We start from the raw sequence: 278243 nt of genomic DNA on the forward strand, positions 1-278243 counted from the left end.
GGGGCCTGGCTTGGGGACCACCGCAAAGGCCCTTCTATATCCAACCACAGGCTCCATGAAGAGCCTGCCATGTGACAGCTGGTGCCGTGGAAGGGGCTGGAATCTGATAGTCCTGGATTTGAACTGGGGTAAATGACTTTCCCTCCCTGACCCTCAGTTTCCTCATCTTTAGAATGGGAGTAATAAGCTCATTCCATGGTGATGGGAGTCATGTCCTTATTTGGTTACCCGGTGATGGACTATCTTTCCTAGGCCCCTTCTGAGGCTGGTAAGGAATCTGTTAGTGTGTGCAAGTGGCATTGCCAGCCCAGCAGCCCTGAGAATTCTCGAAGGCTGTCCCTGCCCACAGCTGACCAGCTCCCCCTACCTCCAGCTCACTTTCCTAGTCTGATCTCACATTACTGCTGGGAGGCTCCAGAAACCTTTTCTATACCTTCCTTTTTGCTTAAGTTAGCCTGAACCAGTTTTGGTTGCTTGCAGCCAAGGGTCCCCATTGACACAAGGACCATTCTCTTCCTTCTCTTCAATCTCCTGAGTGTCTTTGACTGTAAGCCCCACTAGCCTCATTTCCAAAAGCCTCTTCCAGTGCAACGTGGCCCCAATCCACTTCTCTCCAGCCTTGCTCCTCCCTTCTGGCTCCCCCCTCCTGCTTCTATTCACAGCACTCACTCCTCTCTAAGCCTCCCAATTTCCAAACCATCTGCATGTAATCCTATAGCGCTGCCCTCCCACTCTCATGTCATCCAGAGAGTTGACAATCTAGATAATCGTCTTAGATCCATCCCCTCTGTATCAGTCTGCTAGGGCTGCCATAACAAAGTACCACAGACTAGGGGGGCTTCAACAACAGAAATTTATTTTCTCATAGTCCTGGAGGCTGGCAGTTCAAGATCAGGAGTCGACAGGGTTGGTTTCTTCTGAGGCCTCTCTCCTTGGCTTGTAGATGGCCATCTTCTCCCTGTGTCTTCATATGGTCTTCCCTCTGTGCCTCTGTAAGTCCTCACTTCTTCTTCTTATAAGGATACCAGTTATACTGGATTGGTAACCTCCCTAATGACCTTGTTTTAATGTAATCACCTCTTTTTTTTTTTTGCGGTACACAGGCCTCTCACTGTTGTGGCCTCTCTCGTTGTGGAGCACAGGCTCCGGACGCGCAGGCTCAGCGGCCATGGCTCAGGGGCCCAGCTGCTCCGCAGCATGTGGGATCTTCCCGGGCCGGAGCACGAACCCGTGTCCCCTGCATCGGCAGGCGGACTCTCAACCACTGCGCCACCAGGGAAGCCCCTAATCACCTCTTTAAAGACCCTCTCTCCAAACACAGTCACACTCTGAGGTGCGGTGGGTTAGAACTTCAGCATATGAATGGGGAGGGCACAGTTCAGCCCACGACAGTCTCCATCTTCTGTACCCTCACTGCCACTGCTCCAGTTGCAGCCCTGCCACTTCTCACCTGGTAGTACAATAGCTCAGCCCCTCTTGTACCCAAGCACTGACACTCCAGATTCATCTCATTGATCAGCTGTCCCTGACCATGCTCAGAAATCTTCCATAGCTTCCTAACGTCTCCAGAATAAAGACTGAACTCCTTAGCCTGGCATCCAAAGCCCTTCGGAACCAGGCTCCAACCTGCTCTTACAATCATCATGGCAATTAAGGCCAGGACAAATGGCAATGTTGTCTAGCGCTTTGTTATTCAAAGTATAATTCATGGACCTACAGCATCAGCATCACCTGGGAGCTTGTCAGAAATGCAGACTCTCAGGCCAGGCCCCAAACCTACTGAATCAGAATCTATATCACCTGCACAGACCCCAGGCCATCTGTATTCACACTGAGCTTGATAGCTTACAGACACCAAAGGCATCCAGACCGGGACTCATAGGAGTGGGACCTGTGGTCACCTTGTTGGGTCAGAAACTTGACTTTGTCCCAACAAAACCCTCCAACTCACAGGAGTCTGGGATGCACAGCAGATGACAATTCCGAACACACAAATGAACTTGACTCTGCAAGGCTATTAACAATGCCTAACTCACAAGTATAAACAAAGGAAAAGGTTGCCGGAGATTGCTCCCTGATGGGAAAGGCAAGTTTCTCATCCCTCACTTCCATTTGGCAAACATTTATTGAGGCCCTGCTGAGTGCCAGGCTGGGCGTTGGTTGGGCAGATGGAATGAAGGGGGACTTGAGCTTTGTTCTGTAGGGGCTCACAAACCAGGAGGGAGACAGACCACAAAGACCTGCATTCAATAACCAGTGTACATGCCAAGGGCGTCCACCCACACACTCTATTCCCCTATTCCTCCAACCTCATGCTCTGGCCTCTGGGCCTTTGCACTCTCCATTCTTCCCACCCGCCCCTGCTCCATCTCAAACCCTTCCCACATCTCCCCTCTCTGCCCTCCCCCCCACCCACCCCCGTGCTGGCTAAATCTTATTCATCCTTTAGATTTCAGCTGAGATGTCATTTCTTCCAGAAAAATACTGCTGACCACCGCCCCCAGGCTGGGAAGGGGGGCTCTTCCATACTCCCATGACTCCCCTCAACCCACCACTTCCCTTATTGTGGCATTTTTCATAATTCAGAATGAATTTCCTGTTTATTCATCTATCTCCTCCCACAGGTTGAGATCATTATGAGGGCAGGACCCTTACCTGTTGTGTTCACTGTATTCGCAGATATTTTTTAAACATAGAAAAAATAATAGTAATAGTGGTCAGCTTTTTTTTGAGCTCAGGGACTGTCCTAAATACTTCTATGGATTAATTTATTTAATCTATGACTACACAGTTCAGTGGGTGCTGTTATTTTTCCCCTTTTATAGATGAAGAAATAGAGACACAGAGAAGTTAAGTAACTTGCCTAAGGTATCACAGCTATTAAGTGGAAGAGTAGGGATTCAGAGCCCGGCAGTCTGGCTCCAGAGTGTGCATATTGGAAAAGAGGGTGATTAACTCTATGGGAGAGAGGTCAGAGGTCAGGGAAGGCTTCAGCAGGAACAACACCCCAGCTGGGTTTTGAGGAGTGAATAGGAGTTTGCCATGTGGAAAAGGAGCAGGGCTTTGCAGCTTCAACAACCTCCAATCTGGGCTCCACCTGTCAGTGCAGCAGCATTTTCCTGAAGGTCAAGTGGAAGGCAGTTAACTCTCTGGATACTGTCCAAGGAGGCTTAGACAGAGTGAGTGCCTTAGGCAGCATCCAGTTTCAGCCTGAGTCACCCACGGGTGGGCGAGGCAAGTTATACAAACACTGGGGCTCCAGTCCTTCAGTCCCTGGGTGGGTGAGAAGTACACTCCCCAACCCTCTTGCCCCCAGATTTGAGGCTCATTTCCCAAACCACATCCCCATTCCTTGCAGGGATTGGAGCATCAGCTCAGAGGGAAGTTCCCGGCAAGCACACCTTCGGGCAGGTGCAGGCCCAGAGCAGACCTGGAGAGCCAGGGTGTTTCCCCAAAACCCCATTCAGGCTGTCCTGGGTCTGACCTTGCAAACTCTGGGAGCCTCCTCTGTCCCAGGAGTCCCACAACTTTTAAAGCCCCTGAACCCTTTTAAGGAACTGGATCTCAAGGGAATCACAGCATATAAGATAGTTTAAGAGGAAGTGCTGTGTGGCTCCCCATCTCTACTGACCCCGACCCTGAGAGGAGCCCTGAGCCCTGAGCCCTGATCTTAGCCCAGCCACCTCTTTTTACTGCTGAAAAAACTGAGGCCTGGAGGAGGGAAGAGATTTGCCAAGAATACAGAGCAAGTCAGGGCCAGCACCTGGATAGGAAGTCCCATCTCCTGAGCTGAACCAGCCTCTTCTCAATAAACAGCACCATCTCTCCTGTCCTTCCTGTCCTGGCCTCTTGAATGCAATCTGGAAGATTCTACCCCCCACCTTTATTCATCCCATTCATTCATTCAGCAAACCGTTACTAGGCACCCAGCTGGGCCCCTGACCTCAGGGGGTAGCAAACAGATGTGTAAGACACATTCACAGACATTTACAATCCCTTCTGACAAAGCCACATCAGAGATCGTTCATCCCTTATTCTCAGGGCCTAGCACATAGTAGGTGCTCAATAAATACGTGTGGAGCACTTAGGAAGGAGTGACATGGGGATGATGTGCTGGCAAGGTGGAAGGGCCACCTTAGACCTCAGAGCCCCTCCCTCTCCCTTCTCCCATCACTCAGCACCGTCGTGGGGATAGACAAGAGAACTCAGACCCAGGCTCTGCTTGAGCTTTGTGCTCTGGTTGGTCTACACCTTGGGCTGTCTGAACTGATAGCCATGGGGCCCAAGTCGCTGTCTTAATTAAAATGAAATAAAATTTGAAAATCCATTCCCTGGTTTCATTAGCCACATTTCTAGTGCACAAAAGCCACACGTGGCTGGTGGCAACCATGCTGAACAGCACATGTTACAGAGCATCAGCGTTATCACAAAAGTTCTTCGGGCTGTGTTGCTGGTCTAGAGCAGGGACTCTAGGACGAGTACATTTTCCAAGGTACTTGGAAACTGATGTAAGGTTGTCAACTCTTCATTCTGCCAGAAAATTTTAAAAGCAGTAACAATAATTTTTTAAAAAAGAACATGGACACTAAGAGTGACATGAAATTCTTGATCGGGTTCTCAGTTTTAAAAACCCACATTAAGGGATATTTGTGGACAACTGGAAAATTTTGAATATAGATTGCATATTGGATAATTGTATGTGGTTATATAGGAGACTACCCTTGTTCTTTGGAGATTAGGGGTGGAGTTTTAGGGGTGAAATATGAGGATGTCTGCAACTAACTTCCTTGTGGTTCAGAAAAAGAGGTATTATGTATATGTGTGTGTGTGTATATATATATATATATATATATATAGAGAGAGAGAGAGAGAGAGAGAGAGACAAAGGGAAAGCAAGTGCATCGATGTGTTAACAACTGAATGTCTAAATCTAGCTGAAGCTTAGAGGACTGTTCATTGTACTATTCCTGTAACTTTTCTGAAAGTTTGATAATTTTTCAAAATAAAAGTTGAGAGAAAAAGAAGTCAAGATAATGGTTACCCCACTGCCAGGCAGAGTATGATGGGTGTTGGAGGGCTGTGCTGATGCTCTAGTTCTTGATACGGGATGTTGGTTACATGATGGTATAGTGGGTTGAATTGTTCCTCACCCCCCTCCGCCCCCCACAAAAGATATATCTACCTGGAATCTGTAAATGTAACCTTATTTGGAAAAAGGGTCTTTGCAGATTAATTAAGTGAGGGATTTTGAGATGAGATCATTCTGGATTAGAGCAGGCCCTAAATCCAATGACTACTGTTCTTGTAAGAAAAAGGCAGAGGGAAATTTGGGACCCAGAGACACAGGGAAGAAGCCCACGTGAAGATGGAGGCAGAGAGATTGGATTGATGCTGCTACAAGCCAAGGAACTCCTGGAACCACCATAGGCTGGAAGAGGCAAGGAAGGATTCTCCCTTAGAGCCTTCAGAGCTAAGTGCATCCCTGCCAACACCTTGATTTCAGACTGAGAAACTCCAAAACTAAGAGAATAAATTTCTGTTGTTTTAAGCCACTAGGTTTGTGGTTATTTGTTACAGCAGCCCTAGGGCACGAACACCGGTGTGTTCACTTAAAGAAAATTCATCAAGCTGTACATTTAAGATCTGTGCGTGTTTCTCTACATAGAGACATGTACTTAAAAATGAAGAAATCAGAATGACTCTCTACTACCGGCATTCATTTATTTTAAAATTTTTAAAGAGGAAGTTTCATAAAGACATAATCTCAAAATAAAAGATGGGCCCATCAAACGACAGTTAACTTTATGACACTTTTTTCCTTCATTTTACTAAGCATCCGAAAACATGGCTCATGGTAGGTAAGCACCAGCTGCAGATGGGCTGTACCAGAATCACCTGGGGAGCTTTAAAAGATACAGAATCCCAGACAGAGAGGTCACCAGGACAGATAGAGAGTCCAGAAATAGAGCTGAAGACATGTGGGAATGTACTATCTGCTAAAGGTGGCATTTCACGTTAGTGGAGGAAGACAGATTATTCAATATGGTGTTGGTCCAACTGGCTAGCCACTCGGAAGAAAATAAAGCTGTATCTCTACATCCAATCACCAAAATAAATTCCAGATGGATGAAAAATTTAATTAAGAAAAAAAAAACCCTAAAAGGACTACAAGAGAATGTGAGACATTTTTTTTTCATAAGCTTCAGGTAGGAATTGCCTTCAACAAACATTCACTGAATATTAATTCTCTAACTTTGTGCTTGGTGCTAGAGATGGGGACCAGTGGAGACCCTTGTTCTCTGGGAACTCACACTAATGACGGTTGTCTAGAACAGTGGTTCCCAGGTTCTAAGATTTCACTAACCATTCATAATAATTTTAAAATTATTTGCTTTTTAATAATCTTTGAGTGGGGAAAGCATTTCTATGCAAGGTACAAAATTGCAAAGCTATTATGAGAAAGATTAATAAATTTTGGGAATTCCCTGGAGGTCCAGTGGTTAGGACTCCATGCTTCCACTACAGGGGGCACGGGTTCAACCCCTGGTTGGGGAACTAAGATCCCACAAGCAGTGCAGTGCGGCCAAGAAAAGAAAAAAGAAAAAAAGATTAATAAATTTTAATACAGAAAAATAAATGGCCAAACCCAAAATGGCCCTAAGGGGAGGGGAGGATGGAGCTAGATTGCTTAATGAATATGCGGTTTTCTTTTGAGGTGATAAAAAAATGTTTTGAAACTTGATAGAGGTGGTGGTTGCACAATATTATGAATGTATGAAACACTATTGAATTGTAAACTTTAAAATGATTCATTTTGTTATGTGAATTTTACTTCAAAAAAGATAAATAAATAAGAATACAATTTTTTTAAAGTTAACTAAAAAAAACACACCCAAATGCTCCAATGGGAAAAAAAAAATTGCAACACAAAGGGGAGACAGAATTCATATACAAAGAGTGCTTACAAATCAATAAGGGCATGGAGCAACAGACAACCTCATATATCATTGCTAAGAATGTAAATAGGTGCGAACTTTTGAGAATGTAATTTGGAAATATTTAAATGGACATACCTTTTGACCCAGAAATTTCACTGCTAAGATTTTTTTTTCTTACAAGTATACTTACATACACATTAATTGTACTATTCTTGCAACTCAAGCAAATATAGGTTCAAAGATGTTTATTGCCACACTGTTTATGATAGCAAACAATGAACCTAAGTGCCCACTAGTAGGGATTATATATGATCATATATGGCATATATGATCATATATCATATATATGATTATATATGGTACATCGATAAAGTGGAATCCTACCCAGTCATTAAAAAGAATGAGAAATAGGGCTTCCCTGGTGGCGCAGTGGTTAAGAATCTACCTGCCAATGCAGGGGACATGGGTTTGAGCCCTGGTCCCGGAAGATCCCACATGCCACAGAGCAACTAAGCCCGCGAGCCACAACTACTGAGCCCGCGAGCCACAACTACTGAAGCCCACAGGCCTAGAGTCCGTGCTCCGCAACAAGAGAAGCCACCACAACGAGAAGACCACGCACCACAACGAAGAGTAGCCCCCACTCACCACAACTAGAGGAAGCCTGAGCACAGCAATGAAGACCCAATGTAGCCAAAAATAAATAAAATAAATAAATTTAAAAAAAAAAGAGTGAGGGCTTCCCTGGTGGCGCAGTGGTTGAGAATCCGCCTGCCGATGCAGGGGACGCGGGTTCGTGCTCCGGCCCGGGAAGATCCCACATGCTGCGGAGCAGCTGGGCCCGTGAGCCATGGCCGCTGAGCCTGCGCGTCCGGAGCCTGTGCTCCGCAACGGGAGAGGCCACAACAGTGAGAGGCCCGCGTACCGCAAAAAAAAAAAAAAAAGAATGAGAAATATCTCTACGTGCTTATGGAAAACTATCCAAGACAAGAACTGCTGTGTGTTTTGGGGTGGGGTTGGGGGGTAATGTCTGCAACAGTGAGTATTATATATCCAGTGTGTGCAGATTCTTAAAACATTTCTGGATGGTACACAAGGATCCGACAACAGTGGTTACCTCTAGGAAGTCACAGTGAGATTGGCGGACAGGGAGAGAGGTTTTTGCCTGAACTTCATACCTTTTGTACTTCTCAAAATTTTTTTTACCATGAACATAGACTAGTTTTTGGATATATTACTTTTTTTCAAGCAGGTTTTTTGAAATTAATTTTATTTATTTTTGGTTGCATTGGGTGTTTGCTGCTGTGTGCAGGCTTTCTCTAGTTACAGCAAGCGGGGGCTACTCTTCGTTGTGGTGCGCGGGCTTCTCATTGCGGTGGCTTCTCTTGTTGTGGAACACGGGCTCTAGGCGTGCAGGCTTCAGTAGTTGCGGCACGTGGGCTCAGTAGTTGCAGCGTGCTGGCCCTAGGGCACGCGGGCTTCAGTTGTTGTGGCACGCGGGCTCAGTAGTTGTGGCACACGTGCTCAGTAGTTATGGCTCGCGGGCTCTAGGCACGCGGGCTCAGTAGTTGTGGCGCAAGGGGTCAGGAGTTGTGGCTCACAGGCTCTAGGCACACAGGCTCAGTAGTTGTGGCGCACGGGCTTAGTTGCTCCACGGCACGTGGGATCTTCCCAGACCAGGGATCGAACCTGTGTCCCCTGCACTGGCAGGTGGATTCCTAACCACTGCATCACCAGGGAAGTCCCTGGATATATTACTTTTTAAGGTTAATTTTAAAATTATGAAATAGTTGAGGCATAGGCAAAGTATAGATAGTAATGAAACAAACTCAGGTTCCCAGCACCCAGATTAAGTAATTTAACATGACAGATACAATTTGAAGACTCCTGCGCACTTTTCTATGATCCCACACCCCTCCTCCCTAGAGGTAACATCGTTCTAAATTTGGTGATATCAGATATACATGTTTTTATTCCCATGTATATAAAAAATCTTTTATAACTTCCATATTTATCAATAAACAATATATTATTTTGCATGCTTTTCCTTTATACAAATAGTGTTAATTTATGTAGTATGGCTCTTAGACCCAGGCAAATCTGGCCTTGGTCCTCAAGTTTTAGAGGGGTCTCCTTCTGGACCTTCTCTGTCTGTGCCCCACTCCATGAGGCAAGGCGTCCAAAGGAATGTGCACACCTGGGGCCTGTGAGCCTCTTCGAGACCACATTCAGGGTACCCAGGACCCCAGGACTTCAAGCCCAAATGGCACCGAGCCTGCCTCCAGCTTCTGTGCAGGACTCTTTCCAGGGTCCAGCCTCCTGTGGTGGGCCGTCTACCTAAGTGTGCACCCCTAGGCCAGAGGGCTGGCCAAGAACCGACTGCTGGGGAGGGGTGGAGCGGGGGAGTAAATGGGGCTGAACCTGGGCTATTGTCCCCTCACACGAAAGCTGGGGTGGGATGCAGATGGGGGCTTGGCCTTGGTTGGTATTCTTGCCTTGGACCCTCCCCACATTAAATTCTGTGCTTTTGGATGCACAGAAACATTACATTTTTTGAGCATTATCTATATTAATAGCTATAGCTCCTTTATTGATTTTCACTCCCACACAATATTACTTTTCTTTTTTTGTTTGTTTTTGACAATATTTCTTTAAAGTTTTAAAAGTTTCGGATCCCTGGCGCCTGACGCAGAAGATTCTGATGGAGGGGAGGGGCTCCATGGGCTAAAGCATCTGCCCCTTTTGGAAGCTCTGCGTGTTGCAGCTAGGCGGCCCGGTTTGGGAACCACGGGGAGGTAAGCCCCTCCTGTTATGTCCATGGCTTTGCACAGGCTAACACTGTCACTTGCTGCTGCCCCTCCTTGCGGTCCCCAAGGTCAGCCTGGACTGGCCGCTGCACAGGCCACCAGCCCAGCCGTCTGATTCCGGTCTGGGAGACGTGATGGAGGCAGCGGGCGCCCCCTGCTGGAGACAAACGCAAGCTGAACGGATGGGTTCCGCCATCCCTCCACCCCACTACGCCCCACCCCACCCCCGGCCGCGCCCCCATCGCCTACCTTTCCCTCCAACCTCTAGCGCTCATTTAAGGCCAACTCCGCTGGGATGCAACTGCCATCTCTTCTGCTTTCAAAAACGTTCACACATAAAATAGACATTCTAATAGCTCCCTTTCATGGAGCCTTTATTAGGGATAAAGGAGTGCCTTTGAGAATCTATGGGGCTCAAGTCCTGATCAATCTTCTGATCGCTGTGTGACCTCTGGCAAGTCACTGGACCTCTGAATAACTCTGAGGTTCCTCAAGAATAAAACAGGACAGTAATGTCACCTACCTCATAGGACTGCTTTGAGGATTAAAGTGGTGCCTGGCATGCAGCAAGGACTCATTACTATTAGATGCCAGACCCAGGGCTAATGATTTCTCACCGAGACAGAGAGATTACTTGTGCCAGCTGCTGCTCTGTTCTTTCTGTTGATTATATCATTTAACCATCACAACTTCATGCGGTGAGTGCACTTATATTCACCCCCACCTTACAGAGGAGGAAACTGAGGCACAGAGAGATCAAGCAACTTGCCCAACGGCTCACAGCTTGTTGGTGGTGGAGTCTTATTTGAACCCAGGCAGTTGTACTCCAGAGCCCATATCTTATTGCTACATCCTCATGGCAATCTGGGGAGGCATGTACTATGCCCATTATACAGCTGGGGACACTGAGGCTTAGAGGGGTGAAGTGACTTGCCTCAGATCACGCAACTAATTAGTAATGGAGCCCTGGCCTGGACTTGCCCCAGTTATATCTCTCTGCATTGTCTTGTGTAGTTCCATGACAACCCAGCAGGCATGGTGACCCTGTGTGACAAACGATGATGCTGAACTAAGACGGCTTGCTCAAGGTCACAGAGTCAGTTAGTAGGGAGCTTTTTCTGTTGGGGGTGGGACCAAGGACATTCTATTCAGGGGCCCAGCACCTCTGCGGCGCCCTGCTGCAGTCCCTGGACATCTCTTGTCTTTATAATCACAGCTCCTCTTCCCAGGCACCCAAGTTTAGCACTACTTGCTTCCAGGCCAGCCTCAGCACAGCTGTCAAAGTTGTGCTCTTAAGCTGTCAGCCTGAGCCTGGCCTCAGCATTGGCTCCTGGGGCTTCCTGTAGGGCTGCGGGCTCAGATTCCATCCCCCTGCCCTCTGGGAGGCAGCTGGTACCGTGGAAGGAACAGGAGTTTGGTGCCAGGTAGTCCAGGCTTCTAATCCAGTCGTGCCCCTTCATTTCTGCATGACCTTGGGTGAGTTCCATCACCTCCCTGCACTCCTATTTCATCACCTCTGAGATGGGGGTAATGATCAGTGCTTTGCAGGCTCCTGTGAGGATGAAATGCAATAAAGTGTGTACAGCATCTGGTACACAGTAGGTGCTCAATAAATGTTAGATTCCTTTGCTCCAGATCTATGTCCCCTGCTATTTATGTCCCTTCCTCACAGGCCCAGAAGTCCCAACCTTCCCTTTGAAGATGGTCCCTCAACCTGTATAAGATGTCTCTGAGCCAGGCTTGGGCTGGTGTAGAAGCCACATCCTTTGTGTTTCCTGGGGCAGAGGGGACCGGCATACAGGCACTGGCTCACAGGCAGAATAACATTACCATATGTAACTCAGCCATTGTTCAGTGGCCCATCAGAGACTGATTGAGCACCTACTATGTGCCAGGAACTGTTCTTGGTAATGGGGCAACAGTGGTAAACAAGACAAGATCCCTGTTTGATGTGTATCATTGAGAACTTACCTATTCAATGTTCAGCCCTGGGACTAAGTACCATCCATGATGCTACTAGGCCCACTTCCTGAGTACTCACACTGTTTCCCATTCATGGTTTCATTTATTCCTCACAGATTCCATCTGAAGTATTAATATCATATCTAATTTATAGGTGAGGAAACAGACGTGGAGAGTTAAGTAACACAAAGAGGGGCTGGGGGCTGACTGCAGACAGTCTGATCCCAGAGCCTGAGCTTCACTGCACTGCCATAGAGTCTCCCTCTTACCCCCAAAGTTTCTGTTGTTCCCATTTTACAGATGAGGGAACTGAGACTCAGAGGGAATGAAGGCTGTCCAAGGTCACACAACATATAAATGTAGGTGCTGGGATATTTGGAGCCAAGGTTTGGCCTGACTCCAGACCCCACGTCACCCCTACCAAGAGCTGACTCATTCTACAACCATTTTCTTCCCAGCAGAGAAACAAATCAGACCCAGGTCTGGCCTTGAGAGGCTCAATCTATTGAGGAAGCCAGTGGGTAACTGGCAGCCTTGCACTGTGGTATATGTTATGACAGTGACACATATAGGATAGTAGGGGAACTCACACTAGGGAGATAGTAACTACTGGGAAGGAGTCCTGGAAGGCTTCTTGGAGGAGGTGATGCTTAAGGTAGACATGAAAAGGTGAAGAATCATATGGAGTTGTGGAGAGGGGGGTTGCCTGACAACACATACATGACATGGCCTCTTCCTAGGTATGGGCTATTGAGGCCAATTTTTCTGTTTAATCCCAAATCCATTCTCTGCCCTTCTCCTCCACTTCCTATGGCAAACCATGTTTCCTGGGCTCCCTTGCCAACTAACTTCTGGCTCCATCCAGCCAGTGGGAAGCTTTGGTGAGAGATCAGAGAGTAAGAAGAAGGGAAAAGCTGAGGTATTTCTCCCCACCTCTCTCAGTCTTGGGGAGGGCAGGGGGAGGGAGCTGTGGTTTCAGTAGCTACAGTGTCTCCTCCGTGGTTGCCGATCCTGCTAGAAAGACCCATTGTGGTCCCCACCGCTCTCTGGGTGGCCCAGTTCCTGGTCTAGGTAGTACCATCTCCCCTCTTTGTAGTGCTAGCCCTCCGGGAGGACATGCCTTTCCTGAGTTGCTAATCTCAGGTTTGCTTGCCTCAATTTCCCTTAGTCACTCTTTCAGCTCTTCCAACAACTTTGTTTCTGATTCTCTAAATTAGATTTCCTCTTTAGAATCATCTGGCCTTCCTCTTGTTTTCCTGGCCAGACCGCTGATATTGTGTCTCTGTTTCCTTGTCTATAAAATGGAGGTTCAGGACTTCCCTGGTGGTCCAGGGGCTAAGATTCCATGCTCCCAATGCAGGGGGCCTGGGTTTGATCCCTGGTCTGGGAACTAGATCCCACACGCCGCAACTAAGAGCCCACATGCTGCAACTAAGACCTGGCACAGCCAAAAAACTAAATAAATAAATTTTTTTTTTAAAAAGGAGATTCATCCAGTCATTCAACAAATAGGTATTTGTGACTGCAAAACTGTGCTAAGTGTTGGGAATATCACAAGAAATAAAACAGATTAAAGACATGAAAGGGCTTCCCTGGTGGCGCAGTGGTTGAGAGTCCGCCTGCCGATGCAGGGGACACGGGTTCGTGCCCCAGTCCGAGAGGATCCCACATGCCGTGGAGCAGCTGGGCCCGTGAGCCATGGCCGCTGAGCCTGCGCGTCTGGAGCTTGTGCTCCGCAACAGGAGAGGCCATAGCAGTGAGAGGCCTGCATACGGCCAAAAAAAAAAAAAAAAAAAAAGACATGAAAATCCAGGTGTTGCCTACCCCTCATGTCTCTGTAATGATCAGATGAGATGTTTGCATAAATGTCACCTGCTGCCTGGGTCTCAGGAATTGCCAGCATTAGGCAAACACTATTTGGACTAGAGCCTGTTTTCTGAATCTAAGTGTTCTTGTCCTAGGGCCTTTACCCACTTCCCCTTTCTCCCTCCAATCCTGACAGAGAAAGATTTAGGACGAATAAAACAGACTTAATTTACACCATGGGAAGTCAACTTAAGGCACTCATTATCCCGAGTGGTGGTACAGTGTTAAGCTATAAATAGGTCTTTTAAGATCAGGTTTAGCTAAACCCATAGATGGCAGTGACACAGAAAGAGAAGGCAGAGATATGCCCCAGGGCACCCCCCTGAGGACTGCCTGCTCTGAGCTCTGCTGCCCTCCTGGGGCACCTAGCACAGTGGAAGGAGCACTGGACTGGGCCGGGAGTCAGGAAACGAGGGTTTCAATCCCAGCTCTACTGACCATCAAGCGCATGACCTTGTCATGTGAAATGTCCTAGTCATTTCACTGCTCCTGAGCCTCCGTTTCCTCATCTGTAACCTGGGACTATTGAGAGTACCTAGGATCTCTGGTTGTTGTGAGTACAGTTTAAAAATGCATATGAAGCACCTGGTACTTGGTAAGTGCTCAGTAAACATTTGCTAGTATGATTATTATTTGCTGCAGGAGATCTGGCCTAGAATCCCAGCCCTTTCCATTAGAACCAGGAAACTTGCTGTGTGCTTTTGAGCAAGTAATTTTCTCTCTGGGCTTCAGTTTCTTCATCTGTAAAACGGGAAAAAATAGTAACCAAACTACCTGGCTCAGGAAAAGAGAGTTAAAGGATAAACTAAGAACCAGGTAGGGAATCCCGTGGCGCTCCAGTGGTTAGGACTCCACGCTTCCACTGCAGGGGGCATGGGTTCAATCCCTGGTCGGGGATCTAAGATCTTGCAAGCTATGTGGTGAGGCCAAAAACCCCGAAAACCAAAAAAAACACAAAAAACCACAAATATATATATATATATATATATATATATATATATATATATATATATATATATATATGAACCAGGTAGTATTATTATTATAACTACACGAGAAATAGTACAGAACTAGTACAGCAATCAAAAAGTGTGTAGGTTATGGGAATTCCCTGGTGGTCCAGTAGATAGGACTCAGCACTTTCACTCCTGGGCCCCAGGTTGGATCCCCTGACTGGGGAACTGAGATCCCAAAAGCTGCTCGGTGCTGAAAAAAAAAAAAAAGTGCAGGGCTTCCCTGGTGGTGCAGTGGTTGAGAATCTGCCTGCCAATGCAGGGGACATGGGTTCGAGCCCTGGTCTGGGAAGATCCCACATGCCGCGGAGCAGCTAGCCCCGTGAGCCACAATTGCTGAGCCTGCGCGTCTGGAGCCTGTGCTCCGCAACGGGAGAGGCCGCGATAATGAGAGGCCCGCGCACCGTGATGAGGAGTGGCCCCCGCTTGCCGCAACTGGAGGAAGCCCTCACGCAGAAACGAAGACCCAACACAGCCATAAATAAATTAAAAAAAAAAAAAAAAAAGTGCAGAGGTTAGAGCCAGATTGCCTGATTTTCAATCCCAGCTCCACCCTTATTTAGATTTGTTTACTATCCTATGCCTGTTTTCTCATATTTAAAATGGAAATAATGGTGGCAACTACCTCATAGAGTAGTTATGAGGATAAAATAATGTAGGTAAAGTGCTTAGTACAGTCAGAGGCACAGAGTATCTTTTTTTTTTAATGTTTAATTTTACTTACTTTTTATACAGCAGGTTCTTATTAGTTATGCATTTTATACATATTAGTGTATACATGTCAATCCCAATCTCCCAATTCATCCCACCACCACCCTCCCCGCCACTTTTCCCCCTTGGTGTCCATATGTTTGTTCTCTACATCTGTGTCTCTATTTCTGGCACAGAATAGCTTAAGTATTATGATTACTAGGCATACGTCACATGGTACCTAAATTGCTTGAGGCTTTAGAATCAGAGAGACCTGCCTCCATATGCCATATTCTTTAGGCTGTGTGACCTTGGACAAGTCACTTCCCCTCTCTGAGTTTCAGCTTCCTCCTCTCTACATTGGAAGACTCTTAACAACCCCTGATTCCTTAAGCAACCCCTTTGCTTTCCCTGATGCAGCAAAGCACATGTGCAGTGCCTGGCATGTGGTACATGTGGTAGGTGCTCATGGAAAATGCCTTCCCTCTTCTTTTCCTCTTGGCTCCTCTCCTCAGCATTTTTCTCAATGGTCTACTTGAACGTCCTTCTGACCCAGAGCCCCTTCACTGCTTCTAGAAATCTCCCCATCAAAGCTGAGGCCAGAACTACACACGGCATGTTCTGGTGGGAAGAACACTTGATTGGCAGTCAGAAAACCAGGTTGGCTTCCTTCTCTTTGTAATGGAAGAATTCTGATATATTGTTTCAAGGAGTCATGACCTTGGGCCATGAGCTTTCCCTCTCTGGTCTTGAGCTCCATGATGAGACTATTACCTTCTGTATCATGATATTTTGCAATCTTGTGATTTGGTGGCAAAGGCCAAGGTTCGGATTAAGCCTTAGTTGGGCTGGGGATGGGATTGGGTGGTGTGCAGCTACTCCTGAGTACCCTGACATCCTTGAGGGAGGTGTCTTGTTTGGAGGCAGGATACATCCTACTCCCATGGAATGGGGGTTGGAGGTGGCTCTGTAGGGCTGAGGAATCAGGTTCATGCTGGAAAACTGCCTGGTGGGTACAAAACCAACCTGCTGCCATGCCCTTGTTTACCCAGCTTTCCAGGGCTGCTCGGCGGCCTGGTCCTGCTGAATGGGGGTGAGGGGGAACGAGGGGGCATAGCCAATCCAGAGACCTCATGCTCTATTCCCCCTAAAAACCTGCTCCTAGGAAAGGAGCAGGGAAACCCCCTCATACTCAGGTACAACAAATCATAACAGCTCAAAGCACCCTATCTTTTAAAATAGGTTTTCTTTGCAGGATTTTTTTAAGATTCTCCCCGCCCTCCCCACCCCACCCCGCCCCCCGCCAAATTTGTATTTTTCAATCGACGAAAACAACTTATGCAACACAGAGACTTCAGGACAAACCGGGGCGCCAGGTTCCTGCGCAAAATGCTAAAAAGGCTTAATTAAGCAGAGGGTGTTGCCAAAAGTGGCATTTCGGGCATCAGAAGGACGGTCATACCTTTCTGAAAGGCTGCAGACCTTTAAATACATCTACACTGAGCAGAGGAAGGCTATGGAGAATGCCTTGACTTCCCAGCTCAATTATGTAACAAATACGTGTACAGAGCTCAGTAAGGGCCCTGCACTGACTCTTCTCCATTTCCCCAACTCCAGCCATCGGGGTTTGCATTCCAAGTTCCTTTACTTGATGTGACCTTGGACCAGCCACTTCCCATCTCGGGGGCTCAGTTTCCCTATCGGTAAAACAAGGATTATATGCTCCCCTCTTCCCAGGACACGTCAAACCTAATCGGGAAGGATTTGATTGGGTTCGATGAGAGCGTAAAATAATCGGTTGAAAGCCAGGCGAAAAGACCGATAACATTTACTCCCCTCCCACCAAGCCAAAACATCCCAGTTTCAAGCTTTTCTGAGCTGTTCCGGGAAGGGCGTGGTCAGGCCACTGGGAGCCACGCCCCCGGACGTGGGGCCAGCCTTAGCCGCGCCCAGCCCTGCGGCCTAGGGAAGGGACCCAGCAGTGACGTCACGTAGCCGCTCCTATGTATTCCTCCGCCGGAGAGAAAGTAGCTCCCAACCCGTAGAGGACTCCGTCACCCATACTAGGAGACATGTAAAATCCTATATCCTCTGAGAACTCTATTATGGTTTTGAGACCTCGGGGCCACCTTCCGGCACACTGGAAGCCTGTCTTTCTCCGGGCCGGCGTAGGAAGTAGTCCCGGCCTACGGAAGGCCGATGGGTCCCTCCGCAGCGGGGGAAAGAGGATGGCGACTTCGTCGATGCCGGAGTCGGAGAGGAACGCGGCTACGAAAGCGTCAGGTGAGCGTCGGGTGGAGTCAGGTCGCCCCACTGCACCCTGCCGTGAAGTGGGGCCACACTGCGGGGATACCCGGTGGAGAGGTCCCGGGCCGGCGGGGCTGTCCGAATAGGGCCCCGGGGTCCCAGGCCCTTTAGTCGCTCTCGCACTTGCCTGAGCGGAAACCCGGAGCCGCCACAAGATGGCGTCGGGCCTGGAGCGCAGGCAGCGCCGGGGACAGCCCCGAGTCTCCAGGCCCCGGGACCGTCGCTGTCAGCCCCCTCCGCACGGGAACCAGGGGAGGGGGGAGCGAGCCGCTGACCCAGGGGGCTTGCGGGCTGTATCACCGACTCTGCACCCGGGGGGGCTCGGGGGACCGAAGGGCTGAGCCACTGAGCCCGGACAAGGCCCGTAGAGTGAACCACTTTGCGGGAATCATGGAGGGGAGGAGCAAAGGGTCAAGATTACCCGCCACTGACCACCCTCCAGGGATGGGGGAAGGACCCGAGACTGGGAGGCAAGGCTTCCTGGTCCTGTTTTCCCGAAGCTCCTCTCGCGATACACTAGAAAGCCCCGCCCCGTCGGCGACTCAGTGTTTGCATCTGCGAAATGGGCATATGGGTGCAGCTGGGTGCGCCGCGGGGACCCGGGATGAAGCCCACCTGTTCCAGCCCCCGTCACCTCTTCTCGCAGAGTAAAGGCCCCGGACCCTGGACCCCCCTGTCAGGCCGCCCCCCGAGCCGATGGAGGAGAACGAGGTGGAGAGCAGTAGCGACGCGGCCCCTGGTCCTGGCCGGCCCGAGGAGCCCTCTGAGAGCGGCTTGGGTGTGGGCACCTCGGAAGCCGTGTCGGCGGACAGCAGCGACGCCGCGGCCGCTCCGGGGCCAGCCGAGGCCGACGACTCTGGCGTGGGGCAGAGTTCGGACCGCGGCACCAGCTCTCTGGTATGGACATTGCTGGCCGGCGTGGGTGGTGGCAGGGGCCGCAGGCAGCAGTGCCTGGCGGCCAAGGGGAAGAAGCCAGCAAGGCTTGTTTATAGCTAATATTTGTTTATGGTTTAGTGTGAGTCGGGCACCATGCCAGGCCCTTAGCGTGGATTTTCTCATTTAAGTCTCATACCTTGTAAGGCACATACCACTCTTTTCCAGATCTTACAGGGGAGCAAACTGAGACACAGCGCCAGGATTCAAATCTAGGCTGTGGGCTGACCCACTGCACTACCCACTGTCCTCACTCTTTGGGATGCAGGTGACCAGGTTCAAGTCTTGGCTGTACCACTGATTCACTGGGACACCTCTTTGAACCTCGGTCGTCCGTCTTTAAAACGGAGCAGAAATACCTACTCCTGAGGGTGCTCTGTTGTGAGCAACCACCAGACATTTTCTTGGAAACGCTTTGTAAAATAGTCTCTTGGCTCTGTGATCTTAGATAAGTTACCCAAACTTTTAGCTCTCAGTTTTCTCATCTATAGAGTGGGAATAATAAGTATACTTGCCTCAATAGGTTTTTCTCTTTTTTTTTTTGAGAACTAAATGAATTAATATATGCAAAGCAATTAACACAGGGCTCAGCACATGGTAAGCAGCCAATAAGTATCAGCCATTACCGTTGTCATTGTTTGCAAGATAGTGATCATTTTCAGGACATCACATTATAGAGGTGCACAACAGTAGCCCCCACTTTGGGGTCCAGGGGTTTTATTGATTCAGCAGAGATGGACTTAGCATGTGCCCAGCTTGTGCTGGACCCAGGGGATACAGCAGGAGACGAGAGATGTGGTCCTGGCCCTTATGGAGTCTGACCTGGGAGACGTAGCATTGCAGAGTGAACCATAATGTGATGGCGGGACACAGGCGACTATAGCAGTGAGGATGGAGAGGTCCTAACTTGGCTTTGGGGGTCCGGGTCAGCTTCCCAGGAGAGGTACCAGCTGAACGGCAGTGAGGAGGCTGAGTAGGAGTTAGCCACGGTGTGATGCTAGGAAGCGTTTCAGGCAGAGGGAACAGCTTATTTGTTTTGTTTTTGTTTTGTTTTGTTTTGTTTTGTTTTGCGGTATGCGGGCCTCTCACTGCTGTGGCCTCCCCCGTTGCGGAGCACAGGCTCCGGACGCGCAGGCCCAGCGGCCATGGCCCACGGGCCCAGCCGCTCCGCGGCATATGGGATCCTCCCAGACCGGGGCACGAACCCGTATCCCCTGCATCGGCAGGCGGACTCCCAACCACTGCGCCACCAGGGAGGCCCGGGAACAGCTTATTTGAAAGCCTGACGAGAATAGCCTCACCTGGCTGTTGTGTGAGGTGTGGGAAACGTGGGGCCTTGTACCTGGCCAGAGCCAGGGACCCTGGCGCTTGTTCTTGGGGAAGCTCTGTGACTAGAGGGTTTCTCTCACTGGTCCTCAATGGGGGTGAGGGCGTGGGTGGCTCCACCTACCACGTCCTTGGGCCAGGGTAGGGGGCAGCCTGCCCTGCCCCATCCCTGGCTCCTAAACTCCCCCTTTGCCTGTTTCCCATCCCCCAGGAGGAGGTATCCGAGAGCAGCTCCAGCACAGACCCCCTGCCCCATGGCTACCTCCCTGATTCATCTTCTGTTTCCCACGGGCCAGTGGCAGGGGTGACAGGTGGCCCCCCAGCCCTGGTGCACTCCAGCGCACTCCCAGACCCCAACATGCTGGTGTCCGACTGCACGGCTTCTTCCTCAGACCTGGGCTCGGCCATTGACAAGATCATCGAGTCCACCATCGGGCCCGACCTCATCCAGAGTGAGTCAGGCCACAGGGGGCAGGAGTTGCCCCATAATGGTTTCCCTGCAGAAGCAGCTGTGCAGACTCAGGCAGATAACCTTACCCCTCTGAGTTTGTAACATGGAAACAGTAACCCTGTCTCATAGTGGTAAACGATGTGGGGATTTAATGAGATAGTACAGTATAGTTCCTGGCATGTGATAAGCACTCAGTAAATATAGGAACAGTGATACCTAATTTTGTACCGTAGTCTCTTCTAAATACTTTACCTGCAGTAGTTCATTAATCCTCTTGGTAACCCCAAAGGTAGATGCTGTTATTCTCACAGTCTGGATGAGAAAGCCAAGCCACAGAGGACGTAAACTAATGTACCCGCTGTCATCAGCAAGTGTTGGTGCATGAGCTCAGTGACTCCAGAGCGGGTGCTCATGATTTACCAAACTACTTTCCATTAATAATGATCCGTGTAAGGGTTGTAGCACCTGGAAAAGGCCTGAGATGGCCTGAAAAGCCAGTCCTCCTTTAATGGTTAAAGGTAGGCAGCTGTGGACTGGCTACTGGGCCAGCGTGTCACACACAGCAGACCTCTCAACAGCCCTGCCCTGGACGGGAAGTGGGCAATGGGGCAGCGGACTCACAGTTGCACGGGTGAGTCAGAATGAGTGTGGGCAGTGACAATTGTCATTATCAGCCGTGCATCCCCTCCTCACACCTCTGCCCAGGCTGCATCACCGTGACCAGTGCTGAGGGGAGTGGGTCCGAGACCACACGGTACCTGATCCTGCAGGGACCAGACGATGGTAAGACTCCAGGCGCCAGACCCAGGGAGCCCTGCCGTGGGCGGGGAAGTAGGACAGGGAGGCTCTGCCGTAGACTCACTGTGTGATCTTGGCAGCTTCTCCACTGCCTTGGGCCTCTCAGTTCCTCCACTGTTACTCTGGTGAGGAGTGGGGTTCTAGGATCCCTGGGCCTGCCTGGGAGGGGCAGCTGTAGCTCGTGGCCAGCCTCCCCCTCCACTTCCTCCTCTCTGATTCCCTCACCTTCCCAGGGGCCCCCATGGCATCGCCGATGTCCAGTTCCACCCTGGCCCACAGCCTGGCAGCCATCGAGGCTCTAGCCGATGGCCCCACGTCCACATCCACGTGCCTGGAGCCACCTGAGGAGGTGCAGGGTGGGCCCAGCTCCCCAGCGCAGCCACGCCTGGGTTCTGGCGCCGAGGAGCCAGACCTGCAGAGCCTGGAGGCCATGATGGAGGTGGTGGTGGTGCAGCAGTTCAAGTGCAAGATGTGCCAGTACCGGAGCAGCGCCAAGGCCACACTGTTGCGCCACATGCGGGAGCGGCACTTCTGCCCAGGTGCGTTGATGGTGGCCTGCCTGGCCGCCTGCACAGGTGGGGCTGGGGTGCCAAGAGTCAGACACGGCAAGCTTGTTGTACCGCTAGCAGCTGCCGCCGCCGGAAAAAAGGGACGTCTGCGGAAGTGGGGCGCCTCCGCCGGGACCCAGGAGGAAGAGGGCCCAGAGGAGGAAGACGACGATGACATCATAGATGCCGGCGCCATCGATGACCTGGAAGGTAGGCTACCGTGGCTCTCGGGCCTGTCACCCGCACCCACATCTGCAAATACGAGCTCCCCCTGGCCTGTAGGGAGGGCCAGGGAAGACGAACTGGTGCACACGCAGCCGTGAGTCCCTTCACCATAAGATAGAGGAGTTGGAGCTCTGGGACCAGGAGCTTTGTGTGCAGCTGTATGGGCCATGCGCTGAAAACTAGTACTGTGTCCAAGAGGGTCACATTCACATTTGTCTAGCAGAAATAGAATGCAAGCCACGTGTGTTTTTTGTCGGCATATTAAAAGTAAAAAGAAAAAGATGAATTTAAGTTCAGTCATATATTTTATTTACCCATTATGTCTAAAATATTATCATTTCAATATGCAATGATTCTAAAAAGTTATTAGTAAGTTTTACGTTCTTTTTTTCATACTAATTTTTGGAAATCTGTTGTGTATTTTATACTTAATTATGTCTCCATTTAGACTAGGCATATTTCAAGTGCTCAGTAGCCATATGTGGCTCGTGATGGAGCTAGTGGCTATCCACTCAACGGATAGCATAGTCCTACTTTGTAGACTGGAGTGACTAGACAGCTGTTTTCTAACAATGGCCGTAAAGTGTGTTGAGGAAGGAGTGCTTTTTCCTGATTCACATAAAGGTGCCATCTGAGCTAGTGGTAGGTATTAGGAAACGTACAGAGAAAGGGCTGCAGGGGCCAGAGAGTGGTGCTCACAGTGAGCCAGGGGGACATCAGGAGGGCTTCCCGGAGGAGGCATCACTGGTGGGTTTGAAGGGAGGAACAGGCAGGGATAGGGAAGTGGGCCTCTTTCCAGGGAAGCTGGCTGATGCCCCCCTTCTCTTGCTGTCCCCACAGAGGACAGCGACTATAACCCTGCTGAGGATGAGCCCCGGGGCCGGCAGCTACGACCCCAGCGCCCCACTCCCAGTACACCGAGACCCCGCAGGAGACCTGGCCGGCCCCGGAAGCTGCCTCGCCTGGAGACGTCGGATCTCCTGGAAGGTGAGACTTACTTGTGGGAGGGGCTGTGCGGTGAGGCCCAGGGGTGGCCTCGTCCCCTGCTTGCTTCCACGGAGCCCTTGCAGACGTGCTTGCAGGGCAGCACGTCTCAGACCCACCGGGGTGACCTGCAGGCCTCCTTGTAAAGGGGAAAGCTCTCCCATACCAAGCTTGAGAGTTAGGATATAGCAGCTTTCTGAAAAGGCTTTTCGGTGGTAAGCTGTCACAGCACGGAAGTTTGAGTATTTGTAACTGAACTAATAAGATAAGTTTTAAGAATTATTACTCAATGAGAATAAGTCTGAGGCCTGAGACTATGTTGGAGGAGCACGGACTTGGAGCATTACAAGCCGGGGACAGGAAGGACCCGCCGTGGGTGTGAATGCCGGCTCTGCCGCCTACCAGCTGTGTGACCTCTCGCCTCTTAGGATTGTTTTTTAAGGCTTAAATAGACAGGGAAAAAATACACGGTAGCTGTTTTTGTACATGCAGTTGTGGGTGTTGTATTTTTTAGTCTTCTTTTTCAAGTAACTTTTTACTGAGGTATATGTGTGGAATAGCACATGTATGCTAAGTGAATCAGCTTAGTGAATTCACAGCTCAATGAATTTTCATAAGGGGAACACACCTGAATAACCTGGCACCCCATTAAGAAACAAAATGTTACCCGCGTTGCCTGTAGCATACAATTTTGAATTTTTAAAACATTACATTGAAATGCTGTTAGTGTTTTTGAATAGGTAGCACATTCGGATGTTCAGACGTCAGAGGCTTTGCGAGTGTGTGCGGTGATGTCTCTAACCTTCCTCCCGTCTGCCCTCCAACTACACAGCCTCCGTTGGGAAAACCAGTGTTTAAGCGTTGCTGTTGCTCCCCAGACCTTAGAACGTTCCCATGAGGTCACTAGAGCAACAATTATATCCATTTGACAGATGGGGAAAATGAGACTCAGAGAGGGGAGTGGCTTTGCCTGAGAACACACAGCAAGTCGATGACAGAGCTTAGCCTACCCTCAGGTCTCCTGGCCGTGAGGTCGCAGCTCTCCCAGTGCTGCTCCAGACTGTCCCATTTAAGTCGTGCTGTGCTAACGGCCCGTCAGCTGCAGGAGGGGGCATATGTCCACGCTGCCCTCTAACCACGGGCTTCCTGCGTCTGTCCTGTGACCTGACGGGCCCATCAGTGGTCTGTGACAGCGTGTGAGGGGGAGGATATTTTGGCTGGCCTCTGGCACAGCTGTCCACATCTGTCCTGGTGTGTCCATGGCAGGTGTGGAAGGAGAGCCTCTGGTCAGCTCCCAGACTGGACAGAGCCCTCTGGAGCCACAAGACCTCGAGGCACCCAGCTCCTCAGGCCCGGGACGCCTGGTGGCCCTGGGCAAGGCCAACCGGCCCCCTATGGAACCCGGTGTGAGCCAGTCAGATGTGGAGAACGCAGCACCGTCCTGCCAGGACGAGCCGGACGCCCCGCCCCGCCGCCGTGGGCGACCCTCCAGGCGCTTCCTCGGCAAGAAATACCGCAAGTACGGGGGGCGAGCAGAGATGAGGGCTGGGGGCAGGGGGAAGTGGCCGGGCCCCTGGCCCAGCCAGACCTCTCCCCAACACCCTCCTGGCAGGTACTATTACAAGTCGCCCAAACCCCTCCTGCGGCCCTTCTTGTGCCGCATCTGCGGTTCCCGCTTCCTGTCCCACGAGGACCTGCGCTTCCACGTCAACTCCCACGAGGCTGGCAACCCCCAGCTCTTCAAGTGCCTGCAGTGCAGCTACCGCTCCCGCCGCTGGTCCTCGCTCAAGGTGCGGCCGAGGGAAGCGGAGGCGCGGAGGGCAGGGGGAGAAGGGACGCTGGATGGGAGACGGCCCCGAGGGGGAGTGGAGGTCACGGGCACGCGCGGTCACCCTCCTGCCCCGTGTCAGGGTGCGCGTCTGGGCCGAGGGCGCACCGTGGTAGGCCTCACGCTGCACGGTGGCATCACGTCGTCTTAGACTTGCTTCACTACCACCACACCTGGCAGATGGCAGTGCAACTGCTTTAATCGAATCCAGTGCATTAGAAAGTCTCCCAACAGGTGGCGGTAACGTGTCTCAAGAAAGGGGTTCCTTTTTATCGTCTCACGTAGCCCGAGGAGGTCATAGGTGTTGAGAGCCCCATTTTACTGACGCAGGAAACTGCAGCTTGGCTTGGCCAAAGTGAGGCGGAGCTGGCCACGGGTGGAGGTCGGGGGCGGCTCGCGCACAGGTGGCCAGAGCCCCTGTGCCTTCTGCGCACAGTGCTTCCTCCCTCAGACCCAGACCTAGAAGTTGTTCTCTGGACCCCTGCGGTAGGGGTGGGGAGTGGGGGTTGTTCCGGGGTGCAGTGGGGAGGGGGCGACTCTACGGCTGTAGGCACAGGGCGGGTGGGCAGGAAGCGAGGCTGCACCCCAGCCCCCTGTCCTTCTGCTTCTCTCCCAGGAGCACATGTTCAACCACGTGGGCAGTAAGCCCTACAAGTGTGACGAATGCAGCTACACCAGTGTTTACCGGAAGGACGTCATCCGGCACGCGGCCGTGCATAGCCGGGACCGGTCAGTGGGGGTGGGGAAGTGGAGGCCCAGGGTAACCACGGATTCCCCGTTGCTGAGCCCCTGCTCAGGGCCAGCCCCCTTTGCAGCACAGTACAGATGGGGGAAAGGCAGGGTGATTCATCCTAGATCGCTTGGCTCAGAACAGGGCAGTGTCAGGGTCTAGAGGTCCCTTATTCGGTCTCTTTGCTGCTTCGAGCTTTGTAAACTGGGGACAATCACTATTGAGGGTCTGGTCAGCGGGGGAGGGTCTGGGGTGGGCTTGGGGACAAGATGGTCTGACTCCTGTGCCTTTCTCCCCCAGGAAGAAGAGGCCAGACCCGGTGAGTCTAGGGCCCCAGGCCGGGAAGGGAGCCTGCTTGAGGGCGGCTGGGGGCTTGCGGGGGGCGGGGAGGAGGCATGGCCTCACCCTCTCTCCTCCCCTTTTCTCTCCACCCGGCCCCTTCTGTGCCTTCCCAGACCCCGAAGCTGAGCTCCTTCCCCTGCCCTGTGTGTGGCCGTGTCTACCCCATGCAGAAGAGACTCACACAGCACATGAAGACGCACAGCACCGAGAAGCCCCACATGTGTGACAAGGTGGGTGGGGCTGGGGGAAGGGGGCCCGCCTGGGGGCTCCCTCGTCTGACCCGCCTCGCCACCCCTCCCCACAGTGTGGAAAGTCCTTTAAGAAGCGCTACACCTTCAAGATGCACCTGCTCACGCACATCCAGGCCGTCGCCAACCGCAGGTACATCCCCGAGGAGGCCCCTGGGGCTGCGGTGTCCCACCGCGCCCTGTCGCTGAGCTCTCCCCGCTCCGACCACCTCCAGGTTCAAGTGCGAGTTCTGCGAGTTCGTTTGTGAGGACAAGAAGGCGCTGCTGAACCACCAGCTTTCCCACGTCAGTGACAAGCCCTTCAAGTGCAGCTTTTGCCCCTACCGCACCTTCCGAGAGGACTTCCTGCTGTCCCACGTGGCCGTCAAGCACACAGGTCAGGCCAGCCACCCCCCAACACACCGTGGCCCCCTGTCGGAGGCTCAGCTCTGTCCTCTTCCTCCCCCTCGGCAGCCCCAGCCCTTCTACTGCAGGGAATCCCCCCTGGGACTGTCACTCTAACCTCAGCTGAGATTCCAGCGCAGCCAGCTCTTCTCTGTGTGGCCCAGGGCCAGTTGCTGGCTCTCTCTGAGCCTTTCTTAGTTGTGAAAGGAGAGAATCAGAAGTACCAACCATGGGGTTGTTACAAACGTGAGTTCCATTTGTTCCCTGAGCCCTGTCTGTTCTGGGCCCTGGGGCTTGAGAGAGGTCTTACATAGGCCCTGCCCTCGACAGAGGAAGCCGCTAAAGCAGCATCGCATCTTGGCCCACAGAAGATGGACAACAAAAGTTGGTTCCTTCTCCTCCTCGGTGCCTAGCCCTCTGGCAGACACACTAGGGAAGAAGAGAGAAAGAGAGCTGGGGGGACACTTTGGGAGATGAGTCATAAGAAGTATGTGGTCACCTGACCTTGAAAATAGACACTGGGGAACGCTGTGAGCACAGGGGGAGACCTGGCTCGATTCTGTGCTGGCACACCAAGATGCACAGGGCATGGGTTTCCCTGAGCTTGGGGGCACGTCACAGGGAGTGAATCAGTTGGAGACGTTCTGGGGGTCACAGAAGGCTTCCTAGAGAGGGTGGGCAAGCCCAAGCATCCTACATATGTGCCTGCAGGCGCCAAGCCCTTTGCCTGTGAGTACTGCCACTTCAGCACGCGACACAAGAAGAACCTCCGCCTGCACGTACGGTGCCGACATGCAAGCAGCTTTGAGGAGTGGGGGCGGCGCCACCCCGAGGAGCCCCCTTCCCGCCGTCGCCCCTTCTTCTCTCTGCAACAGATTGAGGAGCTGAAGCAGCAGCATAGTGCAGCCCCTGCACCTCCGCCCAGCTCCCCAGGACCTCCTGAGGTAAGAAGCTCAGGCAGCAGACAAGGGCGTCAGGAGCGTTGGCTGCAACGCCAGTGTGATGCTCCCTCTCCCAGCCCTGGCGTCCTCACTTGCACGCTGAGCACAGCGAAATGACCCCTGCCCCTCTGGATTGTGGTGAAGAGCAGCTGAGGTCACAGATACGTCACCCCTAATCTCAGAGTAGGGGTGGCTTTCCAGTGCTAGTAACAGAGCGTGGAAATATCAGTATCTTGACTATGGTGATAGTTTACTCTTCTCTTCATGTAAAAGAAGTCCAAAGGTCAGCATCCCAGGGCTGATGTGGCAGCTCCTTGATAGATACTTTCTCAATACTTGTTCCCAGCCGTCCTAGGCATATGACTCCCATTTTTGTGATTGACTTATGGTCCCATATAGCTGCAGGAGCTCCAGCCTTCCTAGCCACATCCCAGGCAAGAAGCAGGAGGAAGGGATGGGCGAAGAGCAGAAATGATGCCCGCCATCTATCCATCTTACCTTCCTGGTGAACTTTACCAGAAGCTCCTGCTTAGCCACATGGCCACACTTTACCCAGCCGCAAGGGACACTGAGAAATATAGTCTTGTAGCTGAGTATGTTGCCTGCCCCCTCCCTTCCCGTCCCCAAAAGATGGACCACCACAATGTGCTGGTAGAACACAGAGGCTCTGGAGTCAGATAGTCTTGTGTTCAAGTCCCAGTTCTGCTACTTACTAGCTGTGGGATCCTTAACCTCAGTCAGTTCATGTGTTGCATGGAGCTGGTAAATATCTTGAAGAGTGTGAAGATGAAACAAGCCAATAGCTGTAAAGTGTCTGGCACATAGGAAGTGCTTGGTGAACGCACTTGAATCTGAGCTGCCCCCTGTCACACCTGGCCCTATTCCCACCCCACAGATCGCCCCAGAGGCAGCACCTCTCCAGTCACCTGAGACCCCCCCGCTGCTCTGTTCTGACACCCTGGGTGGTGCCACCATCATCTACCAGCAAGGTGAGTTCTGAGGGATGGTGGGAGCAGGGGCAGGGCTCGTGCCAGTGGGGGCCGGAAGCTGGGGAGGAGGGCGTTGGGTGCCAGTTTTCCAGCCATTTCTAAGGCTCAGGTCCCACCCACCCAGGAGCTGAGGAGTCGACGGCCATGGCCACACAGACAGCCTTGGACCTGCTGCTGAACATGAGCGCTCGGCGGGAGCTGGGCAGCGCGGCCCTGCAGGTGAGCACCTCCCCGGCCCGGCTGTACCCGTGGTGCCAGGTCTGCACTGGACACTGGGAGCGGAGGCTGGTGACGGAGCAGACGTGCCCTGCCCTCAGGGAGCTCCCAGTCACTGGGAGACAGGTCCACTGAAACCCAGTGGGCAGACGCAGAGGAGGGGGACCGCTGTGCCAGGGAGGCCCCGGGAGGGCAGAGGCTCTCCACTCCGCTGTCCGGAGTCACCAGCGGTCTCCGCCATGCTGAGCGGTAAGCACCGCCCGTGCCCATGAGTCTGAACTAGCTTCCCATCTAGCCTAGCACCCTCATTCCATGCCACCTCCCACAGCCCAGAGGCTCCCAAGGCTTTCCTGAGCTCCAACCTCTCACATGCTCCATGCACCTTAAGCCTAGCACATCTTCCCCCAGGTTCATCGTCTTTACTTCTCCCTCCCACTCCCCCGCGCCTCTCCAGGCTTCTCTAAGGCGGAGAGAGGTTTCTTAGCACCTCCGGTCTCCCAGCCTCTTGAAAAGGTGGAGACTGTGTTTGAGATGATGAATTCCAACAACTTGGAACAGTGACATGCTGCTGGGGGACAGAGCTCTGTGGAGGGGAGCCTGCTGTTGGACCTGGAATCTTCAGAGGGTTTAGTTTGTGGCATTTGGGGGTGTATAGAAGTTTTACATTTTTAGATAGTTCAACATATCAGGCTTTTATAGTTTTTGCCTGTGGTATCATCCTTAGAAAGGCCTCTTCCCCTCAAGATTATATAAACATCCGTTTGTATTTTCTTCTTAGGGTTTCATTTTTTACACTTAAATTTTTACTCCACCTGGAATTCACTTTTGGTGTGTGCAGAAAGGTAGGGGACTAAGTTTATTTTTTTCCCAGAAGTTGTCCAGTGCAATAAATCGAATCCTCTCGTTTTCCCCAGTGGTTCAAAACATCCCCTTTATCGTGCACTGGATTCCCCCGGGTACAGGAGTCTGTTTCTAGACAAGTTCTGCTCTATTGCTCTGTCCGCCGTTCTCATGCCAGTATCATCCATTTTGGTTGGTTGGCTTTTCTGATGACAAAAACATACGCTTGTGAAACCCAAAATGAGCATTAAGAATTGTTCTCTTCGGAAGGTGAAAGTCCTCAAGGTGCCTCCCCGCCCCTCCGATTCCGCTGTTAACAGGTTAATAAGTGTTTCTGCCGTTCTGTCCACGTGCTCACTAACACAGAGACCTCTTGATCCTTAAAATATGGGATCACACCATCCGCACTCATGGGCAGCCTAGCTTTCCTCCCCTCTGCAGCGTGTGAGGCACAGCCTAGCCACACACACGCGTCCCCTCCTTCCTGACGTCTCCACGTCATTCCGTCCTAGGGATGTTCTGAAGCTTATTTCATCAGTCCTTTACGCGTGGGTGGCTTCCTTGTCATTAACTCAAGGCAGTGCTTCAGTGCACATACATTTTCGGGTGCTCGTAAACGTGTTTTTTAGTTGGGGGGGAAAAAACGTCTCCTAGAAGTAAATAGAATCAGTGGGTCCCAAGGCGTGCCGCCTCATAAAAAGCTATGTCCGTTACATGACCACCACTAGAGTGTGCTTCCTCACAGCCTCGCCAGCGCTGGGCATCAGTCTTTATAAATCTCTTCCATGTGATGGAAGTATATGTGAGGGTCTTGGTTTATAATTTTGTGATCACAAAAGGGATCGAGTTTCTGTATGTTCATAGACCATTTTATTTCTTCTCTGACGTATGTTTGTGTCCTGTATCTATTTTTCCATTGAATTATTAGTCTCTTTCGTATAACTTTGCAAGGGCTGTTTGTATGTGTGGGAACTCCACTTTTTATCTCTTGGGTGAATTATTAAAAATACCATCTCCCCCCACCCCCCCCAGCTTCTTTGTTTTCTGATCTCATTTTATGGTTTGTTTTTCTGTAGGTTTTAACATATTCTGTCATGATTAGGAAAATCTTCCCACCCCGAGGATTATAGGAATATCCATATTTTCTTTTAATATATCTTGAGTTTTATCTGTTACGTTTCAATCTTTAAAACGTTTGAAGCAGGCTTTGGAGTAGGATGTGAGGTGGAGCTCTGACGATTGCGTTTTTTTCTTAAATAGTCTGCCGCTTTTTCCTCAACCTCAGGATTTCTTATCCTTGGCACTTTGGGCCAGATAATTCCTTGCTGAGGGGGCTGTCCTGCTCGTCTGGGATGTTTGGTAGCATCTCTGGCTTCTGCCCCCTAGGTGCCAACCAGTTGTGGCAACCTGTCTCCAGACGTTGCCCAGTGCCCTTGGGGGGCGGTAACGCTCCAGCCTGTTCTTGTTAAGTCTCTTTCCAGTTGCCAGGAACACACAGTTGGGCTCATGTGAATACGTGGTGGTGGCACTGGGTCCCGCCAGACCGTGGGTGAGCTTTGAGGCCCTGAGATAGAAAAGGGCCTTGAACGCCAGCTCCTTTGCCACAGACCCCGCTCGTAATGCCCGCTGGTGCCGTTGCAGGTGGCCGTGGTGAAGTCAGAGGATGTGGAAGCAGGGTTCGCATCCTCTGGTGGGCAGCCCTCCCCAGCAGGTGCCACTCCCCAAGTGGTAGCCCTCCACATGGCAGAGCCAGGGGCCAGCGTGGCCGCCGAGAGCCAGCTAGGCGCCCCGGACCTACAGCAGATCACCCTGGCGCCTGGGCCATTTGGCGGGGCTGGCTACAGCGTCATCACGGCACCCACCATGGAGGAGGGCACATCGGCTCCTGGCACACCTTACAGGTGAGACCTGCTGCCTGTGATAGCGCCCCCCCCCAGCCATTTATAGGTGTACTGGGGGGAGTCAGATGAGGACCCCGCCCACCCAAGCCTAGTTGGCAGGAGGTAAATCTCCTAATACACGTAAAACAATTGGGCTGTAGGGGTGTCATGTCCCTTCAGAGGTCAAGAGCCACTTAAGATGTGCCAGGCACTTGACATTCGTGAACTCACCTAAACCATTTCCGTGAGATGCATGTTTCCCTCTCTTTACAAATGAGGATGGAGGCGAAGTAACTCGCCTAAGGGCAGACAGGCTGTAGATCTGACCCTGGTCTCTGTGGTTCCAAAGCCCATGTCCTCCTTGTACGGGACGGTCCCTGAGGTCGTTTTAGGAATGAGCTCAGGCTCTTTAGCGACATTGGAGGCCCTGCAGCTGCACTTGGCTTTCTCTACACTGAGCACGTTTGGGGCAGAAATGTTTATGTTTCTCATGTTCGCTGAACCCCTGGGCAGTCTGAGGAAGCCCTGAATTCAAGTACCGGATTGTTCAGCTGGGATGGGAGTCAGGATCCCTGGGCCGGCACCTGGGCAGCCCAGTCTCTCAGCATCTGCCCTTTACCCTTGGCCCGTGGGTCCTTGCAGCCCTGCCTCCCCACTCGCCCTCTCCTCCTGCCCCACCTGGTCAGACTTGGCCTTGACCCCTGGAGCCCTTCACCTCGCCACCCCCCAGCATGCCCATCGAGGGGGCAGGGATGACCGCTTCTGAGAAGGACGATCTCTGGACGTTTGGTCGCCATTTACGCAAGAGGCAGCGGAGGTTCGGCTGGTAAAGGGAGCAGCCAGGGGTCAGCCTGCGGTGCAGTCACTCCTCAGTTGATGCCTTTCTTGGGGAAGGGGACTCCTGTGGCCCTCCATCCTCTCCTGGAACGCTGCCTCACCCCCCCCCTCTGCCCACAGCGAGGAGCCCCCCGGGGAGGCAGCCCAGGCCGTGGTTGTGAGTGACACCTTGAAAGAAGCTGGCACCCACTTCATCATGGCCGCCGATGGGACCCAGCTGCACCACATCGAGGTGAGGCTGGGGGTAGCCACCTCTACTCTCCCCATTTCTTCCTCCCTCCCTCCCTCCCTCCCCCCCCCCCCCGCCCTGAGCCTCACACTCCCCTGCCTGTCCACAGCTGACTGCAGATGGCTCCATCTCCTTCCCAAGTCCAGATGCCCTGTCCTCTGGAGCCAAGTGGCCCTTGCTGCAGTGTGGGGGGCTGCCCAGAGATGGCCCTGAGCCCCCGTCTCCAGCCAGGACCTGCCGAGTGGGGGATCCCCAGGGCTCTGCCTCCCCACCTCCTGCTGCCAGTAAAGCCCTGGGCCTGGTAGTGCCCCCCTCGCCACCGTCTGCAGCCACTGCGTCGTCAAAGAAGTTTTCCTGCAAGATTTGTGCCGAGGCCTTCCCCGGCCGAGCTGAGATGGAAAGTCACAAACGGGCCCACGCTGGGCCTAGTGCCTTCAAGTGCCCCGACTGCCCCTTCAGTGCTCGCCAGTGGCCCGAGGTCCGGGTAGGTGCCTCCGTCCCTCTGCTGGCACCCGTTTGTGTAACAAGCCTGGACTGAGCACCCCGCCAGGCCAGGTCCTCCGCTCCCCGCTGGGGCCAGAGGTGACTCAGCAAGGCCCCAGCTCTCAGGGGGCTCAGTCTGGCGGGGAGGCACACCAGGTGGTGACTAACACCCGACAGTGTCCCCGGTGTGAACTAAGTGCGCACGGCGGAGCACAGATGGGGAACGAGTCACGTGGACTTGGGGTGCTGGGGGGACGCCCCAGAGGTGACGGCTGAGCTGGGCCTGCAGGAGCAGAGGGGCGGTGGCGCGAGGCAGCTGGGGAGACTTGAGTCGTCCAGGACACTGAGGGCACAGGGTCCCAGGGGGGTGCGGGGGTCGGTGTGGAGCAGGCCAGGTTCCAGGGACCCTGTCTGTTCACGCGAAAATCATCGGTTCTCAGATCCGAGCGCGTGCTGAATCCTCACAGCGGCTCAGTGAGGGGAGCGGGGCCCAGAACCCAGAGTGTCAGAGCTGGGGGCGACCTTCAGAGGCCCCTCTTTGAGCCTGTACGTTTCACAGGGTTGACCTGAGTGTCAGCACACGCGGGGCGTTCCGAGCGGCCTCACGATGGAGCCTGTGGCTCTTCCCTTCAACACCTAGCAGTGCCAGACCTTGGTCTGGCTTGTACTTCTCGCCCAGCTCCTCCCAGATCCGCCGCGCCGGAGGCCGGGGTCCCTGGCTCCCCTGTCCGGGAGAGCCATCTGTCCTGACCCACCTGGTGCCCCGACTCCGCCCCGCCTGCAGGCCCACATGGCGCAGCACTCAAGCCTGCGGCCCCACCAGTGCGACCAGTGCAGCTTCGCTTCCAAGAACAAGAAGGATCTGCGGCGCCACGTGCTGACCCACACCAACGAGAAGCCCTTCGAGTGCCACCTCTGCGGGCAGCGGTGAGACCGGGCGCAGGCGGGCAGGGGCTGCCGGGCACGTGTGGTGGGGCCGCCCCTGAGCTGCCTTCCTTCGCCCTCAGCTTCAACCGGAACGGGCACCTCAAGTTCCACATCCAGCGGCTGCACAGTCCCGATGGGAGGAAGGCGGTGACCCCGACCGCACAGGCCCCGGCCCAGACCCCCAAGACCCCCACCCAGACCATCATCCTGAACAGTGACGAGGAGACGCTGGCCACGCTGCACAGTGAGTGGCGCCTGGGGCCCCGGGGTGGACAAAGGACTTGAGCCGCTGCCCCAGAGGGCACCCTTGGGCCAGGGCGGGGCCGGAGTGTCTCAGGTTCCCCTGGAGCCCCTGAGCGAGCGTCCACCCCTCTCTGCCCAGCTGCACTCCAGTCCAGTCACGGGGTCCTGGGCCCAGAGCGGCTACAGCAGGCACTGGGCCAGGAACACATCATTGTGGCCCAGGAACAGACAGTGACCAATCAGGTGAGAGCCTGGGCTGGGGGCTCTGCTGGCAGGTCATGGGCAGGGGTGAGGGCACACAGAAATCTGAAGCTAGAGCTGGCCTGGCCCTGACAGGAGGAAGCCACCTACATCCAAGAGATCACTACAGCAGATGGCCAGATGGTCCAGCACCTGGTGACATCTGACAACCAGGTGAGCTGCTGCCGCCACCTCAGCCCCGAGTGCCCGCCCTCCTCCCCCAACCCCCATTCCCAGGAGGGGGTTGGGGGAACAGTACTTCCCAAACTCCTCCTCCAGCTGCCATTGCTCACGGGGTGTCCCTGAACCCCCTGCTCTGCCTTCCTCGCTGAGCTCCCAAGGAGCGGGGCCCCAGCACCTGCCTCTTTTCCCCCCTTCCTCAGGTACAGTACATCATCTCCCAGGACGGAGTCCAGCACCTGCTCCCCCAGGAATACGTCGTGGTCCCAGAGGGCCATCACATCCAGGTAGGCCAGGCCTGGGACGCGGGTGAGGAGTGAGAGTCCTCTGCCCTCCTTTGAGAATCGCTGGATTGGCTTCCTCTCTCCAGGTACAGGAGGGCCAGATCACACACATCCAGTATGAACAAGGGGCGCCGTTCCTTCAGGAGTCCCAGGTAGGGCCCTTGGGGACCAGGTGGAGCCAGGGCCGTGGGCAGGGGTCCTGGTAAGGCTACATCTCATTGCCTGTTTCCTCCAGATCCAGTATGTGCCAGTGTCCCCGGGCCAGCAGCTTGTCACACAGGCCCAGCTCGAGGCTGCAGCCCACTCGGCTGTCACAGGTCTGGGGCTGGACCCTGCGGGTCTTGGGGGCCTGGGGCCCAGGCCGAGGTCCTGGGCCTCAGGCTCACCATCCTCTCCCCTCCCCTGGCAGCGGTGGCCGATGCTGCCATGGCCCAAGCCCAAGGCCTATTCGGCACGGAGGAGGCAGTGCCTGAACACATCCCGCAGCTGCAGCATCAGGGCATCGAGTACGACGTCATCACCCTGACCGATGACTGAGCCCCAGGGGCCCAACGAAGACCATGGATATTGGGGCCAGCCCTGCTCGGGGTGGGGGGCCCACTGGGACTCCCTTGCTGCTCCACCTAGGATCTCCAGATACTGAGCAGCCAGCATCCTGTAACTCCTGGGGAGCCAGACCTGTGCTGCTGGGGTTAGGGGACAGCCGTGGGCCCCAGCCAGGACATGCTGGGGGCCCCAGCCTGCAGGCAGGCTTTGGGAGAGAAATTTATTTTTGTTTGGATGGACCCACTGGTCCCTCAGTCTCAATAAAGGGACCAGAGTCCAGCCTTGGCCAGCTCACTTTGTCCATGTGCTGCTACAGCCAGAACCAGGCAAGGATTTAGGAAGGAGGAGGAGCCCACCACAGCCCACAAGGGTGGAAACAGGTGGAAGCTGCCCGGTCCCGCAGTGCATCTTGGCCTGCCTCTGTAAGTACAGCGGCCCAGTAGGGCAGACCCTCGGGGCAAAGGCCTGGTACTGGGAGAGATGGCTAAGCTGGTGAAAGCCCCACAGCACCTTCAGACCCTGCTTCCTCCCCAGCCTCGGGGGAGCACTGGCTCCTTGCCTAGAGGTCCTCAGAACATAGCCAGGTGCCTGCACAGAGGCCACACGCCCAGACCACACGCCTCTGACCTGCTCTTCCTCCTGACCCTTGACTGGAAAACATACCTGGCTGCCCACTCACTGTGCTGGCTCCAGGGCCAGCAGGCATCTAGGTTTCTGCCTGGACACAGCTACCTGCCCTCTGCTCCCCAAAGGGATCAGTGAAGCTGATATCAGCTGTGGGAGTTTGGGGCTTGCAGATTATTGATGCAGGGAGGCCTCTGGACCCTTGAGACCTCCTGGGCGTAGGCACGGGACAACAGGATGAGAAGTTAGTAAGATACCGGAGCCCTGGGTTGGGTGTGCAGGCCCAGGGCTTATGAGAAGGTGAGCCTGGACCTAGCGGGCGGTGGTCCCACAAGTTGCTCCAGGTTCCTCAGCCTTCTCTGCCCTCAAGACCCTCACACATTCTTGAGGGGGGAGGTGGTTCTGTATTTCCTTTTACAAATGAAATAAGGTGGCAACACGATGGGGGCGGGGGAAGGAAGGGAAGGCACGGGGCCTATTTACAGGGGACTTGGAGTGAGTTTTGAGGTGGGAGGCTCGGGGGATGCGGGCAGGGAGGGGAAGCCCTGGCGGAGCTGTCATCTTCCTATGTCATTGGCAGTCTGGGTCCTGCCGCCACCCCAGAAGGAGGGTCCTGGGAGCCACTCAGCCCCAAGAGGCCTGAGCGCCAGCAGTCCAGACCAGCACCCTGGGGCTCCTCCCCCCCGCAGGATGTGTTAAGTGGAGTGAGGCTCCCGGCTGGGGCCCTGCTCGCGGCCTGAGTCCCGGTCCTTGGCCTCCGAGGAGGACGACGACGAGCCGACAGAACCGTGGCTGCGGCCCGACTGCCGGTAGGCGGCGCTCAACTCCTGCAGCCGCTCGGGTGTCGGCCCCCACTTGGCAAATCCAGGGTCGTTCTGTAGGAAGAGCACGGCCGTGCTGTGGACGGCCTTGTAGTGCATTTCCTCCCTGCGGGCAGAGGCAGCGGCTCAGGGAGGGGCCCGGCCCGGCAGCCCAGCCCCCCTGCCCCGCCCGCCCAGCACCCACTTCTTGCAGACGTGCTGGGCGCCGCTGCGGTACTCGTGCTCGAAGGCCGGCAGGACCAGCTGGTGGCGCTTGAAGCGGTTCTGCTCCATGCGGGTGAGCGCCGGGGTCGGGGGTTCCCGCCACTCGGGGATGAACACGACGAAGGACAGAGGCTCTGGCGAGCTCTCGAGCAGTTTCTGTGGGAGGGGCCCACGGTGGCCATCAGGGCCCGGCCCTCCAGCGGCCGGCCATCTTGCTCGCCGCCCCCCACCCATGGCGACACACCCACCTCGAAGTGAGAGACCATGGCGTCCATGAGCTCCTCGCAGAAGGGAGGGTTGGCCTCGAAGGAACCACTCAGCGGGGAGAAGTCCAGGCAGGGCCTGGGGACAGAGGTGAGCATTTCAGGTCCCACCAGGACCCAGTCCCTCCACCAACAGACGCTGCCCCCGTGTGTAGGCAGCCACGTTGGAGAGATGGCTCTGGGCAGGCCAGAGACCCAGAGTCACCCTTAATTTGTTCTGGGACAAGGTATGGCCATCTCTGTTGAATGGATGAGGACACAGAGGCTCAGGCTTGGTGGCCCAAGTCCACTGAACTGGTTAGTGGAGGAGCTGGAGCCCCAGTCCAGTTCTGACCCCAGTGCCCCCACAGCACGAGCCACACCCAGGAATCCCCTGCTGCTGAGCTTCCCCTCTCGCCCGCACCCCAGGCCCCCGCCACGCCTCTCACTCCTCTCAGTGCCCGGAACCAGGCGCTGCTGCTCCACACCTGGGCTAATTCTCTTGAGAGCCACAGGCTGGGTGAGGGCGTGGCACAGGCTCCCCCACACTGAGCCACATGTCCAAGGTCACACAGCTGGTGAGGGGGTGGGGGCAGGGATTCCACCCAAGACTGCCCAGCTCCAAAGCCCTCAAGCCTCGGGAAGCAGCGGACCCAGGCGGGCTCTGTGCTCTGGAGGATGGCTGCCTGGACAATAGGGAACCCACCGGGCCCGGACCCTCACCCGCGGGAGCCGAAGTAGCCGTCCGTGTCGGGGAAGGCGGAGCAGTACTGGCGAAAGTAGCAGTTGAGGGGTGAGGCAAAGCACTCGAAGCTGACGCCGAAAAGTCGGTGGAGGGCCTCGAAGACGTGCACGGGCAGCGACCCCTGCAGGCCTGTCCCCTCGTAGAGGCCCACGCCGAACATCATCTGCAGAGCAGCCGCGCTCAGCCTCTGGGGCGCAGCCTCCCCCCGCTCCAGAGAAGCCCCCACTCCAGCTGCCCCAGGCCCGTACCTGGTACCGGCGGAGAAGACACCAGACTCGGGGCAGGAACCTCTCAAAGGCAGAATCGTCGATGCAGCTGTAGCGGTAAAGGAGCCACTGTAGGACAGAAAGCAGGGGGCTTCAGCAGCAGCCCTTCCCTCCCTCGTCACTGCCTCCTGCAGAGGACTCCAGGTCCAGAAAGATCAGCCCTCACATCCCCCTCCTGGGGGCACCTGCCTCCCCCATCCCCCAGCTCTTACCAGCTTGCTGAAGTAGTTGCGGCTGACCTTGACCATCTCGCCCTTATACCGGATGCAGACCACGTTATTCTCCACGTGCATTTCCACGCTGGGCATGGGAGGCGCAGACACAGCCAGCCGTACTGGGTAGCAGTACACCAGGCGGGGCTCCACCTCAGGGGCCTCCACCTCCTCTGTGGGCAGGAGAAGAGTTAGGGGCCGCCAACTCTCACCCTGGACAGCCTCAGTGCCTACCGAGGGCCAGGCACTTCACACGCGCATCCCAGCAACCAAGGGCGGTAAGTCTCACCCTGTGGAGGAGCAAACTGCAGCTCAGACAGTTCGGTAACTAAGGAAACAGCTAGGCGACTGGCAGGCGCAAGAACCGGTGGCCCACGTCAACACGCTCCGTACTGACTCGGGCCCCCGGGCCACCGTGCCTTGGGGCCTGGTAGGCAAGCTGTGGGTTTGCTGCCAGGCAGAAGTATGAGACCTGCACTGCCTTCATCATCATAGTCACAATACCTTATTTAGGGATCTTTTGGGGCCCAGCACTTTAGTTCCCACGGAATCCTCACATGCTCCTGTAGCCAGGTGACACACCTCGGTGAGGCTTGCAGAGAACGGATGTGAAAGCGGGTCCACCTAACTACTTACCCCTGGCCTGTCTCACTCTCCCTCCTCCGGCTCTCCCTTTCTCATCCCTTCTCAGTTTCCTAGAGGAGTGCTAAAACCCCAGAGCCGAAGGTCACAGCAGGTCTCGCCCCAAGCACTGCCGGGAGAAACAGGCTTCCCCAAACCAGTCAGCGGCCTTGAGGCTCAGCCTCACTTGTCCCTTCAGTCAGGGCCCGGGATACTGAGTTGATGGCGTCACAGCTGGCTCCTTGCCACCGGGCGCCCTACCTGGGATGTTGTTTTCCTTGAGAATGGCAAGGTGCTTCTCTCGGATCCGTTTGACGTACTCCAGAGAGATGTGGTAGATCTTACTGCAGATGCCCTCCACGGAGTCCTTGGCTGCGGCCGAGACGTGGGGGCCACACTGCCTCCGTAGATGCTCCAGGCGATCCTGGAGGAGACACTCCTGATCAGGGCTCTGGTGGGCTGGCTGGGGAGGGCTGTTGGATTCCAACAGTCCTCGTCCTGAAACAGGCTCTGCTACTAACTAGCTCTGTCACTTGGCAAATCCCTCAGCATCTGTGAATCTTATTCCTCAGCTGCTAAGGGAACACAAAATACTTACCTAACAGGGCACTTTGAATATTAAATGCGATCATTCCCATTAAGGGCTTGCCAAGCCCCTGGCATACAGTAAGTGTCCAATAAATGCCAGCACTTATTGTTGGGGTTACACTGGGCCAAATCCCTTGATACTTGCTGGGGAAACAGACAAACCAGGCACAATCCCTGCTTATAAGGCATTTGCAGTCTATGGGGAGAAAGACTATTGTAAAACGGGCTCTTTGGTCACTGCAGATTTGCAATTTGAGCTTTTAGCAATTTGTAAGGTTAACTGGTAGGCATTTGTAATTATGCTGAATTGCACGTGTCAAAGTGATGGGTGAAAATGAGTCACTCTGGCTAGTGAGTACACCTACCTTTGTCACTCTCTACGTGTCAAGTACACAGTTACTATCGTGAAGTGCGAAACCTTGTCTCTTGTGAAAAATGGTCCTGAAAAGAAAGCCCATTGCTAGTGCTGGTGGAGAGTTAAAAAAGTGATGGGTTTGGGCCAGAAAACAGAATTGTTTTGGACACATTAAAGTGGGCGATTGAATCTGGTGGTAGCTCTTAACTGAAATAGGGCCACACACACCCAAGAAAAGGCAGTTTGTCGATCTGTTTCCAAAAATCTAAAGGGAGGTGTTGAACATTCACTAAGTTGAAAAGGCAGCTACTTATGGTGTGTGGCCGAGCACAGGATTCTATTAAGAACGCGGACGGAAATGTTCTTTGGGAGAAAGCCAGGAGCCTAGAGGAACATCTTCACAGACGTGAGTTTGGGGGCTGATGACTGTCAAAGGTGCGCTGTACTGCACAGAAGGCTGCCGTGGGGCCCGCCCAGCCTCAGCAGGCAGAGTGGGCTTCTCGGAGACAGTGGCCACAGAGCCTTCCCACCACTGGCCTTCCGGCTGGGGCCACTCACCATATAGTCCTCCTTGGAGGCGGAGTGGTCCTTCCGCAGCCAGCTGAAGGTATCCTCCACGTTCCACTTGACCACCTTCCTGCTGTCGGGAGATGCACTCCTGCCAGTTGAGGGTACATAAAGGGGCCGGCTGTTAAGCGTCTGCTCCACCCTCCCTCCTCCTCCCATCCTATTTCCACTGGCATTTGGGCATCAACACCCAGGCTGACATCATGACCCTTGTTCTGCCTTTGGGAGCTGGCCCCACTCCTGCCACCAAGAGCAAGGACAGGGCCCTAAGAGTGGGCCAAATGGCCTGTGCCCTCCCCCACTCTGGTCAGAGCCCCCTTGTGCCAGGGTCACGAGACAGAGCCAAACCTGGACTCGATGAGCCGCCTGGCAGCCTCCGCGTATTTGAAGAGCAGACGCTTGGCTTCCTCCCGGAACTTGATTCGGGATAACCTGGGTTAGAGAGTAGGCAGACTTAGAGCCCTTCCCTACCGGCCTGGGCACACAAACCAAGTTGCCGGGGTCGGCCCCAGCTGCAGGGCTGTACCTGATGGGAATGTCATTCATGATTTCGCGAAACATGGAAGGTGACACGACCGGTTCGCAGTTGCTCGGCAACAGGGGATCAGAGCCTTTGTCCACGACCTTGCGCTCCAACATCCAGCGGTTGAAGGATTCCCGGGGGGGCTCGATGCCTGTGGGACGGGAGAGCTGATGAAGGTCTGGATTCAGTCAGTGGGCTCCACGCCAGCCAGCACAGGAGGCACGGCGTGGGCACTGGAGGCGCAACAGTAAACAAGACGGCCCGTTACGTCAGGAGCTTAGTCCTAGGCAACATTTCCCAGAGTACCCTGAGAACTGCTCGTTTTATAAAGGGTGTTACAAAGGGTAACAAAGAGGGGAGGGATGGATTCTACATTTCAGCCAAGTTAAGCAGGCTATCTACTAATTAATAAAAGCTAGTTTGTTACGCAGTTACTCCTTGTAGTAACCCTACAAGGGTGAGGTATGGGTGCTCGGGTTTTTATGCCCTTTTACAGATACATAAAAGGCTTCGAACAGTGCCTGGCAGACACTGAGCACTGGAAGCGTTGTTAACGACTGCTTTTGTTTTCGCGTTACTGATCCCAGCCACCCTTTACGTAGGCACTGTTACTGTCGCTATCTTACAGATGAGGCAACTCAAGGGCAGAGAAGTTAATCGATAAACCCGAGGTCACAGAGCCAGTGGTTAGTGGAGCCGGGACCCCTCCACGGCACACGCTCAACCACTGGGCTCCACTGTGCCATTCCCCGAGCCCCACGGGCCAAGCCCCAGCTCTTGCTAATGGTGGATGGAAGCAAAGGAGGCTGGGGCCCAGGAGGCAGTTACCCTCTCGCTGCTGGCACAGTTCCCGGTAGTGCTGGCGAAGCTTCAGGATGAGCTGGGAACGGAGCAGCTCCACCTCGGGATGTGGAGGCAGCACCTCTGACGGCCCCCGGTGCTTGATGACAGCGTTGGTCTGAATGTCGAGATCCCAGTACACCCTTGGGGCACAGACGGGAGCAATGAGGAAAGGGATGCCCTGCCTGCCACCCCACAGTCCCAGGCAGGCCGACCATCAGTGGTCGGCGCTCCCAAGCCAATCAGCAGGGACTCACTCAGTGGGTCGGAGGAGAGCTGCCTGCTGTTTATCTTCAGGGGATGTCCCCCAAATCTTCAGGGTTGGGGTTCCTGGGACGCTGGGGGAGCTGGGCACTGACGGGCCCGTGGGTGTCACAGGGATTTCAATCTGGAGCAAGAGTCAAAGGCATCAGGTCAGGAGAGCCGGCCCACGCTCCGACGCCGTGTGCACCTGGTGAGCTGCGCCCCGGGCCCCCTCCTGACCAGTCTGCCGATGCCCAGCGCTCACAGGGGACCTGACTGGGCTGCCACGGCCCAGCCAGCTCCTGAGTCCACACACACTCACCTTGGGCTTCTTCACGCCATTGCCGCTGGGCTGTTCTTCCGAGAGCTGCCGCTTTCGGGGCTTGTTCTCAGGCGGGGGGGTTTCCACCAAGCTTGAGTCTTGGGGCAGGGGGGTCGCATTCAGCCCCAAAGGGTCCGACTGGTGGAGGGAGACCAGCAGAGATGCAACCAGGGCCAGCGGCTTAGGAGTCCTGCCGCCTCCCGCCCCCGCTCCCACCCCTTGGAGCAGAGCCTAGGGGCTGGGACGCGGGCGGGCCGCGCCCCGGGGGAGGGCCGCTCGGGTCCAGTCCTGCCTGCTCCTGGGGACCGCGTGCCCCGGGGGAGGGCCTCCCCTTCCTAATTCCCTCCCCTTCGGAACAGCCAGGCTGAGCCCGACCTCACCACTGAAAAGGTGATTAAAGGACCAGTTTAACATGACGTCTGGCATGGGATCAGTGCCCAGTACATGTTAGCTGCTTTTCCTTAAGAACCAGAATGGGGGACTCCCCTGGCAGTCCGGTGGTTAGGACTCCGAGCTTTCACTGCTGAGGGCGCAGGTTCAACCCCTGGTGGGGGAACTAAAGATCCCGCAAGCTGCTCAGAGTGGCCAGAAAAAAGAAAAAAGAACTAGAATGAAAATTAGGAATAAAGGGAAAACTCAAGAGACTCTGGGAAGTCTTTTGGAGACACTGAGGGCATGCGTGTGACGGTGGGCAGCAGGGCCTGGCCCTGAAGTCCCTCAGGGGCGAGTCCTGCCCTGCCTCTTACTGGCTTGAAGTCTTGGGCCAGTCGCTTCCCCTCTCTGAGCCTGTGTCTTCATCTGCAACATGGGGGTGGATCGTGCTACGAAAGTCTGCCCCAACTGACAGCGATCCAAAAGCCCACATTCCCGCCAGACAGCCCACGCCCCCACCTCCCTGTCACGTGGACGTTCCAGTTCCCAGACAGCGCTCACCGCTTCCTACTTCACTCAGCCTACCTTCTCACCTTAAACGCTGGTTCACAGAGAAGCCTTCCCTGTCCCCTTCCCTTCCCCACACCCGCTAAGAATCCCGGCTGTACTCTGACACAATTCTTCAAGCAGGCGCTACACTGTCACCCTCCTGGCCCCTCCAGGAGACTGTGTGTCCCCTGAGCGTGAGGGGGCAGGGCCAGGTCTACCTTGTTAACCACCACATCACAGGCACAGTGCCCAACACGCAGTACGAGTTCAGCATCGTACACTATGATCATCTTTCTAGGTGTCAGACAGTCTCTCCTACTGGAGTATAGGTTCCATGAGGGCAGGATTGTGTCTGTCTTGCTTGGCATTGTGTCCCCAGGTCCTGACACAGGGCTAGGTACATAATAGCTGCTCAGGGTACTTTTGGGGAAGGCCCAGATGCCAGAAGCTGCCGAGACCCCTGCCGGAGGCTGGCACTCACAATCACATCGTGCTGGCCCAGCACGGGCATCTCCCACAGGGACTGGTTGGTGAATCGGTTGAAGTAGTAGGGACGGTTCTCCCTTCTGCTCCAGCACTTCTCCCAGCCGGCGTGCACCAGCTCCTCTGCAAGCAAGCATGGAGCCCAGCCAGGGTCAAGACTGCTCCCGGGCACCCTTCCTACCCCACCGCCCAACCACTGCCCCTCGCCAGTACCTGGGAGGTCCTGCACCAGGCGGACGGGCTTTGGAGAACAGGGCTGGCTCTGATTGGAGGTGCCTGGGGAGTGACTCAACAAGGATGCTTCCTCCCGGGGGCTGCCGTGATTCTCATTGGCCATCTCAGCACCCACACCGGACCTGCCACACAGAGGACCGAAGGGTGTCAGGGCCAGCAGGGCATGGAGGTCAGTTCCACCCCCCGGCACTGCACCCCAATTACAATCCACAAGGGTCCCAGTGACCACCTGCACGTGTGGAGAAACCAATCCAGTCCCTTCCTGGACAGCCAGCCTTGTGCCACAAGAGCCCTCAGCTCTAAGTTGCAGTTCCCTCAACTGTAAAATGGGTGCACTCCCGTTGCTCTTTTGGCCTGGAATACCCTTTCCCCGCTTCTCTGCCTGGCTTACCACTAGGTCCACATCCTCCAGGAACCCTTCCTTGACTCTCCCTTCCCCAGGCTAGGTGATCAGAGTCCTAGGATTGTAGGATTGTAGCACTCAAATAGTCTGGTCCATTAACTTGGCTTGTCTCCCCATTAGACTGTCAGAACTCCCAGGCCTCAGTACTGGGTACAGTTCAGCTCTCTCCAGTGCTCACCATGGTACCTGGACCCAGCAGGAGCTGTATTCATTCTGCCAATGTTTACAAAGCACCAACAGTGGCAGACAAGACAGAACAGAGTCTGCCCTTGAGAAGCTGTTCCCATAAGAAGAAATAGCAACTGCTCCTCTTTCCTTTTCCTATCCAGTAAAATCTAACTGGAACACAGCCCAGGAAGGGGCATGGCATCTAATTAGATGTCTTGTTCTACACTACAGAGCAGGAAGAACCATGAGGACTGAGAAGGAATACCGAGTTCAGTCCTTCATAATCCCCAGGTGAAAATACACTTGAAACACCAGCAAGAAGGTCAGCTCCTTCTGATCTGTTTTCCTAACTACCCCACCCAAAGCACACCCAGCACAAGCCTCAACGGCCAAAGTGGTTCCCCACCTGGCTGTCAGACTCCTAGGGGGCCAACTGAGATCAGCCTGGTGCTCCTAAAGTTGTTTTCAATGTCGCAACACCCAAAAGAAATCAAACGTTTACCCACAAAAAGACCACAAAGGCACATTTAAACACTGGTTATCTTTGCTGCTGAAATTTTATCAAGTGACTGTGGTCACATTGATTATCTCATGACAATCAGAAGCTCTGACGGTTGTTGGCGACATCGTAGTGATCACTGGCTTGTTGATTTTATTGTACACCCAGTCACAGACATCTTTGTTAATTTGGAAAGGGGAAAATGAACGGTTACTTCGTCTGTACAGTTTGGCAGATAAAAATGCAGGGAACAAGAGAACACACATACAACAAAAGGGGGCCAGGATAAAAGGGTCTGGAACCACTGACCAAGGGGAGCCGCCTTGGTCCTCTGGGGAAGAGGAATTCCTGGTGCCTCGGGGCGGACCCACAGGTCTCAAGGCTGAACAAGGTCCCTCTTTCTCTCACCCTCTGGGGTCTGCAACGCTAGCATGAGAGGGCTTTCTTCTCCGGCCAGATGGACCCCCTGGTCCCACAGAGGCAGTGGGGAGGCCTGCAGGAAAGCGTGCAGTGCAGGCGTGTGGGCTGGTCAGCAGTGGAGTGGACGGGAGCCCAGGGGATTCCTTGCATCAGCAACTGCAGAGCAAAGAGAAGAAAAGAGAGTCACAGACCTGTGAAATGCTGCAGAACAGGGACAACAACAAGAGGGGCAATGACACAGAGCACGTCGGGAGCCCCCAGGACACGGCGGGACACTCTGGGAGATCTGGGGATTCAGGGGATGAAAACGGTACTTCTCAAGCTTCCCAACCAACAGGTTCACACTCACGGACTTGCAGCCTGCACCGTCCCACGGGACCCTGAGTTGAAAAGGGCCCTGAGACTCGTTTAATGCTCTGCTGTCACGGTCTTCACATCTTTAATAAACTTTTAACAAGGGGCCTGTGTTTTCATTTCTACATTTGATGTCACAAATTACGTAGCTGGTCTGGCCAACCACAGTACCCCTAAGACGAAAGTGAACAACATACGTATCACAGATTGGGAGTGGGCACGGTCCCAAGCCACCCACAGTGAGGAAAAAACACATTTCGTTGAATCAGGTCTTTAATTTTTAAAATAATAATAATCCATGCCAATGCATTATATAACACAGCGTGTTCACCTTCACTGAAATATTTTCCCCAAGACATACTGTGTGATACTGATGCACCAGGTAGATGAACTATGCCGGGAGGGACAAGCAGCACAGCTTAGTGAGGCCAAATGGGGACTCTGCAGTGCTTCCAAAACCAGCTGTGCATCAGACCCACCAAGGAACTTGTTTAAAAAACCCTCAGATTCCTGTCCCTCACTCCACATCGTAGAGATGGGGAGGGGAGATACACAAGAATCTGTATTTTTAAAACACAGCCCAAGAGTGGGATTGGGAGACTGGGTGACTAATCTTCTCACTTTACACCACTTCAAACCTTTACCAACTTTTTTATGATTAAAAAGTTTTTTCATTTCCCAGGTATCTGGATGCAGCAGGTCGGTGGCCAAAACACCAACCCTGGGTTTGGACAGACCCTGGTTCCAGAAGCTTCTGCCACTTTCCAACTTAGAACCAGAATTACTACCTCTACGGTCTCGATGCGTAGAGCTTAGCACACTGTACTAAGTGCATGTTACCTCTGCAAGTAAGAGATAACTGCTATTACTAAGGAAAAGTTTTTATCCTGTGGTTTCCCGGCCCCCACGCATACCGCACCTCGACAAGGGGCCAACGGCTTAAGGATAATCAAGCGTATCTCCAGAACCAGCCAGAGGAACCCACCAGAAGGAAGAGAGTCCGACTCCAGGATTGGAGGAAGATGGGGGCGGGATCATTTCAGTAACGCACCAATCAGAATACTCCGGCCCAGTAGGGAGCAGTCGAAGGGCTTCCAAAGTGCGCAGGCGCGGGGGGCGCGCGATGAAGGGGAGGGCCCAACCCCCGCCGCGCGCGCACCTTCCCCCTACCCGCCAGCGGGGGCGGGCTGTTTGGCGCGCGCGCGCCAGCCCATCTCCCGGGCTCCGCCCCCCGCCCCGCCGCGCGCTCCCGCCCCCGGGCTGAGGCGACTCAGAGTCGGAGACCGACACAAAGGCGGTGGCGGCGGCAGCGGCGGAGGGACTCTAAAGACCGGTCCGCCCGCGCTCCCCGGACCCAACTCCCTCATCCAGGTCACCGGCCCGGCCGCCCACCAGTGGGCCTAAGATGGCGGCGGCGGCAGAGACGGGGCAAGCGGTAGCCTCGAGCGGAAAGCGCCGGAGGGGCCACCACCGCCTGGCTTCGGACCCCGGACCCTGGCGCGGCTCGCGGCGGGACTATGGCTTCCTGGGGCTCTTACCTGCCCGCAGCGGACTCGAGGGGACGCGGCTACACGTTCTGCTCGACCGCCCGTTTTGCCGCCTCCGCCTCGCCCTCCCCAACGCCGCTGCCGCCATCTTGTGTCCCGGGCCGGGACTCCGCGCTGCGCATGCGCTGGTACCGCCTCTGAGGGACCTCGCCGCTGCCGCGCCGCCATCTTGAGTGTGGCAGGACAGGCCGACTCTTTAGACCTCGCTTGCTGTGGGCCCCCTCCCCTTCCCGCCGTCCTTCCCTGCTGTTCCATGCGGGTCTAAGGAGCGGGAGGCAGCTTTGCGGGCCCTGGGGTGTGGACTGAGGCAGGAATGAACCCACAAGCACGCTTCCTGCCTCAGTTTCCCCCGCAAGCACACCCGCTGGGACCACAGGACCTCGGTGGGCGGTGCGCTGGCAGTCGGGCTGAGTATGCGCACCAGGGGGCGCGGAGCGGGTTTGGAACCTGCGGGGGCTGGGCTCAGACGCCCACCTGGGGGCGGAGCCCTGGTGACGTAATCTCTGGACGTACTGAGGACCTGGGTCTTGGCTGCGGCGCGGCTCCGCCACTTCCGGGCAGTCGCTTGTCGTCTTTGGACTATTGTCCAGAATGTTTTCCAGCCATTTCCTATATGCAGGCTGCATGCACATCGAACTTTCTCCCCTAATGAGGCTGCATAAGTTCTAAGAGCCCCTGAGTAGAAGAAACTCAAAATAGCCCTGAGAGAGATATAATAAAGATGGCTTTTGGCAAAGTTGGGAAATTATAAACTAAATGCATCAGAGGGCTTTCCAACACTGATATCAGTGGTTGCTAGTTGCAGTGCAAAACCTCACTGAGACCTCAGGCCGGCCACAAAAGTTAACCCAGCAGGAGAATGGCAGTCGCCAGGTCCTTCATGCCTGGCTGCCCGCAGGATTCTTTGGTAGGGGCGAGCAGGCAACTCACTAGCTCCACCTCCCTCTGGCCTCCCCAGTAAGCCGACCTCCCAGTGATAGCTTAGGAAGACAGGCTTGCCACCTGCTGTTCGACTTGCGCTTCCCACGTAGAGCCTGAGGCTGCAGATACCCCAGCTGGGCCGCCGCTCCTGTCCGTGGTGCCTGGTCCCAGCAGCTTGGTGGGGTTGGGGGGGTGCCAGCAAACCCGAGGCAGTAGTGCGAACAGTAATTAAGAACTAGGGTTCCCATCAGTCTGACTGGGTTCAAACGCCTCCTCCACCCTAGATGTAGATGTGTGGCCTTGAAGGAGTTGCTTACCCTCTTTAAGGTTTAGTTTCCTCTAATGGAGGATAAGGCTGCCTACCTCATCAAGGTTTGGTGAGAATTAACTGGGATGGTGCCTGTGGAAGTACTCAGCACAGCAACTGACACTAACAGATGTTAGCTCTTATCGCCTCACGGGGTTTGAGGCTTGCTCCACGTAGATCTGAGACCTCTGGAAAGAAACCAGCTCCTTGTAGGCATAGCAGGTGCCACGATCCTGCGCTCACAGTGCGTACAGTTCACCTGAGAGGCTTGACAGGCAATCAGATGCTGGGTCCCCACCTCAGACAGGGGAACGACATGTCCTGCTTTGCCTGGGACAGTCTTGATTTATGTCTGTTGTCCTGGCATAATTATTAAAATGGCTTCCTTTCTCAAAAGGGCCCTGGTTTGGACAATAAATTATATGGTCACCCTAGACTTACAGAATGCCCAGCTTTACAAGCTCACCAGCTAGTTCTTATTAACACTGGAGTGTAAAAATCATATAGTGATGGTTACATGTTCGTGCCTTCATGTTCTCAACGTATTTTTTCATTCCTTGTTCAGATTCTCTTAATTATCAAAGCATCAAACTTCCGGAGTGCCTATCCTGTTTTACCCTGTAGTCCTCTGCAAGAACCCTGAGAGTAGAAAAGATTAAATCAAATCTACACATGAGGAAACTGAAGCTGGGGGAGGGGGCAGGGGTGAAGTGATTGTCCAGGTTCACAGCCGTGAAGTAAGAGAACTGGGATTTTAAGCTCAGGGTTCTTAACACCAAAGCCTAAGGCTGATTCCTTAAAACCACACTGCTTCTCTCTCTTGTGGAGAAGGGAATCTGGACTCGGGGCAAGCGACTTGTCTGAGCTCACATAGTGGTCCTGGACATTTCCACTTCAACATCTTGTAGGTTTCTCTACCTCAGAGTGTTAAACACTGCTCTTCACTTTCTTTGCCTCCCCAAACTTGTTCTTCCCATTATATCCTCATCCCTTCTGTCTATCATCTCTACTACGTAGAGCAAGCCCCATTATTTTAAAAATCTTTTTCTTGTGAAGAACAGTACACATAAGGACTTCCCTGGTGGTCCAGTCATTAAGACTGTGCATCTCTCACTGCAGGGGGCCCGGGGTTCAATCCCTGGTCAGGGAACTAGATCCCTCATGCCGCAACTAAGACCTGGTACAGCCAAATAAATAAAAAATATTTTTAAAAAAATAGTATACATGCAGGAAGGCACACAAAACAGAAAGGTAGATGATCTGTCACAGAGTGAAAGTGGTAAATATCACTCAGGTCAAGATATTGCGAAGCACAGGGTAATCACTGTTCCCACTACTTTTGCGATAATCACTTCCATGCTTTTATAGTTTTACCACCTAAGCACGCATCCCTAAAGACTATCCCTTCATTTCACCTGTTCCTCAAACTTCATATAAATGGAATTATATGCGTTTGCCTTCTTTTGCTCAACGTTGCACGTGTAAGACCCATCTAAGTTGTTGTATGTAGCTATAGTTAATTTTCATTGCTGTATCCTGTCTTCCAATGTATACTTCTCTACTCCACTGTTGGGGGATATTGGGAGCCCCCACCCTGTACCTCTCTTCTGAATTACTACTGGTTTGGAGATCAGTCCCCAAACTGGTCTTCTGATCCTCCAGCCTTGCTTCTCTCGTGGTCCATAATCCACCATGCAGTCACGGGGATCTCTTTAAGTCTGGTCATACTGCAAATCTGACCAAGTCACCCTGGCCTTAAAACCCTTGAATGCCTCCCCACTGACTGCACAACAAAGTCCCAAACCCTTACCTTGGCTTCCAAGACTATAGTTATGAGAGCTACTATGGCAGGGCGTTTGCTAGGGGCTGCACCAAGCACTTTACATACATTCATGTTATTCACAGTCCAGACCTTCAAACCATCTCTCCTTCATCTGGTCCCAGTGATCCTTATAATTTCCCTAAATGTGCCAAGTTCTCACCTGACCCTGGGCCTTTGCACATGCTGTTTGCTCTCACTTTTCCTCCCCCTTTGCCTAATTCAGCCTTCATCTTAACTGAGATGTTGCCTCCACCAGGCAGCCTTCCCTGAACTTGCCTGAACCCAGGCTAGGCTAAGTCAGGTCTCCTCTTCTGTATTCCCCTAATGGCCTGTGCTCAGTGTTTGTCCATTTTCTCCGTCCACGAGGCTGTGGACTGCTTAAGGGCAGGGACAGGGCTTGTCACCCCTGCAGTCCCCAGACCCAGTGCTGTGCCCAAGCCTCTGTAAATATTTGTTGACCACAGACAGACCACACTGGGTTGAAGTCTTAGTGACTTTTCCAGGTATCCCCATCTCTATTCCAGGCTCTGGTTTCTGTGGTGGGAACACCAAGGCAGCACCCTTTGGGACACCAAGAAAAACATGAGTTGCACAATGTGGCAGAGCCCCTGCCAGCAGCCTGGGGTCCTGTACTCCCAAGATGGGTTTGAGCAGGTCAACCAAATATCCTGGGGCTTTCAAGCACTCCATCAACTTTTCTGTAGAAGCCTCACTAGACAGCAGATCTGGGTTGGGAGAGATGGTAAGCAGAGCTCCTCCAGAGCCAGTCCTGGACGTGAAACCGAGCAGGACCCTGTGGGGCTCCTGAGCATAGAAGCTTTTTAAACAGTTGCTAATTAGGAAAGAGAGGGGATACAGAGGCAAGGGAGGAGCAGTCAAGAAACACTAGTGATCAGGCTTCCCTGGTGGCACAGTGGTTAAGAATCTGCCTGCCAATGCAGGGGACACAGGCTCGAGCCCTGGTCCGGGAAGATCCCACATGCCGCGGAGCAACTAAGCCCGTGAGCCACAACTACTGAAGCCCGCGTGCCTAGAGCCCATGCTCCACAACAAGAGAAGCCACCGCAATGAGAAGCGCGTGCACCACAACGAAGAGTAGCCCCCGTTTGCCGCGACTAGAAAAAGCCTGCACGCAGCAACAAAGACCCAATGCAGCCAAAAATAAATAAACTAAATAAATAAATTTATAAAAACATAAAAGGTTTGACATGTTTTAAAAAAAACATTTTTTTAATTAAAATAAGAAAAAGAAAGAAACAATAGTGCAGCCTTGGGGCAGGGTCCTTGTTCCACCTCAAGGGATACACATAATATTTTTGAGGTCTTTACAGAACTAAAACCCCCAACAAATGGAAGATGTTAGGATTCTTCATTCCAGTTTAAAGGAACCAGAGAAGTTCATTAGGAGGAGACCACCTGAGGCCGGATTAAAGGAGTGCAGGCCCTGCAAGCACCCTAACCCTTATCAGCAACCTTGCCCTTGAACTACTGCTATAAAAAACTCCTCACCAAATCCTCCCAGGTTGGGACACACAATTTTGAGGGGCATGAGCCCGCTGTTTCCCCCTTTGCCTGGCAAAGCAATAAAGCTATTCTTTTCTACTTCACCCAAAACTCTGTCTCCAAGATTCAACTGGTGCATAGAGGCCGAGTTTCTGGCATCAGCGGGAGCCTGATGGACCTCTGAGGTCAGGGCCTCTGAGGACCCTGGCCTCAAATCAGGACAAAGCCATCTCCATGTTAAAGCGGAAACATAAACATACAGGCTCGGGGTGCCATATACCTTCACCTCCCTGTTCTTTCCCACTACGGCAAGAAGCTGCTGAGAGAGAACGATACATTTTAAGCCCTGAGGTCCTGGCAGTTGGGGAAGGGAGGCTCCAACATGACCCTTTTCCAGGTTGCTTTCCTCCCCACCAAGGCCAAGCCTGAGCTGCCCCGAGACCCTGTTCTGCAGTTGAAGTATCACTAAGGCAGTTTCCAAGGCGAGTGGGCCTGGCCCTAGGAAAGCTTTGGAAGCAGGCTGCCACCCAAGCTGTGGTTTCCACAGGGAGTGGCTCTCTGGCCATTCTGGGACCAGATGAGAGAAGCCAGTTAAGCCAAGAATAGATGAGGGCAGTGGGACGCCTCCTCTGGTCTCCATGGCCCAGAGAGTGTCTGATGTGGCGTGAGGCGCCCTTCCATTTCTTCACTGCCCGATATGTGTTGAGGCCTGCCCCAGAACCTTGAGACAGGCTCTTCATCTTCAGGGAGCCCACGGAGGAGTGGGGAGGCAGACACATAAATACACCGTCTGCTACAGGGAGATAAGGACTCTACTGGGACGACCAGGGGAGTAGGTGTGCAAAGGAGAAGGCTTCAGAAGAGATAACAGTGAGGTGAATTTTGCTGGAAGAATAGGATTTTCCAGGTGGGCAAGGAAGGGGGAAGGGTATGGCCAAGGCCTGGAGGTGTGAAAACGTGTGTTATGTTTGCAGAACTAGTCGGTCTGAGCGCTGCCTGTGAATGGGCCTTGGAACCCAAATCCAGTCCCTGTTCTGGGTTAGGGCCCAGCATCCCCAGGTGGTGTTTCAGTCATCTCAGGATGGGGTGGGGGGCACCTGTGGTGGTCTCCTCCACTCTCCCACCCACTCCCTCCGATGCCCATTTTTCTACTTCGGGCAGCCTGGCCAAGAGCCAGGATGTTTACACCCATACGAGCTGAGTCTACAGAATTAAATCCCAGACTTCTCCAAAAACAAGCCAGGGTGTCAGCTGGCAACTTCCTGAAAGTCTGAGATCAGAGGAAACAGTGACCTAGAGAGGGGAGGAGGAGGACACCAACGGATCCTGGGCCCCAGCTGAGGGGTTTCTAGAACACTTGGCTTCTAACCCAGAGATCTCAACCCTTTATTTGGGTATAATTTAAATATCATGAGATTTATTTGTTTCAAATAGCAATTCGGTGGTTTTTGGTAAATTTACACAGTTGTGCAACCATCACAACTCAGAACATCTCCTGCCAAAAGATCTCTTGTTCCTGTTTGCAGTCAACCCCTCTTTCCACGCCCCAGTCCCAGGTAACCACTAATCTGCTTTCTGCCTCCATAGATTTGACTTTTTCTGGACCTTTCATATAAATGGAATCATACAGGGACTTCCCTGGTGGTCCAGTGGTTAGGACTCCGCGCTTCCGCTGCAGGCGACCCGGGTTCCCTGGTCAGGGAACTAAGATCCCGCATCCTGCATAGCTGTGCGGCATGGCAAAAAAAAAAAAAAAATCATACAAACTGCAGCCTTTATGTCTTGGTTCTTTCACTTTGCAGAATATTTTTGAGATTCATCCAGGTTTTAGCATTTATCAGTAGCTCATTCTTTTTTTATTTCTGAACAGTATTCCCTTGTACAGATAGACCACATTTTGTTTATCTGTTCACCAGCTGATGGACATTTGGATTGTTTCCACTTTTTGGCTATTACGAATTGTGCTTCTGTGAACATTCATGTACAGGTGTTGTGTGAACATATGTTTTCCTTTCTGTTGAGTGAACGCCTAGAAGTGGAATTGTTGTATATATAGTACATTTATGTTTAAATTTCTAAGAAACTGCCAAATGTTTTCCAAAGCAGCTGCACCATTTTATATCCCTAGCAGCAAAGTATGAGGGTTCTGATTTCTCCATGTCCTCGCCAATACTTATTATTGTCAGTCTTTTATATTATATCATGCTGAGGAACTATTTTTTAAATTTTATTATTACTATTATTTTTTCTTTTGACCATGCCACATGGCTTGCAGGATCTTAGTTCCCCGACCAGGGATCGAACCCGTGTCCCTTGCAGTGGAAGCGAGGAGTCCTAACCACTGACCACCAGGGAAGTCCCTGCTGAGGAACTTTTTTATTTTTTATTATTAATATTTTTTTGCGGTACGCGGGCCTCTCACTGTTGTGGCCTCTCTCGTTGCGGAGCACAGGCTCTGGACACACAGGCTTAGCGGCCATGGCTCACGGGCCCAGCCACTACACGGCATGTAGGATCTTCCCGGACCGGGGCACGAACCCGTGTCCCCTGCATCAGCAGGCGGACTCTCAACCACTGCGCCACCAGGAAAGCCCTGAGGAACTTCTTGAAAACACCCACGGGGACTTCCCTGCTGGCGCTGTGGTTAAGAATCCACCTGCCAATGTAGGGGACACGGGTTCGAGCCCTGCTCCGGGAAGATCCCACATGCCGTGGAGCAACTAAGCCCGTGCGCCACAACTACCGAACCCGTGTGCCACAACTACCGAAGCCCGCATGCCTAGAGCCCGTGCTCCGCAACAAGAGAAGCCACCACAATGAGAAGCCCGCGCACTGCAACAAAGGGTAGCCCCCGCTCGCCACAACTAGAGAAAGCCCACGCAGCAACAAAGACCCAACGCAGCCATAAATAAATTAATTAATTTAAAACAAAATCCACCTCTTTAATAAAAAACAAAAACAAAAAAACACCCATGGATGCCCTGGCTCCATCCCAGACCAGCTAAATCAGAATCTTGTGGGTTGCGGCCCAGGCATATGTATTCAAAACATAACAAAACAAAGCAGAAACCTCCCTACTTGAAAAGCTACTAATGTGCAAATGGGTTGAGAACCAGTGATCTAGTTTTCGGCCTGAAGTTCTGTCTGACTTCACCGAGAGGGAGCTCAAGCTGGCCAGCAGCCCCTCCCACACCAAGAAATAGAGGGGCTTGGGGATGAGAAACAAGAAACCTCTCAAGAAGGCATGTGCAGTCCCAGAGCAGATGGGTTGTTGGAATGTGAGGTGAAGGGGCCTGGGAGTGGGTTGGGTCCAGGGGTCCAGATTTCTGTGCAGCCAGATGAGATCCTAATGGGTCACCTCCCACGACTTTAGGGATTGTTCAGGCCTCTCAAGAGATTAAGAAAATATGACATTTCTGGCTGCAGACCAGCTCCAGATAACCCCGGGGAAATGCAAGGAGGTTGGTGGTGCCAGCAGGAAGCACAGGGAGCTTAGAGGCTCAGGGGGGAATTAGGCCAGGGCTACACAATCGGTGATAAAATCTCCTCCTTTTGGAGGGTCTGCAGATGATAATAACCGCCCACTTTCCAGGTACCAGACCCTGGGCACTAGGGATACAGCTATGAATAAGTGTCAGGCTCCTACCCCCATGGAGCTGACAGTCTCCTGGAAGAAACAGACAATAAAGAATTAAACAGAAGGACAGGTAATGATGGGGAGGGGGCCTCTCAGTGGGGGTGGCATTTGAGTAGAGATCTGAGTCAGCGAAGGAAGCTAGTCATGCAAAGGTCTGTGTACAAAGATGTTTCTGGTAGAGGGAAGAGTTTGTGGAAAGCTTGAGACTGCGTGGGTTTGGTGTGTTCCAAACAGTGGTAGAAGGTGGAGTTGGAGAGGAAGGTAGGCAAGAGCTAGATCACCTAGGGTTTTTGGGGGGTCATGGCCAGAGTCCGAGTTTTATCTTGCATGCACTGGGGAGTGAATGGAGGAGGGGTTTGAGCAGGATAGTAACATGCTACGGATTTCTACTTTTTTAAAAATTAATTAATTAATTAATTAATTATTTTTTGGCTACATTGGGTCTTCGTTGCTGCGCACAGCTTTCTCTAGTTGCAGAGAGCAGGGGCTACTCTTCACTGCAGTGCATGAGCTTCTCACTGCGGTGGCTTCTCTTGTTGCAGAGCACCGGCTCTAGGCACGCGGGCTTCAGTAGTTGTGGCACGGGGGCTCAGTAGTTGTGGCTCACGGGCTCTAGAGCGCAGGCTCAGTAGTTGTGGCGCACGGGCTTAGTTGCTCCGCGGCATGCAGGATCTTCCTGGACCAGGGCTCGAACCCGTGTCCCCTGCATTGGCAGGCGGATTCTTAACCACTAAGCCACCAGGGAAGCCCCGACTTCTACTTTTTAAAGATCACTTTGGTTGGTGCAGGGAAAGTAGACCTATAGGAGCAACAGTGAGGTGGGGGGAGATGAGGCGAGTTGTCCAGAGAAAAGAGGAAAACAGCTTGGACTGGTGTTGGTGCAAATGGAGAGATGTGTGTAGATGCGGGACACCTTTTGAAGTTAGAGACACCAGGACTTGCTGACATGGGGTAGGAGGGGAAACAAAGGAGGCAAGGATGACGCCTGGGTTTTTTGTTTTGGCTGCGCCCTGACCAGGGATAGAACCCAGGCTCCTGGCAGTGGAAGTGTGGAATCCTAACCACTGGACTGCCAGGGAATTCCCATGCCTACATTTCTGACTTGAGCATCTTGATGAAGGATGGTGTCATGCCCTGAGATGGAGAACACTGGGAGAGGAGCAGAATTAGGACGAGAGGTGGGGAGGCTAAAATAGAGATCTAGCTTGGTGGAAGAGGAGGGAGGCTGGGGGGTGGGGGGACTGCAATGTCCTCATGATTCAAAGCTGGGGAGTTGGCCATCCTTGTTACATCAAAGCCTGTTTAGGTTGGGCCCCTGAGACTGTAGTATTAGAGCATCTCGGAAAAATTCAAGGCGCTGTAATGTTCAGGATGCTTCTTGCAACCTTTAGGAAGTCCCTGCAAAAACAGAGACAAGCTTAGGCCAAAGAGGTGGCCCATCCTTATTATCAAAAGGAAAAGTCATCACATCTTTTTGTCCCCTCCCTTCAGGTACTTTGAAATTGTATTACTGGCTTATGAACTCCAAACATCTAGATAGCACTGCTGTGGATCCTCCACCCTGTCCTCAAATCGCTGAGAGGGTGGGAAGCCCATGCCGAGTGACTAATGCGAGCAAGGGCAGGAGGCTTAGAGGACCATGCAGAGAGAGGCCCCCATGAATCAGAGTCAGTTCACAGGCTGCAAGAAGCATAGAAACTGGAAAGGAAGGTGCAGCACGAAGAAAACAAAGAAGAAATCAGAGAGAATGAGTGAGCTGCCCAAGGTCAACATCAGAGCTGAGCTGGAAAGGTACTGGGGACGGGGTGCAAAGGACCCAGGAGCTGGGGAAGCAGCACCCCACAAGAAGCGTTAGAATTCTTGAGTTTCAAACCTGGAAGAGCCTTCGAGGCCCAAATGGCCGGCTCCTTCCCCCGAAAAAGGAGGAAATGGGAAAGAAAAGGAGACACCAAAAGACCAGGTCTCCAAGTTTTAACAGTCACAGAAAGGCAGTCAACAGCTCCACCCTGGCTGAATCCGGAAAGCCCTGGTCCATTATTTCTCTCTGTCCATTTGGTAAATGTCTGGTTTCCATGGGGGCAGTTCTGTCCAGCTGCGTTCTGGAAACAGGTGGCTGCAGAGATGTAATCAGGGTCTCCTGATCTGACATCTGCTCCCCCCCAATGCACCCCTCCCCTCATTCCAATTGGGCCCCCATCACGTGTTCCCAGGCACAGCCACGCTGAGCAGCGCTTGCACACAGGCTGCGGGCTCGTGGGCTCAGGCAGGGTGAGAGGGAGGGGGATCATTTCCTGAGGGGATAGCTTGGGTGGGCCTTGGGGGTGGGGAAATGGTCAGAAGGGGAGATGGGCTGACGCAGCTTCTCCAAGCCATGCAAGTGTCCAAAGAAAACACAGCTGGAGACAGGGAGAGGGAGCGGGGAGCTAGGCTACCCGAGTGTTGACTTCTTGGGTAGAAATCCAACTTGGTAACCTGTGGTCAGTAGAGCCTGTGTTTATTTACTGGGACCAGTTACTTCCTCCTGCTGTACCTCAGTATCTCAATCTGCAAAACAGGGACAATACTAGCTACCTCGAGGGATGGCTGTGAGGATTAAATGGGATTATTCAAAAAGAAAGATGATAGACTGAAGTGGTGAAGAGCGTGGGCTCTGGAGCCAGACTGACTTGAGCTAATTACTTCACCTCTCCGGACTTCAGTTTCCACATCTGTAAAGTGGGGATGATGATGAGATACCTATTTTGCAGGATGTTTCGAGGTTTCAGTGAGTTCCTATTTGCAAAGCACTTTTTGTTTGTTAAACAACTGCTTGATACTAATAACCAGAGACATTTATTGAGCCCTTTGGTGTGCCAAGGACTAGATTCAGCACTTTATACCTTATGACATTAAAATCTCACTGCCACCCGTGGAGGGAGGCAGGTATTAGATCATCCCATTACAGATGTGGAAACTGAGGCTCATAAAGAGACTTACTTTTCAATTTATTCTAGAACAGGGATAGGCAAACTATACTCTTCCTTATAGTATTGTTTATGGCTTCTTTCATGCTACAGTAGTGGAGTGGAGCTGTGACAGAGATTAAAGGGCCTGCAAAGCCTAAAGTGTGTACTATCTCGCCCTTTACGGGAAAGGCTTGCTGACCTCTGCTTTAGAAAATGGCAGAAGCAGGATTTGAACCAGGTCTGCCTGGATCCAAAGTACTTAACAGCTTTGCTATTCTGGTTTTTTGCACTATCACTGTGCTGGGTGCAAAATAAAGGCTAGAAAATCATTTCTTTCCTGTCGCTTTGAGGGCTGAGAAGCCTTCTCTTATCTTCTCATATCCAGGAGTGAAAGTGGAAAGGGATTTGGGGATTCTGATCGCTCCATCTTTCAGGCCAAGCGGTGAGGACTCAGGGAAGGCTGCCAAAACTCCGCGTGGGGCTGCACGTCTGACAGCGTCACTCTGAAGTGTGAGGTCGGGGGCACAAATTGTGGGAGAGAGGGGAAATCCGTGTAACAGAGAGGGGCAGGCTGAGTAGGCAAGTCCCTGAAATCAAGGTCAGAGACTGTACCTTCTCATCTGCCAGCCCAGGTCAAGGCTATGTTTAGAGTCAGTCTGACTGAAACTCACAGAGGCGGGAGCTGGTAAAGAATCCTGGGGTGGTGTAGGTATCGCCTGCTCCCCGGGGATACTCGAGGGCTCCAAAACCAGTTCAGTTACTCAGCAAATATATACTCAGTACCTGATCTGTACCAGGCACTGTTTTAGCACTGAAATAAGTGGTGAACAAGATCCCAGCTCTGGGCTTCCCTGGTGGCGCAGTGGTTGAGAGTCCGCCTGCCGATACAGGGGACATGGGTTCACGCCCCGGTCTGAGAAGATCTCACATGCCACGGAGCGGCTGGGCCCCTGAGCCATGGCCGCTGAGCCTGCGCATCTGGAGCCTGTGCTCCGCAACGGGAGAGGCCAAAACAGTGAGAGGCCCGCGTACCGCAAAAAAAAAAAAAAGATCCCAGCTCTCACTGAGACAGACAATAAACCAATATTAAATAGGAATAAGATCTATAAAGAAAATAAACCAGGCTGATGTGATTGAGAGTTAACTCCTAGGTAGGCAGGGAAGGCCTCTCTGAAGAAGGGCCATTTAAGCCGAGACCAAAATGACAAGGAGCCAAGCCATGAGAAGATCAGAGGGAAAAGCATTCTAGGCAGAGGGAACAGCAACTACAAAGGACCTGAGCAAAGAATTTCACTTGCATGTTCAAGGAACCAAAAAGTCAGTGTGGCTGGAGCAGAAGGAAAAAGCTGAGAGTGGTGGGAAAGGAGACGGGGAAAGGTCCTTTCATGTGTCTAGAAATCAGGGCATGGAGGCAGTTTATTTCAAGTGTGGTGGAAAGCCACTGAATGATGGCTAATAATGCTAATAATTGTAGTGACTTTTTGAGCCCTTAATAAATGCCAGGTGCTTACTAAGCCCTTTACATGCATTAACTCATTTAATCCTCACAAGCAACCCTAAGAAGGAGCTACTTTGATTGTCCTCATTTTATAGATGAGGAAACAAAGGCCCAGGAAGGTTAAACCACTGGCCCAGTGTCACACTGCTACATTTAAAGTTCACTGGGGCTGCTCTGGGGACAGTGAATTACAGGGGCCAAGACCCTGTAAGAGATAACAATGATACAAAGACAGCTTGCATTCCAGTTAAGAAAACGAGAGGAAAGAAAAACTAACATTCACCAGGTTTTCTGCTTCAGCCACACTCCGGGAAGAGTGAGGGTTACTAGAGTTCAAAGGCGTATAGGCACTTCCTCTTCTGGATATCCTTAGCACTTTCTCTGTTCCCCTCCTACACCCTTTCTGCCTTGTTTGCTTGTGATCTGTGCCCCTAATCACAATAGCTAGCTAGCATTTATTGGTTAATGGTGTTAATGGTGTGCCGTTATCGTGCCCGGCACATGCACTATGCCTGTTTAATTTATTCTTGCAATAATCGAATTGTATCCATTTTAGGATGTGGAAATTGAGGCTTACAGCTGCTAAAGTAAGGGGTCCAAGGTCATACATCTAAGAATTGACAGCCTAGGATTTGAACCCTTCGAACACAGTCAAAGCACTTAACTACCGGGCTGTAAACACTCACTTCCGACCTCCCACCCTGCCATGAACAGTCTCTGGGCTCCCCAGTAGTAGCCAAGGATTGTCTTTACCTCTAGTTTCCTGCTAAAGAGGGTTCATAATAATGCCAACCTCACAGGTTGTTAAGAAGATTAAACAGGGCTTCCCTGGTGGCGCAGTGGTTAAGAATCCACCTGCCAGTGCAGGGGACACAGGTTCGAGCCCTGGCCCGCGATCCCACGCGCTGCAGAGCAACTAAGCCCATGCGCCACAACTACTGAGCCCGCGTGCCACAACTACTGAAGCCCGTGCACCTAGAGCCCGTGCTCTGCAACAAGAGAAGCCATGACAATGAGGAGTCTGCGCACCACAACGAAGAGTAGCCCCCGCTCGCCGCAACTAGATAAAGCCCCAAAGGACCCAACACAGCCAAAAACAAACAAACAAAAAATAAATAAAAGAAGATTAAACAAGTTAATCTAGATCTCAGGTGACCAACCATCCTGGTTTCCCTGGGACTGAGGGGGCTCCCTGGAAGGGAGATTTTCTGTTTCAAAATCTGGGAAAGTTCTGGGCAAATTAGGAGGAATTGGTCATCATTCCTGGATTCATGCTTTGTGCTAAATACATGTTCAACAGACATTAATCATCGTTTCTCCTTTCCACTTTCATGCATTTGATAACAAAAAGGTAGCAAGCACCCACTCTGTGCCCGTCCTAGGAGCTGGGAACACCGATAGGCAGTACACGTGCAGAGAACCTAGACCCAAAGTCTCACCAAAAATCCACAGTCCCTGGGGAAATGCCAAACCTCTCTCCAGGTGATTCCAGTGGCTTGTGTGCTGTCTTCCTGGGCTGGCAGTATTTGGATGAACCCCAGTGGGAGAGGTCCCTGGGCCCTTAAGTTCCGCAGGCAGTAACACAGAGACAGTGGGTGTGGGGTGGCCGTGGGGCTTCCCATAGTGAAACCTGGCAAAGAGAGGTACTGAGATGATTCTGGGTGGAAGGGAAGGAAAAAAACGTGCCTTGGGACTCTGTGGCTTGCCCTGGGCCTAAGAGGTAGTTCCTATTGTCACACACATTTTGCTGGATGAGGAAACTGAGGTTCAGGAACCCAAGTGAAGTGACTTGTTCAGGATCATGCAGGAGGAGGTAGGTAACAGGAATTTTAACCAAGGTCCCAGCAAAGCAGGGATTACTGGGGTTGGGCGGGCCGACTTCTGCACTTCCCTCCCTCCTGCCGGGCTTGGGTCCCCCACTTGTCTTGACAACGGCCAGGCTTGTCACGGGGCTCCGTACAGCCCTCTCCACCCTCCCGGCTGCCAGCGTCCCGCCCCATTCCCTCCCAACCCCCGAGGGAGGAGGGGAGAGTGGGAGAGAGGAGGAGGGTCGGGGAGGCCCGTCTTTATAAAGGCGGCTGGAACAGCGCTGCCCGCCAGACCCCGCCGCCTGGATCCCCTGCTTTGCCCGCCGCCCCCACGTGACCGCGCCGACCACCAGCTCCACCTTTGAGTGAGTTGGGGTGCGTCCCCATCCACCCCCAGACCCTCGCCCGGCCGCGTGGTCTACTGAACCCGGGGTGGGGAAGAGAGCCCCTGAAGGAGGGCGCTGAAACGGGGGGCACCAGGCAGAAGCCCGACGACAGGTATTTAGGACCTGGAGGAGCCGGGAGACCCGGGAGCCGGAGGTCGGGCCGGCAGCTTTCTCCCTTGGCTCCTCCGGCTCGGGGCCTAGGAGACCGCAAGCCACCCCCGAGGAATGCGCGTGCAGCCGTTCCCATGGTAACGTGCAAACCGCGCCCGCCCGCCGCAGAGGAAGAGGGAGGTTGTTGTGGGGTTGGGGCGGGATTGGTCCCCAGGAGGTCCAAACTCGTCATGCGGTGGTTGCAAAAGCGAGCCGAGGAGGTCCCCTTCCTCTCCCCCGTGCCCCAAATCCTCTGGGAGCCAGAGAGCACGTCGCATGAGCCTCAGTTTCCGCGTCTGTCAAGTGGAGGCAATGTTATTGGTTCCAAGTTCCCCGAAGAGCTATCTCAAGCTTAACGATCCCGGCCAGCCCCCTCTTTTGGTTGGTCATCCGAGGAGTGGGTTTTAGAGGCCCGGATGACTCCCGCGATCCCACCCCACCCCCAGGCCCGCTCGCCATGGCCCTCTTCGGGGCCCTGTTTCTAGCGCTGCTGGCAGGCGCTCAGGCCGAGCTCCCCGGCTGCAAGATCCGCATCACCTCCAAGGCGCTTGAGCTAGGTAAGACGTGGGGCCGGGCCGGGGCGGCTGTGGGTGGAGTCGCACCGGCAGCGGGTGCAGGAGCTAAGGGTCTCACTGCTGCTTCAGTGAAGCAGGAGGGTTTGCGCTTTCTGGAGCAAGAACTGGAGACCATCACCATTCCGGACCTGCGGGGCCGAGAGGGCCACTTCTACTACAATATCTCTGAGTAAGTGGGGGCCGAGGGGGCGGGGTCTTGGCAGGGGGCGGGGCTTAGGAAATACAAACGGAGTCTCGAAGACAGGATGGCTGAGTGTAATGTGGGCGTGGCCAACTCGAGGAGGCTGGACCTAAGACCCTGAATGAGGCCCGAAAAGATAAAGGCCTAGACTGCCTACAGAGGCGGGACCAAGGAGGTGGGCGTGGCCTAAAAATGTAGTAGGGACCGAGAAAAGTGAAGCCTAGCCTGTGGAACTGAGGCTGGCCAAAGAGCTCCAGAGAGGCGGAGTCAAGAAAATTGCCAGTGGATGAGAGTGGGATGTAGGGCACCCGGGTGGAGCTAATGGGAGAGGTCAGAGGAACCAGAGATAAAGGCCTGTGGTTTAGGATAGTGGGGACAGGGTCTAGCAATCCCAGGGTGGGGAAGGGAAGGAAGACTCCTAAGAGAGGGGGTGAAGCTCACTTTTAACACCTGGGTCATGAGAAGTTAGTCTCTGACCCACCCAAGTCCAAGTTTTCGCCACCCAAGCACAGGTTGGGTACGTGAGGGGCAATGGAAGAATTCATTCTACACACGCCAGCTTCCCCAGGCCTGGACTGGAAGAGGAGGGAATGAATTTGCTGTGGTTGGGTGGGGTCCCCTTTTCTTGGTCCTGAATCTGACCCTGAGGTCTCCTCCCACAGGGTGAAGGTCATGGAGCTGCAGCTGACATCCTCTGAGCTCCATTTCCAGCCAGAGCAGGAGCTGATGCTACAGATCAACAATGGCTCCTTGGGGCTGCGCTTCCGGAGACAGCTCCTCTACTGGTTCTTGTGAGGACCTGGCACCCTCAGGGGAGTGGAGGGCGGATCAGGAGGACTGGGGGTGCTGTGGAGCTGTGGGCAATCCTTTAGCCTTTTTTTTTTTGTTTTTTTCTGGCTGCGTTGGGTCTTCGTTGCTGCGCTCGGGCTTTCTCTAATTGCGGCGAGTGGGGGTGACTCTCTTGCGGTGCGCGGGCTTCTCATTGCGGTGGCTTCTCTTGTTGCGGAGCACGGGCTCTAGAGCGCAGGCTCAATAGTTGTGGCGCACGGGCTTAGCTGCTCCGCGGCATGTGGGACCTTCCCAGACTAGGGATCAAACCCGTGTCCCCTGCATTGGCAGGCGGATTCTTGACCACTGCGCCACCAGGGAAGTGCCCCTTATTAGCCTTTCTGAGCCTCAGTTTCTTCATCTGTACAATAGGGACAATCTTACCCAATTCATAGAATGTCTGGTATAGTGTGCAGAAGTAAATAAAGCCTTATTAAGGGCAGTCATGATGTAGGGGGGCGAGGAGGAGGGCAGTGAAGACTTGGTTAAGCTCTAAGCCGGAGTGAACATTAACCCCCCCACCCCCGCCCCCACCGCAGCTACGATGGGGGATATATCAACGCCTCCGCCGAGGGTGTGTCCATCCACACCGCTCTGCAGCTCTCCCGGGATCGCACTGGCCGGATCAAAGTGTCCAACGTCTCCTGCCAGGCCTCTGTCTCCAGAATGCACGCAGCCTTTGGGGGAACCTTCAAGTAAGCCCCGTCCCCAACCCCAGTGCACGCCATTTGAGACCCACAGCCCATCTGCCTAGTGCAACACAATGTGCAGGCTTGGGAGTCAGACTAACTGGGTCCAAATCTCAGCGCCACCACTTCCTGGCTGTGTGGCCTTGGGCAAGTCGCTGAAGCTCTGTAAGATGGGGATGGTAATAGGACGTATTTTATGAGATGTGAGGACTGTTTATCTTAATCTATATAAAAATATTTAGAACAGTACCCGACATATAGTATGGGCTAGCCACTTAGATAAGAACCATTGAGAGGACCAGCGTACACAGTGGTGAACTTGGTTGGGTGTGTACTTGCTTCTCAATAATTGGTAGCTCTTACTACTAATAACAAAAATAATAACATAGTTCCAGGTTTGGGGCTGAGAAGGGGAATTTGTGCTGGTTCTGGAAGAGGGTGGGGGAGAGAAAATGGTGGATTTATTACCTGGTGTTGGTCAATTTTTTATTTATTCAACAAAGTGTATGCCAGGCCCTGAGGATTTAAAAAGGAGCACAGAGCCTGACTGGAAGGACAAAACATTTGTCACTCGGGCCTTGAGAGAGGGACCAAGAAAGTACTCTGGGGAAGGGGGGGTTCAGAGGAGGGTAATCCGGGAGGACTGCCTGGAAGAGGAAGCATCTGCACCCAGACAGGGAAATACAGGACAGGAACATTGAGGGTGTAAGGGAGGACATGAGTAAGCATATGGAGCTGAGGATGCTCAGAGGAGATTTGAGGAACTCTGGGTAGATTCATTTGGCTGGTGGGGGACAGGGTGGAAGAGGAGGTCTTGAGAATCAGCCTGGAGAAGGGGATTTGAGCCTAAGTCATGGAAAACCTCCACTAAAGAGGTGGTAATTTAAGTCAAAGTAGGGGTATTCCCCCCACCCCCCACCATCTCTGGATGCTGTGATTTCTCCCAGACCTGGGTTGGGGGTGGGGCAGGGTCTGGATTCACCTGGCCTCTTCTCTCCTCACAGGAAGGTGTATGAATTCCTCTCCATGTTCATCACCTCAGGGATGCGCTTCCTCCTCAACCAGCAGGTGTGGGCAGTGGCGAGTGGGGGGCAGGCGGTGTTGGGGGACAGCGGGGGTGGGCGTGCCCTCTCTTTCGAACACCTTGACTCTGGCCCCCACCTCCCAGATCTGCCCCGTGCTCTACCACGCAGGGACCGTGCTTCTCAACTCCCTGCTGGACACTGTGCCTGGTGAGTTGGGACGGGTGGGACCGAGAGCTCTGGGCCCGGCCTTGGAGCTGGAGTGGGGCTGGGGAGGAGGCTGGGTGCACAGCTATCAGGTAGCACCTGAGTAGGTCCCTTCCAAGCCCTGTGATGGAACAGCCCTGGGTTCAAATGTGGCCTCTGCCTTCCTGCGTGACCCAAGGTAAGTACTCACTTCTCTCATTTGGTTTCCTTGCCTGGCTGAGGACCACTCCCCTGGTTTGCTGAGGGTTGACTGAGGCCGTGGCTGTCAAGATCCTTAATATGTGCTTGCTGTTGGGGCCTCATTTGTGTTCATCACCGGGCACTTAATAGGAGCTCAATTAACGTGAATTCTCTTTTCCTAAGCTATGAATGAGATCATCATGCCACATACAAGGGGCACAGGACAGGAAGGAGAAGGCAGGGGAAACCAATGAGAGAAGGGAATCCCTTGCTATCTTGTTTAGTGACTTTATGAAACCTATGTACTGATGGTAGTAGTAATAACGACAACAATAATAATAATAATAGGGGGTTCCCTGGCGGTCCAGTGGTTAGGACTCGGTGCTTTCCCTGCTGTGGCCCCGGGTTTAATCCCTGGTCGGGGAACTAAGATCCCGAAAGCCACCCAGTGTGGCCCGCACCCCCCCAAAAAAAACCCCAAAACAAAACAACCACACAATCCCCACAATAATAATAGCTAACATTGTTGAGCACTTTCTGCACACCGGCACTAAATGCTTTCCACGTAAAACTAATTTGATCCTCATAACAACCCTATGAGGGAAGTATTATACTCACCATTCTATGAACGAGCAGCTGAGGCCCAGAGAGCTTAAGCACCCTGCCCAGCATCACACAGCTTTGCGTGACTCAAGCCCCTCCCCGCAGTGCGCAGCGCTGTGGACGAGCTCGTTGGCATTGACTACTCCCTCCTGAAGGATCCCGTGGCCTCCGCTAGCAGTCTGGACATGGAATTCCGGGTGAGCTATCCGGCTGGTGTGTGTAACCAGACCCCCTCCTTCTCCCCTACGTTGCTGGTTTTAGTTCCCTAAAGCACAGCGCTGATGCGGCCCCTCCATTGCTGGGGATGCGGTGGCTTCCCACTGGCTACAGAATCAGGTTCAACTCCTGGGTCTGGCACTCAGCCTTGTTCATCTTGTCTGGCCCCAACTTTCTAACTTCATCCTGTTCCTCTGCAGCTACTAGTTCCAAAAAAATGCCCTTCGCTTCCTACCTCAGGGCCTTTGATCATGCCCTGTCTTCCCCCATCTTCCCTGAAGGGATTGAACATTCAGCTCTAATGCACACAATCTCATTTCAACCTCTCACAACCCTGTAAATCAGGTAGTGACGTTATACTCATTTTAGGGATGTGGAGACTTGCTCAGGGAGGCGATGGCACCTGTCCAAGGCCACTCGACTAGTATGTGGCCATTACCATTGCCCCTCCCAGTGGAGTGTACTAGAGTTTCAGAGCACAGACTCTGGAGCTAGAATGCCTGAAGGTCAGCTCCCAGCTCTGCCACTTACTAGCTGTGTGATCTTAAGCCAGGGGCTTAACCTTTCTATGCCTGTTTCCTAATACGTACATGGAAAGAATACAGTAAGAAAAGATCATCTCGGGACTTCCCTGGCGGTCCAGTGGTTAAGACTCCATGCTTCCACTGCCGGGGGCACAGGTTCGATCCCTGGTCAGGGAATTAAGATCCCACATGCCGCGTGGCAAGCCCAAACAATTAAGAAAAAAAAAGAAAAGATAATCTCATGGGATGTTATGTGGATTAAAGGAGCTGGTCTAGGTAAGGGGCACAGAAGAATCACTGTGTATGTGTAGGCAGCAGCTGCCATCATTACTACCATCTAGTCTCCAGGCCCACTCAAGTGCTACCTCCTTGAACCCTTTGCTGAGCCTCCCTTCTCCAGTCTGATGGGATCGCTCCCTTGAAGCACTCCTGCTACCCTCCTTTCCATGCTTTTTAAGAAAAGTACCTGTTGAGGGCTTCCCTGGTGGCGCAGTGGTTGAGAGTCCGCCTGCCGATGCAGGAGACACGGGTTTGTGCCCCGGTCTGGGAAGATCCCACATGCCGCGGAGCGGCTGGGCCCGTGAGCCATGGCCGCTGAGCCTGCGCGTCCAGAGCCTGTGCTCCGCAACGGGAGAGGCTACAACAGTGAGAGGCCCTCGTACCGCAAAAAAAAAAAAAAAAAAAAAAGAAAAGTACCTGTTGAGTCCCCCAAGGACAGCAACCGGGTCCAACCCCCCACCATCCCCACAGGGCCTGGAGACATCTGGGTGCTGGGCTAGTCTGCCTTGGCCCTGACCCTGATCCTCCAACCCCAGGGGGCCTTCTTTCCCCTGGCCGACGGCAACTGGAGCCTGCGCAATCGGGCGGTGGAGCCCCAGCTGCCCGAGGAAGAGCGGATGGTATACGTGGCCTTCTCTGAGTTCTTCTTCGACTCTGCCATGGAGAGCTACTTCCAGGCAGGGGCCCTGAAGCTGTCGCTGGTGGGGGACAAGGTATGCCAGGCTCTGTTTGTGGGATGGGCAAGAGGGGGCCTGTGATGGAGCTTCTGCTTTATCCCCAATTCCCCGGTCCAGGTGCCCCATGATCTGGACATGCTGCTGAGGGCCACCTACTTTGGGAACATCGTCCTGCTGGTGAGTGTCAGCGGGAGGTAGGAACCTGGCCAGGGGGGTGGGCACGCCATCCACACACCCGTGATGGGACCGGTGAGGCAAGTAGAGCCCCCAGTGGCCGCTGTGGAGTAGACAAGAAGGCCTGGCCTCCTGCCTGTGGCCACATCCGCTCACTTGGCCAAGCCTGTTTCCAGGTCTGTGAAGGGGGCTTGCTGCCCCCGCTCCGTCTCCTTCACGAAGCCATGATGAGGGTGGGCTGAGAACCCAAGCTCGGCCAGTGTAGGGGCTTTCACAGCGACTGATGTATTATCCTTTTTGCTTATCTTCCCTTGTTTAATGGGGAGTTAAAATTTTTAAAGAAGTAGTTCAGTGATCATTAAAGGACCCGTCCTTGGTTCTACCTTGTAAATGATGGAGCTGAGATTTGAACCCAGGTAGGAATCTGCGTGATTCCAAGTCACCCTGCCTCTCTCCTCTATACTATGCAACCTCCCAGAGTTGTCATGAGGATGAAATGAATTAATACATTTGGAGCAATTACAGCAACAGAGGAAGTGCTCAGTCAACACCAGCTGCTATGAATGCTATCCCTGTCATCATCACGACCGTGGCCAAGTGTTGTTAAGAGCATGGACTCTATTGCCAGACTGCCTGGGTCTGAGTCCCAGTTCTGCAACTAAATAACACAACTTGGACAAGTTGCTTAACCTCTCTGTGCCTCAATTTTCCCATCTCAAAAATGGGTGTAATTTAATACCTGCTTCACACAGTTATTATGAGGTTTAAATGAGCTAATACATGTGAAGTGTTTGGAGAAAAGTAAGCACTTGGTCACTACACTGCCTGTAGAAGAAATAGCTCAGCAGTTTCAAGAAAAGAGATATGGCAGGGAGCTTGAGTTTTTTGTTTTTTTTTTTTTGGCCACGCTATGCGGCTTGCGGGATCCTAGTTCCCCAACCAGGGATTGAACCTGGGGCCACGGCAGTGAAAGCGCCGAGTCCTAACCACTGGACTACCAGGGAATTCCCTGGGATATTTAACGCAAAGAGACTGTCCCGGAGGAGTCTGGATTGGAGATGGGTCCTGAATACTGAGAACTCAGGAAAGCAGAAAGAGAAGGAGGCATTCCTAGAATGAGACATTCCCTTGTCTGAGCAAAAGCAGAGGCTGGACACAGTTCTGGAGGGTTCCAGAAGCCAGGCCAGTCTTCCCATTTGTGTCTCTGGGCTCCCAGACGGTACAGCCACCCCCTCCTCCCCGGGGACTCAACAGGGAGGAGGACTTGACTCGTCTGGAACTTGACCTGTCTTCCCTGCTCCGTCCCCAGAGCCCGGCAGTGATCGACTCTCCGCTGAAGCTGGAGCTGCGGGTCACGGCGCCACCACGCTGCACCATCAAGCCCTCGGGCACCACCATCTCTGTCACTGCCAGTGTCACCATCGCCCTGGTCCCACCCGACCAGCCCGAGGTCAAGCTGTCCAGCATGACCATGGTACGGACACCAGGGTCGGGGCTGCGCGGGATCGGGGAGGAGGACTGTGGACACCCTTTGGGGCCGTAACATCACCCTCCCTACCTTCCTACACAGGATGCCCGTCTCAGCGCCAAGATGGCACTCCGGGGGAAGGTGCTGCGCACACAGCTGGACCTGCGCAGGTGGGCGAGCCTGTAACCTCTCTGAGCCTCAGTGTCTTCAGGATAATCACACCTGCCCAAAAATACTGGGGAGCTAAAATCCAGTCATACCTATAAGCCACTGGAGAGCTGGGGTCTTGTTAACGCATAAAAAGTGTTTCATTTTAGTGTAGTTTCTCTGCATTCTCACCACCCAGAGGCAGCCAGAGCAGGTATTATGAGAGATGACCAAGCTGGCCCAGCAAGGTTAAATGACACACCTACAGTCACACGGCAAAGTGCACGAAAACTTGGATTTTGCACATCTTAGCTTTGTGATCTTAAACAAGTCACTATCTTTCTGAGCTTCCTTTTCTTCATGCGTTAAATATAGAAAATAGTAGCACCTACTTTCCAAGGACGTGCCGTCCAATGTGGCAGACACCAGCCACATGTGGCTATTTACATTTAATTACAATTAAATAGTTCCTCAGTTGCCCATTTCTACAACCACATGTAGCTAATGGTTACTGTGTGGACAGTGCAGATACAGAACATTTTACAGAAAGTTCTATTGGACAGCGTTGTTCTGGGGAGTTAAATGAGATAACGCAGGGTAGAGGTTAAGAGTCTAGATTCTGGAGGCAGGTTCTGCAGTTTGCCAGCTATGTGACCTTATGCAAATTACTTAATCTCTCTGGGCCTCATTTGCCTCCTCTATAAAGTGCAAATTGTAATACTGCCTGTTTCTTAGGGTTGTTATGAGGTGGCATTTTAAAATAGTTTAATAATATTTAACTTTTTAACATGCATAGTATCTGGCAGGGAGTAAGCACTGAAAGTTTTGCTAAATAAATGTAAACAACACACGTAAAGCCATCAGCAGAAGTCTAGCTTATAGGAGGTACTCCACAAATAAAAAGTAGCAGACTTGAAATTAAACAAACAAACAAACGAAAAAACTGGAAAAAAAAGTAGCAGACTTGGAGAAAAGGCGACTCAGAGGGAGAAATGACTCACCCAAGGATATACACCTGGAAATTGGTAGAACCCCCTGGAAAGGTTTGTAGGTGTAACATCTAAGACTGAAACTCAGGGGCTTTGGGTGGGTAGGCCTGAGGGGCCTGGAGAAGGTGGAGCTTCCAAGGGCTCGTGCCCACTGGACCCTTCTTCTTTCCCCACAGGTTCCGAATCTACTCAAACCAGTCTGCATTAGAGTCGCTGGCAGTGAGCTGGGCATGGGGGGCGGGGGGGCCAGGGCTGGGGTTGAGGTGGGCAGCGAAGGTGAGCCCACCCTCTACGGCTGCCCTGACTTCCTCCCTCCTCCCTCCCAGCTGATCCCACTGCAGGCCCCTCTGAAGACCATGCTGCAGATCGGGGTGATGCCCATGCTCAATGGTAGGGTTGGGGGAAGTGAGGAGGGAGGGGGAAAGGACAGGGGAGCCAGGTGGGCCCAGACTGAGCTGGCTGTTCCCACCCACAGAGCGGACCTGGCGTGGGGTACAGATCCCACTCCCTGAGGGTATTGACTTTGTGCGCGAGGTGGTGACAAACCACGCGGTGAGTAGGGGTGCGATGGGGAAGGAAGGCAGAGCCTTCCCCTCCCTCTACAGCTCTCGTGTGCCCTCCGTGACCTGATCCTAGCTTCTCCCTTATCAACTGCCTCTTCTCATTTTAATCTTACATCAGATTCCTCCAGCCCTTTGCACTGGCTGTGTCCTCACCTTGGAACACTCTTCCCTGATTCTACCCTCAGTGCCTACTAATGTTTCGGGTCTTAGCTAAGAGCTCATCTCCTCCAGGAAGCCCTCCTTGACCTCCACGGGCTGTGCTCCTGCAGCCTCCGTTTCAGCACCCTTCACAGGGAGTTATAAGAACCGCTCTGCTGCTCCACCTCTCCCACTAGATTGAGGCCAGGGACTCTTGTCTCCATCTCTAAACCCTGCTCTGGGTAATGGAATGAAGAGACTCCCCTCTCTACCTCCCTGCACAGGGTTTCCTCACCATCGGGGCTGACCTCCACTTTGCCAAAGGGCTGCGAGAGGTGATTGAGAAGAACCGGCCTGCCAACACCAGGGACCCCCGAGCACCCAGTGCCCCGCCACCCTCCACGGCAGCTGTCTGAGTCCTCAACCCCGACCCTGGCAGCTGCATTCAGGACTCCACCGTCTCTCATCCCCTCCCTCACCCCGTCACAGCCTCTAGTGTCCTCTAACCCCCAGTGCCACAGAGAAGATGGGGTTTTACGCTGTACCCAATTTAATTCCATAATCACAGTCAATCCATCAATTACAATCCGTCCACCCTCCCCGTGGGCTGTCCTGAGCTCTGTTGTGTTCCTGGGATGCGATCAGTGCACTGAGGGCATTCTTTAAGCAGGGAGGGGGCCAGGCCTCACCCCAGTGAGTTATAAAGTGCAAACTCCCCCCAGACTGTATATGTGAGGCGCTGGGGCCAGGTCTGGGATGCACAGCGCTGTGGAGGGGGGTGGGGGCAGTTCTGGAGGCAGGGATCTGCCCCACAGGGGCATTTTGCATAAAGGAGGATCTCCCTTCTGGCAGGAGAGGCTGGGAAGGGCTGGATCAGGCAGTGGGGGGCTGCTCCCGTGGTCATCAGTATGGCTGCTTATTCAGGAAGCGGGAGAACATGGTGAGGGCAGCCTGGGGCTTGTCAGTGGGGACCATGTGTCCGGCACCCTGAAGGGCAAAGCTTTGTGAGATTCCTTTCCTGTACAACCCCTGCCCTTGGGTGCTTCTTTCATCCTACTGGACCCCTCTAGCCAGTGACCTTCCTGCTCCCCCCGGTCCATCTGTTTTTCCCATCTTCCCCCCGAAAACTTGCCCTTCCACGGGTCAGATGGTAAACCAGCATAAAAGGAGGTCAGGAGGAAAGGACAGGTGGGTCCCGTCCCATCCCCTCCAGCCCCCCTAGTCCTCACCAGGCCCAGGCCCTACCTTGATGGTCAGGAAGGCAATGTGGGAGAACTCCTTCACGAAGCCAGCGATCTGCTCTCCACCGTCCCCGTAGTCCACCAACCAGGGCCGGCGCTGTACCTCCATCTGCCCCACCAGGAAAGACTTAGCAGCCTGTAGCTGCCCCGTCATCTCTGCTCACGGCCACCAGCAAGACCTCAGGGGCCGGGAACTCCTCCAGGTTTGCCACCTCTGTCTGCCAGAGCCACGCTGCACTACCCCTGTACCGGCCCAACCCCAGGGCTGGGACCCCGGCCTCACCTTCTGGTTGAGGGAATCCACGAACCACTCATCTCCCATGAAATTGCAGGCCATGTCCACATCTCCGTTGTACAGCAGGATCCGGTATTTCTGAAGCAGGGCAGGGGAAAAATGGGGGGGTTGGAATAAGCCCAAACCCCAGCCCTTCCCCGGTTCAAGCCCTACCCCTCAGGGAATTCAAGAGGCCCAGCTAAATAGCATAAGCCAGGAAACGCTTGTGTTTTCTGACCACTTCCTACCTGCCCAGTGCTCTGTTACATGCTTTCCCTATGAAGGTGGTAGATACCATCAACAACCCCATTTTATGGATGGGGAAATCAAGTCTCAAGATATATGAGAAACTTGCCCAGAGTCACCAGGCTAGTAGGCTAGTAAAGGGACTTGTACTCAGGCAGTCTGACCCCAGAGCCCATGCTCGAACCACTGTGCTGTACAGAACCTGGTCCTACCCCAGCTCTGCCAGTATCTCCTAGGTGACCTTGGACAAGGCCCTCTCCCACCTCAGACCCCAGCCTGCCTCTCTGTAACACGATCTGACTAGCTCTTCTCACCCTAACGGATCCTTGGCTGATGCAGACCTCTCTGCCCCCTCCAGCAGAGCAGCATAAGGTGGGGACAGCCAGGTTCAAATCCTGACCCTGCTGACCACAGGACCTAGGGCAAGTGACTTCACTTCTTGGAGTTTCAGCTTCCCCTGTCCCGAGTGGCGCCCTGAAGGAGCCCCCGCCTCGCCACACTCCTCCAGGGTCCTGAGGCTGCTGGTGGACCCAGCTGTGCTGCCCCCACTCACCTGTGCGGCCAGCAGCTTCAGGTACTGGGAATACATGGTTTGGTAGAGACGGCGGTACTGGATATTCACCAGGAAGCTGCAGGAGCACGTGGGCAAGAAGACCAGGTCCAGGTTGGGGGAGAAGAAGGGACAATAGATCAGACACCCTTCCCTGCCCCCTCCTATTCCCAAGCTCCAGCCTAAGAGGCAGATAGCTGGGATTCAGTCCCTCCTTGGGCATGTAACCTCCCTAGGACTTATCTAGATGGGGGGGAGGGGCTGGAATTCAGAGGTCCCCAACTCTCCTCCGTTTAGAAATGTACAGGGACACTTTGTTACAATGGCTGGGGTGCAACTGGCATGAGTGCATAAGGGCTCGTGCTAACCAATCAGAATGGAACTGAGTGGCCCCTGCTGTGCCAGGCATCACCCTCTTACTTGTAGGGGTCATAGGAGATGTGGGCAGCTAGGGTGGTACTGGAGTCAGGGAGGGGCTGGGGATGGGAGTGTCTTTTTACTAAATACCATTTAAGTAATTGATATTTTAACAACCAACGTGGCTACTTAAGAATGAAGTGGCTGGGACTTCCCTGGTGGTCCAGTGGTAAAGAATCCGCCTTCCAATGCAGAGGACGTGGGTTGGATCCCTGGTCGGGGAAGTAAGATCCCACATGCCTCGGGGCAACTAAGCCAGTGCCACAACTACTGAGCTCGCACGCCTCAACGAGAGAGCCTGTATGCCGCAAACTACAGAGCCCTTGTGCCGCAACTAGAGAGAAGCCCGTGCGCTGCAACTAGAGAGAAGCCCGTGCACCGCAACGAAGACCCGACACAGCCAAGGATAAAAAAAAAAAAAAAAAAAAAAAAGAATGAAGTGGCTGGGGGAATTCCCTGGAGGTCCAGTGGTTAGGCCTCCTGAGTTTTCACTGCCAAGGGCTCGGGTTCGATCCCCGGTTGGGAACTCAAAAAAAAAAAAAAAAAAGAATGAGGTGGCTGAATATCAATGAACTTCGGGGTCAGAGACCTTGAACATCCTATTGTACAATTCACTGTCACACCCCGAACGCCCTCTGTGTCCCCATTGAGAAACCCTAGCCAGAGGATCCCTGGGAACAACAGCCCGCCACCCCCCAGGCCACAAGCGGTCATAGAAACCCACTTGCACACGTCCCAGCGGGGCAGCTGCTTGGGGACGTGGAGGGCCTTCCGCACAAGAGGGTTGTTGAGGTAGGTGGAGGCGGCTGTGGTGTTGGTGCAGGGGGGGTCCAGGCGCACCTTTCCCGCAGAACGCAGCAGTACCTGGGGGGGCACAGAGGGTCAGGATCTTCGCTTCCCTGCCCTGTCCCTCCCTACCCTGCTGGGAGGTAAGCGTGGGCCCTTGCACACCTGATGCCACATCCGCTTGAGTGGCAGGCGAGTGAAGGTGTTGCCCAGATCCTGGACCACGACAGTGTCCTTCTCGTACCTGCAAGTGAGGTCGGGGGATGAGTGCCTGAGCCTCCAGATGGGACTGGGGTTGGCCCAAGGGGCACACGGCAGGGCCCACCTTAGATGGCTGGGCACCCCCCCAGCACACGGAGCGTAGAGGTTGTAGACGTTGAGGCCGGAGCTGCCCACGATGTGGGACACTTCCTGAAGCTGCAATGACACCCCAAAAGCCACGATGCTTTACAGAATCCTGGCCTCCCCATGACCTCCCCAACAGCGCCCCAAGATTTATTGCTCTCCTGCTTCGCTTGGTCACTACCCTTTCCCCCTTCTTCACAGGCAGGGAAACTGAGGCTCAGTGGAAGGAATCTGCTAGTCCCGGGTCCAAACCCTAATGCCTCTACTTCCCAGCACTGTGACTTCAGGCAAGTGACTTCGACGTGCTTGGCCTCAGTTTCCTTATCTGGAAAATGTGCCTAATACCATCTCCCTTGAAGGAGACTCTTGAAGATGGAACAATCCACACTGCCATAGTTGAGCACAGTCTTGGCACATCGCGGGCGATGGATGAGAAGCCCTTTCCCCTCACAGGGAAGTCACAGGAAGTGGTGTGGGAACACATCCATACTCATGTGTCCCAGAGGACGTCGAATTGCTGAAGGGTGCAGGATAGGAAACAACAGGGGGATGGGGGGAGGAGTCCCCAAAGGGGATGTGGTCCCCTTCTCAGGATGGGGGCTGTCAGGGGTGACGGAGAGCAGGGGCAGAACCTCACGTTGGTCACGCATTCTGGGTCTTTGTTGTCGTAGAAGTTACACTTGTTTTGAGAGCAGCAGTGGGTCTGGAGGGAAGACCAGAGCCTGTAGGAGATGAGTGAGATTTGCTGAGGCCCATCGTGGACAGAGAAGGCAAACACCCCATCTTCTCAACCTCCCATCACGGCCTGGACCCAAGGGACCTAATCCCAGGGAACAATGACATTTATCACAGGGCATGGTATGTAGCTCCCAAACCTGGCTGCCCTGGGCCATGCTGCAGCCCTCCTTCGTCCCTTTACCCTCTGATGTCTATGCTTTGGCCTTTCAGCACCAAAACCTTTCTAGCAAACCCAGCCCCCACCTTCTGCTCATCCATCAGGGTAGGACCCGGGATATCATGTGCCTGGCTGACAGACTTGAGGTCCCATGACCTGCCGTGCCCCAGAGATTGCCCAACGGTCCCCTCCCATACCTGTTTCCCAGAAGGCCATGGTAGTAGGCAAAATAGACCAGGGAGTTGTCATTCTGCTCATAGCAGGAGAGTCCATTGCCCACAGCCAGCCCCTGTAAAACACCCAGGGCGTTAGCTCATCTGGACGGTGAGGAAGAAGAGCCTCCCTTGACCCGCACCCAGACCTTCAGCAGTCTGGAAACTGAAACCCAGGCTGCCTTGTGGGAGTGGTGGGGGGTGTGGGGGAAGGCCACTCAACGTAGTAAAGAATGGAGCCGGCAGCTTGAGGAGTAGGCTCCCTGTTGTGGAAGGCACACAGGCCAGGGAGAGGCCAGGAATGGCAGGAATGTTATGAAGAAAGACTGGGTTGGAATGGAGGCGCTGACCTCTTTGACCTTTGCTAACCACAAGGCTATGACCCCAAGATGCCTCCCTTCCTTCCTGCAGCCTCCCTGCACCTGAAGGTTCATGCTGGGGTCCTGCATGACCAACGCTGCCAGGGTGGGGATGTAGATGCCGGCATAGCTCTCTCCCGTCAGGAAAAGCCCGTTGTCCTTGTATTCCGGGAAGAGGCGGAAGAAATCTTTAAGGGCTTCAAAATTGCTCTGGGCCACCTGGGGGTGGCAGGATGGAGAGAATCGGGAAGTGTTGGTGTTTGAGCTAGAAAGAATCTCAGAGATAATGACACCAACACACCCTGTTTGTGCAACAGGATGTGACTTGTCCAAACCACACCACCTAGCACGCAACAGAGCCACGGATGGACTCCAAGGCCATGCTTTTTCTCTCCCCGCATCATGCCACCCAGCAAGGCTGGGGCACGTGGGCAGGCAGCGGACTCACCTCGGTGTCGTTGGTTGCATAAGACTTGTCATCAGAGTAGGAAAAGCCCACCCCAGCTGGGGACTCGAGGTATAACACATTGGCAATCTACAGGGGAAGTGAAAACGGGCTAAGGAAGGCTCCCCACCCCATCCCAGTGCCCAGACACCCCCACAGAACCCACAGCGGTGGTGATACCAGGTTCCAGGAATAGGGGTTGTACTCCAGAGTGGCACCATCTGGCTGGATCTGCGGAGGAAAGAGATGGCTAAGTCCCGAGAACCAGCTGAGGGTAGGGAAAGGGCCACTGTGCTGAGTACTGTACAATCGGGCAAAATGCCTGAAAGGTACTAATAGTGAAGTCAATGGTACAGATGAAGAAACTGAGGCTCAGGAAAGGCTCATTTTCAGAAGATCACAAAGTCCTTTTCTCCTTCTTCCCCGCTTCTTTCCTTTGGGAACTGTCCCCTCCCTGCCCCTTCCCAGGGGTTACTGAGCTGCTTTCCACTCACCAGGAAGGGGCCGTGCTCGGTGAGGAGGCCGTCTAGGGAGCTACAGCCCGGCCCTCCATTGAGCCACAGCACCACAGGGCTGCTCTTGGGATCCTTCTGGGACTCCACAAACCTGGGAGGGAGTCAGGCTAGGATGGGTGCAGGTGTGGGGAGGGCTCCTTCCAGCCCTCCCTGCTCCCAGGCTCCTTCAGGGGTCTTAAGAACACCCCCACCCCCCACGCCCAGGCTTCCCTGGTGGCGCAGTGGTTGAGAATCCGTCTACCAATGCAGGGGACTAAGGGTTCGATCCCTGGTCCGGGAAGATCCCACATACCGCGGAGCAAGTAAGCCCGTGAGCCACAACCAGAGAGCCTGAGACCTAGAGCCCGCGAGCCACAACTACTGAGTCCACGAGCCACAACTACTGAAGCCCGCGCGCCTAGAGCCTGTGCTCCACAACGAGAGAAGGCACTGCAATGAGAAGCCCACACACCGCAACGAAGAGTAGCCCCCGCTCGCCGCAACTAGAGAAAGACCGCGCGCAGCAATGAAGACCCAACACAGCCAAAATAAGTAAATAAATAAAATTAATTTATATTAAAAAAAAGACCCCCCCATCATCTCCCCCGGTGGGCATCGCAGTGTCCCTCCCAACCCCACCCTGGGAGGCAGGGCTGCAGACCAGTAGTGGAGGTGCTTGGAGCAGGAGCCTCTGAGGTAGCCAGAGTACTGGCGGAAAGACGGCTGCTTGGCCAGCCCTGGCAGGTACTGGATCTCGTCCTGGTCGGGGGCTGCCTCGCTTCGGGGCGCCCAGGAGAGCAGCAGCAGCAGCAGCAGGAGGAGGAATGGCGGCGACAGCGCGGCTCGGACCATCTGCGGCAGGAAGTGGGTGCCGGCTGTTTGTTTACTCGCTCGCTCGCTGCTCAGCCGCCCCTGGGGAAGAGCTGGCGGCTCATCAGCCAGGGAAGCCCCGGCCCAGTCCCAGCTCCCACCAGCTGAGCTTCCTCCGCCGCGCCGCGCCCCGCCCCGCCCCGGGGTCTCCCGGATCCCTTCCAGCCTCCGGGATCCCTTCCAGCCTCCGGATTCCCCTCACCTCTGCTCCCTCGCGTCCTTGCTCTCCCGGAGGTGTCCCGCGACGGGAAGTCATGTGTACTCCGAGTCACGTGTGCTCCAGCGTCATGTGACAGCGTTCCTTCTGCCCATCCCGCCCCCAAGTCCCTGAGCACCCGGAAGACGGAGGGGGCGGTGGCGGCGGCGGTCAAACCAGGTGAAGGTCCGTGTGGGCCTCGTAGGTCGTATCCCGGGCGCCGGCGGTCAGATGACCCAGGTGTGGATGGCCAGGATCCCCCAGCCTCCCGGGGACTCCGTTCTAAGCGGGATGGCTGAGCAAGCGGCGCTAGGACCCCTGGGCAGAGCCTCGGGGAAGGGAGTCAGGGGGGAAGTACCTTACATGGTGCCCCCCCGCGGTCACCATCTGAGCCCGCTGCCCAAAATAGCCCCCGGCGCCCGCTGGCCTGCTTCATGGCTGGGAGATGGCTGCTGCCTCCGACCCCGTGGAATTGGGTGCGCCCTGGGGACCCGCGCGCCCCGAGCCCCCTCCCACCCGCTTCCACCCGGTACACGGTGCCAACATCCGCGTGGACCCCTCCGGGACGCTGGCCACACGCGTGGAGAGCTTCGCCCACGGCGTGTGCTTCAGTCGCGAGCCGCTGGCCCCCGGCCAGGTGTTCCTGGTGGAGATCGAGGAGAAAGAGCTGGGCTGGTGCGGGCACCTGCGCCTCGGCCTGACTGCGCTGGACCCCGCCAGTCTGGCCGCCGTGCCCGAGTTTTCGCTGCCCGACCTGGTCAGCCTCGGCCACACCTGGGTCTTCGCCATCACGCGCCATCACAACCGCGTGCCCCGGGAGGGCCGCCCGGAGGTGGAGGCGCTGGCCCCCAGCTGCCCCCCAGCCCTCCTGGTGGAACCGCATCTGTGCATTGAGCAGTTTCGCATTCCCCGCGACCGCCTGGTGGGCCGCAGCCGTCCCGGGCTATACAGCCACCTCTTGGACCAGCTCTATGAGCTGAACATGCTGCCTCCGACCGCGCGCCGGAGCCGCCTGGGCGTTCTCTTCTGCCCGCGCCCCGACGGCACTGCTGACATGCATATCGTCATCAACGGCGAGGACATGGGCCCCAGCGCTCGGGGGCTGCCAGCCGCCCAGCCCCTCTACGCGGTGGTGGACGTCTTCGCCTCCACCAAGAGCGTGCGCCTGGTCCAGGTCGAGTATGGCTGTAGGTATCCCACACCCTGGGCAGCGACCCCTCCTGGCCCAGTGTCGGGACAGGAACCTGCTAGGACTCCTGAAACAGGTAGCAAGGCCTTGGTTTGTCCAGCATTATTTTAGAAGCTGGGGAATCTGGCTTCAGATTCTGCCTCTACTTGTGATCTTGGACAAGTCACTTTCCCTGGCTCTGGGCCTCAATTTACCCATCTTGGCTGTGATTGATTAGGATGCCCTCTAACTCCCTTTCTGGCTTTGCCAATATTTTCTGCATTACCCTAGGGCATGAATTCTACACCGATTTTAGATTTTGGTCCTCTTTGAGAATTATGTGCTCTTTTATTAGACAAATGCTCATCGATTTGGGCATACCAGTTTAAAGGCATCACTTTTAAACCCCATGCGAGAGCTTCTTAATCCTGAGGTCTGGTTCATGATAGCCCTGTTAAGCCTTTTATTTATCCATCTGACGACATTTCACGAATACAGTGAACGAGAACCCTCTCTGTGTCGGGCCTGTGCTGGAAGCTGGGGGTTGCACAGCTAAATCAGATGCCACCCCTGCCCCCAGAAGCTGCTAAGCGAGGGGGAAGGGAGCAGGATGGGTGCTATAATGGAAATAGGGCTGCGGAACTGGGAAAGTGTTGCAAAACAGGTGCTTATCTCAATCCTATGAATAGCCCCATGCCAGGCTGGGCCTGGAGAGTGAAGGGACTTGCCCAAGTTAATGACAAAGAGGGGACCAAGACCTAGATCTAGGTCTCAGCCTCGGCCCAACCCTCCCGTTCCCTTTGCCTTTGACAACCTTCTTTCCACAGTGCCGTCCCTGCAGACTCTGTGCCGCCTAGTGATCCAGAGAAGTGTGGTGCACCGGTTGGCCATTGATGGGCTCCACCTGCCCAAAGGACTTAAGGATTTCTGCAAGTATGAGTGAAGGCCTGCAGCCACCCTGGAGCAGGGCCATGCGAATGCATCCTGGCCCCAGAGGTGTGGCTGCCCTGAAGCTGGCCATACTGATACCAGCCAGGATGGAAATAAACACAGTCGTTGCTGATGCTGATCCTTGGAGGGTCTCCTTGCCCCTGAAGCCTGTGAGGGGCACTTCTTTTAGAATCACTGGGGGTCAGCAGGGTAGATGAGAGAATGAGAGAGCATTTTGACATCACCTAGACCAGTGGTTCCTAGCCTGACTACTCATTATCTGGGATACTTAGATTGCTGGTGCCCCAGACCCCATCTCTGGAGATTCTCATTTGGTTTGTCAAAGGATGAGGGCTAGACATTGTTTTTGTCAAAGCTCCCCTAGAGATTCTGAGGTACAGCCAGGATTGAGAAGCATTTCCCTAGAACAGAGGTCTCAAGTTTGGCACAGGTTATAACCACTTGAGGAACTCTGAAAAAATACTGCTAACTGGGATTATGATTTAATTGACCCTGGGATAAGTCTGGGCATCAGGATTTCTAAAAGCTTCCAAGAGCATGTACTGTGCAGCTCGGGATGAGAACCAGTGCCCTAGACCAAGTACTTCATTTCACAGATGGGAACCTGAAGCCCAGAGGTGGGAATGTATTTGTCCAAGGTCAGACAGCAAATGAATGCAGAGTATTCCTTTTCTCACCCTACAGGGCACAAAGCACCAGACTCCTTTAATTGTATCGCTGATCATTTGCTTCCATACAGATGATCTTATTTGACCCTCATAACTTCTGGTGAGGTAGTGGGCAGTCATTACCCCCATCTTACAGCTGAGGATGTCAAGGAACAAAACTGTCCAGGTGACTTGCCCAAGGTAAAGGCAAGAACCTAGAATGCCCAGTTCCTGGTCCAGTGCTCTTTTAACCCCATCCATTGTCATGTACATGTTCTAGAATGAACAGGTCAATGCCAGTGAGCTGGGTTCCAGGTGTAAAAGGGAGGGACTATGAGGTGACATTCTAGAAGGGCGGAGAGGGTAGGACAGAAGGCAGACGACTCTTCCCTCACAAACAGGGGCTTTAGAGCAGCCATGTCCTATTTCATGTCTCCACAAACTCATCCAGGTCTTCCGCCTTCCGGCCAAGGTGAGAGGGGGCTCCTGGAACTGGAGGGTGTACTACAACTTATCCTGAGAACCTGCTTCCTGGCTCTGGGGAGGTGGAGGTTCTGCTGGGCATTTTTGGGCTGGACCTGGAGTCAGTTCTCTTGGAAGAAAGCTATTCCAGAAGTCCTTGCCAATAGCTACCCACTTGCTCATTCATTCATTCCGCAAACACTTCTCCATCACCTGTCTGCATTAGGGACTGACTGGGGCTGTGGCTCTAAGTAAAACCTAACTCCCAACCACTGGGCAGCCCCCTTGGGCGGGTCTTAATTGCCCCTGATCCCGGTGTTCTGCTCCTGTGCCCTGCCCCTCAGGGCCTCCTCCTCAAAGAGACCAAGAATAACATTCCATCCCATTCCTGTCTCTGCAGGTGGGGCTGCTTCTCTGGGCTCATCCCTTGGCCTCTATAGTCCTGTAGAGCCAGTGGTGGTGGCCTCTGGTGGACAAGACCCACTGAGCCAGAAAGCTGAGCAGGTGACACCCGTTGCCCGGGGCCCGGCCCTGGCAGTGCCAGAAGCCAGGGGCTGCCCTGGGAGGGCTAGCTGGGAGCCACTGCGGCAGAAGTACAGCCAGTACTGCCACAAATTCCCCCACGTGAGGCAGCCGGAGAGCCGGGGCTGGGAGGATGGCTGCTCCAGAAGCAGAGCTCCCTACCTGGGTGGCCCCAGCAGGCCTGGGCCCCTGCTGCGGTGTGGGCTGTCCTCTGAGACAGGAGGGAAGGAGGCCGGCTCCCAGCCCATCTGCATCCTTACCTTGGCCATGATGATCGCTGGCATCCCCACCGTGCCTGTCCCAGGCCTACGGGAAGAGGACCTGATCCGGGCAGCTCAAGCTTTCATGATGGCCCATCCGGAGCCAGCAGGGACTGTGGAGGGGGCACGGTGGCCCTAGTGAGATCCCGGAGGGGCCAGCCTCCTGGCTCCTGCTTGTAGCAGGATGAAATAGTACCAGACACGTAGGGTGGCTTCTCCGTATGGTTTTTGGGCAGGCAGGGTTGGTGGTGTCTATGGCAGGGATGCGGATAGGGTGGTGCTTTGAGCCATTCTGACAAACACCAGCCCATCAGGGCCCAAACCCCAGGAAGTTTCCAGAAACCTCAGCCAGGCCATAGGTCTTGTCAGATTGGTTACAATGAAAATTACCAAGGTAGGAGGCCCTGCTTGGAGAGTGGAGGCTTCTTTCTGTACTGTTTTGGTACTCGATCAAAAGTTCTTGTACAAAGCCCTAGGCAATGTGACTTTTCCTCTTGCAGGACAGGTGATAGGACCACAGGCAAGGAAGGAAAATTAACTCTTACTTGAGCACCCACTGGGCATCAGGCCCATTACATGCCCACTTACCTTTAATCTTACCAGTGTTCTGGGGATCTCCATTTTTACAGATGAACAAATTTGAGTCTTAGAGAGGTGACATGACTTAAGTCACATAGCTAGTAAAAGGCAGCACCAGGCCTCAAAAATCAGACAGGGAAGATACCAGGATTTGCATGCAATGTCAGACTCCAAAGTCTGTTCTTTCCATAGTATTTCCTAAACTGCTTTCTACAAGACAAAAAACTAGACATGCTAAAACAGGCAACATTCAACTTTAATGACCTCAGGATGGGGCAGGGTGAGGGGCGGTGAGGCTGAGAGCCTGGCTGAGCCGCTGCCTCTGGGGGCCTTTTCCTCTGTGGGTGAGGTGTCATCTCATGACTGGGGAAGCTGTTACCAAGTCCCGACCCTTGATCTCCACTCAGTGTCTTATCGCTTATCTTAGAGCAGGGGTTACCTGTTTTTATAAAGCCCTTGACCTAAGAACGGTTTTTACCTTTTGAAAAGGTTGTTAAAAAGGAAAAACAACAAACAAACAAACAAACCCCGCCCCCCCACGCAACAAAAACAAAGAGCCAAGAATATACAATAGAGGCTCTACGTGGCCAGCAAGTCTAGAATATTTACTAGCGGGCCCTTTATGGGAAAGGTTGGCCGCCTCCTGTCTTAGGGAACTAGACACATCGTAGGTAGCAGGCTGCAGTGGAAGAGAAAACCTTTGTCCTTCTTCCCTGGAAGGAGGGCCCGTGGAAGTACGACTGTGTGAATGTGTGTGTGGGTGTGTGTAAGGGGGATGTGAGCAGATACTTTGCGGATGAGCACCTCTGGGCGTCGAGGGTCATCAGAGTTGGACCTGCTCATAAGGGCCGATCCAGCTGTCGGCCAGCTCGCGCAGGGTGCTGTACCGCCGTTCAAACTCCTCCTGACTGCAGTGCTGCAGGAGCTGACCCACCTCCTCCGTGAGGAGCGCCACGGCCAAGTGCTTATCCAGGGTCTCACTCCACTTGCTGCCCACGATGTCACCGAGGCTGGCAGCACAGCCTGCCATCCACTCAGCTGGCAGCATGTCTGGCTGGAGCACCTGGCGGCGGGCACTGAGCATGGTGAGGATGTGGCGGCAGGGCAGACGGAAGGCCTGGTTAAAGTAGCAGCTGCAGCTGGCCGGGGTCTGGGGCTGCACCCTATGGGTGTCCTCCAGGATCTGTATGTTCACCTTTTCGGAACCAGAGCCGATGAGGTGCATGGATTTCTGGACCACGGCAAGCTCACCCAGGCAGAGCTGGGCGGCCGGCCCCGTGCAGATGGCATTAAGGGAGTATTGGATGTGGGCTTCTACCAACTGTTCCACTTTGGGGCTTTCGGGGCTGCCATCCGAAGGGGGATGATTGTTCAGGGGACTCAGGCCCAGGCTGAAACTCGCCTTGTCTCCTGAGTTCTGCTGCAGGTATCGCAACAGGGCGGTCATGCCTTTTTCCACAGATGGGGTGGTGCCGAAGAACTGGCTGAGGACGTGGGCGGTGACCTCCAGGCCCTGGAAGTAGTGGCTGCTCTCGGCTCGGCTTCTCCAGCGGTGGGCCAGCCAGATGCGGTCGTTGAGCAGCCAGTGTGAGTGGAGCTCTGGCAGCTGGGCCGGCGGGATGCAGGTGCTCAGGAGTGTATACAATTTCCTCAGGTTTCCAGCTGTGGCCGAGCACATCGTGCTCTGCAGGGAGGTCAGGAGGACCCTCTCCACGGGCTGTTCGAGGGACAGTTGATAGAACTTGCCCTGGAAGAACTTACAGATGTGGAAGGCTGAGAGCAGGACCTCAGCTGTGGGGAACTCCATAGCGAGGGTGGGCAGCAGGAGGAAGTGGGGATCCACCAGGATGGTACAGACCCTCTCCCATGCCGAGTTAAACTTCTTGAATACCTGGAGCATCTGGGCCAAGCCTTCAGCATCCTCCTTGGCAGGAATGGCAAAGTAGACTGCCCGGGCAAGATGACCCTCCAGCTGCACCCGAGGTCCATCCACCAGGAAGGTATATAACACCTTGCCCCTTGGGTTATAGGTCCGGTGGATAAATAAGATTTCAGGAAAATGGGCAAAGACCCCCTGCATAAAGCAGCTTTGATAGTTGAGGGTGTCTAACTGAGCAGTCTTGCTAAGCTGATAGAGCAGCAGAGGTGGGCTTGGGTCCTCAACCAGGAGCTCATTCAGCATTGTCAGGGCCATGGGGGAGATGGGAGATGTCTAGATGCCAAGGTCAAAATATCTGCTCTGCGAGGCTGCTGTATGGAAGGCTCTCACTCTCTCTCAAGCTCCAACTAAGTTGAGGCTTGAGGCCGGACTGTAGTTCCCAGATCTTGCTCCACAGATGGGCCTATGGAGAGGAACAGAGGTTTAAAGGAGACGGTAGGGGCTTGGCTCTTCAATTATGCATCCAGGCAACATTTTATTGCTGATACTATGTATCAGCACTGTTCTGGGGGATATGCAATAAACATGTAAACAAACAAGGATATATCAGATAATGAAGTTTACAAAGACCACAAAACAGGGTAATAGTAAGCTGGAGGAGGGAAGGATACTTTAGCCAAAGTAACCAGTGAAGTTCTCTCTGGGGGGTGGTGGGAGGATGACTTGGAGTTGAGAGCTAATTGATAAGAAGCCAGCTTGGAAAGATTTGGTTCCATGAGTTTTAAATGAGTGTGAAAGCCAGAGCTGCCTTTCCCCCCCCCCACCCCTTAAAGAGCATTTTAAGTATTCGTATTGCACTTTATATTTACAAATTACTTCTTGGCCTCCATTCTTTCATTGGTCCTGGTATATACAAGAGAACTGCAATTGCCCCAACCTTGCTGGGTGATCTTGGGCAAGTCAGTGACCTCTCTGAGCCTCAATCCCTTCAACCATAAAACGGGGTTCACAAATGTTCATAGTCTCTTCTCCCTCTACGTAAATCCCTCTATTAACTGCAATACTATGTTCACGTTTCCTCTATTTAGCCCCCAAACCGGGTTACTGTTTCCATTTTACAGATGAGAAACTGAGGCTGAAAGAGGTTAAGTGACGTGCCCACCATTACTCTATAAGTAGCTGGAAGCTGAGTCTTTGGCTCGGGATTCTGGCTGCTTTCCACGGTACCTGAGGTTCACAAACCGGAGACGGAGAGAGGATGTGGCCTCTGACCTCTCACCTCTAACCCGGGTGGGAGGATGTGGATGTCTGACGTTCCCACTCGGAGTCTGGCCGGAGCCAGAAGAGAAGTCAACCTCCCACCCCTTTGGGAGCTGTGTCATGGTGACTGCGGTCACCAGCTGCCTCACACCTCCACCCCTTCAGAAATTACTCACCCACAACTTGGCTCCGTCGCCATTTCTCCCTATTTGACCCTGCCTCTGACTCTGACTGACCTCTGGGCTGACCAAACGCGGCGCCAGCTTCGCCGTGACTCTGGCCAATGGCCTGAGGAATTCACTTCCGGTCTTTGGCGCGCCGACCAACCGTAGCCCGACGACTCGTGGGCGGGTGCCGTTACCAGAGTTACGAGGGGCCCGGCTGGCGGCAACCAATGAAAGCCTGAAGACACTAGCATCCTGGCGAGTCTGAGCACTGAGGCTGAAACTTTGGAGCCTCACGTGTGGGAAGAGCACAGGAAGGGTGCGTTACTATGGAAACTCCCTCCGAAGCCAAAAAAAGAAAAAATAAATAGCAGTGTTTCACGGATTTTTTTCTTTTCTGGTCAAATTACAAAACCCCAGGAGGGTAGGAAGGGGTGACTATGTAATGAATGGTACAGTGTCTTCTGCCTTATGGGGAAACTGAGGGCCAGGTCTCAAATTCTGCCTCTCCAACAGGGGTCAAGGGGCCCAACTCTTGGAATTAAAGAGACCCAGATCTTGAGAGAGCTGAACTCCGGTGTTGCCCAGCCCAACCCCCTCCAGTATTTTGCAGGCGAGCTCCAGCACAGCGCTGTGACTGTTAAGGTCATCTTTTGACCTCGGTTCCCCTGAAGATGGCTCTTGGAAAGCTGGGTGGCTACCAGGCTTTAGGTGATTAAGACTGCAAACTACCAACAACAAAAGTCTGTGTTGGTGCTTAAAACTGCATTGAATCTAGAGGGTAAATTGGAATTAGAAAAGGCCAACACACTAATTTTTACAGATGAGGAAACTGGGGTCAAAGAAATTAGGGACTTGCCCACAGTCTCCCAGCAAGTTGAGGGCAGTCAAGTCTCAGACCCAGATTTCTTCCCTCCCAATCTATTTGGCTTCTTCCTGCTAGAATATGAGGCAGCCTGAAATCCAAGTTGAAGGCTTGGTTGCAGGAAGAGGGTGAAGTAAGGGGCCGATTGCTACTCATTGAATCTGAGGCGTCCGGCTCCATTTGGTTCCACAACCCCCATCCAATTCCTACTCATTGAATCTGAGGCGTCCGGCTCCATTTGGTTCCACAACCCCCATCCGATTCCTTCCCTGTTCAGGCAGAACGCATTTCCTCTGCTTCTCTGATTTTATTTAAAAAACAAAAACAAACAAAAACTTTAATATGAATAAAAATAGGTACAAATAACAAATTCTTTGTAAAGAGCAGCAACAGCCAAGGATCACCCTCCTTCCTTTTGTCCCTGAAACCAGGCTCTTCTATCAGGTCCGTTTTATCTCACCCTAACCTGGGGCAGGATTTCATCTCTATGTAGTGAATAAGATCTAAATTCAGGGGTTGAGGGAAAACGAGGGACGACCCTTCAGCATGGAGATAACTTTGGCCTTGAACAATGAATGAGGCTCCCGAGGAAAATCAAAGGTAGGGCAGAAAAGGGGTAGAATCAAAGGACTGTCACACAGTGGGGTTCGTCTTCTTCCCGTTGGAACAATTTTCCTTACCCTACCTAGGAAGACATTGGTTAAAACGCTGACACCTAGCATGTCCTGCCTGCTTTGAGCTCTCAGACTTCCAGGGAGGGTGGTCTGCGGCCCATTGCGCCAGGGCAGGTGCTTCAATCGAGAATTGTGGCTCCAGGAGGAGCGAGTCCCTCCCCTTCCTCCTGCTTTCCCCAGAGGAAAGGGAGGCGGCCCACGTCCTTGAAGTCCCCCGGCTGCTGACTGGGCTCAGGAGGCTGGCAGGAGGCCGCCCAGATGTCCACAATCTTGCGCAAGGTGGAACAGCGCTCCTCCAGCTCTGGTCCCTCACTCTGCATCAGCAGGTTCGCGAGCTCCCTGCTTAGGTCCTGAATCATGTCGTTCCGTCCTTTCTCCCCTGGCTGGCCTGCGTTCGGCATCAGGACAGGGTCCCGGAGCTCCCCGCTGGGCCCGAGGAGGTGCTGGTACCTCTTCTGCCACCGGCGGCACACCATGGCTTCGCCCACGGGCCTCTGGCTGGTGTGCAGCAGGGCCAAAATGTGCCGGCATGGCAGGTGGTACCGCTGTTGAAAGGAGCAGCTGCAGCTGCAGCCGTCCTTGCTCGCCTGGTGGGAGTCCTCTAGCAGCTGCACGTCCACGGAGCAGCCAGCCACGTCCACCAGGTGCGTGGAGTTCTGCACCACTGCCCACTCATTGTGGCATAGCTTGTAGGCCAGATCGGAGCCACTCTGGAGTAAGGAGTCTAGCATGCCGCCCTGGGAGGGCTGCCCCTGGGGCTGCTGCTGCGGCGTCTGCACCTGCTGCGGCTCTGGCTGTGCCTCTTGCATGGGCAGCCTGCTGAAGCTCCCTCCGCAGATTCCAGAAGGCTTCTTGGACTTTGGTGCCTTGCTTGCTGACCGGGCTCTCTTTAACCTGGGGGGAGCAGTGGGCAAGTTCTTCAAGCCTTTGGTGTTAAAGAAGTCTATGTAATCCACAAAGCGGAGGACGCAGTCCAGCAGGGACTGCTGTTCCCGGAAGAGGCTCGACACCTTGCTGGTGACGACGTCCAGGCTGTCCATGTACGTGTTACAGGCGTGCAGGCCCTTCCTGACGTGCATGTACCACAGCAGTTCACAGGAGAACCAGTGGGCCTGAAGGAAGCTGAAGAGCTGCTCATTGAGCAGGGCTTGGGACATCTGGCAGAGATTTTGCAGGCTGGCCTCAGAAGTGACAAACACGGCCTCCCGCAGGGCTTCTTTCATGAGCCTTTTAAAGGATGGATCTGCTGAACTACGATGCAACTTCTTCTCCAAGAGTCGGGTCGTGTGATAGATGGAGAGGAGGATGCGGGCAGCAGGGAAGATCTCCTGCAGGATGGCTCGATGAGGGAAGGACGGGTCCACGAAGACCACCTTGACCTTGGGCCAATCTGAGTTGAACTCTGTAAAGATGCTCAGCATCTTGGCCACGGAGGTGGCTGTCTCGGCCTTGAGCACCGCAAAGTGTACCACTCGCCCCTCTCGTTCCTTGCTCTCCACCAAGAAAGCGTAGAGGATGTGGCCCTGGGCATTCTCCACCCGGTGCAGCAAGAGATTCTCAGGGAAGCGGATGAAGAGGTCGCTCATCTTGCTGCTCTGGAAGCTGAGCCTGTCCAGGTCTTGGCTGCTGCCCACACTGAAGGAGGCCATGGAACCCACATCCACCTTAAGAAAGTTCTTCATCACTTTGGCTATCTTGGCCAGGTCAGAAGGAGTGATGCCCTCCTGCTCTGGCTTTGAGGGTGTTTGGACCTTATCTAAGCGAAATGATGGCTCAAACAGGGACTTCTCAGCTGTGCCAAGGTCTTTGTTGATCGTGGGCTGTGCAGGCTGGAGTTTCTTCTGAGATTTGCCAGTGGCATCTCCTCTAGGACCCGTGGTTTTGGAGTCAACGTGTATATGCTGTGTGTTGAGTTCACTGATAAATAGTCTATCCAGTTTCTCATTGTACCGCAGGAGCAGGTATGCTGGGCACATAGCCGCCGCTGCTGTTCTCTTCCTGTTTGACTGGGTCCGAATACAGACAAATTTCACCTGCACATATCTAGGGAAGGCAGAGGTGAAAATGAACAAGGTGCTGACCACCCCCTTTCTCTTACAAGTCAACGCCCTGCAGGGACTTATAGCGGCTGATACATTTCCGGGAGACCACAGTGCAATACAGGATGTAGGAAAGGTTTACGTTTTCTCTCCAGTCCCAAAGTATTCAGGTCTTTCTTCAAGACCCCATCCAACTAAAACACCCTTCATGTTCATCTACAGAAGTTCTAAGCCCCAACTCCTTTTATTTACTCTCATTTTCCCATCTGTAGTTGTCAACAATTCGATCTGAGGCAAAGATACAAGGGAAAATAGATAGCAGGCAGCAGCAGAGCTGGTTACTCACTGTTTAAAGTGGCCCCTTCATTCCTGCCTTTAGGGAGCCATTGCCTCCTCTGCCTTCTCCTCTAGGCAGCAAAAACAAGAGAGGCCTCGGGGGTTAGGGTGTATCTGGGATCTGGGTTCACCGTTGACTTAAAGAAAAATGTCCACATCCTAAGAGAGTGAGAACCCCTGGGCTAGATGATCTTTAGGATCCTGCTAGCTTTGCCATTCTAGGCTGAAAGTGCTGATTCAAAGGAGAACAGTAATTAGATTGAATATCTGCTCTTTTCCCCTTCCTATCCTCATTCAACGCATGCTTCAAGGCCCAAATCAGGCCCCACCTTCTCCAGGAAACCTTTATGGAGGCCCTCAAGCCACAGTAATTGCTCCTTACTTCAGATTCATAGCATTTATTGAAAGGAAAAGGCTTAGCAGATTTTCTGGGTAGCGGTAGTGGTTAAACAGTGGATATGCTGGAAGCTGACTCTCTGGATTTGAATCCAGGCTCTACCACTCAGAAGCTGTTTGACCTTGGGCAAGTTACTTCACCTCTCTGTGTGCAGAGTAACTGCACAACTCCTCATCATAAAATGAAACTAGGGCCTCCCTGGTGGCGCAGTGGTTGAGAGTCCGCCTGCCGATGCAGGGGATACGGGTTCGTGCCCCAGTCTGGGAGGATCCCATATGCCGCGGAGCGGCTGGGCCCGTGAGCCATGGCCGCTGGGCCTGCGCGTCCGGAGCCTGTGCTCCGCAACGGGGGAGGCCACAGCAGTGAGAGGCCCGCATACCGCAAAAAGAAAAAAAAAAAAAAGAAAAAAAAAAAAAAAAAAAAAAAAAAGAAACTAATTAGGGTTGTTATGAGAATTAAATAAGCCACAGACATAAGATTTAGCCCAGAGCCTCGTTCAGCCTTTCATTTATTCTAAATAAAAGTCATCTACTGTTACTAACAGCTCCTAAGCCTTGTGACCTTTTCTTGGGCATTTAGGCAGTGTCTTTCCAATTGGATGGGGTTGTTTTCAAGTGGCTAGAGCAAGTCAGTCCTCAGTGTATTCCAAGCACCTAACACCACTGCTGTTCCTTCAGCAGATGCTTGTCAAAGATGTGATGGATGAATGACTCAGGGACCACAGGTGGGCGGGACGGGTCACACCCCTGCCTCCTCAGAGAGTGTCCTAACCCGAAGATTGGGGAAGAGGGGGAAAAAATCTCAGCCCCTGGCATGACATGACACAGCCTGGGCATCTCACCAACCCCCTTCCAAACACTCTGGCCCAGCTGGTCCTGTTTGCTCATCCTGTGGGGCAAGCTTAGAAAAATAGGATGTCACGCCTGAAGTAACAGGGCGGAGGGGCCTGAGGCTGAAAATGCCTGCACTTGTGGTGTGCCAAGTGCCAGGGCGGCAACACCGTCCCCAGCTCAGGGCGCAGCCCAGTAGTACGGCAAGGCCAGCGAGGGGTGACCGCGGTGCAGCCTCTGCCTAACTCTTCCGCCTGTCTTCCACTGCCCCAACTGTCTTGTTTTATTGTACCCTAGAAAGACAAACTGTCTACTACTTCCCATGTTCACTACACTGTGTCTCACCTCTGTGCCTTTGCTCGGGTTGTCTTTCTGTCTGGAATGGCCTACCTATCTGTCTTCATCTCAGAGCTAACTCATCCTTCAGGACTACGTGCAACTACCATCTTTCCTAGGATGCCTCCCTCAAGCCCTCAGATTGGGCCCTACCCTTCTGCTGGCTCAACATCTTAGCATAGATCTTAGCTCATCACTTTATATTGACTTTACGTGTTCATAGTATATGCTTGTTAACCTATCTTATTTTCCAAAAAAAAGATACTGGTGAGTGCCAACCATAAAGCTCTTTCCACCTTTCCTGGTTCTATTAATGATTGCACCTCCCAGGGTGGAGACATGGGCATTCTTTTTAATTCCTCCTTCTCCATGTCTATATCCAGTGTGGTAAGTCTTTTAAATTCTTTCTTCCCACTATTACATATATTAAGGATTATTATATGCCAGGCTACATGTAAGCCCCTTACACGCATCCTTTTACACTAAGAAAAGGGTTCTATCATCCACATTTTACAGATGAGGCAACAGGCTTAAAGAGCTTCTCAAGGATGAGAATCTGGGATTTAATCCTCCAGCTAAAACTGGACGACCTGGGATTTGAACTAAGCCTGCTTGGCTACAGTCTATGTAGTTAACCATTATGCTGCCTGTCTTCTTTCAAAATACTTCTCCCTCTCTGAATTCTCATTTTTACCCTCCTCAACTTGACCCTCAATGCTTTGATTGTTCAGGTTCAATAACTTCCTTAAAGATCTCTAAACATACTCTCCTTGTTTGGTGCATGACATGCACCATGCACGTCAAACTTAAAGGTACTAGGTTAAAGCCTCTGTTATTTTTTCCTGCTTCCCTTAATCTTCTTTAATTTTAATTTTTAAATTTTTTGGCTGCGCCATGCAGCTTGCAGGATCTTAGTTCCCTGACCAGGGATTGAACCCGGGCCTTCAGCACTGAAAGTGCCAAGTCCTAACTACCGGACCGCCAGGGAATTCCCCTGCTTCCCTTAATCTCTGGTATTGAGTATAATTTACACACAGTGAAATACACAAATCTTTTGTAAGAATTCTTTGAGCACTGTAGTAATTTTAATCTGCATTTATTTCTATCTCCCAGGTGAAAGCATAGACTCTCTTCAAGACAGGGATGGGGTTTTACACTTTTCTGAATCTCCCTTAGTGCTTACATCCAAGTGTGCTCAGCCAGGATCTGGAAGAAGGGAGTCAGCCAGTCTTGCTTCCTTTCAATGTACTCTGTACATGTTTATTTCCTCTACCTGGACTGTGCCCCCCGTGTACTCCCAGTGCCTGGCACTGCACCTGGCACAGACTAGGTGTTCTGAACACACATCCTGAATGAACATTAAATGAGTGATTGCATGACACAGAAAATTCTCCTTTTAACATGAGTAGCACATTAGGAAGATCACTGGGAGAGCTCTGTCAGGTGACTTGGCTTCTATCCCAGCACTATTACTAACTATAACTTTGGACAAGTCCTTTGTTTAATTTCAAACATTTACTAAGTCCCACTATGTACCAAACACTATACTAGTGGCTTAGAAGGCTACAGAGACAAATTAGATAGTCTCTACTCTCAAAGTCTAGTGAGCAGAGAGATTATTACACAGGTGGCCAGTAAAGCCAAAACTAAGTGAATGGTTAAATAGAGGTACAAGCAATATACCTATGATTGAATAAAGAGTGATTTATCCTGACTACAGGGATTGGAACAGATCTAAAGCTTTTGATTAATTTCACATAAGATTTGGTTCCTTGTTGCATGTAAATTGCACCTTGAGCAATGAACAGAATTTTTACAGGTGGAGTCAAGCCATTTTAGACAACATAACCTGAGTTAGGAACAAGACTCTGGAGCCAGATGTGAGTTTAAATTTCAGCTTTACCACTTAGCTATGTGAACTTGGACAAGTCACTTCACTTCCTCTCAGTCTCCAATTCTTTTTTTTTTTTCTTTTTTTTTTTTGCGGTACGCGGGCCTCTCACTGTTGTGGCCTCTCCCGTTGTGAAGCACAGGCTCCAGACGCGCAGGCTCAGCGGCCATGGCTCACGGGCCCAGCCGCTCCACGGCATGTGGGATCTTCCCGGACAGGGGCACGAACCTGGTCCCCTGCATTGGCAGGCGGACTCTTAACCACTGCGCCACCAGGGAAGCCCTCAGCCTCCAATTCTTATCTATAAATATAGAAATAACAAGAGTACTGATCTATGAATAATCAGTACCTGATCCAAGAATAATCAGTACCACTAAAAGTGAATTCATTTAAAAGGCTGTGGCAGACAGAGAAAGATAACTACTGTATGATATCACTTATATGTGGAATCTAAAAAATACAACAAACTAGTGAATATAACAAAAAAGAAGTAGACTCACAGACGTAGGGAACAGACTAGTGGTTAACAGTGGGGAGAGGGAAGCGGGGAGGGAAAATATAGGGGGTAGGGGATTAACTGGTACAAACTATTATGTATAAATAAGCTACAAGGATATATTATACAACATGGGGAATATAGCCAATATTTTATAATAAGTATAAAAGGAGTAAAACCTTTGAAAATTGTAAATCACTATATTGTACACCTGTAACTTATATAATATTGTACATCAACTATTCTTCAATTAAAAAAAAAATAGGCTGTAGCAGGATCGGTTGGTGGCCAACCCAACATCCTTTAGCCCCCTCCTTCCTTCCTTCCTAACTGAAGGCCGATTACGTTCCGGTTGCCATTCCTCTCCCACGTAGCTAAGTGCTTCGGGGCTACTCTAAGCTAATTAAGGTAATCTCATTAGGAATGGCCATGGATACTGGCCCGATTCTGCACAAAGAAACATGATAGGAAATCTGCAAGAAACCAAGGCAGGCTTTTTTTTCTGGATGTGACTCCTACATTTGTGCCATGTGGCGAGCCATCCTGAGGGCAAAGCTGAGACCTGAGGATGGCAGAGTGGAAGAAGGGAAAAGCCTGGGCCGCTGAAACAATCACCTTCTCTGGGCTAAGAAATAAAGCATTTTGAGTCAGGGTTTTCGGTTAATGACAGCCAAAAAACCTTCGCCAGAAACCACATTTCACAGGAAATTAGTGGGAAAAAAAGATTTGAGCAATCTTTAAAAAAATGAGATGAAAATTATGAAAATATTATATTTAAGTTATAACGAAATTTAAGTTATAATGGCAGCTATCTGCCAATTCTTAGAATAATCAAAGAACCACTTAAAGCATCAACTTTTTTCTTGGTATATCTCCCCCAAACACTCTGCAATATGTAAGGGTCAATTTTACCAAAATATTCCTGGGCTTTATCATGTTTCCCAGGGGCCTCATTTAATTTTTTGCTATGCAAATCCTTTGCTTTTCACATCTGTACATATCATTGTCCTGCTGATTTCCCTTCTCCATTTGTCAACTGGCATAAGGCTGCAGGTGATGTAAGGATTTCTCTATCATTACTTTCAGGGACTTCACCAAGTCCTACAGCTCTTGGAAGATGTGCAATTTCAGTTTGCAATCAGTTTTATTTGCATTGTATAATTCTTATGTTTACCACATCTATTCATTTGCCAGAAACTCACTACCATAGATGTTGATGGAACCAGTAGGATAAGCAGGAAGGAATGACTAAGTAGTGACTAATTTTAAAAGTGGCTAGTTTGTTAGCAAGACTTGTGCTTTCCTACAGAGCCTTGTGATTAGTGATACATGGAAAAATGAAAACTCAGATAACAAGGGCTTAGTTCAAAGAGTGTGATGAGAATTAAACAAAACAATGTCTGTAAAGCTCTCAGCAGAGTGTCTGGAACATGTTCCAAAAAAGTATTCAAGAAAGGTAGCTATTAAACTGAACAGCAATGAGAGAGACATTGGAATACTTCACGGTTTGAAGACTATCAATCCCCCAAAGACATAACGAAAAGAAAAACACAATAGCCATATGTAAAAATATGGGAAGGGAAACTGGGCATAAAATCACAGAATCTCCCAGTCGACTGGGACTTTGGGTCATTTAGTAGTACCTCCCACAACACATTTTTCTGACTCTTAAAAATACAGGGGCTTGAACTTCCCTGGTGGCGCAGCGGTTAAGAATCCGCCTGCCAGGGACTTCCCTGGTAGCGCAGTGATTAAGAATCCGCCTGCCAATGCAGGGGACAGGGGTTCAATCGCTGGTCTAATCGCTGGTCCGGGAAGATCCCACATGCCGCGGAGCAACTAAGCCCGTGCGCCAAACTACTGAGGCTGCACTCTAGAGCCCGCAAGCCACAACTACTGAAGCCCATGCGCCTAGAGCCCGTGCTCCGCAACAAGAGAAGCCAACGCAATGAGAAGCCCGCACACCGCAACGAAGAGTAGCCCCTGCTCACCGCAACTAGAGAAAGCCCGCAGGCAGCAACGAAGACCCAATGCAGCCAAATTAATTAACTAATAATTAATTAAAATTTTAAAAAATACCGGGGCTTCCCTGGTGATCCAGTGGGTAAGACTGCACGCCCTATGCAGGGGGCCCGGGTTCCATCCCTGGTCGGGGAACTAGATCCTGCATGCCGCAAATAAGAAGCCCTCATGCTGCAACGAAGATCCTGCATGCTGCAACTAAGACGCAAGGCAGCCTAAATAAATAAATAAATATTTATTTATTTATTTATTTATTTAAGAAAAAAAAATACCTACTACTTTCCATCATGTACTACAGTTATGACTTTGGCAAATATTTACTTAGCACTATGCTTCAGCAACTACATGTATTTTATTTAATCTTCACCACATCCTTCTCATTTTACAGAGGATGAAACTGTCACGGAGATTAAAAGTCTTGCCCAAGGTCAGGGTTAAAGCCTGTCTTTCTTTTTTTTGTTCTTTTATATATATTATTATTATTATTATTATTATTATTATTTAATTTTTGGCTGTGTTGGGTCTTTGTTGCCGTGCACGGGCTTTCTCTAGTTGCCATGAGCAGGGGCTACTCTTCGTTGCGGTGCGCGGGCTTCTCGTTGCGGTGGCTTCTCTTGTTGCGGAGCACGGGCTCTAGACGCGCTGGCTTCAGTAGTTGTGGCTCGCAGGCTCTAGAGCGCAGGCTCAGTAGTTGTGGCGCATGGGCTTAGTTGCCCCGTGGCATGTGGGATCTTCCTGGACCAGGGCTCGAACTCATGTTCCCTGCATTGACAGGCAGATTCTTAACCACTGTGCCACCAGGGAAGCCTGTCTTTCTGACTTCAGAGTTCTCACTTTTTAAACTGATACGCCAGCTTCTCCTGAACTTCAAGGAATTGCGAACCCTCTTTACATCTCCCATAGCCACTCCTGTAACCTCTGCATTAGTATTTTCAAATGGTTTATTTTATTTTTTTGGCCCCACTGCATGGCATGTGGGATCTTAGATCTCCGACCAGGGAAGTGCGGAGTCTTAACCACTGGACTTCCAAGGAAGTCCCCTCAAATGGTTTTCTTTAACTCAGCTCACTTTATTTAATAAGGATCTTTATGTTTAGATATTAACATAAATACTTAATATTAAAATCATCTCACCTGACCACCAGTAGTTGCGGGAAACACTGTGCTCTGCTAAATTACCCCCTGAAGACTTTTCCCCCACCTGCCCTCCGGTCCCACAAGAAAAGAGCTCATTCCACACATCCGTACATCACTCAAAAAGCCCAAGTCAGTGTGCTCTGCACAGAGCCGGTATCCAACACATGATCCAAGAAGATCCTTTACAACATCCCACCAAGCAGTCACCCCTCTGTGCTAAAGGCCTGAGCTGCAGACATTATCATCCTCAAGGGCAGAGCCCACACTTTACTCATCTTTTTACCCCAGCTCAACGCCTGGGGGTAAACCTGTTTACCTCTTACTAGAAGTTTGTTGAATGAATCAATACTGGAATGGTGTTACAACCCAGTGGTTAAGGACGGGACTTAAGAGCCCTGGCAATAAACAAGCTCGGTCTGACCTTCAGTTCTAACACCTTGAAGCTTTCTTATAGTTTCTTGAAATCTTACCCCACTCCCTGCTTCTACTTGCCCACTCCTTTCTGCCCATTCTCATTTTTCTTGGCTGTAACTGTATGAAAAATTCGGACTTCCCTGGCTCCCAGCAGGTGATTTTGGGCGGGAGGGTGCTTTTTTTGTTACAGGTTCTCTTATTACTTTCCTCTTCCAAGTCCTGACTACCTCAGGCCCTACCCCTAGCCTTGCCTTTACTGTATCCAGCCTCTCTCCTCCCTTTTGCTCAAGAATGTGGAATCGGGCTTCCCTGGTGGCGCAGTGGTTAAGAATCTGCCTGCCAATGCCGGGGATACTGGTTCGAGCCCTGGTCCGGGAAGATCCCACATGCCGCGGAGCAACTAAGCCCGTGTGCCACAACTACTGAGCCTGCCCTCTACAGCCCGCGAGCCACAACTACTGAAGCCCGCGTGCCTAGAGCCCATGCTCCACAACAAGAGAAGCCACTGCAATGAGAAGCCCACGCGCTGCAACGAAGAGTAGCCCTCGCTCACTGCAACTAGAGAAAGCCCGCGTGCAGCAACGAAGATCCAACACAGCCAAAAATAATAAATAAAATAAATTTATTTAAAAAAAAAAAAGAATGTGGAACCAGGAGGTAACAGCCTTCAAAGAGTTACATAATGAAACTCTGAGCCTTAACATAAAGCAGAAAGGCAGAACTTTCAGTCCTCTTAACATTCAACTTCTCCTGGCTGTTTCCCCATCTGCACAAAAATATTATTGTAATGGCAATACTATTTATGGAATTTTTTTTTTTTTTTTTTTTTTGTGGTACGTGGGCCTCTCACTGTTTTGGCCTCTCCCGTTGAGGAGCACAGGCTCCAGACGTGCAGGCTCAGCGGCCATGGCTCACGGGCCCAGCCGCTCCGCGGCATGTGGGATCTTCCCTGACCGGGGCACGAACCCGCGTCCCCTGCATCGGCAGGCGGATCCTCAACCACTGCGCCACCAGGGAAGCCCTATGGAATATTTTCTATGTACTAGGCCCTGCGGTACACATTTTACATGTATTAACTCATTTAATGGAAATAAAACCTACTTCTGACAAGGAGATTCAGAGGACCAAGTCAGATAATGAGGTGAATGTGCTTTGTAAACTATGGCTGTTTTCTCCTCATCAAGAGTCTACACTGGTATTAAATGTCAGCCAACACCCCGACTCTACCCACCAGACTACAGGTCCCTGTCATTCGCCACCTGGCACTCTAGACTTTTTCTTTGGCACTCTTACTACTATTTTATTTTATTTATTTTTATTTTTTGGTTGCATTGCACAGCTTTCAGGATCTTAGTTCCCTGACCAGAAATTAAACCCGGGCCTTTGGCAGTGAAGGCACGGAGTTCTAACCACTGGACTGCCAGGAATTCCCTTTTACTACTATTTTAAAGAAATCATTATTTCTGTGATTAGAGTTTAATATTTGTCTCCCTGACTGGAGGGGAAGCTCCATGAGGGCAGGGACTCAATTTATCTTTTCAACACTGTGTCTCAGACACTAGCATGGAGAAAGTTTTCAGCTAACGATTGGTAAAAATCAATGAATTAAAGGGCTCATACAATGGAATAAGTGATGTGGAATAATCTCCAAAATACACTGACAAGTGAGAAAAGCAAAGGTGCAGAATGATGTATATAAATAGTATGCAGCCACCTCTGTTAAAAAAAAAAAAAGGATGGGGCTTCCCTGGTGGCGCAGTGGTTGAAAGTCCGCCTACCAATGCAGGGGACACGGGTTCGTGCCCCGGTCCGGGAAGATCCCACATGCCGCGGAGCGGCTAGGCCCATGAGCCATGGCCGCTGAGCCTGCGCGTCTGGAGCCTGTGCTCCACAATGGGAGAGGCTACAACAGTGAGGGGTCCGCGTACCGCAAAAAAAAAAAAAAAAAAGGATGCATATGTACACACAAGATATGTTTGTTCAGCTCATGCAGCTCAATATTAAAAAAGCAAACAACCCAATCAAAAAATGGGCAGAAGACCTAAATAGACATTTCTCCAAAGAAGACATACAGATGGCCAAGAAGCACATGAAAAGCTGCTCAGCATCACTAATTATTGGAGAAATTCAAGTCAAAACTACAATGAGGTATCACCTCACACCAGTTAGAATGGGCATCATCAGATAATCTACAAACAACAAATGCTGGAGAGGGTGTGGAGAAAAGGGAACCCTCTTGCACTGCTGGTGGGAATGTAAATTGATACAGCCACTATGGAGAACAGTATGGAGGTTCCTTAAAAAACTAAAAATAGAATTACCATATGACCCAGCAATCCCACTACTGGGCATACTACCCTGAGAGAACCATAATTCAAAAAGACACAGGCACCCCAATGTTCATTGCAGCACTATTTACAATAGCCAGGTCATGGAAGCAACCTAAATGCCCATTGGCAAACGAATGGATAAAGAAGATGTGGTACATATATACAATGGAATATTACTCAGCCATAAAAGGAACGAAATTGGGTCATTTGTAGAGACGTGGAGGGATCTAGAGACTGTCATACAGAGTGAAGTAAGCCAGAAAAAGAAAAACAAATATCGTATATTAACGCATATATGTGGAACCTAGAAAAATGGTACAGATGAACCGGTTTGCAAGGCAGAAATTGAGACAAAGATTGGTTGTAGAGAACAAATGTATGGACACCAAGGGGGAAAAGTGGCAGGGGGGGTGGTGGTGGGATGAATTGGGAGATTGGGATTGACATATATACACTAATATGTATAAAATGGATAACTAATAAGAACCTGCTGTATAAAATAATAAAATTAAGTTAAAAAAAAAGATATGTTTGTTCAGGCTCACGGCTATCTCAGGAAGATAAGAGTGGTTGTCTCTAGATAACACAGTGGAAGGGACACTGACTTTTAGACCCTTTGATGTAATTTGAAATTTTTAAAAAATTAAATGACTATATTGACCACTCAAAAACAAATCCATTTTTTAAATTGTTCAGCCTGCAAAAACAAAAATAAAACCAATCCGAACCTCTAATCTGTTAGCTGAGTCCCTTCCATTCTCTTTCGCACTGCTCCAGCATAAATCTTCCTTCCAGCCAAGCAGGTCTCCTCACTGCCTTCCAAGTACAGCACGTTAATATCTGCACTAGCTCACACACCATTTCTCCATCCAGGATGTTAACCTTCCTGTGATAGGCAGAATGGTCCCCCAAAGACGTCCACCTCCTAATCTCTAAAACCTGTGAATACGTTAGGTTACATGGCAAAGGGGGTTAAGATTGCAGATGGAATCAAGGTTGCTAATTAGCTGATTTTTTAAAGGTAAATTATCCTAGATTATCTGCACAGAGTCCTAAAAAAATGGAAGAGGGAGGCAGAAGGGGAGCCAGAGAGGGAGATGGGACGAAGCAGGGTCAGAGTGATGTGATGTGAGGACTCCACCAACCACTGTTGGCTTTGAAGATGGAGGCAGGGGACCATGAGTCAAGGAGTGTGGGCAGCTTCTAGAAGCTGGAAAAGACTCGGAAACAGATTCTCCTCTAGGGACTACAGAAAGAAATGCAGCTCTGCTGACACCTTGGTTTTAGCCCAGTCAGATCTGTGCCTGACTTCTAACCTACAGAACAGTAAGATACTAAATTTCTGTTGTTAAAACCACTGTGTTTGTGATAATTTGTTAGAGCAGCAAATACACCTCCTGACACCTCCCCATCTATGGAGCCCAGCTCAAGCCTCCCTTTCTCACTTGCTTCCCTAGCCCACTGTGATTTTTCTGAGTCCCTGCAGCACCAGTTTAGCTGAATTACACATTTAACACTTGATGATTCATTCATTCAACAATTACTTAAGGCCTGCTATGGGACAAGTTCTGTGTTAGACCCTGGAGATGATCCACCTGAAGGGTGTTTACATGTGATTATGAGGTGTCTGGACTAGATTCTATGCAAGCAGCATGGTGTTAATCAGTGAGAATGCAAAAAATAGTAAACCAGAGTCCCTCCCTGGAAGAGCTCAGCAAACCAGGGAAACCTCTCTAAACTGTGTTCCTTAACGATGTGCAAATAACTGTAACAGGCGCTGTCAGAACATAGAGCAGGAGCATCTAACCTAATCTTCAGGGAGTTAAAGGCTTCCTGGAAATTATGCTAATAACTGAAGGAAAAGTAACAATTAGCTGAGACAGAGTTTTCCACAAGTAGCCCAAAATGACCTCAGATTATACAAGAATATTTAATAGTTATTTAGAAATATATACTATCTTTTTGCCACTATACTGTTACTTCTTATATATTATTGCTTGGATTGGTTCTAAAGTTCCTTTGAATATTAGAAGAATTTCAAGAAAACTGTTAAGTAAATTGTAGTTCAGGATATACAGTACAGAGAGGATAGTATAAAAAACAACTAATGTTTGAGGAAAAGGGAGCTAAGATAAGTGGATGGGCAAGGTTATTCTAATCAGCAGACGTGGTAAGTGCAAGGACCAGGAAGCTGTGGGCTTGGGACAGGAGCTGAATGTGGAGTAAGACCCAGTGTAGATGGAGCACATGGTGCAAGATGGGGAGGTCAGAAGGGTCAGATGGTCTGGCCAGCCAGCTTAGTAACAGTCCTGGACTTAACCATGAGGGCAACGGGAGGCTACCGCACTTTATCTGGACTGTAAGCAGTTTGAAAACAGGGCATTTTGGGGTATTCTTTGGCTGCTTAGAAGGATGCTACCGGCAGAGATCAAAGTCCAAACACCTCACAATGGTACTTACAGACCTCTTACATAAACTGCAACTGACACAGTCTCCTGTCAAGCATGGCATCCCACACTGTTTCTCCAACATGCCACCTTCTTTGACAGATCTGTGCCCTCGCTCCACAGCTCCTTCTGGTCAAACCCCTCTGTGATACTTGATATTAACTATTGAACTTCTACACTAGCCCTGTGCCTTCATTCACAACGCAGCAGAAACCATTACTTCCAGTGCAAAGCCTTTCCCTTTCTTCCCAGGCATCTGTCACTTCTGCACATCTCTTTTAAAGCATTTATCACATACTAGTTGGTTTACCTAAGTCCAACTCTATGCCACCTCAAGCTCTTTGAGGGCAGGTTTAGTTACTTATTCATCTTTATGTTAGCTGTATCCAGCACAGCACTGGACTTCAGAGTGCGGGGAAAAAAACACAGCCTGCCTGTTTAGAGAGTGAGCTTTGGCCAAACGCCTCAACCCAGAGGTTTCAAACTCAGATATACTTTGACTCGCTGAGCTGGTCTATAGAGTGTGTGATTACATTTGAATTGCTTTTTTAAAAAAAGTCGACACATTCGCATAAAGCCTGGATTGCTGACTCCACTTGTCCCAAATCTGGGAACACTGGATCTTCATTTTCACATGGCAGCCATCAGCTGGAGTTAATTGGCCTGCTCGCCATTTTGCCCAGTTCACACTTCTGTTCTCCCTAGCACAAACACCTGGTGTTGGTTATTTCATCATTCCTTTCTGTATAGTTAAATTAAAAGTTAAATTTTCTTACACTGGGCTGTTTCACCTGAGTCCTTAAGGCAATTGAGTTTTCAACCCTTAGCGTAGCCTCCAAGCTTCTTTTCTCATCTGCCAAATGGAAAAAATAACATTTGCCTATAATTTTCAATACAGCCCTGTGGGGTAAAGCGTACAGAATAGAGAACGCTGCCTGGGACATGGGAAGTGTTTGAAAAACGGTTGTAAATCTCAGGAGCTCAAGAACCATTTACAGAACGAACAAACGAATGAATGAATGAACAAACTACCCAATAAATGACCAGTGTTACTGCTTTGTAAAGAGAAGACTGATGAAGAAAATTCTCGCCAAGGCGTTTTTATCTATTTGTGAAGGCCATACTTTGTGTCTGGGATACGGTAGGTGCTCAAAAAAAATGGGACAAACTGCAGCTATTATGAATTCCATAAAAGCTGTGAATGAAGGCGTGAGTGAGCGAAGGTGAAGTGGGTGGTCAAAAAGCGATGCCTGGGCTTCCCTGGTGGCGCAGTGGTTGAGAGTCCGCCTGCCGATGCAGGGGATACGGGTTCGTGCCCCGGTCCTGGAAGATCCCACATGCCGCGGAGCGGCTGGGCCCGTGAGCCATGGCCGCTGAGCCTGCGCGTCCGGAGCCTGTGCTCCGCAACAGGAGAGGCCACAACAGTGAGAGGCCCGCGTACCGAAAAAAAAAAAAAAAGCGTTGCCTATGGAGCCTTTGCGCTTTTCACCAGACACACAGCAGGTGCTCAATAAGTGCCTGTGGAATCCTCAAAGAACAGGGGCCCAGCTGCACTCCCTCCTCCTCCAGGCCGCCCTCCTGGGGACCATCCGGCCTCCTCCCCACCCTCCTGCCCCGCCCCCGCCCCCCCTTACAGGATGTCCTCGCGGATGGAGGTGCCATGGTTGAGGTTGTGGAAGCGGACGGAGACGCAGTCCCTGAGAATGAAGGAGCACCTGTTCTCCTTTTTGTAGGCGCTGAAGCACTCCTTGAAGTCCTCGTAGGTCTTGAAGCAGCTGCCTAGCTCCATGGCCGCCCCCTCTGCCCACACCAGGGGCTGCACCAAGATAAACACCAGGGGTCAGAGGTCACCTCTGAGGGTCTACCGGCTGGCGTGGGCCCAGGATGCCTTAAGGGTGGGCCCCTATTGGGTGGCCTGTTAACAGAGCTCAGGAGAACCCCTCGGCCTGAGAGAGTTACCGTGAGTTGGGGGGCGTCTTTGCTCTCTGACAGAGGGGAAATGACACTCAGCCCTTATTATCCAGTCCCGGGGCTCCGCCCCCTCACTGTTATATCCAATCACGCACGGGCTTCCCGGACTGGCACCCATTTTCTCCAATCGCTAGAGAGCAGGTGGGCACACTCACCCGAAGACTGACAGGAGCACCGACCAATCATAGCCTGCAGCCCACTTTCTCAGGGCTTGCGGGGGACTTCCGGTTACTTAGCTTTTGCTGGAGGCTGCGCGTTCTGTCTAGGTCTCCGCGTGTGCCCCCGAGCGCAGGGTCCCAGGCCGGCAGCAAGTAGGCTACATGTCGTCACCGCAAGCCCTAGAGGACGAACAGGGCGGCGGCGATCCACCCAGGGACCTCCGCAGCGTCCTGGTCACCAGCGTGCTCAACCTCGAGCTGCTGGATGAGGATCTCTTCAGGTAGCCGGCCGCATCGGGTCCGCACCCACGCATTGGGGTCAGAGGCTCCTGATCTTGCCTGCTGCCACCCCATTGCCCCTGCTCGTACCCCCCTGGACGAGGATGGGCTCTGCGCGAGATGCCTGTGCCGCGATTGGGAGGGAACTTGTGCCTGACACGGCTGCCCCGGCTTCCTCCTCGGCGCGGGGTTCTGTGCAGTCCCACCTCTGGGAGGTCCTGTCAATCTAGGCAAAAAGTGGTGACCCAAGGTATCCTTCTCAGCAGCCTCCCCTGAGGAATCATGTCCCAGGGAGAGCCAGTCCAGAAAGGGCGGTGATTTGTCCAAGGGCACAAACTTATCCGCAGCTCCTGCATATTCACTATAATTTCCTCTTACATTCCTCATCCCTCCCACCACTAGGTGGGGTCTAGTAGCTCTTTATTCATTCTGAGGCCTGAGCCAGTTTCCTTCCTGATGCCGCTTAAATTCTTGACTGTAACTGGGGATTTAATAGTTTGGGCTTCCAAGGCTCCTCCTGGCTTATTGGAAGCTATCTTAGGTATTAACTAAGCCCCACTTAAACCAATTACAAATAACTCCCTGGAGGGCTACTTGCAATGCATTATATGAAAAATGCTGGGCTGGGCAGTGGGAAGCTGGAGACCTAAATTCTTAATCCTCCACTGGGCTCATGCAATGGGCAAGACTTTTCACCTCTGGGGCCTCAGTTTCCTCATCTGTGCACTGAAGGGGTTAGATTTGAAGTCTGAGGGCCCTTCAAGCTCTAAATCTAGTTCTTTTACGAACTGGGCTGTCAAGTTGAGGGTTGTAAGTGGCAGACCTTAATGCAGTCCCCCCCGCAGCTTGTGGGGTTCATCTTGGTCTACTCAAGGGCTTGAGAGCCTTATGCCTTACCCTGGTATGGGCAATGGAAGAAACACTGGACTTGGGCTCAAACGACCCGGATACTGCTCGGGATGGCAATGGTTGAGCTGTGTGTGTGTGACCTTGCTCAAGTCAGTTTCCCTCTCTGATCCCTGTTCTCATAGTATAAAATATGGGGATTGGTTCATTATCCTTAACTGAAGTCCACAGAAGTTTGGGGCATCCTTAAGGCCTTGAAGTTGTAGGTAGAGTGGTGTTAGGATATTTGCCTGGGGAAAGGCTTTCACCAGATTCTCAAAGGATCCCAAACCCCAATCAGGTTAAGAGATCCTGCACTAGAGGCTCATTGAAAATTGTGGGATGTGGCCCAGCACCCAAGTCTTTCCTGTTTTTTCCCTCTCCCCACAGAGGAAGGCATTACTGGGTACCCTCAAACCAGCGGCTGTTTGGGGGTCAGATCGTGGGCCAGGCTTTGGTGGCTGCAGCCAAGTCTGTGAGTGAAGATGTCCACGTGCATTCCCTGCACTGTTACTTTGTTCGGAAAGGTAAACCAACCCCTCCCTTAACCCACCCCAGCACTGGTGGCCCAGCAGCCACTTCTTTCTGGCCTTGGGGAGCAGACTGAGGAGAAAGAGGGAGAGAGGTAGAGGGGTGAGGGGAGGGGAGGGGGGTGAGGGAGAGGGTTAATTGATCGCCCTTAGGGAAGCCTAGAGAGGAAGAAGGCCTGGGGCCAGGAAGAGCCTTAGACCCCATACCTCCTGAGATACTGGGTACTTGTTTCCTGGCCCACAGTGGCACAAGATTTTGGTGCTTAACTGTTCCCAGTGGGTCTTTTGTTCTTTATTCTTCATACACCTTCTGGTGCCAGTCCTGTGCTGGATCCGCAGAGGGGTGCTGAAACCTCTGCTGGGAGTTTGAGGCAGGCAGCTTAACTTGGAGAAGAGAACAGCCTGGGAAACGAGACCTTGAGTCTAGTCGGAGCTTTGCCATTGATTCACCAGGCGACCTTGAGTGAGATATAACCACCCTCCCCCACCCCTCCTTCATCCCACCTGAAAAATGCAGAAGGGGCGGGGCCAAGCAAGATCTCTGTAGCTGCTTACAGCTCTGGGATCAAATGAAGGAGGAGAAAGTAATCTTTTAAAACCCATGCTCCCAGGGCTTCCCTGGTGGCGCAGTGGTTGAGAGTCCGCCTGCCGATGCAGGGGACACGGGTTCATGCCGTGGAGCGGCTGGGCCCGTGAGCCATGGCCGCTGAGCCTGCGCGTCCGGAGCCTGTGCTCCGCAAGGGGAGAGGCCACAACAGTGAGAGGCCCGCGTACTGCAAAAAAAAAAAAAAAAAAAAAAAAAAAAAACCATGCTCCCTTTTGAGAAACATAAAAATCTCACTCCTAGGCAGATGCTCCCAATTTTAAGAGTCTCTGTCTTCTGCATGGTCCCATCAGCTGAGAAGAATTTATGAAACTTTATGATATGTGATCTGTATTAAAAAAGACAATGGGTTTCCGCCTTCATTTTACAAGTATAAAATAGTTAATAGTAAATACACCTTTTCATACTACGTTCCCATGCCCCTCACTCCCCATCCTTTTACTTCCTTTACTTCCGTGACAGTCATTGCTCTAAAGCATTTGAATACTTACCTTGGGGCGAGCCCCGTTCTCAACTTTGATGCTAGCTGGGGGCAGATGCGCCCTTTGTTCCCTCAATTTGGTTGTAAACTCCAACAAAAGTGCTGGCCTTTTGATATTGTAATCCTTCTAGCCCAGTGAGACAGTTTTGTTTCGTTTTGGGGGGTGGAGGCATTACCTGGATCTCTCTGAATCACTTTCATCATCTGGTTTCTGAAAAGAATTCTTAGTCTTTGCAGGTAAAGTATCTAGTACAGGGCCTGGCATGATGTGGGTTTTCCATAAATGGTAATTATCATTACTTTTTGATGATGAACTTATGGGAATAATTAAAATTTGCATGTTACAGTGCACAGCTATGTACATTATCTTGTTTAATCCTCTTAAGTAAACAGCATTCCTGCCACTATTCTATGTATAAGGAACCTTGGACCCAAAGAGGTTATGTAAGAAGCTCCCATAATGCTCAGGTAGGCAAAGCCAGGATTTGAACCTGAGTTGCTTTGTGTGGCTCCAAGCTCTACACTTTGTTCTCCTTCTGTGATTTTCTCTTTCCTTCTTGGGAAATAATTCCAAACCATGGGAGAGCCCATCTCAGGTTCTGGGGGAAACATCCACTTCCTTGGAAATTCTCCATCCAGGGGCAGCATGAAATGAACCGTGCCAACACTGATAATCACCAATTATTTGTGTCCCTATCTGCTTCTTGAAAGGCTACAAGACAGATGAAAATAATTGGCAGCTATTATAGAACTATTAAAATAAAAGTCAGAATTCCCTGGTGGTCCAGTGGTTAGGACTCCACGCTTTCACTGCTGAGGGCCTGGGTTCGATCCCTGGTCATGGAACTAAGATCCCGCAAGCTGTGTGGTGTGGCCAAAAGTAAATCAGTTAATTAATTTTTAGAATAAAATAAAAGTCAAGGCAGATTAGGAGTATGGGATTAACAGATACAAACTACATAAAATAGATAAGCAACAAGGATTTACTGTGTAGCACAGAGAATTATATTCAGTATCTTGTAATAACCTATAATGGAATATAGTCTGCAAAAAAATTAAGTATGGGAAAAAATAAAACATTTGGGGTAAAAAAAAAATTTTTAAGAAGGATATTAAGTTTTTTATTTTTTGGTCGGGCCACACGGCTTGTGGGACCTTTAGTTCCCAGACCAGGGATTGAACTCGTGCCCTCAGCAGTGAAGGCGCGGAGTCCTAACCACTGGACCACCAAGGAATTCCCTGGGACAAAATTTTCAAAAGTAATAATAAATAAAAGTCAAGGGCCAGGAGGCTAGTAGTAACAGGATTTGGGGGAAATAATTGTGTCAAAATACTAGGCTAAGGCATATCATTGCAGTTTTATACAAAAGTTAGTTCCGAGCTTCCTGGCAGCAAGGCAAAAAGGGAAGCTCTCTTATTAGTTTGTGATGTGACCCTCTACCAGGTACATGAAGATTTATAAACAGTTATCGTGCTCCAATGATATATAGATATATTTTTTAATTTTTTAATTGGAGTATAGTTGCTTTACAATGTTGCTAATGATATTTTTAATTAAAAGATACTGGGAGGTGGAGGTGTTCGTCCTTGGCCATTTATCATATCAATCCTCTTTCTAAAAGCCCAGTATAGAATGTCAGTTTGGGTTTTTTGTTTGTTTGTTTTTTGATTAAAAAAAGTATTTCTCGGGCTTCCCTGGTGGTGCAGTGGTTGAGAGTCCGCCTGCCGATGCAGGGGACACGGGTTCGTGCTCCAGTCTGGGAAGATCCCACATGCCGCGGAGCGGCTGGGCCCGTGAGCCATGGCCACTGAGCCTGCACTTCCAGAGCCTGTGCTCCGCAACAGGAGAGGCCACAACAGTGAGAGACCCACGTACCGCAAAAAAAAAAAAAAAAAAAAAGTATTTCTCAGGGCTTCCCTGGTGGTGCAGGGGTTGAGAATCCGCCTGCCAATGCAGGAGACATGGGTTCGAGCCCTGGTCCGGGAAGATCCCACATGCTGCGGAGCAACTAAGCCCGTGTGCCACAACTACTGAGCCTGCACTCTAGAGCCCCGAGCCACAACTACTGAAGCCTGCGCGCCTAGAGCCCGTGCTCCACAACAAGAGAAGCCACAGCAGTGAGAAGCCTGCGCACCACAATGAAGAGTAGCCTCCGCTCACCACAACTAGAGAAAAGCCCGTGCGCAGCAACGAAGACCCAACGCAGCCAAAAATAAAATTAAAAAAAAAAAGTATTTCTCTAGATAGGTAGAAGAATGTAATACAGGTGTTATCTGACTTGGTATAGGTTTAAAGCATGGAGAATCTTGAGCAGGAGTCAAAAAACATTATTCTGTAAAGGCATAGTAAATATTTTAGGTTTTGTGGGCAAAAGCAATAGCAGATAGTATGTAAACAAATGGGCTTGGCCATATTCCAAAAAATGTTATTTATAGCATCAGTTTCCCTATCTATACAGTGGTGATAAGACCCACTTTGCATAGTTAACGTGAGACCAACGTGAGAAAAGATACCTTAGCAACAATAAAAAAATTCATAAACAGAAACCTCCATTAAGTAGAGTTGGGAGACCAGAGGGGGGAGCGCTCATGCCCTGTAACAATAGCAGAGCCCGACAGGAAAAAGACTCCTTTCTGGCAGGGACTCAGCCAATGAAAAACCATGGGCTCTTTGTTTACTAGGGCCCTCCCAATTGCACTATACTATAGCCCTCCCTTTTCCCCTCTATAAAAGCATTCTCCTCTTGCTGGACGGGGACTTGCATGTGGCTCACCGTGGTAGCAGACCCCGAATTGCATTTCTCTGCTGATCCTGAAGAAACTCATCTTTGCTGGAGAAGTATCTGGCTGTCTGTTTCAGGTCCACATAACTAATGCACTCACTCCATAACTGTTATCTTGCTTCCTTCAATATACTGCAGAGCCTACCAGCTCTATTCCAAAACAAATTTTAAAGAACAGGTCTGGAACTCATTCACACTGAAAGGTAAGTCACTAGTAACTGAAAATACTGAATTTCAGCTGCAGCCCAAGGATTGGATGACGGCTTTTTTTTTTTTTTTAATAGTTCATTGATAGGGAAGGGAGGCCTCCTTCCCAGCCCCTGAAATCAGACTGCTTATGTAGCTGTCTCGTTTCTGGACTCTTGGGAAGCCCTTCTCAAAGGCCTTTGGCCTTGAGGAGCCCCCATTCTAATTAAAAATGCCCCTTTGGCATTGCTGGCTAACAGACCTAAGCAAACCCACTGGGCTTCAGGGCTTCATAGGCGTGTTTATTGCTGTTGAATGAGCCCCCAGTGCCTGGCGGGCTCCCCATTTGGATGGGGTGGAGAAAGCAATGCTTCTCTAGACCTGCTTCTTTCATCTCAAAGTTGAAAATCATCCCCAAGACATCTTACCACCTAGATGTCAGGGTTCTCCAAGGTTGGTCTGACTCAGACTAAAGGACTTCAGGGACACCAGGAAGACTCTCTCTAAAAACCCTCTCCGACCTGTTCATTGAGGGTTAATAGTCCTCACGCTGGGGCCAGTGTCTCATCCTGCCTTGTGAGCACAGATAGCGAAGGAGAAGGGTCAGGTGACTTCCATTTGCATTAAGGATGAAGGGACTGACAGCGGGCTTTTCCTGGGAGAATGAATTATCAGACAGTGGCCAAACCATATATAAAAATAGAACTCTGAGCCACAACTGGTAGCAACTAGCACAGGAAGCCAACCTACTATCTACAAGTCAGGCTTGGAGAAAGTCAGACCACCATTTCTAGCAGCCAGTCCAGGAAGCCAAACCATAGTCCCTGTAATGATCATCCCCTAATGGCCAGGACTTGATGAATAACTGAGAGCTTCCCTAAGTTTTGCCCCTGCTTCCAACTTAGGACTAACTGGGGAAAGCCAAACATGCACCCCTCACCAATTACACAGGCTGCCTGCTTCTAGTTAGCCTGCCTATCGCCATGCCAGCAGCCTCCAAGCAGGGCATACCTGAAACCTTTTTTTTCACTATAAAGCTTTCCCGCTCCTCTGTCTGTCTCTGAGTCTCTGCCAGGCGGAAGTGATTGTGGCTGACTCCCTTGATGCACTAAACTCTGAATAAATAACCTTTGCTTGTTCTAAAAAAAAAAAAAAAAAAAAAAAGAAAGGAAGAAAAGAAAAACAAAACAGGCAGCAGGCCAGATTTGCTGACCCCTGATCTAGAAGAATGGTACCGGGTTCATGACAAGATCCCAGTCACAGAGGGAACAAGACAAAAGCTGAGAGCATTTTATTAAACAAACACAGAGCACTTACTACGTGCCAGATATTATTCTGAATACTTTACGACTCTGAACTAATTTAATCCTCATTAAAATCCTGAGAGGTATGAACACTATGATGATCCCCATTTCACAGACGCGTTAACTGCTCAAAGAGGTTAAGTGACTTTCCCAAGGTCACAGAGCTGGTGAGTGTCAGAGCCGGGCTTTGAATGCAGGGAATCTGGCAGTGTCCCTTTTGTCCTGTGCTATTGACAGAGAGGATCTCCACCTGCACCGGGAGCATCCCAGTGACAGGGTCTAGGGTTCTCTCCCCAGTACCTGGGCTTCATCAGGCCTCAGTCAGTAGCTACCAAGCAGAGAAGGAATGGAGAACAAGCAACAGAGGGGCCTGTCCAGCCATGGTGATGGTGAGAGGGCCTACGGGGTTCAGTTGGGCTCACCATGTGCTGTGTGCCCTTTGCCTGCCGCAGGGGACCCGAAGGTGCCGGTTCTGTACCAGGTGGAACGGACGCGAACAGGGGTGAGCTTCTCCGTGCGCTCTGTGAAGGCTGTGCAACACGGTAGGCCCATCTTCATCTGCCAGGCCTCCTTCCAGAAGACCCAGCCCAGCCCTGTGCAGCACCAGTTCTCCATGCCTACCGTGCCCCCGCCGGAAGAGCTGCTTGGCCACGAGGCCCTCATTAACCAGTATTTAAGGTGAGAGACCTCAAGGTCCCAGGACAGTGTTCAAACTGCAGTCGCCACCTGTTAGCAGGCCACGGAGTCCTTTAGTTGATCTCGGCCAGCATTTTAAAAAGCTGGACTAGGGAATTCCCTGGCAGTCCAGTGGTTAGGGCTCTGTGCTTCTACTGCAGGGGGCACGGGTTCGATCCCTGGTTGGGGAACTAAGATCCCACGAGCCATGAGGCAGGGCCGGGGTGGGGGCGGGGCGCGGGGAAGCTGGACTAGAAAAGAAGATACTAGAGTGTATTGCCTGTAGTGAGGGCAGGCATCCTTTTGTGAAACATTAGTTCACTTGTGTGTGAGAGCAGGTGTGCCCGTGGGTGGGTGTTGTTGGGTCATGGTGTGAAATGCAGGGCGTCCTGCTCAGCTCGTTCAGGTACTGTTACAGCTTTCCTACTGTTTAAACACTGAAATACTTCTATAACTGTTGGTAAATACCTCCCCAGTCCCTGAGTGGTCCCCCTTCACTTCCAGGGTCACCCATGACCCAGCAGCCTAGGAGTTAATGCCTGCCAGGGGTGAGGGTCCCTGCTGCAGAGCTGTGGCCCTGCTGCCTTTGCCTTAGTGCATGTTAAGTATTTTGAATGTCACCTGGTAAAATAGGTTTCTTACCTGAATCACAGCTAATACAGTTGGAAAAATGCTGGCGCAGTGGAAGGAGCTCTGGGTCCTGACACAGGACAAGTCACGTGGATTTGTTACGGCAAGTCCATGTGCCCAACTTGCACAGTGAGGCCAAACCAACCGGAACATCGGAGTTTGGAGCAGAGAAAGGTTTATTCCAAGGCCATGCAAGGAGATGGGTGGCTCACGCTCTAAAAAACCCCAAGCTCCCTGAAGGGCTCTAGAGCGCAGGCTCAATAGTTGTGGCACATGGGCCTAGGTGCTCCGCAGCATGTGGGATCTTCCCAGACCAGGGATCAAACCCACGTCCCCTGCATTGGCAGATGGATTCTTAACCACTGTGCCACCAGGGAAGTCCCTCCTGGAGGGTTTTGGCAAAGCATTTTTAAAAGCCAGGTAAAGGAGGAGGGTCGCAGGATTATGTGATCAGCTCATGCACAATTGGTGAGGTAAGAGGGCAGTATCACAGGGGTTAACACTGTTAGTCCTCAGGCTCCAGGAGGCCTGGGGCCATGTCCTCATGGTCATCAAGTAGTTAACATCTTTCATTTGGCTGGGGGGTGTGGTTAGCATCTGTAAAACAGCTCAGGAAATGTGCATCACATACTGTTATCTAGGTACTTCAGAGAATAAAGCAGAGGATATGGGGGAAGGGCCTGTCCCAGGAAGGCCCCATAGGGTCCTGCTCGGTTACAGTTCCCCTCTTCAATCTTGAGGAGAACAGGTTTTGAACAATAAAAGGAATAAAGGTTCAGGTAAGGAGGTTAATCGTAAACTTGACAGAGGTATCCACAGGGTCCTGCTCGGTTATAGACTGGGGCCAGGGCTCCACCTCTATTAGAGCCCACCTGCTGTGTAGCTTTGCTCAACTCCCCAGCCTCTCAGAGCCCTGCTTCTTCATCTAAAACATGGGAATGGCTGTTTTTGCCCTGCAGACTTCACAGCTGTATCGTAAGGAGAGCCCTGCTGCCTTGTGCAGCAGTCAGGGCTGTCAGCCCGGTGATGGAACAGATGTGCATCTGCACCTAGGAAAAGCCTGGGTTCACATCTAGACTGTCCCTGCCAGCCGTGTGAGTTCGGCAAGTTGCTTTTCCACTCTGAGCCTGTGTCCTCCGTTGTAAAATGGTGCCAATCAGAATTTCTACCTAATAAGGCTGTTGTGAGGATTACACAGGACAACAAGGCCCGCCGTGAGTGCTCAGTAAATTGTAGTTACATCACTCTTGACAGAGAGGAATAAGCATGGAGCCTGGTATGCGGTCAGAGCTCCACAATGTTTGAGAAATGAAAGGAGGACATTTTTCTTAAAGGTCCCTGAATCTAGAGTTGTGTGTCCCATAAGGAAGCCGCTAACCACAGGTGGCTGTGTTAAGTTAATTAACGTTAAATAGAATTAATTCAGTTCTGGTCCTGGGTCACACTGGCCACATTTCAAGCCCTCAACAGCTACATGTAGCTCGTGGCTACCACAGCGGACAGTGCAGCTACAGACCATACCTTCATCACAGAAGGTTCTGTCAGACAGGGCTCGAAAGGATAGGGATGGAAATGGAAATCCCGGGGAAGAGCCTAGGGGCACAAGGGGTGGTCCTTACTGTGGCAAAGGGGCTTCCCTGGAAATGGGCTCCGCTCCCTGGAACACAGCGTTCCCGGTTGCTCAGGGTGAGGTAAGTCAGTCCAAGTAGGGCAGCCTGTTTCCTGAGTGTTAGAATAGAGAAGTGGTCAAGAGTGTGAACCAAGGAGCCAGACTGGCTGGGTCCGAACCCCGCGCCCCTCCACTTCCTGAGCAGGCTACCTGCACCCTCTGTGCTTGCTTCACGTATCAGATGGCAGTGAGAACAGCATGGATCTCACAGAGGTATTGACGGGTGAGTTCATGTGTGTGAAATGCCTGGAACGGGGCCTGTCACAGGGTACACCGCATGACTAGATGATGTGTTGGCTTCATATGCCTTATCTTGTCTCCTTCACAGTATTTACTATGAGGTAGGTGACTGTCATTATCCACATTTTGCAGATGGGAAAAAGGCTGACCGATGACTAACTTGCACCAGGCCACAGGGCTCATAAGTGGCAAAGAAAGGATGCAAATCTATCCTATCTTGCCTGCCAGAGGGGAGGGGAGCTTTGGGGATAAGTCAGGAATCCCTGTGGAGGAATGAGAGGGGTCAGAAGAGGCGGCTCAGAGGACAGGCTCCCCATCTTCCTGGGTCTCCCCGTACCTCTCCCCTTTACTTTCAGGGACCCTAACCTTCAAGAGAAGTACCGAGTGGGGCTGAACCGAATTGCTGCCCGGGAGGTGCCCATTGAGATCAAGCTGGTAAACCTACCCACTCTGAGCCAGCCGCAGAGCATGGAGCCCAAACAGATGTTCTGGGTGCGAGCCCGGGGCTACATTGGTAAGAGGACCCCATGGCCTGAAAGGAAACGCTCTCCAGGGGCCTAGACCTGTACCTCATTTGCCCTTTGTGGCCTTGGGCATGTCACTTCCCCACTCTGGGCCTGTTTACTTATCTGCATGATGGGGAGGTTGGCTCAGCCCTTTGCATGGGGAGAACGGGCAGGTGACTGTAATCCTAATGTTGCCCCTTTCTGGGGAAGGCAAGGCACCTTGCCGAGATTCTTCCCCAGGTCCCCTGCTAAGCATCAGGTGCCTTTGTGCAAATTGGAAGAAGACCCTTCGGGGGTCCACGGTGGAAGACTTGGGGACGGAAGACTGGATTTCAATCCTCACTTGCACCTGACCCCTCCCATCCCTGTCTCCCTTATCGCCCATCACACACACACACCTTGGGCCAGGTGCCCTTGGGCAGTGAACAGTCTGCACACCTATGCACGGCAGCCCCTTTCTCCCTACCTCCCTTCAGGTCCTGAGCTGTAAAGCCCAGGAGCCCAGGGCTGATGGGGCCGGAATCTGTTGCAGGGGAGGGCGACATGAAGATGCACTGCTGCGTGGCAGCCTATATCTCGGACTATGCCTTCCTGGGCACAGCGCTGCTGCCCCACCAGGGGCAGCACAAGGTGCACTTCATGGTCTCCTTGGATCACTCCATGTGGTTCCACGCCCCTTTCCGAGCTGACCACTGGATGCTCTATGAGTGTGAGAGCCCCTGGGCCGGTGAGTGTGGGACCATGGGGGGATGAGGGTGCTGACCCTGGGAGGGCAGGGAGCCTGCTTTCTTGGGTGATGCCGTCCCCCACCCACTTTCTATGGAGCACCACACAGATCACTCACTTCCTCTTCTGCTTCCCTAGGCTGTGGTATCCTTGTCTTCAAAATGACAGGGTGAGGCCTGAGGATGGGACACCTGCTCAGCTCTTCATTTCTGTAACAAGCTGGGAATATGATTCAATTTATCTCAGAGACTCAGTTCTAGTCCCAGAACCACTTCAGATTCCCTGTGTGATCTTGGGCAAGTCCCATCTCCTCTCTGAGCCTGTTTCCCCATCTAAACAAATAGGGTTGCATTAAAACAGAGGTATCCAAAGCTGGTGGCGCATCAGACCACCACCTGGGGGAGCTTTTTCAGAACACTCTCAGATTCCATCCCTAAGATTCTGACTCTGCAGATCTTGGATGAGATCCAGGAAACTATTTTTAAGAAGCTCCCGGGACTTCCCTGGCGGTCCAGTGGTGAAGACTCCGTGCTTTCACTGCAGGGGGCACAGGTTTGATCCCTGCTTGGGGAACTAAGATCCCGCATGCTGCACGGCGCAGCCAAAAAATTAAAAAAAAAAAAAAAGCTCTCTCAGTGATTCTCACAACTAACCTGGTTGAGGGTCAGGGCACTCAGCATTCTCTAAGGGCCCCACTGCTTGGATACTCCTTATAGTGTTGAGAGAAACCCAGACTCGTTCATCAGTGCCTAGTCTCAGAGCCCTGGGTTCCTTTCCAAGGAAGTGCATTTCAAACAAAGAAAAGCCTTGCTTGGTGAAACAAGGACAAAACTTGAGGGACTTCTTATGCTCAGGGAAGGGGGGCTCTCAGGCATCAACAGCATCACAATAAAGGAGCCACCACTTGACGTTAGGGCTCCTGGGTTCACGTTTGGCCTGAGCCTTCAGGCCAAGTCCCTGAGCCTCTCTGGACTTGACTGGCATCATCTGGAACATGGGACAAGGCCTACGTGAGCTGTTCTGCATATAAGAGAAACCAGCAGTTCCCTTCCTAAATAATCAGACTAAGGCCCTGGGCTAGCAAGGGAGAATCTCCACATGGGGAGGGGGATGGCCAGGTCTCATGGCTCCACGTCCTGTCCTCCGAGCCCCTTTGTCCCTGTGGGGATGGAGGTGGGTTTTTTTTTTTGTTGGTTGGTTGGTTTGAATGAATTACCAGCCTGGAGGGCCTGGTTTGATTTATTACAAAGGGAACTGATGGGGGCTTCCCTGGTGGCACAGTGATTGAGAGTCCGCCTGCCGAGGCAGGGGACACCGGTTCGTGCCCCGGTCCGGGAAGATCCCACATGCCGCGGAGAGGCTGGGCCCGTGAGCCGTGGCCGCTGAGCCTGCGCGTCCGGAGCCTGTGCTCCGCAACGGGAGAGGCCACAACAGTGAGAGGCCCACGTACCGGGGTGGGGGGGAAAGGGAACTGATGGGTTTCCTCACACAGGTGGCCAGAAGTGGGGCAGATCTGGTTAGCTGAGCTACCGAACCACACTGTTCTCAGAACGTCTCCCCTTGGGATTTTTTTGAGGAAGCCGGCAGATACATGAAAGTGCTTTTAAACCATCAAGTGGGATTCCCATGGGAGGAGTTACCCCCGATGACCAACCATAATAGGCTCCTAAAAGGGTGCTTGGCGATTGGGAGTGCCCACAACACTGAGTGTACCCTGGCACGGGGTGGCCCAACCTGAGTTGTACGTTTTTCAAGGAGGGCATTTGGCTGGGTGGAAGGAAACAGAAGGCCGTTCTCTCCCTTATCTTTGCAGGTGGCTCCCGGGGCCTAGTTCATGGGCGGCTGTGGCGTCGGGATGGGGTCCTGGCTATGTCCTGTGCCCAGGAGGGCGTGATCCGAGTGAAGCCCCGGGACTCAAAGAGCAAGCTGTAGCTAGAGGTACCAGCTTGGTCTGGGACTTCAAGGATCTCCCTTGTCCCCCGACTCCTGAGGCAGGAGTTATCCAGGGCTGGGCCTTTCGTGCTGAACATGGAATAAAGAGACTTCTACCAGTGGAGCTGCTGGCCTTTAATCCCCCTGGGCCGGAACTGCAGCCCTCCCTCCAGCCATCAACCCCAGGACTCCTGGGCCAGAGTCCCTGGCCCTTAGCCAGGCTGGCTTGGAGGCCCAAGGAAAAGGGACCATTGACCCTGACCTGGGGCACAGCCCCCAGATAGTCATAAGCTTGAGAGGCTGCACCAGGCTTTCTCCCTGCACCATCCTAGCCAAAGCTTGTCCTGAGCCCAGCTCCACAGAAGAAGCACATTTCTTCACTCTGCTACAAATCCTTTGTGGAACTTCTAGGGGTTCCCAGCACCCCTGGTCACCTCCCAAATGCTGTCTGTGTCCTCATCCGCCCCTACCCCACTTCCCATACTGGGGCAGTGCCTCTCCCCACAGTGGCCTTAAGTCTAGGTGTAGTTAGTCCAGCACCTCCTTGATGAGTAGTTCTTTGAGACTGGGGGGTGGCGTGGGCGTCAGGCCTGCCTCTTGCAGGGCCTGGAGCCGGGCCTCTGATTGGTGTTTGTCCAGGCCCAGGTGCCAGGAGAGCCGCACGTGGGCCTCCAGAAAGGGTGCCAGAAAAGGGTGAGGGCTCTTGTCCCCCAGCAGCTGTAGGGCCTTCTCACAGCATGCCCGGGCCTCCCCAGGGTCCTCCAGCTCCTGGTGGCACACAGCCAGCCCCGCCAGGGTCAGCAGAGGGCGATCTGGGCCTGAGGGGACACCCAGCTGGGCCTGCAGCTGCCAGGCGTTGGCCCAGAGCGCCAGGGCCTCGCGGTAGAGGCCAGTGCAGGTGAGGCTCTGCGCCCGCCGCAGCTCCGGCAGCACAAAGAAGTCTTGCAGGTCCGGGGCCTGGCGCAGATCAGGGACTGCCTGGAGGTGGCCCAAAAACTGCTCGAAGGCCCGGCTGCGGCGGGCGATGGTCTCTGCGGTAAAGTTCCGGCGCAGGCGCTTGCGGGGGAAGGAGATGGCAGCCATGGGGCCCCGGAACTGCCGCTGCAGGTTTCGGTGCAACCGCTCAAAGTCCGAGTATCGGCGGGAGATGTGGGCTGGCTGGCGGCCCGGTGGCCCTGGGCCCCTCACGGCGAGGGTGTAGAGCTGCGGGGGAGGGTGGGGGTCAGGGCAGGTGCAGGGTGTCCCCGGGACCCTTCCCTCTCACTTCCAGCTCTCTTCCCCCACCTCTTCCCTTCACCCCCGAGGCTGCTAGGGAGCCCAGTCTCATCTTACCTGAGGCTCATCTGAAATGACCCAGGCCCAAGGCAGCATGGGGAGAAAAAGACAGAGATGAGCTTCAGCGCCTGGTCCAGCCGCCCCCTCTGCCCCTCCTAGGGAGTACTCCCTTCCCATAGGGCAGTGAGCTCTTCTAACAGCCCCTCTGGAAAACCAGCCAAGGGCCGAAACCCAGGCCCATCTCTTGGGCCTCTAGAGCTAACTAACCTTTAGGATCACCTTGGAGCTTTATTCCACTCTGGATACCTAGCCCTACATCCCTGGCCAGGTTATTCCAATCCAGACCCAGAACACAGTTTTTCAGACAGCCCCAGTAGCGACCAGTGTGAAAAGTGCACTGGGACCCAAGTTCTAACCTCAGGTCAGGTGCTCCCTCACTATGGGATGTCAGGCAGGGCAGTCCCCTTCTTGGGTCCGCTTCCGACTCTAGTGAATGGAGCGCTGGCCCAGCTCACTGTTTACTTAAGTGTGGGACGTGTGCAAACGTTGGTACCTGGGCGGTTTAGGGGGTATGTACTGGAGTAAATAACACTGAATCAGAGGCAGGAGGCGATGCCCCCACTAATTCTCTGTGAACCTTTCTGACTGCACGTTGAGAAGCTCTCAGTTTGGTTTTAAAAAGCCCTTTTCATCTCCATTTTTAGAAAAGAGCCAGAAAGAGACTCTCGGGTCAGGGCCTTCTTCAGACAGCAGCATCCAGGCAGGGCTTAATGACACTGTCACTGCTTTTATTTTTATGGTTATCTTCTCTTTATGGCAAGTGAGCCTTTCCATATACAGTTGCGCTATAAAGTCTTTTAAACTTATTTTTTAAAAAATAGGTTTATTTGAAGAGAAACGTGAAGCACAGAATGGTACATGTAGCATTTAGATAGGACAAGAACTGTGAGGGTGCTGGAGGTTTGGGAAACACTGAACAAGATGACCACTAAGCTTCCCCCCAGGTCCGAGAACCCAAATATGGATTAATCTGTAATCATGCTGAGCTAACAGGTCTAAAGGGGGGATTAGCAAGCGTTCGATGTTGAAAGCATACTAACACCAAACCGAGATTTTCCTCTCGAATTTGTTCTGTGAAACTGCCAATATCCTAGCCACCCCTGGTCAGTTAGGTTTGCCTGCTCTATCCTTCCCTTGAAGATTCACAGTGTACATTAATATTCAGGATTAAAAAGTTTAACAATAAAGAAGCTTATTTTACTCTCGTTCAACTCTGCATTCCCAAAACATATTGCATATTGACTGTAAAAACTTTTTTTTTTTTTTAAAGAACAGTTATTGATATTCCAGGGAACCAATTTTCTGCTGAACACATTTCAGGAAGCACTGGTCTATAGTGACCCCTTATGCTCATCTAGCTTTTATTTTCATTTGTAATTTCTGGACAAAAACCCATTTTAGATCCATTATCTGATCCTTATACTGTCCCACTGAGATAGGTAATAAGAGTCACTCCATTAACGGAGCACCTACCCTGCACCACGTGCTGTGCCTGGCTCTTCACATCTACTATTTTATCATCACAACAGCACTGCCAGGAAGCCATCCTTACCTCCGTCTGACAGCTCAGGAAGCAGGCCCCAAGGGGGGCAAAGGGCTCAAAGACCTCCCTTAAGTCACACAGCTGGTAAATGGCCCAGCTGGGACTCAAACCCAGGCTGACCTAATTCCAAAGCCTGTGCTCTTAACCCCCAGGAGATGTTAAAGCAGGATGTAGGGTCCCCATCGAACAAAGAGAAGATTCGTTTCCCCAGACCTGGGCCAGGCCAAACTTGGCTCTATCCTGTCATTCTCTTCCCAGAGTTGCCCGCATACTTCCCTGTCTCCCAGCTGCTACTAGATAACTGATCCTTGCCGCCCCTTTCCTGTGCATGACCCCCAGCCAGGACTTTTGCCACTTAAGATCTGATCATCGGAGTCAATCCCTGCTCAAATGGGAGCAGTCGCCCCATGGGCGTGGCCCTTTTTTCACTAAGAGCTGCAGAGAGGGGTGGAGAAGCCCAGATGTGGGACAGGGCTCCAGGCCCCCCTCCTGCTGAGTCAGAAATGGAGGAGGGTGGTGAAGAGGAGGGAAGTGAGAGGCAGGGAGCTGCTGCTGCCATGACCAGCCAGGTCAGGCTGGGTTTCACGACCGGGACCACCGAATTCGCCATGTGTTTCTCCTTTCCACAGCCAGGAAATCAGGGCCTCCCCCCCGGCACTGATCTTCACCCCAGCCCTACCCATCCCATAAATCCAGTCCTTGGGACAAACTTATTCTGTACAGGTGTGGGTGCTGGAGAACTGACTTTCCTGGGTGGTAAAGAGGCTACAACAGGCCCTAGAGGCCAGACATTTTCAACCCAAAGCTAAGTAATAATAATAGAACTACCATTTTATCGAGCACTTCATGATGCCAGGTGCAACGCTCAGGGCTTTCTATGCACTGTCTCATTCGATTTCTGCGACAATCCTGGGCATTATCCCCTTGTTCAGATGAGGAAACAGGGTCGTCAAAGTTTCACAATTCACCCAAAGTCAAACGACTGGTAGTAACTGGGATCCAAAACCCATTTTTCTAACCACTAACCAATGCAACTTGGATCTCAAGTCTGACTCAGATAATATTCTTCCTTGTGTATCTTGCATCTTGCAACGATTTGCAAAACCCAGGGAGCAGGGGACACGCACACTAGTTCTTAGTCTCAGAACCAGGACTGGATAGGTCCATAGTCCCTCAAAAAAAGTTTTAAGTCATTTGCCTGAGGATTTGCTCAAGTTACATCCCCTTTCTGGCTTCAGTTTCCCCATCTGTAAAATGGGGCAGCCATTTATAACTAGATCCCCCAGGAAGCTGGCGTTTTCCCTACTTTCTCTTAGCCAGACTTCTAGACTCACAGCCCAGGGATTCCTGGACCCTCACTCACCACGTACTTGGAGGGCGGGTCCTTGACCACGTTGGCGCTGGTCACTTCAAAGAGCAGCCGCTGGGGTACCAGGGTGTTCCGGGACTTCTTCCAGAAATCTTGCAACTGCCGTGTCAGGAGCTGACTGCCCCGCTGCCCATCAGGTGGGGGACTCCGTTCTGCCTGAGCACAGGATGGGCCTGGGGCCAGGTTCCACATAAATTACATGCCCTGACCTCATTCATCCTCCCAACAAATGACAAAGGATTTATCCTCATTTGACATAAATGGAAACGGAGGGCCAGAGAGGGGGCCTGGTGCCAAACACCTGCCCGGCAGACAGTAGATGTTAAATAAATATCTCCACCCCCAAAAGATTGCTAGCACATTACTACCATTTGTATCCCAGACCCTGTACACATCATGCCCTAAACCGCCCGGGATGGGAGGGATTTCCCCTATTTGACACTTGGCTGAGAGAGGTGTTGCGACTCTCTCAAGGTCACACAGCCAAGAGGTAGCTGGGGCACTTAAAGAAGTGTCTGCGTTTCGGCTGGATCAGCTCGGGAACGCGGCTGGGGTGGAGGCCTAATCGAGCCCCAGGGTTCCCGCCTCCATCCTCCCGCACTCGCCTGCGTCTTCTCCCGCCGCCCGGTCCCCATCGGGCAGCGGGTCGGGGTCAGCCTCCTCGTCGTCCTCGTCGTCCTGGTCCTCGTCGTCCTCGGCACTGGTGAAGCTCAGGGTGCCGCTGAGGCGGGACGACAGGCCCTCGGCGTCGTCGTCCTCCAGTTCCGAGCTCTCCGGGAACTGCTCGGCCTCGGGGCCGGCCGCTGCCTCCCCGGGGCCGTCGCCGGTCAGGGCGTGCCGCAGCCGGTGCAGGAGCCGCGAGGCCATGGCACCCCGGGGGGAGCTCGCGACGCTGGGTCCCGGGCTGGGGAGGGAGGCGGACCCCAGCCCCGCGCGAGGAGGGGGCGGGGCGGGGCCGGGATTGGGGGAGGGAGGGGCGCCGCGGAGGCCCCGCCCTTGCCTGTGGAGGGTCCCGCGACTCTCCCGGCTCCTCTTTCACCCCCTGGCGCGGGTCTGCCTCCTGCGCCCCGAGGTGCACTCTGGGGCGCCCCGCTCCCCCGGGTTCTCGTGCAGCCCGCGGTGCCTGGACGAGGGCAACCGGGCTCCGCCGCGTTCCGCCGGGCCCAGGCCGCTCCGGCCCCTTCCTGCCGCCGCCCCGCCTCCGGCCCCGCCTGCTCCCTGAGGCGCCCGGGAGTCCCGGGCCCTTCGCTCCATGAGGGATTTGGGAATCCTGGGTAGGCCTGGGCAAGCCCCCGGCCCCCTAAGGGATCGTCCCCAATCCGGAGGGGCCTACACCCTCCTTGAATCCTCCCAACCCTCCGGAGACCCAGGCTGGCCCCAATCTATCCCCTAATTTTTACCCAGCACTCTAACTTTCCAAAGTCATTACGCGGCAGTAGGAAACCGAGGCCAAGAGAAGCCGAGTGATCTGGGATGAAATCTGACCTCCGACCTCGAGTAGCCTAGGTTTTCTCATATGTAAAACAGGAACAATTAATACGAATTTAAGTACGAATTTTGCACAGAGGAGGGACTAAGAGGATAATAAGTTACACAATGATCATTGTTTCTACAGTGTTCACAAGCTTTTACAATCTCATTTGAACCTGCCTCACACGTAGGACATAGGCAAACGGGGAAAACTGAGACCCAGAGAGGCTGAGTTACTTTCCCCAAGTCATACAGCTTGCCAGAGGTTTCTGAGTGTAAGGCCCTGCAGCCCAGGTCTCCTGAGTTCCACATCCTGTTCTTTTCGCACGCTGCAGGCCTGGTAATCTCAGCAAATCCCCTAGTGAGCTGTGTTTTTATTTTTTATCCAGAGGGCAGCAGTAGGTCAAGAATTTATTGTCCCTTCCCGTCAAAAGGCCTAGCTATCAGTCCCTAGCAGGGCAGATATTGCTAGTTATACAATCAAACAAGTAAAATCTCTGATGGTAGCTCCTCCCCTTTTTAAAGGGCACAGGAGAGAGGGGTGTGGGAATAGCTTTGAATGGAACACATACTGCCTGCCCTCCCTCTGTGCAGAAGGGGCAGGGCTCTCATTTCTTTTTTTTTTTTTTTTGCGGTATGTGGGCCTCTCACTGTTGTGGCCTCTCCCGCTGCAGAGCATAGGCTCCGGACGCGCAGGCTCAGCGGCCATGGCTCACGGGCCCAGCCGCTCCGCGGCATGTGGGATCCTCCCGGACCGGGGCACAAACCCGCGTCCCCTGCATCGGCAGGCGGACTCCCAACCACTGGGCCACCAGGGAAGCCCAGGGCTCTCATTTCTTGAAGTTCCACTGTATCCTCCAACCTGTTCTAGGCACTTTACAAGGGGTCACATCTCACCCTCACAACATCCTGGGGAGGAGGCTGTTAGTGGACAAGAATGGTCCATTTTCAAGATGAAGAAACTGAGGCAAATAGACTTTCCCCAAATCCACAGCTAGGAAATAGGAGGGCTGTGATTTAAGGCCAAGTCTGTGTAATCTTAAAGCTTTAATGACTCTTCATTCAGCTTCCCAGCAGGGTGTTGGCGCAACAAAGACACACCTCATTTGTTCATTCATTCAGCACTCACCCATTCACCAAACATTGGGTGAATCTTAACCTGTACTTTGTCAAATGCCTCACAAGTCTGGGTACAAAGCAGGTGTTCACAAAACCACGGGTTGTCAGAGCCATGAGGGTCTGGAGGAGGGTTGCTCCGAAATCTGGTCTAGCACCTCCATTTTACAGATGGGTAGTCTGAAGCTCAGTGAAGGAAAGTTACCCTGGGCCACACACACGGGGCCAGAACTAGGAGATCTTTTGAGGTCTTGTATTCTCCACTACTCTTAGTCTCTGTATGGATCTCTCCCCACAGCCTCCCTGAGAGGTGGTCATCAAACTCCTGTTTGCATACATTCAGTAACAGGAGGCTCATTACCTTATGAGGCTGCCCAGTCCCATTATTATTCAACCACCACTGTTAGAAAGGTCCTCCTTATATTGAACCAGATGTCATTCTGTTCACTTATTCTTCCAAAGATCATATTATTTTTTGAACACTGGCTAAGTGCCAAGTGCTGGGTGCTGGGGAATGCACTGGCAGGCAGGTAACAGTCTCTGGTCCGTGGAACTTAGAACAGGTCGTGATCCCATGGCATGTTCAGTGCTATGACTGAGGAAAATACTGGAGACCACCTTGGACTCCTTTGGCCTGGGTACAGGGGAGGAAGGATCCTGGAGGAAGTATTGTTAAAGCCGAGAAAGAGGATAGGGAAGTAGGCAGGTGAACAAGGGGAAGATGGGAGTTTCTGGCAGAAAAAAAACCAGCATGTGCAAGGACCCGGGAACTTTAAAGGGTGGCGTTTGGAGCTTTATTTTAGTCTGAACAGAGAAGAGCGGCATGCAAGGTGGGAGAGGAAAGGGGATGAGAATGGAAGGGTGAGTGGGACCTTGCTTGGTCACACTGAGTTTGGACCTTATCTATTTCCCTGAATAACTGAAAGAACAAATTAATGAACAAAGGATTGCTGCAAGTTCCACATTCTCTGTTCCAAAGGGATTAAGTGGTTCCAATGTTTGTGTCCAAATTGGCATCCCCTGGGGAGCATGGCCCCTTGGGCCTGTGCCTGGCTGGGGGAGGCCTTATTTAGCCTGGCCTGGCTCCACTGAGATTTCCTTGGGAATATCTATGTATAGGGCAAGAGGGCAGCCCAGCTGCCACTGTCCATCTGACTTCCTTGGTGTCCAGCCCCCTTTCACTAGCCCCAGACCCTGTGTTTAGTCATCTCCGGGCTCTTTTTGTTGACTTAGCTACCGTCCATAAATGTTGTCTGTCCCCCGCAACACCCCGTGTGGACCCTGTACGTTCTCGGGGTGGGCTCGCCTCGGACTTGACTTGATCTGGCCACTCCTTCACTCTCCAGATGGCCAGCTGAGCTCCTCCAGACTTCTTCCTCAAGCTCTAGCAAGGGGCCAGCTGCCCCTGCACCTACTTAGAGAAACTTCCCCCGGTCCCCCTTCCCCCCCAAAAAAGTGAATCCCCCAAACCCTTTCCCTGGAGAAGGTAAGCTTGAGAGAAGAATCTTCTTTCACTGTTTCTTTCTCCTCCAAGTGCACACCCTGTTTCCTGGACCCCTCTATACGTTTCTCCTTCTAGACGGGTCCCCTGAGGACAGTCTGCCCCAACTTCCCCTCAGTCAGTATGAATAAGAATCCCCAACATGACTATAGACCTTTATGATTTACAAAGCTCCCGGTGAAAAGGGAATAATCATAGTTGCTACCTCACAGGATGAGTACTGGATGAGATCATGTGGTTAAAATGCTTAGCACAGTGTGTGGCAAGTCACAGAGGTTCAATAACTGTGGCTGTCACTTTCCCCTCCTCCTATCCCCCGCCCCTTACCCTGATTCAAAGACAAAACATTCCACTTGCCAAGCACTGACCCTATGTAGTTGCACAAGCTTGGTGACATATACCTGTGCTCCCGTTTACCATGGTTTCTCTGTGAGGGAGGTTATGACTCTCCCCATCTCACAGATAAGGAAACTGAAGCTCAGAGTGGCATCGCCACCTGCCCAAGTGTGCACAGCTTGTAGAGACAGGAATTGGATCCTGGGCTTTGGACGTCAAGGCTTGTGCTCTGGCATTCCACCATGCTGCCTCACTTTTCTCTATCCTAATCATCCTCACCCATCTTGGAGCAAGTGTGCTTCTTGAGGGGGCACTCACTAAGGCGGTGGAGCGGGGCGGGTTCTCCTCACAAGAATCTAGGACGTCAAGGCCTGCCACCTGCTCGGAGGCTTAAATTTCTCTGCAAGGGCCCTTGGCTAAATTAGGTAATGGGCTAGGACTCTGACAGGGGGGTGCTCACTGACCCCAGGATCTGATTGGCCAGGGCATCCGGTCCTGGGGAGCAGGGAAGTGGGAGGAGAGGATTCCCCTACAAATCCTAGGGGCTAGAGAGGGCCAGGGCATCTTTGGCTGGTGGAGTGCAGAGGAGGTGACCTGCAGCAGAGGAGTCCTGGTGACACGCAACCATGGTAAGGATAAGGGACTTCATCCTTTTACTTGCAGGAGCACTTCTGGGCATCTTTCAGGCCAGATCTGGGTGCTCTGTGGGGCAGTAACTCGGATGTTTGAAGATGGAATATGAAAGCTCCTGGAACCCTGGTGTCTGGGAGGAAGGTTGGGAAGAAGGCCTCGGACTTGTCTTGGAAGGGGAGAGTTGGGACGTTCCAGGGGTTGAGCCTCCAGGCTTGCTGGTTCCCTGAGACCTTCTGAGGCTTCTAGCCATGTCGGTCAGAGAACTGTGAGTGGGTCTTAGCTTGTCACCCTGATGGTGGAGAGGGAGTCACCCAGCAAGCCAGTGAGCAGTGGGGGTGGGCTGGAAGCCTTGCCAAACCCTCTTCCTGCCAGTGCGAGAAGGAAACCTCCTCTGGAAGATGGGAAGCCTGCAGGGCCTCAGACCAGTTCAGGGGCAGGAGCCCAAGAGCTCCAAGGGGATGAGAAGGGGCCGAAGATGACAGAGCAGAGTTAGAGAGATGTCAGCCTCCCAGAGAGGGGTTATGATTTGAGGCTGTCCTTTTCCTCTGAGATCGTCCTCCCCACTTCACTTCAAGGAGTAACTAGACCCTGGACGACAGCTGCTGTTGCCCAGTTCCTGACTAAAAATAACCTGCCCTTTTGGCACAGGCAAGGAGGAGGGGAGGGGGAGGGGAGGAGGAGGGCGACAAGGAGGACAGCCAGCAGCCAGCCAGCTGAAGAGCTCCTTGGACGCCTCAGCCCTTCTTCGCTGCCAGCCTCAGTCCCAAGTCCCCTCGCTAGCTGGCTGGGCTTGGACGTGTTGGAAGCTCCTTCGAGCCATCTTACCATCACCTGCACAAGGCCCACATCATACTCCGTCCAGCAGGAGTGGCATTTACTCCAATGACTGAATCGTCGCAAGGAAGCTTACAACCTCTGTCTCTGCAAGTTCTTGGAGGGAGGGATGATGTGTCTGACTTCTTGGGGGTCCCAGTGCCCGGTCTGTGGCCTGACACTTGGTCGGTGCTCAGTAACTTTGCCTTGCATTATCGTTTATTTGACAACAAACATTTATTGAGCACCTGTTAAAGTACCAGGCATTGCGAGGAGGCAGGGAAAACTGGAAAATGATGTTGGACTCGTTCTGGCACTTTACAAAGCCTTCTCACACCCCTGATTTCAGCTCATCCCTGAAAAACTGCTAAGAAGAGATGAGGGGATGGGGGTACATTTAGTGACTTGCCCAAGATTACTGGGGGGTTCCTGAATTGACCTCTGATTGACAAGCAAGAAGGGTATAATCCTTAGTTCTTTCTTCTTTTTGGCTGAGCTGCACAGCTTGTGGGATCTTAGTTCCCCAACTAGGGATTGAACCCAGGTCTTCGGCAGTGAAAGCACAGAGTCCTAACCACTGGACCGCGAGGGAATTCCCCTAGCTAGTTCTTCAAAAGCGGGGTTGGGTGCTGTGGGAGCACGCGGTGGGGGGGGGGCAAGTTTGGAGCTCTTTTCTCCGGAGGACTAAGGGGCACTTACAGAAACGGGGGTGCAGAAGAATGGGGTTAAGTCAGGTATGCGCTCCAGGGCTTCCCCTTCTGCTCTTTGATGGTCTGTGTTTCCTGCAGACGGACCAGCAGGCTGAGGCCCGGTCCTACCTCAGCGAGGAGATGATCGCTGGTGAGTGGGGGTGGGCGGGCAGTCCGTTGGGTGGCTGTGTGCTGGGCAATGATTGGTGTCTAGGCAGGCAGGGAGGGTGGACGTGAGGCTGACGGTCCAGCCAGGCTCACCTTAGCCCTCGGCTCTCCTTGCCCTGGCAGAGTTCAAGGCCGCCTTCGACATGTTTGACGCCGATGGTGGCGGGGACATCAGCGTCAAGGAGTTGGGCACGGTGATGAGGATGCTGGGCCAGACACCCACCAAAGAGGAGCTGGACGCCATCATCGAGGAGGTGGATGAGGACGGTGAGCGGGTGGCCCTCCGAGGGATGGGATGGTGGTGGAGAGGAGCTGGCAGCCAGGGCTCAGGCTCCCTCACCACCTGCTTCCCTCAGGCAGCGGCACCATCGACTTCGAGGAGTTCTTGGTCATGATGGTGCGCCAGATGAAAGAGGACGCCAAGGGGAAGAGTGAGGAGGAGCTGGCTGAGTGTTTCCGCATCTTTGACAGGTGCATTGGGGGCCTGGGAGCCGAGCGAGGCGCAGAGCCGGCGGAGTCTGGCCAGCAGGGCACGAAGGTTCTCGGGGTGGGGATGTAGGAGGGGGCGTCCGGCGTGGCCCGGGCGGGTCGCCCCTGCCCGTCCTGAACTCCGCCCTGGCCCTCCGCCTGAAGGAACGCAGACGGCTACATCGATGCTGAGGAACTGGCTGAGATTTTCCGGGCCTCCGGGGAGCACGTGACGGACGAGGAGCTCGAATCCCTGATGAAGGACGGGGACAAGAACAACGACGGCCGCATTGACTTCGACGGTGAGGGTCTGGGGAGCGCGAGGAGCGGAAGAGCGAACCAGGCTGGAGAGCCCGGAGCGTGGCACCCACGCGGGAGTCCCTAGCCTTGAAGGCGGGGCGGGGCGGGGCCAAGCTCCTCCCCACTCCCTGCGGGCGGGTAGGGGGGACCTCCGGGAGGTTTTGTGCAATTTATCTACAAAAGATAAGGCACGCCCTCTGCGAGGCTGGAGCCTGGCCAGACCTCGCTCGCCCCTAGGGGACCCCTGACCGCCTCTCCATCTCCTTCCCCGCAGAGTTCCTGAAGATGATGGAGGGCGTGCAGTAAGAAGTCGGCCCTCCGCTCCGCGGAGACCGCGCGTCCTTAGGGCGTGGGGACGTCATCGCCACCCGGTCCCACTCCCGGCCCCGGGAGGGAGGCGCGGCCCCTTCTGGGAATGTGTCTAGAAGGAATAAAAGGAAACATTGCAAAGCGCGTGGCCTGAGTGAGGGGAGGACCGGGATGGATCGGGTGTCGGGGGCCGCCTGGCTGGGCCGCTGTCCAGGGCGCCACCCCGGTTGGAGCCACCCGAGCGTCCTCGGGTCCGAACGCAGCGGGACGCGGAAGGCCGCTGGGTCGCGGGAGCCCGAGGTGGCACTCGATGCCCTCGAAAGTTTAGCGACGGTCTATCTGCAGCTGACGCTAGGTGTGGCAACTTGGTCGAGGGGCTGGGTGGCTCCTGGCGCTTCCAGGGTCCCCATTGCTTCTAGAATCAAATCCTAATTCCTTCCCCTCCTTCCCACAGTTACCCCTTCCCTCGAGGGGTTCCAGTCTCACTGGGCAATCGATCCTTCTTGCTGTGGAAGTGGGGTGCACATTTAAGCCCTCCAACCTTTGCTCATGCTGTTCTCTCTCCTTGGAATGCCCTTCTTCCTCTTCAAGTCTTGGCAAATCCTTCAACACAGCTCAAATGCCATCTCCAAGATACAAAGACGCAGCTCAGATACCATCTTGTCCTCCCTTGATCCCTGCCCTGACTAGCTGCACTCTGGCGCCCACACCTCTTTTGTAAACAACTCAATTACAGCCGGCGTTGGGTCAAAGCTAATTAAGGGCAGTGGTAGTTTGGCTTTCCTCACGCTCAGTTTGAATCCTCACGGCCGGTGACAAACCACTCTCTGCTTCCTTTCCTAATCTGTAAAACGGACAGTGATAGTACTTACCTCACAGGGCTGTGAGAATAAATTAATGTGTGCAAAGTGCTTAGAACAGAGCCTGGCACGGAGTCAGCATGTAATACATGCTATTAGGAATATCATTATCATCTTGAAACATTGAACTCTTTTAGTCATTGTTGCAGCCCTCCCTCTCCAACTCCCTGTTCTCTTCTCCCCTTTCTGGCTTATTCACGTTTCCTGGATTGTATTTCCAGCCAGGAGCATTGCTCGCGTGTAGTAATCATCCCTATGAGTGCCTACTGTGTGCTGTGCAGGTATTGTCTCATTTATCCTCACAACCCCAGGGGCAGATGCCCTTATTTCCATTTTACGGTTGAGGAAACTCAGGCAGAGTGGGGTGAATTACCCAGACAAGTAGATAACAACCTAGATGATATGGCTGTGTGGTGGAAACAGGAGCAAGACCATCTACCTGTTGACAATTCTACCAGGGCGTCCTGAGTGCTTCAAACTGGCCCTGCCTTAAACTAGTAAATCTCCCTCCTCCATCTCCTTCTCCTGTGTTGCCCACCTCAGGGTTGAGACCCAGGTCACAAATTCTGAAGCTCATTTTTCACCTCTAATTTACTTACTATGCCCTGCTACTTTGTCTCCTTACCACTTCATCCCTCCTCTCCAAGCCCACTCAGCATCATAACTCAGGCCATTATCATTGCCATTCACTCTCTAGACAGATGGCAGCCAGAAGGATCTTTCCAAAACCAAATCTGACCACGTCAGTGCCCTGCTCAAGGCTTCATTAACTGCTGGTTACCTCCCTCGCAGCCCAATCTCCTTCTCCAGAGAGAGCCCTCCTTGACCCTCCTCATCTTCATTAGGCGCCCCACCTCTGAGCTTTCACAGCAACATGTGAGCCTAGCACCCAGCTCCCCCCCACCCAACCCCATGCCGCGCAGCTTGCGGGATCTCAGTTCCCGGACCAGGAATTGAACCCGGGCCTTGGGCAGTGAAAGCCGAGAATCCTAACCACTAGATTGCCAGGGAATTCCCACACCCAGCTTTTATTGAGTGCTTACTATGTGCCAGACACTGTTCTACGGTTCTTCATCTATCCTGTGAGGTAGCTACTAATATTTCCATTTTACAGAGAGGTTAAATATAAGTGCCCAAGTGTATACGAGTAACACAGGGGTGGATCAGGAATTCTAACACAGCTCTTCTACCTTAACCACCACTTATTCTACACCACTGACATGCCTATCTACTCCCTAAACGTCACCCTCCCTGAGGACAGGACTGTGTCCTCTCCCTGCCTCATCCCCAGCCCCCAACATAGGGCCTTTACCTTGTGGGCACTCAACTCAACCACTGTACTGAATGAATGCGAATAATGATCATCACACCTTCTAATACTGACTGCACTGGTGTTAGAAACCTAAGTCAAATTGACTTACACCAAAAAGGGATTTGTTGGTTCATGACACCGGGATGCCAACACATGAACCGGAGGCCAGAGTTTCAGTCATCTCTCAGCTATTTGTCTCTGCTTGGCTTTCTTTTATCTTCAGCCGTCTCCACCAGCAGCCCAGGCTGACTCCCTCCTCTTTTAGCAATCCTAGTAGTAAAATAATTTTACTTTCTCGCAGGGATTAATTCCAGGAAACACCCTGATTGGTTCCGAACGACAGTGTAGAGAGTTGGGTCTCTGTGACTGACACAGATAGGTCATGTGACCATCTGGGGGAGTCAGACACCATGGTCCGGGAAACCACAGAGAGGCTTCCTAAGGAAGGCAAAGATACATCCACTTTGGCCAGCATTTATTAAGAACTAAGTGTCAGGTTCTGAGCTCTGCTCATCTCAGACATCCTCCAGCCTGGTGTTTGTCTTCTTTTTTTTTTTGGCCTCGTGGCAAGGCATGGGGGATCTTAGTTCCCCGACCAGGAATCGAACACCCACCCCTTGCAGTGGAAGTGAGGAGTCTTAACCACTGGACTGCCAGGGAAGTCCCAGCCTCGTGATTTTCAATTTGAGAGAGCATCAGAGAATCACCTGGAGAGCTTACTGGGGCCAAGAATTTACATTTCTAACCAGTAGCAGGTTAAAAGTGGAAGGACCACACCTCAAGAACACTGCTCTATACCTTTAACTAGAGCACAGCAATGACACCACCTGGGAGCTGATTAGAAATGCAGAGCCTCAGGCCCCACCCAGACCAACTGAATCAAAATTTGTATTTGAATAAGATCCCAGGCAGATTTATTTTTTTAATTTATGTTTGGCTGCCCTGGGTCTTCCTTGCTGCGCGCGGGCGTTCTCTAGTTGCAGCGAGCAGGGGCTACTCTTCATTGCGGTGCGAGTACTTCTCATTGTGGTGGCTCCTCCTGATGCGGAGCACAGGCTCTAGGCACGTGGGCTTCAGTAGTTGTGGCACGCGGGCTCAATAGTTGTGGCTCTCAGGCTCTAGAGCGCAGGCTCAGTAGTTGTGGTGCACGGGCTTAGTTGCTCTGCGACAGGTGGGATCTTCCCGGACCAGGGCTCGAAACCCTGTCCCCTGCATTGGTAGGCGGATTCTTAACCATCCAGGAAGTCCCCGCCCAGGCAGATTCACATGCACAGTAGATTGAGCAACACTGGTCCATGCCCCAGGGAGGGAGCCGACAGCGGTCTGAGATGAAGGGAAGGGACCGATGAGAGGACATCCAAGTTCTAGTCCCAGGCCTGACAACTCCAATCCAATTCCACATGTGGCTGCTTGCTGGGGGCACAGGGGTCCGGGCTAGCCGGAGTAGGAGGAAAGTGTGGGTGAGAACCTTCCCGATGACCTCCTTGCTGTCTTCTCCCCCTCCCCCCAGGCCTGCACAACCAGCTGCAGGTAGAGCTGACCAGGTTGGGCGAGTAGCCAATACTCAGGCCTTGTTGGAGCGCACCTGGGTGTGTCACCTAGATCTTCCTGCAGGCCCTGGGCTGGGCCCAGCACCTCAGCCTACCTGGACCCAGCTGGTTGGCACAGGGGTTTCCTCCCAGGGGCCCAAAGGCCTGTGGCAGGCCAGTGGAAAGATGGCCCAAGGGGCCGGGGGCTGGCTGAGTCAGTGGTGCAGCAGAGAGGGGAACTGCTGGTGGAGATGAAGCAGGAGGTGAACGTGTCCCTGTGGAGCATGGAGCCATCTATGGGAGACCTGGGGCAAGGGGTGAGTTTTGACCTCAGTCCAGAAGGCTTCCCCTGGCTGTCTCCGCAGTCCCTGGGCCTGCTGTAGGGTCACCTGAATGTCCTCTTGCTCCTTTTTCAGGGTCAAACATCTACAGTCAGAAAGTAGGTGGCTGATACCCCCCTCCAACACACACACACTCTCTCTCACTCTCTCGCTCTCTCCAGCTCTAGCTGTTTCAGCCTAATGTCTGGTTCAGCCTCATCTGCAACACACCTGGGACAACTCCTATATTTGCTAACATTCTTGGTGCATGTCACCACACCACAGAAATTGGCATTTTGTTATTGTTTTTTATTTTTTTAATTAATTTTCATCTATCTATCTATCTATCCGTCTATCTATCTATATTTTTGGCTGCACTGCACGGCTTATGGGATCTCAGTTCCCCGACCAGGGATTGAACCTGGGCCATGGAAGTGAAAGCGCTGAATCCTACCCACTAGACCGCCAGGGAACGCCCAGAAATCGGCATTTTGTGACACCCATTCTATAGATGAGGAAACAGATGCAGAGCCATAAAACAACTAAAGTCGCAACGGAGCAAATCCTGTCACCCCACTGCGCAGCCCTACAGCCTACCCGCTGCTCCTACTCCCTGGGTGGAGGGGCAGGGCAGGAACCCAGATCCTACACCTGACCTCTGACGATCCTGCGCACTTCCAACCCTAGGGGAACTACAAGACAGCTACTTGTTAAAAAACCCCCAAATGTATTTATTTAATATACTCATCACAAGGGCTTAACCAGACACTTAATTTAAAAAACAGAAACAAAACAAAAATGACACCACAGATAAGATACAGGGTCCTGTACAGAAATCGAGGAAAGGACAGACCATCTAAGGGAAAAAATATAAAAAGACAACAGAAGGAGAGCTGCACATCCTGGGTCAGGGCTCTTGGCTGGAGACCTGCTTTGAGTACGTTTCTTGCAGGTACTTCTTAAAGGCTGGAAGAGAACAGGCAGGTCTCAGTGAGTGATGAGCACAGGGGTTAAGGTGGATAAGAGGGCAGCAAGGATATAAATGTGGGAGGAGTTTGGGGAGGGGCTTCCCAGCACAACAGATTGACCCTCTGCTGCCCACCCAGCCAGGACTCCTGGACGGGCTCTGTTTCCAGGGAGGCTGGGGAGGGGACTAGGGGCCCTTAGCGAGCAAGTCATTTGCACAAAGCTTTGCCTTCTACTTAAAAAGCCTCCCCAACGTACATTAATGTGGAAAGGGTTGGTTCTTCCTGATTCTATAGCAAACAGGCAAACCAGAAACACCAAGGCAGAGGTGGAACTGGGTTACCTGCCCCCCAAGGACATACTCCCAAGTCACTGGAATCCTTCTGTTGTTTGAGGGAGGCTTTGAAGGTTGGGGAGGGATGGCCTGGTGCCCTGAGAAGGACAAAGGACTCACCTGTGGGGTTTTTCCAGAGCTCAGCGGCATGTGTATTCAAAGGGCTATCGATGTTGGGTTCTGCAGGTGGAGAGAAAGAGGACGGTCAGGTGCGGGTAGAAGAGGCCGCCAGCCGGGGGGAGTTCTGACAGGTTCCCAGGTTGCAGGGGAGGGGCCGGTCTCGGCAGTCACCTCCGAGCAGGCTCTGGATGGAGAGCAGGATGGTCCTGACGTCGTACAGGGCGGACCACTTGTCTTTCAGGATGTCCAGGCAGATGTTACCCTGGGTGTCCACGTTGGGGTGGTAGCAGGGTGTGAGGAACTTGACCGTGGGTGCGTTGTAAGGGTAGCCACTGGGGAACTCCAGGGACAGTTTATACCTCAGGTCTTCATATACCTGGAGAAAGAGATTCAGGGAGTAACCCTTCCACCCTGAGCCTCAGTTCCCAGCCCAAGCCCCACATAAGGGACTTGCCAGGACCCCCGAGCTTGTCTGGGACTTGACAGAAGAGAAAGCATTAAACTGGTCTGGTACTTTCTCTCATATCTGGTCATTGGGGTCATCAGTGATCCTTTGGTCTAAGGCCCACTGGCCTTAAGTCCTCAATTGTCCTTCATTCTTTTCCTTGCTGTCTGGCCCCCTGTCAGCATCTAAGATGGAGAGCCCTGCCTTAAACACAGCCTCTTACTATAGAGAGGGAGATCAGGGCCACAGGCTCAGGGCACAGGGGAGTGTCCCGTCAGCCAAAAGACTTGAAGCAGACCAGGCACTTGGATTTCACCTCCCACCTCCCCCCAGACTCAGCTAAGTCACACTCACCTACCCCAACCCTATACTTACGGTGCCAGCTGCTCCATGGATGGTCCCCACCCATTTGAAAAGGTTGTCTGATTCAGGGAAGGCAGAAATTCCTTTATCACCAGACATCTGGGGAGGAAACACAACACGTGCTGGGCTGAAGCGTACGCTCCTGGGGGGCCAGTGGGTGAACCCTTTCTCCTTAATCTCATCACATTTTGATCCAAAATAAAGCAACCAGGCCAAATTGATAGGCTTTCCTGAGGAAATGGCTGTATCCTCAGGGCTCAGCATGCCTCTCCGGGGAGTACTGGGATGATGGAGGTTCATCGCCAAGCTAAGAAGGGAGGGGTTGTGCAGGGAAGCAGGAGGCAGCTCTGTAGCCACAGTGCTGGCTGCTGGGAATTCAACTCAACATGCTACTGAGTGCTGGTTACATACGAAGCCCAGAGACTTTTCACGGACTGGGAACATAAACAATATGGTCATTGAAGGATTTGACTTGAATATCCAGGGTTAACGTAGAAGAGATCGTCCAGGAAGGAAGCATTCTGAGGTACGACAGGATTAGAAATATTAAGAAGGATGGAGAGCTGGGTGTGGATAAACCTTAGGGCAGGGAAGAAGGACCAGGCAGGGCAGGGGGAGGGCCCTGTATGAGAGCTGTATTTCAGGGATAACTTTATTGTGGCAGGATGGGACTGGGAGTAGAGACTCTCCGGAGAAAAGGTGTGTAGGTGAGGTGGATTAGCTTCTTCCCAGAAGAGAACAAGCTGGACTCATCTTTTTACCCCCATGTCTATCACAGAGCCTGATGTAGGAGAGGAGGCTACTGATAAGTGACTGGGAGGTGGGAGGGCGGACCAACTGGTTGGGGCTCTGGGCATCAGTCACTCACCATGAGCGTCATCAGCTCCTGCTGTAGCCTGCAAAAAGAGCACTCTGGGTCACCTGGGAGTCTGGATGGGTCAGGGCTCCAGGTGGTGCATCTCCTCCCACCCCAATCTTTCTGGAGCAGCTCTCACGGAGGCCTCCCTCTACCCTGAAGTCGGACTCAGCTGGGGGCACGGTCACCCCCAGTTCCACAAGAGGGTCGTAGTGAGTCCTCCTCACCCTCCCTAATTCCAGGCTCCCACAGGACGGCTCTGGCTTATTCTTAACCTCGTCTGCTTCTCTGGCGTCTCTCTCCGTGCCGGATCTCAATTTCTCCCCTCCTTCCTTCCCCCTCCCCCGCCGTCCTCCAGCCAAGACACCGAAGGTCCCCGGAGCATCTTCATCTTGGTTCACCGACGGAGGACCTGGCAACGGCCATACCCCTTCCGTCCTCCTTCGGGAGGGTCTCTAAGAGCAGTCGAGCTCCTGGCGTGTCCCTCTACCTCCCATATCTCACCCGTTCCAGGAGGAGGTGGGGGTCCCGGAAGTCTTCGCTCTCGGCACCGAAGGCCCAGGCTGTGCCAGGCCTGGCGATTGTTACCTCCGCACCACTCACCTCTTGCCCACGGGGCCCCGAGCGGCGCCCCCGCTGGGCTCGGCTCCTTTACGGGCGGCAGCAACGCTGGCGGCAGCTGGGTCGCGGTTCTGGGAAGCCATCCGGGTGGCGCTGAGAAGGGAGACAGGAACTCAGACTACACTGAGACCGCGGCAGCAACTGCGGGTTCCCGGGCCCTTCCGCCTGCGTTTGAATTGTAACCCTCCGGCAGCGCTGGCCTATCAGCGGCTCGCTTGGGTTTGATCCAGCCAATGGGGCGCGCCAGAGCACTCTGTCACCGGGCAACTGCTAGAACCACCCACCAGCGTACCACTATTGGGCGGCGGGATGCTGCTTCTGATGGGCGATTGGCAGAAGAGGCTGTCATTAATTAGCGAAGCTGTAGCGGATTGGCCGCCTTTGGAAAACTCCGACCATTAAAGGGCTTAGAAAAAGTCCACGTGGGATGAATCCTTTTAGGTCAAACGCCTGGCTACTGTCGGGAACACCCAGCACGACCGGCCAGGATCCCTTACTCCCAGGGGAAGGGAGAGTCTCCAGTCTTGGGGCCTTGGTACTCTTCCCTCAAACCGGAAACCCCAGCTCCTCCACCTGTTATTATGTCCTGGGGACTTTGGTTGGGGCTTTAAGAGCCTGAACATTCAGGCGAGGGGAAAAACTAGAGGCTGATAGCCAGGGCCAGGGACTCCTCATTGGAAAACAGGTTCATCGGCTGCCTCTCCAATGGTTTGCTGTGTTCCCTTGAGCACATAATTTAGTGTTTTAACCTGTAAAATGGGGGTAATAAAAGCCACCCTTGTATTTTTTTTCTGCTTTGTCATCAACCTCCCATGGTGCCAGCCATCACCACATCCTGCTACTTCCATACCTTAGTTGGGTGATGAAATAGAAATAAAGGGACAGGGAAGACTGGCAAGGTACATGGTGTCCCCAGCTTCGTCTCACAAAGCAGATACGCATGGGGCACTGGGCTTCCTGGGGATAATGTGGGGTGGGGGAAGGGTGCCTGGTCCTTTTTCCCTACACCCACTTCCTCTAGAGCCCTTGATATTTTGTCAGCATGCACAGGCAGACCTCACAGCAGGCTCACCATCTGTGTTTATTACAAACTGTTTAATTGCTTCTTATCCCAATAACTTTACAAATATAGAACCACATGCCAGTCTGGGGGTGTTCTGCAGTGAGTCACTACAAACTAGCCCAGGCATGGCTTTAATGCCTCTGAGGTCCATCTAAGAGTAGTCCCAGCAGTGGCCTCAGCCATGTGGGTAAGAGGGCCTTGGAGGAGGGCTGCCAACTGTAGCCAGGGGACCTGGCTTCAGGTCTGCAGAGGTGCTTCAACAGCACGATGCTCATTCTCTGTCCGGAGTGTCTCCATGTACTTCCGCATCTTCTCAACCATCCAGGAGGGCAGGACAAAGGATTTCAGCTCCTCTAACTTCAGGTCCAGGCATCCTCTGGAAGAGACATTGAGGAGGAGAGTTGGAGCAAGGGAGGATGTAGGTCCAGGCTCATCCCAGGGGAGGGGAGGGCAGGTTTTACCTGTAGTCATCGCTGGCAGCGAGGTCCCGGATGTCCTCCTCAATGAGGAGGTAGGCCTGGGGCAGGAGCAAAGGAGAGTCATCACTGCCTCTGATTCATTTCAGTCCAACTCGATTAATACTTTATTAAACATCTCCTTAATGTAAGGGCTGGAAGGTGGGGGCGTGTAGTCATAGTTTATAATTTAGCAAGGGAGAGTAAGTAGGGAGAGGCTGTCTGGGGAATAGTTTCTTGAGACAATCTTCCACTCAAGCAGAAAATTTATGGGTGGGAGAGTGGGGAATGATGATTAATTTACTTATAGCCGTCGTCCCTTTTACAAAGGGACCCTGAGGTGGCTTAAAATGAAAGGGCCAGAAGTAGAAAAATATACATGGAAATAGGAAATTAGGAGGAAGCCATATGTGAACTCTGGAACTAAGATAATTTGGTTTTGAACTTCGTGGCAAAAGGGAAAACATGATAAACCGCACTGCTGTCCATTAACTGGGCTGTGTTGTCTGGGGGCCTGCAGAACTGCTGTAGCACAATGCCATGGTCTGCAGCAAGAGAGCCCTCTTGTGAGCCTACCATGTGGCGGATGCTGTCCATCACATGAGACAGTCTTCTGTGGGAGACATTTCTTTCCAGTCTTAGGGTCAGGAATAACTGTGTGTCCCTTGAGACATTTGACTGTCTTCATCTTAGGGGCACTGTGAACTATGTGACACATCAGTTGTCCTTGAGTGGGGCCTGCAGCTGAAAACCTATAGACTTGCACTGGTCTCCTGGGCTGGCAATTTAAAAAATCCCTTTTTAAAAACTAGTCTTTCTTGTGGCTTAATTTTATTTTTTATTTTTTGCAGTACGCGGGCCTCTCACTGTTGTGGCCTCTCCCGTTGCGGAGCACAGGCTCCGGACGCACAGGCTCAGCAGCCATGGCTCACGGGCCCAGCCGCCCCGCGGCATGTGGGATCTTCCCAGACCGGGACACGAACCCACGTCCCCTGCATCAGCAGGCGGACTCTCAACCACTGTGCCACCAGGGAAGCCCTGGCTTAATTTTAGATCCTGCCTTGCCTTTCTATCCTATTTCTTATTTATGTATGTGAGAATGGTAAGTTTCCTGAAATCTTTTTTGAAAGAGTGTAGCATATAGTAGAAAATAAAATAAAAGATAGCTTTCATTGCCAGAAAGGAGATGGCATACTTGTTTGTGAGGCCGTTGAATTCTTTTTGAAAAAATAAATTTAATTATTTATTTATTCTTGGTTGCGTTGGCTCTTCATTGCTTCTCACTGGCTCTCTCTAGTTGTGGAGAGCAGGGGCTACTCTTCATTGTGGTACGTGGGCTTCTCGTTGCAGTGGCTTCTCTTGTTGCGGAGCACAGGCTCTAGGTGCGCGGGCTCAGTAGTTGTGGCTCGCGGGCTTAGCTGCTCCGCGGCATGTGGGATCTTCCCAGACCAGAGCTGGAAGTTGTGTCCCCTGCATTGGCAGGTGGATTCTTAACCACTAGCCACCAGGGAAGTGCCGAGGCCGTTGAATTCTAATAGGAGCAGTCCCAGCGGTGGGACTAAGTGAGTCTTCAGGTGGGGGAGGGGGCATGTGATGGACAAATCCCTCCATGATAGTTTTAGAGCACAGGCAACAATATTTTTCCTAAGGTTGTTGCTTGATTTGAGCTAAGAACTCTTTAAGTAGAAGTGATTCTGGAAAGAGCTGCCACGTGTGGCAAGCAAGTTTTACTGCATGTGCTAATTCCTTCTGACAAGGGGTGCGGCCTGGAGCACAGTGCTGAGAAGAGATTCCATAGCTGATTCTGGTGGAAGAGTTGTGATGGAGGAGTGAAATCTGTCAATGGGCAGCACATGATGGGAAAGCAGTGTTCAGGACGCCTTGTACCTGCCATTCTTACATACAGCTCATATGATCTACATATGAGGGTGCTGTGGAAGGGAATGGGGAGGTGTGTGGGAGACCTGGGGTCAGGCGAGGGAAGCCAGGGATTACAGTCTGGTCTTCAGCATGAAGGAATGGGCCCTCTCTACTCTTACAAGTCTCCTTTCTCACATTTGTTGGGCACGGAGTCTCTCAGATTTGGGGGTAAGCTGCCACCAATAGCCCTGGTCCCTGGGCAGGGTGGGTCTCTGGCAGTGGCACGTGTGGCAATACTTACCATCTTCCCCCCTGTTGCCCGCATGTGATGCTGCTCGGCCAGCCAGTGCTTGTCCTGGGGGTCAGCCGCATACTGTGAGGGATGAAGTCACGGGGGAAGATGTTAGCCTGGTGTGATGGGCTTTTCTCATTTGGTCCAGAGCATACTCTTGGCCCTTGAGCAGTTCTTAGCAACAAGACCTCGTCCTAGCCTGGTGGATGTAGAGGGTTCACCAACCTCTTCAGAGCAAGCAGGGCTGAGCCCAGGAGGAGGCCAGGGTAGGGGACCAAATTCCCCGAGGTTTAGTACACTTCTCATTCCTGCCCCTTTCTTTTTTTTCAAAATTTCAACTTTTTTTTTTTGACTGCGCCACGCAGCATGGAGGATTTTAGTTCCCTGACTGGGGATTGAACCCGCACCCTCTGATTGGAAGTGCGGAGTCTTAACCACTAGACCGCCATGGAAATCTGAAAAAATTTTTAAATTTTAAAATTTTGGCCATGCCACGCGGCTTGCGGGATCTCAGTTCCCCGACCAGGGATTGAACCCAGGCCATTGCAGTGAAAGTGCTGAGTCCTAACCACCAGACCAGCAAGGAACTCCCCCCTTTCCTTTCTCAAAACACAGCACTTCTGGCAACTGGTCAGACCGTGACTATTATTTTAGAGCTGTACTCCTCTTTGAAGAAATGATCTGAGGTGGCTTACAACAACTATTATGGTGATCAAATTTTCTAAAACAAAAATCAGGACACTTCATGCCTGGAGGAGGTAGAATAGCATCATGGTTAAGAACTTAGCTGTGGGGTTCAGAGCTCAGCCCACAGGGAATGCGTGTTGTAGGGAAGGTTGCAGGTGAGCATGTGAAGGTGGCCAATGTGGCCTGGTGGGCTTTTAGGGGGCGGCAGTTTAAAAAAAAAAAAGAAAGAAAGAAAAAGAAAGAAAAGAATTTGGTTTAGAAATTCTGGTTTCTGCTAATTATCAGGTGGTGTAAATGTAGGTGATGATTTCCTTGAGACAGTTTCTTTTTTTTTAAGTTTTTAAAAAATTAGTTAATTAATTAATTAATTAATTTTTGTCTGTGTTGTGTCTTTGTTGCTGCACGCGGGCTTTCTCTAGTTGTGGCGAGCGGGGGCTTACTCTTCGTTGCGATGCGTGGGCTTCTCATTGCCGTGGCTTCTCATTGTGGAGCACAGGCTCTAGGCGTGTGGGCTTCAGTAGTTGTGGCACGTGGGCTCAGTAGTTGTGGCGCATGGGCTTAGTTGCTCCGGGGCATGAGGGATCTTCCCAGGCCAGGGCTCAAACCCGTGTCTCCCCCATTGGCAGATGGATTCTTAATCATTGCGCCACCAGGGAAGTCCCAAGACTCAGTTTCTTCATTTGTAAAACAGAGAGTATTAACGCTTATCTTATAGGGTTGTTGTTAAGAATAAAGGAGATAGTGCATAAAAGGTGGTAAATATAGTACGTGACACATAAGTGCCCAATAAAGGTAGGTTTTATAAAACAGGCAGATCATTTGAAATGGAGACCAAGCTGGGAAATCTGTATGGTTACACAGATTTAATTATTTAAATCTGTAGTTTAATTAGTTCACTTCCCAAGTAATATAAATATTAATCAAAAATTTGAAAGTGTGTACTTCCTGACCCAGCAATCCCATTTCCAGGGATTTATCCTTCACAGTCATCCACACATGCACGCAGGGATGTCTGGTGCAGCACTGTTTACAACAGCAAAACTGTCAGAAAACACTTCAACATCTATAAGTAAGGGAGCAATGAAATGAATGATAGAAAATCTATTCTTTGAATTCTAGACAGCTGTTAGAAGTAAAATGAGGGAGACTTAATAATGTGGACAGATCGCTAAGATATTATTCCCTAGATCTGTAGTGGCCAGCACACTTTTTCTGTAAATATTGGGTTGGCCAGGGACTTCCCTGGTGGTCCAGCAGTTAAGAATCTGCCTTCTAATGCAGGGGTCGTGGGTTCGATCCCTGGTCAGGGAACTAAGATCCCATATGCTGTGGGGCAACTAAGCCCACGTGCCACAACTACAGAGGCCATGCACTCTGGACCCCGCATGCCACAACTAGAGAGAAGCCCGCGTGCCGCAACTAAGACCCAACTCAGCCAAAAATAAATAAATAAATAAATATTAAAAAAAAAAAAATTGGGTTGGCCAAAAAGTTCATTTAGGTTTTTCTGTAAGATGTTACAGAAAAACCCAAACGAATTTTTTGGCCAACCCAATATTTTAGGCTTTGGTGGCCACATACATCTTTGTCACATAATCTTCATTTTCCTTTTTCTTTTTTTTTTTTAATCACCCTTTAAAAATGTCACCACTCAGCATTGGACAAAAACAGGCTACAGGTTGGATTTGGCCCACAGACTATAGCTTGCCCTGCGTTAGAATGTAAGCTCTATGAGGGCAAGGCGTTGTCTGTGTCTGTTTGGTCCACTACTGTATCTCTGGCAGTTTGAGAATGCTCAGCACTCAATATTTTTTCAGTGAATGAATGAACTTTGGGGGTGAAAAGAAAAATCAGAATATATATAGTATGAGCCCAATAACACAAACAAAATATCACTAAAGGACAAGGACACACACACACTCACACACATATAGACAGGAGACTGAAGGATGCTACCATGTTACTGGGGGTGACCCCTAGGGGAGGAGAGTCAGATTCAAGGGTTAAGAGGAGCTTTGTGTTTTGCTTCCTATTAGCTTCAGTGTATTGTTTGAATCTTTTTACAACAAGAATGGGTTTACATATTATTTCTATTAACAAAAGTTAAAAAGGAAAAGAAAATTTGAATAACGTCTTTAGAAGGACAGAAAAATGGGCAAAGATATATAGACAGTTTACAAAAGAAGCACAAATAGACTGTAAATGGATGAAAAGATGATTATCATTAATAAAGAATTAAAAGTAAAACAACAAAAATATTTTCCCTCCACTTATTAGCCTGGAAAGATTACAATGAGAGATAGCATCCACTGGCAATGACAGTGTGGGTTGGGAGTTTATTAAAAATGATGGGTCTAAGAATTGGGAATGTATGCTGGTAATGATGCCCATTTATTGAGCCCTTGCTAGGCCAGGCACTGTCTGGGAGCTTTACTGTGCTTTCTCTCTCTCTCTCTTTTTTTTTTTTTTTACAGAGGAAGTCAGTTGTGTTTTTCTTGAAGTACAGTTGATTTACAGTATTGTATTAGTTTCGAGTGTACAACATGATTCAATATTTTTATACCTTATACTCTAGCTTACCAAAAATGGCTACATTTTACTGCATTCGCTCTTAATTCTACCAACCCTAAACGGCTGGTTTGCATCATTCTGATTTTATAGATGACAAAACGGTCTCAGAAATGTGGAGCCACTTGCCCAAGGTCACACAGCTAGTAAGTAATGGAACCAGGACTGAAATGATACTCTTAACCATTGTGCAACCGGAATTGGAAGTAGGTCCAAGAGCATATCCATTTGGCAGATGATGCAAGCAAGGGTCTTGGAAGATGCAGATCTTACAGAACAGTCAGGCGGAGGAAAGGGTAGAGGAGGAAGGCCATCAAAGGGAACAGCAGGAGTGAAGACACTAAGAGAGGAAAATGAAGTAGCAGCAAGCACAGCCAACTGTCCAGGTGTTGGGAATCCCACAACGTAAGACTGAAAAAATAGAGGAAGTAGGTATGTCCTCTGAAGAACGTGAACTTGCACAGAATGTAGTAGACAGAGCCCATGATTCTGGGACCCCAAGGAGCTGCGTAGTTCTGACAAGGGGCACTAAGCCTTGCACACAGGCGCAAAAAAAAACATAACTTGAAAACATGCGCATTACTTTTTTTCTAATATATTTGGATGCTTTTGTGACTGATAAAATACAAATTCATTTAAGAGGGTGAATTCATACCCCCCCACCCCCAAGATTTTCTTGAACAGTGGACACCAAAGCATAGCTCAGGAGAGGAGTCCTGTCTTTGAAAAAGGTTAGAACTGCTACCTTGCTCCAATTTCTTTATCTTATAGACAGCTGAATACAGCAGTGGTTAAGATCTCAAGCTTTGCAGAAGACAGAATCCTAACTCGCCACTTACTAGCTGAGCAATTTTGGGCAAGTCACTTAGCCTTCCTCAATCTTTCTTTTTGTTTTATTTTAATTTGTAAAATAAGGATAACAATACCTATCTTAAAGGACAGTTCCAAGAGATAATGTAAGTGTAGCACCTAAAACCGTGTTTGGTACACAATAAACATACGAGGAAAGTCACTATTACCACTGAGGCACAGAGGTGCTGAGTAAATTACCAAAGGTAAAGGTTAAGGGCAGAGGGGCACAAGAACCCAGATGTCCTGACTCCCTGATCAGTGTTTACTCCCAGTGCCACCTACTCCACGGCACTGGTCTGCCTGACTCCCAGCACTCACCTACCTTAAAGAGATGTGGGTGCTTGATGTAGATTCTCCCTCTGGTGCCCCCCATCCCGAGGGCCCTGCAAAGTAACAGAGGAGTGGTAAGGATCCCAGCAGTTGTGGTCCTAGTGGTGGGCCCCCGAGCTCCCCTCTCCCTCAGCACCAAAACTCTTTAGACTTACTTGTTGGCTCGAGATCCCAACACAAAGGTGGTAGATTCATTCAGCCGAGCTGGGTCCCACTGTGCAAAAAAGAGAGAGGCTGGTGAGGCTGAGGTTTATCTGGTGGACGGGACAGAAACTCTCCTCCCTGGCCCTCCCCTACCACCACCCTTGTCCACTGTTCATCAAACAGCTGCTTCAAGAAACCAAGTACTTTTAATATGCTGGGTCCTCCGCTCCATACGGGGGGGCGGGGGTGGCGTGGAGGGGTGGAGGGTGAAGGAACGCATTGGAGATAGTCTCTGTTCTCCAGGGGCCACAGACGTAGGTACAGATGATGATACCATCATGAGCTGGGCAGTGACACAGATGAGTGCAAGGCATGATGGGAGCCAAAGCGGGGGTAACAGGACGGCTTCCTTGAAGGGGTAATTCCCAAGTTGGTTCTGACAGGGAGAGCACAAGCTGGACAGAGTAGAGGGGAGGGAGGAGGGGCAGCGTGAACAAAGGCAGGTGAGAGCTGGGTTGGCTTGTTGGAGAAACCACAGCACTTGTCTTGCTAAAAGGCAGAGAGCAAATCAGGGAGCGGCAATTGATGAGGCTGGAGAGGAAAGCGGAGAGGGGCTGGGGACCCTTGTACACTATGTGGACGGCTTTTCATTCTGCTCATTCTGTCGGTGATGGGGAGTCACTGAAGGCCTCTAGACAGGGAGAGCCGGATCTGTGCTCAAGATAGCTCGCTCTTCTGCAACGTGGTTAACGGGCGTGAAGTGGCGAGGCTACAGGCTGGGCGGGCAGTTTAGAGGCAGTTGTAATTAGAGCAGTTCTGAAAGATGAAGGCTGGAGCTAGGATGGCAACAGGATGAAAAAGAGGGAACAGGAAGTGTGAGAAACGTATTTAGGAGGTAGAATCATCTGGGACTTGACTGGATGTCTGGAGGAAGAGGAAACGAAGAGGCAAAGATGACTCAAGTAGAAAAGGTCGAAGCAGGTCTGGGGGAAAGGTTGATTTCAATTTTGGATATGCTGAGTTTGAAATTCTATGGAGATTCCAGGCCGAGAGCTCTAGCAGACAGTAGGATATACAAGCTTCAAACTAGAGAGAGAGAGGTGTGGGACAAAGAGGTAAGGCAACTTCAGCACATACTGGTCCCCGAAACCATACGAGTGGATGCTTTAGATCACCCAGAGAGAAACTTTAGGTGGACAAGTGGGCAATGGAGAGAATTCTGGGGAATGCCCACTTGCATGGGTCACTGCTGAGGAAGGACTTACCAGAGAGAGAGAAGGGGTGTCTGGAGTGGAAAAGAAAGGTCTAGGAGACTCTAAGGGAGCAGAGTTGAAGAAGCAAGGTGTGGTCACTGGTGGAAGCAGAGGGCCAGTACAATAAGGGGTGGGCCGTTTCTACTGGACACAGCTGCAACCCGGACAGTGGAGCTTTCACCTACCTTACTGGGCTTCCATGTATGATTTTAGTAGAAGAAAGGATTCTACTCTTTAAAAAGCTTGCAAACAACTGTTCTGGAGCCAACAGAGTTAAGAGCACAGACTGGTGTCCATGGACCTTGGCTGGGTTTGACACTTGGCTCTGCCACTTACGCAGTACGTGACTTTGGGCAACTCTGTGGTCCTTAGTGTCTTCAGGTGTATCAAGTGTATAAGATAACCAGATAAAATAATATAATTTCTGCCTAGGAGGTAGGAAAGAGAGCTCCTGAACCATAGAAGGGTAACAGAATCTATCTCATAAGGTTGTTATAAAGATTAAATGAGGGAATCCATACAAAAGATTTAGGGCAGTGCCTATGACATGTTAAGTACTGTATAAATATTAGTGACAACTAGCTTTTACAGGGAGAAGGCTTCAGCAAAGACCAAGCCCTCTCTCTGTTTTGCCCCTAATTTCAGTCCTTACTTGGGATGCTTCTGGAAGGCCAGAATTGGGAGGTGGGGTGGGAGGTGAAAATGGCTCTGGAATGGCATGCACATGTCCTTCACCACCCCCAGCCCCTTTCCCTCAAGGTGGAGCCCAGAGCCTGGACTGGGTCTCCTTGGGATAGCAGTCACTGCCATGCTCACATAATCATACCTTAGGGCCTTCCCGACGAATTGGTTCACAGGATTTTGGTTTCCATCTGATTGGAGGGAATGAAGAAAGGTGAATTCTCCAAGATCAGGCCTAGGACTGGAAGATGGTTTGCTGCTGCTGGTGGGAGCTCTGCATACACTCTCACTCTAGCCCTGGGTGGACTGCTTCCTGGTGCTCATTAGAGGAGGTGCAAAGGGAAAAAAGTACAGGGACTAGGAGCCATTCGAGGACTCACTCTGCTATCACCTAGCCGTGGGGGCAAGTCAAGGAACCTCTCTGGGCTGTAGTTTTCTCATCTGTCAGGAGGAGATAACAGCAGCAACTCCCTATCTCGTGTTAGTGAGGAATGAACTTGCTCCGGGCAGGGGACAAATCTAAGGTATGAGGATTACGCTAGCCCGTCTCCTAAGTCGGTGCTTTCAAACTATCTCCATCTCTCTTAGCCAGACCAGTGTGGCTTCCCTGCCTCCCCACCACGCCGTGTGGGCTTGCGGGATCTCAGTTCCCCGACTAGGGACTGAACCCAGGTCATGGCAGTGAAAGCCCAGAATCCTAACCACTAGGCCACCAGGGAATTCCCAGACCAGTGTGGCTTTATCTGTTTTGCATATTAGGCTCCCACGTAAAGCTCTGTTTGAAAAAAAGATTCTGTTGCTTCAAAAGTCTTTGAAAATGACCATCCTGGAGGCAATGTAGTACAGTTTTGCCCTTTATTAGCTGTCTGACTTTGGGCAAGTAATTCTGTTTCCTTATCTGCAAAATTAATTATACCTTCCTTAGGGCGTGGCTGTAAGGATTAAAAGATCAAGTATATATAAGGTATTTAGACCAGTTATGGCATATTACAAGCATTCAATACACACTACCAATAAAAAACCTCTGGTGTTTAATGAAGCTGTGCTGAACTGTTCTGGGGTAAAAACAGGATACGGCATCCTCCTCACTGCCTTCTTTCCCCACCCCTCAGACTAGAGAGCGCTCCTCCACGGGGACCTGGCACAAATGGATCTGATTTTGCCAGGCAGAGAACTCTGGCCTCTTTTCCTCCCAGCCCACTCCCTCCCAGCTCCTCCCTTTGGCTCTGTCGTCCCCTACTCACGCCATGCCTGCGGCTGCGCGGTCATTTGACAGGACGTGTCCTGGAGGTCGTCCCTTCCTCTGCCATAAAGAACAGGTGTCAGTGGCCTGACCCTGTGGAAGCCCCCGCCCCACTGGCAGGTCCAGGGCCACCTGAAGGAGATGGTTTCCCAAGGAGACCAAATGACGCCTGAGGGTGAACAGGGAGGGTGACTGTTCCCAGGGCGCCTGCCTCTCATGCTAGAAAGGCCCAAAGGTGTGCTGAGGAAGCCCACTCCCTGCTGGAGCTGCAGGCCCTTTCCCCAGCCAGAAAACCAGGAGACGGTTTACCTTTTTGGGAACGGGGCTTCCTCTGTGGGCACACTCCTCTTCTGCCTGCCGGCCACGCTGCAGGAGAAGGGAAAGGAGTCAGTGGGAGGCCAGTGGCCGGGAACTGCGGGTCCCCTGGGGCTGCAGAAGACAGAGCCCCTGGACCACACCCTCCAGCCCCTCCCTGAGCCGGGACTCCAGCATGATGCTATTTAGACCTGGTCCCACAAATGGGTGGTCCGTGGAGCCTCCCCTAGGCCACAGAGTTCACCTGTCTCCCATTCTGACCGGTCTCCCCCTCCAAGACCTGAGGACACAGTGACTCTAACCTTTATCCCTGGAAGTTCATGGGTCAATCTGGGTATTGCTCTTTCTCCATCTGAAAACAGTAGTTTAGCCTGAAGAGACAAGACCAAGTGTTAACAGTCACTATTTTGGTGGGTAAGCCTCTCTGCCCCCATTTTTATAGACACAACTTCAAACTGGGTTAAAACTCTTTCATGGTCAGTACAAAGGGACACTAAGATATGCATACAAATAGATACCTTTTTTAAAAAACTTGAATAATTCATGACCATTGTTGAAAAATTAGAAAAATGTAAATAAGCAAAATTAAAAAAAAATCAAATCTGAAACCTCAGTACCCACAGAATACTATTAACATTTCAATGTAAATTCTTCCTCACTTTTTTCCATGTAAACATATGCTATATATTTTTTCTAACTAAACGCACTGATATTAAACAAATTCCTCAGTAAGCTGCCGTTTTTCGCTTAATAAATATTGAGTGCCTAGTACGTAAGTGCTGGAGACACAGCAGTAAATAGCACAAGCAAGGGCCTTGCTCTGTGGAGCTCATATTCTGTGGGTGATCTGGATGATAAGCAAATAAACAAACATATAAACAAGGTGATTTCGAATCATGAAGTTTTCTCTGAGAAGGAAAAACCCTAGCTAGGCAGATGTGATGGAGAATCACCAGAGGGGAGGGCTACTTTGAGTAGGTGGTCAGGGAAGGCCTTGCTGAGAAGGGAGCCTCTGAGCTGAGATGTGAAGGAGGAGCCATGTACAGAAAAGGCTGAGCAGAAGCGTGTTTCCGCCGCAGGAAGAGTGCAAAAGCCCTAAAGTGGGAACAGACATGGCTCATTTGAAGAGGAGGATGGCCTCTAAGTAATGGGAGAAGGAGAGAGTGGTGAGCGAGGGGTGTGGGGAGGCTGGCAGGGCCTTGCAGGCCTGTGCAGAGTCAGGATCACGTGACCTCTCGGAGCAGCATTTGACAGCCCTGAGAGCTCTCTCCTTCCGGAAACAGTCTTCTACTGGCTCCTGTGGCCACACGCCCTGGTTTTCCTCCTACTTCTCTGGCCACCTTTTTTTGTTTTTTAATTATAAATTAATTTATGTTATTTATTTTCATTTTTGGCTGTGTTGGGTCTCCGTTGCTTCATGCAGGCTTTCTCTAGTTGCGGTGAGCGGGGAGCTACTCTTCCTTGCGGTGTGCGGGCTTCTCATTGCAGTGGCTTCTCTTGTTGCCAAGCACGGGCTCTAGGCATATGGGCTTCAGTAGTTGTGGCACGCAAGCTCAGTAGTTGCGGTGCACGGGCTTAGTTGCTCTGTGGCATGTGGGATCTTCCCGGACCAGGGATCGAACCCATGTCCCTTGCATTGGCAGGCGGATTCTTAACCACTGCGCCACCAGGGAAGGGAAGGGAAGCCCTCTGGCCACTCCTTCTTAGCCTTCTTTGCTGGCTCCTCCTCTTCAATCTGGTTCTTTTCATTAGATATTCTGTCTGCTCTCATTTATGCTCATGGCTTCAGTTAACATCTATCAACTTATGTCTCCCTAATTTTCTATCTTCAGTGGTAGCCTCTCCTTTGAGTTCCAGATTTATGTAACAGTCTGCCCCATGTCTATGTGTAGATGTCTCAAATTTGCGAAGTCGAAAACTGAACTCATGATCTTCTCCTCCAAGCTTTGTCCCTTTTCAGTGAAGAGTGCACAAATCTCAGTGTGTAATTTTGCACACATCTGTGTGGTAATTTAATTCAGACCTGTATTGCCTAACTAGGCTGTAGGTTCTATGAGAGCAGGAACCCTGCCTGTTCATTTGCCATGTTCATTCATTCAATCATTCAATAAACAATGTACACATATGAAGAGTCATATTCTAGGTCTGGGAATACAGTGGTGAATGAGATCAGGCCTCAACTGCTGTAAAGCTCAAGATTTTAGCAGAGGTTGAGGATGGGAGGGAGGTAGAAAATAAACATGTGTACTATTAATAATTTCAGATTGAAATAAATGGCAGAATAAACAAGTAAGGTGATAGAGATTAAATGGAGGTGGGAAGGGAGTAAGATGGCAGCGGGGTGGGGGGCACTACTTTAGATGGTGTGGCCAAGGAAGGCCTCTCTGATGAGGTGATATTTAAGCTAAATCTAAAGAAAAGAAGGAACCAGCTTCGTAAAGAGTTAAGGGTATGCCAGGCAGTGAGAACAGCATGCCTCGCCATGAGAACAGCAAGTGCAAAGGCCCCGAGCTAAGTGTGCTGGAGAAGCAGAAAGGATTCCTATACAGCTAGAATGTAGTCAGTGAGGGGGAGGTGGGATGAGATAAGTTAAAGAAGTAGGCAGGAGAGGTCTAGGTAGGGCTCTGTGGGTCATGGTAAGGCATTAGGGTTTATTCTGCCAGCAATGGGAAATCACTGGAGGGTTTTAAAGAGGAGAGTGACACAATCTGATTCATCTTTAAAAAGATGGGTCTGGCTGCTGTGAGGATGGAGTGGAGGAAGGCAAGAGGGAAAGTAGCTCAGGGCTGAGATATACATTTGGAAATCATCGCCAGTTAAATTGGCTTCAAAGCCACAGGACTAGATGAAATCACCTGGAACAAGAGGCAGCCACAGAAGAGATGGGATTTGTGAACAAAGCAAAACAAAGAGCGCTGTTCAAGCGCTACAAGAGTTAAGTCGTAACCCACTGCAAGTAGACAGTGCACCCTGAGAGAAATTCAGGATGAAAAACAGGATGAGGCACTCTGTGCTTTGGATAAATAGGCCCTTAGACAGTTAGATGCATATCTCAGGGAGAATCTCAATGACCCCAGATTCTTGCATCTTCCCATACATAGAAAAGCAGCAAAATCATTAACTTATGATGTCTGTTCTTTGTCATCAGCAGTAATCCTTCACCAAGACGTATGCTTGACTGCAGCCCCCCCCCCCAAATCATATATAAACTACCTCTTCGGAGCAGTTCCCTCAGAGCCACTGAGAGGCTGTCTCTAGGTACAGTCCTCAGTTAAGTCCCTGAATAAAACTTAACTTGCAACTCTTATGTTGTGTGTTTGCCGTGTTTTTCTTTAAGTCGACAGGTCTGAGGACTGAACTTGGGAATGCGTCGAGTTAGTAGCAGAGAAGAGCTGGCTGAGGAAAGTGAGGAGGAGTGACCGATGAGGCTGGAGCAAAGTCAAGGCACTGGAGCCAAGAGAGGAGTGCTCCAAGAGACATGAAATGATCCACTGTGACGAATGCCACCAAGAAGTTGAGTAAGCTGAGCAACATGGAGGTTACTGGTGACCCTGATATAAGAGGGGTTTCCGTGAATTGGTGGGGACTGAAGCCAAAACAAAGTGAGTGAAAGAATGAATGGAATAAACAAAAGAAAAACAAAAGAAAAAAAATCAAAGGAAAAGAACCAAACCAAACTCCCCCAAAACAGGGAATTCCCCGGCGGTCCAGTGGTTAGGACCCCATGCTCTCACTGCCAAGGGCCCTGGTTCAATCAGCTGTGCCGCGCGGCTTAGGCGGGGGGGGGGGATGACAAAAAAAAAACAACTGAAAGAACTAATGGAATGAATGGGAGGTGACAGAGTAGAGTCAGGGATAGCAACCTTTTCTAAAGTCTGGCTACAAAAGGGAACAGAGAAATAGTGTGGCCTCTGAAGGGGACTGTGGGTTCAAGCGTGGTCTGTTTCGTTCTCCATTGTAGTCCCAGTGTCCCAGTGAATGAACACACATGTGTATAAACATACGTAGGGGAAAAAATGGTAAACACATCAAAATGTTAATAGAAGTTATTGTTGGCAGTAAGATTATGAGAAATTTTAATTTTCTTCTTTGTAATTTATATTTTCTAATTTTAATATAACACCAGCAGCAAGTAACATTTATTGAGTCTTTGTTACTGATCTAAATGCTTTAAGAGTATTGCCACATTTAATTCTCACAACAATCCTATGAGGTAGAGCCTCTATCTCCACTTTGCAGATGAGAAATCTGACGTTTAGTGAGGTGAGGCAACTTGCCTAAGGTCACACAGCCAGTCAGTGCTGAAGCCAGGACTCAAATCTGCGCAGTCAGAATCAAGAGAAAACTTGCATCCTTAGCTACTATGCCACATTTTGCTTAGTGAATGTGTACTACTTGCATAAATAAAACAAAGAAATAACAACAACTACCTTGCAAAACAAAATCAATCAAAAACCCCAAGGCCACGTGCCATAGATAAGATCAGCCATTTCTCCCTAAGAAACAGCTGTAAAGAGGTAGTGAAGGAGATTAGGAAATACCACTGAGATGGGCAAGATGGGGTTTCAAAAGTGAAAACAAGCCAATCAAGTCTTAATCCCACTAAAACCAAGAAATAGTCTAGTCTGATTCCATCAGGTCCAGTCTGAAGAATATTTTACTGTAACAAGAAGTTCTGCATGCAGTTTAGACACAGAACTTCGACGTATCCTGGCCCCGTGAAAGTGAGGCTCTGTTGTGAGGCAGCAATATGTACCACACAGTGAATGTCACTGCCACGTATTTAGTATCTAGTATGCTTTGTACGTAGCCATTCGGTGTTGGTGGTTTATGTGTATCATCGCATTTAATCCTCACAGCAAAACAGTGGTCTTAGTCCAAAATCTAGAAATGAGGAAACTGAGGGTCAGAAAGGTTAAAAGACTTCTTCAAAATTTCTTTCTTTTTTTTTTTGGCCATGCCTCGTGGCTTTTGGGACCTCAGTTCCCCGACCAGGGACTGAACCCAGGCCCTTGGCAGTGAAAGCGTGGAGTCCTAACCACTGGACTGTCAGGGAATTCCCCCAAATTTCTCGATTCGTCTGGTTTTAAGTTAGACTTTGGGCTTTCTACCTTCCTGTGCTCTGATTCCATGTGTTCTGACCACACAGTTACATCAGTACTGGAAGCGGGGAACTCTGGAAGGTGGATGTGGGGACTCAGAAGCCTGGAAAGGTATGAACATTCAGCGAGTGGAGGTTATGCCCAATTCACTTTAACTCCATCTTCACCTTTCACTGGGACTCCTGAACGGTCTCATAAATTTCCCTTTCAATCTCCATGGCAGATTCCCAAGCTAATCTCCTCATGGCAGCCAGAGTGATCTTGAATATATAAATTTCATTAGGTAGCTCTTCTGCTTAAAATTCCACACCTATAACTTGGTTTTCAGTGCTGTGCCATCCTCTCCAATCTCTGAAAACCAACAACACTGGCTTCTTTCTTTCTCCACTCTGCCCTGCCCCTGGGCTCGGCACCCTCTAGTGTACTCTCTCATCACCTCCTATGCTTATAGCATTTATAACAGTTTCTGATTATGGACCTATTGTACGATTACTGGAGTAATGTCAAGGGCTCTGGGGCAATGACTGTGTTCATATTGCACAGCCCTGCTGGGGCCTGGCAAATAGTAGGCCCTCAACACATATTAGGTGAAGAGATAAATTCAAGAAAGCATTTCAGGATGCAAATGAGAGTGAAGGTTTTATCAATTTAATATTGATTCAGCTCAAACTTATGAGTGTTAGCAAACTGCCATGTTTTATTATCAGCACATGTCACAACTGATGATAACATATTACAGTCCCAGAGTGAGTTAATGAAATGGCCTCTTATGAATTTGATTAGCTTAAATTTAATAGTCTATGAGAACCAGATCAGCTTTCACTGCCCTCACAGGATGGAGCTCTGCTTTTTCAAAGCTGAGGTCTAGGCCCTGGTCTTGCTCATTTCTGAGGCTGTGCCTGAGTAGCTAGTCAGCCAACCTCCCGGAAGATGTTACTCTCTCATCTCACGATAATTACCCTCATGGGACTGGACTCAAGCCTGCCCTTGTGGCTATGGTTATGAAGAAATTTCCATCTCTGACAGCTAATGGTTCCACAGTCAAGCACAGAATCTGGGGGATGCTGACAATTCCTATTAATAACAGCAGCTGACACATGCAAACTGGTTCACTACTATCTTGAGAACACAGCCATTTCTAGACCTGATGTCATGACTCCTGACCACCTTGAGAGGCAGGGAGGCAGAAAGGGTGACAGTTCTCATGATACCAAAAGGGGCTGCGATTACTTGAAGGATCAAACACCAAGCACTTGCAGAGGCGAGCCAGACCTTAGCTATTCTATCTCTCGCTTGTTCCAAGCCACAGTTTCTTCATCTGTAAACTAGGGATGGAAACATGCCTTCTGTACAGGTTTCTTCTGAGATGTAAATGAACTAACGCAGGTGAAAGCATCTACCACAGTAGCTGGCATCTAGTAGCTACCTCCCTTCCCTTCGGTCAGCAAAGCTCTAAGCCCTATCTAGATGTAAGTAGCTCCAAATACCACTGATGATGGGACCACATTTCTTTGCTGAGCCCTGAGGGCTAAACCCTGTGCCTTCATCTCTTTTCCTCTTTGATCTCACCTGCTCCAGGCAGCTCCGACAGGCCTCCTGGATCAGCTGCTCTGCATCCACTTCTTCCCCGACATTGTCTCGGACGTTCAGTGCGGCCTTCTGGAAGAACTAGGAAGAGGTACAATAGAAGACAAGGTCAGAAGTCCTGCCAATCTGCATCAATTTGAAGGGAACGGAATATAAAACAGAAGCTTTCCTCCTACCCTCAGAAAGAAAGGAAAGGTGATTATGAACGTGGCGTTGAGATCAGCCAGACTTAGATTCATATCCCAGGCTCTGCTTCCCCACTCCATACGCTCTTAAGGAGGAGAACCATCATGGAGGTGCTGTAAAACTCCTCTGGCAAAGCAATAAAGCTATTCTTTTTTTTTTTTTTTGGCTGTGCCACATGGCTTGCGGGATCTTAGTTCCCTGATCAGGGACTAAACCTATGCCTTGGGCAGTGAAAGTGCAGAGTTCTAACCACTGGACCGCCAGGGAATTCCCTAGGAGAATATATTTTTGACACGAAAAGGTATTCATGATATTTTGTCAAGTGAAGGAAGCAAGTTATAAAATAGTCTGGGATAGTGTGAGCCTATTTATGTAAAACAGCAAAAAAGCAAACTGTAGAACTGTAAGAATATATAAAGTAAAAGAACTGTAAGAATATATTAGAGTAAAAGCGGTGATATGATTTTTTTTCTTTTTTTGCTTATCTATCTTCTCAATTTCTATAATGTACATGTCTTACTTCCACAGAAGAAAAAACAACCACACCACTGCCTGAGATGAACAGGTCAGGGAGGCCAGAAAAGACTCAGAGAGTGGAAAAGCCTAATTGAATTCTGACTTCGCCCAGTCTGAAAGAAACATCTGTAGACTGGGAGGGGTGAGACTTGGCCAGGGCCCCAGGATGTCAGCAGTCCCAGCTGGCTGGGGAAAGGAAAGGCAGAAGGCTCCTCCATTGGGTAAGAGGGACAGCTTGAGCCTGAAAACACCAAGGGACAAGGTGACATGAGGTCCCAAACCAAGACACCTGGAGCACGTTTGTAACAACAGTCCATGTCTCCAGAAGAAAGTGTTGGTTCTCTCTGGTGAACAGAAAAATTCTGGAATCTATAATGCATGCTCCTCCTGTGGGAGACAACTATGGGGAAGTACTATCATTTTATGGTCAGAATTTTATATATATGCCTTTGTTGTTAACATCAAACCAAGGAGAAGAGTGTGAAAGCACTGGATTAGAGACCTCAAGAGTTTAGGAGGAAAATTCTACAGGCAAAATTAAATGAAATGATCAGATGAGTTTGACTTCAAAACAAAAAACTGGAGATTAATACTGGTGGTTCAATACCGACTACTGACTATGTGCAAGCTAGTTAAAATAATCTGGATACTTTAGAACCAGCCTGTGAGGTGGGCAGGGCAACAAATATGTAGGGGTGAGTGTAAGCTACCTCCAGACATGAGAATGAAATTCAGTCATGAACAAGGAATTCTCAAACACGACTGGTAGAAATGTAAAATGGCACAAACTTTCTGGAGAGAGGGACTTCCTTGGCGGTCCAGTGGTTATGACTCGTGCCTTCACTGCAGGGGGCACGGGTTTGATCCCTGGTTGGGGAACTAAGATTCCACTGTGTGGCGTGTGGCCAAAAAAAACAAAACCAAAAACAAACAAAAGCAACACAACAAGAACAACAACAAAATTTTCTTGAGGGAAAAATGTTTCCGATTTTACCCACCAATGCCATCTTTAGAAGTTTATCCCCCAGAAATACTCTCATAGGTTAACAAAGATATACATTCCAAGTGCTCAATGTAGCATTGTTTGTAATAGACAAAAACTATTAGTAATCTGAATGTTCTAGGGACTAGCTCATTAAATTGTGGTACATCCATACAATAGATTACTGTGCAGATATTATAAAAGAATCAGGGTGAGCTATTATGTACTGACCTAGAAACATGACCAAAATATATTGTTAAATGAAAAAACTGGATTGCAGAACAGTGTGTGTAAAATGATCCTACGTATTCTTTTTTTTTTTGGCTGCACTGTGCGGCTTGTAGGATCTTAGCTCCCCAACCAGGGACTGAACCTGGGCCACAACAGTGAAAGTGCCGAGTCCTAACCACTGGACCGCCAGGAAATTCCCTGATCCTATGTATTTTTTAAACATGAGTGAGTGTGCATGCACACACACGCACACACACAAATAAATATAGGAGACTATGTCATTGTTAACAGTTTGGTATTCTGGGAGGTGAGTTTTAGTGACTTTGGTTTTTACTTTTATTCAATCAATGAATACTAATACGTACCACCTAGTCCACAATTTTGCTATATTTGCTATCATGTATCCATTTACGCATTCTATTTATCCACCCATAAATCCATTTCCTAAGCTATATTATTAGAATATTCTTTTTAAAGGGGCATGCATTTAGTAATAACAGGAATAAATGAATAAAATTCACAATGTCTTGGATAAAATCAGCCATTCCTAGAAGCTATTTTTCTAAACATTTTTAAGAAAATGGGTAGCTGAGATTTGGAACATCATTAAACATAGTGATCAGATGAGGTCGATCAAGAGCCTGGATTTACCTGAAGCTGTGATGTAATCAAGTCATTTGTACCTTGTCTAAAAACAAGTGTGGGGCTTCCCTGGTGGCGCAGTGGTTGGGAGTCTGCCTGCCAGTGCAGAGGACACATGTTCGATCCCTGGTCCAGAAGGATCCCACATGCCGCGGAGTGGCTAGGCCTGTGAGCCACAACTGCTGGGCCCGTGTACCACAACTACTGGAACCCGTGCACCGCAACAGAAGAGGCCACCGCAGTGAGAAGACTGCACACCACACAGAGGAGTGGCCCCCCGCTCGCCGCAACTGGAGAAAGCCTGCACGCAGCAATGAAGACCCAACGCAGCAAAAATAAAATAAAATTAAAAAATAAAAACAAGTGTGGCAAGGACTTATCTTTGCAGACTATGTGAAGCCGCAAATTGTGTTTATCCAGCATTTGTTCAGGAGAGAAAGTTCCTGAATCATGGCATCCACTACCGGGACAAGCAACAAGGAAAGTGCTTTGGAGGTAGACAATCCTGGATTGAATGCTGGTCTAGCCTTTTCCTAGGGGCTTAACCTCTTTATTTTTGCACATGTAGAGGTGCAGAAGTATGAGAATACTTGGTGCATTCTGGGATGTGCAGAAGTCAGGGGCAGGAATAACTAGGTATATAGGGGAGTATGGCTGATCACAGGGGACCATATGTGCCATGTTAAGGAATTTGGATTTCACTCAGAAAAAAATGGAAAGTCGTGGAGGGATTTTAAATAGGGGAGTGACACCATTGGGTTTACATTTGAGAGATCACTGGCAGCTGTATGGAGGGTGGACTGAAAGAGGGAAAGAACAGAGGCAGTTAGGGATTACAGTGGGAGCCTGAATGAGAAGTAATGAAGGCCGGAACCAAGGCAGAGGCGAGGAATAAGGGTATGCTGGTCAGATTGTGGGGTGGAAGGTGCAGGACCCTGCTACTGGATATGGAAGATGGAGCAGAGGGCGGAGCCACTGGACTCTGGTTTCTAAGTGAAAGATGGTCCCATTCAAACCTGTCCAAAACTGAGCTCCTGATTTCCCCTGCTTGTCCCCATCTTCCTCATATCAAGTTAATGGCAATCCTATCTTTACAGTTGCCCCTGGCAAATGACTCCGGAGTTGTTTACTTCTTTTTCTTTTACCCGGCACATCTGAATCATTAGTAAATCCTGTTGCTACCTTGAAAACACATACGGAATCTGATTCTTTCCCAGCACCTTTACTGCTAACACCCAAGCCACTATCATCTCAAGCCTCCTAACTGGTCCTCCTGAAATCTATTCACTTTACAACTGTCAGAGCGACTTTTTAAAAGTGTTCAGATCATGAACTCGGCTCAAAACTCTCCAAAAGCCTCTATTTTACTTGTAATAAAACCCAAAGTCCTGTCGACTGGAAAATAAACACACAACCTGAAAGTTGAGAGTTATGTTTTATTCAGCGGACAAAACTGAGGACTTAAGCTTGGGACACAGCATCTCAGACAGCTCTGAGGGATTGCTCCAAAGAGGCAAGTGGGGGGAGCCAGGATATATAGGAGTTTTTGCAACAAAGACCACGGAGTCGGAACATCAAAAGATTACTTTTAAATAAAGAAAACCAGGGCTTCCCTGGTGGCGCAGTGGTTGAGAGTCCGCCTGCCGATGCAAGGGACACGGGTTCGTGCCCCGGTCTGGGAAGTTCCCACATGCCGCAGAGCGGCTGGGCCCGTGAGCCATGGCCGCTGAGCCTGCGCGTCCGGAGCCTGTGCTCCGCAGCGGGAGAGGCCACAACAGTGAGAGGCCCGCGTACCAAAAAAAAAATAAATAAAAAAAAAAATAAAGAAAACCAGACACCTCAAATTAAGGAATTTAGCACTTTTCTATGCATGGGAAGATGCAAGAGTCCAGGCTCAATGAAATTATTCCTTTGATGTGCACCTCAGCTATCTGGGACCAGTATCCTGTGCTTTCTCATCCTGAGTCTCCTCAAGGTGCATGGTCAGGGGTGGCTGCAGCAGTTGACCGCTAGATGGAGGGCATCCTGTTTCTATCCTGAGTTCCCTCATGGCTCAACATCAGGGTGGCTGTAATGTGATGGCTTGATGGCTGCAACATCCTTTATTTCCTGATGTGGCAAGCAATAAATTTCATTCACAGTCCCCACCACAGCTTTAAAGTTCTGCCTGAGCTGAGTCTGTTACCTGTCTGGTCACCTCTCCTTCTCCTCTCCTTCTGGCTCTGCTGGCTCCAGCCACTCTGTTGCTGTGAATGTGCCAAGCATGCTTCTGCCTCCGGTCCTTTGCCCTTGTTCCCTCTGCCTGGGTTGCTTTCCCTCCAGGTATCTGCACGACTTGTTCTTTCCTCACTTTATTTGGGTCTCTGCTCAAACGTCCTCTTATCAGAGGGCTCTCCTAGCCACAAGCTATGAAATAGCATCCCTGTTCCCTATAGGTCACTCTCTTCCCGTTCTCTCTGGCCTTCCCTGACAAAGTACACATTTATTTGAAGAAGGTAAGGACACTGTCCATTTTGTTCACTGCTACATCCCTAAGTGCCTAGCATAGTGCTTGCATTATGGTAGGTGCTCAGTAAATACTTTTTTTTTTTTTTTTTTTTTTTTGGTGGTACGCGGGCCTCTCACTGTTGTGGCCTCTCCCGTTGCAGAGCACAGGCTCCGGACGCCCAGGCTCAGCGGCCATGGCTCACGGGCCCAGCCGCTCCGCGGCACATGGGATCTTCCCGGACCGGGGCACGAACCCATGTCCCCTGCATCGGCAGGCGGACTCTCAACCACTGCGCCACCAGGGAAGCCCCAGTAAATACTTTTTGAATGAATGAATAAACATAAGAGGAGAAGGTTTAGGAAGAAAAACAAGAGAGTTCCGTCCTGGGCTTCCCTGGTGGCACGGTGGTTGAGAGTCCGCCTGTCGATGCAGGGGACACGGGTTCGTGCCCCGGTCCGGGAGGATCCCACATGCCGCGGAGCGGCTGGGCCCGTGAGCCATGGCCGCTGAGCCTGCGCGTCCAGAGCCTATGCTCCGCAACGGGAGAGGCCACAACAGTGAGAGGCCCACGTACCGCAAAAAAAAAAAAAGAGTTCAGTCCTGAATATGCTGGGATTGAAGCATCCATGGGACATCCAGGTAGAGCCATGTATAAGTTTATTAATAGATCTTGAAAAGAATTTTAAATAGTAATAATGGTGATATTATTAAACAAGTAATAAAAACACCTGCATTCCAAGCACAGTGCTGAGCACCTTACACTTAAGTCACTTCATCCTCACAACAGCTTGGCCAAATGTAATGGAGCAGGACCCTAGGGGGCCTTCCAGGGAGCAGACCCCTCCCTCATGTCCTCTGCTTTAGCTCCTCCCTCAAGTACCTAGATAACAGTATCTGAGGCATATTTCCTGAATTGTCTTATAGATGCTAAATCCACCAGCAAAGGGAAGAAATGAACTACATGATTAATATGAGCACATAGCCCCCAGAGCCTAAGGATTAATAATATTAACCCCTGTGACACCACCCTGTTACCTCACCATCAACCAATCAGAGAATTGTGCACGAGCTGATCACATACCCTGGGATGCCCCTCCCTCACTCTGCCTTTAAAAATGCTTTGCTGAAACCCATCAGGGACTTTGGGTGTTTTGAGCACTAGCTGTCCTGGACTCCTTGCTTGGTGCCCTGCAATAAACGCTGCACTTTCCTTCACCACAACCCAGGACAGTAGATTGGCTTCACTGCACGTGGGCAAGCAGTAAGACCCGAGTTTGGTTTGGTAACAAGAAGAGGAATTCAAATTACCCCCAAAGAGGAAACACATTCTTGGGGGGTTCAGAATTGGAAAACTTTCGATTATCTGTGTGTACTAGAAAGAGAGACTGTGATGCAGGAAAGGACTGCCCATGAGTCTTTATTCCTGTTAATTTTTTATCTTTGTGTCCTTCTCACCTTCATGTACTTGTTGAAGACAGTCTGGATCTCCTCATTGATGCTAGGCTGCAGGACAGCTCGGAGGAGATCCATGGAGATGGCAGGATCTGTGAAACTGCATTCAGGAAGGAGACACAGTCAGGAGGCATGTCCCAAACATATCCTTACCCACTCTGCGCAGCCAATTATTGAGATAGGACCCTTTAATGACAATAACATATGGCTTTTACAGAAAACTAGCTACGTGCCCAGGTGCTCCGCAAACCACAAAGATGCAGGACTTTATTTCATACTCATAACTCTATGGAACGGCATTATTTTTAAAGTGTTTTAGAAGTATAATACTTAACACAGAAAAAGTCTATATACTTTAACAAACAGTTTTAGTGAACATCCTTTTAATCACTACTCAGGTCAAGAAACATACATAACCAGCATCCCAAAGACCCATCTTGTGCTCTCTCCACTCCCTGAGATGGATACTATTAGCCCCACATTGTTTTAACTTCCATGCTATTCTGCCTCTTTGGAGCCTTCAAACACAGAGCCTGTGAATGTGAGGGACCTTGGGCATTGTTGAATCAACATGCCCCCTCTTTTGAGTTCAGAAGGGAAATGACTTGCTCAAGGTCACACAGAGTTACAGAATCTGAATCTCCTCTTTCTATTGGCCGATGATGTCTTTCTCAGCTCTGTGCCGTGGGGACCCAAAAGCTGCCTCCCAAGCCAGTGCCTGGGAGGGGAAGTCCCACCCAAGGCCAGCCTTACCTTGTTGTCATCTGTGAGCGGCGGCCCCTCCGCTGTACCTGCCGGTGCTTTATCATTATGTTCCAAGGGTTCTGTGGAGACCAAGGGAGCAGATGTCACCGAGGTCCGTGACGCTGGGGTGAGGTGGAGGGTGGGTTAATACCTAGACATCCCTGCTTCTCAGGTGCTTTCACCGTCTCTCCCCGCTTGGGGTAGGGGGGAGGGCAATGGTTGGAAGGCCCTGCCAGGGAAGAGGAACCGAGGAAGAGCTTCCTGCCTCCAAGTCCCAACCCCACTTTTTCAGGAACGGGTGGAGGAAAGGAATCAGTGTCCACCGAGGGCCTACTCTGTTCCAGATGATGCGCTGGGCGCTTTACCCGCATTTATATCCTTTCCCACAACAACTTTACGAGGCAGGGACTAGTCATCTCCATTTTCGAGAAGAGAAAACTGGCGCTCAGGGGCTTGACAGGGCCGGCCCACGTCACCTAGCTAGGAGGGCGGCACCACTATACGAAGCCGGGTCGTCGGACTTCGATAACGCCAACCCCTCGGCAGCACCAGCCGCCGCGTTCTCTCGCCCGCGGGCCAGGGTCCCAGGAGAGAGCCCTGTCGGGCCCGAGCCCAGGCCTGGCCGGGGCTTCCCCGGGGGCGCCCTCACCGTGAGAACCATCTGCCCCGAGTCTCCCAGCTCGGGGTCGCCCCTCTCTGCCCTGCCGGGTCCCCGCGGCTGCTCGGCGTCGCCAGTGGCTCCCATGTCGCCCCCGGCCCCCACAAGCTCAGCCCGACTCTGACACCGGTCGGGAAGTCTCTATGTGACGTCATAGGAGCGCGCTGCCCGCAGGCTACGGAAGCGCGACGCAGCGAGCGGCAGGGTTACCAGGGGAACCGAATCGCCGCGTCTCGCGGGGTCCCAGACGCTTAGAGGCCCTGTGTGTAGGTTAGCCAGGCTCCCTCTCGGGAGCGGCCGCTCCTCGGGTGTAAACGGCGGGTGTTCAGTCAAGGATCTTTCTCTGGCTGGGCCAAGGCCCGTGGAGAAGTGCGGGGCAGGAGGAGGGGAGCAGGTTTCCTCGGGCTGGTGTTGGGGAGCGGAGGGGAGCGTTTGGTACCGAGGCGTCTGCAGTTGTCTCTGGAAAACTAGATTTTAATATGCCTGGCACTCAGCCCCCGGAATTGGATGGGCCCAATGCGAGGACTCCGAAACCCGACAAGGGGGGGGTCTGGCCCATGCCATCCCACTCACCCAGTGGCTTCTCCAGGCCTTGACCCCAGGGATTGCCTCTTGGCGTCTGAGGGCATCTGAAGGCATCTGAATGAAGATTCTGGGCTTCTCTCCCCAGATGCGTGATACTGGGATGGGCTGGGGATGCAGGGATTAACAGCTGTGGAGTTCCCCAGAGCCCCTTTAGCTCTGCATTAGAGATAAGACGTCCCTGAATAGAATAGGATCTACTTATGGGTGGTAGATAAAGTTACTTTTATCAGGTCATAATACGGGGTAGTAGAAGGTGCATGAGTTTTGCAGTTAGAATGATCTGAGTTCAAATCCATTATGATATGGTGGTTAACACTGACTATGGGATTGGACCGCTTACCTTTGTTCTCCTACTTATTAGCTGTGAACGACATTTCTTTCTGTGCCTCATTTTCCCCATCTGTAGAATGGGGATAATAGTACCTAACTCATAGGGTTGCAATGAGAATTAAGTGAGTTAATTCATGTAAAGTACTTAGAATCTTGGCAGTAGTAAACCCTCAAACAATGTTATCTGTCATTACTATTATTAAATTCCAGCAGCCACCACTTACTAGCTTAATGACCTTGGCTAATTTTCCCTCTGAACTAGTTTTCTTACTTCTGCAAGATTATTGTGAGGCATAAAATAAATAATGTGTATAAAACACATGTTAGGTCATCAATAAATGTTAATTATCTCCACGCTCCAATATCAGCCTTAATAAGGCAACTTTCTGGCACCAAGCTCTTTGTCCCTATTAAGGAGGTTTTTACCCTTTAACCTTATTAGGCTAAGCAATGCCAGTGGACACTGTTAGGTATCATGGTTGACCAAAGGAATAGATAAAGAAAAATAAAAAGAAATATAGGAAGAAGAGCTAAAGAAAGGGAGTATATATGACCTAGGTTACTACTTGAGTTATAGCAACTGTTCTTTTGGGTTTTGTCCACTAACCTTCATATAGTCCAAGAATGCCCTGTATGGGCTAGAGAGACCAAGATGTAGGTTTTTGGTGCATTTATATTAGTTCTGAACAAATCCAAACACTGCTTTTCTGTAGTTTTTGGATAGTTTCTAAGCAGTCTGTTCCATTCTCTGTTTTCTAGGTTGCTAGGATGGACAGGAGCCACAGTGCATTTTATTAGCTTTGGTTCTTTTCTTTAGTTGTGCCTCTAGTCCTTTCCTCTCTCATTACAGCTGTAGCTGTGTCCTTCCAAAACCCTCTAGGGCTCTCTTTGATCCTTTATCCAATGGCCATCCCTCCATTTTCTCAGCTGCCCATTAGATTCCTCATCATTGTCCAGGGATGTTGTGTATATTGCAGAGTTTGATCATTCCTATCACGTGTGTCTTTTGGTAGTGCCAGGAATTTTCCCACACACCAGCAACCAGTCACTTTTCTTCTTGTCGGGAGAAGACCTCGTTGGGGATTATTGCGAAAGGGAAAACTTTGTGGCTGGCCTTAGACCAATCCCCTAGTCTTGCCCTTCCCTCCGTTGATGTATTGATACAAGGCAAGGTGTACACGTCTGGCCTGAACTGAGTTCTCATCTCTACCCTCAGCATCATCATCATGTCGAGCTGCCTCTTCCTCCTGAAGGCACTTCTTGCTCTTGGGTCCGTGGCATCCTGGGTGACTGCAGGAGAGCATGGTGAGCTATCATTTGGGATCCCTGGCTAACAGCAATAGAAAACGACTAGAGGAGAAGTCATCCCCTGCCTCCTCCCAGAGTGAGGGTCCTCATTTGGGGAGATGGTCTTCTCTGTAGAACAGAACTGGACGCATAGATTCTTGGGACAGCCAGGATAGGTCTTCCTGGCTTTCTCTGTTCTCTCTGGACAAGGAGATAGCACTTCCAGTCTGGCTTACTAGAGGTTCTTGCTTTTCCCGAGGACTCTCACCCTAGGGTGAGAATAGGATCGCCCCAAGCTTTCTGTCTCTCTCTCTGCAGAGTGGCTGGTCCATGTGTGGTGCTGGGTGCACGTTAGCGGCTGTGTGGGAGAAGGGGAAAGTGGTTGCAGAAATATTTTGTTTTAAATTTATTTATTTAATTTATTTATTTTTGGCTGCGTTGGATCTTCGTTGCCGTGCGCGGGCTTTCTCTAGTTGCGGCGAGCAGGGTCTACTCTTCGTTGCGGTGTGTGGGCTTTTCACTGCAGTGGCTTCTCTTGTTGCAGAGCACGGGCTCTAGGCTCGCGGGCTCAGTAGTTGTGGCTTGCGGACTCTAGAGCGCAGGCTCAGTAGTTGTGGCGCATGGGCTTAGTTGCTCCACGGCATGTGGGAATCTTCCTGGACCAGGGCTTGAACCCATGTCCCCTGCATTGGCAGGCGGATTCTTAACCACTGCGCAACCAGGGAAGCCCCAGAAATATTTTTGACAGGAATTTTGGAGAGACTAAAAGTCCCCAAAGTACATTTGGTTTCCATTCCCTGTTTCTTGAGGCCTCGCCAGTTACCCCAATCTCAAGTGATAACTTTTGCAGTGAAAGAAGGAAAATACCCTCGCAATAAGAACCCATGCAAAGAGCCATACCAGGGGATGAATCCTGTCTGGCTAGGCAGAAGCACTGCAGCGCAGGCTGTGGTCGGCTCTGTTGAGGAGGCATCCCTAAGGGTATGTTGGCTTGAGAGGCGAGATCCAAGTCTCCTTTCCGATCTTGCCTCTGGGCTAGATAGACCCAGAGAGCTTCCTATCTCCTAGGTTGGCTCTTGAAATTTAGCTTACCTCTTTTTTCCCCTTTTGGGGGTCTCTTCTCCTTTAATCACTCGTGTCCCCAGTTCTTTGCGTTCTGTCAGGAGAGAACAGGCCATTGATTATCTGCATCTTTTACTTTGAACTCAGGGTTCCTGTTAAGGCTGGCCTCCTTCCAGCCAAACCTCCCCAGGTAGCAGGCCCCTTCCCTGTACCCAGTGGCGTTGTCTGCGCCTGGTTTCAGCAGCTCCCTTGGGCAGCCTGCCCGTAAGGGAGAACAGAGTGTTGTACTCTTTGCCAGGACTCTGGAGGGCCAGCTCTGGAACCAGAGCCTGGGAATCTGTCTCACGCGGGTCACTCACTGTCAACTTGTCAGGCCTGGTACAATCTCCACAGTGTTTGAAGGTGATGGCTGAATTGCAGGGGCTGAGGGTGAGGCTGGCAGCCAGGCAAGGCAGCTTGGTGAGCTGCCCTGGGCCCTGGCCAGCCCAGATGGGGCTTCCTCTTTCCTTGGAGCTTAGCAGGTTAGAGTAATTGATCTCTCTGCACCTCCCCCAGAGCCCACTGGCTGAGTGGGGTTCCTCGTCTGGTGGGAAGTAATATTTCTGCTGGGATATTAGCTAACTACTTTTCTACAGTTCCAGTCCCGGAGGAGGGCTGGCCCACTCACCCAGCGGGACTCGTTGCTACAGCCCACTGCACAGGGAATTCCGCTTCCTGGGCTATGCATAATCTCTGCTTTCATTAAGCTCTGATTTGCCAGAAGCTTACCATATCCTGTCCTGTCTGTTTGGTAACTTGGAGGAATGTCAGGGTGTCTGAGGGCACAGGGCAGACCCTGGGACCTGCTCCCCTGAGGCAGTTCGGGTCTGAGCATGGGTCTGAACCGGGCTCCTCTGCTTGCTGGCTCTGTGGCCTTAGACAAGTCCTTTCATCTCTTTGAACCTCATTTTTTATCATCCTTAAAATGGAGATAAGGGTATTTATCTCACAGAGTGATAATGCAGTGTCCATTTGGGCTGCTATAACAGAATACCATAGACTGGGTGGCTTATAGACAACAGAAATTTATTTCTTACAATTCTGGAGGCTGGGAAGTCCAAGATCAAGGTCTAGCAGGTTCAGTGTCTGGGAGGGCCTGCTTCCTGGTTTGTAGACTGCCATCTTTTTGCTGTGACCTCACGTGGCAGGAGGGCAGTAAGGGCCACTAGTATTCATGAGGGCTCCAGTCTCCTGACTTAATCACCTCCCAAAGACCCCACTTCCAAATACCCTCACTTTGGAGATTAGGTTTCAACATATGAATTTTCGGAGAATACAAATATTCAGTCTACAGCATGCAGTTGAGAAGACATGCACATAAGAAACTTGTACAAAACCTGCCAAATAATGCCTGACAGCTCATATAGTTATGCCCAGCACCTCGCTGTTCAGGTTTCCTCCCAACTATCTGAGGTCTGGCCTGTCTATTCACTTGCTCACTTATAAATGGATTCAATACATATTGAGTGTCGACCCTACCTGCCATTTGGGCATCATGGGGTAAGCATGGTAGACACGGCCCTGGCTCTCATGGAGCTCACCCTCTGATGTGAGACAGAGTAAATAATCATAATCGAGCAATAATAGCCACCAGTCGTGATGAGTGTGCAATGAAGGGAAAGAAAAGAGAGGGAAAGAGGAGGTGTCATTTTAAGTTGGAGAACGAGAAGGAGCTGGCCATTGGGTGGAGTGCCATGAAGAGGGAACTGCAGGGGCAAAAGCAGTAGAGTAGGGCAGGGCTTACTATTTTAAGGAGGTGAAAGGTCAGTGTGGCTGGAGAAAAGAGATGGAGAAGGAAGGTTGTTCCAGTTGAGGCAGAGTCCAAGCCTTGGGGGAGCCTCCGAGACCTCTGTCTAAGGCGTTATTGTAAGTGCAATGGGAGGCTGTTAAAGGGAGCTGTAAAAGCAGGAGAGGCCTGATCCAGTTTTCATTTTTAAAAGGCTACTCTGGGCTTCCTTGGTGGCGCAGTGGTTGAGAGTCCGCTTGCCGATGCAGGGGACACGGGTTCGTGCCCCGGTCTGGGAAGATCCCACATGGCGCGGAGCGGCTGGGCCCGTGAGCCATGGCCGCTGAGCCTGCGCGTCCGGAGCCTGTGCTCCGCAACGGGAGAGGCCACAACAGTGAGAGGCCCGCGTACCGCAAAAAAAAAAAAAAGAAAAGGCTACTCTGCTGGTGTCTGAAGAATGGATGGGGCGAGTGTAGAAGATGGCAGGCCAGTTGAGAGGCCAATATGCCAGGCTGGGTTGGGGGTGATCATGGCTCAGACCAGGGTGGTGACAGTGCAGACCTGGAAGAGTGGCAGACTTGAAGTACTTCTGAGGGTGAGGCTGACAGGCCCTGGGAAAGAAGTTAGCAGATGTGGGTGCTGAGGAAAAGGAAGTGTCAAAAAGGGTGGTGAGTGTCTGGCTGGAGCTGTTGGGTGATGGTGGTGGTCTTTACTGAGAAGGGGACAACTTTGGGAGGAGGAGGAGGAGGTTTTGGAGTGATGATTCAGATTATGGCCTAAGAGTTGTCCCCTCTGGCTCCCTCATGGCCCCCCTCCCACTGCATGAAAGTTGAACCCTCCTGATCCCCCAAGACCCTCTGTTTTGCTTATTCCGACATGTGCATTATTATTATTTTAAAAAAACACTTATTTATTTATTTATTTATTTTTTGGTTGTGTTGGGTCTTAGTTGTGGCAGGCGGGCTTCTTAGTTGCGGCTTGCCGGATCCTTAGTTGTGGCATGCAAACTCTTAGTTGCGGCATGCATGTGGGATCTAGTTCCCAGACCAGGGATTGAACCGGGGCCCCCTGCACTGGGAGTGTGGAGCCTTTTTAAATACATTTATTTATTATTTATTTATTTATTTTTGGCTGCATTGGGTCTTTGTTGCTGCAGGCAGGTTTTCTCTAGTTGCACTGAGTGGGGGCTACTCTTCCTTGCGGTATGCAGGCTTCTCATTGCAGTGGCTTCTCTTGTTGCAGAGCACAGGCTCTAGGTGCGCGGGCTTCATTAGTTGTGGCCAGGGCTCCTGGACCAGGGCTCAAACTCGTGTCCCCTTCATTGGCAGGCAGATTCTTAACCACTGAACTACCAGGGAAGACCTGGAGCACAGAGTCATAACCACTGCGCCACCAGGGAAGTCCCACGACATGTACATTGTATCCTTCGTATGCATTGATGGCATGGGCTCCCTGTGTGTTTGGGTCCTCTTTTTCTGAAACCTCACTGCTGGTTGTACAGCTAAGAGTTGACACAGCAGGCCCAAGACTGATATTCTCAGAAAGGCCTGCTCACAAGATTGGCCTTGGTGGGCTTCTGGGAATTTGGATTTTGAGATGGTTCCTGCCACCGTAACTAATAAGAGTGGTATGAGCTAGGCAGAGAACACCCATGTGACCAGCCCCCAGGAAGAACCCTAAGTCTCCAGTGAGCTTCCCTGGTAGATCCCACTTCACATGTATTGTCACAATTCCATACTGGAGGAATGAAGTCATCCTGTGTGACTCCCCTGGGAGAGGACTCTTGGAAGCTTGTGCCTGGCTTCCTCCATACTTCAACTTGTGTACCTCTTCCCTTTGATGATTTTGCTTTGTATTTTTGTGCTGTCGTAAATTATGGCCATGGGTACAACTGTATGCCGAGTCCTGTGAGTCCTAGTGAATCACCAAAACTAGGAGTGGTCTTGGGGGGTTCAAGACACACTAGTTTATTTATAAGTTTTCCTAACCCCTAAAACTGTCTACCACTGGGTCTTTTGGCAGAACTGAGCTGAGCCCCAATGCTTGGTGATTTGATTTTGGGTGATCGTTGCGGAGTGCAGGGGATCACCATGATGTGGGTTAAAGGGCACTGGACCTAGTATCAGAGCTGGGGGTTTGGGACCCAATTCTGTGACCTGACCTCAGGCCAATCCTTCCCCCTTCTGGGTGTCTGTCTATTTACAAGAGAAGAGGAGGGCTTCCCTGGTGGCGCAGTGGTTGAGAGTCCGCCTGCCGATGCAGGGGACACAGGTTCGTGCCCTGGTCCGGGAAGATCCCACGTGCCACGGAGTGGCTGGGTCTGTGAGCCATGGCCGCTGAGCCTGCGCATCCGGAGCCTGTGCTCCGCAATGGGAGAAGCCACAACAGTGGGAGGCCCGCGTACCGCACAAAAAAAAAAAAAAGAGAGAGAAGAGGAGTAGGTTTGAAGGCTCAGAGGGCCCTTCTTGGCTTAAGAAGTTTTGAAATTTCACTTTTCTGCCAGCAGCTGGTGTTCTTCCCTAGTGGAAGCTGGGGCAACGGTAAAGACTAAGTGTGAGTATTTCCTAGGCTTCAGCTTTTTATTTTACTTTTCTGGTGATAGCTTGGGATCTTGGGATAGGGGCATATCTGGAGGCTAGGGATCACCATCCCTGTTCTGGCTATCATTCCTATTTCTCATCCTGATTCCTGCTAAGATACCTGTGAGGTGACAGGAAACCATGTGTTATGAGGAACTGAGCTTACCTAGCCTGGCAAAGCTAAGACAGTGAAAGGCAGAGGATGGCTAAAGAGATGGCATGAGCCATGTTTTTGCCAGGTCTCTGGGGATAGGAAAAGGACCAATGGATAGAAACAGATTTCAGCTGAGTATAAAGAAGGACTTCCTTATACGTAAGGCTGTCTAGCTTAAGTATAAGGATGGCGTAGTCTGGCTTGGAGGTTTTGAAGCCCCCTTAATTCCCGCTGTTCAAGCTGAGAGTAGGGGATTGTTTGGCAGGGATTCAAGCATCAGATAGGGTATTAGACTGGGTGGCTCTGCTGGGCACTGGTCTGAGGGGATGTGCTGTGACCCTCAGGGCTTCAGCATATCTTCCGAGGGTCCCTTCATTGCTTCTAATATTTGACAAAACCCCAGGGACCTCAAGGAAGCCTGGCCTGGGAGAGGGTAGGGCTTTGGTCTCTATGCCTGGTCCTGAGGATGAGGGCAGAGGTAGCAGGGTGCTCCTGGCACTGGTTACCTCAGAGTCGGGCCCGGAAAAATGGTGAAATCTGGGAAGTGTGGTATTCTAGGCCTCCACTCTAGGGCACACGGTATGACTTGGTGAGTTTATTTTGCTGTGTTTTTCCCTACCAGGGAGTTTTTTTTTTTTTTTTTTTGTGGTACGCGGGCCTCTCACTGTTGTGGCCTCTCCCGTTGTGGAGCACAGGCTCCGGACGTGCAGGCTCAGCGGCCATGGTTCACGGGCCCAGCTGCTCCGCGGCATGTGGGATCTTCCTGGACCGGGGCACGAATCCGTGTCCCCTGCATCGGCAGGCGGACTCTCAACCACTGCGCCACCAGGGAAGCCCCAGGGAGATTTTTTTTAATGCCCAGGCTTCTCAACCGTGGGGTAAAAGGCTTTGTTCCTTGTTAAATGGATTTTAGTGTTTGTCAAACAGGTGGGGAGGTGTGGGGAGATAAATCTGGTGGTTACAGTGACCATATTTTCTGAATAAAAAATATCAAGACCCATAGTTGTGACACAAGCGGACAGTGGCAAAAAATACTTGAAATAGGGGCTATTCTGAAAAATCCTAGGATGCCAGGTTATTATATCTTGATTGTTTAGCTGCATGTATTCTCTTGGAGTCCAACACTTGCTTTTTCCATCATGTCAGAGTTCCCGGAGCCAGCTGTGTCCAATCGTATGTACATGTCCATTCTCAGAGGCACTGGGCCAGTCCTGTCTTGGTTTTCTACAAAGCTTGAATTGCCTGTCATTTTCCCCTCCATTTAAAAAACTTGAAATAAACACTGAGAGGAATGAGTCATGGTGAGTGGGTTTGGTTTGGATGTGACTTCTTGGGTGTGCCTGTCCCCATGGACCTGGCCTGTTGCCCACATGTCTTAAGGATGGTGTAGTAGAAAGAGTGCTTCATTGCAAACCAAGAAGCTGAGTTTTGTCCTGCTTTGCCGCTGACTCACTCTGCAGTCCTGGGCCAACCCCTTCTCTTCTCTGAGTTTCATTATCTTCTTAGGGGCTGAGAAAGGGCACATCAAGAATGTGTTTGGGGCTTCCCTGGTGGCGCAGTGGTTGAGAGTCCGCCTGCTGATGCAGGGGACACGGGTTCGTGCCCCGGTCCGGGAAGATCCCACATGCCGCGGAGCAGCTGGGCCCGTGAGCCATGGCCGCTGAGCCTGCGCGTCCGGAGCCTGTGCTCCGCAGCAGGAGAGACCACAGCAGTGAGAAGCCCGCGTACCGCAAAAAAAAAAAAAAAAAAAAAAAAAAAAAGAATGTGTTTGGCTACATGAAGCAGAAAATGAAACCAACAGGGATTCTTCTTTCTCACGTAACAAGAAGTCCTGAAGTCAGCGCCAGGGCTGGTGTGGTGGCTCCACGATGAAGCAATTTCTCTCTCTCTCCTTTGCAATTCTTGACTTTGTCTTCATACTGGTTGCCTCCTGGTTGCAAGAAGGCTGCTTTGATTCCTTGTCTGTCTTTGGACTGGAAGAAGAAAGAAATGAGAGGGCAGTTTGACAGTTGTATTCCCTGAACCAACAATGCACAAGTTTTCCCAGGTTATATCTTAGTTTGTGGTCACCCCTAGTTACAAGGGAATATGGGGGAAGCAAATCATTTTAGCTGACTGGGCTCACTGCCTCTCAGAACAAGCCTGGGATTCTATTCACAAGTGCTTCAGTTATTTATTGCCACCTAACAAACCATCCCCAAACTTAGCGACTTAACACAGTGCATTCTTTTTTTTTTTCCCCCAAAGCCCCAATCCTGAAGTCATCGACATTAACACAGTGTATTCTTTCTCACAGTTGTGTGGCTTTGTAGGTTGGCTGGGCTTAGCGGGGCAGTTCTTATACCCAGTGGCACAGCTGAGGTCCTTCATGCAGCTGGGAGCTCCCTGGCAAGTTCCATTGTGGCTGCAATGTCCAGGATGGCCTCTCCTCCTCCAGGTTCTCTCTCTGGAGGCGTCTCATTATCCCGCAGCCTAGCCCAAGCTGCTTTACAGCATGGTGGCTGGTTTCCAGGAGGGAGTGTTCAAGCCCCAGTATGCAAGTGTTGCTCAAGCCTCTGCTTGCATCATGCTTGGCTAGTGTCCTGTTGGTCAAAGCAAGTCACCCAGTCAAGCCCAGAGACAGTATGGGAGGGGGCTGCCCAAGAGCATGTATTCCAGCAGCCAGCAGTGTTGCTGTCGACCACAGAAAGCAAGGAGGGAGGATGAATATGGGGGTGGCAGCTAGTGCGTTTGCCACAGCGTGTTAGACTTCAACAGTGCTTTTCAGTCTGTGAGTCTGGATATCTGTTTAGTATTTTGTGGTCAGCATTAAAAAAGAAAAAAGAAATAGAATATAAAGTATCGCATTGCATATACATGTATGCACGTAAATATGTACATTTTACATATAAATAGGTATAAAATACACACGGGACTCAATGGAAAATGTATTTTGTACTCAGAGTCCCAATAAAAATAACTGGAAACACTGGGCTTGAACACCTCTGGGCTCCAATGCTCTGATTTTATGGCAGAGTTTGGCGGTGAATGTCCTGCCGACCCCCTTCCGTGTGAAGAGCTGTGTGATGGGGACGCATCCTGTCCTCAGGAACATAAGTGCTGCAGCACCGGCTGTGGCCATGCCTGCCGTGGAGACATTAAGGGAGGTATGTCGGCTCTTTGGGGAAGACTTGAGTGCTCCTGGGGTCCCAGGGTTGGCTTGGGAGGGAGCCCTCTGTGGCCTTCTTCTCTTTCTCTTCATGGGAGGAGTCAGAGTTCTCATCTTTCCAGTCCTCCTAGCCGTTCAACCCAAAGCAACCCTCCTCCAAGGACCAAGGGGCCCATGTTGGCATTGAAAGAACTAGAGGAAGGCAGTGGGTGTTAGTAGGAAGCCCAAGCAAAGGGGGAGAGGGTGGTGCTCTGGGAGCCTTGCTCCTTCTGCATCCCACCCAGCCCCAGCCCCAAACCCACAGAGGTATCAAGTCCCAAGGTACCTCTAGGGAACTCCCTGTGGGACACCATTTGGAAATCATTAGTCCAGATGCTCTCTTGGGGCCCTGCAGGGGCTCGGATCCTTGAACTTCAAGGTTTTCCAGCCAGATCTTTGGTTAAGATCTAGTTAGAATCAGGGATGGATTCATCTGGAGCCTCTAAGTCCCAGATGGGAACTTGGAGTCATTGGAGCCAACCCTCCTGTCTCTATACCTATGCCCGTTTATCCCACAGGGCGGGGTGGTGACTGTCCAAAAATTTTGGTGGGCCTGTGCGTTGTCAGCTGCATGGTGGATGAGAACTGCCCAGCTGGGGAAAAGTGCTGCAAGTCAGGCTGTGGCCGTTTCTGTGTCCCGCCAATCCTGCCACCCCAGCTGGCCCTGAACCCCAACCGGACCATCAGGCCTAATTTTGAATTAGGTGAGTACAGCCCATTGTTATCAATAACAATGGCCTTAACAGCTATGTACAGAGTACTGGCTTAGGTGCTGGGTGGGGACTCCACAAGGGCAAAGACAGTTTTTGCCCTGGAGAGTCTAGTTGGAGAGAAAGATTCTATGTCACAGATCAGAGCCCTTGTATAGGCAGTATGAGTGTATAGGTGATGAGAGTAAGTGTGGCTCCTTGGGAAGGTCCTTCTCCTAGAAGTAGGGTTTGATCTGGGCCCTAAAGCCTAGGCAGGATGTGACCAAGGGAGGAGAGCCCAGAGAACATGCTGCATGGGTGGTCTGGTGACGGTCAGCAAAGGCACGGAGCAGGTAATGTATGTGACGTGTTTGGGGAGCTGGGATGGGGGTGGTGAGAGACTGCGTAAGGGAACAGACAGGCTGTTTTTTGAACAGGAAATGTAAGGTTGGTCAATGAATGAAAAGAGTCTTCCATGCCAGTTTAGACTGGATTGTCTGGGAAGCAGGGAGCCATTTAAGGCCTTTGAGAGCAATCTTTGCCAAACTTCTCCAGGGTGGAAGGGAAAAAAACATGTTGAGGAGCTGGAGCCAGGAGGGCACAGTTGTGACCTGATGTTTCTTCTACTTGCAGAGAGCCCAGTGCCCTAGCTGTCCTGATGTGTCCTGAGTTTCTTTGGTGACTCCAGGGGGCTTGTCCTGGTAACCAGGAGAGGATGATGTCCTGGGGCTTGTGACACCCCCAGGGACTTTCATTGCCCTCTCTGCTCTGTTTCTGTTCTTGCTGCTGTCCTGAGCGTAGGAAACCCAGCCCTGGGCTTCGGCAGTGGGTGTGTGGTGCTTCTTTTCCCCAATAAAGGCTGATGCTGACCCTCTTGTCTGTGCTCTTTGAGGGCTAAGATGAGGAAAGAGACCAAGGGGGTCTGAACGTGGCTGTGGGATTATGGGACTGACTTATTTAGGAAGCATAGGGGATCCCTTCTTTCTGAGAACACTGCAAATGGATGCTGGTTGGGCGTGGCCAGGGGGGGAGAAGGATGGAAGCCGAACCCGGGGTGACTTGCCACAGGCTTGTCCAGGAGTGGGACAGTCAAGCCTCTTTCTGGACTTGCTGACCTTTCTTCTGTTGGAGAATATGAGTTGGGAATGGAACTGGGGTGAGTGGCTAGTGTTTTGAGTCACTTGGATGGTCCCACCTTGGCTCACCTTCCTTGGGGGCCAGCCCTTGGCTCCAAGACAGGTGTTTTGTCCCCTCCACGTAACTTTGCTGTAGGGAGGGATGTCTTTAGGTTCTTGGGACCAAGATAATTTAAAAATATATATATTTTCAGCTCCATGAAAATAACTAACCAGTTACCTCTTGTTGGACATTAACATTTTTACACATATAAAAATCATGCCCTACTTTTGTAGATAAATCTGGGTAAATTCTTAGTGGTAGAATTCTAGTTTCTTAAATAGAGCCTGGCAAAAAACAAGCTCTCAGTAAATATTTGTTGAATGAATGAAAGAATGAATGTAATTCCCAAGTCTATCCCATTAGGAGTTTGTTGGGCTGCAATTAATAGAGAACCTAACTAATAGTGGCTCAGCCAATAAAGACATTTAATTTTCTCACATCAGAGTCTGGAGAGAGGCAGTGAGGCTGGTTCAGTAGCTGGACCGAAACACTGATGGCCAGAGTTATTTTTTCCGTCTCCACCATCCCCAGTGTGTTGGCTTTTGTTCTTGTGCCGGTCACCTCGTGGGTGTGGGATGGTTGCTGCAGCTCTAGATGTCACAACAGGAAGATGTGTGTAGAGGGCAGTGGTGAAAAGACCTTTACAGCAAACCATGCTTTCTTTTTCTTGACGGAGAGTGGCTTCCCCAGAAGCCACGGCCTTCCCAGGCTTCCCTTGTCATCTCATTGGCTGGAGCTGCAAGGAAGGCCTGGAAAGCAAATGTCTGCAAACGCTAATGGGAAAATGACCTAAGATCTTAAATTAATCCTGCTTCATCCCTGAGGCTGAGGCAGGTGACCACGTGGCTATAAAAATCGAGGTTCTAGAATGGATAAACAACAAGGTCCTACTGTATAGCACAGGGAACTATATTCAATATCCTATGATAAATCATAATGGAAAAGAATATGAAAAAAGAATGTATATATATATATGTATATATAAATGAATCACTTTGCTGTACAGCAGAAATTAACACAACCTTGTAAATCAACTATACTTCCAAAAAAAAAAAAAATTGATGGGACTTCCCTGGTGGCACAGTCGTTTAGAATCCGCCTGTCAATGCAGGGGACGAGGGTTCGATCCCTGGTCTGGGGAAGATCCCACATGCTGCGGATTTACTAAGCCCATGTGCCACAACTACTGAGCCTGTGCTCTAGAGCCCGCGAGCCATAACTACTGGGCCCATGTGCCCAAATTACTGAAGCCCGCACGCTCTAGGGCCCGCATGCTGCAACTACTGAGCCTGGGTGCTGCAGCTACTGAAGCCCGAGCGCCTAGTGCCCGTGCTCCGCAACAAGAGAAGCCACTGCAATGAGAGGCCTGTGCACTGCAACGAAGAGTAGCCCCCGCTCGCCACAACTAGAGAAAGCCCACCTGCAGCAACGAAGACCCGATGCAGCCAAAAAAAGTAAAATAAAATACACAACTTAAAAAAAAAGTGCTGAGAATTAAAAAAAAAAAATCGAGCTTCTATTAGCAAGAAGGAAGGAGGAAATGCTTTTGGGATAGGTAGGTAATGAACTGTGTGTACCATACTGGGTCAAAGGACGTATGCATTTAAAATTCGGACAGAAATTTCTAAGTAGGCAGGGCTTTTGTAACAAGAAAAAAAAAAGGTATCACTGCTCATGTTGAATATTGCAGAAATGCTTTTATAATTCCCAACTTTAATGGAAAAAGGTGAAGTATAAATTTTTTAAAAAGTTCTCACCACTGCTGGGTTTTTGTGCCCCCTTTTCCTCCTCTGTTTTCATACTGGCTTGTGGTATTCTGGTTTCTGCTGGTTTAGAACATTCATCTCTTGGAGCAGGGGAGACATACGACAGCGTTGCCTGATCTGAAAAAGAATGGCTTGCGTGAGACTCGGGGTGGTCGTCCTAGGGACACCCATGCCTCCCGGCTCACATTGCAGGGAGCTGGGAAGGACTGGGATCTGTGATGGGCTGAGGAACATTTTAGCCAATCCCTCTTCCATTGTTTTGCTTATCATTATTTATTTGATAAGCAATGTTTATTTGTTAAATATTGTTTATTAAAACAATCAAAATAATATTATACATGCATCTAGTTGGAAATATCAATATGGAAGAGTTTTCAATGAAAGATAATCTGGGGATCTTAAAATACTGTAGGATAATTTTCTGCAGGGTGGGGAGCAGGACTGGAGAGGGAGGTGTGAGCTCCAGGGGCAGCTCAGGCTGAGCACTGGGAGAGGGGTCCCTTCCAGATCTTTCCTTCTCATCTGGGGCAGCCCATCCTGTCCGCATGGGAGCTGCTGACCTGCCTACAGGTAGCAAGTTCCTGAGAGAGAGAGGAAGATAGAAAGGGGAGGGAGGGAGGGAGAGAGAGAGAGAGAGAGAGAGAGAGGAGGAGGAAAGGGCTGAAGGGCTGAATTTGAACTTGGAGCTGGAGGTCAAGGGCTGAGAGGAGGCCAAATTCCAGTCTCACACCCTACAACACCCCACCCCTCCCCACTGCGCGCCTCCAAGACCTTTCTGGGCAGCTTTTCCTACTGTTGTACCTTAAACCAAAGAAGCCATCAGAACCTTTCCTTCCTGCGAGTGTAAGGCCTCTGTGGACCCTGGTCCTACTCCCTAAACTTGCACCCTGAAATTAGCTTCTGACCTGGTAGAAAAGCCACACACCTCCCCTTCCCTAATTCTCAGCTTCCTGCTGGTTCACCTTGGGAACTTCCTGGGTGAAATTTGAAACCAGCCCCTTACCCTGGAGGGCACAGAGAAGGCAGGGAGAGAGAGAAGAAAGAGGCAGACCACTCCGGATTGGTCGGTGGCAGTTTTAACCAGCAAGGGAACTTACGTGTTTGTTTTGGGGCGGGCTCAAGACCAGCCAATCTCTGCACCCGCCTCCAGAAGCTTAAAAGTTTACAGGGAAGCCTTAGCCTGATTCAGCCGTGTACACCGTGCAGATGGTCTTCTCAACAGCATCCCTCTCTTAAGGCTGCATCCTTGGAACACCTCCCACTGTGGGAACTGTGGGCAGAAGGTACATTCCAAGCACGGAGGAGGGGGTGAGGAGCCTCCGATTGCCCGGGTCCCATGCACGGGGCAACCGGCGGTCACGTCCTCGCGATGACCTCCTCTAATAAATCCTCACCCTGGGCAGGATTTTCTGAGGTCCTGACACTTGCCAGTCCTCAAGTATGGGTTGACCAAGACCTGTGAGTCTTGGTCTTCTTTGACCAGAGACAGTGAGTCTTGCAAGTCTTCCCTTCTCCATCCCCTTCCTGACCATCTGGCGGTAGAAGTCCCTAGCTCCACAGGTGCCCTGAGCCCTGACAGCACCACGAACCCCTGCATCCTCTCCCTGTCGTCCTCCTGGATCTCACTGCTGTCTGGTGGGGCTCAGTGTAATTGGGGAGTGGTGCACGTGGGATGAGAGGGGCAGGAGGCTCAACCCATGCCCCAGGCAAGGGGCCCTCTTGTCACAGAGATCAGTGCAGAGAAGGTCAGCCTCATTTAGATTCACAAGCATCAGTGAAGAATGAAGAAACCCCCCATAGGAGTTCACAGGGAACTTTTTGAGCACCATGTCCCAGGCGCCAAGCTAAGAACTTTCCATGCACAATCTCATTTCATCCTCATAGTGGCCTTGAGAAGTCCCATGTTCTTCAGATGAAGAAACTGAGTCAGAAGTTTATTTTTTTATTTTTTATTTAAAAAATTTTTATTTTATTGAAGTATAGTTGATTTACAATGTTGTGTTAATTTCTACTGTATAGCAAAGTGATTCAGGTATACATATACACACATTCTTTTTCATATTCTTTTCCATTATGGTTTACCACAGGATATGGAATATAGTTCCCTGTGCTATACAGTAGGACCTTGTTGTTTATCCATTCTCTATATAATCATTTACATCTGCTAACCCCAAACTCCCAATCCAACCCTCCCTCACCTTCCTCCCCCTTGGCAACCACAAGCCTGTTCTCTATGTCTGTGAGTCTATTTCTGTTTCGTAGATAGGTTCGTTTGTGTCGTATTTTCCATTCCACATATAAGTGATATCATATGGTATTTGTCTTTCTCTTTCTAGAGAGTCAGAAAGTTTAAGTAACTTGCCCGAAGTCCCAGAGTAAGTCAGAGGGCTAGTTTGAACCTTGGTCTGTTTGACCTCAAAATTCTAATAAATTATTTTTTTTATATTTACTTATTTATTTATTTTGGCTGCATGGGGTCTTAGTTGCGGCATGTGGTTATCTTTGTTGCGGCATGTGGGCTTCTTAGTTGCAGCATGTGGACTCTTAGTTGCGGCATGCATGCGGGATCTAGTTCCCAGACCAGGGATCGAACCGCGGGCCCCCTGCTTTGGGAGCACGGAGTCTTACCCACTGGACCACCAGACAAGTCCTTCTTCTAATTTTAATATTCTACTTTCTCTAAGTATAAAGTAGTGGTAGGCTAGTGGTTTGGGATCCACTGCGATAGTTTGAGAAGTAAGAAAAAGAGGGACCAGCAAGGATAACTCTGCATCATACTTTCCCTTTCATACTTCCTCGTTTATACCCTGTCATCATGTCCTTATATACTGACTGTCAGACCATCAGGTAACAGCTCTTAAATTGTTTTCTTCTAGTGACAACCTGGACCCCAGCTCCCGTCTGGACCAGGACACCAGCGCACTCGGGACAGGGAAATTGTTACCGAGTCCAAGCTCGCCCTGCGAGCTGCACGACAGGCCAGTGAATGGAGACGAGGTGTTGAGGGAAGGAATACCAAGCCTACTGGCAGACCAAGGAGATGGCAGACTAGCGTCTCCGATAAATCATTTTATCAGGGTTTGGATGCCAGTTTCTTTTATAGCACAGAGAGGGGGAGGAGATGAGGAAGTAAAGTAAAAAGGCCATAAATTTTGCAAGTATCCCTGGAATGGCCAGCCTTGGTGAGGGGATGTGTTAATTTCTTCTTTCTTGCAGCCATCCACAGGTGGGCAGGGTTCCCTGAGGCAGGCCATTATGTCTGATTATAGTAACAACGCAAAGCAAAGTTTAAAGTCAAAGAAACAGATCGAACATGGAGTCCTATTTAGCTCTTCCTCTTAAAAAATGAAATGGAGTTTGTGAGGGTGTCTCATCCAGACACTGAAGATGAGGTGTAGGGTACTCAGTGAGGGGTCAAGACCTATTTGGAGTGGTAGTGGGGCTCAGATGCTCCTCCTCTGGGACCCCAGGCTTAGCTGCGCTTTGGGGGCTGGGAGTTTTGAGTGGAATTCCTTGTTGGTGCTTTTATTCTCAGAGCCACCAGAGGGCAGCAGAGGTCGTCATAGATCATTTCCAGGCAGGAGAAACGTTATTCTGAGTTCGTCCCAGCTTTTTCAATGCACTTTGAGAAAAAGTTACATAGCTGGGTCTATACTCCAGATCCCTACTGAATTACGTGTAATAAAGCAAGACCTAACATTATGGCCTTCCTTTTCATATGATGTGGAATGCTTCTGCACTTTTGGTAACATTTATCTTGACATTATCCATTATGTTGTATCAATGTTTCTTGTACCAAAGTCACAGGGCAAATTCCTTGTGGAGCTCAAGATCAGGAGTTTCCCTCTCATGATAAGCTGTTATGAGAATGGGAAATAATTTATTGGACATCTCTTATGTTGCTATCGAGAGATGATGTTTCGTTTTGGCTACCAGGAAGCCAAGAGCCTGTTTTTTTTTGTGTGTGTTGTTGTTTGTTTGTTTTTAATTGGAGTAGGGCTGCTTTACAATGTTGTATTAGTTTCTACTGTATAGCAAAGTGAATCAGCTATACGTATACATATATCCCCTGTGTTTTGGATTTCCTTCCCATGTAGGTCACCACAGAGCATTGAGTAGAGTTCCCTGTGCTAGGCAGTAGGTTCTCATTAGTTATTTTATTTTATTTTTTTTGCGGTACGCGGGCCTCTCACAGTTGTGGCCTCTCCTGTTGCAGAGCGCAGGCTCCGGACGTGCAGGCTCGGCGGCCATGGCTCATGGGCCCAGCTGCTCCGTGGCATGTGGGATCTAACCGGACCGGGGCATGAACCCGTGTCCACTGCATCAGCAGGCGGACTCTCAACCACTGCGCCACCAGGGGAGCACTTAGTAGTTATTTTAAAAGTGCTCCTCAGGGGATTCTAGTAGGTGATCTGGTTTGGGGATCTCTGAATTAGAAGTTTGTGAAAATGAAACCGAGCAGGACCCTGTGGGGCTTTCTGGGCACGGAAGCCTTTCTGTGTCCCCCCATTTCTTGGTAATAGGCTTCAGCCTCCATGACCTTCCCTGAGTCCCAAAGGGCAGGTTCAAACAGTTGCTAATCAGGGAAGGGAGGGGATGCAGAGATGAGGGAAGAGCAGCCCAGAAACAACAGTGCAGCCTTGGGGCAGGTTCCCAGTTCTGCCTCAAGGGACACACATAACAATACCTTTGAGCTCTTCTGCAGAACTAAAACCCCCAACAAATGGAAGATAAACTACTTGATGAGGCATTCTTCATTCCAGAGAGAAGGTCATAGTTTGATAACCTCGAGAACCAGAAAAGCTCATCAGGAGACCAGAGACCTGAGACCAGATTAAACAGGCCCTTCACACACCCTGATCCTTATCAGCAACTCACTCCTCACCAAATTCCCCTCCCCGCCTTTGCCTGGCAAAACAATAAAGCTATTCTTTTCTACTTCACCCAAAACTCTGTTTCCAAGATTCCCTTTGGCATCAGTTCGAAGAGGCCAAGTTTTCAGCATCAAAAGCCCCTCTCAGCTACAAGGATCTGTGAGCCCAATTCAATAAACTTTTCTTTTCCTTTTTTTTTTTTTTGGCTGTGCAGTGCGGCAAGCCAGATTTTAGTTCCCTGACCAGGGATCAAACCCCTGCCCCGCTGCAGTGGAAGCATGGAGTCTTAACCACTGGACTGCCAGGGAAGTCCCATCCTAATTCAGTAATCTGAAATGTTCACCCAGCCTTTACCATTCTCTTGTTTTTCTTCTTCAGCTTTCCCATATGTTCAGAGCTGTTTATATGCTTGGGGTCATGAGTCTTTTTTGTTATTCCTTTTCTCCTCCCCCTCCCCCTTCCTTCATCTCTTCCTTTTCCAGTTTATTATCTTTTGAAAAAACTGAATAATCATTGTTGAGATATCCAAACAATACAGAAAAGTTCAAAGAGGAAGATCTCCTGGCCCACAGATAACCTTCACGCGTTGATATGGGTAGCAATCAGGGGAAGTGCCCGTGGTTCTGTAATATAGGCGTTTGTCATTCAACAGTATGTCACAGAGAGACGTGATTTTTTTTTTTTTTTTTAGTTTCTGCTTTATAACAAAGTGAATCAGTTATACATATACATCTGTTCCCATATCCCTTCCCTCTTGCGTCTCCCTCCCTCCCACCCTCCCTATCCCATCCCTCCAGGCAGGCGGTCACAAAGCACCGAGCTGATCTCCCTGTGCTATGCGGCTGCTTCCCACTAGCTATCTACCTTACGTTTGGTAGTGTATATATGTCCATGCCTCTCTCTCGCTTTGTCACAGCTTACCCTTCCCCCTCCCCATGTCCTCAAGTCCATTCTCAAGTAGGTCTGTGTCTTTATTCCTGTTTTACCCCTAGGTTCTTCATGACATTTTTTTTTTCTTAAATTCCATATATATGTGTTAGCATATGGTATTTGTCTTTCTCTTTCTGACTTACTTCACTCTGTATGACAGACTTGCTCATGCTTTAAGTGCATATTTAGCCTAGCAACTGAGTGAGCCTGCCTTGCCCTGGAATGAAGCCCTCATCCAACTGGGTAGTTGTGTGTTAAGGTTCTTGGTTACCAGCAACAGAAAGATGCTGGCTAACTCATGCAAATGGGAGTGTGCTGGAACAATATTGGAGCTCACATGATTCATGGGAAGCTGGGCCATCATGGTTGGAACTGATGCACCCTGGAGGGTCAAGAGGGAGAAAGCATCATCTAGGCAGGAAGGTCATCTAGGTTGGGTCCCAGTGGCACTACTGTCGGCAGTTTGGTAGGCATGGCTGGCCTTGCTCTGGTTGGTTGCCAGGCCCTTCCTTGTGGAGGCTGCCAGCCCACTTGTAAGTGGGGCTGGGTCCTGGGACAGCTGGCTTCCTGATCCAGGGGGTCCCAGGGCCAGTGCCTGCCTGCTGGTGGGTGGAGGGGCCCCTGCAGAGAGGAAGGAGTCCAAACTGGTGTTTGCCAGCACCAGTGTCCTCGTGGTAGACTGAGCTCCAAAAAATGGCTGCTGCCAGTGTCTATATCCCCGGGGAGGGAATCCCAGTGGCTTCCTACCTTCTCTCCAGGAGGCTTTCCAAGATCAGCAAGTGGGTCTGACCTCGGCTTCCTTCAAATTACTGCCTCTGCACTGGGACTCTGAGCATTTGAGATTTTGTGCCCTTTAAGAAAGGAGTCTGGGCTTCCCTTGTGGCGCAGTGGTTGAGAGTCCGCCTGCCGATGCAGGGGACACGGGTTCGTGCCCCGGTCCGGGAGGATCCCACATACCGCGGAGCAGTTGGGCCCGTGAGCCATGGCCGCTGAGGCTGTGCGTCCAGAGCCCGTGCTCCGCAACGGGAGAGCCCACAGCAGTGAGAGGCCCGCGTATCGGGGGGGAAAAAAAAAAGAGTGGAGTCTGTGTTTCCTTCAACCCTCTGGCTTTCCTGTATACAAGTCTTACTGGCCTTCAAAGCCAGACAGTTCTGGGGGTTCATCTTCCCGATGCAGGACCCCCAGGCTGGGGAGATTGATTTGGGGCTCAGATGCTTTGCTCCTTGGGGGAAACCTCTGTAATTGTGATTATCCTCCTGTTTGTGGGTTGCCTACCTGGCAGTGTGGGTCTTGACTATACCGTGACTCCGCCCCTCCGACCCATCTCATTGTGCTTCCTCCTTTCATCGTGGAAAATCTTTTCTGTTAATCTTTAGGCCATTCTCAGAGATAGTTGCTCAGTAAATAGTTGTGATTTTGGTGTGCCAGTGGGAGGAGGTGAGCTCAGGGTCTTCCTATTCTGCCACCTTGGCCACACCCTCCCCAAACCTTCACCCTCATTTGTGATGACCAACTATCCCCAGATATTGACACGTGTCCTCTGGGGGAAAAATGGCCCCTGGTTGAGAACTTAGATCCTAACTGATGTGCTGTCCCTTTGTGGTGAGATGTGTAGAGAAAAGATGTTTCCTAGACTTCTGACTTGCGTTGTGGTTAGCAGGCACCTGGAACCAACCCTCATAAGACACTAGAATGGAGGAAGAGAATTCCCTGGAAGGAAATAGGCTGCTACTAGGAAAGAGAAAGGGATACTAAACAGCTTGCTTGAAGTCCTTAGGGCCATAAAGATCACTGTTAAGAGCCTTTCACATTTTATGGGTCCAAGTCATAGATGACTGCTGCAGGAGAAGCTTTCATTCTAAGAACTAATGTCAGGGAATTCCCTGGTGGTCCAGTGGGTAAGACTGTGCTCCCAGTGCAGGGGGCCCGGGTTTGATCCCTGGTCGGGAAACTAAATCCTGCACGCATGCTGCAACTAAAAGTCCACGTGACACAATGAAGATCTCGTGTGCTGCAACTAAGACCCGGTGCAGCCAACATAAATAAGTAAATAATAAATAAATAAACATTAAAAAAAAAGGAAGTTATGTCAGGGACTCCCTTGAGGGTCCAGTGGTTAAGACTCCATGCTTCCACTGCATGGGGCATGGGTTCGATCCCTGGTTGGGGAACCTAAGATCCCACATAACACGTGGCCAAAAGAAAAAAAAGAAAGAAAAGAAGTTATGTCAGCTAGATCTCCTTTCCTGACAGCTTCCTGATTTTTCACAGGTTAGTACTTGTGAAATGAGAATATACGTGGCCAAGTGGTCTTTTTGTGTGTGTGTGTGTGTGGGAATTCCCCCAAGGGGTCTTGTTAACATGCAAATTCCACCGTTCTCAGCTTGGGCCCAGGGTCTGCATTTCTAACAAGCTCCCAGGGAGTGCTGGTGCTGCTGGCTTTTTTTTTTTTTAAATTGTCCTTCTTATATTCTTTTTTTTCCCCCACCCATTTAATTAAAAAAAATTCACAAAAGTCATTCTTTGGAATACCAGAATATAGTTCTGAGAGACTTTCAAGGAAATGATACTTGAGTCTTTATATAACACTGTGTTTCACAATAGTCAGAGGGAAGAAAGTCTTCAGAATCCATGAATGGGCACCAGGTAGGTTATACCCATGATGTCAGGCCTGGAACAATATTTTATATGGACTCAGAACTGTCGGGATACTAGAGTCTGACTCACAACACCCAGAGGCTACTTTCTTGTTTCATTTGTCCTTTTCTGCACAGGAGTAATTCCTGGGTGAGGGGCTATGGTGACATCACTAACCTATGCTTTCTTCCAACTGCTGAGGTTTCTCCAATGCTGTTCCCATAGTCCAGAGGCAGGGGTTCAGCACATCCACATGTGGCTTTACCCTAAGCTATAGTTCCCTCTACTGTTTATGGCCCGTAGCCTATTGACCTGCTCTACTCATATCTCTGAACTCATTTGTGAGGCTGGGTCCTCGATGAGACTATGAATAAGGCAGTTAGGGCAAAGGGGAATGATCCTCTATACTCTGACAGTAGAGGTTCAGCTTGGTTTAAGACTTGTACATCCCAGCTCTAAAGTCACAATTTCTGTACTGCTGGCCCTTGGGGCACCAGAGATATTTCCCTGCATATGAGCATTGTTGGGGGTTGGATGCTCATTGATTGGGGGCAGAGGAAATAATTTAATGATGACTGTTTTCATGCCACCTACATGGAAATCCACTGGGGTCAGTGACAAAATACAGAAACAAGCTCAGTTTTGGAAGGTCATGCCAAGGAGACAGCAATACTGATTGCCTTTGTACAGACTGACTCATTACATGGGTAGGTTGGTACCTCAGAGAGGTCACTTGTTTATGTTGGAGGAATCTGGGATGGGAGAGATGAGTGAATTTAGATCAGGGCCGACATACAGGAATTTTTCAGTTAAAATTTTATATATCTAATCAGCATGAAAGACAAAGCTGGGCAAGGAAATTAGTAAGAATTCTGAATTCAAAAACCTTCAAGCAATATAGTCCAATTTATTTACTCAGAATAATTTGGGCATAATTCTTCATGAAGAATATTTCTTTTTCCTTGTTTCTTCCTTCTGTCGTATTAAGCTGATTTTCCTTAACTTCTGTCACTGTTAACAAATAAACAAATTTAGTGATTCATACAGCCATTGGAAGAATCCATAGGTCCTTTACACGTTAGCAGAACTTCATAGCTGTTTTTAATACTAATAATCTCTCCTGATCCATACATCTATCTGTAAAAGATTAGTGAGCAAATATAGTGCGAGACCCTGAGGAGAGACAAGTTAATAAAGTGATGTTTCTGCTCTGGAACGTGTCTATAGTTTAGCCATTCACTATAGATATTGAACTGTGGTATTTGTCTTCGCCTACTCTCCACACTCCCATAACTTCTCTTTTAACTGTGCAACCATATGGTGCTGGACAGGATCTCTAAGACCTGAGCCCATCATGGTAGTAGTGACATGCTGGGGGAAGAACTCAGAGGGTCTGGATCTGTGTCATTTTTCTAAGTGAGCTTAGCAGGTCATTAACTTCCCTGGGCCTCAATTTTGACAATTTCAAAAGAGTTTCGTTGGACTAAATGACTTGAGACATTGAAATTTGTGCCTATGACTGACTGTCCCCAACCCAAGTATAATGTCTTGTCACCTTGCTCCATTTCTCCTGACCTCTCACTTGATTTTTCTGGAAAAACCATGGTTCCAGGACTTCCCTGGCGGCACTGTGTGCTCCCAATGCAGGGGGCCGGGGTTTGATCCCTGATCAGGGAACTAGATCCCACACGCATGACGCAACTAAGAGTACGTATGCCACAACTAAGGGGCTGGCGAGCTGCAACTAAGGAGCCTGCCTGCTGCAACTAAGACACAGCGCAACCAAATAAATAAATAAATAAATAAATAAAATTAAAAAAAGATGTGTGAGTGGTCCAAAAATGGTGTATGCTGTTAGTAAGGAGACTGCTGAGTATACACCAAGCTTTAACGTGCAGGCTGGTAAATGCCAAAACACAGTTACCCAGCAAGAAGTGCCTTCAAACTTCCTTCCTGATTCAAAAATCTGAGGTCTTGGGACTTCCCTGGTGGTCCAGTGGGTAAGAGTCTGCACTCCCAATGCAGGGGGTCCGGGTTTGATCCCTGGTCAGGGAATTAGATCCCACATGCATGCTGCAACTAAGAGTTCACATGCCACAACTAAGGAGCCAATGAGCCGCAACTAAGGAGCCCTCCAGCTGCAACTGAGACCCAGCAGAACGAAATAAATAAATTAATTTAAAAAAACCCCCACAAACCATCGTTCCTAGTATTTGGTGTCGTTGGAATTGAAGGAGCGGGTGGCTGAGAGATCTACCTTTCAGGAAGACAAAATTTTTCACAGAAATATTTTTGTTTAAAGTTGTTTCTGTTGCCTCTGCAGCCAGTGAACATGAAGGGCTCGCACATGTATGTCAAGGTGTTGTAGTGGTATCTGGTCAAAGTTAACTTACAGGTGCCGGCCATTGGAGGGTAGTTGCAGACATCTGCGCAGGAGAATGCCAGAGTCAGGTTATCTTTTCTATGGCCAAGTTGGCATTCTTCTCACAGACTCAGCCTACTAATGCTCATCAACCCACAGGAATCTGCCTGATCCTTGAACACTGGGAGATTTCCTTGAGCATAAATTTTGCTGTGTATGTGATATGGGGCAATGATTCTATCTAGTTGGAGCCTGGGTCTGTGACTCAGATACACAGCTGGAGGACTACCTTCTCCAGGTAGCTCTACTACCTTAGAGATGAAAGCAGGAAAGACCCGAGGCTTTCTCCATTTATCACAGTACTCCTTCTGGATTTTAAATCTATCTCACTTCCTGATTCTCCACATGCTTTCCCATGTCACCAGAGGTGAACGTCTCACCTGCTCCCCCAGGGACACAGGTCAGAGCCCTGACTTTCACCTACATAGTGTCTCTGCAAACATACAAGCTAAAAAGGCCTTTGACCCTCTCCATCTACTCCAGAAGGGTAGGCTTAAAATGCCCAGTCTGGCAGAAGATATTCCTCTCCTCCACCAGAGTCTGTGTCCTCCTCCATCCAGCCTCCTTTTGGTCTACCCATTCATACTCACCTTGTCTCACTGAGACCATGGAGATCAGTGGTTAGAGCAGGAGCAATGATGACCATATTGGAGACAAAGAAGGAGTTAATATCAGTCTTCTGGAAGTTCAACTACAGCCCTTAACCACAATGAGGAATTTGCTCTGTTTACCCTGAATATTTCATGCATGCCCATCAGAATGTGAATCGAGCAAATTAATTTAAATAAGTAGAATGTGAGTGCCCTAAGTCTGTGAATGATGGCTCCTGCTTCCCTGTATCTGTGGAATATAACACAGTGGTCCTGTACGTATGTGTTAAATAGATTGAAACACACCTAATATACACATACACACACACACACACACACACACTCTCACTCACACACATGTATCCCACCAATAAAGGAATTTCCTGGACACTCCAGATATCGACCCAATTTTCATAATCTCCACTCCTCTTACACTGAAATCTCTTGGAAAAAACTTAAGTCGATTGTATTTTCTGTCTTCCTCCTTCTCCCGTCCTCAAGCGGAACTCAGTGTAACTCCCAAAATCAGATGCTCTAGAGCCATACGGTTTGAGGTAGAAGGAGGACTTGATTCCTGCTTATCAGCAGCAACAGCCTCTGGGCTGCCTAGACCCCCTTCTCCTTCACAGTGTCCTCCTGGATGTCCCCTCCTATTTTGCCTTACTTCCAAGATATCCACTTTCACACAATTGTCTTCTGAGAGCTGGAGGAAAGATGAAACCTGCAAGTGTATGGAGGGCCATGGAAAAGATGAGGCACCGAGAAAAGTGAATCCATTCAGACTTCATGGTGTTGCCGATAGTAGATTAGGAGAGTCCTGGACTGGGCTGATATTATATATTGGGGGCAGAGCTCCTTCTCTTGAGAGGAGTTGAACCCATCTCTCTGATTCCATCTCCTTGGGGCCCATGCCTGGGCAGGGTTTTGGTGCATCCAGAATTAGCCTAGTGAGCAGGACAGTCAGTGCTTGGGTACCCAGCCATGTAGCTTGCAAGGTCATGGTTTGTCAAAGCTCTGTGGTGAACCTCAGCCTCCCAATCTCACCTCCACATCAAGGGATCATGATGACTCATGGCTCAGGACGTCAGCATCACATCAATATCTCAATAATGAACAGTTGTAAATGAATTATTATCCGTGCTTTAATATATAAATGTAAACATTGGAAAACCAGTTAATGTAGCCTTGAACTTAAACTGGAAGGAAAATAGCAAAATAAATATAAAATAAGATATTGATGAGGATAGTAATTGAAATGAATGAATTAGAAAAAAAGAAACACTAAAACTGCCCCAAAAATGAAAAGTTTGTACTTTAAAAGCACCATTAAAATGACAAAACTTTGACAATCATGGTTAAGAAAAACAGAGAAGAAATAAACATCTTCAATAAAAAGAATGTGAAAAGGATAGAACTCAAACATGGAGGAGACGAAAAATTTACTAGGAAATGTTTTGTGTGTGTTTTTATGGTTAAAAGTATAAAAACCTCCATAAAATGAAATTACTCAAACGGACTCAGTACATAGGAAAATGCCTAACTTCATTTGTAAACACGCATGCAGTTAAATGCCGATTTTACTGGTGAGATGAATGATTATACTGGTAAGTTTGATCAAACATTTGTTCATCATTTTCTGTATCTTTTAAACCCCTTACTAGAAAAATATTTAAAAATTACAGAAAAATAAAAAGGTATCTGTCCCTCTCAATTTCTTTTTTAAATAAATGTCTATTTTTATTTATTTTATTTAAAAAATTTTAATATTTGAAATCTATAGATGGTTTATTTTATTTTATTTTTTGGCCACGCCAGGCAGCATGCAGGATCTTAGTTCCCAGATCAGGGATTGAACCCGTGCCCCCTGCATTAGGAGTGTGGAGTCTTAACCACTGGACCACCAGGGAAGCCGTTCCCTATCAACTTCTTTATTGACTTGGAGAAAGTAAAGAAAGTCACTTCTCTCAATCCCTCCCTTTAATCTCCAACTTTTCCCCATATGCTTAGAAACCTATTTCTAGGTTTCAGTGTTTTTTGCTCCTCCAAATGCTAGAATTACCATTTTGAGGGTAAATTATGTTTTAGTCATCTACTACCCATGCCTCCCAAGGTGGGAACAAATCAGTCAGTATATTTTTTACAGGAAATGGAATGCCAATTAATTCATTAAGTGGGTTTCATTAAGAGAGCTTCTATCTTAGTTTAAAAAAACCAAAGACATAATTGAAATCATACTATGCAGATGCATCTGGGACTTTTTTTTTTGGCTGTGTTGGGTCTTCATTGCGGTGCACGGGCTTCTCATTGCGGTGGCTTCTCCTGTTGTGGAGCCCGGGCTCTAAGCCTGTGGGCTTCAGTAGTTGTGGCTCGTGGGTTCTAGAGTACAGGCTTACTAATAGTGGCGCATGTGATTAGTTGCCCTGCAGCATGTGGGATCTTCCCCGGCCAGGGCTTGAACCCGTGTCCCCTGCATTGGCAGGCAGATTCTTAACCACTGCACTGCCAGGGAAGTCCCTGAAGATTCTTTTTTAGTGGAAGACAATTTTGTCTTACCTTTCCTGTCCTTAATATCCACTTTGTTGCCACACAGCACAGTGGGGGTGTTTTACACACTCCTACGAGATCTCCATGCCAGTTAAGCACATTCTTGTAAGTAACTCTTGATGTTACATCCAACCTTATAATGCACACTGGGCTTAGATATAATAGCCATCTCTCAGTCCACCAAATTTCTTCTGCCCAACTGACCATACATTGAACTTAATGGATGCTCTGCTGGTATGGAACACAAGGGGATGGACCTCAACACCCAAGGTAGCTACATACTTCTCAAATTCACCAGTCAAATGATGTTTCATGAAAATAGTTTTTCCAGTAACACCATCACCAACCAGTATAAGTTTGAACTGAACTTGGGGTTCTCCTTGGGCAGTCATTGTGATATTCCAGAAGCATCTCTGTGCCCCATCTTAACATAATATTTTTAAGGTTCATCCATGTTGTAACATGTATCAGTACTTCATTCCTTTTTATTGCTAAATAATATTCCATTGTATGAATATAGCACATTTTGTTTACCCATTCATCAACTGATGGACATTGGTTTATTTCCATTTTTTGGCAATTATGAATAAAACTTTTTTTTTTTTGGCTGACTGCAGGGCTTGCGGGATCTTAGTTCCCCAACCAGGCATCAAACCCGTGCCCCCTGCAGTGGAAGCGTGGAATCGTAACCACTGGACCTCTAGGGAATTCCCTCCACTTTCTTGATAGTGATTTGATGAAGACCAATGTATCTATTTTTTCTTTTGTCACTTGTACTTTTAGTGTCATTCTAACAAACCATTGCCTAACCCAAGGTGACAAATATTTGCCTCTGTGTGTTTTCTTCTAAGAGTTTTATAGTTTTGGCTCTTACATTTAGGCCTTTGATCCATTTTGTGTTAGTTATTGTATATGATGTGAGGTAGAGGTCCAATTTTACTCTTTTGCATGTGTATATCCTATCGTCCCAGCACCACGTGTTGAAAAAACTACTGAGTTCCCCATTGAATTATCTTGGCCCCTTTGTTGGAAATCAATTGATCAAAAATGTAAGAATTTATTTCTGGGTCCTCAATTTTATTCAGTTGACCATATCAGGAGAAAATAGGGTTAATGTATCACAATAGGGTAAGTGAAGCAAACACCGAATTGCATAATACCACTGTATTAAGCAGTAAAGTTTAATAGAAGATAAAAAGCTTGAAATGTAGAAACATGAGGTGAGGCCTAGTCAGGCCTACCCACCCCCCCCAGCTTTACTGAAGTACAGTTGATAAATAAAAATTATATTTAAGGTGTGCAACATGATGTTTTGATATACGTATACACTGTGAAGTGATAGCAAATTAACATATCCATCACCTCATATAATTACCATTTGTGTGTGTGTGTGTGTGTGTTGTGAGAATATTTAAGATCTACCTAGTAGAAGCTAAACTCTTGATGTCTATTCCTCACTGTTGGGCCAGGAGTCTGGAGGTGCCTTGCTCCATGGTTCCAACATCTTTGTTTAACTTACTAACTAGCCCAGCTCCCAATAAGGAGAAGGAAAACTGAATGCGAGAGGGTCTAGGCTATAACGAATTGAATAAATATCCCCCAGGCTGCTGGAAACCTTGGTGTTTTGCATGGAGTATCTCCGTTATCACGTGCAGTGAAAGTCCTTCATTGCATGTCTCTGGGGGAAGAAAGTGAGATGTTCCATTTCAGTGGAAAGCATACAGCACAAAATTTTAGATGAAAGAGGTGTGAGGCAGAAAACAATGAGGGTCATTAAATTTCCTTTATTTTTTTTCCATTGCATTTTCTGTTCTGTCTAGTAGAAAACTAACAATTGAAAGTTCTTGAGAAATGCTTGAGACACTCATGTACCCAGTAGCATTCCATTAGAGGGAAGGACTTTGTATCGGACCAGGCAATTTCATTGCAGTTATATTTCACTTCCGGCTAAGCCTCTTTTTTCTGTGGTGTCACAGCTTCCTTAACCCACATTTATGGGCTCAATTGGAATTCTCTTTCACCTGGTAAATCAGGAAAAGAAGGATTATATTTTTATCTAAAGTGAATGAGCCTGACTATCAGGGGGGATATGGTTAATGCTTCACCGAAGGGACTCTGAAGCCCTAGAGCATGTATTGTACATCATCTGAGGTGGTAAAGGTTCATGGAAGTTAGAAAGCATGAAAGCCTGAAAGATGGAAAAATTAAAAACTACCCAGGAAGTCCCACCATGAGCTCATATTTCTTCTGTCTAGAATGTTACTTTGGGTTACCCGAAGTGTAAAGAGCCCAGTTAAACAGAGGTTCTGGCCAAAGGTGGGGCAATATGGAATGTACAATATTTGAAGGAGGAATGTTTTTAAAACAAGTTACAGCCTTATAAGATACAGCACAAATATGCTACCTATTTTTCCTTGCTTGTATTATAGAATTAAATGAAATTCCCTCTTTTCCATTTTACTTACTGTTTTATTTAAGATATGTTGGTTGATGTTGAAACTTGCCATTTGATACACTGGTTGCAGAATTTCGTGGCAGGATTCAGGTAGTGCTAAAAGAGAAGGGACTTTACCTGTAAAGCCCTAGCTCTGAAGGTAGTTGAGGTAGTGAACGGGACTTCCGATGGTCTCTTTTTGGGTTGTGTTAAATGCTTTTGGCTATTTTAATCATAAGCCTTAAAAAGTTTATGAATGGAAAACAGTGCATATGAGTTAAAGAGTCAAGGGGTAGAATGTAGTGAATATTTTTGGTTTTGTCCACTATCCTCCATCTGGTAATAGCACCCCAATTTTTCTTTGCAGAACTTTCCCTCCACATATTGGACTCTCAATCATGGTGTCCTTTCTTTCCTACAAGTGTGGGCAGGAAGAACTCATGAATGGGAGAGTGGGGAGCTGTGAATATTTGGGTAAGAGTCAGAGAATCTAGGCTTTTAATGTTCAAGGATTTTGGTTCATATTGGGCAATTTTTTTTTTTTAATTCTTTGGCCTTGCCACGCAGCACGTGGAATCTTAGTTCCCTGATCAGGGATCGAACCCACGCCCGCTGCATTGGAAGCATGGAGTCTTAACCACTGGACCGCCAGGGAAGTCCTGGGCAAATCTTAATTCTGTTATCTTATTGGTGCCAGGATATTTTCTTTTTGCTAAGGGGATAAATTATTATTTTGTACTTGGACATTATGAGAGAGAAAAGATTAAAACATTTTAGCTTGTAATGCATAGACTATATCAATTCTGTTATATATATTATGACTCCACATCTCCATGTGATTAATAATATATATTCTATGTGGCAACAAATATAAGCAACCTTGATATGGATCTAGGTGGAACATTATTTTTGAAAAGTGTTAAACTTATGTTTTAAAATTTCTGATAACCTTTAAATGTTTTTGCATACTTGAGTTCTAGAGTGTCATTATGATCCAGTCCTGTGTTGATAACGTAATCAATATACAATTAGTTTCTCTGCTATGCTAGGTCATATATTGTTAGAGGAAGCCAAATGAGGCATAATTCCTTTTTTTTAAGGCTTTCGTAATTAAACTGTATAAAAGACTTGGAATCTGATTTAATAGTCAGTGGGTAGAGGCTAAGTATCTTGTGTGGGCTGGAGTACATTCTCCACAGCATGGAGAAAGATCAGGGCCGAAGGCTCGAGTAAAAGGTATCTGAAGGTTCTGGTTCCATGGTTCCAGCAAGGTCAACATCTTTGCTTCTCCTGATCACCAACTCCATTGTCATTATTAGGACAAGCTAAATAGTGGCAGGGCTGGGTGGGAGAGGCCCTAGGCTATGATGAAGGAATAAATATATTCCAGAGTGCTGAATGCGTTGTATTTTTCCCCTATGTGTTCAGAAGAAGAGCTACCTGATGGCACCATTATTTAAATATTGGGTTCCCAAAGTTCCTGTATGGTCATGTGCAAGCATGGGAGTGAATGTTCAGAACTGCAGGTCCTCAGGGAGAGAAGATGAAATGTTCCATTTCAGTGTGTGAGGTCTAAGACACTGGGTGAAAATGTTATGGGGTGGAAAACAGTGAGGGTCATTAACTCCCTGCTTTGTCTGGATAAAACTTTTAAAAGAAGGATGCTTGAGAAAAGCTTGGAGTACCTAGTAAACCCATTAGAAGTCTATTTAAATTAGGAAGGAGTCTACATTAAACCAGTTATGACATGGCCCAAAGGCACAAGTAAATTTTATGAGAAAGCAAATTACACTCTCAAACCATGAAATATACTCTTCTTGTTGTGTTGTGTTGTGTTGTCAAGGTATTTGAAATCCACACTTATGGTTTCTTCAGGAATTCTCAAAGACCAGATGACTAATGGTGATAAAAGGGTCTGATTTGCACAGTCCTTCAGTGTATGTGTTTTAGGACTGATTGAAAACAACTGCTTCAACATTTATAGCTCCATTACCCTGAAGGACAGCGAGGAATGAAAATTTTCCAAGTGGCAAGAGCTTGAGGAAATATCTGTCCTTGTCCACTTTACCTGGAAGCAAAGACAACCTAATTCATGGATTTATGGGAAGTTGTAATGGTCTGCTTGTATTACGAGGATAGTGGAATCAGTAAGATTAAAAATTGGTGAGAACAGGGACTTCCCTGGTGGTGCAGTGGTTAAGAATCTGCCTGCCAATGCAGGAGACACGGGTTCAAGCCCTAGTCCAGGAAGATCCCACATGTTCCGGAGTGACTAAGCCCGGGTACCACAACTACTGAGCCTGTGCTCTAGACCCTGCAAGCCACAACTACTGAGTCTGCGTGCCACAACTACTGAAGCCTGTGTGATCTAGATCCTGTGCTCCGTAACAGGAGAAGCCACCACAGTGAGAAGCACCGCAACGAAGAGTAGCCACCGCTTGCCTGCGATGAGAGAAAGCCTGCATGCAGCAACAAAGACCCAATGCAGCCAAAAAATAAATTAATTAGTTAATTAAAAAAAATTTGGCCAGAGAGGAAAAAAATGTATATTTATCTACAAGAGATACGTATCTTGTTCATCTTGCAGTTATTTTACTTCTTGGATATTTATATTCATATCTTTCACCAAATTTGGGAAGTTTTCAGTCATATTTTGTCAAATATTCTTTCCTTCTTTTCTGTCTCACTTCTCCTTCTGGGACTCCCACAATGAGTATGTTGATACAGGTGTTTTTTCTTTCTGTTCTTGAGACTTGATAATTTCCATTGTCTTATGTTCAGGTTCACTGCTTTTTTCTTTTGCCTGCTTAAATCTGCCTTTGAATCCCTCTAATGAATTTTTCATTTCAGTTATTGTACTTTTCAGCTCCATAATTTCTTTTCTGTTTGTTTTTAGTTAAAAAAATATCTTTATTGATATTTCCATTTTATTCATACATTTTCCTTACTTTCTTCATGTTAGTTCTTTGAGCATCTTTAAGACAGTTGTTTTAAAATCTTTATCTAGTAGATCTTCTATCAGATCTTCTTCAGGGACAGTTTTGGTTGATTTATTTTTTAAAATTTGAATGGTCCATACTTTCATATTTCTTTGTATGCCTTGTGCTTTTTTTTTTTTTTTTGGTGAAAATTGGACATTTGAATTTAATAATGTGGTAACTCTGGAAATCAGATTCTCCCCCTTCTCCAGGGAGTGGTTTTATTTTGTTACTGTTTTTGTACTTTTTCTTTTTCTTTTTTTCTTTTTTTTTTTTTTTTGATTGCCTTAGGTTGTCCTTGTGATCAGCCTGAAATGTAAACTTAAGATATTCTCACATCTTTTCTGAGCCCTTTCCTGGACATGCATGCTCACTTTCTAATTTTTCCTATATATGTAGTTATTTTTTAAATGTCCTAATCTTTTTTTTTTTTTTTTTTGCGGTACGCGGGCCTCTCACTGTTGTGGCCTCTCCTTTGAACTTAAGACAGTAATATTCCATGACTATATAGTAATAATGATAATAGCTACCATTTACTGAACATTCAGAAAGTAGGGATTTAAAGAGAGGGATCTAGAGTCATACTTGGTGGGTCCAAATTCTGGTTCTACCACTTAGTAGTCAAGTTACTTAAATTCCATGTGCTTCAGTTTCCTCATCTGAAAAATGGGGATATTAATAGAATATACCTCATTGAACAATTATGGGGATTAAATGAGATAATCCATTTAAAACGTTCAGAAGAGTGCTCGGCTTATGGTAGACACTTAACTACTATATATATAACTATAATGTTAGTTAATATTACTGTGCATCCGTGACAATGATTATAGCTTTACACACTTTGTCTTATTTCTTCCTCACCACTCTGTAAGGCTAAAGTGATTTTACAAATGAAGAAAACAAAGTTCAGAGAGGGTAACTGGTAAATCAAGAGTTAGAATTTAAAAACCCAATGGTCTGACTGCTAGGGTGCACAATATTTATCACTGCACAATAGCACCCCCCAGAGGAACTCCCAAACACTGTCTCCTCAAGCAGCCCAAAATGACCCCACTGGCTTAGACCCGTGGCTTTCAATGGACGATTTTGCCTTCCAGGGGGACACTTACAGCGTCTGGAGACCTTTTTGGTTGTTACAATTGGGGAGTGTTACTGGCATCTAGTGGGTAGAGGCCAGGGATTCTGCTAAATGTCCTACAATTCACAGGACAGCCTCCACCACCCATCAAATAATTATCCAGCCCAAATGCCTCTAGTGCCTAGGTTGAGAAATCCTGCCTTAGGGGATGGGACTAGGTAGAGAGTGAGGGGTGGTCAGAAGGGAGGATGGTGCAGGCAGTGCTGGGAAATAACTGAAATTCCCTGAGGAAAAGGACTCCTGGGGCTGAGCAAAGTGAAGCCAAAGTTCCCTGACTCCCCGGAATTGCCTTGGGTCTGGAGAAGGGTGGGCACTATGACTTGTAAGACTCATGGTTATAAGTCCCTTCCCTAGAGAGATGCCCCAGAATCCAAGATAACTGTGAATTCAAAGAAAGGGATGAATGTTCGAAGGACAAAATATGTCCAAGGCATGAGAAGTGTTGCTTCTTCAGCTGCGGAAGAAAATGCTTCAACCTCCAACAAGGTAAGGTTGAGAGTCTCAGAGTAACCAACCCCTCTACCCATACCTCAACTTCTGCCCCTCTGCGCTGGCATTGTCCCTGGTTCACTAAGGGCTGGTCTCTGAGCAAGATTGCTGGACTTGGGAGACTTGAAATTCAGATTGATCACTGCCCCTAATATGATGTATGACAGTAGGGAGTATCTTCATCTTGTTTGGGCCTCAGTTTCCTTGAACAAAAGATAGGTGTAGGGGTGGGATTGAACCAGATAGCCTCTTGGTTCCTTTTCACTCTTCTTTTTATTTTTTTTCTTTTTCTTTTTTTTTTTCACTCCTATGATTTTCTTAGTCCCCAAGGGGCCATTGCTGGCCCACCATATATCAACATTGTTGCTGCAAGTGATAATTAAGATATTTGTATTTCTAACAAATGCAAAAAATAGCTTTTTGCTCCAGATTGACTGCCTCTCTGCCTATACAAATCCAACTTAGCACTAGGAAGACTTCCCTGACCACTCCAGACTAGAGGGTTCGTCCTTTGCTGATGTAATCTTAACTCCATGCCCAACTCCCTGGGCTTCAAAAAGACTATCAAAGATTCTTTTTTTTTAAATTGTAGTTATTTACAATGTTTCAGGTGTACGACAAATATATGTGTATATATATATATATATATATATATATATATATATATATATATAATCTTTTTCAGTTTCTTTTCTATTATAGGTCATTACAAGATACTGAATATAGTTATATATGTGCTATGCAGTAAGTCCTTGTTGTTTATCTATTTTATATACAGTAAGGTGTATCTGTGAATCCCAAACTCCTCATTTATCCCTCCCCCTCCTTTCCCTTTTGGTGACTGTAAGTTTGTATTCTATGTCTGTGAATCTATTAAGACTATCAAAGATTTTTTATGCATCAGTTAAATATTTGTCGATTGTCTCGGAGACCCATAATAGGATTTGACGAGTGTGGTCAGGGATGTTGAGGAAATCTTCCTTGAGAAAGCAGACCTGGAGTTGAGTTCAGAAGGATGTAGCAAATTTAGGGAAAAAATGGGTGGAAGGGCTTTCCAGGCACAGGGAATGTACATGTACAAAGGCTCGATGGTAGGGCCTAGGTACTCCAGAGAGCAAGAGCAAGTATGAGCATGGTGCAAGGAAAAATGATTCTTGGTAGGTAGGGTGTGATGGGTGAGGGTCTTGCCTTGATCTTAAGATCAATGGACATTCACTGAGTCAGGTGGGGACATGGTGTGGCTTTTACTATGCCTACAGAGCAGGAATGGAGTGGCTTAAAGGATTTCAGGATGAAAGAAAATGGTAGCTTGGACTAGATAGGTAGCTGAGGGGATGGAGAAGGGTAGGATATGTTTGAGAGGCATTTAGGAGGTGAAGTAAACAGGACTTGACAATGGAGCAGAGTGGACAGGCAGGAGGATAGTAAATTGTTCACTTGCCTATCATTGAGGACTTCTGAAACCAGACTTCCTGAGTTCAAATCTTAGCTCCAGTTTGTACCAGCCTATTTATCTTGGGCAAATTAATAACTTTCCCTTGTGGTGCCTCATATAACAAAAAGACTAATGTTAAAGGTTATTTGAAAGGTCAAATATGTTGATGCACGTGAAGTGCTCAGAGCAACGCCTGGCATGTAATAGCCACATGATACATATTAGCTCACATTATTCATCGTCCATGACTGGGAGCTCCTATATAACAGAGGCCGTGCCTTTTCTGTGTCTCTTTAAGCATCTAGCACATAGTAGGTGCTCAATGAATAACTTATTCAGTTCAGTCAGGATGTATTTTGTTTTATCCTCAACATTTGCAAAATCCTATACTGTGTCCGACCACTTGCTGGGAATGGGGTTCCAAGATGAAATCAGACACAATCCCTGCTCACTAGAAGCTCACAACATCACAGATGAGACCAAAGACGTAAACAAATGACAAACATGCACACAAGACTCAGAAGCACGGTAGAAAAATGCAGGATCGATTTAGGCACTTGTGAGGGTGTGGTGTGTAGAATGGAGTCCGAGACACCACAGTGGAGTTGATGTCTGGGAAAGGTTTTGAAGGGAGAATAAGAGTGTCATTAATGAATAACAGAGGGGTGGCAGAGGGAATGTGGAGAGAATGGTGTGGAGGTGTGGGGTGGCATGGTGGGTTGAAGATTGTGGGAGCTTCTAGCTCAAAAGGGGACTGTAGGGGAGGAAGCCAGAGCCCCAAATAGGAGCCCGATCATGAAGGGTCTGTGGGTCATGGAAGGCTTGGTCATGAAATCAAGGTCTTAGCTGTGTAATAACATGATCAGCTTTGTCTCAGATCTACCAGGTCCTTCTCTCTGGTGGGCGGTATGAAGGACTGATTGGAGCAGCCAAGGATTGAGGCAGGAAGATCAGTTTGAAGCTAACTCAACAGCCCAGGCATGAGCCACTGAGACTTAAGTTAAAGAGACGGGCAGACAGGTGAGCTATGAGAAGGTAAAAATCAGTGGGACTTAACTATTTAGCTGTGGGGATTGACCCTTGGGGAACTTATATAGTTTAGTTAGCACCTGTATTAGTTTGCTAGGGCTGCTGTAACAAAGCACCACAAACTGGGTGGCTTTAACAACAGAAATATATTGTTTCACAGTTCTGCAGGCTAGAAGTCCAAGGTCAAGTGTTGGTAAGGTTGGTTCTTTGTCAGGTGGTGAAGGAGAATCTGTTCATGCCTCTCCCCTAACTTCTGGTACTTTACTGGCAATCTTGGGCGTTCCCTGCCTTGGAGATCTCTCTCTCTCTGTTTTTTTTTTTTTTTTTTTTAATTTATTTTATTTTTAGCTTGCGTTGGGTCTTCGTTACTGTGCACAGGCTTTCTCTAGGTGCAGCGAGCTGGGGCACTCTTCTTTGCTGTGCGTGGGCTTCTCATTTTCGTGGCTTCTCTTGTTGCAGAGCACGGACTCTAGGCTCGCGGGCTTCAGTAGTTGTGGTGCACGGGCTTAGCTGCTCTGCGGCATGTGGGATCTTCCTGGACCAGGGCTCGAACCCGTGTCCCCTGCATTGGCAGGCAGATTCTTAATCACTTCACCAGCAGGGAAGCCCTGGAGATCTCTTATCTTTATGTTCACATGGTGTCCTCCCTGGGTTTGGGTGTCTGTGTCTGAATTTACCCTTTTTATTTGTTTGTTATATTTAAAAATTTTTACTGGAGTATAGTTGATTTACAGTGTTGTGTTAATTTCTGGTGTACAGTAAAGTGAAAGAGTTTTACATATATATATATATATATATATATATATATCCACTATTTTTAAGCTTCTTTTTCCATATAGGTCATTACAGAATACTGAGTAGAGTTCCCTGTGCTATACAGTAGGTCCTTATTAGTTATCTATTTGACTTTACCCTTTTTAAAGGACACCAGTCATATTGGATTAGGGGCCCACCCCATTCCAGTATGACCTCATCTTAACTAATTACATCTGCCACAATCCTATTTCCAAATAGGGTCCCATTCTGAGACACTGAGGGTTAGAACTTCAACATATGAACTTGAGGGGGAGGGGGACTCAACCCATAACAGGACAGAAGCTAACTGCAGGAAAAAAAGGGGCTTGACCATCTGAAAAACTACTCCCTGCCTTCCCTGCATGGACTTGCCCTTGACTCTGATCCCATATTCTCTTTCCTTGGCATGGTTTGGAGGGCAGAGTAAGTGGCTTATAATTTGGCATTTTCAAGGCACTCCGTATCTTTTATCCATTCAGGATGTATTTATTGAGCAGCTACTCTCCGCCAGGCACTGTGCTAGGAGCTGCACATTCAGATACAATCAAGGAACTCACAACTTAGAGGGCCACAAGGGTGGTCTTACTTGCACCTCAGGACAGCCCTGTGCAATAAGCAGGGTGGGATTTTGCATTCCCATTTTACAGAAGGGGAAGTCAAGGACAAGACAGGTAACGTGGGAGGTTGATGTGCACACACCGAATTAGGAACAGAGCCATGAAACCGGAGGCTCCTCACTCTCAGGGGAGACACTGAGTCCAGTGACTAGAAGGGAAGGGGGAGACTGATGTTCCCTGGGGATGCAGACACCCAAACAGCTCCACTTTGGGGTTGCCCTGCAAATGTGCAAAGACATCAGTGGAGCTGGGCTCCTGAGATGTGAAAAGGTGAAAGGAACCTGTTCAGTTTCATCTGGACGATAAAGGTTGCTTTTTTTTTTTTTTTTTTTTTTGGCATGGGCACTCTAAATTCTCAACTCTGGGGTCTCCCTGCAGACATATGCAGTATGCCCAAAGAACCTGGCCCCTGCCTGGCTTTTTTCCGTCGTTGGTGGTATGATAAGACAAATAATACCTGCTCCAGCTTCATCTATGGCAGCTGCAAAGGAAACAATAACAACTTCCAATCCCAAGCCATATGCCAGAGCACCTGCCCCCCAAAAAGGTGAGTCCCAGGGGCTCCAGTCTCCCATCCTCTCCAGGGCCACGCTGGGGGGTCTGGGTGTTGCTTGGTCCATTCTTGGATGGTTACATCCTTGACAGACGAGGTACTGACAGGACCAGCTCCGATCAGGAGGTAAGAATGCACCTTGCAGAGGGCTGGACAGTGGCTTTCCAGGAACCGAGGTTGGGAAGGGACGTGGTTGTGAATAAAAGCTGGCATGTATGAGAGGTGGGGGAGGATGCAGATGTGGTGAAATCCCAGAGGCCAGCTTCAGAGAGGTCACAGGACATCCAGCCTAATGCCAGACAGGTTCACCAAGCACCCCTTCCAGGCCATCAGTTTCCTCTCACAATACTCTTTGCCAGCAGCTCACTCCCATCCACATCCCATTTTTCCTTTAAGGAGATTTAGAGCTTCCCAGAGCAAACCCACTTCCTCTTAATCTCCTGTGAAAAGATGTACAAACATAACTTCAAGATTAGTTCTGAAGATGAGCTGAGCCCAAGACGCTCAGCTCGTCCTGTCCTTCATTCTCAACAGGCTCTAATTTCTGAATGCGTAAGGATACCTTGGAGCCACCACCAGGATTTGGCTCAGGACCCAAGGCTCTCCCTGTGTGCCTGATAAACGCTCCAGGCTGGCTTCCACCCCTTCACTCCCAGTGTTCCAGGGCCTTAGCTCTTCCCCAGACTGAACCCTGGGATCTCTCTCCCCTTTCTCCATCTCAGCTTCTTTTTAGACATAATATCCTTCTGTTTTGATCCCATCTCTATGCTTCCTTCCTTTATGTCCAACTTCTAGAACCCCTTGTTTATACCTGTGTAGCTCCCATTTTCCCCAATAAAACACTCTGTTTAGTCCTGTGCCTCTGAGACTGAATAATTCACATCTGTTGGCACATCACACTTCGCAGAGAGTAAAGGGTCATTGAGGTTTCTGGTGACACCATTAAAGGGAATGAAGACAATCAGAACCTGGAGAGTTGAGAGTTCCATGGATGTTGTTATCCTCCTCTGTTTCTTCAAAACAGCGTAAGACCCTTTTAAGACAAGGGCCCATGGGTGTTGCTTTAGTCTGGATCCCCTAGAAAACAATCCTAGGAGAAGGGCATGGGTGGAAGTATAATAGTTGATTTGGGAGATTTCTTAAGAAACACAAGTTGAGGAGTGGGATAAGTGATACAAGAGGAGAGGAGTTGATTATGAGTTGGTTACCACAGTGGGAAACTGCAGCTTAATCCCACTGGGCACCTTCTAAAGAACCATGTAAAACCCGTCTCCAAATTTTCTTCATCCATCTCCACTGATGGGGAAGCTGAGGTGTTTAGCCATTGATTCCCATCCCCTACTGGTTATGTGGGGTTGTTAAATCCCTTGCTCTTCCAGACTGTTCTGCACTCAAGCTGAGCAAGCTTCCCAGGGAGCCAGAGAAAACTCAGAGCAGAGAAGTAGAGACTCCGACACTTGAAGTGGGAAGCTATCAGTGTACGCTGGATATTATTCAGCCATAAAAAGGAATGAAGCACTAATACATGCTACACTGTGGATGAACCTAAAACACATTCCGCTAAGTGAAAGAAGCCACACATGAAAGGTCATATACTATAAGATGAGACCAACGCAGACAAATAAATTAAATAAATAAATAAATAAATAAATTTATTAAAAAACAGAAAGAAAATAAAGGTAAAATGATGACTTTCCCATATAAATGGGAGAACAAAGAATTTGATGCTACCAGACCTGATCCTTAAGGCTGAAAGGAGGTGATACTACATGGGAATTTGGATTTGCAGAAAAGAATGAAGAATATCAGAATTGATAAAAATGCAGGTAAATATAAAAGTGCGGGGGGCTTCCCTGGTGGCGCAGTGGTTGAGAATCCGCCTGCCAATGCAGGGGACACGGGTTCGAGCCCTGGTCCGGGAAGATCCCACATGCCGCGGAGCAACTAAGCCCGTGCGCCACAACTACAGAGCCTGTGCTCTAGAGCCCGTACTCCAGAGCCCGTGCTCCACAACGAGAGAAGCCACCACAATGAGAAGCCTGCGCACTGCAACGAAGAGTAGACCCCACTCGCCGCAACAAGAGAAAGCCCGCGCGCAGTAATGAAGACCCAACATAGCCAAAAGTAAATTAAAAAAAAGTGTGTATGTGCTCTTCTCTTAATTTCTTTATAAAGGATAAGATTGTTTAAGGCGATAGTTATAACACTGTATTGTTAGGTTTAAAACATACATAAATGTAAGATATGTTGCAAAAGCACAAAAGATGGGAGCAGGAAATGGAGCTATACTGGTACAAAATTGCTATATTTTACTGGAATTAGGTCAATAGATACACATCGAATTCTATCTCCCACCCTAAGCCCAGGATCTCTAAGATCTCTCTGCCACCCCAAACACAACTCTATGAGTTCCTTTCTTCCTCTACCAGACTCCATTTCCAGAAAGAATAAAGCCCAGAAGTGAACAGGCATTGAGTTCATGGAGAATTGATGGTTTCTCTGGGGTTTGAAAAGTGCTGGAGGGGAGTGTCCTTTCTGAGGGGCAGAGATCCTTGGCAGGGTAGTGGTAGAATGATACAGTATAATGGTTTAACAAAGGCTTGGGTCAGAGAAACGTAAGTTAAATCCCAGTCTGGCCATTTATGAACTAAATAAACTTGGGCAGGTCTCATAACTTCCCTGGGTCATGGTTTCCTCATCTGTGAAAAAGGCAAAACAATAAAATCTGAGCCATAGAGCTTGTGTGAAGATCACACAAGATGATTTATGTAATGTGCATAGCATACTGCCTGGTATGTAAGCGACATTTCATAAACAGAAAAGATTACTATTAGTACAAACGGTGCAAAATGCAGGCCTTGCTTCATGATGTCAACTACTCAGATGCAAACCTTCTAGGGTTACAGCTCCCAGGAAAAGCGTCAGCCTGGAGCTGTGGCAATTTCTTATGTCTCACGGAGAATTTCAGGCTCCTGAGTTCTGGAGATATTTTCTCCACTTCTCTGAAGACCCTATTTATATTCAAGCTCTTTGGCAAAAAATACTAAAAATTATCCTCTGATAAAAATTCCACTTGTCTTTCTGAAGACATAAATTGACTCTGCTCTTAAAAGTGATCAAGCTTGTTTTCCCCCTCTGGTCATTTATTTTGAACATAAATAAGGTGAAAATAGAAATAAACTCTCCCGGTATATGTGTGTTTTTGGTAAACGTATTTGTTATACGTACTAGCGAGTCTTCTCTCTAAGTCCCCGTTTCTGTTTTGTTTATTATGTTGGGATGATAACAATATCTATCCCAAGGACTTTTCGTAAGAATGTAATGAGTCAAGGCAGAAAATTCCCTGACATGTAGCTGGTACTCAAGTGATGTTAGTCTCCTTCCACCTTCTAGACAAGATAAACATAATGTGGAGGTTATAATCTGAATGGGGCGACTTTACTTTTTCAAAATTCCACCCTTATTTACTTCCCCTATCCCTACACTACCCAAAATCATCAGGTCTCAGTCAAAAGTAATTTAATTAATTATTTACACACACACATACACACAGTTGGCATAGAGTTCGTAAGACTCCTTTTTTATATTAGAGACAGATACTACCAAATATTTATTCACAATAGTTGTAGAGATCAGTGAAATGATAGGAAGTTAATATAAGCATTTACAGGCTTCCCTGGTGGCGCAGTGGTTGAAGGTGCGCCTGCCGATGCAGGGGACGCGGGTTTGTGCCCTGGTCCGGGAAGATCCCACATGCCGCAGAGTGGCTGGGCCCGTGAGCCACGGCCGCTGAGCCTGCGCGTCCGGAGCCTGTGCCCCGCAGCGGGAGAGGCCACAACAGTGAGAGGCCCGCATACCGCAAAAAAAAAAAAAAATATATATATATATATATATATGTATATATATAAGCATTTACTATGTCATCAGAAGTAATCAATTAATTTTTAAATTTTTTTAAATTGAAGTTGATTAGTAAGACTCCTTTGATGAGTCTAAGTACTAGAATACTAGCAAGAGCTTCCTGCTAGCTTCTCTAATGTGCTTTTAATAAATCTTACACTAGCCCTCCATCTTCTGGAATTACGGTAAGCATGATGCCCAAATCACCTGAGGAAGGGCTAAGTTACTGAGTCACAGCCAGAGATCTCCCAGGGCAACCTGGTACAGAGTGCCTGCTTGGGAAAGGCCAGTGCCTTGCACAAGGCTTGTTCAGCCAAGTAAGTGCAGGCACACCTCATTAAGCACCGCTCTCACTTTGTGGAGTTCATATCATGCTGCCAATGTTGGAATATTTTTATAATTAAAAAGTGTTTATATTCATAACTCTTGTTTTTTGTGGGGGGCAGAAAAACAACATGGGTTTATTTTAAGGCAAGTACAACAATTAAGACCACGTAAGACAAACACAGGTCAAGTTAAATTTTTAGTGTTTTTTTTTTTTTTCTTTTAGGAATGCTGGGGGAGGAATCTACTATACAACACCATCACACTTTGTAAATAAAAAGTATCAGAGGGTTTCCCTTCCCTGGTGGCGCAGTGGTTGAGAATCTGCCTGCTAATGCAGGGGACATGGGTTCGAGCCCTGGGCTGGGAGGATCCCACATGCCGCGGAGCAACTAGGCCCGTGAGCCACAACTACTGAGCCTGCGCGTCTGGAACCTGGGCTCCGCAACAAGAGAGGCTGCGATAGTGAGAGGCCCGCGCACTGCGATGAAGAGTGGTCCCCGCTTGCCACAACTAGAGAAAGCCCTCGCACAGAAACGAAGACCCAACACAGCAAAAATAAATTTAAAAAATTAAAAAGTATCAGATACTTGACTTCTTTATCCGCCAACAACAACAAAAAATAAATTATTTTCTTGTTTTGTAAAAGACCTACAACCGGGAAAAGAATTATATCTCATAATTGTACAGGGGGGAAACCCCACATGAGTTTCTTGAATTTTCACTTTGGCAGTTAGAAATGGTCGGGCAAGATGAGAAATGATCCAGTGAACTCAACTTTAAATATTATATTAATGGCTCTGAAAAACAAAAAAAAAAAATAGCCTGATTACAAATCCACACATTTGTACAGCACGGTTAGAGAAATTTAAAATTACACACAGCACATACATAATCTATAGAGACCCCCATAGGTCTATGGGGGTCTCTACAGAGAGTCATTACTGGGTCGCTACGGGATTTGGTCCATAAGCTATAATTTTTGAAACCCCGAGTGGAGCAGTGAGCACAGCCATCCTGGAAGGGGAGGGGGATTTTAAAATCGTTATTCATTTCGTTGGGCCGCGTCCCTGTACTGGGGCCTCTTGGGATCTCAGAAACGGGGCGGCGAATTAAAGTCACCTGCAGCTTCGCGGAGGGCTGAGGCTGGCGCGCGCGCGCTCTCTGCTCCCGGGTTTGCGGGAAAAGCGGTGGGCAAGTTTGGGTTCTTTTTGCGTCTCTGCAGCCTGAACTGTTTGAGAGGGTCGCGTCTGCTAGGCGAAGCCGGTGCGGGCCAGGGCAGAGGAGGGCCAGGGCAGAGGAGGGCCGGGGCGGCTGACTATTTCGTGCAGTCATAGGAATATGGAGCTGCGTGGCGGTAGAGAGGAGGCGTACATCTGCAGGGCAGCGGACAGCTCGCGTTGCTGCTCACCCGGAGTTCCCCGAGCGTCGAGTTCTCAATCCCCAGCCGGTGCGAGTTGAACTTCTCCCTGACGTTAGGGAAAGTCTGCTGCTGGGCTGCGAAAGTGTGGCCGGAGAGGTGGTTCAGGTTCCCGCTGTGGTTCAGATTCCAGGACGCCGCCTGGGCCGCGGCGCCGGCTGGGGCTGGGGAGCCGGCGGGGGCGGCGGCGCCTGCGGGTGGTGGTGGCCGTGATGCTGGTGGTGATGGCCGGCGGCGGCGAGCGCGCCCTCCTGGCCGGCGGCGAGGTTGAGGGCGCTCAGGGGTGATGTGGGGCCGCTCGGGTGGTCCGAGAGGGCCTCGTCCAGCGCGGCGGGGGGGACGGGGGGGACACCCATGTGAGCCGGCCGCTCGGCCCCGGTGTACAGGTTCCTGGCGCGCACGCTGCAGTGGTAGCCCCCGGCGCCTGCAGCCTCCAGGCTCTGCGCTCACTGCCGGCCGTAGGCAGCGGGAGGCGTAGGGCAGAGCCAGCGGGGGCACCACCAGGCCCGCGCGCCCGGCCTATATTCATAACTCTTATGAAGGTTTTCCTAACCTTGGCACTATTGACATTTGAGGGCAGATAATTCTTTCTGGTGAGGACGTCCTGTGCATTGCAGAAGGTTTAACAACATCCCTGGCCTCTACCAGTAGGTGTCCCCCCACTCCTAAGTTGTGTCACTCAAAAATGTCTCTAGACGCTGTCCCTAGGGGGCCAGAATTGCTCCCACCCAGATGAAAACTGCTTTTCTGATTTTTTTTGGCCGGGCCGTGCTGCTTGTGTTCCTGACCAGGGATCGAACCCGGGCCCGTGAAAGCACAGAGTCCTAACCACTGCACCACCAGGGAATTCCCGAAAACTGCTTTTCTGAATTACGTATTAAGAGGCCAGTTCTCACTCTAGAAGAGGGAGCACTGTAGTAAAGCTCTCAGCCAAGGGCACCCATAGGCAATCCTGCCTTTCTTCTGCCTGAATGGCAAATGTCAGTCTGTACTTCCGGGGAGCCTCCTTCTTTTATTTTTTTCTGATGAACTGATTTGACCTCCTAAGAGAGCTAAGGAAAGAATACCAGGAATAATGCTGGTAGACCCACCAAAGTGCAAAAGGAGATGGACCCACAGAGATGTGGAAATGCAGGCTTTGGAGGAGCCTTCAAGGAAATAAAGTGAAAATCTGCAGGTGATCAGAGGGTTGACCAACCACTGTGTGAACTATAGTTGGGAGAAGCAGTGGCCAAGGAATGAGGATCGTGGCTGCAGGGAATTTAAAAAGAAGGAAGAGTTACCACTAATGTGCAAAGATGGGTAACACATTTGTGTAGAGACCAAATGTGGTGCTGATCCAGTTAACACTCCTGTTTCCAAAAAGGCATCATGCCACACACACACACCTGCAAGTGGCATATACCTGTTGCACATTTCCAATGTATGAAGCATTTGTTTATTCATTGAACACTTGCACCAGTTCTGGGAAATATGCTAAACCAGCATAATTAATCTCAATTTATAGATGAGAAAACTGAGGCTCAGAGAGGTTAAATGACTTGCCCACATCAGGAACACCTGGACTCAAAAGTACAACCTCAGACTTTGAATCTGAGGCTCACTAAAAGCCCACCAAAGCATACTGGCTTTGTCTTCCAAAAGATCAGATCTCTGGAGGATCCGTGAAAGCAGGTCGGTGGGGAATATGCTGGACCCTGGTGATTGCGGTGATTCTCTAGACAGAATGATTCTCTAAACCAAAAAAAGTTGGGTCCTCCTTCTACACAGCAATGTGTGTGTTGTTCCCACAATTCTTTAGGAACCCCCAGATGCCGGGGAGGCAGCATCTAAGACTATGCCTGGCATGCTGTGGGAACTCAGTATGTGTTTGTTGAATGAATGAGTGATACAAGTTTATTGGAGCTGAACAGACAAGGGTCCCTGTCCTGGTTCTGAAATTCACTCTCCATGTGATAATGGTCAAGATAGCTTAAACTCTCCTCACTTACAAAATGGGGGTTCTAAGCCTTGCAGGGATCCTGTGTGGATTCAAGGGAGGTAATGAATGAAGAGTATTTTAAATGGTGCTTGGAAAGGTAGAGGCATTCAACAAATGGTGGCTGCTGTTTTTTTATTGTTTAAGGGGCTCACACCGTGAAGTGTAGTAAAGTGGCCTCTGATAAATTCAGATCAGATAAGGCCAAAGGAGAAAGACAGAGCTGTGCTTTGGATGGACACTCTGTTCCAAGGGTGGATCAGCCTCATGAACAGCAGAAGTTAGGGATGAAAGAGCTGGATGTGGGGTCAGGCTCCTCCTCCTTGGTCCCATTTCTCCCTAAAATGCCGGCCCCAGGCTGGGCCACTTGCTGGGTGGCACCATGCAGCTCTGGGTCTCTCTCTCACTTCTCCTGCTCTTCACCTTCTGCCAAGAGCTTCGATCAGAATTAAGACAAGGTTGGTATGGAACATGGGAGCTCCAAGAATAGCCTGGGAATAGGGCCAGGGGCCCAGCAGCACAAAGAAAGTCTTGGCCCAACACCTTCTAGCATGACATTAGGAAAGGCATTTCACCTCTCGGACCTTAGTTTCTTCATGTAAAGTTGGAAGTCCTAATATCTACTTTGAAGAGTAATTGCAAGGATAAAGCTAGTCACATAACAGGAACATAAAAGGAGAGTTCAAGAAACTTGTAATCCTGCCTCAGAGGATCTCATGGCATTTTTTTCCCCATTAACAAATATTTACTGAGAACTCAGAGTCAGGCCTGTGTTAGGTATGTAGACTGCAGAAAAGCGTATGATGAGATCCCTGTTCTCAGAGTCTTCTTGGCGAAGGAAGGGAAAGAGTGGTTGAGAGCAGCTCCTGTTATTGATGCTTTTCTATTTATCAGGCTTTTCATTGGTTACCTCTCACCCTTCAGTAAGCCTAAAATGTGCATATGACATGCCCATTTACAGTGAAGGAAACTGAGTGCCAAAGATACAGGTGATTTGTCCAGGCTCACACGGCTGGAAAATGATGGAGTCAAGTTTCAACCCTGCTCTCAGATTGAAGTCAGTCCTCCTCTCACTATCGGATATCGACTCCAGAATGACAGTGAGACAGGGGATGGAAGCCTGAGAGACCTTACTCATCAAATCCTAGACAATCAGATCCGGAATTGTGCTCAGAGATGGTGGAGTTCAGCTCCCTAATTTTACATATGAAAAGACGGGAATTTGGAGAAGTTAAGTTGATACAACATCACACAGCAGTAAGTGGCAGGGCTAAGATTTGTATCCACTTGAATTGGAGTCTCAAGTCTCGGGGTTTTCACCACATCAGGTTACTCCCAGGAGTGAAAATCTCAACTTCTGTGCAGATGGAGAAGGCCCTGGCTGGGTGGGCCAGGTGGGCTGGATGGGAAGAAATACACAGCTCAGCTAATATTATGGGCAGCCTCGCATTTGTGGTCACGGCCATCCCAGCCCCCTAGCATATGGGACTCACAAGCGGAAGGTGATGGGGCCTCTCTCAAACCACTTTGTTTCTTTAGGCAAAGCTGTCTCCGCAAATGTATGCAAACTTCCTATGGAGAATGGCCTTTGTCGAGGCTCGATCCTGTGCTGATTTTACAACTGGAGAACTTATGAATGTGAGCTTTTTTCTTATGGAGGTTGTAATGGCAATGGCAACAACTTTTTGAGGAAAGAAGCATGTGAGAAAGCCTGCAAGAACACCTGACTTTCTAGTAAGAACACAGCCCTCCCTGGAGTCAGAGTTGCTCTAGGGCAATAGAAGTTATTTTTGTGAACAAGAGATGCATTCCTCCACTTCAAATTTATTCTCCCTGCATTGTTCTTATTTTTTTTTATTTTTTATTTTTTTGTGGTACGTGGGCCTCTCACTGTTGTGGCCTCTCTCGTTGTGGAGCACAGGCTCCGGACGCACAGGCTTAGCGGCCATGGCTCACGGGCCCAGCCGCTCCGCGGTATGTGGGATCTTCCCAGACCGGGGCACGAACCTGTGTCCCCTGCATCGGCAGGCGGACTCTCAACCACTGCGCCACCAGGGAAGCCCCCTGCCTTGTTCTTTAAATCACCCATCTCTGTGCCCGAAATTCTACAAATATCACCAACATGTTTAAAATCTCAAGACTTTATTTATAAAATACGTACATACATACAAATATACTTGGGGAACTAAGAGTTGAGTCATTCACACTTAGTATGAACTACTGCTTAGTGAACTGGAGGATAAAGGTTTTGGAGGAGGGAGGGTGAATTTGAAAACTTGGGGCATGGTATTGGAAGGGCCCACATTGAACAAGGAAGTAGACCTTTGGGGGTAAAAATTCAATTAAAATTTAACTATAGGGATAAGGTTCAATTATCATCTCAAAATAACATTCCTCTGCATACGCCTTTATTTACTTTCTCCCTCCCTCTCTCTCTATGTGTGTGTGTGTGTGTGTGTGTGTGTGTGTAAATTGTATAGTACTTTCTATCAGGATATTTATGTAGCATTTTATTATAAACATTTAAACATTTTCCCAGATCAGTGAATATTCTTCAGTGTCATTGTTAATGGCTATATAATATTCTAAACTATTTACAAAGCACTGTAATTTACTTAGCCAATCATCTGTTGTTGAATGTGTGCTTCCAATTTTTCATCATTGTAAAATAACACAAGGTTAAACATAAGCATGGTTTTTAAACACCTTTGAAAAATAACATCCTGAGTGACATCAGAAAGGTGGCTGAATAAGATGTCCCTCTGCCTAATTATTTGGCATCCATCCGTGGGCAAAAATGCCTTTGTGGCAGCTTTGAGATCCAGCTAGGAGATTGTGAAATCCAGTGCAGTCCAAGACCCAGGAGAACCATTTGAGAAGGCAGGCCCACACCCAGGTGGTTGACTCACCTATCATGGTCCCAACTATAGACCCAGAAACAGCTCCATACCCCTGAGGACTTGGCTACAGCCCCATTTAGCTTGGTCCTCTCCCCAGCACCATGTGCCAAGGGACCCATATGCATGACCATATGTCATGCTCCCCCAGGCGTCAGGTTAACAGGCATAGAGAAGTCAGTGAGTGCTGAAATGGCTTGTGAACAGCCTCCAGCCCCGCTGAGCCGTTGCCTAGGAGCCCCTGGACGTAAGCCCACCAAACTAGCTCAGACTGTAGATTCTGAAAGTGCCCTGAAACGGAGTCTAGCTCATCCCACCCATAGGCCCCAGACAGTCCCGCTGGCACAGGGACCCAGCAGAAGGCACTCCTATCTGTGCCCCTGGAGATCCTGAAAGGCCTTAGACTGAGTTCCTGCCCCTTCCAGCCACAGATTTTGAGCAGTCTTGCTGGCACAGGGACCTGGCAGGGAGACACATCTGTACCTTGGGAGATACAGAAAGGGCCCTAGACTTGGCTCCAGCCCTTCCAGCCACGGTCAGGGAGCAGTGCAGCCCAGCTAGGGACCTAGCAGGAGACACACTCATCCGTGCCTGTGGAACCAGGGCTACAAACCTCAATCTTGGCTGTTGAAACTGAAATAGCCCCGGGGCTTTGTTCCAGTCCCTCTCAGCCATGGTCCAGGGCCAGTCTCGCCCACCCAGGGACTCATCTTGTGACCAGGCAGCAGCCCTCCCAGGGACCTGGTGGGAGCCACACCTATCTCGCACCTGGTAATAGGCTCACTGACTGAGGACCTGACCTTGGACCCTGAAGCAGACCCCTGTCCCAGCACCTCCCTACTGAACAAGGTAGTAGAGGCAGTCCCACCCACCCAGGGACCAGATGGAATCCATGCCCACCTGAGCCCCTGATAACAAGCATGTCAATCACAGACCCCATGGCAGACCCAGCAACAGCCTCAAAACCGGTTCCAATCCAGCACAACTGTGATTCTGGTGGTAGTCCTAGTAGCCTGGGGAAGTTGTAGAAAGTTCTTACATGCCAAAACCAGTCTTTCAAGACTGGAAGAGGAGTTTGCTCCTTCAAACGCACAGACACCAACACAGGGCCGCACGAATCACGAAGAATCAGAGAAACGTGGCACGACCAAAAGAACTAATAAAGCTCCAGTAACCGGCTCCAAAGAAACGGAGATCTACAATCTGCCTGCCAAAGATTTCAAAACAATCATCTTAAAGAAACTCATAGAAACACAAGAGAATATAGGTAGAAAAGTAACGAAAATCAGGGTCTTTTACAAGGATGCAATCTAGGTGTTGTCGACCGGCTGAACTGCATTGTCATCTGAGGTTCAACTGGGGAAGGATCCACTTCCAAGTTCACTCACGTGGTTGTTGGCGGGGTTTAGTTCCTCGAAGGCTATTGGCCAGGGACCACCTTCAGTTCCTTGACAAGTGGGCCTCTCCAGGGGGCAGCTCACCACATGACAATGGGCTTCATCAGAGCAAGCAGTGGCAAGAACCAGGACGAGTGCTGGCAAGATAGAAGTCACAGTCTTTTGTACCTTAATCTTGGAAGTGACACCCCATCACTTTTCATTACATCACTGCTCGTTAGAGACAAGTCAGTAGGTCCAGTCCACACTCAAGGAAGGGACTACACAAGGACATGAATCCTAGGAAGTGGGGATCACTGGGCCACCTTAGCAGTCTGACTGCCACAGGGAGGAGCTTGGCCGGAGTCACACAGCAGTGACTGCTTAAAGGCTCGGTTCTTGGGTCTCCTTCCTCTCCCTCCTTCTTCCCTGATATTTGCTCACAGGTGAAAGCTGAAAGCTCATAGTGCCTGGTCCCTATGAGTACAAATACCCAAGAGGTCTTACATCACCAAATCTGGATTCTGAGAAATGTTGTGTTATAAAAGTTGCTTAGACGAAAAGAAAAACAGAAACTACCAGAAAGAAGAAACTACCAGAAGGCCAATCGGTGCCAGATAAGCTGCAGAAGCACTGGAAATACCACTCTTGACATAGTGTTGAGAGCTCATTCAATTTCTTAATCCATATATGCTGGAGGAAAATCTTCCAAATGAGCAAGCTCCTCAAGCCTTTAAAAAACTTTCTGGGAATAATGAAAGTGAACAACTTAGGAGCATACATTAATACAGATTTATAACCTGCTTTTACCAGTTAACAATATTGGGTGAAGATTTTCCTATATCATTAAATATTCTGCAACATAATTCTAAAAGGGATAGAGCTTTCTGGGTATCGCTGGATCATAATTTATTTAAGCAAGTCTTCTCTGATTAAATGTTGAGATTTATGGTATCTCAATAAGTAATGTTGCAAGTAAATCACTGTGAGCATTTCTGTCTGTTTAGTTAGGATAGATTATAAGCAGTGGAATCTCTAGGTCAAAGAGGACATGCATTTTAAAAGCTTTCAATACATAATACCTTCTATTAAAATTCTCATAATTGCCACTTATGAAACACTTAATGATATGCCAGGAACCAAGTTAAGTGCTTTACACACATGATCTCATTTAATATTTCCAACAGCCTAAAGAGGAAGATTCTATTAATATCTGTATCTTACAAATGAGGAAGTTGAAAGTCAAGAAGATAAATTACTGGCCCCAAATAACAAACTGGCAAGGAGTGAAGCTGGTGTTTGAATCAAAGTGTGACTCTAGGACCCATATTCCTTTTTTTTTTGGCGGTACGCGGGCCTCTCACTGTTGTGGCCTCTCCCGTTGCGGAACATAGGCTCCGGACGCGCAGGCTCAGCGGCCATGGCTCACAGGCCCAGCCGCTCCGCAGCATGTGGGATCTTCCCGGACCGGGGCACGAACCCGTGTCCCCTGCATCGGCAGGCGGACTCTCAACCACTGCGCCACCAGGGAAGCCCTAGGACCCATATTCTTAATCAGTTTGCAATCATTAAAGTTCAGCTCTACTGAGCAGCCCAGTCTTAGCTTACCTCTCCATCCTATAAAATCCCCTGACATCTCCATGTGGACCACACAGAGATATTCTGGGCCTGCCTGCTTCTACCTTCTCATGGTCATATTTTGTGGGCCCTTGAAAGTTGGGATCTTGCCTTACACATTTCTACATCGAGCCAAGAAAAGTGATGTGTACAAAGTAAATACTCCACAAGTACCTGTTGATTAGTTTCGTGGAAATTACACCGTGGAGGAAGGGAGGGACCCAGGATTTACTGGGTTGGCCAAAAAGTTCGTTCAGGTTTTCTGTACTTGGAGATAATGACCCGAACAAACTTTTTGGCCAACCAATATTTTTCAGTTTTTTTTTGTTTTCTGTTTTTAATTTTATTTATCTATCTATCTATCATCTATCTATCTAGATATTTATTCTTGGCTGTGCTGGGTCTTCATTGCTGTGCACGGGCTTTCTCTAGTTGCGGTGAGCGGGGGCTACTCTTCGTTGTGGAGCAGGTGCTCTAGGCGAGCGGGCTTCAGTAGTTGTGGCACTCGGGCTCAGTAGTTGTGCCTTGTGGGCTGTAGAGCACAGGCTCAGTAATTGTGGCGCACAGGTTTAGTTGCTTCGAGGCATGTGGGATCTTCCCGAACCAGGGCTCGAACCCGTGTCCCCTGCATTGGCAGGCAGATTCTTAACCACTGTGCCACCAGGGAAGTCCTGCGCTACAGGTTCTTGGCTGCTCCTCCCTTGTCTCTGTATCCCCTGCCTTCCCTGATTAGCAACTGTTTGAATCTGCCCTTTGGGTCTCAGAGAAGGTCACGGAAGCTGGAGTCTGTCCCCTACAAACAAGGAACGGGGGACACAGAGAGGCTTCCATGCCCAAGAGCCCCTACAGGGTCCTGCTCTGTTTCATTACGTGTTCACTCCCTATGGCATTTCAGGGAAGGCCATGGCGGCCACATGGCACCCACATTTTCATTTAGCCCTGTGCCTCATAAATTAGGTAGCCGGTCCTGTCTGTAGATTAGATGATAGCACAGTGTCAATGTTAATTTACTGAATTTGATTATTGTACTGTGGTTATTTAAGAGAATGCCTTTATTTCAGGAACTTCACTGAAGTACTTAGGATGTCTGCAACACACTTTCACATGCTTTAGAAAAACATAATATGTGGTGTGTGTGTGTGGAGAGAGAGAGAGAAAGAAAGATGAAAGTAAATGTGGTAAAATGTAAGCATTTGATGAATATGGGTAAAGAGTATGCAGGAAATCTTGGCACTATTCTTGCAACTTTTCTTTAAGTCTGAAGTCATGTCAAAATTAAAAGTTGAAAGAATAAATCAAGCATAAAAAAGGAAAAAGTCAAGGAGAAATCACTGCAACCACATCAGATCTACTAGGAGAGTGGGATATGGTGTCCCCTAGACAAATGGAAAAGAGATAACAGGGAAACCTTACAAGTGTACCACAGCTGAACTAGATGAGACCAATGGAGAACTGTCCTTGTGATAAGCATGAACATGCCTAATTTGTACATTAATACGTTGAGAGGTTAATGCTATTTCAAACCATAGTCTCTGGCCCTACAACAGAGATCATGAGTGGGCCAATCTAGAAAATTCTATGCTCCAAATCACTCAGCCCGCCCAGGCATCTGCCCCAGAGTCTGTGTATATTGCTACCTGGAGGTTGGTTAAAGGGGGTCCTGTGGGCACCATCCAGGCCACTTGGAGCTCTGCCTGTGGAGTGAGGTACCAACCTCCCATCAGCAAGGGGTTGTTGTTTTCAGATTGATCGCAAAGGTCGGCTGCCTTCCATTGTCTATTCCCCTGGTAGTGCCAAGAGTCTAACCATAATCCTAAACCTAACCCTAGCCCATAATAAACCACAGGCTTTGGATTGTTCATCTGGTGAAAAATCCCCAGAGGGCTGTCCAAGATGTGAGGGCTACAAATAATGGGGTTTCAGTAGCTCTAGAGGGTCCCATCTTTTTATGTAATGAACTCACCCCAGTAAACCCGGTTTGGCTGGGCCCTGGGCCCAGGCCCAGGGGTTGATACCCCAGCTGTGGGGGGTATGCAGAGACTTCTCGGTCTAGGACCTCTATGCTCTGCAGGCAGGGCCTACTGATGCTATGCTGTTCTGTGCCTCAGGGGGGCGCTGAAGCTCCCACCAGGTACCATCTTTAAGGGCTAAACAAACCAGACCCTCACCAACAGATTGCAGCACTGAATGGGGAGCTAACGAGTTGTCAGCCGTCACTCTGTTTTCCTCACCCTCACAGTTTTGCCATCAACTTGTAGTAGAATGATCAAGTGGGTAAACGTGATCATGGGGCAAGAAAGGGAGTATTTGTTGTGTTTGCAACATGATTATTTCACGAGTTAGTTTTTGGAAGCTGCATCAATGGACAGGACACATGGAACCACACAGCAGTCACAGGAGCCACCATAGCTGGTGCAGCCCTAGCTCCCGGGGCATTAGGGCTGGCAGTTTGGGGGTCTCAAACATATTAGTAGATGAAGAGGCAAAAAAAAGTCATTCCTCCTACGTCCTGTTGGGCAGCCTAACTGCCCTCCCTGCTTCACATTGCCCCCAGAGTCTATTCTTAATATAACAGCCAGAAGGATCTTTTCCAAACATAGGTCAGATGACATCATCGCTCTGCTCAAACCCCTCCTAGGGCTCCTAAATGCCTCAGAATAAAAGGCAGAGTCCTGGGCTTCCCTGGTGGCGCACTGGTTGAGAGTCCACCTGCTGATGCAGGGGACACGGGTTCGTGACCCGGTCCGGGAAGATCCCACGTGCCGCGGAGCGGCTGGGCCCGTGAGCCATGTTCACTGAGCCTGTGCATCCAGAGCCTGTGCTCCGCAACAGGAGAGGCCACAGCAATGAGAGGCCCAAAAAAAAGGGCAGAGTCCTTGTAGTGACCACAGGGACCTCCATGATCTGAGCCCACACTACTTCTCTGACTGCATCTCCCTTTGTGCTCCTGACCCCTCAGCACTCCAGCCATGATCCTCAAGCACTCTGACCTCAGGTCCTTAGCCCTAGAAGCTTCCCATGGATTCCGTGTGGCTCATGTCCTTCTTCACTCAGCTCATGACTTGAATGACACCTTAGGAAAGACCTTCCCTGCATGCCCTCTGCAAAGCAACAACCCCCTACCTCTTATCCCATGCCCTGGACCCAGTAGTCCTCTTACCCAACTTTATAGTTCGCCATAATCTTTGTACCACCTGATATGTTAAACCTGTGTTGGTTCATTCACTTAGTGACTATTTCCCCCACCCTATACACGTGCACACACACACACACACCTCACCTCCTTGATGTCAAATCCCCACCACCTAGGACAGAACACATAGTAAGTGCTCAAAAAAGGTTTCCTGCATGAGGAATGCCTCTGCTTACGCTGTTCCACGGGCAGGGCTGTCCTCTGCTGGTCTGGCTTTAGAACTTCATTTTTCAAGCTCCGGTTCCCTCATGTGTAACTTCCTATTATGCCTCGAAAAACCAACCTGCACTTTGCTGAAGAACAGATGTTTGTTTCTACAGGGTTTTACCGTACACAGCCCTCTGGACTGGAGATGGGGTTTGGAGGCAACAGCGAAGCAGCGTGTTGCCAGAGATGGGAGAAAGTAAGCGCAGGAAGAGACCCTGCCCTGAGCCCCGGAAAGGCAGCAGTTTACCAAGTTTCTGGCCCTGGGAGCCGTCCTCCTAGCCCAAACTAGCATGGCTGTGGTCTGGCTACAGAACACATAGCCCATCAAGATGCTGTCCACACATAGGCTCCTGGAAAGGAGGAGAGCGTTTTGTGGCATGGTGCTGATGGAAGAAATAATGGCATGCGAACAAAGGCATACCTCTGCCATCCCTGAGTTAGACTAGGCCCTGCCCAGGGCTCTCTTTCAGAAGGCAGAGCTGGGGAAAGCAAGGAGAAAGTGGAAGGGGTGGTACCCACACACTTAGTCCCTAACGACTCTACCCAGCCTACCACTTTGTTTTTGCTTAGAAGGGTTGGGGAGACTGGAGCCTGGACAGGGATAGTGATTGGAAAAGGGAAAGCTAGGAGAAAAGTGATATTGCCACCCACCTACCTCCAAAGGCAGCCTTATGCAGTGAGCACCCCCATTCTCATACAGGAGACTCGTTCCCACCTACCCCCAGGGGGATGGATGGACAGCCAGGTTCTTTGCTGGTTCATGGCCTGGGGCAGAGACCCACAGGAGGATGAGAAAGATAAGGCTGGCCAAACACCAAGCCACCCAGCCTTCTGTCTCCACACAAACCCACTCAAGCTGCCTTGACCTCTCACATTCCACGGTGGGTGGAGGAGCAGGGAAGGACCTGTCCTGGGGGCCAGAGTCTCTGCCATTACTTCGTTGCTTTACCTCCTTCTCACCCCAAAAGGCTGGGCATCCCCTCCCCACCCCACCTCAGGGATTAATGTGAAAAATCACTGCAGTAGAACCAGCATGGGACTCTGGTGTCATCAGATGACTCAGGTTCAAATCTAAGCCTGTAAAAGGTTGAAAGCAACCTAAATAGTCACCAGTGTAAGTGTGGTTAAATAAACTTCGTACATCCAAACAATTGAATACTATACAGCCAGAAAAATGAATGAAATCTTTTATGCTGAGTGATCTTCAAGATATATGAAGTGAAAAAAAGCCAAGTACAGCACAATGTGTATAGTGTACTACAATTCTGTAAAAAGGTGGGATAGATGAGAATTTTATATCTACATGTCCCTAGAGAGATGGAGATAGATGATAGAAAGAAGAGGAATAGAGAGGAAGAGGGGAGGTGAGAAGGAGAGGGAGAGAAAAAGTAGGCATAGAAAGAAGGGAGAGAAGGGGGGGAATAAAGAGAGGGGATACAGAGAGAAGAAAGGATAGAGGGAGTGAGCTGGAGCTCTATCTTGGGAAGAAGACACAAGAAACTGATGGCATTCGTTTCCTCTGTAGAAAACCGAGTGGCTGCAGGTGCAGGAAGAGGGTCAAGGGTGAGAGATGTTTCACTGCGTATTCTTTTTTTACCTTTTGAATATTGATCCATGTGAATATTATTTATACAAAATAACGGTTTGATTTTTAAAAAGCAGCTACAGCGAAGGACCCTGGCTTTGCCACCTTCTTTCTGTGTGGCCCCAAGCAAGTGACTTGGTGGAGTCCCCGTCTGTAACACAGGACTGTCATCACCTACTCTGAGGGTTGTTGGGGATCCAGAAGATCTCACAAGTGAATCTCCCAGCCCTGTGTCTGGCACACAGTACACGCTGCTGCTGTTGTCAGAACCCCCGGCAACGAATCCCAGTGACTTTGGAAGGATTCCAGCATCTCTCTGAGCCCCAGTTCTCTCCTCCAAAACCCTGGGAGAATAACCAACAACCGCATAGGGCTGGTGGGCGGACTCACCCAGCAAAGTGCCAGCGCACACAGATGAGCCCTGAGTTTATGTTCGTTGTGTCAGAGCTGATCTCAGACTTTGTGCCTGGATGATCTGGTTGCACCCTGCACCCCCATGCCCGCACCTCCACCCAGAGTCGTGGGAGGAATGAGCCAGAATAATAAGAACAGAGGCCACAGCCCCATCGGTGCTGGAAGTGGTCACTTTATTGGTTGGAAAAGAAGCAGCTGTGGCCGCTCAGGAGGGAGCACAGAGGCCAGGAAGGGAGGAGGGCAGCTGGGCTGGAGCCAGACAGGGCCAGGCAGACACTTCCACTCCCCTACTCCTCAGGCTGGTGGCTGGAGGTGGAGGAAGAAAATCACAATAATACCGTCAACAACAGTATCCATGATACTGGACAAGAATGCCTGCAGCTTAAATTCTGGGCCAAAGCTCCCCCTACCCCATCACATCCCCCCTTAGCTCCCTACCTCCGCCCCCAGGAAAGCCTCACCATCTTGAGGCCCTGGGGCTCTGCCTGCACTTTTTGGAAGGTCCTAGTCTCATCTCTTCTGCTTCTGACCATCCCCAGACACACCTGGGTGTACCATGGTCCCCACTGACCATTGTGACCTTCCTGAGGGGCCACTGTCATTTATGTCCCTAAGAATCCTTCCACCACTAGGAAGTTCCCCCATGCCCCTATTCCTTTGGCTAAGCTGGGTTAGCTGATCAAAAAGATCTTATTATCTTATTTATCCCATTTTATAAGCAAAATATTTGCAGTTCAGGGAGGTGAAAAAGGCTAGTTAAGTGTCACAGCTGAAATCTGAGCCCAGGTCTTCCTGAAAGCAAAGCCAGCCCATGCAGCTGACACTGATGGAGACAAGAGGTGGAGAGCTCTGGTCCCTGGGGAGGCCGTGGTTTTTTCTCTCTCTCTCTCTCTCTCAGGCACTGAATTAACAACCTTGGGGCCTTGGGCACGTCCTCCCCTCTCTCTGGGTCTCAGTCTTCACATCTGGGCAATAGGTTCCATCACTGACCTGCCGGTCCCTTGGCTGAGAGCTTATCAAAAGTATTGCAAGATCAACAATGAGGTTTCAACCAAAGGGCCCTTCCAGGTTCTTGCTTGTCCGGTTCCCTCTGTCTGAAACAGCCTCCCCACTGCTGTACTTCACCAAAGTACCGACCTTTCATTCATCCTTCAGGATTGGCTCAGAGCCCCTTCTGGGACGCCTGCTCCCTCCTTTCCCCACCCCCACCTGGGTGAGGCTTTCCTCTTCTATGTCCCCGTCACACCCAGCCCTTCCCTCCATTGCAACAGCGACGACAGGCACTGGGGGCGTCTGTCCGTCTGTCTGCCTCAGCCACTGGGCTGCAAGCTCGGTGAGGAAGGGCGGTGGTCACCTTCCATCCCAGAACCTGGCACAGAGGTGGCGGCACAGTGCTGGATCCTGCAATGGCCTGACGATGCACGTTCTTTGGTTTTGCTTCTCTTTATTTTCTTACACTTGCTTTATGACTTAATATTGTTTTATTTTTCATTATATGTGGGGAAAGAGAGGCTGCACAATCTTTTCCTTCCAGGGTCAGAGCCCCCCCAGGTGGCTGAATGTAGCCCTGCCTGCCACAGAATAAGTGCTCAACACACTCGAAAGGGGCATTTGAGAAACGGAACTGAAATGAACTGATCTCTATCAGCTCCGTCCTGAAAAGCCAAGCTTTTTGGCCAGAGTAAAGATCAATTCTTCTGCCTCGCACTGGCCTATGCAAAGAGCTTCCTACTTCCCCAACCCATGCAGCCACCACCCGCCCTCCCAGGACACAGCTGCTCCTCCAGCCACTGACTTATTTACGTGGGTGTTAAGGGGAAAAGGAGTAAATCTTCTCACAGCCCAATTCATCAGCAAATATTGTCCCATCTACCTTCACATAGGTCCCACTTACGTCACCTGGTCCATCATCTCCCACCTGGCCTCTTGCAGGAGCCTCCTCGCTGGTCTCCCTGCTTCTGCCACTGTCCCCTAGGGCCTCCACACAGCACCCTCAGCAATCTTTGCAAATCTAAGTCAGAGCGTGTCCATTCCCAAGGGCCCGACATTTCTGGGTCAAGACCATGGGTCAAGACCAAAGTCCTTACATGGTCTATCAGGTCCCCCCCGCTTACCACCTACCTCTCGGACCCTCTCCTCTATTGCTCTCTCCTTGATCAGCAGGCTGCAGCCTTCTGGCTTTTCCTGAAACTCACCAGGGAGGCTACTGCGTTACACCTGCTGCCCCCGGGCCGTAACATTCTCCCTGATATGCTCGCGGCCCCCTCCATCATTTCCATCAAGTCTGTTCATATGCTGCCTTCTGGGAGGTCCCAGGAAAAAATTGCAGTACTGCTCCCTGCCGCCCCCCATCCCCACTCCTTATCCCCACTCTGTTTTCTTTTTCTCCAGGCCATTTATTTCCCGCTGACATTTCACAGAGTATACTTGCATATTTATTTTGTTTATCATTCACTAAGCATATAAAACCATCAGAAAGAAATTTGTGTCCGATTTGTTCACACATGGAGCATCCCCAGCACCTAGAGCAGTGCTTGGCATGTGATGGACGCTCAGTGAATCTGTTGAGTGGATGAAAGTAAATCAAAGGACAGAGAAGGGAACAGCAGTGTGTTAGCTCAGGTTCTCCTTTTCAGCCTCCTGCAGGTGTCATCACATCTGGGCATCAATGCACCCCTCCCCCCAGGCCACCTACCTCAGAAGACAGGTGTGACACAGGACACCTTCCCGCAACCATTGTGGCAGCATTTCAACAGACCAGGACACTGGCTATCCACCTGGCACTGGTCCAGGCAGAGGCCGAGCTGGGGGAAGGCGATGTCCACCTGAGGGCAGGAACCCTTCTTTTCTGGGTGGAAAAAGGGGTGGGGGGGTGGGCAGAGGGGAAGCAGGGAGCTGAACACGTCTCCACAGCACGACCACCCACCTGGATTCACAAACAAGAGAGCTGTCTGCCTAAGTGGATCTTGGGGGCTGGAGTGGATCTCAGGGGACCTTGGGAGATCACCTGCAACCTCCCTTCCTCTGCTCTCTCCCTGAGTGGTTTGGGATCATAGGGCCCTAGTTTGAGTCCCAGATCTGCCTTTTCCTAACTTTGTGACCTGGGGCCAGAAATCTCCCAGAGCCCCATGTCTTCAGGTGTCACATGAGATCTGTGCTGCCCATGTCATGGGGCTGCTGTGGAAGCAGTGGAGGCAACAGACATATATTCCTTCTCCCTGCACAAAGTCCTTGTAATAAGAATAATAATGAGTAAGGACGGCAGTTAACACTTAGCTGCTTCCATGTGCCAGGCGTTATCCTAAGCATTTGACGTATATTAACTCATCTAATCCTCACGATAATCCTAAAACAGGGTGCAAGGAACTGTTACTATTTCCTCATGTTGCAGATGAGGAAACTGAGGTACCAAGAAGCTAAGTAATTTGCCTAAGGTCATACAGGGTAGAGACAGGATATGAACCCAGGAATCTGGCTTCAGGTCTGTGCGCCATGCACTCTGCTGCTTTGTAAGCTGTAAAGTGCAGTGCACGTGTGAGGGGTTATACACCCACAATCTCTTCACTCACTCCCATCTATTCACTCCCAGTTACCATCATCTAGCACCAAGGCCCCCATACAACCTCACTCATCCACACCCAGACAAGCATTCTTCCACTAACACACACACAAACAGATAACACCACAGAGATGTGCTGATTACAAAGCCCTTAGTGTAAATTCATTTTCTCCTTTAAACCTCCACATCAACTCTCTCTTCTGTAGGTGATATTTCTACCCCAATCCTACTACAGAGGAGGAAAATTAGACCCAGAGATGTGAAGGCATCACCCAACAGCATACTGCTGATCCTAAGTAAAACCAAGACCTGAGCCCAACCTTCCAATGTCCACACACACACACACACACACCCTGTGCTCCACTTCCAGGGTCAAGGAGAAGGGAGCTGGCTCAATGCCCAGAAGCCCCAGGAGCAAGCCCAGCCAAATGTCAGATGGGCACACAGCTGGGTGATGAGCTGCAGAGGACAGGAGGGGCCGTCTTCCTCGCACAAAGTCACCCTTTCCCTTGAGAAGGGCGGGAGCTCTCAATACCGAGCTGCCCCCGGACAGAAAGGCATCAGGAGCGGGGTTCTCACAAAACAAGCCACTGTGTGTGCAGGGTCTACTCTCTCCTGAGACATTTCACATGTATGATTTCATTTAGCCTCATGTCGACCCTACAACATCTGGGATTCTCATCCCATTTTGCCAGCGAGAAAGCAGAGGCTCGGAGAGGTGAAGCGACTTGCTCAGGACCCACAACCAGCTGATGGCACGACTAGGATTCTAGCTCAGGAGGCCCTCTGGTCCTGCCCCTCCTCCTGCCTCAGTCTGTCCATCTGAGACCAGGGAACAGCAGAGACTCCCCCTAACAGCAGGGACTCCTCTTTCCCCCCACCTCCTCTCTCATGTGTCTGTCTTTCTCTCCCAGTGTCCTCCTCTCCTGGGCCTCCTCCCTCTGGTCCAGGTTAGAGGCCCCCAGACCCAGAAGCCCCCGAGGGGCCTGTCCTCCCTCCACCTCCCACCTCCCTGCTCATGAGTGACTGAGTCTCTAGTTTCAAACCTTCCCGGCCCCTGTGGGCATCTTCAGAGAAATCACAAGGTGGGAGCATCACAGAGGATTTTTTTCTGGATAAAGACAAGTGATCCCAGCACCTTGGGATCCAAGTCCTATCCCGGCTTCTAGCCCTCAGTCTTTCCCTCTGAAAAATGAGAAGCTTGGATTTCACAGCTTCCTGCTCTGATAGGAGCCCCCATGGCCTGCTGGACAGTCTTGAGCTCCAGCAAGTGCTTTTTATGACAGGCCAGCTTCACACACTTTCTCTCTCTCACTCAATCCTTAGAGTGGAAGAGTGTTTTAAAGATGAAGAAGTGGGAGAGGTGCTCTGGGAGGGGTCCTGACATTCTTCAAACCACTCAGGCAGAAAGGAACCCCCTGCGTTATGACTCCTGCCCAGCCAGAGATGGCAATGTGACCTTGGACAAGAACCTTGCTCTCTTTCGTAGCTCACATCCACATCTTTAAGATGAGCTGGGTGCTCTCCTAAACCTGGAAAGTCTCCATCTGGACAGAGGAATTCGGGGAGTCCTGCCAGCAGGCGTCCTAAGTCCTTCCTCCTGGGTTGGGGAGGCCCCAGGGTAGGGACGCTAATGGGGAGGAACGCCCCAGACCTTGCGGCCCAGCCCATTGGGCAGCCCTAGGCTGCCCCGCGGCTAAACCCAGCCAGGAGGAAAATCCGAACCAGGTCCCCTGATCTCAGAGAACAATGTTCCGGAACAACGTCCCCGCGGTGCGTCCCGGAAGTCCGTCATGCCCCAGAGCAATGAATCCGGCTAGCAGTGGGGGACCTCCCTTCCCCCTGGCTGCACTTCAGCGACGCCTAGGTCTCGCCAGAGCCGTGGGAAGGAGAGCACGGGCTGATCTGGTTCCATCCGCCTCGACCTGGTCGGGGACCCCTGGGTCGGTCGCGCCCCAGATCCCGGAACAGAACTGGGCACTCCCTCCCCCTCCCAACCCCCGCTGCCCCGCCCCGCCCCGCGTGGGTCCCCCGGCGTTACCATTGGGCATCTGGCAGACGGTGGCGCAGCCGGCCCGGCAGCACTTGAGATTGTCCGCGCATTCCCCATCCGAGAGGCACTCCTGCGTGCAGTTCAGGTCCACCTCTAGCGCGGGGCACACGCCTGATTTCTCTGCTCCTGTGCCTGGGAGGCCTGATTTCTCTGCTCCTGTGCCTGGGAGGCCTGATTTCTCTGCTCCTGTGCCTGGGAGGCCTGATTTCTCTGCTCCTGTGCCTGGGAGGCAGACGCGCAGTGGGGGACTCAGTCCCGCTCTCAGAGGATGCCCGCCTCCTGTCTGACGGCCCCAAATCTCAATCTCCCGGGAATTCTGAGTCTCAGTCCCTGCTCCCCACATCCCACTACAGCCTTGAGAGAGCCCCACCTCCAGGGCCGGGGTCCCCGATACCTGGGACGACAGGAGTGACCAAACTCGTGGCTTCTGAGCCCTCAATTCTTAGGGGACCCCCGCACAACTAAGCGTCTAGGAGCTTCCCATGTCCAGGCACAGGGTCCCCGCCTCTCCACTGTCAGCAAAGAGTGTCCCCATCTCCCCCCCCGCGCATATGTCAGCCTTCAGTGTCTCCCCACCTCCAGCACATTGGACCCCACATCTAAAGCTCCAAGGGTCACCACTTTTAGGCACCAGGGATCCCCGCATTTTAGTCTTCATGGGACTCCCCACTTCCACCCCGGGAATCCTCACTTCTCCGTCCCCAGAGAGGCTAAGCTTCTGCCGGGCTCCTTCCCGGCGCTCCTGGTTCGGCCCCTTTGGGCGCCAGGCCTCTCCCCGCCCCACTCACCTGTGACCGGGGGGAGACCCAGCAGCAGGCCAAGGAGGAGGGCGGCGACGAGCAGACCGAGGCGGCAGGTAGGCATGGTGCTCGCCGGGGCGGGAGTGAGGCGCCGCCCGGAAGGGGGGATTTAACCGCTTTCCTGGGGGGCGTGGGGTAGGGGCGGGGCCGAAGCCGTCCGGGTAGAGGGCTCAGCGGACAAGGCAGGCGGGCCGGCTGCAACCTCTCGCCGTTTCACAATCCCCCAGGATCAGGTGTCACTCTGGCCCCAGTGGGAACCAGGAACCTAAGCTGCTTCCAGGCCGGTGCAGCTCGACTAGCTGCAGCTGGACCCTTGTCCACTCCTGCTTCCCCACCTCCCTCCTGGGGCCTGTGGGCGGGGCAGCAGGAGGCCAAGGGCTAGACTCAGGGATTCCCATTCCGAGACTCAGGGCTCTCCCGGTAATGCCCGCTGTCGGTAAAGGAGGGGGAAAGGCCAGGACCCACAGGGAGGAGCCTGAGGATGAAGTGGTTGGGTTTGGGGTCAGCAGATCAGAGTGCAGATTGCTCTTTAGAGATTCATGGTGGAGCTGTTGTGTGGGGATACAGAGCACATAGTAGGAGCTGCAGGAAAAATGAGTCATGAACGAACCGACTGGACACAAGAAACTGAGGCCAAAGAAGGTGAAAGACCTATTAACATCTAGAGCCATTTCATGTGTGTTCCTCGCTCCCTCTCTTTTCCACACCAACACTCTCTCAGGGCTCACTGCGTGCAGTGCTGTGTCCAGTGTCTCACGGAGTCATGGATCTTCCCAGACACCTGTGAACAGACAGATATTGCTGTCCTCAGCTGTGCCTGACAGATGGACTGGATGTGCAGAGGGGGTACCCTCCCACCCAAGGTCCCATGAGAATCTTAGAGACAAGGTTTGATCCCAAGTCTCCATCCCTCCAAGCCCTTATTTCTTCCATTCCATCCTAAATGTACGTTCTTTGTGACACATCTAGGGCACACAGTTGGTGTAGAGAAAGTAATTAAAGGAGTCTTCGGCCCTGGCCTTGGGGTGACAGGGTCTGGGTTTGACTCCCACCCACTTCCACCACCTCCCAGCTGAGGGACCTTGAATGAATCACTTCCCTGTTCTGAGCTGCCACACTGTCATCTCCAAAGATGTGTGAGTGGTCCAAAGATGGTGTCTCCTGTTAGTAAGGAGACTGCTGAGTATACACCAAGCTTTAACGTGCAGGCTGGTAAATGCCAAAACACAGTTACCCAGCAAGAAGAACCTTCAAACATCCTTCCTGATCCAAAATCTGAGGTCAGTAAACTCCAGGAAGTCTTTGCTGCTAGAGGGCAGAAGGGGTCAGGGGCAGTGACCATTGGGTTTATAGGTGAGTCGGACTTGGCGACAGAAGCACATCCAGCCACTGTCCCCACAGATGGGTCCCGGGGGAAAGAGGTGAGAATGCCTCCCCAGTTCCCATGTTCAGCCTGGGGACTGGAGACAGGTGCTGGCTGGGAGGGGCCAGGGCTGTTTACTCTGAGCACAGGGAACAGTCCACAGCCATGACGCAGGAGCCAGGTAGGGGCACAGCCCAGGGCGGCTCCTGGAACGCAGTCTAGGGCAGCAGGGGACACTTTGATGAGCAAATGGTCTCAGCCTGTGGACCCAGCTGCCTACTGGACCTTCAGCCTCAGGCACTGCTCTCCACAGCCTTCTTCTGGCACCTAGCCAGCTCCCCAGGCCAGGAAACTGCTTGGCCTCACCCCTCCCCAGCCCTCTTGGGCTCTCCTGGGGATTGACTCTCTCTGACAGAAATGGGGATTAGTCTGAGGCCAAGAGGACGGGGCGGGGCACACGGATAGAGGATAAGGTTTCATAGGCCAGTGATGTTTAGCTTTTGGGATGCTAGCCTGCGTGCTAGGTATATTCATATAGTTTGCTTCTACATAAAATGTAAAAAGGGCAGAGGCTTTTTTTTTTTTTTTTTTTTTGCGGTACTCGGGCCTCCCACTGTTGTGGCCTCTCCCGTTGCGGAGCACAGGCTCCGGACGCGCAGGCTCAGCGGCCATGGCTCACGGGCCCAGCCGCTCCGCGGCATGTGGGATCCTCCCAGACCGGGGCACGAACCCTCATCCCCTGCACCGGCAGGCGGACTCTCAACCACTGCGCCACCAGGGAGGCCCGGCAGAGGCTTTAAAGCCAAATACATTCAGATCCAAATCAGGGGTTGGCTACTTCCTGGCTCTGTGACTTATAACAGCACCTCACTTTTTGGAGTTACATCTTCTTCTTCCTTAAAAGGGGTATCATGAAGGAATTCCCTGGCGGTCCAGTTGTTAGGACTCCGCGCTTTCACTGCTGAGGGCCCAGGTTCAATCCCTGGTCAGGGAACTAGGCTCCTACAAGCTGTGCAGCGAGGCCAGAAAAAGGGGCGGGAGGAGTATCATGAGAAGTGTTTTGTAGGGTTCGTTTAAGGTTTAAAGGGAAAAGCATAAACCAGAGGTTGCAAACCTGGCTAGAATATTGTATTGTTAGCCCACAGAGTACATTTTAAAAGTTTGAATTAGTTGCTAAATTTAAGAATGGGGGATTTCACATGCAAGTAAAATTCTAGCCTCTTTCAGAGAAAGGAAACGATCTGGGAACACAGTCTTGCAACATTCCATGGCAACCGTCTACTAGAACCGTGGGCCTCAAACCTGAGCAAGTATCAGAATCACTTAGATGACTTGTTCAAACACAGTTCTGAGAGCTCTACCTCCAGAGTTTTGATTCAGTAGGAGGGGGGAGGAACGTGAGAATCAGCAACTAACAGGTTTCTGGCGCTGCTCAAGGGACCACACTTTGAAAACCACGAATAAGCTAAGTAGAGCTCCTCTCTTGTTATAAAGAGGAGCGATGTCTCCAGTTTCCATAATCCCCACCATCCCCACCATTGTCCCCCCTGTCCCCACTCCGCGCCAAATACTTTCATCCACATCACTCGCCTGGCCTGGAAGGAATTTAAAATTGTGACCTCTTGGGTGGGCTCACAGTAGGTGTTCAGTAAAAGGTAACTTGTTTTTATTGAACAATCTTATAACACACTTAATAATTAGGTATTATTCTCATTTTACAGATGAGGAAACTGAAGTGCAGCTAAGAGAAAGTGACTTGCTGAAGGAAACAGCAGTAAATCAGAAGGAAGACGCTTGCAAAGCCTTTTAGTTGTGTGGCTGCAGTTATTTCAGTGTTACACACACATACACACACACACAGAACTCTATCTGAGGTTAGCATAGATGATGCATCAAAAAATTTGAACGTGACTTCATGAGTGTAAAATCATATTTATCAAGGAAGAAAGGAAAGAAGAAAAGGTTGAAACAGGAAGTGATATGAGTCAGCTGCAGACATGCCTGCTCTTAGATGACTGTAAACAAGTGAACATTGAAGATTTGAGAAATTCCCAGGAATGAACAGGGTGTCTTTAACCATACAATGGGGCTTTGTCCTCTTGGGCTGTTGGACCCATTCAAACTTCCTTCACTCCAAGGAAACCTCTCTCTCTGAGTGTATTGGCTCTTTTGTTGTTTTGTCAGCTAGCATTCTTTTGTCCTTTTTCTGATAACAGTAGCCTGATTTTGATTTGGGAAATGACTCTTCCTCCACCCATGACAGGTGGGGCTGGAGGGGACTGCCAGTCAGAGTTCCTGCCCTACCGCCAGACCAGGAGTGGCCAATCAGATGCTCTCCCTGGAATTTTAATCCTGACCAATGAATGACAAAAGTTCTGAAAATGTATGGCACTCATTCAAAAGTGGCCTGAGAAGACCTTGGCTCTGTCTTGTTTACCATCCTTTCCAAGCATGGTTCTTTTAGCACTACCTTCAGTTTCGTGAGCTAAGCTAAATCAGCGCTATAGGTTGCCAACAGAAGATTCCAGTGGGGTGTAACTTAAGGGTACAGTTAGGAAGGGAGAATGCTTTCCTACACACCTTTTCTGGAAATGGTGGTTCATTTCCAGTCTCAGTATGAAGAGATTCTTCTCCTTCTGTGGAAATATTTTTCCAGTGAGATTTATATTCAGGATTCAAGATCCCTTCCTATCCTTTTAGTATGTGAGGTTATATGAGTGAATATATTTTCTAAACTGAAAAGCACTAGACAAATGGAAGGACTCTTTATTTTATTTTATTTTATTTTTGGCTGTGTCAGGCCTTAGTTGCGGCATGTGGGCTCCTTGTTGAGGCACACGGGCTTCTCTCTAGTTGTGGCGTGTGGGCACAGTTGTTGCGTCATGCGGGTCCCAGAGTGCATGGGCTCTGTAGTTGTGGCGCATGGGCTTTCTAGTTGTGGCCCACGTGCTCAGTAGTTGTGGCACATGGGCTTAGTTACCCCATGGCATGTGGGACCTTAGTTCCCCAACCAGGTATTGAACCCACGGCCCCTGCATTGGAACGTGGATTCTTAGCCATTGGACCACCAGGGAAGTCCCAGAAGGACCCTTTATGATCACTTGCTGCGACAGACACTCTTCTTTCTGCATCCCTCATCCAAGCAAGAATTTTAAGGGGAACTTAATTAACACATCACATTTTTTTTTTTTTTGCGGTACGCGGGCCTCTCACTGTTGTAGCCTCTCCCGTTGCGGAGCACAGGCTCCGGATGCGCAGGCTCAGTGGCCATGGCTCACGGGCCCAGCCGCTCCGCGGTATATGGGATCTTCCCGGACCGGGGCACGAACCCGTGTCCCCTGCATCAGCAGGTGGACTCTCAACCACTGTGCCACCAGGGAAGCCCAACACATCACTTTAATGAAGATTTATAGCTTCCCTTGCTGCTACCAATGAAAGAAGATGCCTTCAACAACTAGTATTAGGTTTATATAACTAAAGCATTTGTATAGCATATTGATCTAATTTTAAGTCTGGTTCAAAATTGGCATATGTGCTCCTCTCATTAAATAAGATAAGCCTCAAAGCTCTTGCATATCTCTTTGTTTTTTCTTTTTTTTCTTTTTTTTTGGCTGTATGCGGGCCTCTCACTCTTGTGGCCTCTCCCGTTGTGGAGCACAGGCTCCGGACGTGCAGGCTCAGTGACCATTGCCCACGGGCCCAGCCGCTCCGCGGCATGTGGGATCTTCCCAGACCGGGGCACGAACCCGCGTCCCCTGCATTGGCAAGCAGACTCTCAACCACTTCGCCACCAGGGAAGCCCTCTCTTTGTTTTTTCATTCTCAACTTTAGCCCATCTTTCCCCCATGGTTTTTCAGAATCGTTTCCATTCTATGGAAATCTCCAGAGCCACACTTGGCTTCTACCTTAGCCAATGACCTATCTCCTTCAGTCCCTTCCATGGAAATTTCTTCCAAATTCCATCCTTGTTAGTGAGTATATTTCTGAGGGAACCCTGTGAAGAGGAGAATCCCTTCTTTTCCAAGGTGGACTCTTCCACCAGGGGTTTCTTTCCATTCCATACTCCCTGTCTTCTCATTCCCCTTCATCTTCATGTGTTCCCTCCCCAAGGGATGGAAGTCTCCATTATCTCTAAGGAAGAAATAAAAATAAACCACAAACAAACAAACCAACAAACAAAAAAGGAAGGGAGAATGGGTGACCACTACATGCCCACACTGTTGTCACAAATTCCTTCTCTGCCTCCGATAGCCAGACTCGGTTTCTGTTGCTCGCAACCAGCAAGATCTGATGCCTTTACCAGGGTCACCATCAGATTCCCCATTTCCACATCCAATGGCCTTTTCTCAGCCCTCATCCTCCTCTAACTCACAGGTAAAGTCCTCATGGCATAAATGCAAATCAAATTCTTTATACCAAAAATTTTTTTCTGCATCATCTAACTTTAAAAACTATGAACAGCAGAGCTTTCCTATTTGAGTACTTTGAGTCCCACCTCTTGAATCACCAGGGCCTTAGAGGACACAACTTGCAAACCTCTTTTAGAGGACAGTCTTTGAAGTCAGAGAGTCTTGGGTTCAAATCCCACTCCTGCCAGTATTGGTTATGTGACCTTGGAGAAGAGGTTAATCCCAGATCTATCATTTCCCAGCTCTGTGACCTTGGCAAAGTCATTTAACCCTTCCAAGCTTCAGTTTATTCATTTATAACATGAAATAGTACTTCTAGCCTCATAAGGTGAACATGAACTAAGATAATTTTTTTTTTTTTTTTGCAGTACGTGGGCCTCTCACTGTTGAGGCCTCTCCTGTTGCGGAGCACAGGCTCTGGACGCGCAGGCTCAGCGGCCATGGCTCACGGGCCCAGCCGCTCCGCGGCATGTGGGATCTTCCTGGACTGGGGCCCGAACCCGTGTCCCCTGCATCGGCAGGTGGACTCTCAACCACTGTACCACCAGGGAAGCCCTAAGATAATTTTTTTAAAAAGCAACCAAGATAGCGCCAACACATGATCAATAGCTGTTTTCAAAATGCCCCGTAGATGCTCTGAGCTCTGTCTACCTGAACCTGCTTCATCCCAGTGGCTCCAAGGATGTCATCTACCTTCACGCTCTGACAGCTCAGGTTCTGGACCAAAGACACTTTGTGCCTGCCCTCCCAGCAGTTCAGGGTGCCTGAAAGTATTTTGTCTTTGCCTGGGAAAGTCAGGCATTATGGTTTCTCTGCCTGGTCTCCACAGGGAGAGAAACTGTAACAGACTCTCCCAGGTATCTACCCAACGGCCTTTCCTCTTTCTTCCTTCCTGAGAAAGAAAGCTCGATGTTGTGTGTGGCAACAAATTCTCTCCTAAAACTAGCCGTTAAATAAATACCTGAGAAATCTGTCAGTATAAGGCTATCTATGTGCTCTTAGGATGGAGATCAATAATAAATATTTAGCACTTTAAGAGTAAACAAAGTAAGAATCAAACATGAAATTCTAGGAAACTGACTCCAGTGAAATCTGATCATGAGTAAATAAAGAGCATATGCCAAAACACAGAGTTAAAAGAAACATATAATCCATGATGTAAAGTAGTTGAAAGAAAGAAATAAAAGAGAAATGAAGGAAAGAAAGAACCTCCCTCTTTCTCCCTTCAACATCCCTTCCCAGGGTTTATCTAATCTCATCCCCCATATAGTCATGAGAGGTGGGCAGGGTAGATTTCATCATGCCCACTTTATAGAGGAGAAAACGGATGCTGAATTGGCATCCCGAGTCCAGGGAGCACAACACAGGACAGGCAGGGGCAGGGTGCACGCACAGCCAGTACTCCAAGAATTAATGTGGAATGCTTCACAAAATCATCCTAGATCGGAGCATCCTTGTAAACCAGATTTTTACAGTGGTTGTTATTCATCTGCATTATTACACAGTACCAGGCACCAGCCTCCATTGTAAATGGACCCACCTCCAGGGTCCCATGGGGAGGCAAGAGCAGAGCTGTATTCTTCCTATTATTGTTATTCTGCACACTCCCTGATTATGTCATCGACTCCTCTTATACCATTTTCTATCAGGTGAATAATCTCAGATATCCGTCTCCAACATGGACCTCTCTCCATTCTTAGTGTGTTACATTCTCTCCTGTTGGCCAGTGGCCTTTTAAAAATTAAATCAGATCATGATATTCCCCTGCTCCAAGTCCTCTAGAGGATTCCCACTGCACCTGGAATCACAATCTAGATGCCCTACAATGGCCTGTGAGCAAATCCCTGCCTACTTCCCTCATACTTTCTCCTACTGCAGAGGCCTTTCTGTTCCCCACCTCATCGAGCTTGTTCCTACCCTGGTGCCTTTGCACTCACTTTTCTTTCTTCATCCCCTGGCCACTCACATGGCTCCTTCCCTCCTTCCATTCACAACCACCTGCCTTAAGTAGCCCTGCTTTGCTTTGCCCTGCACTCTGCATGATTTTCTGCCTAGCAGTGATTTTTATGTGAAACATATCTTGTTCATTATCATTGAGTGTGTATCCACCATCTACAATGTCAGTTCCCACAGAGCGGGGAGCTGTGTGTTCACTGCTGTGACCCAAAGCCTAGGACAGTGCCTGGCACACATGGCAGGCACTCAAACAGGACATGGCTATTCAGTCCTTCCTGGGTGCAGGCACTATTCTAAAGTCTTTACATGGAGTCACCCCCTTGGTCCTTACTACTGACCAAAGAGGTAGGTGCCATTATTACGACTCGCATTGTGCAGAGAACTCAGACGATGACAGAAGTGAGGTGACTTGGCCACATGGCTAGGAAGTTGGCAGAGCCAGAGTTTGAAGCCATGGAGTCTGGTCTGAGCTTTCGATCACCACATATTCTATCCCTAATCAGTGTTTCCTTAACGTGTGCCTGGATAAGTCAATGTCTACTCAACATCTTCCCATAAATGTTCTACAGGCACCATGGACTCAACATTGACCAAACTGAACTCTTCGCCCTCCCTGCAAGGACTTGCTTCGCCTCCATTCTCCCAGGAAGCTGCCTGCTGTCCGTGCTGCTTCCCTTTCCTCACCCCCAGGAGCAATCTCGTAGCAAAGCCTGTTGGTTGTTCCTCCTCACTGCCTCCTCTGCAGCCTCTGCTCTCTGCTGAGTCCAGGACACTCCTGTTTCCCCTCTGGACACTTGTCACTGAAACAGGAGGAGAGGGGGCAGTGTACAACCTTTAAAAGAATGACATAGTCATAGGACATGACGAAAACTGGTTAGACACAACTAGGTCCAAGATGGCAGAAGATTCGACTCCGAGTAGACCTTGAGCCTCGTTATATGCTCATTGTAATACATTAGCATATGCCAAATGACACACCCACCAGCTCCATGACAGTTCCAAGGCCGACCATCAAAGGTCAAAAAGTGGGCGGTGGGGCTTCCCTGGTGGCGCAGTGGTTGAGAGTCCTCCTGCCAATGCAGGGGACACGGGTTCGTGCCCCGGTCCAGGAAGATCCCACATGCCGCGGAGCAGCTGGGCCCGTGAGCCATGGCCACTGGGCCTGCGCGTCCGGAGCCTGTGCTCCACAACGGGAGAGGCCACAACAGTGAGAGGCCATCGTACTGCAAAAAAAAAAAAAAAAAAAAAAAGTGGGCGGTGGCCCAATTCCTGGAAATCTCTTCCCCTTCCCCCAAATAGTTGGAATAATCCTCCCACTTTGGAATTACCCAGCCCATAAAAACTAACCACATCATATTTCGGGGGCTTTTGCCTCCTGAGATGACCCACACTCTGTCTGTAGAGTGTGCTTCTCCCAAGGCCGTTCTCGCATTTTGAGATAGACCGCACTCTGCCTATGGAATGTGTGTCTCTCTAAATAAATCCACTTCTTATCTATCACTTTGTCTCTCACTGAATTCTTTCTGTGATGAGACTTAAAAAAAACTGAGCTTCATTAAGTCCTGAGACCAGGCATGTGATTTCAATGAAAAGACCATGGGTTCAAGTCCCAATCTGGGTCACACGGTTTCATCATGACCCCACTGCCTCGGCCCCGCCCCTCCTCTCCATCCTCCACCAGGGTCTCCTAAGATGTCCAGGTCCTTCCTGTGGCCTCAGGTAAAGCCCCAAACTCTTAGCTCGTCTCACAGGGCCCCTCAGGTCTGGTCCTTCAAGTCTACACCCAGTGCCATCTCGTCCCATCCTCCCACTCATTCTCACACACCTTCTCCTCCTCCTCATCCATCTCTTGCTTTTCCATGTGCTGAGAACACTTTCCCCACCTTCCTCCCAGGACTCTTGCTCATCCCTCAGGCCTCAGCTGAAAGTTCACTTCCTCAGGGCATCCCTCCATCCAACTCCCACCACCTGCACACTTGCCCAGCCCCCTGCTAACCCTCCCTTCACACCCTGTGCATCACATTCCTTAGTAATCACTTGTTCAATATCTCACATAATTTCCTGCTAGAAAATAGAGTATAAGAGAGCAGAGGGCTTCCGTGGTGGCGCAGTGGTTGAGAGTCCGCCTGCTGATGCAGGGGACGTGGGTTCGTGCCCCGGTCCGGGAGGATCCCACATGCCGTGGAGCAGCTGGGCCCGTGAGCCATGGCCGCTGAGCCTGTGCATCCGGAGCCTGTGCTCCACAACCGGAGAGGCCACAACAGTGAGAGGCCCACGTACCGCAAAAAAAAAAAAAAAGAAAAAAGAGAGCAGAGACTGTGTCTGTCCTGTGTTCTCTAGGAGCTCAGTAAATATTTTCTAGTAATTATTCATATTAACTGATGATTTATTAACCCACTTTGTGTACACACACACACGCATACACACACAGAGTCTTTTAAAAACCAGCTACTGGGATTTCCCTGGTGGTCCAGTGGTTAACATCCCATGCTTCCAGTGCAGGGGATGTGGATTTGATCCCGGTCGGGGAACTAAGATCCCACATGCTGTCCTGAATGGCCTAAATAAACCACTAATAAATAAATTTTAAAAAACCAGGTACCAAAAGAGTGGGGAGGGTCTGTTGGGATTCAGGAAGAGGCCACTGGGGGCAGACGGTGCCTTCCTTAAAGAGTGGTTCCTAAGGTCTGGTTCCTTGGGGCTTTAATCCCAAGGAGAACCAGCAGAAGCCCCCAAGTTCCCCCTACATTTCTGAGAGACCAGAGGGTCATTTAAAGGGCTGGGTGGGGTGGGCATGAGCCTGGATCTGGGTGAGGCCTGTCACTGAAGCAAGAGGGATTTAGATTCAGTGGGAGGAAGAATGGGACAAATTTGGAAGAGGTCTTTGACGTTCCTTGGACAATGGGGGAGATTCCTGAGGGCGGACTTCTAGGGGATGACACTACCAAAAAAAATGTTTTTTGCTCCTTTCTTTAATGTAGCTGACAGCACATTTAAAAAGCAGTCAGGAGCCAAGAAAACTAAAACTCTATATCTATACAATTCGCTTTGGTCTGTGGTATTCAAAGCACTTCAGCATCATAATCAACATAGCTCTTAAAAACACCCAAAGGAGTGAATTTCTTAAGGCAGATACCATCACCCTATTTTGCAAAGAAAGAAACTGTGGTTCAGAGAGGTGAAGGGACTTGCCCAAGGTCACACAACAACATTCAGAGTTACTGAAGCCAATCACTTCTATCTAGAACCAAGTACTTTTCCATTACACTGCAATTAATTAATATTTATTAATTATAATTAAACAACTTATCTTTTAATAGTATTTCTATTACCCTTATCAGAGCTGCCATTCATTAAAGGGTTACTCTGCCAGGCACTTACACAAACATTCTACTAATATTATATCCTTAATTCTCACCATAATTCTATGAGAAGTTTTGAGAAAGAGAAAAGCAGCCCCTGAAATCTGGAAGCCGACTTGGCACTCACAGTTGGCCTTATGTTCCCTTGCTGAACATAAGTATTTCACAGAATATCAACATCAGGCAAGGCCATTCTGTGTCAGTGATGGATCAAGACAAAGATAGGATACTCTGTAATCATGTTTGAATACAGAAAAAATAAACTAAATTATACAAGTCACCAAATGGCCAAGCATCCCCTATCCTGCCTAATATAAGTGACTGCTGCTTCTTGACCCAATACAGCTCTAACCTCTATCTAGTTCTCCCTTCTCAGATTAAGATACCAATTCATAGAACTGCCCCCTTCCTGACATCATCCATTCAGAGCAAAGCCATCTTCCTGAAACCCTCCCTAAAATCACCTAACACAAGCCCACATCCTGTAAGTCCTTTCTAACATCCTCTTAATGAGAGCCATATGGCTCCCCAAGGTGGGGGAGTTCTCCCTTGCTGCAGTGAGTAATAAACCCAACTTGTTCAGCTAGGAACGGAAGTGTTTCCAGTGGTCTGTGGTTGGAAACATTAACAAGTATAAGCATTATCCTTATTTTATATTTAAAGAAAGTAAAGCTCAGAGATGTTGAGAAATTGTCCCAAGACCATCAGGTAGTAAGTAACAGAATCAGTTCTGCCTTCTTATTTAACTACCTGTGCTGTTTAGGGTCTCTATGCCTCAGTTTCCTCATCTGTAGTGAGGCAGTTAGGCTCTGCTCTTCAAAGGCCCATCCATCCCACATCTTCCTAGAGGCAGGGGCATGAAAACATTGTCAAAGTGGCTCTATCTGGGACAGCTGGGACCTCCTTTTTTTTTTTTTTTTTTTGCGGTACACGGGCCTCTCACTGTTGTGGCCTCTCCCGTTGCGGAGCACGGGCTCTGGACACGCAGGCTCAGCGGCCATGGCTCACGGGCCCAGCCGCTCCGCGGCATGTGGGATCTTCCCGGACCGGGGCACAAACCCGGGGGCAGGCGGACTCTCAACCACTGCTCCACCAGGGAAGCCCAGCCTTCCCCAATTTTGCTCCCACCACCAATCCCTCCTTCATTCCAACATCCACTCACCTATGTCACTCACCTCTGATGGGTCTGTTTCTTAGGGACGATAAAGGCAGCTGCCTCACTCCCCTCAGGAGCTGGGACTCGCAGAATGGACCAGGAAACTCGAGCTTTAGGACAAGGGCTCTCATGCAAATGAGGTGCTTCCCTCACGTCTCCTGGGTATCTCCTCTTCCTCTGCTCTCTAGCGAGGGGACTCCCAGGTCCATCTCTGTTCAGTGTTGAGTGGACTTTGACGAACTTTGGGGTCTCGTCATGATGCTCAACAGCAACTTGGAAACCGGTACAGACTCCAGTCTGGGAAATGGATGAAAGTAGAATCTTTGTTCTCATCTCTGCCTCTTTGTCTACCCCAAAGTTCATGTTTCTCCTCTTCTCTCTACCTGATAGAATCCAATTCACCCTTCCAAACTCAGCTCAAGCCTTGCCTCTTCCGGGAGGCTGATCTTGACCTCTCAGGTGACAGCCAGGGCCTCCACCTTGGCTTCCACAGCATGTATGTTTCTGAAACTCTATGTCTGCCTTCTAGGCTGGGCAGGGAGCTCTTTGCAGGTCAAGACTCTCCTGGTCCAGAGATACTCTAAGTGGGGCGCACTGGGGGACAGGAGAAAACATCTACAAATTTCTACTTATTTCTCTCTAGCCTACCCTTTATTAAAATTTATATTATTGGGACTTCCCTGATGGTCCAGTGGTTAGGACTCTGCACTTCCAGTTCCGGGGGCATGGGTTCGATCCCGGGTTGGGGAACTAAGATTCCACATGCCGTGTGGTGTGGCCAAAAAAAAAAAAAAAAAAAACCATATAGTTGAATACTTCAGGTGTACATACTAGTGCAGCAAGGTGCATATAATTGTAATATAGAGATGGGATTTGAACACTCAGAATATTTACTGATGTGGGTGTGAGTGATCACATAGATTTTGAAGCTACTCACAGAGATTTGGTCATTACTGTTTCCCTGGTTCCTATCACAAAACAGACACTAAATATCAGTACATGTTAGAGTGATGAATGAACGAAAGAATGAGTAATGTTGCCTGGATTTAGTCTCTTATAATGTCTCATAGTTCTTAGCTGGGTGACACTGGGCAAGATACTTCCCTTTCTTAGGCCCTAAATTCCTCACCTATGAAATAAGCACTTTGGATCAGTTTCTGTCCCACATGCCTTCCAGCATTAATTCTTCTAGGTGAGGTTGGAGTCACTCCTCCAGTGGAGGACAGCATAATTTAGTCAGTAATTATCCTAGCAAGTGTTTAAATTGCACTAATTACATGCCAGGCTCTCTGGTCTAAGGGCTCAGCATGTCCTAATTCATTTATCGGCACAACAACCCCATGCAGGAAGAAGACAGGTGCAGAGAGGTTAAGAAACTTGTTCAAAGCCACATGGTGTGGCAGATGTACACCCACCTGACCACTGACCACTGCCACCCTCAGTGTTGCTGGCTGACTTCCAACTGCCAGTGTCTGCAGCTCTTTGCCTGAGGGATTTCTTAGAGGCACACAAGAAGCCTGTGCACAGAGGAAGCCAGAAGTCCCCAACCAATGAATGACAGGGAGTTGGTATATCAGTGCTCTTTTACCTCTTAAGGGAGGCAACCACAAGGAAGGTGTTGACCCCATCTGGCCCATCCCCCATGGGAACTCATCACTAGCAATGCCAGTGGGCTTGCTCACTCAATGTTATTTGGCTGCCTTTCCTGCCCTTTCTTACCCGCCCCCATCTTACCCAAAAAACTACTTTCCCTCCGCTTCTTAGGAACTGCAAATTAAGGCAGATCCAGGCTCTGGATCTTTACAGACTGGCTGGGGAGTTGGACTCTTAACTATCTTCCTCCCTGCAAAGGACAAAAGCTTTGGGGCAGTCTGCTAGGCTGTCATGGTTAGGGTCCTGCCATTTATTCACTGTGATGGGTTCAACTGTGTCCCCCATCAAAAAAGAGATGGTGTAGTCCTAACCCCACCAACTCAGGATGTGAGCTTACTTGGAAATAGGATCTTTAGTGTGGTGATTAAGTTAAGAGTTCATTAGGGTGGGCCCCCATCCAATATGACTGGTGTCCTGATAAAAAGGGCAAAGTAGGTCACAGACAGGGAGAATGCCATGTGAAGCCTGGACTTATGCTGCCACAAGCCAGGCCTTCCAGGAGCTGGGAGAATGACCTGGACTAGATCATTCTCTAGAGCCTTCAGAAGGAGCATGTCCCTGCTGACACCCTGATCTCAGACTTCCAGCCTCCAGAAGTGGAAGAGAATAAAAATAAATAAATAAACCACTCAGTTCATGGTGCTTTGTTACAGTAACTCCAGGAAACCAACTCACATCTCCATACCTCCATTTCATCTTCAAAGGATTCTCAGAAGATTAAATGAAATAATGCCAGAAATATGCTAAGCACAGGGCCTGGCATATGGCAAGCACTCGCTAAATGGATAGATGCTTTTCTTTAACTGAAGTAGCAATCCCCACCCTACCACAGGACCTCAGGGAAGGAGGTTCCTTGGGCAAGTGGACAGTTGAGTCTCATGCTCCTACCTTTCTCCTTCTGAGAGTCCAGGAGAACAACCTGCCCCCAAATTTGACCTGGTCCAAGAAGTGAAGAACGAAAGCTTTCATGTTGAGGTGTCTGTCACCCAGGTTTTTGTGTAGCTTGGGGTGGCTGTTAAGAGGTAGATGGTGCTGTAATGGGTTTGCTTCCTATACCTGGCAGGGCCCAGTCTGAGGACAGGAAAAGGGGAGGTGCCGGCTGCTCTGCAGAATAATGAGAAGGACCACCATGTCCGTGGACCCTATTGGTGAAGGTTCTTACTTGCAAACAACAGCATCCACTCCAGTTAGTTTAATTAGGAAAAGAACTTATTAAATATAAGATTTAAGCCACAGACAGAAAAATACTCAACATCACTGTGCGGAAAAGGGGTTTCTTTATTGAAAAATCCTCTGCCACCACTGATGCTCACAACTGGATGCCAGGACTTCCATCGCTGCCCCCTCCAAGGAGTGCAGTGATGGTGGAGGGTGGGATGAAGGTGAGGACAGAGGCAGGGTTCTGCTGAGGAGGGTGGGTCTGAGAAGGAAGCAGAGGAGGAGGCTCAACTCTTTCAGAAGTCAGAGCCCAGCCCTGTGTGGGGCCTCCCAGGACTTCACCATCTCAGGGGAGCCCAGCTGCCCGTCTCTCTGCAAGAAGAAAGGAACTTGTTGATTGTCATCACTGAAGCCCCTGACCTTGATAGTCTACACCCTGACAGAGCCTTGACCATCGCAGAAATGAGCAAGCACAGAACTCCTGACACTAGGATGACCCACAAGAAAAAAAAACAGTTTGCCAAGCCTAGGTGGGGCACTCAGGAACACTGCAGACCCACTGTGCAGGGTGGCTGCCTCAGCGTTCCCATCTGAAAAAGGAGAGGAGATGAGTGGCTTAGATGATCTAGAGGGCGATTCCAGTTGTGACCTTCTGCCAAGCTGGTGCCTGGAGGATGTGCTCAGTCTGTGGTTCACAGGACACGGCAGCCACTTGTCTTGGGCAGCAGTGAGGGGGAAAAGACACTGTGCAGGTGTGAATGGTGTGTGGCCCCCTGAGCTCCACCTCCTTCCCCAGACCTTCCCCTCCCATCCTGCCCTGCCCCCTTTCTTACCCCGGACCCTGCTGCGGCCACCACAGGTGCTGATGCATTCCTCCTTATCCACGAAGTTGTTCTGCTTCCTTCTGCATCCACCATAAACAAAGGTCTCGCAGAGCCCAGACTTGGCGTTGTAGAAGTATCTGATGAACAGGGCCCTGCAGGGACCCGTGTAGGGAGGCTCCATGCAGAAGGCAGGGCGCTGGGCTGCAAGGACTGAGACAGGCTCTGGGTCAGTTATGAGAATGGTGATCACAGCTCGGGTCTACAGGGGTAGACCAGAGATGAAACCACCAGTGTCGTGAAATAGAATGATGGGGCTGGGGGTGGGGCATTAGCAGAACTTGAAATGTGAAACCTCCATTTAATGGTCTGCATTCTGAGGCATTATTATTTATTGTTGTTAGGTGTGAGGATGACATGGTGATGACGTAAAAAACCAGACACCCTTCATGAAGTATTTATGGAATGACTGGCATGATGCCTTAGAGTAGCTTTAAAAAACTCTGGGGCATGGGCTTCCCTGGTGGCGCAGTGGTTGAGAGTCTGCCTGCCGATGCAGGGGACGCGGGTTCGTGCCCCGGTCCGGGAAGATCCCACATTCCGCGGAGCAGCTAGACCCGTGAGCCGTGGCCGCTAAGCCTGCGCGTCCGGAGCCTGTGCTCCGCAACGGGAGAGGCCACAACAGTGAGAGGCCCACATACCACAAAAAACAAAAAATAAAAAAACCAAAACTCTGGGGGAAAAAAGGACATACAATATCCTCCATATGTTGATAATTGCTGAAAGTGAACAATGTGTACATCGGGTTTACTATATAATCTTCTGTACTTTTGAGTATGGTTGACATTTTCCACTATTAAAAAAAGTGTGAAAGAATCATGCTGTAATGGAGAAAGGCTTAGAAAAACATACAGTATATTTACTTTGGCTATCTCAAGGGGGCGGGAATACTAGAATTTTGAGGAGTGTGATATGGTGATTTATAATAAGAAATATATATTTGGTCTTTGTTCCATCCTGGCACAGAGCTTCTAAAACACTTGGAATTTCCTAAGTGAGGAGAGCAGTAAAGGTGTCTTCAGTTATGTGAAGAGGGTGACTTTTGGAAAGCCCCTAGGTAACCCAAGGATGGGGACTGGTTGCCAGGGGAAACAAGTGCCTGATCAGATGGTTGAACTCTCACCCCGATACTCCAAAGCGCCTACCTCCAGGGAGAAGAGAGTGGGTGGAAGTTTATCAGTCACCAACCGTTAATGATTTAATCAATCATGATTATGTAATGAAGCCTCCCATAAAACGCAAAAGCATTGAATTTGGAGAGTTTCCTGGTTGGCAAACAGGAGCAGATTTGGGGAGTGTGTGCTGATGAGAGAGAGCATGGAGGCTCTGTGCCCTTTCCCCTTACCTTGCCTTATGCAGCCTTTCCATGGGGTTGTCCTGAGCTATATCCTTTTATGATAAACTGTTAATCTTGTAAGTAAAACGTTTCCCTGAGTCTGTGTTGCTCTAGCAAATTAATTTAACTCCACGGCGTTTGTGGGAACCTCTGATATGTAGTTGTTGGTCAGAAGCATGAGTGACAAGCTGGACTTGTAATTGGCATCTGAAGATGGAAGGAGACCTGTGGGACACAGTCCTTAACCTGTGGAATCTGACACTATTTCCAGGTTCCTAGCCTTAGAACGGGTATGATGGTAGGAAAGCCAGTCAGTGTTCCCTGAGGATTCGAGAATTGCTTGGTGGTTTGGAAAACCAAACACATAGCAAGAAGAGGAGTCTTAAAACTTTCCTTACACATCTTTATATCCTCTCAAGTTCTTATGAGCATATATTCCTTTTGCAATTATGAAAGAAGAAATATTTAAAATAAAATATACCACAATTTTTATAATGAGTAAACTTATATTGTAGAAGAATATGTATTGACATCAGAAAATGGTGGCAGCCTATTGTGGAGGAAAAGAAGCACTCCATCCAGTGACATATTAGTTTTGTAAAGCTTAAAACTCCTGCCGTGAAGATATGAGTGTCAATCCCTTTTTTAGCAACAGATCCCTTCTTTCAAAGAAAAACTTATAAAAAGAAACCTGGGTGTTGGGTTGGAGCCCCATCCTCAGCCCTCTCACTACCTACCCCCAGCCATTCTCTCACCCCTTCCTACCCCAGTACCCCCAAATCTCAAGGAACATCTAGTGCAAATCCCTGGACTATATTCTTTAAGATCTTAGAGGACACACTCTTTGGCTGTGTGACCTTAGGGAAGACAAGTAACCACTCTGAGCCACAGAATCCTAATCATAGAAATGAGCATAATAATCTCAACCTTAGGGACTTGTTGAGAGGATTACAGATGATGTCCGTCAAGTAACTGGCAATCGATCAATACTCAATAAATATTAGTTATTAGAGTAATTGTTAGATGTACTCATTCAATTTTAATTTAATGTTCCAGGGCAGTGTCCAAGCTAAAAATCACCTCTGGACACAATTGCCCATTAAAGCCCTTCAACCCATCCACACCAATGCACAACAGACGAGTCCCCAGGGACCACCCTGGACATCAACACAGTCAGGTTTTCCAACATTGGGACATATGATGCTTCTTTTCTGGAGTCTCAGATTAAGTAAATGGCTTCCTTTTAGAACTGTAGTATATCAAGAACACATTTCTACGTAATGTTTTAAAATGTGCATTGGTCAGAAATTGGAAGAATAATTATATATTTTAAACATAAGTTGTCAAAATGTAAAATATCTTGATGAACATTTAAGATAGGAACTCAAATTCTCTGAATTATTCAATGTGTCTATTCAGCCACAGAATTCTCGATCCCTTCAATTATCCAAAAAGAAAACCCTGTGAAACACAGGCTAATCACATAAATGTCCAGAGAGCAGAGGGAAAGCTCTCATTTATGAGAAAACCTTGGCATCGATTAGAAAGTTGCTTTCTTAAACATAAGGAATGTCAATTCTCTATTTAAAAGCAGAATTTCCTCTTTGAAGCAGAAAATTACATCTGATAGAAGATAATATTTTCATTTGAACTTGCAATCAGGAATGAGGCATATTCAGGTCTCAACGTAAAGGTCTTGGTCTCAGCCGAGCAGGGCCAGGATTAGAGTGAAGCAAACAGGCAGGTGCAGGGTCACATCCTGTCTTTATTTAAAACATTCACATTGAGTGCATGGTGGATTTTTGCATTAATTTTTGATGTTTTACACTATTGCAATAAATTATGATTTATCTGCATTATAAGGTTTTTTAGCCTCCCTTTAAATTTTGGGCTGGAGGTGAGTGCCTCTCATCTCGCCCCATTCCCAGCCCTGCCACGGAGGTGGAGCATGTCCTCTCTGGAGGCTGAGGAGGTAAGGAAAGGGAAGGCTGCGCTTCCAGAGGACACGGGGCTGCACTGTTCCCTCCTCATCTCTGGATGAGCAAGTCAATTAGTTCCTGTACATGAGGACCTCAGAGTAGAAGGATGTATCTGTAATCTTTGGGTTGCAGGATTTGGAAATCTTGATTTGCTTTTTTATGTTTTTCTTTATTGTCTAAGTTTTAGATAATGAACACATACTACTGCATTTATGTATCAGGTAACAGCAAAGGAAAGATAATTAACTGTTTAATTAAGGAACAGAATTATCATCTACAGAGCAACTCATTCATGTTATTCAAGAGAACTGGGATCGACCCAGGGAACAACATAGGTACACACTCCAACGTGGCTCACTTGGACCACAGCAGCAGCCTGCCCATGGGCCTCTGCCTCTGCCCTTGGCCCCCTAGAGGCCACTCTCCACACTGCAGCCGCACGGATCCTTTTACAACTTGAGTCCTAACCCATTGCTCCCGTCACCAATCCCTCAGTGACTCCCCATCTCTCTCAGAGTCAAATTCGGATTCTTATAAAGTCCTACAAAGCTGGTCAGGACCTGCCCCCATGGCCTCCCTGCCTCATCCCCTTCCTCTCCCCTCCCCTTCACCCACTCAGCTCCAGCCACCCTGGTCCTGACTGAGGCTCAAACACACCAGGCACGTTTTTCTGCAGCCTCTGCTCAACGCCTCCTTATCACAGAGGGTTTCACTGACCCTCTACAGAAAAGCACAGCCTCCTTTACCCCCATCACTCTCTACCTTCAAGACACTTGCCATGACCTGGTATACTATTTCCAGCTAGTCAATTGTCTGTCTTCCTTCTAGAGGGCACTGGTTCTTGTGCTATGTTTTATTCACAGCTGCGTCCCCATACCAAGAACAGTGGCTTGTAGGGGCTTGATAAATATTTGTCAAATGAATGAATCTCCCATTTCATGCTCATGCCAAGTGCACCGACCCTGAGTAGAATGAATATAATTAAATTCTTGTTAGTTAAATGTCTATTTGATGAGGGGGCATTGAAACTGAGCAGGACCCTGTGGGGTTCTGGGCACAAAAGTCTTTCTGTGTTGCCCTGCACCTCCATTTCTTATTTGCAGGAAAAAGGCTTCAGCCTCCTAGACCTTCCAGAATACCAAACGGCAGATTCAAACAGTTGCTAATCAGGGATGTGAGGGAATGCAGAAACAAAGGAGGAGCAGTCAAGAAACAATAGTGTCAGGGCTTCCCTGGTGGCGCAGTGGTTGGGAGTCTGCCTGCCAATGCAGGGGACGCGGGTTCGTGCCCCGGTCCGGGAGGATCCCACATGCCGCAGAGCGGCTGGGCCCGTGAGCCATGGCCACTGAGCCTGGGCGTCCGGAGCCTGTGCTCCGCAGCGGGAGAGGCCACAACGGTCAGAGGCCCGCGTACCGCAAAAAAAAAAAAAGAAAGAAAGAAACAATAGTGTCCAGGTTCCTCCAGAAGGAATATACTTATCAATATCTTTGAGTTCTTCTGCAGGCCCCCGCCCAGGTGGAGGATGGTAACTTCTGGCTGAGCACAATGATTCCTGGAACACTGCCCCGTTACCTCACCACCAACCAATCAGAAGAAAGTCACACACCCTGCAGCTCTCATTCCAAATTTTGCCTATAAAAACTCTTCCCTCCCCGAAAACCATGGGGGAGTTTGGGGTTTTTAAGGCATGAGCCAGCCTAGTCTCCTTGCATGGCCCTGCAATAGACCTTTCTCTGCTTCAAACTCACATGTTTCGGTTTGTTTGGCCTCACTGTGCGTCAGGCACACAAATGTGCATTCGGTATCAGCACGCCTGGATAATTATGAATCTAGCTCTAATATTCTGTATCCTGAGAGGATAATAAAATAATAGTCAGACATGGGGGTAAGGGGAAGGGCCTTGAGTTTTTACTAATATTCTAACAGCCTGGGAGAAGCACAGCCTTGACCCCAAGAGCAAAGTCACAGAAGTGTTGCATTTCTTACAATAATAATGAGAAATAATGTCATTATTGACCCCTAAATATTTTTTCTTGAAGGAAGGAGGTAGGTAGACAAATCTTTTCAGACTAAGACATCTTGGTGGAAAAGGGAAATTATTGGGCATGAAATGTGAAAAAACTCTACATTCATGATGGATAATGCCTTGTAAGAACTTGTTTGATAGTTATCTCTTGTACAGGCGGGGAAATTGCAGAAAAGTGACTGACCTCAGGTCCCAGAGCAGGTGAGTAGTAAGGTCAGGTCAGTATATGATCCTGTTACAACCCATTTGATGAAGCACCTGACATCTGCAGGGAACTCTTAAAATATAGATAACTGGTAAGAATTTCTGGGAGCACTGCCCCCCACTTTTACTCCCCTGTACCTGAGCCTCATCCCAGCCACCAAAGCCCAGGGATGTATGAGTCTGGATTTCTTCCCTGACACCAAATATGTGGTGTCTCTACCAACACCCACCAATTCTCCAATGCCAACAGGGCAGCCCCCAAGTCAACTCACTTCAGACACTAACTCCGTGGAGTTAATGCCGACCCCAGCGATTGAAGGCTCAATGCCATCAGGTAGCCACCACTTCAAATGATAGCTACATGTCCCTGGGTCACACATACTTCTGACCAACTGGCTATAAATCTGGGGGCTCTGGGACCCCACTTTCAACTTTCAATAACGTACTAGAACGACTCACAGAACTCAGGAAAGTCCTTTACTGACAGTTCTGGGTTATTATTGATAGAAAGGATAAAACTCAGGGACAGTTGAATGGAGGAGATACATAGGGCAAAGGGGGGTTGAGGGGTGCAGAGCCTCCATACCCTCTCAGGATAGTCCCCCCATCACATCACCTTGAATGTTCACCACCCTGGAAGCTCTCCGATTCCCAAAGTTTAGGGTTTTTTTTTTATTGAGGTTTCAATAGGTAAGCAATTTGATTGAATCATTGGCCACTGGTGGCTGAACACGCCCTCAGTACCCTCCCCTTTCCCCAGAGTTGCTGGGGGTTGAGGGTTCTAACTCTCTAATCACCAAATGGGATTTTTCTGGAGTCCAGCCCCATCCTGAAGCTATCTGAGGTCACTTTCATTACCATACAAAAGACAGTAAATTCCAAGGGTTTCAGGAGGCCTGTGCTTGGAACCAGGAGAAAGATCAAATATTGACCTTTTTATTACACTGCAGTGAGGTTAGGGACACAGCAGAGACCAGGAATAGAGAGTTTCAGAGATGGGGTCCCCGGTCTTGTAGAGTTAGGCAGGATCATTTGTTTTAAAGCTGAAAGTGTAATGATTTCTTTTTCAGAGTCATGAAGTGTCCCTGGAGTTTACGCTGCCCAACTTCCCAGGAGAAATCCAGAGCAGACTGGCAGCACCAAGCCCACCCCTGCTCCCCAGCCCCTTCCACGGACTCCCCTCACTCCCCCCTCCCCCCAGCCTGTAGAGGAGAGGTGGGTCAGGACTTACCTTGGATCTGGTTGCTGGTTTCACCCCGCGGGGTGCCGGCCACCGCGGTGCCGGCCACCGGGGTGCCGTCCACCAGGGTGCCCAGGAGGACGAGAAGAGCGGTGGAGAGGCAGAACCGGCTCATGTTCGTGGCCTTGCAGGAGGGCTTCTGAGGGAAGCTGGGGGCTGACGGAGCTTTTCATATCCCAGCTGAGGGGTGGGACAGGCAATGAGGAGGGGAGTGAGGAAGGGGTGGAGCTGGGCTCAGTCCTGTTTATTGCGTAATCTCCCCACCTAACGTGCTTCTGCCTGGTGGGGCCAAATACCCAGTAACAGCGCTTCTCAGACTTGACTCTCCCTGTGGGTCTTGTGGAAGTAAATACACATTCTGATCCCCCAGGTCTGGGTGACGTCTGAGAAGCTGCATTCCTAACAGGCTCACCATTACAGGTGTGTCCCCAGTCCCAGTTTCCCCTCCTATGAGATGGTCCACAGGACCACAATTTGATAGCAAGCCTGGAGGAGACTCACCGGGGTGGAGGAGAAGGGTAGCAGGTGCAGAGAAAAGCTGCCTTTCCCACGCACCTTGGGAAGTAGATCAGAGAAGCCAAGGTCGGGAAGAGCTGGATCTCAGAAAGCCCCGCGTTCTCTGCCACGAACCTGCGCCTCTGCCTAATTCTCTGCCTTCACCTTAATTCTTTGCAATGATCACACACTGGTAGCCTATGACAAGTACAAGTCACTGGCCTACTTTTGCAGAAACAAACATGAGTCTCTCCCCATCCCCTGAGGATGAAGTGATAGATTAGATCTCCACGTGCTGGCACCACACCACGCTGTGTGCACAAGTTTCTAGGCTTGGAACGACCATGTTGCCCCCGCCCAGTTACTACCGAGACCCTCGGGTCTGGATGTGAGTGAATTGCCAGGACCCTCAGACCAGTGGCAAGCACCCTTGGGAGAGGAAAACCTCGATTCTTATCTTATGCTGGAGAAAAACTTACCTGGGATGTCGGACCCCGTGGCATTATAACTGCATGTTTCACCATGAGGGGGAATGGATTACGTGCTCCCCCTCAAAATAAACCACATGGTGTGTTGGTTATTTTGAGCTGAAGACATTCAAGGCCCAAAAGACTCAGGAAGAGACGATCACTATTCCCTTAACTGCCTAAAGGATTTAGATAGAGGGCCTGTATCAGGAAGAGAGCTAATCCCAGACAACTTTTAGTATCAGTAACACTTATCTACCTGCCCAGCATGTCAAACATTTGTTAATCAGATATCTGCTTCTCTCATCTTCCTGGAATTTATCTTCCTCCCCTTGGAGCCCCAATCCTCACTTCCTTCTCCTTCACTCAGGATGGCATATAAGCCTCAATTGCCTGACTATCTTTGGTCCCAGGTCTTTGGGGATGCTGTACGTATGAAATTTGTTTTTCTCCTGTTCATCTGTCTTATGTCTAGTTTGTCTTACCAAACAAGCCAAGGAACCTAGAAGGGAAGCAAGGAAAGGTTTCCTCCCCAACAACAGTAGGAGGACCTGGGTTTGGCAAATTACTTAGTGTTCCTGGGCCTTGGTGCCCTCACCTGTAAAATGTTTATAAAATCAACTCCATTTCTTTGGGATGCTGTGAATGCATCTGAGACTAATGAATAGAGAATGCTCAGCTCTGTGCCCCTGGGTGGTAAATACTCAAAGATTCAGGTCTCCTCTTGTGATCATCAATATGACACCCAACTCCCAGTAGGAATGTCTGGATCTGACCTCAGGCCTGTGTTGAAATAAATATCTAGATTCAAGATGAACCACTCCGGCCTGGGGTGCCATGTCAGCAAACCAAAACCTAACTCTGGGTCCTTGTAAATGCTCTGCAGTTCTCTGGACCCTTGGGGATGGAGACTTCCCACTTCATGAAGTGTGAAATAAAGTCAGTATCACCTAAATTGTCTTCTTTAATCATTTTAAACAAGGGAAGTGCCTGCTTTCCCTCTGGGGTCTGGGGCTTCCCAAACTGAGGTCAGCCGTGCAGGCAGTATACGCCCATGTGACTGACCACAGTAAAAACCGGACTCCCAGGCAGGAGCGAGCTTCCCTGGTTGGCAACTGCTCGGACACATTGGGCTGAGGGAAGCAAGCAGATTCTTTGTGACTGGACAGGGAAGAGACATGTGGAAACTTGTGCCTGTGTCCTTCCAGCTTCACCCCGTGCATTTTTCCCCTTTGTTGATTTGACTCTGTATCAATTTCCTGTAAACCTAAATATTATACCTTAGTGTCCCGTGAGTCTTTTTATGAATTAAACCTGAGTGTGGTCTTGGGGATTCCAAACACAGGTAGTTTCCATTGTTATCTCCAAATAGAAACTATATCCACAGAAGTTAAATAACTTGTCTGAGATCACACAGATAGCAAAAGGCAAAGCTGGAAATTAAATCTCTCCTGTAGACATGCTTTTAACAAATACTGGATGACAAGTGAAGATAATCTAACATAACTGATGTCTCAAATAGAAAACTCAACAACTGGAACAGAAAATTTATTTCAAGACGTAATACAAGAAAACTTCCTTAAAAAAATCTGTAGATTGAATAAACATTCCATGATCCAGTAAAAAAAAGAAAAAATGATGCAGAATGGTACCAAAATATCCTTGTTCAGTTACTGAAACTCAAAGATAAGCAAAGAGGTTTTAGGCATTCCGGTACAAAGAAGTAACCTTTAAGGGAGAAAAATATTTAGACCATTTCATAGCAACACTCCATGGCAGAATTCAGTGGACATGTCCACAATTATTCTAGGAAAAGAAAGCCAGCCTTCTCGCTTTTCCTGAAACTTACCAGAGATGCTCCCATTTTGCACCTGCTGCCCCCTCTAGCTGTAACACTCTCCCCTGATGACCTCATGTCTCCCTCTGGCATTTGCACAACTCTCTTGTTCATAAGCTGCCTTCTTGGTGGTGCCCTCACTCGTGGTCCCAGGTAGAAACTGCAACACCATTCCCTGCCCCCTTCCTCCACCCTCGTACTCCTTATGCCCCTTCTGTTTTCTTTTTTCTCCAGGACCCTGTTCTCCCTCTAACATCCACAGAATATACTTGCTTATTTATTTTGTTTATTGTCCAGTAGTGCATAAACCCCCTAGAGAGAATTTTTTGTCTGATTTGTTCACTCACAGAGCATCTTAACACCTAGAGCAGTGCATGGCAAGTGATAGAGACTCAGTGAATAGTTGTTGAGCGGATGAAAGTAAATCAATGGGCAGATACATAAACAGCAGTGTGTTAGCTCAGGTTCTCCTTTTCAACCTCCTGCAGATGTCATCACATCTGGGTATCAGTGTGCTTCCCCGAACCCCCAGCAACCTCAGAAGACAGGTGTGACACAGGACACGTTCCCACAAACATTGTGGGAGCATCTCAATTGGCCAGACACGTGCTGTTTACCTGGCAGTGGTTCAGGCAGAGGCTGAGCTGGGGGCAGGCAATGTCCAGCTTGGAGCAAGAAACCTGCTTTTCTGGGTCGAAAAAGGAGTAAGGGGCGCAGGCAGAGGGGAAGCAGGGAGATGAACGCTTCAGAGGATGACCTCCCACCACCCTTCACCTGGTTTCACAAACAGAAGAGCTGCCTACTTGAGTGGATTTCAGGGGAGCAAGAAGATTGCCTGCAAACCTCTCCCCTCTGCTCTCTCCACCAACAGTTTTGAGATAATTGGACCCCAGTTTCAGTCCCAGCTCTGCCTTTTCCTAACTTTTCGACCTGGGGCCAGAAATGTCCCAGAGCCCCGTGTCTTCAGGTGCCACATGAGATCCATGCTGCCCATGTCATGGGGTTGCTGTGGAAGCAGTGGAGGCAACAGACGTACATTCCTTCTCCCTGCACAAAGTCCTTTGTTGCAATAATTACTACAGTTAATGCTTACTTAGCCTCTTCTATGTGCCAGGCATATAACATTTGACGTATATTAACTCATCTAATTCTCACAGTAATCCTAAAAGAAAAGGAGAGGAATTGTTAATATTTCCTTATGTAACAGATGAGGAAACCAAGGCATTAAGAGAGTAAGTAATTTGCCTAAAGTCACACAAGGTAGAGACAGGATTTGAACCCAGGAATCCGGCTTCAGCATCTGTGTACCATGCACTCTGCTGCTTTGTAAGTGGTAAAGTGCAGTGCTGGCGTGATGGCTTACACACCCACAATCCCTTCACTCACTCCCAAAAATTCACTCCCAGTGACAGCCATGTAGCACCAAGCCACCCCCCCAATCACTCGTCCACACACAGACATGCATTCTTCCACTAACACACACACACACACACACACACACTCTCACACACACACACACCCTTTGCTCCACTTCCAGGGTCAAGGAGAAGGGAGCTGGCTCAATGCCCAGTAGCCCCAGGAGCAAGCCCAGCCAAATGTCAAACGGGCACACAGCTGGGTGATGAGCTGCAGAGGACAGGAGGGGCTGTCTTCCTGGCACGAAGACACCCTTTCCCTTGAGAAGGGCGGGAGCTCTCAATACTGAGCTGCCCCAGGACAGAAAGGCATCGGGAGCGGGGTTCTCACAAAACAAGCCACTGTGTGTGGAGGACCTACTCTCTCCTGAGACATTTCACGTGTATGATTTCATTTAGCCTCATGTCGACCCTACAACATCTGGGATTCTCATCCCATTTTGCCAGCGAGAAAGCAGAGGCTCGGAGAGGTGAAGCGACTTGCTAAGGACCCACAACCAGCTGATGGCACGACTAGGATTCTAGCTCAGGAGGCCCTCTGGTCCTGCCCCTCTTCCTGTCCCAGTCTGTCCATTTGACACCAGGGAAGAGCAGAGACTCCCCCTAACAGCAGGGACTCCTCTTTTCCCCCACCTCCTCTCTCATGTGTCTGTCTTTCTCTCCCAGTGTCCTCCTCTCCTGGGCCTCCTCCCTCTGGTCCAGGTTAGAGGCCCTCAGACCCAGGAGCCCCCGAGGGGCCTGTCCTCCCTCCACCACCCACCTCCCTGCTCATGAGTGACTGAGGTCTCTGATTACAAACATTCCCTGCCCCTGCGGGGATCTTCAGAGAAATCACAAGGAGAGAACATCACAGGGGCTGTATTTGGATAAAGAACAGTAATCATAATACCTTGGGACCCCCAGTCATATGCCAGCTTCTAGTCCTCAGTTTTTCCCTCTGAAAAATGAGAAGCTTGAATTCCATGCTCTCTAAGGCCCCTTCCTGCTCCGATGGGAGCTCCCATGGCCTGCTGGGCAGTCTTGAGCTCTAGCAGGTACTTTTCATGAGACCCAAGCTTCACATACTTTCTCTCACTCAATCCTTAGAGTGGAAGAGAGTGTTTTAAAGATGAAGAAGTGGAAGGGGTGCTCAGGGAGGGGTCCTGATTTCTTCAACCACTCAGGCAAAAGCTGCACCTCCTTGTTTAGACTCCTATGCAGCCAGGGATGGCGGCGTGACTTTGGGCAACAACGTTTCTCTCTCAGATGTTCACTCCACATCTTTAAGATGCTCTTTTAAATCTGTAAAGTCTATTTCCATCTGGACAGAGGAATCCAGGGAGTCTTGCCAGGCCAGGCACCCCAAGTCTTACCCCCAGGGCTGGGGGAGACCCCAGGGGAAGAATGCTGATAAGGATGCACTCCCCAGGCTTTGGGATCCAGCTCTCTCACTAGGACGGCCCTGCAGCTGCAACTGGCAGGGGAGGTCCCCTGACCTCTGAGAACAATGTCCCCGCAGTGTGTCCTGGAAGTGGGTCCTTTTCTAGGAAGGACCAGCCTGGAGTGGGGATGCCTCTCTTTATCCCTGCTGAGCTTCAGCGATGACTTTGTCTCGGGGCTGTGGGAGGGAGAGCCCCGGGCGGAACTCCTTCCATCCGCCTTGACCTGGCCAGGGACTCCTGGGTCGGGAGCATCCCTGCTACTGAACCGGGAGCTGCAGTCACTCCAGCCCCCATCCCGCGTGGGTCCCCCGGGGTTACCACTGGGCATCTGGCAGACGGTGGCGCAGCCGGCCCGGCAGCACTTGAGATTGTCCGCGCATTCCCCATCCGAGAGGCACTCCTGCGTGCAGTTCAGGTCCACCTCTAGCGCGGGGCACACGCCTGATTTCTCTGCTCCTGTGCCTGGGAGGCGGACGCGCAGTGGGGGACTCAGTTTCGCTCTCAGAGGATGCCTGCCTCCTGTCTGACGGCCCCAAATCTCAATCTCCCGGGAGGAATTGAGAAATCTCAATCTCCCGGGAGGAATTGAGAAATCTCAGTCTCTGGCCCTGGCGCCCCCTACGGCCTTCAGAGAGCCCCACCTCTAGGCAGGGGTCCCCAACACTTGGGAGGGCTGGGGTGACCCAACCCTTGGCTTCAGAGCCCTCAGTCCCTAGGGGACCCCCGCACGGATACCCACACCGCACAGCTGAGCTTTGGAGCTTGGGCAGAGTTCCCCTCCTATCACTGTGTCTCCAGCCTCAGCGTAGAGTCTCTCCCCAGATTTCAGCTTTCGTGTCTCCCCACCTCCAGCACATTGGACCTCACACCTGCCAGTCCGAGGGTCACCACCTTTAGGCACCAGGGATCCCCGCATTTTTGTCTTCATTGGTCTCCCCATTTCCACGCCAGGAATCTTCACTTCTCTGTCCCCAGAGAGGCTAAGCCTCTGCTGGCTCCATCCTGGGGCTCCTGGTTCGGCCCCTTTTTGGAACAGGCCTCTCCCCGCCCCACTCACCTGGGGCCAGAGGAGGAGGAGGAGCAGCAGCAGGCCAAGGAGGAGGGTGGCAATAAGGTGACCGAGGTAGCGGCAGGCAGGCCTGGTGCAGGAGTGAGGCACCTCCGGATGGGGAGGCTTAACCGTGTGCCTGGAGGCGTGAGGTGTTGGCGGGGCCCAGCTGGCTTGGGTAGAGGACTCAACAGGCACCTGGGGCAGGATGCCACCTCCTGTCATTTCACAATCCCCCAGGATCAGGTGTCACTCTGGTCCCAGTGGGAACCAGGAACGGGGTGCAGCTCCACCAGCTGCAGCTGGACCCTTGTCCACTCCTGCTTCCCCACCTCCCTCCTGGGGCTCCTGGGCAGGGCAGCAGGAGGCCAAGGGCTAGACTCAGGGATTCCCATTCCGAGACTCAGGGCTCTCCCGGTAATGCCCGCTGTCGGTAAAGGAGGGGGAAAGGCCAGGACCCACAGGGAGGAGCCTGAGGATGAAGTGGTTGGGTTTGGGGTCAGCAGATCAGAGTGCAGATTGCTCTTTAGAGATTCATGGTGGAGCTGTTGTGTGGGGATACAGAGCACATAGTAGGAGCTGCAGGAAAAATGAGTCATGAACGAACCGACTGGACACAAGAAACTGAGGCCAAAGAAGGTGAAAGACCTATTAACATCTAGAGCCATTTCATGTGTGTTCCTCGCTCCCTCTCTTTTCCACACCAACACTCTCTCAGGGCTCACTGCGTGCAGTGCTGTGTCCAGTGTCTCACGGAGTCATGGATCTTCCCAGACACCTGTGAACAGACAGATATTGCTGTCCTCAGCTGTGCCTGACAGATGGACTGGATGTGCAGAGGGGGTACCCTCCCACCCAAGGTCCCATGAGAATCTTAGAGACAAGGTTTGATCCCAAGTCTCCATCCCTCCAAGCCCTTATTTCTTCCATTCCATCCTAAATGTACGTTCTTTGTGACACATCTAGGGCACACAGTTGGTGTAGAGAAAGTAATTAAAGGAGTCTTCGGCCCTGGCCTTGGGGTGACAGGGTCTGGGTTTGACTCCCACCCACTTCCACCACCTCCCAGCTGAGGGACCTTGAATGAATCACTTCCCTGTTCTGAGCTGCCACACTGTCATCTCCAAAGATGTGTGAGTGGTCCAAAGATGGTGTCTCCTGTTAGTAAGGAGACTGCTGAGTATACACCAAGCTTTAACGTGCAGGCTGGTAAATGCCAAAACACAGTTACCCAGCAAGAAGAACCTTCAAACATCCTTCCTGATCCAAAATCTGAGGTCAGTAAACTCCAGGAAGTCTTTGCTGCTAGAGGGCAGAAGGGGTCAGGGGCAGTGACCATTGGGTTTATAGGTGAGTCGGACTTGGCGACAGAAGCACATCCAGCCACTGTCCCCACAGATGGGTCCCAGGGGAAAGAGGTGAGAATGCCTCCCCAGTTCCCATGTTCAGCCTGGGGACTGGAGACAGGTGCTGGCTGGGAGGGGCCAGGGCTGTTTACTCTGAGCACAGGGAACAGTCCACAGCCATGACGCAGGAGCCAGGTAGGGGCACAGCCCAGGGCGGCTCCTGGAACGCAGTCTAGGGCAGCAGGGGACACTTTGATGAGCAAATGGTCTTAGCCTGTGGACCCAGCTGCCTACTGGACCTTCAGCCTCAGGCACTGCTCTCCACAGCCTTCTTCTGGCATCTAGCCAGCTCCCCAGGCCAGGAAACTCCTTGGCCTCACCCCTCCCCAGCACTCTTGGGCCCCCCTGCAGGCTGACTGTGTCTTACAGGAATGTGGATTAGTCTGAGTCAGAAGGATAGGGTAGGGCTGAAGTTTGGAGAAGAAAGTTTATTAGGTCAGTGGCCAGAGGCAAGCAAAAGCCTGTTAGCTTTGTGTGATGTTAGGCTCTGTGCTAGGTACATTCATATATTTTTGCTTCTGCACAAAAAATAAAAAGAACAGAGCCTTTAAAACCAAATACATTCAGATCCGGATCAGGGGTTGGCTACTCCCTGTCTATGGGACCTGGAGCAACACCTCACTTTTCAGACCTACGTCTTCTTCCTTAAAAGTGGTACCCTGATAACTGTTTTGTAAGCTTATTTTAAGGATTAAAGGGAAGAGCATAAACCAGAGGTTGGAAATCAGGCTAAAATATTGTAATGTTAGCCCACATAGTACATTTAAAAATTTTGAAATACTTGCCAAGATTTAAGATTGGGGGATTTCACATAAAAGTAAATTTCTAGCGTCTGTTGGAAAAAGTAAACAATTTGGTAACCCAGTCATGCAAACTCCCATGGCAAAGTTCAACTAGAGAAGTGGGTCTCAAATCTCAGCCAGCATCAAATCACTTAGAGGGCTTGCTAAAACACAGATTTCGAGAATCCCACCCTCCAGAGCTCTTATTCAGTAGGACTGGCGCGAAACGTGAGAATCTGCATTTACAGGTTTCCAGGGATGCTAATGGGGCTGCTCAAGGGACCACACTTTGAAAACCATGAGCTACGCTAAGTAGAGCTGCTCTCTTGTTATAAGGAGGAGCGATCTCTCCAGTTTCCATAATCCCCACCATAACCTATTGTCTCCCCTGACCCCAATCCCACTCCAAGTACTTCCATCCTCATTGCTCATCTGACTTGGAAGGTGTTTAAAATTGTGACCTCTGACGTGGGCTCACAGTAGGTGTTTAATAAAAGGTAACTTATTATTTAACAATCTTATGCATTAGGTGTTATTTTTCCCATTTTTACAGATGAAGAAACTGAAGTTCATCTAGGCAAAGTGACTCACTGGAGGAAACAAGGCAGAAAAGCAGAGTGAAGACCTCGCCAAAGCAAGTCATGTGGTCCCAGTTATTTAAATGCTACACACACACACCTATCTGAGATTAGCACAGATGATGCATCAAAAATTTTGAACATGATTTCCTAAGTGTAAAATCATGTTTATCATGAAGAAAAGGAGGAAAGGAAATAGAAAGGAAAGAAGGAAAGTTTTGTAATGGGAGGTGATATGAGTCAGCTGCAGACATGCCCACTCTAAGGTGACCGTGATCAAGGGAACATTGAAGATCTGAGAAAGTCTCAGGAAAAACACAGTGTCTTTTACCATACAATAGGGCTTTGTTCACTTGGGATTTTGACCCATTCAAACTCCCTTCTCTCCATGGAAACCACTCTCTCTCTGAGTGTAAGGGCTATTCTCCTGTTTTGGCACCTAGCATCCATTTGTCCTTTTACTGATAATAGTAGCCTGATATTTGATTTGGGGGATGACTCTTTCTCCACCCAGAACAAGAGGGGTTGAGGGGCTCATCAATCAGAGTTCCTGACTTACTCCCAGACCAGGAATGGCCAATCAGATGCTCTCCTTGGAATTTTAATCTTGAGCAGTGAATGATGAAACCTGAAAATGCATGGAGCTCATTCAGAGGTGGCCTGAGAAGACCTTGGTTCTGCCTTGTTTACCATTCTTTCCAAGCTGGGTTCTTTTTAGCACTCCCTTCAGTTCCAAAAGATAAACTAAATCAGCGTTATTGGTTACAAGCAAAAGACTCCAACAGGATCTCACTTAAGGGTACAAGCAGGAAGAGTGAAGGGATGCCCACTACATCCCCACACCATTCTAACCAATTCCTTCTCTGCTTCCAATAGCCAGACTCAGTTTCTGTTGCTCACAGCCAGGGAGATTTGATGCCTTTACCAGGGTCACCATCAAGTTCCTCATTTCCAAATCCAGTGACCTTTTCCCAGCCCTCAGCCTCCTCTAACTCACAGGTTGGGTCCTATGGCATAAATGCAAAGTCTTCACAGAAAAAAAATTTTCTACATCCTCTCAGTGCAAAAAACTATGAAAAGGAGAGCATCCATATGTGATGTAACTTGAGTCCCCTCTTGTGAATCTACAGAGTCTGTGATGGTTGCTCTCAAACCTCTTTTAGAGGTCAGTCTTTAGATTTTTTTTTTTTTTTTTTGTGGTACACGGGCCTCTCACTGCTGTGGCCTCTCCCGTGGCAGAGCACAGGCTCCTAACATGCAGGCCCAGCGGCCACGGCTCACGGGCCCAGCCGCTCTGCGGCACTCGGGATCTTCCTGGACCGGGGCACGAACCCATGTCCCCTGCATCGGCAGGCGGACCCTCAACCACTGTGCCACCAGGGAAGCCCTAGAGGTCAGTCTTTAAAGTCAGAGAGTCTTGAGTTCGAAACCCAACTCCTGCCATTATTGGTTATGTGACCTTTGAAAAGAAATTAATCCCAGCTCTATCATTTCCTAGCTCAGTGACATTGGCAAAGTTATTTTATCCTTCTAAGCTTTAGTTTCTTCATCAATAACATGAAATAATACTTCTACCCTCTCTGGTGGCGCAGTGGTTAAGAATCCGCCTGCCAATGCAGGGAACACGGGTTTGAGCCGTGGTACGGGAAGATCCCACATGCTGTGGAGCAACTAAGCCCTTTCGCCACAACTACTGAGCCTGCGGTCTAGAGCCTGCGAGCCACACTACTGAGCCCATGTGCCTGGAGCCTGTGCTCCGCAACAAGAGAAGCCACCGCATGAGAAGCCCACACACTGCAACGAAGAGTAGCCCCCACTGGCTGCAACTAGAGAAACCTGGCACGCAGCAATGAAGACCCAACGCAGCCATAAATAAAAATATAAATAAATAAAAAAAATTACTTCTACCCTCATAAAGTCCACATGGATTAGGAGACAATTTTTTTTCAAAGCATCAAGACGGCACCAACTCGTGATCAACAGCTGTTTTCAAAATGACCCGTAGATGCTCTGAGCTCTGTTTACCTGGCCCTGCTTCATCCCAGTGGCTCCAAGGATGTCATCTACCTTCACGCTCTGGCAGCTCAGGTTCTGGACCAAAGACACTTTGTGCCTGCCCTCCCAGCAGTTCAGGGTGCCTGAAAGTATTTTGTCTTTGCCTGGGAAAGTCAGGCATTATGGTTTCTCTGCCTGGTCTCCACAGGGAGAGAAACTGTAACAGACTCTCCCAGGTATCTACCCAACGGCCTTTCCTCTTTCTTCCTTCCTGAGAAAGAAAGCTCGATGTTGTGTGTGGCAACAAACTCTCTCCTAAAAAGAGCCATTAAATATATACCCGAGAAATCTGTCAGTATAAGGCTGTCTATGTGCTCTTAGGATGGAGATCAATAATAAATATTTAGCACTTTAAGAGTAAACAAAGTAAGAATCAAACATGAAATTCTAGGAAACTGACTCCAATGAAATCTGATAATGAGTAAATAAAGAGCATATGCCAAAACACAGAGTTAAAAGAAACATATAATCCATGATGTGAAGTAGTTGAAAGAAAGAAATAAAAGAGAAATGAAGGAAAGAAAGAACCTCCCTTTCTCCCTTCAACATCCCTTCCCAGGGTTTATCTAATCTCATCCTCCATATAGTCATGAGAGGTGGGCAGGGTAGATTTCATCATGCCCACTTTATAGAGGAGAAAACAGAGGCTGAATTGGCATCCCGAGTCCAGGGAGCACAACACAGGACAGGCAGGGGCAGAGTGCACGCACAGCCAGTACTCCAAGAATTAATGTGGAATGCTTCACAAAATCATCTTAGATCGGAGCATCCTTGTAAACCAGATTTTTACAGTGGTTGTTATTCATCTGCATTATTACACAGTACCAGGCACCAGCCTCCCTTGTAAATGGACCCGCCTCCAGGGTCGACCCACCTCCAGGGTCCCATGGGGAGGCAAGAGCAGAGCTGTATTCTTCCTATTATTGTTATTCTGCACACTCCCTGGTTACGTCATCCACTCCTCTTATACCATTTTCCATTAGGTGAATAATCTCAGATCTCCATCTCCGACTGACCTCCTCCATTCTTGGCATGTTACACATTCTCCGGTGGACAGTGAGTGGCCTTTTAAAAGTAAATCAGATCCCGATATTCCTCTGTTTCAAGTCCTCTAGAGGATTCCTCCCATCCCAACTCCCACCACCTCCACACTTAGCCAAGTCCCCTGCTAACTCTCCCATCACACCCCAGTGCTTGCTTCTCACTAAGGGACATTGCATTTCTCACTAATCACTTGTTAAGTATCTCACACGATTTCTAGTAAACTGAACTCATGAGAGCGGAGATTGTGTCTGTCCTGTGTATTATAGATGCTTCGTAAAGATTTTATATTAATTGTTTATATTAACTAAGGCACACATAGACACGGGGACACACACACTTATTTTTTATTTATTTATTGGTTACGCTGCAGCTTGCAGGAATCTTAGTTCCCTGACCAGGGATTGAACCCTCTCCCCCTGCACTGGAAGTGCAGAATCTTAACCACTAGACCGCCAGGGAATTCCCCACAGACGCACTTTTAAAAACCAAAACCTAGGAGTTCAATTTTGCCACATCACAGTAGAGGTGGTACGTGCAACTTCCACCGAAGGTCGCACTTCCTCATACTGCCACCAGGGGGCAGGCAGTGCCTTCCTTAAAGAATTGTTCCTAATGTCTGAGGAGCAGGTTACTTGATCCCAAAGAGAATCAGCAGAAGTCCCCGCTTCCGGCCTACAGTTTTGAGAGACCAGAGGGTCAAATAAAGGGCGTGGGGTGGGCAAGGGACTGGACCTAGCTGGGATCTACCTCTGCAGCAAGAGGGCTTTAGGTTACCTTGGAAGAAGAAAGGGACCTTTTTAGGAAGCCGACTGTGATACTCCTTGGTCACTGAGGAACTTCCTGAGGGGGGTTTATGAAAGGTGACACTACAAACACAATGCTATATACTCCTTGCTTTAATGCAGTGGACGGCACTTTTAAAAAGCAGTCAGAAGGCAAGGAAACTAAAATCCTACGTGCTTTTAGGCAAGTGCTTTGGTCTGTGGTGTGTTCAAAGCACTTCAGCACCATAATCAATGTAGTCCTCACAAAGCAACAAACTGTGAATTTCTTAAGGGAGAAGAATTTTCTTTATTTTGCAAAGAAAGAACCTTTGGCTCAGAGAGATGAAGGGACTTTCCCAAGATCACACAGCATCATCCAGAGCTGCTGAAGCCAATGTCTTCTAATTAGTACCAAGTTCTTTCCCATTAAACTGTTATAAATTAATAATTATTAATAATAATTAAATAACTTATCATTAATAGTATTACTATTACTGTTTTCAGAACTGTCATTCATTGAGGGGTTACTTTGCCAGGCACTTGTGCAAAGCATTTTATGAATATCATATCCTTTTATTTATTTTCATTTATTTATTTATTTAAAATTTTTATTTATTTTTTGGCTGCACTGTGCGGCTTGCGGGATCTTAGTTCCCCAACCAGGGATCGAACCTGTGCCCCCTGCAGTGGAAGCATGGAGTCCTAACCACTGGGCCGCCAGGGAAGTCCTTCATATCCTTTTAGTTCTCACCATAATGCTATGAGGTTGATAAAGAAAGAGAAAGCAACCTCTGGCTTCCAGGAGCTCACCTGGCACCACAGTTGGTCTTATGTTCCCTTGTTGAACATAAATATTTCGCAAAACATTAACAGCAGACAAAGTCATTCTGTGTCCATGATGGATTAAGACAAAAAGTGGACACCCTGTAATCATGCTTGAACACAGACAAAATGAGCTATATTATACAGGCCACCAAAATGACCAAGCATCCCCCTATCCTGCCTAATATGAATGACTGCTGCTTCTTTACCAAACCTAGCTCTAACCTTTATCTAGTTGTCCCTTCTTACAGTTAAGATAGTCATAGAACTTCCCCCCTTCCTGACAGCATCCAGCCAGAGCAAAGCCAGCTTGCTGAAACCCTCCCTAAAATCACCTAACACAAGCCCACATCCTGTAAGTCTTTTCTAACATTCTCTTAATGAGACACCATGTGGTTCCCAAGGGTGACTGTTGTTTCTTGCTGTAGTGAGTAATAAGCCCAACTCATCCAACTAGGAACAAGAGTGTTTCTAGTGCTCTGTGGCTGTAAACATTGACAGGTACAAGCATTATCCTTATTTTAGAATGAAAGAAAGTAAAACTCAGAGACATTGAGAAATTTGCCCAAGAGGACGAGGTAGTGAGTAACAGAACGAGCACCACCTATGTCCTCATTTATTTAACTGCTATGATTTTTGAGGTCCCTATTCCTTAATTTCCTTGTATGTAATAAGACAGACTCTGTTCTCCAAAGGTGCCCCATTCCACATCTTCCCAGAGGCAGGACCATGAAACACTGTCCAAGTGGCTCTACTTGGGAGAGCTGGCACCTCCCTTTGAGGACTCACTAGATTCTGAACAAGTCATTTATCACAGTGCCTTGCAGCTGGGAAGGTCTAATATGAAATTGAAATACGGTGCATCCTGGGAAATACCTACATTAGTCTTGGACCCCTGCCCACCCTCTACATCCTGCCCTGCCTTTCAGCCATCCTCTTTTGCTTGTTCATATTTCCACATATCCAGTTGCCACAGCTCTTGCCCAACTGGGGGAGGGAAGTTGGGAAGGTGACTTGGGTGCTCTGACCCTACGGACCACCCTCCTATTCTTACACCAACGTCTCTCCTTCATCCCAGTGAGTGAGCACCTCATGAAGGTAGCTACCATCCTATTAGCCTCTGTATAAATTGTAGGGAGTGAAAAAGATGGATTCCCTCAAATTGAGTCCTGAGAATCTGAAAGCTTGTGGAGGGGACTTAACAAAATTTTGCACAAGGAATTGAAAGACACTTTGTGTACAGGGGTTACTTTTTGATTGCCATCTCCCAAAGTCTGTATGCTCTCTTAGGACAAAGACAGTAGAACTGGTCAGAAGGTTTCTTGGGAGCAGACTGAGCACCAATGTGGAAAGCCAGGGCCTAGGGGCCTTTCCATGTAACTCTTATGGTTAAATGGGAAGAGTGTACTATTGATGAATTCTGTGAGCTGGCACCTGATGCCCAAGAGAAAATGAGGTTCCCATGGCGGGGTGTATAAAAACTGAGGCTGGGTGACTAACTGTCTTCTATGAAATGTTAGCACTTATTCAGTAGCCTTCTCCAACGTATTTTCCAACACAAAATTTCTCCTCTGTCCAAACATCCACTCACCTATGTCACTCAGGTCTGATGGGTCTGTTCCTGAGAGATGATAAATGTGACTATCTCACTCCCCTCAGGAGCTGAGATTAGCAGAAGAAAGCAGGAATCTCAAGCTTTGGGGCCAGGGCTCCCATGTAAATAAGCTGATTCCCCCTACTCTGCCAGGTAACTCCTCTCCCCTACTCTGTACAGAGAGGACTCCCAGGTCCATCTGTGTTCAGGGTTGGGTGGACTTTGAGGAACAAGTTGGGGTCTCCTCATGATGCTCAAAGGCTACTTGGAAATTGATACAGACTCCGACCTGGGACATGGATGGAAGTAGAATCTTTGTTCTCATCTCCACCTCTTTGTCTGGCCTCAAAGCTCATTTCACCCTCACTGTACCTGGTAGGATCCAACTCACCCTTCCAAACTCAGCTCAGATATCGCCTCTTCAGGGAAGCTGGCCTTAACCTCTTCAGGTGACAGCCAGGGCCTCCACCTTGGTTCCCACAGTAGCCCCAGGAAACTAATCCTCTAGCTAAGTGACATCTCCGTGCTCCCATTTCCTCCCTCCCAGGATTCTTAGGATGATTAAATGAAATCATGCAGGCAAAATGCGACCACAGAGCCTGGCGCATGGCCAGAGCTTACTAAAGGGTAGTTGCCCTACTTTAACTGAAGTAAGAAGCCCCCCTCCACACGTGACCTCAGGGAAGGAGGTTCCTCAGAAAAGTGGACAACTGAGTCTCATGCTCCTTCCTTCCTCCTTCAGAGAGCCCAGGAGAGCAACCTGCACCCAAATTTGACCTGGTCCAAGACGTAAAGAAAGTTTTCATGTTGAGGTGTCTCTCACCCGGGTTTTAGTGTAGCTTGGGGTGGCCATTCAGGGGTAGATGGTGCTGTAATGGGTTTGCTTCCTATACCTGGCAGGGCCCAGTCTGAGGACAGGAAAAGCGGAGGTGCCCGCTGCTCTGCAGAATAGTGAGAAGGACCACCATTTCCATGGACCCTATTGGTGAAGGTTCTTAGGGGCAAACCACAGAATCCAGTTAGTGTAACTGGAATATGAATTTATTGAAATATAAGCCAGACTATTTGAAGCCACAGACAGGAAATTTGCAACATCAGGGAATTCCGTGGCCATCTAGTGGTTAGGACTCCACGCTTTCACTGCCGAGGGCCCTGGTTCAATCCCTGGTCAGGGAACTAAGATCCAACAAGCCTCACAGCATGGCTTAAAAAAAAAAATTGAGGGAATTGGATGCCAGAAATTCCACCTAGGGTACCCATAAGGAGAGCAGTGATGGTCGGGTGGGGGATGAAGGTGAGGATGCAGTGAGGATGAGGGTTACGACAAGAATCCTGGCTTCAAACTGTAGGTTCTATAGTTACTCAGGTTGTGAGGAATGTGCTCCTAAATTCATTCCTTCCTTCCTCAAGTAATTATGGACGGTCTCCTTTGTGACAGGAACTGTGCTAAATGCTAGGGATAAAGGGAAGACTTGTTCTCCTGGTGCTTAGAGCTGACTGGATGAGACTGAACTAAAGCAAGTAGACCCATGTTGGGAAGGAAAGAGGCAGGGTTCTGCTGAGGAGCGGGGGGATGAGACGGACTCAGAGGAGACCACACTGTTTCAGAAGCAGCCACAGCCCAGCCCTGTGTGCATCCTCCTCGGACTTCAGAATCTCAGGGGAGCACAGTTCATATGTTCTCTGCAAAAAGAAGGAGTTTGCTGACTGACATCATTGAAGTCCAAGGCCTGAACACTGTATGTCCTGACAGGTCCTACCTGGACCATCCCAGAAATGAGCAACCACAATCCTCCCAGGGCCAGGATGATTAACAAGAAGGAAGTGAGTTTTCCAAGCCTAGGTGGGGAGCTCAGGAGCTCTGCAGACCTACTCTGTAGGGTGGCTGACTCAGTGTTCCTATCTGAAAAAGGGGAGCATGTGAGGAAGCTCAGATTCTCATGACAGGGCTTCTAGGCATGACCTTCTGCCAAGCTGGCCCATGGAGGATGTGCTCAGTGTGTGGTTTCACAGGACACTGCAGTCACTTCTCCTGGGAGGCAGTGAGGAGGAAAGACACGGTGGCGTGAGGTGTGTGGCCCCCTGAGCTCCACCTCTTCCCTCAGCCCTTCCCCTTCCACCCTGTCCTGCCCCCTGTGCTACCAGAGAAGGGGATAATAGCAACGTGCAGTCCTCCTCCTTCTCAAAGTTGTTCTTCTTCCATTTGTAGCCACCAAATATAAAGGGCTCGCAGAGCTGAGAACAGGCACTGAAGAACTACCTAATTATCATGGCCCTGCAGGGACCCCGGTAGGGAGGCTCCAGGCAGAAGTCAGGTCGCAGGGCTTCAGGGATGGAGGGGCTCTGGGTCAGCTGTGAGGCTGGTCATCACAGCTCAGTCTACAAGGTCAACAACTGAACCCACCAGTTTGTTTGCAATAGAGAATGGTGGGGTGTCGGGGTGTGAAATGTGAATATTCGGGGGGGACAGGGCATGGATTTTGAGTCAATCACCATGGCTAATGATTTAATATTCATGATTGGAAGATGAAGCAGCCATAAAAACCTTTATGCTTCTTTATTCTCTAGTCTGTGGCTTGTTTTTTCATCTTCTTTAACAGTATCTTTAAAAAAAAATTATTGAAGTAGAGTTGATCTACAATGTTGTATTGATTTCTTCTGGACAGCAAAGTGACTCAGTTATACATACATACTCTTTTTCTTATTCTTTTCCATTATGTTTTGTCAAAACCTCTACGGAGCAAGTCATTCATGTTATTCAAAAGAACTGACATAGACCCAGGAAACAACAGAGGTTCGACAACGCTCCATCATGGCTCACCTGCACCCCTGCAGCAGCCTGCTCATGGGCCTCTGTCTCTGCCCTTGGCCCCCTAGAGGCCACTCTCTTCACTGCAGCCGCAGGGACCCTGTTACAACTTTTGAGTCCTATCCCACTGCTCCCATGACCAAGCCCTCAGTGACTCTCCAGCTCTCCGAGTCAAGTACTGATTCTTATAAAGTCCTACAAGACTCCTCACGACCTGCCCCATGGCCACTCTGGCCTCATCCCCTTCCTCTCCTCTCCCCTTCACCCACTCAGCTCCAGCCACCCTGGTCCTGGCTGCTGCTCAAACACACCAGGAACATTTTTTGTTTTGCAGCCTCTTCTCAACGCCTCCTTAACACAGAGGGTTTCGCTGACCAGTTTACAGAAAGAGCACAGCCTCCTTTATTCCCATCACTCTCTTTCTTCAAAACACTTGTCATGACCTATACCATGGCGTAGTATTTACCCTTTATCTATTTTCTGTTTCCCTCCTAGAAAGCAAGTTATTTTGCTCTATTTTGTCTACAGCTATTTTCCCACACCAAGAACAATGTTTTGTAGGGTCTTGAGAAATATTTGTTAAGGGATTGAACGTCTCATTTCATACTCATGAGAATTGCACAGTCATTGCTTAGAGTGGGTATTATAAAATTTGTTAGTGAAATGCCTTTTAATGATGGGGAACATCTACATAATTATCAATCTAGCTCTAGATTTTATATCTTGGTAGGATCATAAAATAATAGTTAAACAGGAGGACAAGAGAAAGGACCTTGAGTTTTTACTAATGTTGTACCAGCCTGGGAAAAAAAACCCAGCCTTGGCCCCATGTTCTGTGAGCAACTCACAGAAGCGTTGTGTTTCTCACCCTCCCTGCAGTTGCCTCGGGGAGAGCAGAAGCTCAACTCAGTGGTCCCATGTCCTTTTGATTAATTTTTTTGGGGGGGGCCTTACCGTGCAGCTTGTGGGATCGTAGTTCCCTGACCAGGGATCAAACCCATGCCCCCTACAGAGGAAGTGCAGATTCTTAACCACTGGACAACCAGGAAAGTCCCTCTGATTAATTTTTGTAATAGAGAAATCATCATTATTTGACACCTAAATATTTTTTCTTGTCCAAAGGAAGTAGGTAGACATATTTTTTCAGATTAAGACGTCTTGGTGGAAAATGGACATCATTGTCCCAGAAATGTGTTTAAACTCTTTATATCTGGGATTGGTAATCCTTACAGAGAACCGGTCAGTGTAACATGGTCCCCCTGGTCAGGTGGAGAAACTGCAGATGACTTGCCCCAGGTCACACAGCATGTGTGTGCTAGGGTCAGGACCACCATGTCGCAATGAGGTGATAAAGCAGGGGTCCCCAACCCCTGGGATGCGGATCGGTACCGGTTCTTGGCCTGTTAGGAAATGGGCCACACAGCAGGGGGTGAGCAGAGGGCGAGCGAGGGAAGCTTCATCTGCTGCCCCCCATCGCCCCCCATCGCCCCCCATCGCCCCCATCACCCCCATCGCTCCCCATCGGCCCCCATCACCCCCCATCGTCCCCCATCGCCCCCATCGCCCCTCATCGCCCCCCATCGGCCCCCATCGCCCCCCATCGCCCTCTATCGCTCCCCATCGCTCCCCATCGCCCCCCATTGCCCCCATCGCCCCTATTGCCTCCATCACCCCCCGTGGCCCCCCTCACCCCCACCGCTCCCCATTGCTCCCCATCGCCCCCCATCGCCCCCCGTCGCCCCCCATCACCCCCCATCACCCCCTATCGCTCCCCATCGTTCCCCATGGCTCGCAGTGCGTCTCAACCATCCCCCAGCCCCCTCCTTCCATGGAAAAATTGTCTTCCACAAAACCGCTCCCTGGTGTCAAAAAGGTTAGAGACCGCTGTGATAAAGTACCGGATTGTGCCAAAGTCCTTAACATGCAGATAGATAACTGGTAAGAGTTTCTGGATGCAGTGTCACACGTTCATTACTCCCCTGTCCCCATGACTCACCACAGCCACCAAATCACAGGGAAGAGTGGGTGTGGGTTTTTTCTATGAACGAAGTAAGTCCAGTCTTCACCAACACCAGCCAATTCTCCAAACCACTCAAGCATCCCACAAGTCAATTCATTTCTGACACTAAGGTCCCACTATTTGAGGACACAGTCTCCCAAGAATACCCCACTTATAACATCAACCCCAGGGTCACCCATACGTGTGACCAACTGGCTGTAAATTCAGAGGTTCCATGACCCCACCTACCATATTCAGTAACCATTAGAACAACTCACAAAACTCAGGAAAGCCCTTTACTTACCGTCCCCAGTTACTGTAAAGGATAAAGCTCAGGGACAGCCCTATGGAGGAGATGCGTAGGGCAAAGGGGGAGTTGGGGGTGCCGAGCCTCCATGCCCTCTCAGAACACCCCCCTCACAATCCCTTGATGTGTTCACCTCCCCTGAAGCCCTCTGAAACCAGTGTTTATGGGTTTTAATTGAGGGTTTGAGGTTGGCAATTTGATTGAATCGTTGGCCATGGGTGACTGAACCCTACCTCAGTACACTTTCCTCTCCCCAGAGGGGCTGCGGGTTGAAGGTTCTAACCCTCTAATCACCAGGTGGGATCTTCCAGAGTCCAGTCCCATCCAGAAGCTATCTAGGGTCCCATCCCTGACTCATCTCATGACCTTCGATGTAAGTAAATTCCAAGAGTTTCAGGAGGCCTGGGCCATGAACTAGGACAAGGATCAGATGTGAATCTTTTCTTTACATTAAAGTGAGGTTCAGGGACAAGGCAGTGACCAGGAACAGAGGGTCTCAGAGATGGGGTCCTTGGTCTGGTACGGTTCAGTGGGCTCCTTTTTTTAAAAGCTGAAACATAATGATTCCTTTTGAGAGTCATGAAATGTCCCTGGAGTTCCAACTGCCCAGCTTCCCAGGAGAAATCCAGAGAAGCTGTCAGCACCCACCCCACCCCTGCTCCCCAGCCCCTCCCATGGACTCCCCTCATCCCCCCAACCCCTCAGCCTGTAGAGGAGAGGTGAGCAAGGACTTACCCTGGACCTGGTTGCTGGTTTCACTCCCTGGGGTGCCGGCCACCAGGGTGCCCAGGAGGACGAGAAGGGCTGCAGAGAGGCAGAGAGCCAGCTCATGTTCGTGGCCTTGCAGGAGGGCTTCTGAGGAAAGCTGGGGGCTGACGGAGCTTTTCACACCCCAGCTGAGGGGTGGGACAGGGGATAAGGAGGGGAGTGAGGAAGGGGAGGATCTGGGGTCAGTGCTGTTCATGCGCATCTCCCCACATAACCAGGCTTCCTGCCTCTGCCTGCTGGGGCCAAATGCCCAGTAACAGCGCTTCTCAAACTTGACTCTGCCTGTGGGTCTTGTGGAAACACAGACTGTGATTCCACAGGTGGAATATTTGTCTGATTTGTTCCTCACGGAGTGTCCCAGCACCTAGAGCAGTGCATGGCATGTGATGGCCGGTCAGTGGGTGGATGAGAGCAAATCAAAGGACAGATAAGTGAATAGCAGTGTGTTAGCTCAGGTCCTCATTTTCAACCTCCTGCAGGTGTCATCACATCTGGGCACCAATGCCCCATCCCCACCTAACTCAGAAGACAACTGTGATACAGGACACCTTCCTGCAACCATTGTGGCAGCGTCTCAACTGCCTGGAGGCATGGTGTTCACCTGGCACTGGTCCAGGCAGAGGCTGAGCTGGAGGACGGCCTTCTGGATCTGGGGCAGAGATCCTGCTTTTCTGGGTAGAAAAAGGAGTAGGGGGCGTGGGCAGAGGGGAAGGAGGGAGCTGAAAACGTGTCCACCGCATGACATCCCACCACCCCTCACCTGGTTTCGCCAACAGGGGAGCTGCCTGCCTGAGTGAATCTCAGGGGCTGGAGTGGATCTCAGGGGAACTTGGAAGATCGCCTGCAAGTCACCCCCCACTCTGGTCTCTCTACCAGTGGTTTTGGGATCAGAGGACCTAAGTTTATGTCCCACCTCTCCCTTTTCCTAACTTTGTGACCCGGGGCCAGAAATCTCCCAGAGCCCCAGTGTCATCAGGTGCCACATGAGGTCCGTGCTGCCCACGCCGTGAGGTTGCTGTAGAAGCAGTGGAGGCAACAGACATATATTCCTTCTCCCTGCAAAGTCAAAGTCCTTGTAATAAGAACAATAGTGAGCTATATGACAGTTAACACTTAGCTCCTTTGACCAGGGGGTCAAATAATGGCAACGTGGGCGGGGGGAAAGGGTAGGACCGGGATAAGGTCAGTCACTGAAGCAAGAGGGCTTTCGGTTACCTCTGACGAAGAAGGAGACCCATTTGGAAGAGAGACTGTGGCTCTCCTCTGGCACTGGGGGAACTTCCTGAGGGCGGACTTCTAGAAGGGGACACTGCAACAATCAATGCCATTTGTCCTTTCTTTTCTACAGTCGACAGCACATGTAAAAAGCAGTCCGGAGCTAAGGAAACTAAAACTCTATGTGCTTCTAGACTCTTTGCTTTGGTAAGTGGTGTGCAAAGAACTTTAGCAGCCTAATCAACATGGTCCTCAAAAGGGCCCAAACCTGGGGATTTCTTAAGGCAGATACCATCATCCTCTTTTACAAAGAAAGAATCTGTGGCTCAGAGAGGTGAAGTGACTTGCCCAAGATCACACAGCAACACAGTGAGTTATTGAAGCCAAACTCTTCTCATGAATACCAACTCATTTTCCCATTACACTGTTATAAATGAATAATTATTAATAATCATTAAATAACTTACATATTTATAGTGTTACTCTTACCATTATCTGATCACACATTCACTAAAAGTTTACTCTGCCAATACTTGTACGAAGCATTTAACAAATATATGTTTTTAATTCTCATCCTAACATTATGAGATTGATAGAGAAAGAGAAAAGCAACCTCTGAGTTCTAAGATCTGAGCTGACATTACAGTGGGCCTTATGTTCTCCTCCTCAACAGAAATATTTCAGAAACCTTCAACATCAGACAAGGCCATTCTGTGTCCATGAAAGATCAAGACAAAAATAGGACATTCAGTAATGATGTTTGAACACTGACAAAATGAGCTACATTATACAAACCACCAAAATATCCAAGCATCCCCCTATACGGAGTGACTGCTACTTCTTTACCAAGTACAGCTCTAACCTCTATCTAGTCTTCCCTTCTTAGAGTTAAGATAAAGATACCCATTCAGAGAGCTGCCCCACTTCCTGACAGCTTCCATCCAGAGCAGAGCCAGCTTCCTGAAACACCGCCCCCAAATCACCTAACACAAGCCCACCTCCTATAAATCCTTCCTAAAATCCACTTAAGGAGAAGCCCTATAGTTCCCCAGGGTGTGTAATAAACACGATTCATTCAGCTAGGAACAGGAGTGTTTCAGGTGGTTTGTGGCTGGAGATATTGACAGGTATAAGCATTATCCTTCTTTATTATAGAAGGAAAGTGAAGCTCAGAGATGTTGAGAAATTTGCCCAAGACTTCAAAGTAGTGAGGACACAGCAGCTCTGTTAGTGTTCTCTTATTTAATAAGCCCTGCTATTTGAAGGCTCTAGGCCTCAATTATCTCATCTGTAGTGAGGTATTTAGGTTCTGCTCTACTAGGGTGCCTCCAGCTCACGTCGTCCCAGAGGCAGTGGCATGAAAATATTGTCAAACTGGTTCCACTTGGGAGAGCAGGGACCTCCCTTCGGTGGGGACCCACTGGAATCTGAACAAGTTATCCCATAATCCCTTGCACCTGAAAGGTCTTATAATAAACTAGAAGAGAGGTGCATCCTGGGAAATACCTCCCTGAGCCATGGACCCCTGCCCACCATCTACTCCTACCCTCTCCTCTCAGTCATCTTCATTCACTAGCTCATATTTCCACAGTATCTGATTTCCTTGTTCTTGCCCAAATGGGGGAAGCTAGCCGGAGGATGAGTTGGGAGCTCTGACCTTACTGACCAGCCTCTTCTTCTGACACTAACCTCTCTCCTCCAACCCAGTGATGGGGCACCTCCTGAGGGTGGGTGCCATCCTATCAACATCTGCATAAACTGTCGGAAGTGAAAAAGAGGGATTCCCCGAACTTTGAGGCCTAAGAATCTGAAGCTGATGGCAGGGACTCAGCAAATACTGCATAAAAATCTAAAAGACACTTTTTTTTTTTGCCGCACATATGGCATGTGGGATCTTAGTTCCCCAACCAAAGATTGAAACTGTGCCCCCTACAGTGGAAGCGTGGAGTCTTAACCACTGGATCCCTAAAAGACACTTTGTGGGAGACAGGGGAACCGCTTTGATTGCCATGTCCACGTCTCTGTAGAACCGTCTTAGGACAAAAACCTAGAATGGGTCAATTGTGTTATTGAAAGTAGAGTCAAGACCGAAGTGACAAAGTAGGGTCAGAAGGAAGGGGGGGAGCTGTTATTGGTTCAATGGGACAAAGGGGTGTTCTAATGATGAATGCTGCCAGCTGGCACCTGCTGCCCAAGTGATAGTGGACTCCCCATTAGATGAGATATCAAAACCGAGGCTGCCTGATAGGTAACTTCAGTAAAATTCTGGCTTTTAGTTATTCAGAAGCCTTCCCCAGTTCTTTTTCCAGCACCGAGTCCCTCCTTTATACAAACATCTACACACCTATGTCATTCAGCTCTGAT

At 49.9% G+C, this 278243-nt stretch overlaps 17 protein-coding genes across 30 annotated transcripts; 8 read left to right on the forward strand and 9 right to left on the reverse strand.

Moving 5' to 3' along the window:
* Positions 1–16717: 16717 nt before the first annotated feature.
* ZNF335 (zinc finger protein 335) lies at positions 16718–36139 on the forward strand. Of its 3 annotated transcripts, none has more exons than XR_014296047.1 (28): positions 16718–17559; positions 18230–18480; positions 20054–20294; positions 20999–21076; positions 21325–21630; positions 21718–21849; positions 22705–22851; positions 24115–24367; positions 24461–24638; positions 25293–25405; positions 25707–25725; positions 25862–25978; positions 26053–26129; positions 26212–26372; positions 27092–27324; positions 28217–28310; positions 28435–28529; positions 31008–31267; positions 32204–32315; positions 32422–32796; positions 33580–33722; positions 33803–33966; positions 34105–34208; positions 34302–34379; positions 34589–34672; positions 34728–34821; positions 34905–34986; positions 35079–35131. XR_014296047.1 is itself a non-coding variant. In XM_082644317.1 (28 exons), the coding sequence occupies exons 2-28, from the start codon at positions 18280–18282 to the stop codon at positions 35204–35206; spliced, it is 4041 nt and encodes a 1346-aa protein (XP_082500443.1). In that variant the 5' UTR covers positions 16722–17559; positions 18230–18279; the 3' UTR covers positions 35207–36139. The 3 variants fall into 3 exon arrangements, 2 of the variants coding, with proteins under 2 accessions (XP_082500443.1, XP_082500444.1); XM_082644317.1 differs by having other exon boundaries at positions 16722–17559; positions 34756–34821; positions 35079–36139; XM_082644318.1 differs by having other exon boundaries at positions 16724–17559; positions 21721–21849; positions 34756–34821; positions 35079–36139.
* Positions 36140–36220: 81 nt separating this feature from the next.
* Positions 36221–48130, reverse strand: PCIF1 (phosphorylated CTD interacting factor 1). Of its 2 annotated transcripts, XM_082644319.1 has the most exons (17): positions 47409–48130; positions 45406–45672; positions 44006–44148; positions 43791–43915; positions 42389–42526; positions 42081–42211; positions 41812–41966; positions 40987–41134; positions 40809–40892; positions 40452–40551; positions 39212–39374; positions 38330–38502; positions 38100–38186; positions 37830–38014; positions 37113–37206; positions 36845–37020; positions 36221–36766 (listed from the first exon to the last, which is right to left on the reverse strand). In XM_082644319.1, exons 3-17 carry the CDS (start codon positions 44127–44129, stop codon positions 36535–36537), a joined length of 2115 nt encoding a protein of 704 aa, XP_082500445.1. In that variant the 5' UTR covers positions 44130–44148; positions 45406–45672; positions 47409–48130; the 3' UTR covers positions 36221–36534. The 2 variants fall into 2 exon arrangements, with proteins under 2 accessions (XP_082500445.1, XP_082500446.1); XM_082644320.1 differs by lacking the exon at positions 47409–48130 and having other exon boundaries at positions 45505–45665.
* A 14691-nt stretch (positions 48131–62821) lies between these two features.
* Positions 62822–72279, forward strand: PLTP (phospholipid transfer protein). The gene is made up of 15 exons (XM_082644802.1): positions 62822–62951; positions 63039–63138; positions 63813–63941; positions 64518–64673; positions 65672–65735; positions 65836–65899; positions 66785–66876; positions 68235–68411; positions 68493–68552; positions 69859–70023; positions 70120–70187; positions 71330–71372; positions 71480–71543; positions 71629–71705; positions 72139–72279. The coding sequence occupies exons 1-15, from the start codon at positions 62852–62854 to the stop codon at positions 72268–72270; spliced, it is 1491 nt and encodes a 496-aa protein (XP_082500928.1). The 5' UTR covers positions 62822–62851; the 3' UTR covers positions 72271–72279.
* A 107-nt stretch (positions 72280–72386) lies between these two features.
* Positions 72387–79290, reverse strand: CTSA (cathepsin A). The gene is made up of 15 exons (XM_082644803.1): positions 79191–79290; positions 78780–78970; positions 78119–78230; positions 77805–77855; positions 77628–77714; positions 77243–77398; positions 76806–76897; positions 76351–76435; positions 75694–75785; positions 75534–75612; positions 75307–75446; positions 74169–74244; positions 73379–73468; positions 73100–73204; positions 72387–72841 (listed from the first exon to the last, which is right to left on the reverse strand). The coding sequence occupies exons 1-15, from the start codon at positions 79242–79244 to the stop codon at positions 72758–72760; spliced, it is 1494 nt and encodes a 497-aa protein (XP_082500929.1). The 5' UTR covers positions 79245–79290; the 3' UTR covers positions 72387–72757.
* Positions 79291–79304: 14 nt separating this feature from the next.
* On the forward strand, positions 79305–81421 carry NEURL2 (neuralized E3 ubiquitin protein ligase 2). Of its 2 annotated transcripts, none has more exons than XM_082644805.1 (2): positions 79305–80358; positions 81180–81421. In XM_082644805.1, exons 1-2 carry the CDS (start codon positions 79630–79632, stop codon positions 81207–81209), a joined length of 759 nt encoding a protein of 252 aa, XP_082500931.1. In that variant the 5' UTR covers positions 79305–79629; the 3' UTR covers positions 81210–81421. The 2 variants fall into 2 exon arrangements, with proteins under 2 accessions (XP_082500931.1, XP_082500930.1); XM_082644804.1 differs by having other exon boundaries at positions 79306–80371.
* A 121-nt stretch (positions 81422–81542) lies between these two features.
* SPATA25 (spermatogenesis associated 25) lies at positions 81543–83458 on the forward strand. The gene is made up of 2 exons (XM_082644806.1): positions 81543–82422; positions 82813–83458. Exons 1-2 carry the CDS (start codon positions 82368–82370, stop codon positions 83331–83333), a joined length of 576 nt encoding a protein of 191 aa, XP_082500932.1. The 5' UTR covers positions 81543–82367; the 3' UTR covers positions 83334–83458.
* A 550-nt stretch (positions 83459–84008) lies between these two features.
* On the reverse strand, positions 84009–105080 carry ZSWIM1 (zinc finger SWIM-type containing 1). 6 transcript variants are annotated; one of them, XM_082645393.1, is made up of 2 exons: positions 105006–105080; positions 84009–86115 (listed from the first exon to the last, which is right to left on the reverse strand). In XM_082645393.1, exon 2 carries the CDS (start codon positions 85965–85967, stop codon positions 84597–84599), a length of 1371 nt encoding a protein of 456 aa, XP_082501519.1. In that variant the 5' UTR covers positions 85968–86115; positions 105006–105080; the 3' UTR covers positions 84009–84596. The 6 variants fall into 6 exon arrangements, with proteins under 6 accessions (XP_082501519.1, XP_082501516.1, XP_082501517.1 ...); XM_082645390.1 differs by having other exon boundaries at positions 104925–105012; XM_082645391.1 differs by lacking the exon at positions 105006–105080 and adding an exon at positions 87089–87166.
* On the reverse strand, positions 88088–105269 carry ZSWIM3 (zinc finger SWIM-type containing 3). 2 transcript variants are annotated; one of them, XM_082645386.1, is made up of 2 exons: positions 104925–105269; positions 88088–90658 (listed from the first exon to the last, which is right to left on the reverse strand). In XM_082645386.1, the coding sequence occupies exons 1-2, from the start codon at positions 105077–105079 to the stop codon at positions 88735–88737; spliced, it is 2079 nt and encodes a 692-aa protein (XP_082501512.1). In that variant the 5' UTR covers positions 105080–105269; the 3' UTR covers positions 88088–88734. The 2 variants fall into 2 exon arrangements, with proteins under 2 accessions (XP_082501512.1, XP_082501513.1); XM_082645387.1 differs by lacking the exon at positions 104925–105269 and adding an exon at positions 97020–97073.
* A 213-nt stretch (positions 105270–105482) lies between these two features.
* ACOT8 (acyl-CoA thioesterase 8) lies at positions 105483–118968 on the forward strand. Of its 2 annotated transcripts, none has more exons than XM_082643746.1 (6): positions 105483–105700; positions 106974–107110; positions 112924–113149; positions 116042–116199; positions 116724–116918; positions 118731–118968. In XM_082643746.1, exons 1-6 carry the CDS (start codon positions 105582–105584, stop codon positions 118847–118849), a joined length of 954 nt encoding a protein of 317 aa, XP_082499872.1. In that variant the 5' UTR covers positions 105483–105581; the 3' UTR covers positions 118850–118968. The 2 variants fall into 2 exon arrangements, with proteins under 2 accessions (XP_082499872.1, XP_082499873.1); XM_082643747.1 differs by lacking the exon at positions 118731–118968 and adding an exon at positions 117056–118723.
* A 92-nt stretch (positions 118969–119060) lies between these two features.
* On the reverse strand, positions 119061–124257 carry SNX21 (sorting nexin family member 21). The gene is made up of 3 exons (XM_082643745.1): positions 123702–124257; positions 123091–123269; positions 119061–120052 (listed from the first exon to the last, which is right to left on the reverse strand). The coding sequence occupies exons 1-3, from the start codon at positions 123961–123963 to the stop codon at positions 119378–119380; spliced, it is 1116 nt and encodes a 371-aa protein (XP_082499871.1). The 5' UTR covers positions 123964–124257; the 3' UTR covers positions 119061–119377.
* A 5501-nt stretch (positions 124258–129758) lies between these two features.
* Positions 129759–130896, forward strand: TNNC2 (troponin C2, fast skeletal type; the record flags this gene model as incomplete). Its single annotated transcript, XM_082645517.1, has 5 exons — positions 129759–129805; positions 129946–130089; positions 130179–130293; positions 130456–130592; positions 130865–130896. Exons 1-5 carry the CDS (start codon positions 129796–129798, stop codon positions 130894–130896), a joined length of 438 nt encoding a protein of 145 aa, XP_082501643.1. The 5' UTR covers positions 129759–129795.
* Positions 130897–135731: 4835 nt separating this feature from the next.
* UBE2C (ubiquitin conjugating enzyme E2 C) lies at positions 135732–138804 on the reverse strand. Of its 2 annotated transcripts, XM_082644109.1 has the most exons (6): positions 138608–138804; positions 138017–138044; positions 137161–137247; positions 136512–136716; positions 136341–136400; positions 135732–135886 (listed from the first exon to the last, which is right to left on the reverse strand). In XM_082644109.1, the coding sequence occupies exons 1-6, from the start codon at positions 138706–138708 to the stop codon at positions 135828–135830; spliced, it is 540 nt and encodes a 179-aa protein (XP_082500235.1). In that variant the 5' UTR covers positions 138709–138804; the 3' UTR covers positions 135732–135827. The 2 variants fall into 2 exon arrangements, with proteins under 2 accessions (XP_082500235.1, XP_082500236.1); XM_082644110.1 differs by lacking the exon at positions 138017–138044 and having other exon boundaries at positions 138608–138697.
* A 901-nt stretch (positions 138805–139705) lies between these two features.
* Positions 139706–165110, reverse strand: DNTTIP1 (deoxynucleotidyltransferase terminal interacting protein 1). Its single transcript, XM_082600618.1, has 13 exons — positions 164948–165110; positions 164308–164378; positions 163558–163654; positions 157040–157138; positions 150671–150739; positions 150363–150419; positions 150055–150113; positions 148956–149001; positions 146888–146946; positions 146725–146785; positions 142305–142376; positions 140150–140205; positions 139706–140064 (listed from the first exon to the last, which is right to left on the reverse strand). The coding sequence occupies exons 1-13, from the start codon at positions 165041–165043 to the stop codon at positions 139926–139928; spliced, it is 981 nt and encodes a 326-aa protein (XP_082456744.1). The 5' UTR covers positions 165044–165110; the 3' UTR covers positions 139706–139925.
* An 8-nt stretch (positions 165111–165118) lies between these two features.
* WFDC3 (WAP four-disulfide core domain 3) lies at positions 165119–177463 on the forward strand. 2 transcript variants are annotated; one of them, XM_082600622.1, is made up of 5 exons: positions 165119–165226; positions 167088–167176; positions 175733–175864; positions 176424–176609; positions 177228–177463. In XM_082600622.1, exons 2-5 carry the CDS (start codon positions 167098–167100, stop codon positions 177242–177244), a joined length of 414 nt encoding a protein of 137 aa, XP_082456748.1. In that variant the 5' UTR covers positions 165119–165226; positions 167088–167097; the 3' UTR covers positions 177245–177463. The 2 variants fall into 2 exon arrangements, with proteins under 2 accessions (XP_082456748.1, XP_082456747.1); XM_082600621.1 differs by having other exon boundaries at positions 165136–165222.
* A 15117-nt stretch (positions 177464–192580) lies between these two features.
* LOC309816693 (eppin-like) lies at positions 192581–206468 on the forward strand (the record flags this gene model as incomplete). Its single annotated transcript, XM_082644480.1, has 4 exons — positions 192581–192596; positions 200444–200647; positions 204833–205001; positions 206387–206468. 4 exons carry the CDS (start codon positions 192581–192583, stop codon positions 206466–206468), a joined length of 471 nt encoding a protein of 156 aa, XP_082500606.1.
* Positions 206469–224070: 17602 nt separating this feature from the next.
* Positions 224071–230620, reverse strand: WFDC2 (WAP four-disulfide core domain 2). Its single transcript, XM_082644993.1, has 4 exons — positions 230319–230620; positions 229519–229752; positions 226614–226766; positions 224071–224224 (listed from the first exon to the last, which is right to left on the reverse strand). Exons 1-3 carry the CDS (start codon positions 230392–230394, stop codon positions 226615–226617), a joined length of 462 nt encoding a protein of 153 aa, XP_082501119.1. The 5' UTR covers positions 230395–230620; the 3' UTR covers positions 224071–224224; position 226614.
* A 14918-nt stretch (positions 230621–245538) lies between these two features.
* LOC309816694 (pancreatic trypsin inhibitor-like) lies at positions 245539–253168 on the reverse strand (the record flags this gene model as incomplete). The annotated part of the gene is made up of 3 exons (XM_082644481.1): positions 245539–245649; positions 246228–246412; positions 253045–253168. The coding sequence occupies 3 exons, from the start codon at positions 253166–253168 to the stop codon at positions 245539–245541; spliced, it is 420 nt and encodes a 139-aa protein (XP_082500607.1).
* Between the last annotated feature and the right edge of the window lie 25075 nt (positions 253169–278243).

Source organism: Mesoplodon mirus (assembly GCF_964341445.2).
Source record: "Mesoplodon mirus genome assembly, chromosome: 15".
Classification (NCBI taxonomy): domain Eukaryota; kingdom Metazoa; phylum Chordata; class Mammalia; order Artiodactyla; family Ziphiidae; genus Mesoplodon; species Mesoplodon mirus.

Coding starts and splice junctions, on each gene's coding strand:
- ZNF335 (XM_082644317.1), top strand. CDS start 18,280: ATGGAGGAGAACGAGGTGGAGAGCAGTAGCGACGCGGCCCCTGGTCCT. Junction 21,631..21,717: donor GGAGCGGCACTTCTGCCCAG/GTGCGTTGATGG, acceptor TTGTACCGCTAG/CAGCTGCCGCCGCCGGAAAA. Junction 32,316..32,421: donor CCCAGCTGCACCACATCGAG/GTGAGGCTGGGG, acceptor GCCTGTCCACAG/CTGACTGCAGATGGCTCCAT.
- PCIF1 (XM_082644319.1), bottom strand. CDS start 44,129: ATGGCCAATGAGAATCACGGCAGCCCCCGGGAGGAAGCATCCTTGTTG. Junction 40,552..40,808: donor AGGCGGCTCATCGAGTCCAG/GTTTGGCTCTGT, acceptor CTCAACTGGCAG/GAGTGCATCTCCCGACAGCA. Junction 37,021..37,112: donor CCATGGTCTCTCACTTCGAG/GTGGGTGTGTCG, acceptor CCCCTCCCACAG/AAACTGCTCGAGAGCTCGCC.
- PLTP (XM_082644802.1), top strand. CDS start 62,852: ATGGCCCTCTTCGGGGCCCTGTTTCTAGCGCTGCTGGCAGGCGCTCAG. Junction 68,412..68,492: donor TGTCGCTGGTGGGGGACAAG/GTATGCCAGGCT, acceptor TCCCCGGTCCAG/GTGCCCCATGATCTGGACAT. Junction 71,373..71,479: donor CTGCATTAGAGTCGCTGGCA/GTGAGCTGGGCA, acceptor CCTCCCTCCCAG/CTGATCCCACTGCAGGCCCC.
- CTSA (XM_082644803.1), bottom strand. CDS start 79,244: ATGACTTCCCGTCGCGGGACACCTCCGGGAGAGCAAGGACGCGAGGGA. Junction 77,856..78,118: donor CCGAGCACGGCCCCTTCCTG/GTGAGTGGAAAG, acceptor TTTCCTCCGCAG/ATCCAGCCAGATGGTGCCAC. Junction 73,469..74,168: donor TGAAGCTGCTGGCCGCACAG/GTGAGTGGGGGC, acceptor GCCCTGCTTCAG/AAATACCGGATCCTGCTGTA.
- NEURL2 (XM_082644804.1), top strand. CDS start 79,630: ATGGCTGCTGCCTCCGACCCCGTGGAATTGGGTGCGCCCTGGGGACCC. Junction 80,372..81,179: donor GGTCCAGGTCGAGTATGGCT/GTAGGTATCCCA, acceptor TTCTTTCCACAG/TGCCGTCCCTGCAGACTCTG.
- SPATA25 (XM_082644806.1), top strand. CDS start 82,368: ATGTCCTATTTCATGTCTCCACAAACTCATCCAGGTCTTCCGCCTTCC. Junction 82,423..82,812: donor TCTTCCGCCTTCCGGCCAAG/GTGAGAGGGGGC, acceptor CTGTCTCTGCAG/GTGGGGCTGCTTCTCTGGGC.
- ZSWIM1 (XM_082645393.1), bottom strand. CDS start 85,967: ATGGCCCTGACAATGCTGAATGAGCTCCTGGTTGAGGACCCAAGCCCA.
- ZSWIM3 (XM_082645386.1), bottom strand. CDS start 105,079: ATGGAGCTAGGCAGCTGCTTCAAGACCTACGAGGACTTCAAGGAGTGC. Junction 90,659..104,924: donor TCCATCCGCGAGGACATCCT/GTAAGGGGGGGC, acceptor TGCCTTCCCTAG/ATATGTGCAGGTGAAATTTG.
- ACOT8 (XM_082643746.1), top strand. CDS start 105,582: ATGTCGTCACCGCAAGCCCTAGAGGACGAACAGGGCGGCGGCGATCCA. Junction 105,701..106,973: donor CTGGATGAGGATCTCTTCAG/GTAGCCGGCCGC, acceptor CTCTCCCCACAG/AGGAAGGCATTACTGGGTAC. Junction 113,150..116,041: donor CTCATTAACCAGTATTTAAG/GTGAGAGACCTC, acceptor CTTTACTTTCAG/GGACCCTAACCTTCAAGAGA.
- SNX21 (XM_082643745.1), bottom strand. CDS start 123,963: ATGGCCTCGCGGCTCCTGCACCGGCTGCGGCACGCCCTGACCGGCGAC. Junction 123,270..123,701: donor GGCGGCGGGAGAAGACGCAG/GCGAGTGCGGGA, acceptor ACCTGGCCCCAG/GCCCATCCTGTGCTCAGGCA. Junction 120,053..123,090: donor ACCCGCCCTCCAAGTACGTG/GTGAGTGAGGGT, acceptor CCTCCCCCGCAG/CTCTACACCCTCGCCGTGAG.
- UBE2C (XM_082644109.1), bottom strand. CDS start 138,708: ATGGCTTCCCAGAACCGCGACCCAGCTGCCGCCAGCGTTGCTGCCGCC. Junction 138,045..138,607: donor CGGGGCCCCGTGGGCAAGAG/GTGAGTGGTGCG, acceptor CTCTTTTTGCAG/GCTACAGCAGGAGCTGATGA. Junction 135,887..136,340: donor GCTCTGGAAAAACCCCACAG/GTGAGTCCTTTG, acceptor GTTCTCTTCCAG/CCTTTAAGAAGTACCTGCAA.
- DNTTIP1 (XM_082600618.1), bottom strand. CDS start 165,043: ATGGGAGCCACTGGCGACGCCGAGCAGCCGCGGGGACCCGGCAGGGCA. Junction 146,947..148,955: donor TTCGTCGGGAAGGCCCTAAG/GTATGATTATGT, acceptor TTTTTTGCACAG/TGGGACCCAGCTCGGCTGAA. Junction 140,206..142,304: donor GGGCAACAGGGGGGAAGATG/GTAAGTATTGCC, acceptor CTCCTGCCCCAG/GCCTACCTCCTCATTGAGGA.
- WFDC3 (XM_082600622.1), top strand. CDS start 167,098: ATGTCGAGCTGCCTCTTCCTCCTGAAGGCACTTCTTGCTCTTGGGTCC. Junction 167,177..175,732: donor GGTGACTGCAGGAGAGCATG/GTGAGCTATCAT, acceptor ATTTTATGGCAG/AGTTTGGCGGTGAATGTCCT. Junction 175,865..176,423: donor CCGTGGAGACATTAAGGGAG/GTATGTCGGCTC, acceptor TTTATCCCACAG/GGCGGGGTGGTGACTGTCCA.
- WFDC2 (XM_082644993.1), bottom strand. CDS start 230,394: ATGCCTACCTGCCGCCTCGGTCTGCTCGTCGCCGCCCTCCTCCTTGGC. Junction 229,753..230,318: donor GGGTCTCCCCCCGGTCACAG/GTGAGTGGGGCG, acceptor TCTGCCTCCCAG/GCACAGGAGCAGAGAAATCA. Junction 226,767..229,518: donor CGTCTGCCAGATGCCCAATG/GTAACGCCGGGG, acceptor TTTTCCACCCAG/AAAAGAAGGGTTCCTGCCCT.